The sequence below is a fragment of the Ricinus communis genome, chromosome 5 (genome assembly GCF_019578655.1).
Source record: "Ricinus communis isolate WT05 ecotype wild-type chromosome 5, ASM1957865v1, whole genome shotgun sequence".
NCBI classification, from domain to species: Eukaryota; Viridiplantae; Streptophyta; class Magnoliopsida; order Malpighiales; family Euphorbiaceae; genus Ricinus; species Ricinus communis.
In genome coordinates, this window is record NC_063260.1 from 21,510,216 (window position 1) to 21,722,206 (window position 211,991).

At 33.6% G+C, this 211,991-nt stretch overlaps 22 protein-coding genes, 1 long non-coding RNA gene, 1 other non-coding gene and 1 pseudogene across 53 annotated transcripts; 7 read left to right on the forward strand and 18 right to left on the reverse strand.

The window, feature by feature from the left end:
- Positions 1-6,074: 6,074 nt before the first annotated feature.
- Positions 6,075-12,277, reverse strand: LOC8267199 (integrin-linked protein kinase 1). Its single transcript, XM_002522240.4, has 12 exons — positions 11,227-12,277; positions 10,905-10,979; positions 10,716-10,811; positions 9,449-9,534; positions 9,228-9,348; positions 9,010-9,089; positions 8,388-8,447; positions 8,118-8,224; positions 7,861-7,946; positions 7,492-7,613; positions 6,673-6,784; positions 6,075-6,424 (listed from the first exon to the last, which is right to left on the reverse strand). The coding sequence occupies exons 1-12, from the start codon at positions 11,581-11,583 to the stop codon at positions 6,326-6,328; spliced, it is 1,401 nt and encodes a 466-aa protein (XP_002522286.1). The 5' UTR covers positions 11,584-12,277; the 3' UTR covers positions 6,075-6,325.
- Positions 12,278-13,672: 1,395 nt separating this feature from the next.
- Positions 13,673-17,373, reverse strand: LOC8267198 (cyclic phosphodiesterase). 3 transcript variants are annotated; one of them, XR_001535423.3, is made up of 4 exons: positions 15,975-17,348; positions 15,774-15,828; positions 14,475-14,734; positions 13,673-14,060 (listed from the first exon to the last, which is right to left on the reverse strand). XR_001535423.3 is itself a non-coding variant. In XM_048373974.1 (3 exons), exons 1-3 carry the CDS (start codon positions 16,362-16,364, stop codon positions 13,954-13,956), a joined length of 552 nt encoding a protein of 183 aa, XP_048229931.1. In that variant the 5' UTR covers positions 16,365-17,373; the 3' UTR covers positions 13,673-13,953. The 3 variants fall into 3 exon arrangements, 2 of the variants coding, with proteins under 2 accessions (XP_048229931.1, XP_002522285.2); XM_048373974.1 differs by lacking the exon at positions 14,475-14,734 and having other exon boundaries at positions 15,975-17,373; XM_002522239.4 differs by lacking the exon at positions 13,673-14,060 and having other exon boundaries at positions 14,301-14,734; positions 15,975-17,346.
- A 1,011-nt stretch (positions 17,374-18,384) lies between these two features.
- On the reverse strand, positions 18,385-19,683 carry LOC8267197 (oil body-associated protein 2C). 2 transcript variants are annotated; one of them, XM_048374977.1, is made up of 4 exons: positions 19,348-19,683; positions 19,160-19,242; positions 18,965-19,079; positions 18,385-18,836 (listed from the first exon to the last, which is right to left on the reverse strand). In XM_048374977.1, the coding sequence occupies exons 1-4, from the start codon at positions 19,634-19,636 to the stop codon at positions 18,598-18,600; spliced, it is 726 nt and encodes a 241-aa protein (XP_048230934.1). In that variant the 5' UTR covers positions 19,637-19,683; the 3' UTR covers positions 18,385-18,597. The 2 variants fall into 2 exon arrangements, with proteins under 2 accessions (XP_048230934.1, XP_002522284.2); XM_002522238.4 differs by having other exon boundaries at positions 18,385-18,854; positions 19,348-19,681.
- Positions 19,684-20,080: 397 nt separating this feature from the next.
- LOC8267196 (protein NRT1/ PTR FAMILY 4.3) lies at positions 20,081-22,828 on the reverse strand. Its single transcript, XM_048373792.1, has 6 exons — positions 22,764-22,828; positions 22,561-22,657; positions 22,260-22,477; positions 21,646-22,089; positions 21,385-21,512; positions 20,081-21,287 (listed from the first exon to the last, which is right to left on the reverse strand). Exons 1-6 carry the CDS (start codon positions 22,764-22,766, stop codon positions 20,417-20,419), a joined length of 1,761 nt encoding a protein of 586 aa, XP_048229749.1. The 5' UTR covers positions 22,767-22,828; the 3' UTR covers positions 20,081-20,416.
- Positions 22,829-24,820: 1,992 nt separating this feature from the next.
- LOC8267195 (MACPF domain-containing protein CAD1) lies at positions 24,821-30,780 on the reverse strand. Of its 2 annotated transcripts, XM_048374742.1 has the most exons (7): positions 30,104-30,240; positions 28,795-28,941; positions 28,016-28,254; positions 27,467-27,662; positions 27,034-27,217; positions 26,495-26,649; positions 24,821-25,752 (listed from the first exon to the last, which is right to left on the reverse strand). In XM_048374742.1, the coding sequence occupies exons 2-7, from the start codon at positions 28,870-28,872 to the stop codon at positions 25,108-25,110; spliced, it is 1,497 nt and encodes a 498-aa protein (XP_048230699.1). In that variant the 5' UTR covers positions 28,873-28,941; positions 30,104-30,240; the 3' UTR covers positions 24,821-25,107. The 2 variants fall into 2 exon arrangements, with proteins under 2 accessions (XP_048230699.1, XP_002522282.2); XM_002522236.4 differs by lacking the exon at positions 28,795-28,941 and having other exon boundaries at positions 30,104-30,780.
- Positions 30,781-36,712: 5,932 nt separating this feature from the next.
- On the forward strand, positions 36,713-40,323 carry LOC8267194 (annotated as a pseudogene).
- A 6-nt stretch (positions 40,324-40,329) lies between these two features.
- LOC125368610 (probable LRR receptor-like serine/threonine-protein kinase At1g53430) lies at positions 40,330-41,116 on the forward strand. The gene is made up of 2 exons (XM_048373600.1): positions 40,330-40,473; positions 40,712-41,116. The coding sequence occupies exons 1-2, from the start codon at positions 40,330-40,332 to the stop codon at positions 41,114-41,116; spliced, it is 549 nt and encodes a 182-aa protein (XP_048229557.1).
- Positions 41,117-42,565: 1,449 nt separating this feature from the next.
- On the reverse strand, positions 42,566-49,073 carry LOC107261501. 5 transcript variants are annotated; one of them, XR_007215866.1, is made up of 3 exons: positions 44,447-49,011; positions 44,209-44,308; positions 43,784-44,090 (listed from the first exon to the last, which is right to left on the reverse strand). It is a non-coding gene; the product is annotated as an uncharacterized LOC107261501 (long non-coding RNA). The 5 variants fall into 5 exon arrangements; XR_007215865.1 differs by having other exon boundaries at positions 44,209-45,377; positions 45,619-49,008; XR_007215863.1 differs by having other exon boundaries at positions 44,209-45,090; positions 45,179-49,008.
- Positions 49,074-53,576: 4,503 nt separating this feature from the next.
- Positions 53,577-60,267, reverse strand: LOC8267192 (probable leucine-rich repeat receptor-like serine/threonine-protein kinase At3g14840). 4 transcript variants are annotated; one of them, XM_015721202.3, is made up of 24 exons: positions 60,031-60,267; positions 59,684-59,861; positions 59,398-59,469; positions 59,201-59,269; positions 59,049-59,120; positions 58,869-58,940; positions 58,696-58,767; positions 58,512-58,583; positions 58,349-58,420; positions 58,167-58,238; positions 58,014-58,085; positions 57,780-57,851; positions 57,494-57,559; positions 57,089-57,154; positions 56,925-56,960; positions 56,771-56,811; positions 56,289-56,665; positions 56,023-56,218; positions 55,784-55,915; positions 55,522-55,640; positions 54,910-55,120; positions 54,542-54,779; positions 54,249-54,399; positions 53,577-54,091 (listed from the first exon to the last, which is right to left on the reverse strand). In XM_015721202.3, exons 1-24 carry the CDS (start codon positions 60,245-60,247, stop codon positions 53,708-53,710), a joined length of 3,129 nt encoding a protein of 1,042 aa, XP_015576688.3. In that variant the 5' UTR covers positions 60,248-60,267; the 3' UTR covers positions 53,577-53,707. The 4 variants fall into 4 exon arrangements, with proteins under 4 accessions (XP_015576688.3, XP_048230028.1, XP_048230029.1 ...); XM_048374071.1 differs by lacking the exon at positions 59,049-59,120 and having other exon boundaries at positions 60,031-60,266; XM_048374072.1 differs by lacking the exon at positions 59,049-59,120 and having other exon boundaries at positions 58,869-58,975; positions 60,031-60,266.
- A 4,723-nt stretch (positions 60,268-64,990) lies between these two features.
- LOC8267217 (probable LRR receptor-like serine/threonine-protein kinase At1g29720) lies at positions 64,991-75,561 on the reverse strand. 3 transcript variants are annotated; one of them, XM_048374076.1, is made up of 25 exons: positions 75,347-75,561; positions 74,977-75,157; positions 74,170-74,241; positions 71,940-72,011; positions 71,769-71,840; positions 71,595-71,666; positions 71,430-71,501; positions 71,269-71,340; positions 71,110-71,181; positions 70,931-70,996; positions 70,761-70,832; positions 70,063-70,125; positions 69,928-69,990; positions 69,292-69,342; positions 69,171-69,212; positions 68,630-68,673; positions 67,956-68,338; positions 67,542-67,737; positions 67,282-67,302; positions 67,052-67,175; positions 66,770-66,890; positions 66,427-66,637; positions 66,081-66,318; positions 65,805-65,955; positions 64,991-65,472 (listed from the first exon to the last, which is right to left on the reverse strand). In XM_048374076.1, the coding sequence occupies exons 1-25, from the start codon at positions 75,432-75,434 to the stop codon at positions 65,047-65,049; spliced, it is 3,045 nt and encodes a 1,014-aa protein (XP_048230033.1). In that variant the 5' UTR covers positions 75,435-75,561; the 3' UTR covers positions 64,991-65,046. The 3 variants fall into 3 exon arrangements, with proteins under 3 accessions (XP_048230033.1, XP_048230032.1, XP_048230034.1); XM_048374075.1 differs by having other exon boundaries at positions 66,081-66,324; XM_048374077.1 differs by lacking the exons at positions 70,761-70,832; positions 70,931-70,996 and having other exon boundaries at positions 66,081-66,324.
- An 800-nt stretch (positions 75,562-76,361) lies between these two features.
- TRNAK-UUU lies at positions 76,362-76,433 on the reverse strand. Its single transcript has one exon. It is a non-coding gene; the product is annotated as a tRNA-Lys (tRNA).
- Positions 76,434-76,567: 134 nt separating this feature from the next.
- LOC8275199 (probable LRR receptor-like serine/threonine-protein kinase RFK1) lies at positions 76,568-86,651 on the reverse strand. Of its 5 annotated transcripts, XM_048374078.1 has the most exons (24): positions 86,270-86,651; positions 85,441-85,615; positions 84,571-84,642; positions 84,385-84,453; positions 84,240-84,311; positions 83,955-84,026; positions 83,756-83,827; positions 83,614-83,685; positions 83,452-83,523; positions 83,271-83,342; positions 83,112-83,183; positions 82,453-82,521; positions 82,074-82,139; positions 81,880-81,942; positions 81,748-81,795; positions 81,556-81,596; positions 81,001-81,389; positions 80,697-80,895; positions 78,865-79,008; positions 78,239-78,354; positions 77,947-78,157; positions 77,617-77,851; positions 77,331-77,481; positions 76,568-77,183 (listed from the first exon to the last, which is right to left on the reverse strand). In XM_048374078.1, the coding sequence occupies exons 1-24, from the start codon at positions 86,361-86,363 to the stop codon at positions 76,800-76,802; spliced, it is 3,030 nt and encodes a 1,009-aa protein (XP_048230035.1). In that variant the 5' UTR covers positions 86,364-86,651; the 3' UTR covers positions 76,568-76,799. The 5 variants fall into 5 exon arrangements, with proteins under 5 accessions (XP_048230035.1, XP_048230038.1, XP_048230037.1 ...); XM_048374081.1 differs by lacking the exon at positions 86,270-86,651 and having other exon boundaries at positions 84,001-84,026; positions 85,449-85,587; XM_048374080.1 differs by lacking the exon at positions 86,270-86,651 and having other exon boundaries at positions 85,449-85,587.
- A 5,931-nt stretch (positions 86,652-92,582) lies between these two features.
- Positions 92,583-93,284, reverse strand: LOC125370028. The gene has a single exon (XM_048373601.1). It carries the CDS (start codon positions 93,282-93,284, stop codon positions 92,583-92,585), a length of 702 nt encoding a protein of 233 aa, XP_048229558.1.
- Positions 93,285-95,797: 2,513 nt separating this feature from the next.
- LOC107260733 (probable LRR receptor-like serine/threonine-protein kinase RFK1) lies at positions 95,798-102,658 on the reverse strand. 2 transcript variants are annotated; one of them, XM_015721188.3, is made up of 24 exons: positions 102,373-102,658; positions 102,120-102,279; positions 101,510-101,581; positions 101,179-101,247; positions 101,013-101,084; positions 100,719-100,790; positions 100,559-100,630; positions 100,400-100,471; positions 100,245-100,316; positions 100,008-100,079; positions 99,845-99,916; positions 99,507-99,575; positions 99,361-99,420; positions 99,164-99,226; positions 99,015-99,062; positions 98,830-98,867; positions 98,380-98,756; positions 98,069-98,267; positions 97,785-97,925; positions 97,398-97,516; positions 97,089-97,299; positions 96,756-96,993; positions 96,480-96,630; positions 95,798-96,400 (listed from the first exon to the last, which is right to left on the reverse strand). In XM_015721188.3, the coding sequence occupies exons 1-24, from the start codon at positions 102,584-102,586 to the stop codon at positions 96,044-96,046; spliced, it is 3,090 nt and encodes a 1,029-aa protein (XP_015576674.3). In that variant the 5' UTR covers positions 102,587-102,658; the 3' UTR covers positions 95,798-96,043. The 2 variants fall into 2 exon arrangements, with proteins under 2 accessions (XP_015576674.3, XP_048230031.1); XM_048374074.1 differs by having other exon boundaries at positions 100,719-100,750; positions 102,373-102,657.
- A 947-nt stretch (positions 102,659-103,605) lies between these two features.
- Positions 103,606-115,414, reverse strand: LOC8275198 (probable LRR receptor-like serine/threonine-protein kinase RFK1). Of its 6 annotated transcripts, XM_048374070.1 has the most exons (27): positions 115,115-115,412; positions 114,670-114,758; positions 114,370-114,532; positions 113,995-114,066; positions 113,695-113,763; positions 113,537-113,608; positions 113,270-113,362; positions 113,094-113,165; positions 112,932-113,003; positions 112,733-112,804; positions 112,526-112,597; positions 112,358-112,447; positions 111,925-111,999; positions 111,779-111,838; positions 110,327-110,380; positions 110,183-110,230; positions 110,005-110,042; positions 108,974-109,350; positions 108,160-108,355; positions 107,690-107,830; positions 107,439-107,557; positions 107,131-107,341; positions 106,799-107,036; positions 106,563-106,713; positions 106,023-106,445; positions 104,790-104,924; positions 103,606-104,512 (listed from the first exon to the last, which is right to left on the reverse strand). In XM_048374070.1, exons 3-27 carry the CDS (start codon positions 114,501-114,503, stop codon positions 104,438-104,440), a joined length of 3,159 nt encoding a protein of 1,052 aa, XP_048230027.1. In that variant the 5' UTR covers positions 114,504-114,532; positions 114,670-114,758; positions 115,115-115,412; the 3' UTR covers positions 103,606-104,437. The 6 variants fall into 6 exon arrangements, with proteins under 6 accessions (XP_048230027.1, XP_048230026.1, XP_025013689.2 ...); XM_048374069.1 differs by lacking the exon at positions 114,670-114,758 and having other exon boundaries at positions 115,115-115,413; XM_025157921.2 differs by lacking the exon at positions 114,670-114,758 and having other exon boundaries at positions 113,270-113,341.
- Positions 115,415-127,277: 11,863 nt separating this feature from the next.
- Positions 127,278-129,714, forward strand: LOC8275197 (seipin-2). Its single transcript, XM_015721172.3, has 2 exons — positions 127,278-128,410; positions 129,108-129,714. Exons 1-2 carry the CDS (start codon positions 127,382-127,384, stop codon positions 129,585-129,587), a joined length of 1,509 nt encoding a protein of 502 aa, XP_015576658.1. The 5' UTR covers positions 127,278-127,381; the 3' UTR covers positions 129,588-129,714.
- A 2,771-nt stretch (positions 129,715-132,485) lies between these two features.
- LOC8275196 (aquaporin NIP1-2) lies at positions 132,486-134,934 on the reverse strand. The gene is made up of 5 exons (XM_002522228.4): positions 134,600-134,934; positions 134,032-134,256; positions 133,405-133,602; positions 133,122-133,183; positions 132,486-132,851 (listed from the first exon to the last, which is right to left on the reverse strand). Exons 1-5 carry the CDS (start codon positions 134,717-134,719, stop codon positions 132,641-132,643), a joined length of 816 nt encoding a protein of 271 aa, XP_002522274.1. The 5' UTR covers positions 134,720-134,934; the 3' UTR covers positions 132,486-132,640.
- A 5,603-nt stretch (positions 134,935-140,537) lies between these two features.
- On the forward strand, positions 140,538-141,918 carry LOC8275195 (carboxy-terminal domain RNA polymerase II polypeptide A small phosphatase 1). The gene has a single exon (XM_002522227.4). It carries the CDS (start codon positions 140,868-140,870, stop codon positions 141,768-141,770), a length of 903 nt encoding a protein of 300 aa, XP_002522273.1. The 5' UTR covers positions 140,538-140,867; the 3' UTR covers positions 141,771-141,918.
- A 4,659-nt stretch (positions 141,919-146,577) lies between these two features.
- Positions 146,578-150,049, forward strand: LOC8275194. Its single transcript, XM_002522226.4, has 5 exons — positions 146,578-146,882; positions 147,233-148,126; positions 148,475-148,675; positions 149,154-149,349; positions 149,535-150,049. The coding sequence occupies exons 1-5, from the start codon at positions 146,787-146,789 to the stop codon at positions 149,720-149,722; spliced, it is 1,575 nt and encodes a 524-aa protein (XP_002522272.1). The 5' UTR covers positions 146,578-146,786; the 3' UTR covers positions 149,723-150,049.
- Positions 150,050-151,265: 1,216 nt separating this feature from the next.
- LOC8275193 (BES1/BZR1 homolog protein 4) lies at positions 151,266-154,911 on the reverse strand. Of its 2 annotated transcripts, XM_002522225.4 has the most exons (3): positions 154,444-154,898; positions 151,646-152,421; positions 151,266-151,555 (listed from the first exon to the last, which is right to left on the reverse strand). In XM_002522225.4, the coding sequence occupies exons 1-3, from the start codon at positions 154,657-154,659 to the stop codon at positions 151,552-151,554; spliced, it is 996 nt and encodes a 331-aa protein (XP_002522271.1). In that variant the 5' UTR covers positions 154,660-154,898; the 3' UTR covers positions 151,266-151,551. The 2 variants fall into 2 exon arrangements, with proteins under 2 accessions (XP_002522271.1, XP_015576690.1); XM_015721204.3 differs by lacking the exon at positions 151,266-151,555 and having other exon boundaries at positions 151,642-152,421; positions 154,444-154,911.
- Positions 154,912-169,219: 14,308 nt separating this feature from the next.
- On the forward strand, positions 169,220-171,899 carry LOC8275192 (heat stress transcription factor A-4a). Of its 3 annotated transcripts, none has more exons than XM_015721215.3 (3): positions 169,220-169,486; positions 170,019-170,592; positions 170,731-171,899. In XM_015721215.3, the coding sequence occupies exons 2-3, from the start codon at positions 170,377-170,379 to the stop codon at positions 171,721-171,723; spliced, it is 1,209 nt and encodes a 402-aa protein (XP_015576701.2). In that variant the 5' UTR covers positions 169,220-169,486; positions 170,019-170,376; the 3' UTR covers positions 171,724-171,899. The 3 variants fall into 3 exon arrangements, with proteins under 3 accessions (XP_015576701.2, XP_002522270.2, XP_015576700.2); XM_002522224.4 differs by having other exon boundaries at positions 170,057-170,592; XM_015721214.3 differs by lacking the exon at positions 169,220-169,486 and having other exon boundaries at positions 169,534-170,592.
- A 1,992-nt stretch (positions 171,900-173,891) lies between these two features.
- On the reverse strand, positions 173,892-175,640 carry LOC8275191 (transcription repressor OFP5). Its single transcript, XM_002522223.4, has one exon. The coding sequence runs from the start codon at positions 175,306-175,308 to the stop codon at positions 174,055-174,057; it is 1,254 nt and encodes a 417-aa protein (XP_002522269.2). The 5' UTR covers positions 175,309-175,640; the 3' UTR covers positions 173,892-174,054.
- A 1,898-nt stretch (positions 175,641-177,538) lies between these two features.
- Positions 177,539-185,848, forward strand: LOC8275190. Of its 4 annotated transcripts, none has more exons than XR_003079500.2 (5): positions 177,539-178,086; positions 178,294-178,916; positions 179,168-179,683; positions 179,782-179,978; positions 185,679-185,848. XR_003079500.2 is itself a non-coding variant. In XM_002522222.3 (4 exons), exons 1-4 carry the CDS (start codon positions 177,834-177,836, stop codon positions 179,908-179,910), a joined length of 1,521 nt encoding a protein of 506 aa, XP_002522268.1. In that variant the 5' UTR covers positions 177,539-177,833; the 3' UTR covers positions 179,911-180,141. The 4 variants fall into 4 exon arrangements, 1 of the variants encoding a protein (XP_002522268.1); XR_001535427.3 differs by lacking the exon at positions 185,679-185,848 and adding an exon at positions 183,164-183,662; XR_007216099.1 differs by lacking the exon at positions 185,679-185,848 and adding an exon at positions 183,164-183,662 and having other exon boundaries at positions 177,987-178,086; positions 178,316-178,916.
- On the reverse strand, positions 183,791-185,357 carry LOC8275189 (G-type lectin S-receptor-like serine/threonine-protein kinase SD2-5). Its single transcript, XM_002522221.4, has one exon. The coding sequence runs from the start codon at positions 185,167-185,169 to the stop codon at positions 183,916-183,918; it is 1,254 nt and encodes a 417-aa protein (XP_002522267.4). The 5' UTR covers positions 185,170-185,357; the 3' UTR covers positions 183,791-183,915.
- Positions 185,849-191,300: 5,452 nt separating the features above from the next.
- On the reverse strand, positions 191,301-194,152 carry LOC8275188 (U-box domain-containing protein 17). Its single transcript, XM_002522220.4, has one exon. It carries the CDS (start codon positions 193,618-193,620, stop codon positions 191,461-191,463), a length of 2,160 nt encoding a protein of 719 aa, XP_002522266.1. The 5' UTR covers positions 193,621-194,152; the 3' UTR covers positions 191,301-191,460.
- Between the last annotated feature and the right edge of the window lie 17,839 nt (positions 194,153-211,991).

The following is a 211,991-nucleotide window of genomic DNA, read 5'->3' on the forward strand; positions in this document are numbered from 1 at the left end:
TACCATATAGCCCAACACTATTTGGCCTTAGAATTATTAATTACTTGCATCGGTAGCTTAAAACTCATCTAATTAAGTCAAATTCGAATGTTAGTAATATGCATATTCAGAGATTTAATTTGGCGGGGTCATACAATTCTCAATTTTGAAACGAAAAAGTAATATTTTATAAAAGGAACAAATACTTATTTTATTTAGTCAACTTGTTTGGGATTGACGATACTGGTAAAAAGAAAAAAGAAAAACTGATCGATCTCAGTAACTTCAAAATCCATGCTCATACTTGAAAGAACAGAAGATTGAGCAGTACTGACAGGTCACAACTATTTATTAATATATTCGGGTTACATACTTAAGTGTGCTTTCTCTTTCTATTTTTGTTTATATCCTTCCTACCAAGTCTTATCATTATGTCCATTTTGTTGGCCACCTCTAACTTTATTCTTTGAGGTGATACATTATATGTATGTATATATATTTGATGAATGCGACTTAACAAATAAATATCACGTGGTTTATCCTTACAATTTAATAGATAAATAATAATTGATGTGTACCAAAATTAAGAAATCCATAATAGACCAAATTAAATTTATTATATATCCTAATCAATAGAAAAAGAACAAACTCGCATATCAATTAAATTGAGCTGTACATGTTTAAGAATATGATTATTTTTATTATGCAGTTCATGTTAATTGGATTTCGATAAGTAAAATATAATTTAACAGATATAAAAATATGTCATGATTTAATTTCTTTTTTCTTTCTATGTTATTAGAATGGACACTTAGAGAGGTAAAGTAGATAAACTCTCACTGAACCAATCAAGTTTAGCATGATTAATTTGTTTGTCAATCAATATTAGCGAGGTAGTCATTTTTATGATGAGAAGTTTGTAATGGAAGAAGTACATTAGTTGAAGGTCCATTATATGTCCTATTAAGTCAACTGAAAAAGAAAAAAGCTGCTACATTTTTCATACGCTTCTTGCTCTCGAGGCTGTAGCAGTTTTCATTTTGCATTATAATTATATATGTGGCCCTTTCCAGGAGTACTGAATGTGGCTTCTATTCAGGGCCATTGCCTTACAGTTTAAAAATAAAAGAATGCTTCTAAAATAAGAAGTCTTTTATGGTAATTAAATTTTGATCTAATAGGGTCAAAGTTCTTTCATGGTTTCCAACAAGAAAATCTTCTCCATATCAACCTCAAGGACCACTTGGAGAGCAACTTGTATATCATTATATATACATGTATATATATGTTTCTATCTTATTTCATCATATACGTACTCAATGGAAAATGCTTTCTGCTGATGGATTAGCTTTGCGAATTGGGTCTTGTAAAAGGTAGAAGTTTAAGATTCTTGCAACATCCTCTTGAGAGGGAATTGCAACCTTTACATGTTAGGCCACTTATAATGGATCTTCTTTTTTTCTTTTTCTTTTTCATTCAGATTTTCACCCAATATATATGCATATACTACTTTTCTTTTTGGTATTTCTTTTAGAAGAAAAGAGATTAAATCTCATGAATGCTAAAACTAATTAAGAGATAAAAGAATTAATAGGCAGTGTTGGAAATATAAGGATTCAAGTTTTATATGAGTATATAACCTTGATGGAATTATGAATAAACTTATGACAGATATTCATTTTCAAGTCAGGTTTTTCAATATTTAACATTACAAGACAAAAAGTAAACTCTTCACAAAAAACAAAAACAAAAAACACTCTTTGTCTCTTTTTTTTGGCCCCATGCATGTACCATATATGTGGTGTAATTGGGTTGAAAATCATTGTTCAAAATTGAGTTGATAAGATCCTAACAAATTACATACAAAGTTTCAACCATATAATGAGGCTTCATTTGTTCATATTTCACAAGAACAAACTCAGCCCAGTTGAAAGTCCGAAATAACAGTTTATCTATGCTTAGCTAAATGAGGAAAATTAGGTTCCTTTGATTCATTACTTGAGTGTTATCTCGGCCAATTCTCAACTTAATGTTTCTGAATTAACATGTACCAACAAGGTTAGAGCAAAATTTATACTCAATTACTGGTTCATCTCTAAGAAAATCTGCAGGCAAGTAAATTGGACAAAGGGGACCACTGTGTAACAGCCAACAATATCATTTTCTTATAGGACCTTCAAATGATGCTGAAAGGTGCATGACTTCAATGCAAAGACCTAATCCAATAAATACCCCTTTACAGACTCTCAATCTAACCTTCTTCATAACTTCAATTTTAACCTTTCTTCACGAACCAACTCAACTACTATACTAAACGTTCACCCTCGAGTTTTCTTTTTCTTTTTGATCTTTTATAGTGAAGTAAAGGGATATTTAGTACGCATTTATGATGTGATACTGCATGTGTTATGTATGCTTCCCGCCTCAAAGATATAGGGATCTCAATAAAATTAATGGGTCTATTTTCTTTTGGTAATTACCCTCCTTGTATAGTTTGATCTTAGAATCCCTGTTCAAACTTTTACCTATTCTGCCAAAAAATGAAGGGAACTTTTGGGTTTCTTTTAATATTTTATTTTCACTTGTGTGGTGGCTTTTTAATTTTAAATATTATCCACTTTGACTTTTACTAAATTTAAAATTTTATTTCCTTAGAGAATTCGAGAATTTTTAAAAAAAGTTATTCACCATAAAATTACTTTAAGTTTTAGATCAACATATTTATTTTAAACTTCCTACAACTCGACATCCTAATAACTAAAAGAGTCTTTATTAATAACTTCAAACTCTTTATATATATATATATATATATATATATATATATATATATATATATTATTAGTTATCATATATATGTCTGGTTTTAATATATAAATCAGTTATTTCATATATACATACACACACTTTGTAGTATTATTATCCTAAAAACTTACTAAAAACCGCTCTTTATCTAGATATTTAATTTTTATAGGGTGATCACTTTTGTTCTGGTTGAACCACTTGACTAGATTGTTATAATAGAAGTGTCCTAATTTTATATACGTGTAACTAGCAATATTTTAGGCAATTGTTTATTTTATTATTTTGAAATTAATATTACAAATTAAATCAGTTTTGTGCATCACAAGATCGCTTTGCTATTGAGATTTAGATTCATCTTTTTCTGTACAGTAGTCGCATTATCACTGTGTAAAAACGCATGACAAATTTGTGAAGGCGTTCAGAGATTAAAGAAAAAGCACAGATGAATTGTTAGATTTTAATAAAATTATTCTCGTTTTATTTTTATAATTAAATCATGATCCTCGTGGAGAAAATGGCAGTGCAGTAGATGATGCATTACCGCCTAACATGACAAAATTGTTCAATAATCAATTGCCGTTTTGAGGTCTAAATGCAATTTATCGTCCAGGCGAGCTTCATCACCTTCTATGCAGAATCTGTTTCTGGATACTTCATTGGCAAGCTTTTCAAACGACAAAAGGATTATCCTGATTCGATTAAATTTGTTAGAATCTCACAAAATAAATATTCAATTACGAGGCTTTTCTTTTTGTTGTTAAAGTTAACTAGAAAGAAGGATTATTTATCCACTGATGTTTAGATTAATTAAACCCATAATTTTATGTTTGATCTTTAATTCAAAAGGTATTTTGATTGATTCAAACCATATTAATATTTATAGAGGCCCAATGTCCAACCATTTTAAACCAATATACTAAAAAGAAATCTCCAATCAACAATGCGGCTTAGTGATTAACCAATTGCGCCCATATTGTTAAAAATATGAACAATCCAAGTGCTATTCAATGCACGCTAATTAATGGATTACGAAAGAAATCTCTGTGCAACATTAATCAGGCAGCCCGAGAATGTAAGACTCAGTCACTGTTGGATGTCGGCTCTTTTCACCAAATGTGTATGCTAAAATGGACTAAGAAATGAATGGCCCCTCTGATAGTGGAAAAATTAATAAAAAGCATCAGTTCCATCATTATAGTTTGGAGTAACGCCGTATCTAGATTATTGAGTTCAAAAACTTTAGATTCCATTATGAAGTAATAATAGCAAACGAGAGCCTGTATTGGGTACACCTTGAACTCCCCTTTTCAAAGCTTCATTGTTAAATACAACCACAAGAGTTATGAAATGATAGCTATGGATTTGCTCGAGGAGGATTTCAATGACAGATTCATTTTTAATGGTAAAAGAAAATGATAAACACAAACCCAACTTGTAGTTAAGGGTTTTAATCAACAAAAGAAAAGATTAAGTAAGGTTAACAACTCTTTTGGACGTCCACAGGAATTCAGCCAAATTTATACGTATATATCTTTGTCTCTTTGCTCTTAATTAATTGGACGTTCAAATAAATGGTTGTGAAACAAATGCAGTGTCTAGTTTTGTCCTCTGAACATTATTAAGTCCAATTTACATATTCATAAGGCTATCCTCTCATCATCTCTAAAAGTCACCAAAACGAAATTTGCCACCTATTAATATGATATTAGAGTGAGTTTCTGAACGTGCTTTATTATGTTTCCATCATATACATGATAGCGTTACCATATGCTTTTTATTTTTATAACCTTCAGTCTTATAATAAAAATTTTCTTTAGAATCGTATACGTAATGAAACATAGTTGAAATTTAGTGGATAATACAAAATCGAATGATATTAATTGAAAATAATGTTGCAAAAGCGCCTAACCTTGAATGTTCTATTTTAGTCCCAAAAATATAAGTATCCTAATAAGACCCATAAATTAAAGCTGCACAAATGGGTCAAAAATTGTGGTGGAGAGTGGCATCTGCAAGATCAAATGGAATTGCTCAATTTTGGACAAAGTCATAGGTACAGAGACTCTATTTTGTTTTGGCAGTGGAAGAGACCTGATATTTGCTTTCATTTTTCTCAAGTGTTTGTGTATTGCCTTGTCGTGTCCGGTCCATATATCTTATCTTACAAAATAACAAGGCAGCAAATTTTCCTTGTATATTTGGAACTTCCTAAATTCGGAAATTTACCTTTTTTCTTATATATTTTCCCTTTCAATTATAAAGAAAGGTATAAAAATAAATTGAAATATACACTACTGTTGCGCTGGTGGTTTGTCTAATTAGGTTTAGAAATAAAGATTAATTTACAATGGGAAAATCTCGAAGTATTTTTCAAAAAAGAAAACTAAAAAAGGAACAGTGGTCCTACCAGGATCGTAAGAGAGAGAGAGAGAGTGGCCCAGGTGTGATTTAAAGCAAATTTCCCAATGAAGCTAGCAGTCTTTCAGGCCTCGAAGAATGCAGTGATGGACGGACCTTAAACTGTAGCAATGGTTAAGCCTCTAGCCATTATTTGGATAGTTACTGCTCTCAACCACACCCACATTTCATTTTTTTACTATCTCAGTTAATTAATTCTCTTTTTAATACATAACCTATCACTGCAGATGGCTCAGTCTTTACTTATTTTTCTTTCAATCTTATGATTGTTATTAGTATTACCATTATCTATTAGGGTTTCTTATTTCATGTTTTTCTTTTTAATGTATTGTAACAGCTCATGGATGGGTTCTCAATACATGATTTTTCTGCTTCTATATATTTTCAAACAAAAGTTATGAAATTTGAGTCATTGTTCCTTTCACATATAGGACCACATGACTCATATTATGATGACTATATACCACAATGTCAGGAATTGTCCGCTGAAGTTTTTCACCCTTTTTTACTTTTCTTTTCTATCCTTTTGCCTGTTTTTATCAAATACTATTTCCCTCGAATGAGAGGATTTACTTGTGAAGTTTTTTTCTCTTTTTCCCACACAAAAGGTTTTAGCTTTTGGCTTCTTGGCAGAGAGGAGATTCTTTTTAAGAAAAAGCAAACCCTGAGTTTCTTACAATTTTATGAATTAGGATGGAATAAATAAAAACATGCTTCAGGTTTCAAATCAAGATAAGATAAGGCTTGAATAGTCAAAGCCTCAAAGTGCAAATCGGAGCATGAATTGTTACTTTCCCTCAAAATAAATGCCAATGGCATTGCTGCTTTCCTGAATAGTTTAGAAGCATCAGATATCATTATTTAACAAGACGAAGTAATATAAAAAAAAAAGACTGTTATTACACACATAATGTACATGAACAGCTAAACCATTGTTACTTTTGAAACATTGATTTCTCAGCCCGCAGATTTAATGGGGAGAACTTTTAACATACTTGCAAGAATTCAAGCTCCATCACAGGTAGAAGAAACCTATGCTCTAAACCAAATAGAAGGAAATAATCCTGTTTCACTACCACTCTGAAAGCTTTTTAAAAATTTAACTAGAAATGAAATCCTTAGTTTCTTATACATGGCTGGAGTGTGAAGAACGACTACTTCCACTCAGACTGAGATCCTTCTTCAACATAGCCTCGAAATTCTGAAAGCATTTCAGGGGTCTAACCTGTAGATGTCACAATGCCCACAGAGAGAACGCATCAGTTTAGAGTCTGGTCAGTATTGAGCCCTCAAAAGACTCACAGATCAAAACAATAGATATAGTTTCAATGTGAAGAGAAGGTCTTTGTATGAGCAATTTCCAAGGTAGGTAGAGAAAAGGCTAAGAGTTGGACATGATAGATGGTGTTATTTTTTGTACCAACATAAAATATCATTAAATACACGACACGCACAAGGAAAAGAGAGAAATACCTTCCAGCGCCTCTTATGACCAATGCTATTGTAAATTGACTCCAGTTTTGTGATTATTTGCCTGAAAGTTGGACGCTTAGCTGGATTCTCATTCCAGCACTCCTGAATCAAGCTGTGAACATGAAACAGAAAAAGATACAGAAACAAAGGTTATACTTTGTATTGTTGTCAATTTGACGAGGGACCAAAGATTCAATGACCTTCACAAATAGCTAAGCAATTTAATTTCCTGAGATAAGATCAATTACAGAAGCAAATAGGGCAATATGAGGGAGAAATTAAAAAGAATGCAATTTGTTAATTAATTATTATATTAGGGCTTAAGCAACCCAAAATTTGCTACTAAGTTTACCTAGTTTTCATTTTCTTCCCTTGTGAAAACTTGGTTGAAAACAGAAAAAACTCTTTAAGTATTATGATGGCATTCAGTGAAAATTCCAATTTTAGGTGGTCAAAAAGGAATTCCTTACTCTTTCTGTACAAATATAGTAGTCGAAATATAAAAGTAGGCTCCTTTATCTTTGATTACCAGTTACTGTTAATGTACTTCCTCATCCTCCATAATTTGTATGGAAACACAGAGAGGAATTGCTACATCAAAAAGGACCGGTAATATACTAATACACTAGGTGTTGCCCAGAGCTATTTAGAGATAACTATTCATTAAAGTAATTTAGAGAATCAATCCCATCCAATGAATGTAGAACATAGTTAAGCCTTTCACCATTTTCTGAGTAACATAACTGATGACAAGAATAAGAAAGAAACAGAAAATCTGAAAGAAGAAAAAAATGCTACAAAGATAGATAGAGAACATACTCTTTAAGCCCATGAGGGTAATGCTTGGTTGGAGCCCTAAATGGTGGACGCTCTTTTGCAGCATATGATTTTGGAACTTCAAGATCTTGCTTTGCTGAAAATGGTGGGCAGCCTTCAATCATCTGATGCAAAATATGTAAGGATTATTAGTCTGCAGTCATGCGATAGGAACTGTAAATCTAGAGGAAGCTATGAAACTAAATTAGGTTCCATTTACATCTTCCTGAAATGTTTATAGGCACATGATATTTTGCTATCCTGTGGACAACTAAGGAAGATTTTCTTACACATGGAGAGATTTGTGTCCTAGCACTAAACAGCAAATTAGTTCAGAGTAATGATTGGTCAGGACGAATGGGTAAGCATTACCTCCTGTAAAATTAAAGCAAACGAAAAGACGTCCACTTTGGTATCATATTCTTCATGTTTGAAAACCTCTGGGGCCACATATCGACCTATCAATGACCCAAATAATTTCAGTATAAAATTTATCACCTAGCGCATCAATCTACAGAAATAAGGATGATTGCATGCATAGAATAGTAGCCAAATAATGTAAAACTGCCACAAGACATTCAATTGTGCAACTTCTAATTAAAATCAGCGTCACAATAAGCAGTACTCACAAGAAGTATCTTGACAAGTTAGAGGCTTGTCTTCTTTAACTGTTAGCAACTTACTAACTCCAAAATCTGCAACTTTGAGATGTCCAGAATCATCCCGCAATATATTTCTGTTACCTCACTCGAAAGCAACATAAAAATGTGCTGGCAATTTCAGAGAATTGAGGAAGCTAATGAATTTTACTGAAACTTCAGTGTAGTCTCAGTAGATTTCTAAAGCACAAAACAAGTTAACATTTAATTGATATGAAAGGAACTCTAAAAGGAACTCACGAAGGCTCAAGATCACGGTGTATTATTGGTGGTTTATTCTCATGCAAGTAATTCAATCCCCTGCAACAAACCCAAACTTATTAATGATCTTTCGGCTAGTTTGGAACTCAATCAAACAACACAAAATTAAACAAACTTATCATGCACAATCATATTGACCTTGCATCTTGCAGGTTGTGATAAGCAAAACTCAAATAATCACTGTATATTAAGATATTTCACATTCATGGTCATGTTTATCTACTGCATCATGCATAGATTCAAAACGGGTTCCACATATAGAAACGCATGAACTTCAGAGTTATGCATTGGCATGTTCCCAAATAATTTGGACGAAACCCTGACAGAAGCTGAAGCCCCAAAATCCAATGCTTCTCATGAGATTATCGAATTAAGACCCAAGTATAAAAAGAGCTATTAAACTCTATTTTGAAAATTCTTAGATTTCATTCACAAATGAAAAAACAGAAACCATAACCTTTCTTCCACCTTAATTTATTTCACAGCGTAACCATCATTTTTTTTTACCTCGCTTGACTTCACAGCCTAATGTTGCACGCCAATAAAATTACAACACCCAACTCTACAACAAATGACAAAAAAATGTGACAATAACACGGACCTCGCAATGTCAAGTCCAAATCTGACGGCTGTTCCTGGTCTTAATGCTCCTTTTTTTTTCAAGAATGCACGAAGATCTCCCTGTAGTATTAAAAGAAAAACAAAGGTTTTAACTGCTGAATTTTTTTTTATTTTGCAAGTTTTAATAAACAGAAAGAATTTCATGCAAATATTTCATGAGTGGCAACAATTCAGTTAATCAAGGAATGGAGAAAATACCTTGTGTAGATATTCTGTCACAATCATCATAGGACTACTTTGAGTAACAGCACCCAGAAATTGGACCACATTTGGATGACGTATCTTCTGAAGCAACGCAAGCTCATCACTGAATGCTCTCCTGTGAAAAATAAACCATATTAACTACAAACAAAAAATTAAGAAAAAAGATCAGATTGTAATAAGAAAGCAAATAAAAAAGCAGTTTATAATTAACTCACACTTTATCCTCATCAGAAATCACGTCCTCTCCAAGTTTTTTAACAGCAACTTGAATCCCACGCCATGAGGCTAAATGAAAGGTTCCCTGTAACATATGTGCTACATTTTACTTAAAAACTAGACAGTGGCAGCCAAAATAACAAGAAAAAAATGAAATAACACGGTCCATCATATTAAATGTTAAAACTTGAGAAAGGAGGACTGAGAGGGATCTTTAAATTAACAGCCCAATATTGCTTTTACTTGGCTCTCAATGACAACCAAAAACAAAAGATAAAAAAAAAGCTTGAAGCGTCTTTCTGTTGAAAGAAGTTGTGTTTCTTTTAGGAGGGGGATAGTGAAGAAAACAGGACAAACAAGAAACCTTAGTCTGACCTTCTAACTCTATTCATTTATATATTGACATAATCAGGATTTGAAGATTTTCCTACTCAAACCCCCTTCTACTACTAACATAAGTTCACATGCAGGTAGGATTCTCGAACTCCTATGCAATTTAGAAGTCCTTGTTCTTCACCTCTTTTTGAAAATTTAGAATTATGTTATTTTCTAGAGTTTATGGTTCTGATACCTTATTTTATTGTGTTTTGTTGGATGAACAAGGGAGCTTCCTCTGGTCCTCACAGTCCCAATTACCAATTGCTAGTCATTTCAATATATCGTTTCAACACTTTGAAATTTCAACTTTAAAAGGATAAAAACTAGAATTATTGGTAGTAGCCATTATATTCATCTAATCCTTCCAAGCTGCTTATCTAGATGGCAGTGGGGAAGGTACACTTGAATTTTTACAAGATGCAGCTCGGATACATTAGGTGATAATTCTGTCAACTACAGTACAAAACCATCAAAAAAGCATTACAGGCACTAGATAATGATCTCATTGATTTGAAGACTGCTAATTTACAAATACCAATCATTTGAACATCCCAGCAAAGAAAGAAAGATATTGATTAAAATACATATATTATATTTTGCAATATCTTCATTATCTAAGAGATTAATTACCACATTTAGCCTTGTCTGACCAGATTTCTTACCTTAAGGAAATTAATAGGCCAAGTATAAAAGAGGCAGGGAGAACATCGACAGGATTTTAGTGCAAAATGCTAACATGTTACAGCTTCAAACTTATTTAATAAGTGAGTATCAGTGTGTAAAACATGAATGTAAGACGTGTGGAACTGATAACTCTAAAAGCTCTGTATGTATCACCTATTGAAAGACAGACCAATCTATCAAAACAGAAACAGAAAATAAAGTTACCTTTGTTATTTCCACACTATTGGTAAAATCAAGCTCATGAGGATTAATTTCATATTCTGGAACTTCACGAGCATGATTAACATGCATGGGAGCCATCTGAGCGAATAACAACCAACACAATACATAAGACATATAAGTTGACAATAGTTACAAATATATGACGTATAATAACCAAGAAGTGAAACATACCAGAGGCTTTGCACCACGCTTCTCCAAAAGTTTGATGACATCATGGTTCTTATAGTATATAGCATCTGCAAGAGGCTGTTTTAAGCAAGTATTCGATCATTAGAAAAAGAAAACAGACCTATCAAACGTTTGCCATTCAAGTCAGACACACAGAGAGAACCAAACACAATTCTCGTCAGAACAGATTAAGCCCATAAATCTTTACATATTTCTAGATAACTATTATTAAAAGCACAATTAAAAGGCTCGAAGATTAATTATAAATCTCTCAATATATCATAACATGACCAGATTCTTGAATCTTGACTAGAGAGTTTCTTACCGTGCTACCCCACCGATCTTTAGGGTCAGTCTCAGCCCCATTATTAAGCAACAAAGCAACAACATCAGTGTAACCCTGACAAGCAGCAAGATGAAGAGCAGTACGATTATCAATATCACGAAAATTAACATCAATCCCCGAATCCAATAGCTCACGAATCCCATCCAAATCACCCTCATGACAAGAGTACATTAGCCTCACACCTGGATGGATATCCTCCAACTCTTCTTCCGGATCATTACTCATATCTTCTGATCCTTCTTCCTGATCATTACTCACATCTTCTTCCCTACTCCTTTCTGGTGCTAAAGATGATTGCTTTCCTAAAGTAAACCTCACCGAGCTCTTCCCTTCCATTAAAAGTCTCCAGAAGTTTGGTTCTTGATTTCTGGGTTTTAAGATAAGTTGATCCAAAGCAAAACCCAAAATCCTGAAATTTTCTTTTCGTTTTTTCCTTTCAACCTTCAGTTTGCGATTTCAGATGAAAACTATTAATCAAGAAAGCATCTCGATTTGGTTGTTGATTTCTTGGTTGTTCAGCTAAGATGAATGTAAAGAAACCCAATACCCTGAATTTATTTTTCGGTTTGGTTTCAGTTTGTGAGTTCAAATGAAGAACAATGACAATCAAGAGAGTAAGTTTCTTGATGTAGAAAAGCTTCAATCAAGAATCAAGAATAGAGCAGTCAAATGGAAAGAGCTCACAACTGTAATCAATGATTAAAAAAAAAGAAAATATATGTTTGACAATTAACAAAAACCCTGAAATTTAGGAAGCTGAAAGTAATAACTTTTGTGCTTTTTTTTGGCTGAACAGGCGTAGTATTGAGGAAAAAGAAAAGGACTTTTGAGTTTGTTGTTCTTTTTCACTTAAAAGAAAGTTTAAGACTTTAGAAATTTTAAAAAAACAGTGAATTAAGAATTTGGGTCTCAATTAAAGATTTATACACAAAGAAAATCAAACACGGAGAGAATAAGGGAACCAAAAAATAAAATGAAACGAAAAGTTGGGGAGAGCGTTTCTTATATTGTAATTGAAGTTTCTTTTCTCAGTCATTCATGGAGAAGGCGTTGAAATGTATAACGAAAGAAAGCGGAATGCACGCGCATAAAGAGCGAGTGGGGACGAGGAGAGAGCTATTTGATTGGACAAGCGCGGGGCCGGCGCAAAATAAGTGGAAGTTTGACTAACGTGCGCTGGAGAGTTAAAACGGCTCTTTCAATTCACATGACATGAGGACGGACGGGGTTGGAGGCTGTAGAAGTATAAGACTTGGTATGCATGTAAACAACGTCACAGGCATAGCGGCGGCGGCGATTATACCGGCACGTGCTTTAGATCTACGGCGTAATGTAGGGTCCAGTTCCCTCGAGTGAGGAGAAACAGAAACGACGACGCGTTTCAGGTCACCGACGACTTTGAAAAAGGAAAAAGTTGCTGCGTGGACAACTATTCAAAGAAATAAAGTAGTATTGAGGTCGTAAAATACATGTGAATGTTAGTTGCTGATGATAAAGATGAAAGCAGTCGTGTCATCTGCCGGTTGATGACTTGTCCACCTCCCATGTTTTTGGATTACTTCGGATTGATGAAGATTTTATGCCTTTCTAGGATATAAAATACATTCAATCAATTGATGCTGATAATTATAGAATTCACAATTGAATCCTCAGCTGGATAAAAGAGCAGTCATTTTTTATCGCTTCTTCTAGTGATTAACGCAAATAAGCAATTAATTAGCTACAATGGCCAAATTATTCCATGTTTATACCTTACCACTTGATAAATTGTTTTTAGTTTTGTTGCTTTTTCAAAAGACAGATATTTATTCACATGGGATATGGTTACTTTGACGATCACGATTAATGCAAACGCCTGCAAAGCAAACAGCGAGACTGTTAAGACTAGATAGATAATGCTGCAATCATGTAAAATGACAAAGAATTCAGAGGCCCTTGTACCAATTCAAAGTCTGTGTGAACTTGAGCAACGAATTAGAAAATTAAAATACTTGACCCCTGAGCTTGGCGACAAAGTAATGCTTTATCATTCAATGCACCCATCCATAGTACAAGCCAGCTAGCTACTAGTGGCAATTGTTTTAAGTTACTAGTAGCAGTGGTAGACAGAATCTTTTAATGGATTACCAGAATATGCTCTTCATGTGCGTCGTTAAATGGTAATGGAATCTGGAGACGTTGACTTTGTTATTGTCGTGGCATCAGATGAGCCAGCAAACTTGGGCTATTTCAACTCACACGTGAGAAATTATGCTAACATTTAGCTGTCCTCCGAACAATTTTACAAGGTCATGCAGCTGGAGAAAGGCTGGGCCTGTTGCGACTTGAGCAATTGCCCATGATCTTTCCTTTTCCCCTTCCAGATGAACAGGTCCAGGAATAGGATGAGATAAGCACAGATAAGGCAATTGCGAAAGTGTCAAACTATAGCAAGGCAAACAGGTCAAATGATGCTTGTTCTCGTAATATTCCACGTCTAAGTCAGAAATAAAAATTAACAAAAATGGACTTATATAGGCTAATTTAAATACTAAATTAGTACAAATCTATAACTTTGAACATAAGACTCTGAAAAGTCCTTAAAACAATTAAATTTGCATCGCAAATAAAATCAGAACCAAAATTAAAAGATCATTCGGAGCTAGACTTTCCATATCTGGATGGTCCAAATAATTTTAAGTTTATTCCCCTTGTACCCTGTTGAATTTAAGCCGCTGTATGTAGTGAATGGTTTTTTTTCCTTTTAATTGATCCCCTCTGAGTTTTGAATATAAGACCTCGAAACGATTCCAGCACTGTTAAGCTGCCAACTCCTGAAAACAATTCCGATATTAATTAAGCCACACCCCAATTGGTGGAAAGCAAACATTCTGAAACATTTACTAAATAGCCAAACCAGTCACTACACAGAATAAATGGAAATCGGACTATTGGACCAGTAAACTAGTACTCATGAGATTTCAGTAGATGAGAGCTTACTTTCAAAATTTTCCAAGTGCAAAACAGAGAAAGAAAAACACAGCTTGAAAACGACAGAAAATGTGCAGGACAGGTAGATACAAATATTACTATAATTATTATCTGTAGTGATTACACTCGGGAGTACTACAGATTCCAATATAAACACAAGAAAGAACCATGCGGTATCATTGCATACTCAACCAGAGAACATAAGAGACAGATTGGTTACAGTCATTTTGTCAGTGGCGACTGGAAGAGAAAACCACCTGATAGGTTTTATTGTAAATTGGAAACATTAAGAAAGGAGAGGAAGCAGTTGCCTAGTTGGGACTGAGGGTGCATTCTGCAATCTTCTCCCATGATTTCAGAGTGCGGTCCTCAGTGTCTGTTTTCCACAGTGCAAGTCGGCTTATCTGGAAGCTTAAACCATTAATGCTCTCATCAAGTATGTTGGTCTTTTCTTGAGCCTTTTTCTTCTCATCATCAGTTAGATCTCCATATAGGAGACTAAGATGAGGCATGTAGGCTGCAATGTCGTACAAGATATGCATTATTAACAATTGGAGAGCAATGATGAAAGAAATATCCCAATGTTTTCTTACAAATTAGAATGAGATGGCTTCCAATTGGTATCGTTAACTGCTAAGACGAATAGCAAATTCTGATTACATGGGTGATGACAGTTTCATATCATTATAACTTCTGCCCTGATTATCTAAATCAAGGAGCAGCATTACGAAGTACAGTTCTCTAAATAAGCAACAACCTGTGAAACCAAGCAAGACAAGATTCAAGATTATGTTGAGTGAATCATGTATTTATGGCTCCAACCAATGGAACAGAACCCAGATTTAGGTACATAAATACAATGACAATTCCCAGTTTAGAGTACTTGCATTCCTTCTATTACAGTAATCATATCCCAATGACCCTTTCTCTTGTCTTTCAGAGCTAGCTTGGCTAACCTGCATTGAGCCTTACCTTGGCCGGATACATTATTGCAAACAAAAATCAAAAGTAAAGCTAAGACTTGTAATTTATTATAGCATCCATACCTTTTCCGAATACTCATTGTCAAGAAGTTTTCAAACTGTTACCATTCCCTTCAAATTCTAAAGGCTCATTTTACTGACTAAAAACCTAGTATTTTACAACTACTGGATATTTCACAGCTAAAGAAATGCATACTGGTTCCTAAGGTTCTCATGTACAACTGCCAAGGTCTGCGAAGCTTAGAAGAATACCCCCAAAAAAAAAAAAAAACAAGAAAACCGCCAATTTAAAATTAGTATGAAACTTCACATATTATATTTCTTATATCCTATTCCTAGTCCAAGTTTACTTGGTTCTTCTTCTTCATTCTCTATTTTTACAATACATTCTCGAACAATTGTCTGAACACAAAGTAGTGTGTTTCTGTTCAAGCTTACAACTTTAGCTTTGGCTATTGCTCCTTTTTTTATTTCTAGAAAATCTCCTAATTGTTCCAGAGAAACTAGAAAGAGATTCTTTAACCAGAAAGAATTCAGTTCAGAAGGGTGGTTTGGGGAGAGAGAAAGACTTACGAGTAGAACTCTTGTAACCGAAGTGCCCAGTGCAGTGTGCGCTAGCTCTCACTACCTGAAACAAGAAGAAAACAACTCCACTTAAACAATTAATCATTCAATCTATCTGATCGAAACAGCACCTAAAACATACAGATCTTCCTAGAACAAAAAACAAAATAATAAAGCCCACAAAATCAGAATCCCAAATAACAAAATCACCTCAGGAGATGGATTCAAAAGCAGATAAATACATTGATAAAAGAAAGTCCCAGTAGCCACACGATCAACAGTAGCGATATAACGCGTAAGGCCATCACAAGAAGATCTAAACTTCTCCAGAGCTTCTTCCTCAGTCAAACTAATAGCACCCACTACAGTAACATGAGGCTCAAACTGAGGCCCACCAAATTCTGATCTCAAATCCTCCATCAACTTCTTTAGTCTTGCTGACACATCCTCTGCTGGAATCGCCCACACTGAATAGACATACTTTTGAGCAGTGATGTCTGTTGCTGTTGCTGGAATTTCCATGAGAATCGAATACAGAAAGAGAGAGAAACCGAACAGACCAAGAAAGGATAAGAATTTAATGAAATTAAGAGAGAACATTTGTGGAATTGAAAAGGGGGATTATGATAGAATACAACGGGTCCTCCATTGTTTCAGTGCAGATTTTGTGTCAACTGCCAAGGTTAAACAAATTAGAAAATGGGAAGTGGGATATTTTTATCAATGAATTTTAATGAAGAAAAGATGATTGCAGTCATCGAGGGAAGATCATAGAGTCGAAGATGGGTTGTCAAAGATTTGAACTCTTTTTTTGTTTTAAACAAAAAGATTTGATCTTTGAAGTTGCCAGTATCTGGGGCGTAAATTGAGATTAAAAAAGAAATATAATGAGTACATGGCACATGCATAAGGTATATTCTTGGAGTAGAACGTGGAATGAAGACCCAATTTTGGGCCTGAACTGGGTAGCCCATCTCATCAATTTCAGAAGCAACTTAAGTTTAATCCTATGACACAAAAATAATGACAATGATAATAATTGATTTACTTGAAAAGTTCACATTTTGAACAGAGGTGGAGTAGAATTTTGGGCACTTGAAGTAGCATAGAGTACAACATAGAGTATTTGCTTGTTTTATGTTTTTCGAGAGGTGGGTTTTGATAGATTCTGTTGTTGAAGATATTAGTATAATTGGCCTTAGACAACTGGAAGCAAGCCATAGTTGAATTGGAAGAGAATAGCAATGCCTGCTTCTACATGACAGATATCAGTTTTAAATATCCACGACCGGTTTGGTCTTTATCTTTTATAACAGAAGGTCCTGTTTTCTTGGATAAGTTGTGTTTTATTCCTTTCGACTTATTTGATTGCCCCACACCAAAGCTGATTAACTTGAGTACTGATATCCCATCTTCTAGCTGAGCGGAAAAGAGTTGACTGTTCCAGTTCGACCCAATCGAACACCAAAAATACTCTCCTGAGCACATCCCTTAGCAAAATTGCAAGAAACAAAAAGATGGGAAGAACAAAAATGCTGAATTTTACTATTTGATGTGGCATAAAGTAATTCAACGTTTAATTGTTGTGATTAACGATAAAAATAATAAAATAATATTTTTAACAAATTCATTATAAACATTAATATAAATTCTTTTCGATATAGACTTTTATGTTAAAATAACAAAAACGTTTTATAAAAATAATAAAATGTCAAATTTATCGATATATATAAATATATCTTTTATTAGAATAATTAATTTTATAATAAATAAATTTATGAATTAACAACTAAAACTATTAGATTAAAAATTAATAGAAATTATATAAAATAAAATTTATCCTAAAACTATCACTAATTAATCTATTTTTAATTTTTCACCAGTTTAGTAATTTTTTCTCACCTGTATCTATAAAAATAAGTTTAAATCTATGTTTATAAAAATAAATTTAAAAAAAATCTAAAAATAAAACAAAATTATCTCTTTCTCATCTATATTTATATCAATAGATTTAAATCTATGTTTATAAAAATAAATTTAAAAAAATCTAAAAGTAAAATAAAATTATCCCTTGATAAATTTCAAGACACTAAAAAATATATAATTATCTCTTTTTCGTACACTTAATATAAAAGTTATTCCCTTAAAAAAAAATATAAAAGCTATTCCAACTCCAATGATCAACACTGTTGAAGTTGAGTCAGCCCCAATACAGATGAAGCTGAAGCGACAATGGTTTCTCCGGGATCGGCAGGAGCAGGCGGAGCTTTCCCTCAAGCTCGTAAATAAAGATGTTTCGCTATTCCTTTAGGGGTGTGTTACGCACATGAAGCAGAAATTGCAGCAGCTATTCATAGCATCAGAACAGCTTGGGCATGTCGTTGGCACACATTACGACTCACGACTCGGCCGCGACTCCATTTCTTCTGTAACGCTTACCCGTCCGATTCAGCGGATGTCCCATGCAAATGGCAGGCAACCTGGATGAAACGTGTGGACGGAATTTCATGGCTCAGGGCAACGCAGTTGCTGATGAAGGCCCCGGACGGCAACCAATAGTTGCCTAAAAGCCACTAAATTAATTGCCAAGTTGAAACATACATACTCGGAAAGAGAAACAGAGAGCAGAAGGATTTTTTTTAATTTATATAGTTAATACAGACATCACTTTAACAACATAGTATAGTCCAAGAGTTATTCCGCAAAATATCTAACACCGAAAAGAAAACATTTTACTTCGCATATCTACACATCCTACATATGCAAACACCACCTTCTCTTTCATACTGTCTTCTAGCTTATGAAGATGAGCTCCAACTATATGTATGGCTCATCATGGAAAAGGTGCCGTCAATTTCATATCAGTTATCTCAGCATCAATGGCAAAACATTTTCCATGCTGCTTCCAGTAGTCAGCTTGAGGATTTATCCACTCTGGCTCTGCAATTTCCAACCTGGATTGCTTTATAGCATCAGTCAATATGTTATACTTGTAATCCCTTCTTTCAACTAGCTCCGGTTTCACCATTCCCAGGTTCACAGCTTGTGGAGACATCATCAGTGCAGGTACACCTAGTGGAAGTCTATCACCTAATAATTCAGTCACAAAATCAATAAGAAACCGACTATAATTAGCAGAGGTGCATGAAACCATTCATGCCAAAATCTTTTCATGGACTTGTGTGCATGCTTAATTTTACCTCTATCAACCTGCCATGTGCACCAAAACTTGCCATAAGTTTTGGCCAAATTTTCCAGTTCGGGTTTCACCACCATTTCTGGCACACGAGGATGAACCAAAAGTCCTGATTTGACCTGGTAATCCATCCCAACTTCAGGTTTCATAGTCAATTAAACCAATTTAGCAACATCAACAAGAAAAAAATACAATGAACCTCATAAGCATGGGAGTGCCACAACTTTTGCTCTTCAGGTGGCAAAGTTTCAAATATCTTATCTGACACTATATATTCCACTCCTACAAATGAAAAAAGAAATCTAATTAAGCTATGATCTTCTTAAATCTTGGTTTGGCCTTTTTCAAGAATCAAGAAAACAAAAAAGAAAAAATTAGCGAAATTACCAATGAGACGGCCATTAGAGTCGTCAATATCATAAACAGCACACTGAAGAAAATCCTGATTAATCCTGGAGACAAAGTGGTGAGTCTCTATCTGTCTAGACATATCGTGGCTATAAATAGCAAAAGTGCAAACGTGTTGGCTTATTTGCTTCACTGGTTTTAATGACTGCAACATCTGTGCACCCTTATCAAGCATGTGCTGCTCCGTTGACATAGGCTTGCCCGGCGGTATCGGTTCCTCTCCGCCACGGACAGGGGTTGGATCCGGTGACCTGTCGCTAGAAGCCATGACCTGGATTAGTTTCTAAGTTTATTATTTGATATAATATTGAGTTAGTGCAAGTGTTGCTCTTGTTCTTTTAAAAGGATGGGAAGAAAGAGAGGTGATGACACGTAGGCATGCATGAGAGACTGAGGTGGCTGAGAATTATGAAGTTCGTTGACAAGTGGTTAAGTATGAGAATTTAGTGGCTTAATTGCGTGGTGCGATTATTTTTCTTTCTCATTTATTTGGATTTGGGCTAGAGCTAGCTACAGTTTCTAGATTAGTCCAATTAAATTAAATAATTGAATATAAAGCAGTAATCTGCAAATCCGATTGCGTACATTATCTGGGTTTAATTATTAGAATAATTATCCGGGTTGCTGGTGTTATCGCACTCTAGGTTATTTCCTGAAGCTTCTGATATAACTGTTTCAGAAATTGGCAATTACCATAGATTTGTCAAAGGCCTGATGATCTAGTGACCATTTAAAAATAACTTGTATCTTCTAATAAATGTTCCATTTTTTCTTTCCCAATTCTGCCAAAATGCTTCTATGACCAAATATGTTCCATATAGTGGGATATTCCTGCACTAGCAAGAACAAATAATTTTCTATGATTGAAGAGCTTATAGATCCAAGGAGTTCAAACCTTCTCTAGATTCATATCAACGCCCGTGAAATCTAAATTACCAAAACCAACAGAGTTAAAGAATAAGAAAGGGAAACTCAGGACTCTGTGGTGATGCTTTATTTTCTTGTTTGGCTCAGGACTCTGCGGTAATGCTTTATTTTCTTCTTTGGCCTAAGCTTTGCTGTTCTCATCGGAATCCACAGGAATAATCTGAGGCCTGTACTTGTACCTCTTAGCAACAAACAAATAAGTACAGAAATTGATGAAGCTCAAAGCAGATAGCAACCAATAGAAAAGATTCAAATGATTCCTGTTAATATTATTCCCCGCCAACCAACCTCCACTTCTAGTAATATCTTTGGTTGCACTATTCACCATCTTAACCAAAATGGTACTGAAAAAATATCCAAGTGCCATTGAACTCCAAAGAAAACAAGTGGAAATGGACTTAATCCCTTTTGGTGCCTGTGAATAGAAAAATTCGAGAAGTCCAACATATGTGAACATGTCTGCAATACCAAATATGAAGTATTGAATTGATAGCCAGAAGACACTAATTGGCAATGGCTGCAACACTGGGATAGCATCCAACATATTGTGGTCTCTAGCAACTTGTTTTCTCTTCCCTTCCATTAACGCAGCTGATGCCATGGATATAGAAGACAGAATTAGGCCAACTCCTATACGTTGAAGGTGAGTTATTCCTGCTGGATGGCCAGTGATTTTGCGAGCAAATGGTACAAATAATCGATCATATATTGGGATTATGACTATCAGGAAAAGAAATGGGATGATTGGTAATGAAGCTGGTGGGATGTTGAAAGATTTGGTGATGCGAGTATCCATGGAGAGACCCTGTTGGACGGAGAATGTTTGAAGCTGAGCTAGGCATAGTGTCATAATAATTGTGCAACAGAAGACTGGTAGCATTCCAAGTATGATTTTTGCTTTTTCCACTTGGGTTACTCTGCATAGTTTCCATGGAATTGGAGCCTCAGGTTTTTTGTTCTGCCCTGTTTGTACAGCTGCTTTGTCTAGGAATCTGCTAACAATTAAATTTACTTCTGAGATAAAGATAGACACGCTTCTTTATATATTATTTTCGGTTATTTACCGAATGGTGAAATCTTAGATTTGACCTGAAAGTATCTGTGTGAAACTGAAACTCTGCTTCCATAGCAGCTTCCTTGTCCTTGTTAATTTCATACAATTCTGAAGGGTCTTCAGGAATTTGAAGTTTTCGATTTCTGATGGCTGCTACATATACCTGCAAAAGATAAATCCAAGAAAAGTGCTTAATCAAATTAAGTAACTTGACCTCTTTCAGAGCTCAAAATACAAGTCTCGTGCACTGACACTTTTCTGAAATGGTAATTTAAGGGGTTTAGCAATTCACGTACCTGTATAATTTCTGTAATGGCACTAGATTTTTGTACAAGTTGAATACGATACATTGGTAATCCAGCAGAAAACATTATCAGACCCAATACCATGGCAAGAGCACTGAATGTAAATCCCCAGTCCCATCCCTTCTTATCTTGCACCCAGACTAGAAGTGTTAAACTAATAGCACCACCCACGCATATTACTAGCAAGAGATGGTTGAAGAAGCTTGACATCTGCCTGGACTCTTTCGCATCTCTGTCATCAAATTGATCAGCCCCATGCGATGGCAACGCAGCTTTGATTCCACCACTACCAAAAGCAACCAAGTAGAGACCTACAAAGAGCAGCAGAGCATGGGCACCTCCAATTTTCTCACAGTGAGAAGTTGGATCAAAGACATTACAAAGAGGTGGTTTGAGCTTGGGGAAGTGAGCTTGAACTGCTAGCACTACTAGTCCCTGGTTATGAGGAACATATATAATTTTCAGATGATAATTATATTACAATGCTCCAGTGACTCATTAGAATAATTAGTCATTACAACTTTGTTGCTGAATGACTCATGGCATCAATAATTTTCTTTGCAAAAAGAAAAATTGATCGTGAATTGATCAAGTAATATGTTTACCAAGAGCTCAAGAAATCCTGAAAGGATAACAGCTTTCCATCTGCCAATATAAGTGTCTGCAACAAAAGCCACTAAAATAGTGAGGATGTAGCCCGCACCCATGAAGTTAGTTAGCTGGTTAGCCGCATCTGCTATCTCAAAGTGCATAATCCCATTGAAATATGTGACCAAGTTCACTGCTAATGCAACACTTGCGAACTCTTCGAAACCGAAAGTTCCTGTCAACCAAAGCATACCAAACTAGTGATAATTATGTTGTAAAAGAGATTGAACTTTATAAAAACCCATAAGCTACACTTGCCAAGCACGAGGAAAGAAGTCCCAGTCCCTCCATGCTTATACTTAACAGCTTGTCTTCCCTTCCAGTCCACCTTTCCTTCAATAAACTCAAGTTTCTCCTGCAAAAGATTCAAACAATGTCAATAACAATCATTACTAAACTGATAAAAATGCAGATAACAGTAGGTTCATAACATAAATGACCCAAAAACAAAAACAATATACCATGGCTATCTACTGGAATATGCTTCGCTGCCTTCTACAGGAGAAAAGATAAGAGACCAGAGAATGGTATAAGCTAAAGTGGAATCATATATATATATGCAAGGAAGGATATATTACCCCAAAAATTTGTTAATTTTCCTTATTTAATGTGCGAACATTTGTTTTCGTGTGTTTACTTAGGTAAGTTTAGTATGGCTCTGCCTCTAAATGTTTTTAATATTAGTCAAACAGACTTTCTATATAAGTTTCTAATTTCAATTTTAAGGGGTTAATTTCCATTTCTTGTTAACTACTTAAGGACACAAATCGTACAATAACTTTTAATAGGGCCAGAGCAAAGTTTTGTTACTTGTCAAAATTGTCATCTATTATTTAAATTAGTACTTTATTTATAATTATAATTCAATATGGTAAACTTTCCTGGTTCAAAAAGAAATCTAATAATATAAATATATATTGATTATTTCTTAAAACGAAAAATTTGCATTTGATTTTACTCTTCCATTCAAATCAGAAAGCTTTTTCAAATTCTAATTTTACACTTTTATGTGAATCATATTTTTAGATGTAAGTATATCAATTTATAATAATATCAATGTTTCTAATTTTGCACGGTCTTATCACATCAGTTATATATCAATCCTCAAGCGAAATAGAACGGAACATAACTGACAAGTTTGATTAAATAAAAAAATATTTAATTTAATTTGGCTTTCAGTAAGAGAAATTTTACTTTTATAATATCTATCAATATGTTATTTTTATATACTATGAAATTTAATATTTTAAAGATGATTTTTATGTCATATAATTAAACTCTTAGTAAATAAATTATTGACATTGTTATGTATGTAAAATATGAAATGAATACTTTGAAAAATATAAAATAATTTATAATTCAGTTTGAAAAATTAAAGAAGAAAAAGAAAAGAAAACCGGTTCGGGTCAATTCTGAAACCAAATCAACCATTTGCTCAGTCCTAGTCTGTATTTGTATGATTACGACTCCATTCTCTTATTATTTTTATCATCATTGCCGACTAATAATTTGAGAGCTTGAGCAAAGACAGTGTCAAAATGATACTAGTAAAATGACATGAGAATGATACATGCGATTTGATATAATATAATATAATCAACAGAAATAATGTTAAGTTAGCTTTTGGTTGCAGAAGACATTTATTGGAAGTGCAATAAAACAAGCACAAAATAATTGATGCGTAATCCAAAATGGTGCCAATATTTAGAACCTGACAAGAATATGTGCCTGTTTCTTCTGCAATTGGCAGGAATTTTTAGCTGCTAGTGTTTATATCCATTGTAAATGATGCAAACTACATCCTGATGGAATGAAAGAAAGAGTCGCCATTTCAGGGAAATTGTTAAGAGTCTCTCAGCAGATGTAACTTAAACTTAGCAGAGTCCTGCCTCCGCAGTCCATAAAATATTAAAGATACCTTTAACAAGTGAGAGATACCAAGACGGAATGCAGTTACAACCCATTAATTTAGACATGCAAACGCAAGGGATTCACATTAAAATTGTAGAATCCTGTATTCAGATGGTTTATATTTTAATTTGGTCAAGTATGGGGGAACAGAGGCCCTAATTTTGCCACTAGCTTTTGTTTTCCAGGTGGAGGGAACAACTTGTTAATTAGTTTGTATGGCCGGCTAAGGTGCCGGGTCTGACCGGTTTAGAGTTAATTTTTAATTTTATGCAAGTATGTAAATATGGTATGAAACTGAATTAACCAAATTTTATATAACTATAAATTAAATCAAATAAGAGGCTAAATCGAAAAAACCAGAACTAAATAAGTGAATTACATAAAATTTAATGAAAAGATTTTATTATTATTTTGATTTATTCAGTTAAAACCAAATCCTTTAAATTTGAAATCAAATTATGTAAAGAAAATGAAACGCAAACCAAACCAAATTATGAGTGTAATTAGGTCTTTCTTTTTCCCAAATTGTGCTCACCCCCTAATTAAGATTCTCTGTAAATAAACTGCAATCTACATAAAATACATTAACACTCATGAAGACAAGGAGTAAATGCAGATTGATGCGAGTCCTTCATTCACGGGCAAAAATCACTTTCTATGTGTAGACTAAATGCGTCTATTATTATATCAGATAACAAACCCTTCTCTCTTAACAAACAAATATATTAAGAAAGGACCCTGAAAGATTTAATGATGTAACTATCAGCTATGGGGCTAAAACCAACAAAGGTAATGTACAAATAAACAAAAGAACTAGGATGCCTGTGCAAAGAATGCCTGACTATGCTTACAAATGCAAAAAGGGTAAGCCTAAAAATTATAGAAACCAATCTATCAATAATTCAATAAGGAGTACTTCACACGCAAAACAATTCTTCCCTTGTCCACCCCAAGCTTGGCTCCTGTTACCAACCAGTGACCTGGAATATCTTGTGGTCCCTTCGACATTTCAGTCACGTCAACTATTTTCGCCAATTTTCCGGCATGGCTTGAACTATCTTCCTTCCTATCACTGGAGGATCTCTCATTTGAAATTGAAGATGATGCCCCGTTGGATGGCTGCAGAGAAGGATTGGAGGGACTATGGTCCCATACAGACCGCCTTATTGTACAGCCTGGAACCTTTGAGAATAGGAGTTTGAGGTGCAACACATTTTTGGCTCCAAAATCCCATACACCAAGCTGAGCACCAGTAACAATGTGAACACCAGATAGGTCTCCAATCGAAGCATCAGTGTATTCTATTGGTGCAGTGCTTACGTGGGAGAAGTTCTTCCATTTAATAGGCTCAAACCAACGGCTGTCTTGCTCCTCAGGACCTTTCCATTTTGGTGCACCAATGGCTACGTGTGCGTCCCAATGAGGTTGAAGAATTTTAGGAAGGGACACTAGATGCTGCAAATGGATGGAGAGTCTATTTTGCTTGTTGCCTTCTAGGCTAAGTCTAAGACCAGTAACTGGCTTACGACCAACAGTTACCTGCAATACCATAGATATTTGAGTTAGGTTAATAACCCACTGCAACAGATGGAGTTGATGCTTATGCTGACAGCATCTGTACCAACAGAATTTGCTCAAGTCTTGAGGAGAACTTTCCACCAGATAGGAAAGAATTAAATTTTTATGAAAAGATTGTGCACAATTTACAAATTGTTTCACTTAAATCTTGAAGCAGCACTGAAAGATGCAAGTTCAACAATACTACTATTCAAGTACTGGCGCAAGTGACTAAGTGGTAACTCCAACAGCAGTTAAATATTTTATTTTAAGTCATTCAACTACTACTATCATCAATTCATCATTCAAGATATTTAGATGTCTGAAATCTCGTCATCACATAAATTTTACAAGAGATGTTAAGGTGAAATTATGTTTTTTAAGATTAAATTTTCTTATTCACAATGATTTCCTTTCTTGAAGTCATTTTCATTTCATATAGAAGCAAGTCTTAATGGGTTAAAATTCAAGTACCTTTTTCAGGAAAGCAACATTTTCAGGACTGAGAACACAGAGATGCCAGAGGGATAAGAATTAGCCACTGTCTTGCTGGCTTTCACTTTATCATGCACTTATATATAATTTCTTTCAATTCTTACAGAATGATAAGACCCTTTTTCTTTTCCTCTGTTTAATTCCGTTATGTAATTGAAGAAATGCAACATGTTACATATTAATCGCCATCAGCATATTAAGTACATATTTTACAGATACGAAAAATTACCTGGTCTGGGCTGATATACAGCTTGGGACCCATCAAGCTGAATTGGAGGGATGGGCAAACGGGCTCCTTCCTTAGAAGGTTATTCTGTTCTGGAGCCCAAACTCGAGCAATTTGAAAGTCCAAGAAATATTGCAAATCTTCTATCGGTGGCTTGTCTGTTGAAAGTACAAGACATTATAAGAAATTTTTAAAATGCATGTAACTAGAACAAGACATCTGAGAAGTTCTCAATAATAAGGAAGTTATAGCTTTGACTTTCAGATCAGGCAGTTACATCTTGTTCAAAGTTTCTTCACATGCCATTTATTTAAAAGATGTAGCCTTGCATATGACTTCATCAAAAGTTACTGAAAAGCTCAAGGTACTAACCAAGTATTTTGCCGAATTAATTATGCTTAGAAGAGGAACGAAAAATTTATTTCAAGCAATAATAATCGTCAGTCTCAATGATCCTTGACTAGATCAGTTTATTGCAAAATGAATAAGATTCACAAATGTAGGAAGAAAGAAAAAAAACAAATATATTGAGGAGAACTTACACTCCAAGTATAAGTCAATTGCCCGGGCTAAATGTTTAATGCCAGTCACTCCTTCAAGCAGAGAGATTATAGGTGTAAATGTCATGTTAATTACATCTGGTGCCAACTGCACTGTTTCTGCCCACTTGGCATGACTCTGCTCAAGATCATCGCCTCCTCTCCTTCTAAAAATGACTGTTACATCCTACAACAAATAATTTAATTTCCACTGATTTCTCACACTTCTATAGCATATAAAAATTTATTTATTGGAGGAAACGGAAAGCAAACGAAAGTGCAATAACATGCATGGAGAATAACAAAAGAAAGAAAAATAATGCAATATGGTTTTTATCAAACCAAGATTAATCAAACAAAGCCATGAACAAGAACCCAAGGTTAACGTACAAACACACAAAGAAAAAGTCTGTTATAGTAATGCCATGATACTAACCTTGTCCTTGTATTTTAAGGGCCCAGCACTTAACTGACTCTTTGCTTCCTGAAACCTCTGGTCTGCAATGTCTTTCACATAGCTCTCAATGTCTGACACTAACAAGGATGAGGACTGGTGTTGCCTGATATAAACAGCATCTCTTCCACCAATTGTTGCAGATGTGACAATATGGGTACCATAGCTTTCAATGAAACTGACAGACAAAAAAAAAATACAACAAATTCAAAAGAAAGCTGTTGGATCTCTTCAAGTACGTTCAGAGAAAAATAAATTTCTTCAAGTCGCTCTAGGGATTCTATCATACAAGTAATACTGACATGCATAAGCACACAGGTCATGGGTGCACCACATCATTGGGATTACAAACTCATTATTTGATTGAGCCCCACAGAGGCCAAATATGCAAACTTACCAATTTGGGTCTCATTGTACTTTTTTCCATTTACAGTAAAAGCGATATCAAACTAAAGGTTTATGAAAACAGAATATAAATGGGATGAAGTAAAAAATTGTGCATTGTAGACTTTGTGATCCAATAATATTTACCTAGCCAAGGCTGCAGGATCCCATGAGTAAGGAACAGCACGCTTGATTTCCTCATGCAGAACTAAATTCACTTTTGCTAATTGAACCTTGTATAGGGGGATGAAATACCCAATCATTGCAAGGGATTTTGTTGCTGCTGCATCAACTTGCCAAGAGCCAGTGAAGTTGAACATGCCATTAAAGCTTCCAAGTGGAATATGTCCTGATATACCTGATTTTTCATTGAATCTTCCTGCCATCTGAAGTTTCAAACCATAAGCTTCCAGTTAAAATCGTTATAAACTAATTTAACTGTAAGTACCAGAAAATTGAAAGCCTTGCTACAAATAGATGAAAGTATGCCATGTCACAAACATGAGAATCTAGCATAAAATAATGTAAATAAGATTATGCTGCTTGATTGTAAAACCATGTGAAAACTTCTTTAGCTGTGTAGACAAATGTCCAACTTCTATAGTCAAAGGAAACTCAAACTTCAAGCCTATAAAAAATAAATAAGATATGTCTATACTTAAAACGAACTGTACTCATCTTGTAGCTTGGCTTGCTAAAGAGAAGATTTAACACTGTAGAAAACCTCAGTTGGCCTAGTCTCCAATTTACCTTCCTGGTAGTTCTCAATCAAAGCCTCCATAACTGGATCCCATTACCTTAAGATCTGATTATCTCATGTAACAAAGATGCACCTATGAAGTGCTTTGCCAAATATCCTTTCTTTTTTGTGTTCCAGCAAGAAACCTAATTCATTTAAATAATAAAGTATACACAGGAGGACCTACATGAATTAGCCAACCATGTGAGTTCCAATTGCACATGAATGCAACATTACGCACACTGCGCTCTTCTGTCTTCTCCATAAGAGTTCACCAATTCAGCATGTCCAATGAAATGGAAGGCAGTGCTGCTTTAGTTCCTTACGAAAGGATCTTCTTCACCAAAACAAAAGAAGTTGAATTGCCGTTACTTTAGAAGTTTAACCTATCAATATTGTCTAAATCTAACACTAAATTTTGGCAACTCCATATTTTCTAATCGTAAGATCAATGCAACACAATTCAAACCAAAGAGCTCAATCCATGAGGCCTACATGTGGGGTTTGAAGGCAAACTGACATAATGCAAATGCAAATAAGAAAACACACTCAATTAGGCGACTAGATGGACCACATCAATAGCAACTGAAACCCTGGACTAGGTTGAAAAGTGCTAATTGGTCAACTGTAACCCTAGGTCAAGCAGAAAAAGGCCAGCTGAAGTTGAACTGATTTATTTGAAAATTGGCAGTTAGGGTGTGAAATTGGGCTCAAAACCTTTCAGAAACATAGTTCTACTACCAATTTAAATTTCTAGAATTGCAAAACCTAAACTATCAAGATGTGCACTCTTGGTTTTTATTCAGCAGTAACTGCATAAAAATAATCCATATTAGAAATGTACCATACACACACATTTTGGTTGGAAGCTAACAACATTTTATTTCAAATTTACGTCACAATCAGCAAGAATTGTGGTCAGTGACCAGCTTCTGAGAGGAGTGAGATTTAAAGAGTATCCCTCGCAAGCACAAGACAGAATTAAAAGAAATATCTCAGGTAAATAATGATGAGGTCCTAAATACTAAACAGATTGTTTTCTGAAAACAAGCCAAAATTTAGTATCATTTAGAGAAGTCAAAAAGTCACTTCTCAAATTGAATAAACCATTATAGGATAGGATAGAGCTGTCAATGGAGAATTCATTCAAACTGAATTCAAGGATACACATATCCTGTCAGTCAATACAAACTTCAATATGCTATTCTTTCCTTTTAGTATTAATTACCCACTGTAACTCATCAGCAAAAACTAGAACTTCATTTTGATATAGTTTAACAAATCCCAAAGATCAACAAAAAGGAAAAAAATCCATCAAAAATCGACAAACACCTCAAAAGTAGAAACAATCATTTAGCAATAAAAATCCTGATACAAACCCCTAAAGAAATTCACCCGATACACCATTTAGGACAAAAAGAGAAAAAGAAATCAAATCAAATCAAGTGCACCAATGAATGATTTGAAAGAAACAGATTGAGGAAAAAATAAATTACCTCATGGAAAGTGCAAACAGGAATTCTATCAATGCTCCTTTGGCCTATAGAACAATCAATATCAACAGAAACGTTAGGCACCAAAACTCCATCAGAAAGTTGTAGATCCCTAGTATGCTGTTCATCAATATGAACAAGTCTAGACCCAGGAGCACCCTTGCAATACAAAAGTCTTATATCAGATGTAACATCAAAGCCACGACCCAATGCTTGGATTGAGTTGCAGAGGGTAGTAGTCAAAGCATCTGAGCTGAAGCTCATCTTCTTCTAATCTTTATTATTCAATCTTTTTATATTTATTTTACATAAAGAAAAAGAAAAACTGTTGCTTTTGATGGCTGCTTTCTAATATTTCAGTTCTTGAAAGTAAAGGGGGGAAAAAAAAAACAGAAAGAAAGAAAGAAAGAAATGAGCTTTTCGTTTCAGTTTAGTTTTCTTGGATATTTTGATGATAAATTGAGTGTTTGGTTGAAGGGTGGGGTAAGTTTGGACTTTGGAGTTGGTGGTGAGGTTTGTTCGTGTTCTTGTTCCTTGTTCCTTGTTCTCGTTGTAGATGATTCTTGTTGTTTGACTCTAATAATGTCTCAAAACGCGTTCTTTCTTCTATATTATTATATAACCAAAAAAGAGGATTCTCAGTTGACTAGTCTTTTTTTTCTTTTAGATACTTTTCTCATTAATAATTCTTCTACAGTATAATTCTTCTTTTTCTTTTCTTTTTTATATATATTTCTTCAAAAAAAAGAATTAAGACAAATACTTTGACTTTGCGTGAGTTTCTTATTCCAAATGCCAATTGTAGGAAAAGAAAAGGAGAGTTCTATTTTGGTGGTCGTAAATTTCCCTATTTTATGTTCTTCTATTGCATGCCAACTCTTACTAATAATGTAAGATATTCAACAGCTGCTACCTCTTGTTATTATGAATTGGAACTCTGATCAGAATCCAACAAAAATATACTTACACATTCTCGTGTTGGTTTATTATTCCAACAATCCAAATCATAAAATGAAATTTGCTAGTATTTTTTTTTTAGTTTAATCAAATTTTGCTACATCAACGAATTTAAATTTTTAATTTAATTCGATATATGTTTAATGGTTTAATTTGGTATTAACATTGAAAATATATATGCTAGATTTATTAATAACTAACAGCTCGAAAGTTCAGACTTTTTTTAACTAAGTTTTATTTTTTTCTATTAATTCAAATTGCTACAAAGTACTTAGGATGAAAGATAAATGAATAGGAATTATCAAGACAACAAACTTTATTCCCGGAGTATCATTTGAAAGGGTTTAAATGTACGTTTTTCTTTTCAATAATAGCTTTATGAAATTTAGTACTATCTATTTTTATTTTCTTTACTTTTATATGCGTATTTTGGAGTTTTTTCTTTTAATAATCTGTTTTATTTTACGCTTTTTCAATTTTATATTTTTTGTTTTTATCCTTCATTATTTTCTACTCTTCTTTTTTTTTCTTTTTTTTATAATTAAATTCTTCACTAAAATTTTTATTTATTTTTCATCCAGATTGCTCAAAAATTTATATTTTTTTATTATTTATAACAGTTTTTTCAAATTGTATCATTGGAATTTATACTAATTGTTTCACTTGTCTAATTTATACTAATTATATATATATATATATATATATATATATATTTATATTTGCAGAGAGTAAATAGATTGGAAAGGAAAAATGAAAAAAAAATTAAGGATGATTTTTTGTCGTTGCTTATGCACACTCAGACTGAGGCTCCATAATGGTTGCATTTTTTTATTGTTATTGATTTAATTTTAAATTATATTGATAACGATAATAAATATTATATCCCCATAATATATTATATATATTAATTTATATATTTATTTAGATATATATTAATTTTATTTATAATATATTTTAATGATATCCTTTATTAAAAATTAAGTCATTATATATTAAATATATATTATCTATTATATATTTAAAAAAATTATATTTTCAAATAATTTAATAATATATTCTTACATATTCGTGTTCATGCAAGCATTTTACAAACATATAACAAACATGTAATAAGTATAAAATTCTTGAATTTTAAAGTATATACTTAATATATTGTAAGAATATATATAATTTTTTACATAAAAACTCTTAGATGCCATTTGGATTGGATGATTAAAAATGGAAGATTTTAAGAAAATTCAAAGATTTTATTGAATCAATTATCCAATAAATGAAAAATGGCTGAAAATCTATAGATTTAAATAATTTTTCCATTTTTTAAAATCTTTCATTTTTTAAAATTTTAATATTCAATCCAAAAAGTAAAAAATTCAAAAATGAATAATGAACTGATATAATATTTTTTTATTTTAAAATTAATGCTATCAATATATTTGTTTTATGTTCAATTTGAAAGATTTAAAATTCATTAGTTTTTCATTATTTATGAATTTTAATTACATTCATAAACTCTAAAATCTGTGAGTATTAGTTATTGAGTTTTTGATTAACTAGCAAAAGTTTTAATTATTTTATGATGATTATGATGCGCAACAATTAATTGAGAAGAATATGCGACAGAAGTACTGACCAGATGGAAAAATAGAACGTGTTCCACTCGATGCCTCCTCACCCACGAAGCATCCCAACCGAGGGGAGGACCAAGCAGCATCGAGCGATGCGACCATTGTAAGAAACAGGGTCACCATCGCGATCGCTGCTGGCATCTACACCCTCAGTTGAGTACGATTCGAGGGTGGGAGAGCTCTAGAGGGATGAAGAGATGAGAAAGAGGAGAGGAGGAAAGAAGATTCGGCGGGAGGGCAAGCGCAAAGCGAAACCCTAATGTAGAGGGTGAAAAAATAATGTCCGGGTCAGTGATGGGTTCGGGTGTATATGATGGGTCTGAGGGTTATGAAACAACCCGACCCGAACCTATGACCCGACCCAGATTCGACCCTGCTGACCCGACCCAAAGTCGACGCGGATCCAACCCAACAGCCAACATGCAATTAAATCAATTGTTATCTCAAATTCAAGCCCTGGTCCAACAACAACAATTAAATGGGTCAGGTTCGGTATCAAATTCTCTAAATTCATCACTAAAAATTACAAATGCATGCTAAAATAATTGGATCATTGGTTCCGGAGCCACTGATCACATGACATAGGATCCAATGAAATTGCAAAATTTAGCTCCCATTGCAGATTATCAATATGTGACAGTAGCTAATGAGAACAAAGTCAAAATTCACGGCTGTGGCACCACTTTATTATTTAACAAAAATATTAAGAATATCTTGCTATTATATGAATTCAAGTCAAATCTATTATCTGTTGGTAAAATAACTTGTGATTTAAATTGTAATGTTGTATTTTCACCATCTTCAATAATACTTCATGGATCAAATTATAGGGAAGACGATTGGTGAAGGACAATTAGAAAATGGGTCTCAAAAATTCCACCAAATAGTTGATGCATGTTGATGCATAGGCAGTTTGAGCATCCCTCCGATAAAATTTTAAACAAATTATGAATTCTAGTTATTGTGATGTCTACAAATTTTCTAAACATACTCACTTGCCATTTCCCTTATCGTCTAGTGTTTCTGAAAAGATATTTGAATTAATTCACTCTGATGTTTGGAGACCTGCCCCTGTTGAATCTTATAATCACTTTCCAGTATTTTGTTACATTTATTGAGGACAACTCTCGCACTACCTGAATTTCCTTATTAAAAGAAAAAAAATGAGATTTTTCTTGCTTTCAAGAATTTTCTACCTTTGTCCAAAACCAGTATGCTGCAAAAATCAAAATCTTTCGATCTAACAATGGCACTGGGTACATTAATAAAAAAATTTAGAATTTTTTAAAAAGGACGGAATTCTGCATCAAACTACATGCATTAATACCCCTGAACAAAATGGGGTCTCAAAAAGAAAAATAGGCATATTCTTGATGTCACCAGAATCCTTCTTTTTCAAAATAACGTCCCAACTACCTATTGGTCGGATGCCCTCCTAACCGCCACGTACCTCATTAATAGGTTATCCAGTATCACATTAAAAAATCTAAGTCTATTAGAAATCCTCAAAGGATGAAAATCAAATTAGGGCACATACGAATCTTTGGCTGCACCTGTTATGTCCACATTAAACGACACCACAAGTTTGATAAAAGTTCAGTTAAAACCCTATTTTTAGGGTACTCTTCACAAAAAAATGAGTATAAATGTTACGATCATACTACTCACAAAACCTATATATCTAGGGATGTTTCATTTGTAGAAAGTGAACCCTACCACAAGGATGGTCTCTAAAACCCTCCGATAGATATTCATGGGCCACACACTTTATTATTTCCGCATAACTTTGATTTTTCTCACAGTAGTAGTCAAGAACAGGTTGTTCATTCAGATGGAGAGCCGAATCCAAACTCAAGGACAATTTCTTCAGGGAGAAAAATTGAAACAATCAAAGAAGAACCTCAAGAAGAAGAAATTGCATTGAGGAGATCTACTCAACAGATACGGCCTCCTGTAAAATTAAGGGACTATGTGTCCCATAAGGTATCATATCTAATCCATCACTTTATTACTTATGATACTATTTCAAACCAATACCGGACAATACCTAAGTAATATCACAACACACACTGAACCTACATCCTTCTATGAAGCCAACACCAACTCAAAATGGTGTAAGGCCATGAGAGAAGAACTTTCAAGCCTTAGAGAAAAACAACACCTGGAATATTGTCCCACTACCATCAAATAAAGAAACTGTAGGATACAAATGGACATATAAAATAAAACACAATTATGATAGAATGGTTGAAAGATACAAAGACAGGCTAGTAGCCAAAGGATTCACCTAAACATATGAAGTCGATTACCAAGAAACCTTCGCTCCTGTTGCAAAAATGAACACCGTCCGATTCTACTATTAGTAGCTACCAACCTGGGATGAAATCTATTTTAAATGGACGTCAAAAATGCTTTTCTGCAAGGCAACTTGGAAGAAGTCCACATGACTCTTCCCCTAAGCCACGAATTCGCATTAGACTCTTCTCTGGTATGTAAACTGAAAAAGACAATTTATGGATTGAAAAAATTTCCAAGAGCATGATATGCCAGCCAAGCATTTTTCTCTTAAATATTGATTTCAGTAAATGCGCTTTAGATTCCTCTATGTTTGTTAAGCATACTCATATATATACTATTGTTGTTCTTGTGTATGTTGACGACATCATAATAACAAGTAATGACAACCAAGAAATCGAAAAAGTCAAACAAAGCCTAAAAAAAAATTTGACATCAAAGACCTAGGACAATTATTATACTTCCTTGGAATATAAATGGCCAAGTCAAACAAAGGGTTATTCCTATTCTAAAGAAAGTATGTTCTTAACCTACTAAAATAGACTAGAAAACTAGGAGCTAAACCAGCCAACACCCCAATGGAAACTCAGTTTAGAAGATGGTGAACCATTAACTGACATAGGACAATATCAGTGCTTAGTAGGTAAATTGATATACCTAACTGTTACCATGCCTGATATTGCATATGCAGTGAGTATGGTAAGCCAATTCATGCACGCTCCTCGTACATTTGGAAGCCATTAATAGGATAGTTAGGTATCTCAAGCACTCCAGGTCAAGGAATCTGGATGAAGAAAAATAACGCTAACATTGTAGTTAGTTTCTCTGATGCATATTGGGCATGAAGTTATGACAGAAAATCAACTACATAGTTTTGCACCTTTATAGGAGGAAACTTGGTGGCGTGAAAAAGTAAGAAACAAAGTATGGTTGCAAAATCAAGTGCAGAGGCTGAATATCAAGCCATAGCATTTATGGCCAGTGAACTCATTTGGATCAAACAAGTTCTCCAAGACATGAAAATTAAATGTAACGGATCCATATAGATGTATTGTGACAACCAAGCTACTCGACATATTGCATCAAACTAATTATTCCATGAACGAACCAAACACATCGAAATCGATTGTCATTCATCAGAGAAAAAGTACAAACCAGAGAAATCGAAACACCATTTATCAGAAGTCATAAACAATTTACAAAAGCTCTCAACAAGACAAACCATCAAACTATTCTCAGCAAGCTGGGTTCTGTCAACCTATACGAACCCAACTTGAGAGGGAGTGTTAAAAGATAAAAAAGAGAAAAAAAATACAAAAGGCACAGAAAAGGGAAGTCTCAGAGACTATACAAACAGAAAGCTTATACAGGCTTTTGCTCATGGACTCCCAGGATAAGGAGCAGGGGGAAAGGTCACTTCCATCTTTTCTGAAAAAGAAATGGATGTTGATATAGGTCTTAGGACAACCGTTAGTATAGAGTTTAGGCAACCGTTGAGCATTGTATATATAAGCAACAAATACTCATCTATAATCATATAAAAATATATATCATTGATCACTAAATCCTACATTTATTGTCTATTGTTGTTTAAGAGACATAACCTTCTTATCCTAAATAAATTTTCTTACTTCAGGACATTAAGAAATTGTTCATTTATTGGTCCGATTGTTGAAAGACAGAAATATAGAAGTAAAGCAGAGAAGCTGAAAATAGAAAGCAGGAGCCTCATGTCTGCACAGGCTTTCTGTTGTACAGACACATCATCGTACGCTCTCAAGAAAAAAGAGCAACCTTTCTTCTAAAAAAAACAAGAAGGCCTTTAATTTTTGCCATTACAGAAATATGCATTATATAGGACATAGACAACCGTAAGAATATCCGTTGGACATGTAAATATATATGGAACACTGTTGCATCCCGTAATCTCAGAATCTTACACAATAACAAGAATTCATCATTGATCCTTCAAATTCTAACACCAATCCCTGAATTTATTGGCCGAATGAAATCTCTTTATTATGTGTAAGATCACTTTCTGGAGCAATTTGACGATATCTTGATTTACCTGTAGTTGTAGTCGTAGGAGCATATGCAGCTCAGGCGCACGCCCATATTTGTACAAATCAATATTATTAGATAGAACAGCGAAAACCAATTTTAGTAAAGATTTCAGCTTCTTTTTTTCCCCTTTATTCTGTGTGCAGAGACTTGAGTTTCAACAAATTGACTGGTGAAATTCTAACCTTCATTGACACTCGAAAGAGTAAATTCATGTAAGAGACTCTTGCGCCAATCCTCCCTACAAACCAATTCTGATATCAATGAAGTTTTTCTTTGTCCTGTGATCAGGTACCTTAGAGGAAATAAGCTTAATGGATCGATCTCCAGTTGGCTTGCTGATTCAACAATTCTATATGCGTAATGTGTTTAATCTTCTTATTTTTCCTTAGTAAGTATTTTGATATAGTTCATAAAACAACAAAAGGAGCTAGTTCAGAATGTTTTGCCATTGCTTAAATGATTCCAATGGGCTTTGAGCAAATAATGCGATTGATTGCATGAAATTCACTTCATGATCAACTCAACTCATTATTTTTCTGAATGCTGTGCAATTTAAGTATAGGCAACGCAATTGTGAAAAATATGATGTGAATTACAAATTTCATATTTTTATTAATGCTGAAAGTAAATTGTTCTTCCTAATCTTTTTCTCGAATCAAATGACAGATAATGGATGCTAATTACTTTGTTCACAGAAATGACCTTGTATTCTGCCCAAAATAGATCAAAAACTGATGAAGGAAGTAAACCATCCTAAAACATTAGAACTTTCTGGGTTACTATTTGAACTTCTTCTCACCAATTTTATGCATATACTGCAGCGACGTTTCAGATAATAATTTTACAATTGTACCTGTACAACTAGGAGGCAACAGCACCATGTGTAAGAAAAAACATATCAGTGTCACTCTATCTATATATTCTCATCTGTATTTCGCAACTAACTATCTAACAAAGACCATTGTATTTGTTATTTTCTTTTTCTGCTATGACTCGGTCTATTTGCTTGCACGAATTCTTTTGCCTGCTGCACAAATACCGCAAATCTTAAGCATTTTTTTCACTTTTACTTTTTCTGACTCTTTCAATTAATCTTATGAAGCTTTTAGTTATTCTAGTTGATATTTTTGTTTCTAGGAGCACAGCTTGGCAGAGAAATGACTATTCCTGCCACACTGATAAACCATTTAGTAAGTACATTAAATATCTTTGCACAGTGGAATCATCTTAATTTTGCATCAACACTTGACATGTCTCAGTTTTTTAGATGAATGGAGCAGTTAGCAGCTTTTTCCTTAATCTAATCTTTTGCAACAACCTAAGCTATTAGCTAGGTTGTGACCCTGTTCTCTTGGGATTATAGTTTACTAAAAAATATTGAGTGCATTGCAGATGATCACTTGTATATAAAATGTGGAGGTTAAGTAATGGAGTTCAGTACCATGCTGATTCACAACCTGATGGAGAATCAACATTCTTTCTAAGTGATGATAAAAGTTGGGGATATAGTAAGTCTGGGGATTTTTTTTGATACAAATCATGACCAGTATACTGTGAAAAAATCATGTGGAATTTCCAGTGATGATGTACTTTTATATAAGACAGCCCGTGTTTCCCCCATTTCGCTCAAGTATTGTGGATTTTGTATGAAAAATGATAAATACAGAGTGAAGCTTCACTGTGCTGAAATTTTATAAGGAGACAATAAAGATCCTAACAGCAAAGGAAAGCATATATTTGATGTGGCAATTCAGGTCAGTGTCATGTTGATAATTTTTAAAGTGCGAGCTAGTAACATAGAATTGCATTAATGGAAAAATTTTATAGGGCCGGAAAGTACTAGAAAATTTCAATATTAGAGAGACTGCCATGGGAGTGAATAGAACTGTAACTTTGGAGTTCACTGCTGCTGTGAGGAACAACCGATTGGAGGTCCACTTGTATTGGACCGGCAAGGGCTCAATTCGTATCCCAATGGAATATTATGGTCCTCTTATATCTGCAATTTCAGTTTCTCCTGGTAAATAGTTGTCTGTCTCCATATGTTTCTTTTTGCTGCCTGATATGACTTGATTATGCTATCTTGTCTCTTGTCTGACACCATGATAATCTTGTTTAGTTCCTAGAACATCTGGCAGAAAATCATCATCATTGGCTATTGCTGCGCTTGTAGGATCTGCATTGCTTCTCCCACTATTGATTTTTAGCTGTTATTTGTAAACTACGCTCTCCTGGTAGAAAGAAATTGCAGAGGAAAGGTGAGAACATTCCATAAATGGACTGTAATATCTGCGAGCCTTCTTCCACTCATTGTGACACTTTCTCCTGCTGAGTTTCTGTTTGATGGCTGTCTTTGTTACAGAACTAAAAGGTATAGAACTACTATCAGAAGGTTCTTTCAACTTCCGGCAAATAAAAGCTGCTACCCAGAACTTTAATCCTGTGAACAAGATTGGTGAAGGAGGTTTTGGGCCTGTCTACAAGGTCTCTGTAATTAAATATGTGTAGACTTTGCAGAATAACTTAACAAACACAAACTACGTAATAATTAGGTTTCAGATCTGTTCATCACCTGCTCTTGACACTTTTCTTTCAACTCATGCTGGACGAATCTAAGTGCTTGCTTGAATTATGGCTTGTGTTTAAGTTAGGTGAATTATTGACTTGCAGGGTATATTTTCAAATGGGACAGCAATAGCTGTCAAACAATTGTCATCAAAATGAAAGCAAGGAACTCGCGAGTTTGTAAATGAATTGGGAACAATCTTTGCATTGCAACATCCGAATCTTGTAAAGCTATTAGGATGCTGCACAGAGGACAACCAACTCTTGCTGGTCTATGTACATGGAAAACAATTCCCTTGCACATGCTTTATTTTGCAAGTAAATAAGCTTTTCAATGCCAAACATAAAAACTGTAAAATTCCCTTATACAGGGATTTACTTAATGAAAAGTTTGGTTAATTTGCAGGTTCAGAGGAGATAAGATTGAAACTCAACTGGGCAAACAGGTTCAAAATCTGCCTTGGTCTAGCTAAGAGCCTGGCCTTTCTACATGAAGAATCTAAACTAAAAGTTGTCCATAGAGACATTGAACGGACAAATGTGCTGCTTGACAAGGATTTCAATGCAAAAATATCAGATTTGGACTTACAAAACTCTATGAAGCAGATAAGACACTACTAGAATTGCTGGAACAACGTAAAACACCCGTATTTTATAGTTCTATTAACGTTCTTTGCTGGACAGCTATATGTTAGTAACATCTGCTATTTTCACATGGGATATATGGCTCCGGAGTATGCAATGCGAGGCTATTTAACTTATAAAGCAGATGTTTACAGCTTTGGAGTGGTAGCACTTGAAATTGTGAGTGGGAAAAATGGCACCAGTTACAGGCCAAATGATGAGAGTGTCTATCAACTTGATTTGGTAAGTAAAATTTGCAAACCTATCTTTGCTTTTATGTAGACTCTTATCGAGTATGAATGAATGATCCAAGATTGTATCAAAATGGATTAAAGAAAATTGTTATTCGACTTTATTCTAGATCTCTCTTTGATTTAGTCCTGAATCCATTTAAAAGATTTGTGTCGAAAGCCGTAAATTAACTAAGTTTACACTCCCACATGCATAAACTGAATTTTTTTTTTTTTCTGAATAAATCCAGGCGTATGTTCTGCAAGAAAAGGGAGAATTCCTGTCACTGGTTGATCCAATCTTGGGGTGTGATTATTCAGTGAAACAAGCAACGATAATCTTAGACCTGGCAATGCTGTGCACTAATCCATCCCCTACACTGAGACCTACCATGTCTGAAGTGGTAAAAGTTCTAGAAGGGAAGAGCAAGATTAAGGCTCCTTCTTTCCATGTTCCATACTGGACTGATGATTTTGCAATGGCAAAGGTGGTGGCTAGCCTCATTCCCAGCATACGATCTACCACCAGAAATTCTATGGGAAAGACATCAAATGCTGTCAGCTATGATGTAGTGAGTAGAGATGAAGATGAGTATGACATGGATGAAGATTGTTCCTCAGTGATGTTAGACAAGACAAATAGCCTGGTTAATTAATCATGACACCAGCTTCACTAATCTCTAAGATCTTGTGTCTCCTCCCAATTGCACTACTTTAGTTTCTTTTTCTAGCTTCGTTGGGATTCTAGGAATAGCTAGCAATCTTCTCTGAGCAGCTTGCAACTATGTGGCGTGCTCTCGCATTTCCAATGACGAGTAAAAATACTAATTCACCCCTAAAGGATTCATATTATATGTTTAGTCTCCAAAGCAGAACCTACAGCTAGTAAGTATAGAACGTTACTCTTGATTATAAGACGCGCAGACAATCTTGTTTAAAGCTAAAGAATCACGCTTATACGCACAATCATGTAAAATTCTTCCCGTTTATTCCCATTTAGATTGGTGGAAACCAGAGATGTGTTCGATTTCCACTCTTTACCAATCTTTATCTGCATGCCCATTTAAATCTCATGTTTAGTCGTGTTAACAGTTCTCTGTTTGATGGCTGATTTTGTAATATAAAACGAAAAGATAGAGAGCTACTAATTTCAGGTGCCTTCAACTTCCAGCACATAAGAGCTGCCACCCAGAACTTTAATAGGATTTTGGCCTCTAAAAGAGGTCTTAAGTTAATAAAACAAAATATGAACTGCTTAATCATAAGATTTCAAATATCATACTCGACACTTCAGCTGAACAAATCTAGGTGCTTCCTTGAATTACGGCTTCCGTTTGGAATTTTTTACTTGCAAGACATACTTCCAAGCGGGACCATAATAGTTGTCGAACAGCTTTGATCAAATCAAAGCAAACAATGGTTATTTTGCAGGTTCAAGATCAGCCTTGGTACAACTAAAGGTCCGACCATATATATCATAATAGAGAGTTGGCCTTAATGCCACAACTTCAAAGGAGGAGTGCTTCAGCTTTTCAGATCTCTATTAAACGAAAAGCTAAAACTACAATCGATCCAAATATTTTATTGATTGAAGGTACATGTTTACATGCACAACAATGTCAAATTCTTACTGTCCACTAAAGGCTATATGCAGAGTCACATAGGTAGAAACCGGGGAATGTGCATATTTCCACGCTTTAGCTAACTCTGTCTGCTAGAGTTAGTAAAGAGTGGAAACTATCCTGACCAGATGCAGAAGATGACCCAGTCCACGCTACATCTGATGGCTGAATGAGAGACTCAGTTTTGCTTCTATCCTGAAGTGATCAATTGATTTCATAAGTTCTATTGCCATATACACTTGGCCCATTGCAATTCACAGCTCAAGCGTTAAAAGCATTCTTACTACCTCAAGCTCTTTTAGACATTTCCATTTTTCACTTGTGGAAATTCAGATTGCATGGCATAAGCACAAAGTTGGATACACCATAGCTACATTAATCATAAGTTCAACAAGTAAATTAGTAGATTACTTATCTTTGGTTTTTAGAGAGAAAAATTAGGTCGCAAGTACAAGGTTTCATAAAGTTCAACCAGCTCAAATCTCAAGATGAAATTCATCATGTTGAAGCAAACAGATATTTAGTTACAGTACAAGCAAACAGAAGCTGGTGAAATGTAAGATCTGGAAAAATCCATTTTTCACGAATATTGCTCCACAAACTGATGGAATTGTGGGCACATTACTAACTTGTAACACATATCGTTCCACAAGCTGATGGAATCTTTGAAGTCACAACAATTTTCAAAATCCCCAATTGATTACAGGGCGGTCGGAAAAGAACAACAATTTTTCAATCTTTTAGCCACACAAGCAACTCTCAAGCCGAACATTATCAAGGTGTAATGAAGAATCTTAAGGCGAGAATCACACAACCAATGCTCAAAATCCGATTTTTCAATCCTTTAGCCACAAGTAACCCTCAAAACTGAATGCTATCAAGGTGTAATGACAAATCTTAAGGTGAAAGCTGATAAAACCATAATTCGATATTATTAGCCACATACGAAAACTGCATCACCCACACATTCCAAATCCAACAGAATCAGAACTTAAGAGGCATTAGTTCAACTACGAAAACCAATTTTTCAATCTTTTAGCCGCAATAACAAGCTCAAACCCAACATCAACAATATTAGGAAGTGTAACGGCAAATTTTAGGCGAGATTCAAGCCAATTTTTCAAATGTCAAGTTCTGGAAGCACACGAAATCCACCATACTATCTAGGATGAGCATCAAATCACTCTTGCCGAGTTCAAACAAAAAAGATAACCTTTTTTTTTTCCAAACTTAGGCCATATCCTCGTGAGAAGATTGAGGATGACTCCTGGAAAGCAAATAACTGAATCTCCAGGATTAGGATTAGTTCAGAACGGAAAATTATTAAAGAACCAAACAGAAAAGTTAAAAGTCAGGATTTTTATACAATCCTACAATGTAAATCAAAACCCAAAACGAGCCCACACAAAAATATAAAAGGCGTATATAAGAATGGAGCTTTCGAAGCCTAAACCAGAAAAAGAAATGAGGTTACCCAACGTTCAATCACAAGCAATCGGATCATATTAAAAGGGGAATTGGTTAACTCTGGATTTGGAGGCCGTGGACAGCAAACGTCTTCAATCAAACACGGATTTATTTATTACCAGGTTAGATTTTGATAGCCACATTTATTAGAGACGGTCACTTGAAGAAATTAATTAGCAACTTAATAATAACAATAATAATGAAAAATTCCAAAGGAAAAACATAAATTATCAGTTAATGGATATGGCAAAAACCAATTTTCTCTCTCTTATTATAAATAAAAAGAAAAGATAATTATTTTTTATAGCACATAAAAACAAATTAAAAAATATATATGTTTCGAGTTTGTTTAATAATAAACTATAATTATCACTTATGACAAGTTTTCAAATGATAAATAGACTCAATTTCCTGTAGATATTTTGTAAAGAGAACCTTCATCTCATAGTTATGGACGTTCTGAGATACCATTAGATTGCTTAAATTGAAATTGGACATGGCAACTTGGAAGTTCTGTTCATCTACTTGGCAAGCAGAGGAGCTACAACAACCAAAGGAAAATTGCTCTTAAAAAACTGGCCATATATTACAGCAGTAATTCTTTGTTAGTTTTGTGATGCAGGGAAGCCATAATGATATCAGGATAGAAGGCAGCTCACCTTACTGAAATCATGAGGCTGCCCATTGCTCTTGATAAAACCTTCACTCTTCACCCAGAGATTATCCTAGCCACAGCAGAATCTGGAGAGATAGCTGATGCTTGAATGGCAGCACCAACAGGAGGACCAAATACATAAAAATGATGACATATCAGACAAATAATAGCACTGTAGAAATGAGTTTGGCTAAAGAAATGTGTTTGTAGTCGAGAAAGAAAACAGATGATTGAACTCAAACCAAGTTTTGTGGTCGAGAAAGAAAACAGATGGTTGAACTCAAACCAAGTTAAGTTCTATCAAAAGTCTTGGCATCTCAACTTCAAGTTTGGTTGGAACATTCCTGGTGAAAAGTCATTAGTCCTGCCTTCTCTGGCTATATATCAATCAAGGAAACTGATGGAGGCAAAAAGAAAGAACAGGAAAACCAAAAGAAGAAAAACAGATGTAAATACATTCACCTAATACCATATTGCATGTAAATACATGCAATGCCGCAATGCTAATCGTCCAAAGGTATTCCAATAACAGAATTTAGAAAGTAGGGTTCTGTTCAATTCAAACCAACAATCGAATAAAAAATTATTATTTAATAATGATGCTTCCTATCTGAAAAAAAAAAGAGTACAATCAAAGGATAAAATCAATATCTAAGACGAAAAAATGTTCCGGGTCAATCTTAAACATCCATCCTATTAAAATGCCAAACCTGGGAAATGCAAACATCTAACCCTGCTTAAATTCACCATGTCCAGTAATGATTTTAAAATATATTAAAAAGACTAAAACATAGAACAACATAAGAAGGACAGCTATCATTGCCTAATCATGAAAGCACAACAAAGCCACCATATATATTGACCATGAATACCAGCCGATCGAATCCTGAAAAAGAAACACCACATTACCAATACTCAAAGCTCCATCAGTTTAAAGAGTCCAAAAACCACAAAGTGCAAAGTGAGATCAGTACTTCAAAATCTATCACCATCAAGAATATACATCTCCACATGCTGACGGAACATTAGATGAGCATTGCATCACAAATTGTTGAGTTAAAATGAAAGAAAACTGCATCTGTGCGATGGGTAAATCCCCATGAAAAAGGAGCAATTTCCATGCCCCTTCTCGCGATCTTAAACATACTCTTGTGAGAAGAATGAAGATGACTCCTGGAAAAAAAGGAACCAAATGTCTGATCCTAGTTTTAGATCACAGAGCAAAATTGTCGAATAACCAATTAAAAAACTAGTTAATATACAGTACTTCAATTGCTAGTTGATAATCATATCACATAACCCAAGAGCTAAAACCAAATTATGGAAAAGAGAAGCAGAATGGGACAAGAACGTATGCATCCATGATCAAGGCCCTAGCACACCATCAACAAAAACAGCAAGAATCAGATTTTACCCCAATGTCACGTCCCCAAATCAATAGCCGTTCTGTGTGAAACCTCTAACTCCCCTCAATCAAGCCATCACCATAAAACAACCAGATATAGTTCCAATAATACTTGTTTGGTTAGAATCTAACAAAATCGATAGCCTTAAATCTTATTGGAAATAAAATGAAACTTGAAAAAGAATCAAATCAAGAAGCCAGTCTATAAAACTCTGAACTGAAATCAAATATTGCACAAAATCAAACTGAATCACTCTATCAATTTTATTTAGTAAAGAGTCAAAGAAAATGCTATTGTAAGGCACAAAACACTAAACTAATCTTACACATTCATCCAGATCAAAGTGTTTAACCCTGAGGAAACAAACACATACGACAAGATCAACTTAAATTCGCCATCTTGACTAGTGCTTATAAATTATATTAATGGTGACCAGAAATCCCATGCGAGCACCAAAAAATAGCGAGATAGATGGCAAAGTCCCTGATCATAAAAGCAGAAGAAAGGTCCTCTATCATATTGAACCACAAGCATATGGAATCCTGAAAAATACCACAATCAATACTTAAACTCCACCACTATTAGACAATATTAAATAGAAAACAAATTGTACAGTGAAGAAAACCGATTTTTTCGATCTTACAACACAAATCTCCATGAGCTTGTGGAATCCTAAACAGGGACACAACCAAATACCAAAACCATCAACATTAGAAAGCAGTTGATTAGATAAAAAATTTGTAGACAAAGATGTAAGGAAACCCATCATTCCAATGTTAGGAACCCATATCTCCATATGCTGGTGGAACCTTGGATAGGTAACACTCTGCAAACACTAAGAGAATCCACCAGTATCAAGAATCGAATTACAAGAAAGAAAGAATCAAATTACAAAATTTGTGGAGTAAGATTTAGGATAATTTTTAAATCTTAGCACACATTTTGGTCCAAAATCTAATGAAATCCTGGGCATCCATCAGTCTCGGAACAATCATCGTCTCCACAAGGATATCTAATAAAATTGAATTTTCAATATTGTCCTCAAACCCAAAATTATCAAGAAGTGAAATGAAAAGTTTTAAAATGAGATTCATGAAAATCCATTTTTCAATGTTTTTAACTAAGAATCAGAAATGCTTATGTGTTTTGTGAAACTGATATTAACCTCTGCCTCTATTCACAGTAAGGAGCAGGCTTTGTTCTAGCCAACCTGCATAAACCCAAGGACCCTCCTATCCACCCATTCTCATGCCAACTGCAAAACCGGCAGACTTTTCCATCTTTCGCCACACAAGCAATACTTAAAACACACGGCTTTTAAGAATTCCAGTGACAAATTTTAGGGTCAAACTCAATAAATCCTTCTCTGATATTTTTGGTCACATGTCCTCCATATGAAAATAGAAAGCACAATCTACACCAAATTTGACATAATCAAGATTCAGGAGGCATAAAATCGAGAAACCAATTACTGAATCTTTTGGCAACACAGGCAACCCGTAAAACCCACATTATTAGGAAGTGTAATGACAAAGATTAAAGAAAAGCCAACATTTCAAAACTTTTAGCCAGCATCCAAGAGGCATAAAATCAAGAAAACTCACTTTTCAACCAAGATTTTAGGAGGCATAAAATCAACAAACATATTAAAAATGTACACTAAGACCTACGAAAACCAGTTTTTCAATCTTTTAGCTACATAAGCAATGCTAAAAAAACACACCACTGTTAGAAGTCTACTGACAAATATAAGGGCATACTCAGTAAAACCCTTTTGTGATATTTTTAGCCACGAGCTCCATAAGAAGATAGGAACCACACAAATCCACACTCAAATCCAACATGGAGGCATAAAATCAAGAAATGTAGAGTGAGATTTAACAAAATCGATTATTCAATCTTAGAAGAACAAGCAGCCTTTAAAACCCACAATATTATGAAGTTTAATGACAAAAGAGAAACCATCATTTTTCGATACTTTTAACCAGAACTCGAGAGGCATAAAATCAAGAAAACCAGTTTTCAACCAGGATTCGGGAGGCAGGAAACATATTAAAAAAGTACACTGAGACCTTTGAAAACCAATTTTTCAATTTTTTAGCCACATAAGCAATGCTAAAAAACACACCACTGTTAGAAGGTCCAATGAAAAATTTTAGGGACAAACTGAATAAAATCCTTTCATAATATTTTTAGCCACGTCGCTCCATAAGCAGATCGAAATCACACAATCCACACTCAAAATCCAACATAATCAAGATTCAGGAGGCACAGAATCAAGAAATGTAGAGTGAGATTTAAGAAAACCGATTATTCAATTTTAGCAGCACAAGCAACCTTCAAAACCCACAATATTGCCAAGTTTATTTCAATACTTTTAACCAAAACTCAAGAGGCATAAAATCAAGAAAACCCACTTTTCAACCAGAATTCAGGAGGCTTCAAATCAACAAGCATATTGAGAAAAGGTACACTGAGACCTATGAAAACCAATTTTTCAATCTTTTAGCGACATAAGCGATGCTAAAAAGCACACCGCTGTTAGAAAGTCCAATGAAAAATTTTAGGGGCGGACTCAACAAAATCCTTCTATAATATTTTTAGCCACGTCTCACTCCATAAGAAGATCGAAATCACACAATCCACACTCAAAATCCAACATAATCAAGATTCACGAGGCAAAAAATAGAGAAATGTAGAGTGAGATTTTAAATAACCGATTATCCAATATTAGCAGCACAAGCAACCTTTAAAACCCACAATATTACGAAGTTTATGACAAAAGAAACACCATCGTTTCAATATTTTTAACCAAAACTCAAAGAGGCATAAATCAAGAAAACCCACTTTTCAACGAGGATTCAAAAGGCATGAAATCAACAAATATAAATATATTACAAAATACACACTGAGACCTAAAAAGACCAATTTTTTTTCAATCTTTTGCTAATTAAAAAAAGAAAGGTAAAACGAAGTTTAAACAATCATTCAATATTAAGCGAACCAAGTCATCTGATGATCACCCCAGTTCACACCACGATTTCTGCTCAAGAATAACACGAATCAGAGTCCTCTCTACGGAGTCAACAAGCTGATTTTCATGATACCAAATCCAAACGATGTATTTATTACCCGAAATACCAAATCGATACCCAAAAGCGCCGTCATCAAAACAATGTTACCCGACAACAAACCACCTACTACTGCCAGAACCACTTGGATTGATTCGAAGAGGAGTTGTATATACAGAGGAGGTGGAAGGCTGAAATTAAATAGGGAATGACGACGCACGGTTAAGATTTATTTCATTCAACAAAGGCGGTTAATCGGACAGCTTCACTTTCACGCATTCTATAATTATTGCCAGATTTGGATTTTGACTGTCAACATTTATTAGAGAGAGTCGGTCGAGAGAAATTAATTAGAAATATTGCCTGATTTGGATATTTACTGTCCGCATTTATTAGAGAGAGTCGGTTGAGATAAAAGATATTTATTTTAAAATTCAATTGCCTTTAAAATGAGTTGATTAATAATAACTAAATTAATATTTAATTAGATCATGTATTTTTTCTTTGGCTAAAACTACGGTGACAGCTCTTAATAAAACTTTTTCCATAAATATGGATAAAATAATAAAAAGCATCGTTATGAAAGTAAATAAATATGGCTTCTATTATTATTTTATTGTGTATAAAAAACTACTGATTTATAATAATTTAATTTTATTTGTCTAAAATTTCTATCCAAAAATAATTGGCAACATACTCAATATATCTGACAATTTGTTGAGCCCTCTCAAGTTAATAAAAATAATAACATTTTTTTATAGCGCAAAAAAACTATAATTATTTTATAGAAATTGATAATGTTTTACTTTTTATAAATTTAAAAAATTTCTAATATATTATACATATTCTGAAATTTAAATTTTTTTTGACATATATATTTAATTTTTTACATATAAAATTTTTATTTTAATATATGTACTTATTTTAATACACGAAATTCAAGCTTATATGTAATTTTATAGTTTTTTTATTATTTTATTAATTAATAAGTGACATTCTAATTAAACATTAATTCAAGTTCTAAAAATAATATATTAATAATAAATAGTTTTCTAATTAGATAGTAATTAGTTTTCTAATTAAATAATAATTATTTTTAAAATAGTATATTAATTATATTTTAATATTTTATTAATTAATAAATTAATTTTTAATTAAAAAATAATCCAAATTATAGAAAATATATTTTTAAATATTTTATCACTAATAAATTAATTTTAATCACATAATAATTTTTAATTATAAAAATAATAATATCAATTATATTAATACTATTAATTTACATAATATTAGAATAAATTAATAAATTTTTTAAATAAATTCTTACATTATTGCACTAATAAAAATTTTAAATCTTAAGAAGAAATTAAGAACATTTAAATATAGTTAATTTACTAATATTTTTTAAAATATTATAAATTAAAATTTAAATATTAAAAATTTATTAAATTGTATCTACAGACTTGATTTTATAATCAAAATAATAATAACGGACATAGAACGCATGAATAAACGATTAGTATTATTTAATTATAAAAATAATATATAATATTATAAAAATATAATTACTTTTTCCAAACTCAACAATTTACAGAAAAATTATGATCATAACAGTGATAGATATATTTAATAAAAAGTGATAATATTTTCCTATTTTTTATAAATAAAAATAATTTATGTAATTCTTATTATTTGTAAGAAAGTTATAATATTACGATAGTAATCATTTTTGTATAAATCAATAATTTATGTTTCTAGAGTTTAGAACTTATAATGATTATAAATTTTTTTATAATTACAAAATAAGAATTGCTATCTAATAAAAATGACGATCTTTCTATACTTTTTTGTAAGGGCTAAATGCAAATTAAATGCTAAATTTTATATATATTTTAATAATTTTATACAATTATTTTAAAATTTTAAAAAGTATTTATTTTTTATTTTATTTTTAAAAATATTTTTTATGACTATTTTTTAAATTTTATGATAAAAACGATAATGTGAAAAGTCGATTGTGCTTACTAAAACAATAATAATTATAAATCAATAAAAATAATTTATCTTAAACTTAATAATATGGCTATTATAAATCTTAAATATGTGCATAATCTCACATATATTATATTTAAAAGTAATAAATTTTTTATTTACTCATTAATTTTTATATTATTAAGCAGAATTGACTTGACACATCAATTTTCTCATTGTAAAATTTTTAAAATTATTACTAAAAAGTGTTTTGAAAATAAACTAAAGTTATAGGCATTTATTTTAAATTTTTTAAAACAACTAAATAAATTATTAAATAATATAAAATCTAAGATTTAATTAGTAATTAGGTATTTTTGTAAATTTGAATAAATTTTTATTTCTTATGGAAATTTAGTAAATTTATAAAAAATAATAATATTTTTGTAATTCTAAAATGAGTATTACGAAAAATATTAATTATTTCTATAGTTTTTTATAATTTAAAGTAAGATTATTGTAAGCTTTATAGGTGCATATATTTTTAACAATCTCTTAATTTTTTTTATATTTCTCAATTCTAATTGCTAACATATATTTACAAATTAATAAGAATTAAATAGTTTAAGATTTAAACAGATAAATTAACTTGTCCAATTCCTATTGGTTCTTTAAAAGAAAGGAGGCTTACTTTGTTTTTTAGAATAACGTAATCATAGAAACTTCATAAAGAAACAATGTCATACGAATTACATTTTTCCTTTTTTTATACAACATGTCAGGCATTTTATTTTTTATTATTTTATTCTTCTTTTGCTATTTTTAGATTTTCTTTAGACCTAATTAAAAGAGTTAGCCTTATAACTTCAAAGGAAGGTGCTTAAGCATAGTTTGGATAGAGAGAATTATATTTTTTTCTAAGAAATTTTATAAAATTTATAAATTTAAGTTAAATTTATTATTTAACAAATAAAAGAGTGGTCTAGCAGAAATTCATCATTTTCTAAAAATCTAAAAATTCACCATCTTAAAAGAATAATAAATTGTTATATTACTTTTTCTATTTCAATATTATCTCTAATAGATTTATTTTATCCTAAAATTATCTTTAACTTTAAAGAAAAATTCATTATTTTTATATCTAACTTTAAATTTCATAAAATTTAAATTTATAAGTTGATTAAATCTATGAATTTTATAATCTCTTAATTTAAAAGATACTTTAAGCTTTCTACTATCATAAAGCAAATATTGAGAGAGTATTTAATTTAGAGGTTTAATGCAGCTGATAGCTATTTCTCGCTGAATAAATATATTAAAGTGTTTAGTAATGACTTAAGAAATAACAGTTGATAGCTAATTTAGTCCCAATTAGTTGCTAATTATGTCAGCTCTATTTTAGAGGTTTCTTATCAACTGATAGCTAATTTGATTTTTTTAAAAAATTTTATTTGAGCATTATTATATTTATTAAAACTTATTCCTAATAACTTATTTTAAGTTGATCCCATATAATTAGATTTTTCTTATTTATATAATAAATAACTATTATTTTGAAATTATTTTTATAATTAAATAATTATAATATTTATAATTATGATATTTGAAATTAGAAATTTTTATTAGTAGAATTTGAATTTAAATTTTTAATTTTAAAATAAATTTTATAAATATTTTTAATAATAAATACATATAAACTAAAAAAAATTAATTATAATATTTTTAATTACTATAATTTATTTTTATTAATTTATATATTTAAATATAATATATTTAACAATAAATTATACATTCAAAGGTTATTTAATATTAATTTATCAGCTAATGATTGCATCGGTGAGCCGAACCAAAGATTCTGTTTATATTCACAATAATGTCAAATTCCTATGTCCATTTACATTGGTAGAAACTAGAGGATGTGTTTCATTTGCACTAGAAAAAACCCATCTCTCTGGCTGCCAAATGCATCCGAGTAGATAATACCATTCAACCTCCCTTTCCCACTTGAAACTCTCTTGAGCTCCATGTCACACCAATTTTCAAACCAAACAAAACATTAACTTATAATTACCCTACATGACTTGCGATATCAATTAAAACTCTTTGTTTATCCTCATTGATAATTGTTTGTGAACTTAAATTAAAACTAGAGATAACAAAAAATTAAAATTAAAAAGTAATTTGAAAAAATTATTTCAAACTTGGGCTTAAAATATAGACAATACTAAATATCTTACTTTTTTATTTATTATGTATTATAATTAAGCACTATAAATCACATCTTGTGAGTAAAAATTATTAGAAATTAAACTAGGTTAAGTGGTATTATTTAAAATTATCCTTCTTTTTCATCCTTAAAAATCTAGATTTTATTAGGAATTCTTCCACATTTTTTACTTGACTTATAATTAAATGACCAAAAAAGTATTTTGATTTTATACTTGTTGAAGTAAGTTTGTAAATGGGTTGAATTGTTGTTTGCCTAGCGGAAATCAGGCAACTCTATATTTCTCAAGCAGTCATTGTATTACTAAATATTGGCATCTTAGAACATCTCTAAGCTAATTATTTTATCTTATAAAGTACCATTTAATAAATATAAAACTCTAATAGACTCTTTATTATTTAAATAAAGTAATGAGTCAGTTTGATATTTCATATTTTCATTATTCATTGTAATATTAATAAATACATTAGTTAATAATTTTAATTCTATTTTTTTATTGATAAAAATTAAAAAGTAAAAAAATATATTTTATTTTTATTTGAATTCTTTAAAATATAAAATATAATCAAGAAAAAGTAATAGTGTAAAAACTGTGCAAGTATATTTTAAGTTAGAGTTAACACCATTACTGGTTAAAGATTTTAATCTTATATAAAATTGTAATAGAAAAAGATAAAATAAGATCACACCAGGGCACTTATCTCTAATTATTACATTGTTATAAACAGAAATTAACATATATGATTTTGAGTTACTCCAAAGTAGAAAAGTGAAGAAAAGAAATATGCAATCGATAAAGCTAGCAATTTTGTGTTTTGCGATAAATATTTATATGGAGGTATCAGATTTGAATGGGTAAAGATCCTGAGCGGATGCTGATGACGAACCAGCCCATATTGTATCTGATGAATTGACAAGCGACTGAGTTTCACGTGAGCCCTCAACCAAAATTTGATCATACTGTTTTCTCATGGCCTTGAACCTAAACTCATCTCCATACAAACTGGGATCAATTGCCAAATTATGAATCTCTCCTCGCCCTTCAAGCATACTTACTACTGTAGACATTGCAGGCCTAACTGCTGGTGATGGGTTTGTGCACAACAATGCTACTTCAATCACTCTGAGTACTTCTTTCTCAAACTTGGATTTCAAATCCAATCTTGGATCAACCAGCTCCATAAGATTTCCATCCTGGTGTAAAACTAGAGCCTGAAAATTACCATAAACATAAGAAGCTGAAGTGAACTTAAAAAATTCCGCTTTTTGTTTTGACTTACAGAAGCAATTAGATTTGTTCTAAAGCGGCTTGTTTCAGAAAGTGAGGTTATGCTCTGTCCGTACAAAGAATATGGAGTATATATCTTACCCAGTCTAGGAGGCAAACAAAATCATCATCAGGACGGCGTTTCATGTTGTTTTTCCCTGAAACAATTTCCAATGCTACAACCCCAAAACTGTAAACATCTGCCTTGTACGTTAAGTGACCCCATAATGCATATTCTGGTGCCATATATCCTCTGCATTAATAAGGACAATTCTGTGATCTTAGCTTCACTAAAAAAGAAAAAAGGAACGAAAAGGTATGACCTGAAGTATGCTGCAAAGTCTAGCTAAAAAATCAGAAATAAGCATAAAATTCAAGAGAATAATGCAGCTCACATAGTTCCAGCAATTCTTGTGCTGATGTGGGTGTTCGCCTCTTCATCAAGCTTGGCCAAACCAAAGTCGGATATCTTAGGATTCAACTCAGCATCTAGGAGTACATTAGTAGTTTTGATGTCTCTGTGAACAATTTTGATGGCGGATTCCTCGTGCAGGAAAGCTAGACCTTTTGCTATGCCAACACAAATCCTATGCCTTGTAAGCCAGTCCAAATTCAATTGGCCTTCCTTTTTACCTGTAATTAATGTAAAATCTCAATCCATAAACTCCATAATCTGATGAATATATGTTATATATAGGGTTTCTGTTTGTTTCTTGATTTAGTTGCATAAGCTACATTTTGAAGAACTAAACAATAAGTTTACCAAACAAAACATGTGCAAGGCTGTTGTTTTCCATGTACTCATATACCAACAACAATTGTCTCCCTTCAACACAGCATCCGAACAACCTTACGAGATTTGGATGCTGTAAAGCAGAAATCAGGCCTATCTCATTCACAAATTCTCGATTTCCCTGCTTCGATTTTGAAGACAGCTGCTTAACTGCAACAATTGTTCCATCTGATAATATTCCCTGCAACACGAATTTAAACGTAAACATATCAGAAGGTTTTTGGGGATTTAATAAAGCTTTGAAACCTTCGACTATTGTTTGGGAGTAAAATATCAATTAGAAGGTAAGGGTATTTAAAAACCTCTATAAAAACCTTCAAACCTCAACCATTAAACATTAAATCGGTGGTTGAGAAGGTTATAATTTAAAAGATCTATACTACTTTGTAAAACTTTATTTACAATCCATTGTTTTCAAGTAAAATAACATTAAAAACCCTATTCCTCCCTTAAAATCTTATCTTTATTTATTTTATAAAACTCTAACGTACTTCACCCTTTTTCTTTTACCAAACAGGGTGCAAGAAATATAAGAAAAACAGGAAAATACAAATTGAAGAGTGCAATAGAGCGGTAGTATACTTTGTACACGGGTCCAAAACCACCTTCTCCGATCTTGTTTGCTGGATCAAAGTCATTAGTGGCAGCTTTAATTTGTCTGAAGGTGAACATGCCAGTTTGCAGATCTAACCCTACGAGCTCTGTCAAACGAACAGTTCACACACGTGAATTGGATTTTCCTATGGGTTCAAAGAAACGAAAAAGAAGAAAAAGCAAACAGCTTCTATTTGATTAAGAAGTAATACGGATACGATTCTTTTTCCTGCAGTTTATATTTCGATACCTGGGTCCCTTAATTTCCTGCCTCCCAAATAACCTCTCCACCGAAGAATGCCTGCAACAATGAAAATGAAGAAAACTATAGCTCCACCCACAAGGAGTTTATTTCTCTTGCTCTCATTAGGAGGCTTGGATTCTGTGCAAAATTAGAAAAAAGAAAATGCTACGATTATTGGCTGTGATACATCCACATGAAACTAGTAGTATTATAGAACAAAAAATATCCTAAACACAAGAACTTGCCAGATTCCACATCAATGGCAGATATGAGAGGGCCATATGTTCCTTTCCTCGGGGCTGTTGTTGTCCCTTTCCCATTCCAACGAAAGAGGACCGCTAAAGTTCCAGTCTCTACAACTGCTTTAAATTCCTTAATGAGCACTCTATCAACTCCTTGTGCTTCCTTCTTTATCTCAAAATCTTGCAACACAACTTCATCCTGCCATATACTAAATAGTAAAACCATTCTCTCGTACAGGCAAAGCCAATAACATGAACTTGATCGCTACCTGAATATAAACATCAAATATCCGTCTACCAAGACTGTGGAAGGAGCTATTCTCCCTGATAACTATCTCTGCAAAGTGAAGCTTTACCCTGTAATTCCCATTCGCTAGGCAACGAACATAATACGTCAAGGAGAGAGGAGAAAGGCGTGCTCTTGTGTATAATTCATTGTTTTTCATCTTGAGAACGGACACATTTTTAGCTATGTAATCATCTGATGATGTAGTTACATCCCAAAAATGTCCAGTAGTACTAACTTCCCATTCTTCTTGGCCGGGAACATATTTTGCTCCGCCTCCTGCCACTTCATCTCCTTCGTAGATAGTCCTACCAATGGTGGTTTCTTCTCCCCCACAATTTATGTGAACTGAATATCTCACTATATAGAAAGAAGTATATGTTAATTATGAACAAATATGACCAAAATTTAGCATGAGAGATATGAAAAGAAGTGACATTCAATTTCATGCAGCAGTGTAAAAACCTTTTGAACATTGAAGCTTAATCAAGCACTCGTCAGCCACTCTGAAAAGATAGTACACAAAAGAACAATCAGGTCATGCAAAACTATAAGTTAAAGAACTAAACAATTTTTGAAAAAGAAATAGTGAAAGTTGAGGTTTCTGAAGCTTAATTACTTGCTTGACTGTCCAGAAGAACTTTTGAACAAGTTCCTGAAGAACCAAAAAAGAAGTTCAGAATTAGGAATACAAGAAGTGAAGCAACAATCTTTGAACAATGAAAACACAAGGGAAGAAGAGAAAAGACAAGAAAAAGTTAAAACACTTGTTCTTTAGCTTACAGTGTTTCTCGACAAGTAGAGGGCACAGAACTTCGAGCAAAATTATTGTAAGAAAGATCTATTGTGCTGCATACAAAAATTAAGCATTGAACTATCAATCTTAAAAATGAACCGTAAATCTCTATTACCTTCTGCAGCATACAACAGGAGTAAACTGAAGCTTAGCTGTATGTATAATTGACCCACTTCATGTGGCAAATTCGCAGTGGGATCTACAGCTAACTGTAGAGAAATAAATCTCTATCGAGACTATAACTAGCAGAAACTACTTTCAGACAGTTGTACCATATTATATATTCAGAGATGTAATTCAAAAAAATCAAATATATGCATTTGCTTGGGCCAAGAAAAAAAGAAAGAACAAATACAACACTGATAAAGGATTCTAGAAGAAAGCAAACATACATGCGATTGTTTTGCTGGATGATCCAGTCTGGAATGCGCCCGGTTAGAAAGTTGCTTGTCAGATACCTATCCAATGAGCAGAATCATACCAATATTTTTTACTATTATTGCATGCAAAATTATGTCAATTTGAATTGAAGAAAGTTCGAGGCTTGATCAGTGTGGAACAGAAAAAAAAGGTAGGAGCATTTTGAACATTTAACAATGACATTATCGCAAATGAAAATTACAAAGGGCAACCAGCGGAATCTTCAAACGAGCCACCAAATGAGCTTAAACTGCTTACATGTTTTCCATGTGTGGTCCACCTTCAAAATTTGTCGGAAGATCTCCTACCAACCTGTTGAAACTGAGATCTCTACAAGAAATTATTTTATTTTTTTTTTTTTACTTTGTGAGAATGGCTGTATAAGAGTTGTTAGCTGGTTATAGTAATTATAATGTAAAAGCTAAGAATGATTTTAGTACTCGTAGGAGAAGAGGAATGTAAAAAATGAGTGACAAGGGAACAGCATCTTACAAAACTTTCAGATTTGGCATTTGTGTTAAATTGGGAGGTAGAAGACCAGATATATTGCAGTTACTCAACATCCTGCGAATGATATCTTCATGTGAGCTCAATAAATAGTCTGAAGTATTCTGATTTTACATCGTCAAAGTAAAAATGACTCACAAATACTTCATATTTGCCTTGTTTGCTAATTTTGGAAATTTAGAACCTTCCCCACGTAAGCCAATAATCCTTCTACAAAAATATAGGACATACACACAAATATAAGATGTGTACTTATGAATTAAAAGAAACATAAGTATATCAGTAAAGAAAAGAATCAGAAACTTGAAAATGCAACTCACAGTTCAGATAAATTACTCAAGGCAGAAATGCTAGAGGGAATAGGCCCTTCAAGACCACTACCTTGCATCTCTCTGTTGACAACCCAATCCGGAATGGATTTAGATTCACCCTGAAAACTAGAGGTTTATAGATTTAAAATTTGTGATAGGATTAAGCGCGTACAGAATCTTAAGTTCTTTCCAGCTCTGAATAAAACTGGGAATTTTTCCACTGAAGTTGTTGCTGCTAATCCTACTGCATACATATGACCCAGAACAAGATTAGAACATATAAATATCCAGAAGGTAATACTCTGGTAAAACAACTAAATATTTGTACAACAATGTAAAATGTTACAAGGGCTTACAGTTCTTCCAACTTGGTTATTTTAGTGAGAGCCGGAGGTAATTCTCCGGTAAGATTGTTGGCATTAAGAATGCTATATTCAAAAAAGAGAAACAACACAACTAATATCAAACATTCTGGTATTTTCGAGATAGTTAAATACAGATTACTGAAGAGAAGGTTTAAGGGACCGACAGATTCGCCAAATTGCCCAAGTTTCCAAGCTCAGGAGGAACAGGTCCATTAAAGAGATTGTTCTCAAGGCTCCTGAACAAATACTTCCCCATAAGATTACCACTAACCTAGAGAAAGTTTAAGCAATTTTAAATTTAGATTAAATATAATAAAAGAGAGACAAAGTTAGATCATGAATACAAGTATATAAGCGAGGTCATGTTTCCCAAGTAACTTGGAATCATTCCTGTTAAGCGGTTCACACAAAGAGATCTGCAGTACGTGCATGTAATATTGTTATTATTAATCAAGAGTGGGTATCTATTTGGCTGTCTTCATTTGAGAATGCTTACAGATATTTTAGGTTTGAAGAAGCCCATTCAGGTGGTATATTGCCACTAAGGTAGTTACGAGTCAGATCACTGCATACCAGACGAAAGATTTCTCACTGCATTGAAGGCTATAGTCCTATTTCTTGTTCATAGAAGGAGTAAACAAAAAAGATGAGAATAAATAAGAACTGAAGCAAAATAAACGGAAGCATCCTTACAGTGTCTTAAGATGAGGTAGCTTCAAAATTGCTGATGGAAGGACACCGGCAAGATCTTGCCCTTTGAGAAATCTGTATTACAAGAGTTACTAAGACTCGTCAATTTTTAAAAATAGATCAAAACTCCAAAAACCTGATGTCTCAAATCAGTTTTCATAAATAAGTCTAAAGTAAAAATACATCAATACAGCTACGAAATCTTTGACAGATTATAAAATCTTGTATTGCCAACTCAATAAATAAAAAGGCGATTCGCCAAACAGAAGCAAAAGTGAAGGAAGTGTACATTTCAGCAACATGGCATATGCCATCCGGGACTGTGCAATTGCAGTTGAGAGTATTGTTGTACAACGGCATGTTGTCAGATTTTGGTGTCTTCCAGCTTGAATGATTACTGCAGGGGCTTACATTAAAATTCCAGTCTTCTTTCCGCAATTGTTTTGCTATTTCACGTAGAGCTTCCACTGCATATGCTCATCAAAATCATATCAGCATGGAACACTGAGCTATTTGCACTAAATTATAATTCGGAAAAATTTGATCAGAAATGTTAATTACTGTCACTTAAAGAGTAAAGGGTACTTAAATAAGAAACGTAATGAATTTCTGAATGGCTCATTTGTCTATCCCTACCTTCATTTTCAGGAAGATCCCCAAACTGTGCTTCAACCTTATTTATTGCTACCATGCACATTAGCAACATAAGCAGAAACAAGCTACAGGTGGTTCTTAAAATATCAGAAGCTCTCATCCTCTTCTTATAACTTAACTTAAGCCTTGAAATTATGATGGATTGATAATATAAAGAGGAGTGCCGACATATATGCAGAAATTCTTTAGCCTTGTACATCTATGGGAGTGACTTAGCCACTAGATATTTCTTTTAGTCATTTAATGTTTTTGAATTGAATCTGTCCTAATGGCTTGCCAGCAGCCAGACTTGACATGCTAATCAATAATTAGCAAGCCCCACATATGTTTCCCTCGGATGTTGCACCAAAAACTATTGTACGTGGAGTGAACAGATAAGAATTTGCAGTGCAGTGAATCCATGTGCAATAATTGAAAGTATGAAACCTCAAGGTCTTGCTTTCACATTGGAAGCTATTTGCCTTGTATTTGTACTATGTAATTTAAAAATGATGAGAACTTGATAAAAGCTGGATAATTCCCAAGAGTGGCCTCCTTAAGTAAGATTAGCAGAAGCTTACGTGATTTACTAGAGTGAATTTTAAATTTTGCTAAAGTAAAGTCTAGTGAAACTATGTAAAACAGCGCTATGCTATTAATAGAAAATCACATAGAAATTGAATGCAACCGACATATACCAAGTCAATAGCTAAGGAGAAGAAGATGTACGTACCGCTGATAGAGAGGAAATCAAATTCATCGTAGAAATCTATAAACTTAAAAATTAGAAATAAAAAAAGTGTGAATGGTTCAGTAACAAATTAATTTTAATTTAAACTAATGATTAGTATAACTTAAATTAAATTAATGAATTTACCATTTTATATTATATATTCTTTTATTTACTCCACGTGGAATAATTCTCACATCCTTTCACGTCCATTCATTCCTCACAAATCACATCAAATGGAAAAATCCATTCGGAGTTTTTTTATGAAGTTTCGTGATTAGGCCTGAGTTGATTTTTCAAAAAGCAGTCGTACGTATTTCCTTCTTTTATAGTTTCAGGCATTTTGACCCAGAGTCCATAAGCCAATACCATTAACCATTTAAAGTTCTCTTTTGATTAAGTTGTTGCCATACCTGATAGCCAATACCTATTGCAGCTAATTAATAACTAGTGTTGATCCAAGTTAAGTATTTAGTAAATTATTATTAGTTGTTTCTAATAAAATTTTTCATTACTAATATAAAACATCAATCACAATTTTATTTCTAACAATACGTAATATAATACTTTTAATTTAAAAAGAGAAACATATTAATTATATAAAATTTTTATTTACATGATAAACAAATTTTATATTAATCATACATTATTTAAGTTGTATTTAGCTTTCAACTGTTTGGAGAAAGCTTCAAACTTTAACTATTATAAACTTGAGTTATTTAATATTTTAATAAAGATAATTTTACCCACAGTCACTTAATTTATATTAAATTTTATCTTTGATTATATAACTCTTTTTTTTTTAATTCCATTCTAGTCATTAGCTTTAATAGTTTGCTGCAAAGAGCATGACCCAATAAATTTCTAAATAAATTGGACCACCTGAGAGTAGGTGGTTTGCATGGCAGAATTGGGCTCCTATCTGTAAAGATGAGTCCGCCATAACGAATGGCATAAGAAGAAAAGCATTTTTTTCTTATCTTCTCCTCTGTTTATTACCTCTTGATTTGTTTTTTGTTTTTTATTTTTTATTTTTTTTGCTTTGAATGAAAAAAGAGGCAAAGTAGCCTAGAAACTTAGAATGCACTTCAGCAACAGCCCTGAAGATGACAAAGAACGGAGAAGGAAGGATTTTAATTATAAAAAACAATTTGTTATCTCCATCAGTCACTTGGATGATGAAGATCCTCTTAAACCTAATATCCAACTGAGAAGATGATGATGAAGAAGAACCAACAAAACAATTTAAGAGGATTCCAGGACGTCGTAGTTTTTAACGTCCTACTTTAGTATATGCCTACTTAATGTCTTTTCCTCCGGAAAAGATAATATATTTTTTTTAGTAAAAACCTTAAGATGTATGGCAAAATATTAGGTGAGAAAACTTAACAAAAACTCTCAACTTCTCTAACTTTCTTTGTGGTACAGATGCAATAGTACCATATCTGCATTGCTCCTTATGTGAGTGCTTGATTATAATAACAATTTAGAAATCCAACTAACAGCTAATGCACTAATCTGCTTCACTTTTGTACTCTTAGCCTCCTGCTGTTCTGGAAAATATTTTTTAAGAATTTAACTTATTTTTGTGAATTTGCCATGTAAAATGACTGTCACGACCCCACCCGTGGGCCCGTGACCGGCACTAGGAAATGGATAGGCGTAAGGCCATCGAATCCCGTAGTAAGCTTGACACTCATAACTCAAACAAATTTCATCTCAAATTAACATTATTAAAGCCACAAATTATCTTAATAGTTACACTTTATATAAATACTTCGGTCTGCCAGAAAAATTAGGCGAGACCCGAAACTCATAAAATTTACAACTGATACATCTACTATTACTACTGCGGAGAATCTAAGATTTACCAATTTATATACCAAATCAAATACATCACTCGATGATGAAGGAGTCGGTTTACTGAATAAGAGTCGCGGAAAGACTAACAGTCACGAATTTGAAAAACAGTAAAAATGAGACTGTCAGTCTTGAGAGTGAGTTAAAATCAAATAATCTAGAGACTATTGCAGTCTTCTCAGAAAACATAGTTTATTCAAACCAGTATATCAAACCATGCACGTAAATACAAATCACGTTATAATCAAATATCATAATAAATAAATAAATAAATAAAATATATATTTACTTTTATGGGACGAGTGGCTCAGTAGAACCCTAACCCCAAATTCTAGTAGCCTTTCGGCTCTCTTAATCCAACAGTCGCCGGAGAGCAAGCTCGATCAGGGTCCTTACCTCCAGTCTGAACACTTGAATTCCAAATAACCCGGCGCCCAGAGAGCGTTGCTCAATCAGGGACCTTAACTCCGGCAATCAACTGAACTCAGCCCAGAGAGCAATGTTTGATCAGGGCAAACAAATCCATGATAATCTTATATCCAGGATCATTACCGGTGCGCACGCGGTCCTGATGCAACCCACCAGGTGGCATGTTCTACGAAAGCTACATTTCCTAAAACGCAATCATCCATTTAATAAATATCATTGTATAATAAAATCATTCAACCATATCAAAATAACGATTAACAATTAAGAGTAAGACATCAGGCAACTCATGTGGAAAACTGATAATATTTGGTATTATCATAACATTACTATAATAATACTTATATTATCTTCAATAATTAATAATCCAGTGAAATTAGTTACGTTGCGATACTAATAACCATATTAAGCATAAACTTCCAAAATAGCATATTAAAATCAGACTTAGCAATAGTCACGGAAAATAATTTATCAAAACGCTGAAACAATCGATCATTAATCCTAGGTCTAGACTCCTAGGACTGACTGAATAAGAATCTCGACTCGGGAGAATTCTACCGAAAATCTGGCAGAACCTCCCCTACAACATGAACATTACCCCCCGTAAAAACGGGTCCAGGACTTGCCAGAAAAACACTCCAAATATCCAACAATTCAAACAACAGGAGTCGGGTCCCCAGACTTCACTATTTTCCCGACTCCGCCACACAATACAAAACACGAGGCAGGCAAACTGACCAACAATTATTTTTGACTCACAAATATCATCAAATACTCAATATAATCCAATAGACACAATTAAACCAAGAATTCCAAAATTAACGGGCCAGAGATAATTACCGAGACGCTCGGTCGACTCGCCTCCGGCCGCCGGAGTCCGATCGACGATCCGAACACACCATCGGACTCACAACGACACGTTGACGACGATCCCCGCTTCCGATTTTCCGATCTGACACCCAATTATCCGGAGAAATTTGCGGACGATCTCGGCCGTCGATTCGCAAACAAAGCCCGATAGCCACAAAACCGGTGCCATTGCGAAGGTTGAGCTGAGTAGAGTTGGGATACGTCCTCCGATCGTCCATCCTCCGCCGGAGCTCGCCGGAAAAGCCCAAAAACGTCGGCTGCCACTCTAAATTTCACTTTGCCGGATCTTGCAACTCCGGCCACCCCAGCGTTGCCGCTAAGAGAGCCCTTGCAGAGGAGCCGATCGCCACTCAACTCAACAGGAAGCGGTCGAACGACCTCCGGAAGCCGCTCCTACACGCGATTCGGCCGCCCGGCCGCCACCGACGGCGCCGCCCGCCTCCTTCCTCTTCTTCTTCTTCGGCCATTACTCTCTCTCTCTCTCCTGATCTACTTTCTCTCTCCCCGATCCTTCTTTCTTTCTTTCAATATCGATATTAGGCCCCTGAACGTTTCCCTATTACAATTTGGTCCCTCTACTTTCTTAATTACTTGCAATTTCATCCTGCATAATTCCAATTTAACCCCTAAACTTTCCTTTATCCTTTCAATTAAGCCCCTAGCTAATTAATTTGGGCAAAATTAGAATTATTAGAAATACACAATTACACAAATACTCCTGACCGACATATTTATTTACAAAAATACCAAGCTCACAGATTTCCATTAAAACCCCATAAAAATAACATTATACTTTTAATCCTTATTCCAAAATAATCCTCCAATTAAATCCTCCACACAATTAAATTAAATAATCAATTTCCAACTTAAAATTTAATACTACTAATCAATTATAATACCAATTTTCTCAAAATTCTTTTGTAAAAACATCTCTTACAATTTCTATCATAATTTTCCAATATATACTTTTACTTATATAAATATGCATTTGGAGAAAATTTGAATAATCAAATAAAAATATAATTCATTCCTCAAATAATTTATTTAATTAACTCTTTAAAAATCAAGCTAATTGGATATGGAAAAATAACTCATTTATTAAATATATAAAAATTTGGGGTGTTACAATGACACTATTGTGAAAGGGATGAGATTTCACTGAAGTTTAATTCTATGGACTGATGATTGAGCGGGTAGAGATCATGATGGGCAGATGTAGTAGATACAGAGGAAGATCCCACTCCTGTGTTATCTGATGAAAAATTTAGTCTCTGACTTCCACTTGAACTCTTACGCTGCGTCTGCTGGTAATGGTCCTTTGGGGGTTTATATCGCATATCATCAACATAAATGCTAGGATCTGAGATCACTTCCTCGACACTAGTTTCTCCTTCAAGCATACTTACCACTGCTGACATTGTAGGCCTTAACGTTGGGGACTCATTGGTGCATAACAATGCCATTCTAATCATCCTTTCAGCCTCTTCCTTGTTGAATTCAGACTCCAATCTTGGGTCCACTATGTCTGTTAGATGTCCTTTCTGTCGCAGAATAAAAGCCTGCAATGCAAGAATGAATTTATAAACTTAGACCAAGTATTCCAAGACTCTGCGCAAAGCCAAGTGAACGGATGCTTAATGTTGAGTTATATACATTGTATTGAACTTTTCTAGCTTTATAGCGTAGTACAGTGTTAGTTTTAGCTTAGCCTAGTTGTACTTAGCCCTTGTATAAATGTAGTCGCTTACTTTGTATGGTCAATAATGTAACAAAACTACTTTGATTGAAAATAGAAAATTTCCCAAAATTGTATTCTCTGCTTTTGGTGGTAGCTAAATTCTAGACTTAATGTAAATTTATGGTAGCATAAGACATTATCATGATAGCTTACCCATTCAAGAAGACAAATGCCTTCATCTTTTGGCCTGTAACTTGCATTGCTCCTTCCACTTACAATTTCCAGAGCAACAACTCCAAAGCTGTAAACATCTGCTTTCTCCGTTAGATAACCCCAGAGTGCATATTCTGGAGCCATATATCCTCTGAAAACATTAAAAATGCCGGATTAATGTCTTCAGTATACAAGAGTCTTCTAAGTTCATATATGAATATCCCCAAGAAAGGAAAATGGAAAGATGAAATATAAAAAAAGAATATCTTAACTTACACAGTTCCAGCAATGCGAGTGCTAATGTGAGTATTTTCCTCTTCACTCAGCTTAGCTAGTCCAAAATCCGATATCTTGGCATTCAGATCCTTGTCAAGCAGAACATTTGTACCTTTGATGTCTCTGTGGACAATCCTGAGCGTCGATTCCTCATGAAGAAATGCTAGACCTCTCGCTATTCCAACACAAATCTTCTGTCTTGTAGCCCAATCCAGCTTCAGAACCCTTGTTTCTGAACCTGTAGCTAATCCAAAAAAGAGGTTTATGAAACAAAGTTTATCTGTTCTATTCTTCATACTGTAAATCAATTATTCTTGGGAGAATTACTAAATGCCATTATGTTTACCAAAGAGTGCACGTGCAAGGCTATTGTTTTCCATATACTCGTATACCAGGAGCAGCTGATTTCCTTCGGTACAGCATCCATACAGCTTCACAAGATTTGGATGTTGTAAACCTGATATCATGCCTATTTCATTCACAAATTCACGGTTTCCTTGCCTGGATTTAGAAGATAGCTGCTTCACAGCTATGACAGTACCATCTGATAATTCACCCTGCATCAACTTATTGTATACATTTAGCAGTTGATAGAGCATTGTGATGTTTAATGTTGGGCAAATTTGACCCTATTCTCAAAATTGTATGGGAACAAAATTCTACATATCTATAGTTATCAGTCGGGATACCTTGTATACGGACCCAAAACCACCTTCTCCAATCTTTCTAGTACAATCAAAATTGTTAGTCGCAGCTCTTAGCTGTCTCAAAGTGAAGGAACCAGTTTGCAGGTCCACCCCCCTAAGATCTGTCAGATAATGGTTGCCATGAGATGATGTTTCCAGGAAAAATTAATCGTATGATTGAAACATTTGAGCATCAAACATGTAAGTGCACAAAAATTTACTAGGTGTAGCGTGTATTATTCAAGGAAAAGACTTCATCACATAAATGGTCGATTTCACTCTACCTTGTCTCTTTTGTATTTTTTCTGAAAGCAGAATTTCCAACAAAGGGCACATATTACTAAAAAAACAAGCAATGATACCGAAGTAGCAACTGCGATAATAATAGGCCTTTTACTTTCTTCAGGCTCTGAAATTCAGTACAACCACAAACATCAAGAATAAGAAAAGCCAATCCTGCAATAATATAGATTAATAATGAAGACAAGCCGAAACACTTGATCAGCTCTCCGAACCTTCACAATGATCTCTGAGACCTGAAATAAAACAGACCAAACCATGAGTGTTAGGTGCACATTTAGGACAAAGAACCTGTTTTAATGTACATAAATCAGGTTAACAAGGTATAATCAGATAATGCAGATTAGTTTTTTAGAAGCCTGCTATTAGCATGCATGCTACATCTTATTATATAGAGCAAAATATGTCCTGGCACCCAAGGCAACAAGAGAATAAGAGAGAGGTCCACAAGACCACAAAGCACTGCATTACATACCAAAGCATACAGAGATAGCAGAAATAATAGGACCATAATTTCCTCTGCGTGGGATGATTGTAGTCCCTTTCCCAGCCCAGTATAAACGAATCTCCACGGTATTATCCACCACACTTGCATTACACACTCTCGTGATGTATCTGTTAGACCCATTGGCTTCCTTCACAATGTTGAAATCCTTCCAGATTAGCTTCCCCTGAAACAAATCTTTCTGAGCTATGGATTCTCTTGAAAAAGAAAATACGAAGAGAGTTATTTTGCTTAGAAGTTTAGGAAAGGGTTATTTTATCAACTGATGTTTATTGCATCAGTTGGTCTTTTCTCTCAAATGATTAATAAAAATATTATTGGCTTATCAAGAAAAAGAAAATAGAAATAGAAGCAATCATTTGTGCGGACAGTATGATTGATTACTTGAACGTATATATCAAATATCCGCCTTGCAGCTCTGTTATAAGCTTTCTCGTCCGTGAATTGTATCTCAGCAAAGTGGAGTTTAACAGTGTAATTCCCATTTTCCAGACAATATCCGTAGTAAGTAAGAGAGAGGGGCGCTTTGCGGGCTGTTAAATATATCTCTGAGAGATTAGAATCAGAGGATAATGTGTACTTATTATTGTAATAATCACTATCATCCATGTAATCTCCTGTGCTACTAAATCCCCAGTTTGTTTCTTTTATGTAATTCCTTGCTGCCCCGCCTTGAATACCTTGGTCACCTTCGTATGAGAGTTTCCCATAGCCATTTTTAACAACTTTATCTGGTCCCCCACAATTAATATGGAATGAACTATAATCTGCAATATGAAATTGTCATCAGCAGTGCTGCAAATATTTCATGGGTAATATATATTACAGAAGCACCTTAATTTAATAACAAACATTGCTTCTCTGGGTATCACCACGGCCCATATCACGGAAGAGTAATGCATCTATCACATATTTTAAAGTCTTATCTTTAAAATCTGTCAGACTCCGATAATATTACACCAGGACTTTATCAAAATTAGAATAGTGCAAAATCAGATACCGGTATATCAATTTCAGAGGGCTGCAGTTTCTTCTCATTAGAGAATTAACATACTTACATTTTTTACACACTGACAAATTGAAGCATGGAAGCAGTCCACTTCTGTTTAGAATGAAATGATGCATTAGAATTACATATGGTTCTATGATCACTATCAAAAATTTCCTAAAATATAAGTCAACATTAGGATTATTAGGAAAATCCTGTCAGTGATGTGGTCAGGATGCATTTGGTTGTTGAAAATATTAATTATGGAGTTGTGACATCATACTACGATCAGCGTTTGCTTATGTCTATTTTATGTAAATGAATAAGTTAGCATATAAGGCATTTCACAATGTTTCCAATGATTTTAACTGATTGATGGAACTCAAGTGGTTTTACACATGCATAGATAGAAAGGGTACTGAAACAAGCTCCAGCTCATTAAATTTGGTGGGTTCCAATGTAGTGAAAATATAGGCAACTCAAGATAAAATGCAAAGGAAACTTTCAAACATTTCCACAGATGTGGCTAGGAATGGGAAAAGAAACTGAAAATTTTAAACATCCAACTCAATGCATACCATATATAAAAGAGTAGAAGATAAGAGTCTTACAAGTTTTTCTTGAAAGATGAACTTCGGTATGTGTTTATATTTCTGATTCAAAAATTGAAATAATTAAGTTGCGAAGATGAAACCAAGGAATTGCTAATTTTAAAATTGTCAGCAAGCTTACATTTTTTCTTGACAGTTTGATGGCCATGACAAGTTATTATAAGAAAGGTCACTGCAAACGATCAACAAGATAGTGACACAAAATATGAACTCCAATATAGTTTAATAATAGACAGAATAAATGTATAGTTTAGAAAAGATCATAGCAATCATACCATAGATGCAACATATAAAGAGAAATTAGAGAAAAATTAAAAAATAGAAATATTTTGTGCAGTAGCTATGTGCTTTGACGCAATCCATTCCAAAGTGACTTAGCCTAAATCTCTGGTTCTAATCGTGCCTGTCAATTATCAGGACTCTCCACCAATTCTGACTGTTTCATATATAACAAATGTAAATAGGTTTGAGAGATTTCAAGAGTATAAGTTGAACATAGCCTTTGGCGAACTCTAAGTGACCTCAAGGTATTGACACGATTAAGAAAAAAAAAACATGATTTTCCTATTTAAAGAAATGACTTTCACCAGCTTCAGCAAATGGTAAACCAAGAATATGTCTGTTTACAAACACCGATAGACATATAGGTTCTCTGTGGGACAGAAAGTGATCTGGCAATTTTAAAGCTTAACAAGAAAATACAGAACATATCAAACATATAATGAAGGACTAGAAGAGTGGAAGTTTAGAGACATACACAGTTTTGTTTTGACTGATGTTGTCAGGTACATTCCCAGTCAGCATGTTGTGAGTCAAAAAGCTGATAACAAGACACATAATGACTGTATCCATGTTCTCATTTAAAATTCCTAAGATCTTAGAACAAACTTACGTATAGTTTGGTAGCTTGGCATCAAAAGGAATTCCCCCCTGCAACTTGTTAAAAGTCACGTCACTGCGAAAGATTGTAGGACAAGCTAAAATTCAGGCATTCTATTTTTCGAGTATATCTTTGTAAGTATTCATGATGAGTCAACATATGCATAAGCCACAAAGCCTTCTATCCTCGTGGTGCAATAAATTGTTGTGCTAATATGATCAATTTCCTCAGCTTTAAGAAAGATACTTTAAGATTATACTACAATATTTTTATTAATTAAAAGGGAATTAAGTATTGTCAGTATAGCAAAGAAAATAAAATGCCACATCAACGACCCATAATCTAAATCGCAAGAAAGTGGTGCCAAAACATCCAGATGAGGCTGAGGATCCCATGCATGCTCATATAATTAAATAAAATTGTAAATTATCCTGACAGATAGATGCAAGTGCCTTACACCTCTGAACTGATCACAAAAGGGTTATGTTAAAATTTCCGATTTTTCCTAATACATAAAAAAATGAGGCAATGTTTTTTATTCTTATAAATTAGTTTCTACTATTAACTTGAATAACATGCATTGCCTTATACAAGGATTGTATTCGAGTTCTCTGTTTTCCCTAGTACTTAAAACATGGCAAGATTGCAATCTTATGTAACAATTTTCAATGTATAACTTGTAGAAGGTGAAAACTGAAGTTTAGACTTACAGCAGTCTCAGTTTCTCCAATTTCCACGTAATTTCTGGGATCTTCCCAAATAAATTTATGTTTCTCAAAACCCTAGGATAAACTGCAGGTTAGTACTAAAACTTTGGAATATGACATGTGCTTATGTAGATTTTATACATCTTACAAACTTGCGAAGTAGTTGACATTACAAGTATTTCAACTTCTTGGACACATTAGGAAATTGAAACTCTGGCCCGGATACATCACTAATTCTCCTGTAAAATGACGTTTGAAAAATTTCCTTCTCATTATTTAATTTATACTCAAAGAAGGGGAAAGGAAAAAGAAGACTATCAGCATATAACAACAACAAAACACTTATACTCACAGATCAGTTAAATTTTGCAAGTGAAAAATTCCAGGAGGTACAGGTCCTTCCAGTCCACTTGCTTGCAATTCACTTTGTTAATAAACAAAAAGAAAAATAAGAATATGCTACAATTAAGGTGGGAGTGAAATTGTAGTTCTACAGAGATAAAGATCTCACAGCCTTCCAAGCTGATTCCAGTTCTGAATGAAAGTGGGTATGGTGCCACTAAGGTTATTGTCACTTACACGACTGCAAGAGAAAAATGAAAGGATCTGTGAAGATGTTAACTTGTCAGCATTTACGTGTTAAAGAAGAATAGAAAATAAGTTAACGCTTACAAATTTGTTAAATTTTTCAATTGTGCAAGTTTCTCTGGCAAGTTCCCTTCCAGCTGATTAGAGGAAAGCATCCTGCAATTAATGATTCATAGCCGTAAAAGCAACTAAGCTGGAAATTGTAGCTAGTGTTAGTTTAGATATGAGAAGCAGTTAAAAGTAGCTTACAGGTCGTTTAGGCTGACTAAATTTCCAAGTTCTGGAGGAATAGTACCAGAAAACTGATTGGCCTCAAGGCTCCTTTATTCGATTATAAACATAATTTAGGGAAAATGTCATCACCTAAAAATTTAAATAAATCAAGCTAAAGGAATAACAAATTTGTACAAGTTCAGGACATACAAGTAGGTGAGACTCGTAAATCTCTCCAAGTATTTAGGTATATTTCCCGACAAGCGATTGGCAGTGAGTGAGCTGCATAAAACAATAGTATTTTGTGATTAAATATTAAAGCATAAATAAGAGAAAATCTGCTATATATTCCCATATGGAAGCAGGCTAAGATGAGATTACAGGTATTTCAAATTTTGCAGTGAAGCCCATTCCTCAGGAATTTTGCCCTGAAGATAGTTGCGAGTCAGATCACTGTAACATCAAATAAATTCAATTAGCATGTAATCATAAAGTAGTTTCCTCATGTGAAACGATATTACAATTTCTCATGTAAATCTTGCTTGTTGAAGTTATTTTGAGAATTTTAAGAATTTAAGGAGTTTTTATGACCAGCTACAAGCAGTTTTTTATTTTTTTTTATTTTAATAGATTAGAAAGAAGAAAGTTGGTGTGATAACTTTGATGAGGAGAAGTTGTATCCATTCTAATTTCTTTGTCATGTATTGCTTTATTTCATTTGTGGATGAAATATATATGAATTACAGCCCAAGCACCGAAATAGAAATGACGGATAGCTCTAAGTTCGCTTATGTGAGTTGCAGTCTTTAGTTTTATATTAAAATGACTAGATGTATATTTATGTTTCGAAATTTTTACTATTTAATTATTTTAATTTTTAATTTAATTTAATAGATATTTAAATTTATTTTTATAATATTTTAATACTTTTAATATGTGTCTTCGATCAATACATTCATATATATTATATAAAAATATTTAAATATTATTAAAAATAAAATTTAGATATATATTAGATTAAATTAAAAATTAAAAATATTTAAATATTAAAAATGATAAAATTCAAGTGCTTGTTTAATATCTGACATATAAAATTTATCATATACTGACATAATATATATTTTATTAGTAACTAACACTGAGTCTTAATAGAAGAATTGAAGTATCATATATCAAATATGACGAATATCACATTATATCTTCCAATTTAGGAGGGTCGAATTATATATTTCACTAAATCTGAAAAATTATAATATTTTATTCATGCAATCTAATGTTCACTTATTTGGAGACGAAAAATTGAGGGAAAAATCTCTCTTCTAGGCCCACCATTTTCGATCATTTGAAACTAGAAGGAAATGAGATTCTACAGAATTGGCTTCTCTGATATAAGTTATACTAAACAAAACTTTTATAATTGAGGTATAAATGAAGTGGCAAGTAGATTCGCTCTTGAAAATTAGAGGTGTGAAGTTGGATATAAAAATATTTAAATATTTATAATTTTCTTGTCCATTTTCGAAGATAAGAAAAGCTGTCTTCATCTCCCTTATATTTCACTTATACCCAAACAAACTAGGAGAATTAGACAATTTGACCTCCCTCCCTTCTTCAGTAAGAATTAAAAGGAGAGGCTCATGCAATGCACAAAAGGAGGGGCTAGCGCATATGTCTGTGCCACCTTTCCCTCAAGCCATAATACCTAATATAAATCTTTGTAGCACACATTTGTTCACAAGTTTTTCAACCAAAACCACTTGTAATGTCTCCACGCTTCACTGCTTTAGCCATATGAAAACTCCATTCTCTATTTTTTCAGCAAGAGTTAACCTAAGCTCTACAGGCCAGTATATATGCATAGTTAAAGCTTCTTCATTCTCCACAAATTTACTGACTTCTAAGTATTAAATTTTGGGCCTAATTATCAATTAAATTTCGAACTTTATATTTTTTAACAATTTTATTCAATTATTTTAAAATTTTAAAAATAAATACTCATGATTTCGATTTATTTTTAAAAATATTTTTAGCAACAATTTTTTAAAATTTTACAATGAGTAAAATAACCTGACAAATTAATTCGGCTTACTAAAAAGAAATTAATGAGTCAATAAGGAACTTATTGCATTTACATGTAAGATGTGTGAAATTATATACATATATGAGACTTTTAATGACAATATTGTAAATTATATACATATATGAGACTTTTAATGACAATATTGTTAAGCGTAGGATAAATTATTTTTGCCGATTCACAATTATTATTGTTTTACTAAATATAGTCGATTTTCCGTGTCATCTTTCTTATCATAAAATTTCAGAAATTATTATCCGAAAGTGTTTTTGAAAACAAGTTAAAAGTATGATTTCTTTTTAAATCTTAAAATAATTAGATAAAATTATTAAAAAATATAAAATTTATGATTTAATTGATAATTAAACCTAAATTTTATGCTAAATCATCAATAATTTCACATGCATTTTACGAAAGTTACAATGTAAAAAGCATTATGCATTTTCAAAAGAATGTCATCACAATATTGACACTTCGAAAATTTTGTAGCATGAACCAAGTACTCAATGAGAAACATGAACCACATATTCTTACATTTTCTCCAGATATTTCAGGTTGGCCAATTCTGGTGGAAGACTGCCAGGAAGACTGAAACTTTTGAGAACACTGTCATATGGGCAAACAGAAAACTTTATTACATATAAGCAATTAGTCCTTATTGTCTTGTCAAAACAAAAAAAAAAAGTAATAGGATGATTCCTAAGGCTAATTACACCATAGGCCACCAAAAACTTTGCAGCTTGTAATAATTTGGTTAAATAAACTTAATTTGTATCTTTTGTATTACTAAGCTTTAATCTTAGCATCACCAGAAGGATTATATGACATGATATAAAGAAGATATCCTTAAATTTTTTGCCAGGTTTAGAGACCACATCAAACTTTGAAATAACTAGACAATGTTCTTATATTAACTAATTTTTAATTTTTCAATTGCTTATTTTATATATATAGAGACAGATATGAAATCATATAAGGGGAAGGATACTTCCATAATCTTAATGATAGAAGAAAACAAAATCTAGCTACAAGTTTTTCTGTCTGAGGTTCTGCTTCCTTGGCCGAAGCCTCAACCTGAACTGTACCTACTATATATGTATTGACTCTTTGCAATAAAGAAAAGATCTCTTCACTACAAATACGATATTTGTTAAATTTTGCCAGAATTTTCATTGCCACGTCATATAGATCTAGTGTAAAATTCTCATGGTATACTAAAAGGAAATTTATAGTTTCTGTAATCCTTGGGTGGTTGATTATCCAAATAGAGAAACCAGAAAAATAAATAACCATTGATTAATCACTCCCACCATAAAAGATGTTAGAAAGAGAGAGAGTTACAAGTCGGTAATATGACAGCTGTTGCTGAAATCGTTCGGGCAGTCACATCTAACGCCACTTTCCTCCATTTCATCTTCAGGTTGACCCTTTTTCTTAAGGACGGTCACTGATGATGGACAGTCTAAGCTCAACTGGAAACCTTGAGCACCAAGTGTGCTCTGAATTTGGATTAATGTCAATTCTGCATTTTGAATGGTCAGGAGAGACTAAGCTATACATATAATTCTGGCTTTGAAAAAGGAAAAGAGGAAAAAAAAAAAACATTGAAGCGGAAGAAATTCAGTAAGCACAAAGAAAGAAAACTCGTGGGTTTTATTCATTGAAGTTGTCTTCATAAACTATATAAAATAGAAATGAGATAATTGCTTACCTTCATCTCGATGCAACTGCATACGGCATAGTATGCAACCAAACCCACTCAGCACTACTAATAAAAGGTGCATGCACCGACTCAACATATTGTTCCAAGCAGCTGGATGATCGCCAGAAAAATAAAAAGGAAAAGTTTCTGCTAATTAATAAAATGGTATCAGTTACTTTTTATGTTTTATATTTTGTTACGAGGATGAGGTGCTTGGATATATAGTCAGACGTGCAATTAAGTGGTAGTTGAGTTGCTATTTATAGTCCAAGCTTTTAAAGAGTGAAAAAGGACGACAGGTCCTCCATGTCTCGTAAAAGTGTAAATAGATAGAGAGGGATTCAGAGTTTCAAACACACTTGTTGACCTTTCATACCCGACTTATCAATTTATCCGATAAACTAAATGATTAAATTTATTTAGAATGATATATGTCACTTGGAGAAATTAATAAAGTACAGTGTGCTTGCATTCTATAGTTTCCAATAGCGTTCAATTTTTGTGGTATTATCAAATATACAGATTGAGCATGTAATGTGCCTTACAACTCACTCGAAATGCATTTAAAGCTGATCTGAATTCTTTTTTTCCTTAAAACAATGAACTTATTATGAGAATTTATAAAATCCTTCACTTGAAATCCTTTAAAACAAACAAGGCATTACTACTGTCGGAGGACTGAGTCAGTCGTCTCCTCCCAAAGGACAAGCAGTGGAAAGTCGTTCAGATTGGTTATAGGTGGCTTTCCTCTTTAAGAAATGTATATACTTTTCTTTATAGAGACATATCATATATTGATTGCAATTAATTAAGTTTATTAAGAGTCTTTTCTGGCTATATATATATATGTATTTAACAGCTGTATTACTCTTTTGAAAAAGAAAATGCACGTTTTCTAATTCCATTAAAATGGAAATTTAGAAAACACGCGGACAAAGAAGCTTTCTAAGTTCCAAGGGAGAGCGGGTATAAGAGGTCCTATTTCTTAATCCCTGAGAAAAGAAGGTTGGATGACAAATTCCTTTGCCCCTGGTGAGGTTCGAACTCACGACCGCTTGCTTAAAAGGCAAATGCCCTGCCACTGGGCTACAGAGGCCTCTGAATGAAATGATACTTTGTATAACCTCATATTTTGATGAAAATGATCAAGTCCTTGCAGTTATCTGGATCAGCGTAGATTATGAGTTAGCTTGTTCAATCATGAAGGAACACCGCAACATAAGGCTCATCTGCTTTAATGTGAATAAATTATATTCCCATTTCGTGCAAAATATACAAAGACATTCGCATCATACAAAACCATCTCCAACACTTTATAGTATGCATAGAGATGCATTCTTACATTAAAAAATAAAATAAAATAAAATAATCTAGCAGCAAAACTTCAATATGGCAATCGGGACAGAACTGGTGGGTTTTTAGTTCCCTCAATGGCTCTTCAGCCACTCATTTAAACCTATTCCTAGAGTTCTGATCCAGGATTGATTTCATAGAAATCATGTTCAGATACAGAGGAAGAGCCAAATGTATGCACTGTGGTTGAATTTTGGGTTTGGCTACCACTCAGACTTTGACTTTGACTTTGATTGTGCTGACGGAGGTCTCTCATGGCCTTAAACCTCAAATCTTCAGTGTAACTACTTGGTTCGGGGACTGTGTCAGGGATAGCCATTCGACCTTCAAGCATGTACACTACCTCGGACATGGTAGGTCTAAGAGTAGGGGTTGCACTTGTGCACAACAGACCTACTTTAACTATTGTTTCTACTGCTTCTTTGCTGACCTCGGACCTCAATGGCTCATCAACAAGCTCAATCAAATTCCCATTTTGTTGCAAATGGCAGGCCTGCAGTATGTAAATAATAATTGTAAAAATTTCAGTTCAGGAAAAGCATCTGCAATTAGCATCAATTAGACTTCTGTTTAGGAAGAGCAAATCATGCGAACAACAATAATTTTAGTGCAATGAACTAAGGACAGAAAGGATCGGTACCCAATCTAAGAGACAAACGCAATGGTTGCTTGGCATAAAACTATTGTTGTTCTTCCCACTAACAATTTCCAATACCACAACTCCAAAACTGTAAACATCTGCTTTGTCAGTCAGATAACCCCACAACGCATATTCAGGTGCCATATATCCTCTGTATATCAAACTCCAATTACTTTAAACACAGAAATATGACATAGTTTAACAAAATACACATATATGTTACTAGTAAATATACATGATAAAATGTGGATAATGGAAGTTCTATAACAAAGGAACATTTACTGACATTGTTCCAGCAACTCGGGTGCTGATGTGGCTCTTTTCCTCTTCATCAAGCCTAGCCAATCCAAAGTCTGATATTTTAGGGTTCAAGTCCCTATCAAGAAGAACGTTAGTAGCTTTGATGTCTCTGTGAACTATCTTAAGTGTTGATTCTTCATGCAGAAAAGCAAGACCCTTAGCTAGCCCAATACAGATTTTAAGCCTCGTAGGCCAATCCAGTTTAAGCTGATTATTGTCATCTACAAATCATCCCGCAAAATTATTTCACATATCAGAGCATTTGTCATATTTGAGAACTCTAAAATTTTTTCAGTGGAGTGTAATTGAGACTCACCAAACAAAGCACGGGCAAGACTATTATTTTCCATGTACTCGTATACCAGCAATAACTGGTCCTTTTCAACACAAAATCCATGTAGTTTGACAAGATTTGGATGTTGTAAACATGAAATCATGCCTATCTCATTTAAGAATTCACGATTTCCTTGCCTTGATTTAGAAGAAAGTTGCTTCACTGCTATCACAGTACCATCAGATAACAGACCCTGCATCCGAACCTTTGTTTAGAATCTCATTTAGTTGAAAAGAGAGAACTGATATGAATGCTCCAATATTGGGTACAAAACCTTGTATACAGGACCGAAACCACCTTCTCCAATCTTGTTAGCAGAATCAAAGTCATTAGTAGCAGCCCTGATTTTTTTCAAGGAAAAGGTCCCCATTGGCATATCTGGTCCAGTATCTGTCCAAGGAGAAAAGGAAGTCGACTTGGTGAGGACCAAGATTGACAATTTTTAATGTCCTATTTATAAAGGATAGAAACGCAGCACAAGTCAGCAAGTCAGTTTCCTAGGATCAAGCAAGAAATGTCCTATTTATAACTGGATAGAAAGGCTGCAAGCCCATTACAGAGGGACTCTTTCATTGACCAACATAGCCATGTCTAAGAAATTTCTTTCCCATTTTCAGTGAAGCTCAATCAAATCTAAATTTATGAACTACCGGACCTGTCAAACAATTAGATTCTTAGCTTCACACTACAACCGGTCAGTGACATGGTTATAAATTATCACCACAGATGACAACGTCGCAGCCATGAATGAAGCAGAATCAGAGTATCATGTGAAAGCATGATATGTTTATTTAGGTCTTACACGTAAACCATATGTGCATGCTATTCTTTAGGCGTCTGCAACAAGAAAGTGTCCACCTTTTTTCTCATGTTTAAATAAATTGCAGAAAAAGAACTCACCTTTTCTTTTGTCCCAATTTCCTGGTAAATAGCCTTTCCACCAAAGGAGTGCAGTGACAATGAAAATAAGGCATAATGCTCCAACAACAATGACAGCAATATAAGCAGTACCCTTGCTTTTTGCCCTTGAACAAAGTTTCAAATCTGTTAATCAGATAATAAATTATGTCATTATGCAACAGAGAGAGAAGCTAGGGTGATTGAACCCCTGACCACCTACAACTGGAGAGGCGCTAAACCTCTGCGGGTGTATTTTAAAAGTAAAGTACAGCTATGAAACCCGAGTCCTTCACCTTTATGGAACTTTGGAGCAAAAGAGGAGAGGTCTGAGATTTTAGAAGTACATATTTTAGGAAAAAAATCAGAAATAAAAGTTCTAGTTTGCTGGGTATTTAGTTATTTTAATGTTTGACTATTTGGAATCCTAGTCTGTCAGGAATTCCTTCCGAAAAATGTTATTGATTTGTCCTAACCCTTTCCCACTTGATGTTGCATATAATGCTTCTACAAAATTACTTTATTAATCAAAAGAGCAACCTCAAAACATTAAAGATAGCTTTATAAAAGTATTATGTGTCACATTAGGTGGGCAAGAGTTACAACAAATTAAGGTGGGTTATGTAGCATTCATTACTCATTCCTTCCTACTCAATAATAGTTGCAAGTTTTCCTAATTAATAATGGTATTAGTTTTCCTACTAGAAGTTCTAATCCTAGAAGGTTAGAATTGGTTTAAGTTATATAATTTAGACGTGTATCCTTGCACAGACTATTGTTACAATTTTGATTGTAACCTTTTTTAATTCAAAAAGTAAAACTGTAGTTCTTTACATTAAGAAATTTATATGTATAAAATTTGATTGATAATAAATTAAATGTTTCTTTTATTTTTATTTTATATATTTTTTAATTCCAAAAATTTGAATTGCATTTTTTTATTTAAGGAAATTTTTATGTATATAACATGACTAATAATAAATTAAATACACAATAATATTTAATAAATGACATAATTGATAATACCATATCAAATATAATATTTTAGGATTCTTCAATAGAATTTTCAATACTGTTAGGATTATTTCCTCTGGTTTTCAAGTAATTAATATATTAATTATATTTATAAATTAATAATAAATATATAATTTATCTGTTATTTTTTAGGATCGGAATTATTATTTAATTAGAAAAGTAACTTATTGTTTATATATTTATTATATTTGTACAAATTATATTAAAAATATAATAAACATAAAAACTACACATCATAAAAATATTTTGGCAAGTCATATTTTCAGCAAAGAAAAGATTATTATTTCTAGTTGTGTGCTCTAGTTTGTTCAGGTGTACGTGTTGTAGATCCTACATCAGTTTGGTATCGAGTGGGTATGATAAAGATTTCTTAGTCTTTTCCTAGAATGTGCGGGGATTTGTTTTTTAAGTTTCAGAAAAAGAAAAGAAAAATTGAGAGTGCTAAAAGAAGATTAAGAGTGCTTCCTATGTACAATGAAAACTATGCTTATAACATATCATTAGATGAGTTGTATTATCTTAGGGATGCATATGGTAATGCAGTAAGATCTCATTCTTTATTCGATTAATATTTAACAATCAAAATTCTTATACAAGATAGAGAAAAACACCACTTAAAGCAATTAAGTGGTTCCACACCAAGGGGATTGCAAACTTATGTGATAGGCTACAATAAATCACTTACGGATTCACAAGGTGCTTGTTAAGGAAATTTCCAAGTTAAGCAGACTTGAAAGAGACTCAATTTTTAATGTATTTAAGTTATAAAATAAAACGGGAATATCATATAGAGGGCTCACCAGATGCTACAGAGATGGCTGATATGATGGGGCCATAAACCCCTCTATCAGGGATTCTTGTTGTCCCTTTGCCAGCAAAATAAAACCGGATCTCCAAGATATTACTAGTGACATTGACATCAGGTACTTGCAATACTAAAGGCTTTTGAGCACTACCAACCTTAACTTCAATGTTGAAATCCTTCCATACCAACCTTTCCTGTGACAATACAGTCTGATTATACAATGTAATCTAAAAGGTTGACATTGAAACCCTCAGTTACAAATTGATAAATGTTTTAATTTCATAATTTTGACAACTTACCTGAACATAAATATCAAATATGCGCCTCCCAAGGCTGTTGTATGTTTTATCATTAGTGAATTGTAGCTCTGCAAAGTGGAGTTTCACCATGTACTTCCCATTTTTCAAGCAATGATGGAAATATGTAAGAGAAACTGGAGATTTGCGTGCAGTTGAATGCAGTTCGGAAATGTTTGACGAATGTAAAGACACAGTATAACGAGTGTTTTGGTAATCATAATCGTCCATGTAGTCACCAGTGCTACTAAACCCCCAGTAGCTTTTGTCATTTAAAAAATATTTTGCTGCACCACCTTCAACTGCTGCATCTCCTTCATACAAAATGGATGTTTCGTCTTCCTCGATGACTGTGTCTTTTCCACCACAGTTAAGATGTAAACAACTTGAATCTGTCGTCAAAGAAATAATCAAGTCAATATAGTCACAGGACAAAGCATCCAAAAGGTAAATTCACTAGTTCACGACAAATTTGCAAATTTGTTGTGGAACTTCAAATGTAAATTTACAGTATTCAATACCAAATAATAATCAAACTGAGAAAGAACAACTACTCACAGTGAGGACATTTAAAAGTCTCCAGACATGGAAGATTTAGCCTACAATTAAGAGTGGAAACAAAATAATTTAGCATAACATCTACACAGTGCATTCCAAAACAAATATTTATATATAGCTTATGACTTCTTCTGCATTTTTAATAGGTTCACAAATAAAGAACAGAACAAGATAAATATGAAAGCATCTTACGAACTGTTCACCATGGACGAGCTTCGGTATAAGTTCAAATATAGGTTCCTAGTAAAAGAAAATATGGAAAAAATTTTAGATCCTAACTATATAAAGCAAGAAAAATTGAGGATATTACTAGATCATCCTCACATGTTTTCTCGACAAGCAGGTTTCTCTGGGTCTTGAAATACTAAGTTATTGTAAGACAAGTCACTGCAACAAGCATCAGAAGCAATGCATGCAGATTAGCCTAAGAATGGTTTCAAACCAAAGTCATATTGACTAATGGCATTTGGGAAAAGGTAAAATTTTTAAAGGATTAAGAGAATTAATAGGATACGTACATATTGCTTCCTCCCTTCAAGATTGAATCTGGCACATCTCCAGTTAGCAAGTTGCCAGTTAGAAAGCTATTCAGGCAATCAAATAATTAGCATGCTATATAAGCAATAGATTATAGGTGAACGAAAAATCTAATATAAAGTCTATTGTGGTCTTTTCCCTGAAAATATAATTTAAAATTTTCTAAATATGTTCTTTCAGTGACTGAAAGCATGTGGATATTCTGTTGTGCACGCACATCAGCTTTGCATTTTTCTTATCAAGAAGCAAGTTAAACTTGTTTGTTCGGATCCTTAACTAAATTAAACTTTCTTCAGTGAAACTCATTAAAAAAATGAAAGAAAAAAGAAAATGAATATCAAATTTGAGCCACATACTCACACAAAGCGCAAACGTTCTGCAGTTATGCTATCAGGAATTTTTCCAACTAACTTGTTGAAACTGACATCCCTATAAGAGTTATATAACAACCATATCAATAAGTAACTACTTTACACTCGTGATCCTTAAAATAAGAATAAATGCTTGAGCTAAGAAAGATAGGAGATAACAACAAAAAGAACAAAGCATTCTTTTTACATTATGTGCTAAACTACCAAAGCAATTTGTTGCCGTCCATAATATGGAAGGAAAATAGATGACAGTAAAAGTGAAAAAATGAAGAGCAAATATAAAGCTAGTCAGCTGCTTACCGAAATTGACCAACCACACATGTACATATATATTAGGCAAATGGATACCTTTCTTCCTTTTTTTTTTTTCCTTTCTTCTAATGCAGTCTAATCAACATAACCCTAAGTAATTTTTCCGACATTTACATAAAGTTTAAGTCACTTTTGGAGATCCAGATCAAGTAGTTAGCGTCGCTCCAAGTAATTTTATGGATTAAGTAGGCTCTAAAGCAGACTGATAGACTGACAAATAAAACTATCCAAGATGATCAGGGGACATGTTCAATTCATAAATAATTAACAATGCAAAAAGGACAAGAACTGCTAGTTTAGGAAACTAATTGCACCGAACTTTACATGGTTACTTACAACAGCTCAAGACTCTGTATTGTCCACAAGTAGGCAGGAAGCTCCCCATAAATGTTACAGCTCCTTAAAACCCTAACATAAACAAATGAATCACAATCATAAATTGAAAGAACTGCAGTTCATACCTTCAAAAATTTCATGACAACCATTTCTACATACAATCTCACTATGCCTGTCACATTTTTTAGATGAGGGAAACCCTGGCTTGGTCCTTCAATGTCACTAATTCTTCTGTATCAAAAAATAGCTCATGATGTGAAGAAGCTAGTGAAGTCCGTAAACAAAATAATAATAAACATGACGCAAGGTTACCAATCATAGAACAAGCCTTTATACTTACAACTCGATCAAATTATTCAAAAGAGAAATACTTGATGGAATGGGGCCCTCCAGTCCACTTGCATGCATTTCTCTTCAATGGTTCAAATTTAATTAAGAAAATCTGTTACAGATGAGATAACAAAACCCAAAGATTGGAAGTTAAGAATAATAAGGATCTTACAATCTGGTAAGGTTCTTCCAATTTTGTATGAAATTAGGAATTGTTCCCTTGAAGTTGTTATCATTTATCCTCCTGCATTGTACAACAAAAATCAGTTACAATCTAATTGACTATAAGAAGTGAGAGTGCCAGAAAAGCATACAGATCTGTTAGATTAATTAGCCCAGCAAAGGACACTGGCAAGTTTCCAGTGAACTGATTGGAAGACAGCATCCTGAAATTACAAGATTACAGCAAGACAACATCAGAAGACACAATCTTCCATCTTTAGCTAATGTCTTATAAAGTAATAGAGAATGCACAACCCAGAAAGAGGAACAAGAAGAAAATTGATGCCATACAATGTTTTCAAGTTAATTAATTTTCCAAGTTCAGATGGTACCACACCAGAAAAGTGGTTTGCTTCGAGGGACCTGGGGAGAGGCCAGAAATTAAAACAAATAATAAGAATAAAATTTATGAAATTACCAAGGGTGCTATCAACTATATTAGCGCACCCTTCAATAATTTCCTATGTACTGAAACAAGAATGCCAAAAAGATGCTATTGCCCCTTTTAACTTCAGTCACCATAACAATGCCTAAAAAGTCAGAAACTAATAAGATTGACTGAAATTTGGAACCTACAGATATCTGAGAGTAGTGATATTTCCCAACTCTTTTGGAATCTCCCCTGACAAGCGATTTACAAGAACAGAGCTGCAAGATATATGCTAGTCAATTAGCAATTCGAGTTCGATTTACATGATTTGATAATTTGGCACATGCTCACATGTAAGTCAGTCGCAGTGAAGCCCATTCACGTGGTAAAGAACCATTGAGGAAGTTGTAAGCAAAATCACTACAGTTGAAAGGAATTTTAGTTAAATGTAAATAAAGAATTTTTATTAACTTGAGTAGTATCACATTGAACTACTAACTTCAAGATCATGTTGAAAATATTTCAAGAGGCTCTTACATGTATTCAAGGTAAGGAAGCTTAACAAGTTGAGGAGGAAGAACTCCTGGAAGACTGTAGCCCTTGAGCACTCTAAGAAAAGCATTGGGGTTAAAATATTGGCATTAAAAACCAGGAACAAGCAATCAAAAAGCTACATTATTATCATTTTAACAAAAGGAATTGTTTGGGGCTATGGTTTCTACATGTACTTTAGTGATGAGAACATACTTCAAGTTACAATGTTGGCAGCTTATATTTAATCAGTTTGCAGGTGAACTGATAGGCTCTAAATATGATCGATCACATTGTATAACAACAGAGGCATCAGAGGCAAACATGTTCAATATAAGCTATACTTTAAAGATTTAGAATCCACTCAACTAAAAATGTAGTGACATTTGTTAAATTAATGCTTCATTCACTTCTGGAATTTTGCAAATAGTCATAGAAGTAACGTTTGTAATGTAATAATTCTCATATCTGAAAGAGGATGCTGCAATAACATAACATCTCTGCGTTGTAACAAACAAGATATGCTCAATAATGTTTCCCGAGAACATAACAATTAAAGAAGCAACAACAAAATAAGTGGCACATAATAGAGACCAAAATCCAAACATAATAAACCACGGAGTTTCTTACCTAGGCTTGGTGTACACACCACAACTAATAGGAGAGTGACATGTATGCATGAGTATTTTACATTTTGGTATTAGATGATTGACACATACTTTATCATTTAAAACTAATGAACGTGTCAATCATTTATTGGTTTGGTGTATAGGTGGAGACATACACCAAACTTAGGCAAGAATTTTCCATGAACGACGTTTCAGTAAGATTGATACAAAATAATATTTTTCAGCAAAAGTAGATGAGAGATTATACATCCTTACGACATGACAATCAGCATTATTCTCATTATTGCATTTGCAATATATGCTCCGCTCTGCACCCTTGGGCGGCGCTGGTGTTACTCCGACCATTTCAACTTTACAAGAATCTGCATCAAACTTCCAGTATGTTGAGCCCATTGTCCTTGTAATTTCTTCAAGAGCATCAACTACACGATGAGCAAATATGCATCAAACAAGAGGTCAGTGTTGTACCACGGAAGCTAATGGAAAAAAAATGCATATATAAACTTAATGGCCTTTGTTTTCCAGTAAACCCCTCCCTCTCCAATCACAATAAGCCACATAGGAACAATGGATAAAACGATTTCAGTAACTCCAGCACAACCATTTGCAGAACCGCAGGCAATGATTCAATTCAAATGTCTTTAATATCAATAACAGGGGAAAAGAAAAGAGTTCTTTCCCCTTACATCGCTGAAGAGAAGTGAAGAAAAGAAACAGAACTTCACTCGCTAAACAAATGTCAAGACGTTGCTCTCAGATCATAGGCCACACAACCCAAGTAGCTGATCTGTATGCCAGTTCTAAAGATAACATCTTTACTACATAAAATGTCAAGCAAAGTAAAACTCAAGCCCAAAATTTCTGATTTCCTTCATTTTCTAAGCTGCCTCGCAAAATCCCAAGTCATCCAAAACCCAAGATTCAAAATTTCACTCTCGTTTCATTTCTCCGCATTCTCTCGAAACCAAGTGATTTTCATTATTAAATTGCATGAACCACAAAGTCCATGATCCCAAAATTCAAATCCTTCTAATTTCCTACACTTTCTCAGCTAATCGTAAGAGATTGAGGCTCACCTTCTTCTTGGACCAGCTTAGCCCCAGCAAATCTCAGCAACTTAAAGCAACCGAGAGCAATTATCAAGAAAAGACACAGCTTTCTAGCAAGCATGACTTTTTTCACTGCAAGAAAACAGACTTTTGGCTTCTACAGAAGAAACTAACAGAACTTGCTCAACTAGCAATAAAGTTTAGTAACAAAATTTAGTAAATAAGTTTTTAAATAATGGAAAATTTTGCAACTCCTGAAGATGTGGACGCGGCAATGGAACTGTTGGAAATCCCAGTTGAGATTTCCAAACGAGTAGTGAGAAAGGATAAGGAATAAGGATTTATTCTTTGTTTTCTCTTCTTTTAATTCATTTCATAGCCATAAAATAATTATCATCCAAATCTCTAGTAATAAACTAAGTGCAAGCAATTATACTTCAGTATTTGGAATTCTATCTGGTTTCGTAATAAATTTTGGACTTTCGAATTTGTCGCTGTCAATGATCTAACCATGTCGCATATGACATGTTTTATATGATTTTTATTTTTATTTTTATTTAAAAAAAAAAAAAAAAAACAACAACAACACCCGATTAAACTTATCCTATGTGTTATGTATCGTCTCATTTAAATTTAAATATGCAACTACAGAGGAAATTTCGAATATCATAGCTGTGTGTCATTTAACGTTGCACATTAAAATTCTATAAATATAATTCTATTCTACTTTTTGTTTTCCGATCTGGTTGAGGACATGAGGAAATAACATATAAAAGTAAAATGGTGGGCACTCGGCAGCCATTGACAAGTCTTGGAAAAGGTTGGCAATCTTGCAACTATTCCAACCATTGATTTCCTCTTTGACTCTCAGAAACTTACTTAACTTCAATCCTAAGAATGAGTAAAATTAACAGGTAGATTTACTGGTTAAAATCATAAAATTAGTGCTAGAGAATAATTTTAGTTTAGATTTGAAGCATTAGAAAGGTATTTATTTAATTAATTTTTAATGTGGATACTTTCGGTTCAATTAAACTAAAAAGGAATTTAACATTACTCGTAGAAAACTGATTATGGCATTACTTTCAACAATGGCGGAAAACTATTTCTTGAAAAGGAAAGAGTGGTTCCATATTCTAAAAACAAAAAAAGAAAACAATCCATAGAAAAATGAGGACTTCAAAATTTGGATGTTTATCACTAAAATTTATGTATATTATATTCACTAGAAAAGGAAAAAAGAAAGAAAGAATTTGGATGTCGGAGCCGTACTATACCGTACAAGAAAAATAATGATGCCTCATGCATTGCATATTATAATTCTCAACTCATAATAATAAAAATAAATTCTAGGGGCCAGCATGCACTGATACTGAATCAGACCGACCAGTTTGGTTCTATTTTTCAGGAAAAGAAAAAAAAAGGTAGTTAAAATCAAATTAATCGAATTTTTTATTATTAAAATATTTAAACATCATAATTTAATAATTTTAGATATACTTTATATTACATAATTAGTTTTAATAAAATAAATTATTTTAATAAATTCTACTTAAAAGCTGAATATTTTAAAATAAAAAATATTATTGTATTATCTTATATAAAGTAGTAATTGGTTCATATATTATTACATGGTTATTTTATTGATTTTAAATTTAAAAATTTTATTTTATATATTGAATATAATTTAATTTTAATTATATTCATATAAAGAATAAGCTTTATTTTTATTTTTATAATATTTTTGTTTGCATCTATATTAATATTTTTATAATATATTTTATATAATTTCTGGATTTATCATATATTATAATAAATATATATAAAAAGTATATATACTAGTTATTTATCCGTGTGTTGCATAGTCGTTATTATTATTTTAATTGTAAAGAGAGAGAAGAGAAACGGAACCGATAGCCCCGAATTATGTCAAGGCAAAAGAATACAATTTAATAAAAAATTTAATATTTAAATTAATTTATAAGATTTTAAAAAATAATAGCTTTGTAAATATTTTTCTTAGCTTTGTAAATAAGTCTTCACATTTAATATTTATATATTTTTACTGTATCATCATAATTATTTATTTATTTATATATATATGAATATAAACATATATTTTTTATTATTATAATATATTTATTATAAATAATTATTATACTTATTTTTAAATAATATATGATAGTCTTATTTTTAAATAAATCATAAACTTTGCTATATTTATTATTAGCATTTAAGATCTTGTTTAATTTCTTATAAATATTTATAATTAACATTTTTATAAATGTGACACGTATTTTTTTTTTTATTGAAATTAACATGAGATGACTTTATAAGATTCTGCCACGTAAAGTCTCGTGAAAAAATTTGATATTCTTTATATATATGTATATTATACATTATAAATGAGCTAAACTCAAACTTAAAATTTATACAAATTCAAAATAAACTCATAATAATAATTAGTATCAAATTTTTGATATAGATATGAATTAAAAAGGAGCAACTTAATTAACAAAATTACCAAAACTAGCACTAAATAAGTATTATTATAGTTCTTCAATTAGAGAATTTATAAAAGACCTAATTTATAGTAATATGCACAAGAAATTAAATTTTTATAATCTGTCTATTAATTTTTCTCAGTTAGTTTATAGTATGTTAAATAAAAATCTGTGTGCAAACATCAAGTGAGCATATTAAAATAAGTAAAATGGAAAGTGCTACCTTGAAATTTTGAGTAAACCAATATATAGAATGTAGATCAACATGTACAGCAACCAAACATATTTTTAGAAAAGTAAAAATTGGTTCTAATTATATATTATCATAGTTAATATTAGTACTGTTACAATCAGCTTATTATTGAGCTTATGAACGAGCCAGTCCATAAGGTTCAAAATGAGATGATTTATAAATCCCTTCTGAGCTTAATAACTAAATTAATTCAGGAGTAAACTTATGAATTTATATTAAATGAATTAATTTCAAAATTTATTAATAAGTTAGCTCGTGAGCTCATAGAGGAGCTAGCTTGCAAGGCTCAACAGATCAAGCACTATTAATCATTTAATAAATGAATTTGTAAATAGAGTTGGAGTCCAATTTGTCTAATTTGATAAACTCAAATAAATTTGTATCAAATCAAAATTTGAATATGTTTTATTTATGGATTAATGTAAAAAGATTCTTTACACATTATTAAAAAATTTTAACAGACAATGAAATTGCTATTCTTATCATATAACAGGTAAAAATAGTTTAAAAACAGTATGAAAGTTAACTGCATCATAGTTTTTTCTTTAGGGTTTAGGTATAAGGAAGCCTTAGAACTTTTTGCAAAAGAAGGAAAGATTGTCATTGACATCACCTTTGACGAAATGAAGGTACTTTTGGCCCAAATGGAAATTGTGTTTGGAAAAAAGCCTTCTACTATTTGCAGAGAAGAGACTCATTCTGATTTACTAGGAGTTCAACCACCCCATGCAATCCAAAGTTGTTTCATGTTTCCGCCTGAAGATTTCCCTCCTCTAGGGAAGTCCAAAAATAAAAGATCGGAGATCCTCCCCTCAAAGATTACTCCCTCAGGATCCATAAAGCCTCTCACTCCACCAGAAGAGGTCCTAAATTGGCAGACCTCAAATTCCATAGTTCAGAATTCTTATCTAAAGAAGATAGATGGAAAATTGGATCAGGCTCTTCATTTGGCTCGCAAGTTGGATCAGAAGTTAGACACCTTCTCTCAAAAAGTACTCCAACTATATTATTCTCTAACCGCCAAATATCAAGCATTGGATAGAGAGCTTCGAGTTCCTCAACCAATTACACCAGCCTTCATCTAGAAGGAAAAAGAAATTACAAGGCTCAAAAGGCAGATTGATCAAATTGAACATGACCTTAGAAAGGACCAGTCTTCTATAATCCCTTCCTTTACATCAGCAACTTCTACATCCTCTGCCATTGCCCTCTCATGCTATTCTTCATTTCCTTTCCTCCCACAGCTGGAACAAGAAGGAACTCTTTACCAACCCTTTGGTACCTTCTCACATATATACCCAAAAGGCTCAATAACCCAACAAAAGAAAATATATCCTCCTCAGTTTTTAAGGAAAATAAATTGCCGGACCAATCACTCATCAGCTCTTATGATTCTGATTCTTCCTCAAATACCTCTGAGATGGCTGATATCACAGAAATTCTCATGAATACCTCTACTACTGAACCCAGTCCAGAAGTAGTGGAGCTTGAAGATGGCACAGAGGATGCACAGTCATATTTTGCCCCTACTAGAGCTTTATACCCAAGGTCAAAACCGACAACTGGCACGGGACCTTGGTTCACATTTGATGGTTTACCTCCATCAAAATGGAGGGATAAGCTTTCTGAATTTTTGGCATGGATTGACCTCCAAATGACTTTTGATGGTGCCACACTTAAAAAGGTTCTTATTGAATTTGTTACGAGATTCACAGTGAGTTTAAGAGATTGGTTTCAGTCACAGCCTAAGTATACCAGGCTCCAATTTGTGACGCTACCAACTCCATCAGCTGCGGTCACAGTCCTCCATAATCAGTTCCTTGGAAGTTATGATCTCGTTATACGACAACAAAAACAAGAATACTTTGATCGAAAATGTTATTTGTTGAAGATCAAGGATCTGAAAAGACATTATTCTGCTATGTCCAAATTATATTATGTCATTGGAGGGCATGACGGTGATGATACATTGAAATATACTTTCATCATCTCATTACCAGATGAAATACAACCAGAAGTCAATAACATGATCGCCGCAACAAAGAAACCAGTCACCTCCATTACCCTTGGAGAAATCTGGCAATTCACTCTCTCTTCCATTAAGAGATTATGTGACCGGCAAGAATTGTTCAAAAGGCCTGTAACAAAAGTCACCTCAAGATTAAATGCAAGGCTTCAAATTGCGTCTGCTCCAATCACAAAAAGAAGATCGGACATCATTTCCAAAAATACCCGCGCAGTAGAAACAAAGAATTCAGAGGAAAAAAGCCACACTCAAAAGGATTCAGATATTTCCAAATGGAGCCGAGAGCTGTTCATTCTATCATGCTCATGCTGTAAACTCAAGGCAGGAGAAATCCTCAAGCTAAGACCGTATAGAGGCACCTTGCCATGAGAGGTCTTTCTGCTCTTTTGGATTCTTATAGCCGAGTTAACCCTTTTGAATCATAGAAGAACAGATCGTGCAAACAAATAGCTCATAGCCAATGGATCGAGAAGAAGAGATGAAAAATTTAGAAAGCCATGAGAAGAGAAAGGAATATTATGTTCATAGATGAAAGAAAAACTTGCTTACTTCATTACTTCTCGACTTCTCTTTATATATAGAAGCCTAAATACAAGAAGACAGAAAAGATAAGGTGAGAATCTTATCTTTGACACATGTCTTCCTTAGAAGAAAAGATGAGATTTTTCACTTACAGAAGGATAAGTCCTATCTAATAATATATTGACATCTCACATGCATATTAAGACGATAAGTCTTAATAATACACTTACATATCACATACAGAAAAGCAGGAAATAATACACCTAATAAGACGAAAAAGATGAAATTGAAATCTCATCTTTTTCTTACATCTTGAATTATTTGAGGAGGGAGATAGTCTTTATGGCCAGCTCACGAACCACTATCATTGCCAGCTCACAAACCACTGTCATTACCATCATCATCCATAGGTTAAGAATCTTGCATAATGGCATCCTTTTGTTCAGTGGTTAGATTCGGGTCATCTAGTGGGGTTGGTAGTATAGGATAAGTGGCATGTTCAATAATGGAATGCTCAGTCCATAGATGTCCATTGTAAGTGCAGACAAGTGGCGTAGAAACATTAGTCCTTCCTAAATCATTTCTTAGTTGTAGAGTGAGTTTTAAATCCCTTCTTATTGTTGGAGGGGCAAGATGTAAAGGCATTTCAATCGTTCTCCAATAATGACAGATGTTTTGGGTTGCATAAGTATCTTCTGAGAGCGGAAGGTAAGGCCTGTGAAGAATATAAATGGCATGATATCCTGAAGCCTTGAAGTTATTGTCTGTGAACAATTTATTTTCATGAATGATTTTGAGGATATCCTTTTTCCATTGGTATGGGGTTTTGAACCAAGTGAGGTATTTCCATGGATATGTTCCTGCATTTGTCTCAATATTGAAGAAGTATAAGAGATCCATGACTGGTATTTCTATAGCATGATAACAAACTGTGGAAAGACACCATAGAAATCATAATTCACTTTCAATTTGTGGATGGGTAGGAGAAAGGTGATAAATTAAGCACCAAGGGTAATCTGGATAAAAGAAATTGGATTAGATGGGTGGCAAGAAAGTTTGTTGGATAGTTGCCAAATAATGAAACAACATATTTTTGGCAAAATCGTTGACCTGTCTTGTTGTGAGATTTGTGGGAAGGTCTGGTGGTGAGGGAGGTTGTAGAGGATTTTTTGAGGACGAAGAGGCCATGAAGATTATAGGAAGATTAACTGTTGAGGTAAGGAGGACAATAGGTTGGTGTTTTGGTTGTGGCTTTGACAGTCTGGATAAGAAATCTGGGATGAGATTTCTCGTCCCTTTTATATGCTGAACTTCAAAATCATATATGCTAAACCATGATTTTAACCTCAATAATTGAGGTTCTGGTAAGGTCTTTTGGTTGGATTCAAGGATTTTTGAAAATGAAGAATTATCCATCCGAACCAGGAAGCGTTGACCAATCAGGAAAAACTCAAACTTTTTTATCCCGTATTTGACTACCAAGATCTCTTTGTAAGTTGAGTGGTAATGCTTTTCTGATGGAGAAAATTGTCCTGATGCATAACCACACAGTTGTTCCTTGTTGTTGAGATTTTCAAGGAGAATGGCCCCCCACGCATGATCAGATGCGTCCGTCTGAAGGATAAGATTTCCTGTAGATGGAATGGTGAAGGGTGGAGGATTGTGAGCCAATTCTTTTAGTCTCTGGACAGCTGTAGTCTGTTCTGTTCCCCAAGGATGAGGGTCCTTTTTAAGCATTTTGGAAAGATGGCATGTGTAACTGGACAGGTGTGGTATGGCTTCCCTGACATAGTTGAGTATTCCAAGAAATTGTTGTATTTGCTTTACAGAGAGATTCTCATCTGAAAAGTAATCAAGCTCTTTTGTCAAGTGTGGACCGTACGTGTATTAGCCGTCTTTGAAATGCATGCCAAGAAACTCTATCTCTTGCTAGCCAATAATACTCTTTTTCTCTGACAGCATGATTCCATACTTTTGGATGATAGCAAGGATTGTTTCAGGAGTTGATGATGTTCCTCAGCTGTCTCCGAGAATAGGAGAATGTCATCAATGTAGATAAGGGAGGAGTAAAGGATAGGCCCAAAGATTTCTATCATTGTTTTTTGAAACTGTGAAGGAGCTGTTTTGAGCCTAAAAGGCATGACTGTCCATTGATATTGGGCGTTTGGGATACAAAAGGTTGTTTTGTATCTTTCTGAGAGATGGATACTCAATTGCCAAAATCCAGCCTTGAGGTCAAATTTTGAATAGAACTGGGCCTTTTGAATGTGGACTTTTAGGTTCGAAATTCGAGGGAGAGGAAATTTGTTGTCTTGCAAAAAAATGATTTAGAGGCTTGTAATCAATAACAAGTCTCTTTTTCCCCCTTAACTTCTCAGATCTTTTTTCTACATAAAAGGCTTGACAGACCCATTGTGAGGTTGTGGGCTCAATGAGGCCCTGTTGTAGCAGAGTCAAGCATTCTGATCTGGCAAGGGCTAGATCTGTAGGAGACATTCCTAGATGGGTGGCTTTTGTTGGGTTGATATCTTCATTGAGCTTGAAAGGGAGGCTGATATAGAACTGGGGATTTTTCCACAAGGGAAGAGGGTGTTGAAAATGTGAATGGGATTCTGGACAAAAAAGAAAGAATTTTTCTTTATATTGTAGGAATGGTGGTTCTGTATCTGCTATAGTGAACAGATTAGAGGTATCTGTGTATGGACGAAATTGCCTCTTGAACTTTATTCCATTGGGAAGAATTTGGAGCCTTTGAGCTTGATGATAAACATCAAACTCTATTAAGAGGTCTTTGTTTGGGAGATCTGAGCCAATGATGTGCGTTCATACCACGCAATCAGGAAAAAACTGTATCCCAATTTTTTGCTTTGTGATCAGGGTGGTCTTGAAAGTTTGACAATTTGCTGCTCTAAAAAACTGAATATGAGATTTCCAGTATTGAGATGGAAGGACTTCGGGATTCATCATGCTTCTTTGAACTCCAGTGTCAAAGAAAGCTATAACTAGAACAGGTTTTGCATACTTTGAAGGCAAGACTTGTATAGGAACATAAGGAACTGAAGAAATTTTGGTAGCAAGCTGAGATAACTCAGGAAGTGGATATGGAAAGAAAGGGTATTGTATCACATTTGTCAGAATGTCCTTCTCTTCTTTTGGGGAGAGACTAATCATCAGAATTGGAATCTCACTATATATATATATATAAAAGATCAACAACTTAAATTTTCACAAATATATGCATCACAAAAAGAAAAAAGAAAATTAAAAACCAAACAAGTAAAGATTACTAAACATGAATTCTTCACGATCAAACATCAAATTAAATATTGATATTACTTTTTCAAATAGCAGCCCTGCCTAACTCAAAAGATTTAAAAGCAAGCAAAATGAGAAAGAAAAGTTGGAAAAGAATTAGAAATGCAAAGTTAATACATGTAACATGTGATGTAATCATAAAATTAATATTATTCTTCTAGAAACAAACATGATGAGATTCAATATCAAAATGCATGCATGGGATGACTCATTGCATTAATCACCGACTTCTTGTCCAACTTTGCTCTATTATATTATTTCCCGGCCACTTTTGGTTCCAACACAAGCACGCCTCTTGGTACCATTAAATCCACTGAATATGCTGTAGTCCAGAGTCAGTAGACTGCAGGAAGATTTCATGTTCAACTTTCATGAACAGCAATCTAATATTCCTTCTTCTTCTTCTTCTTTTTTTTTTCTTTTCTTTTTCCTTTTAGACATAAGTGTTAAATCTTGTAAGAAAAGAAGAAAAGCTTGGTCTCCCATCAAAGTAGTCATGATCATGATGATGAAACTATAATACCCAAAAGCCATCAGAGTTCATTTTAGCTTTGTTCTTGCTGAATTTTCAAAGATGATATCCCCCACACCACAGGACAGTCATAGTTCAGTTGGGAAGCAAAATGATTGCTACAATTCAAGTTAGCATTAGTCCCCACATGTTGACTTGGACTGCCATCAAATTATGCAATGGTTTCTAAAACAAAGGGCCAAAAAGCCCATGGATTACTTGAGGAGTGTACGAGAATCCTACGGGATGCCATAATAAGCAGTACGACTGCCAGTAGTAAAATAGTTTTAGAAGAAGAGGGAGACTGATATTCTTTCACAATTTTAGACCTTTTAATTTTATTCTTTTCAATCCATTTCAGCGCTCGAATTTAATTTCTTACTTGGATTTAAGCTAATATTTGGACTCGACTCTTGCCACAGAATTAGTCATCCAAAGTAAGCAATTATCATATCAACAATTTTAATTTATGAGCTTTTCTGTGATCATTGTAAATCATGTTCATACACGAGCATTAAATCTTTCATCACAGTACATAATTTTGTAGCTGGCGTGGAATACCTTGTATTACAATGGGGTTGGAGAAACTTGAAGAGAAAATTCTGACCCCTTGAATGATGATTGAGAGATTACAAGAATATATATATATACATACATGACTTGCTGCTTTTTATAGATCAGTACTGGTACAAACACAGGAAGAACCACGCCTGCACACGATTGATTTTGAGTCATGGTCCTCACTTATTCCAGAGCTGTCACTTGTCATTGATTTAAGATGATCTCTTATGATTTTAAACCTCAAATCTTCAGTATTGTTACTCTCATTGGCGATCACATCAGGTACGAACCTAGTTCCTTCTAGCATACCCACCACTTCAGACATTGTTGGTCTTACAGAGGGTGTATCATTTGTGCATAAGAGAGCCACTTTGATCATCCTTTCTGCTTCTGCCTTATTAAACTCTGATCCCAACTTCTCATCCACTAGCTCCATTAGGTTCCCACATTTCTGCAATTGGCAGGCCTGCAATGGAAAGGATATGTGTGCTTGATCAGTTTTTAAGAAATCTTTGTTTGATGTATAAGTAGAATTTGTAGATTACCCAATCTAGAAGACAAGTAAACTTGGACTCTGGTCCGCGATTCATATTATTCCTCCCACTAACGATTTCCAATGCCACAATGCCAAAACTGTAAACATCTGCTTTGTAGGTCAAATATCCCCATAATGCATATTCTGGTGCTATGTATCCTCTGTATGTATATATAAAAAAGAAACCATGTGATAGTAAATGTTAAACCCAAAGATTAGACACTTTAACTAATACAGCATGACAATATGCGTTGAACGCTCTCTGCAAGAAAAAAGAATGGCTTACATGGTTCCAGCAATTCTGGTGCTGATGTGGGTTTTGTCTTTTTCATCCAGTTTAGCCAACCCAAAGTCAGATATTTTTGGGTTTAAATTCTTATCCAGGAGAATATTGGTGCCTTTGATGTCTCTGTGAACAATTCTGAGGCTTGATTCTTCATGCAGAAAAGCTAAACCTCTAGCTACCCCAACACAGATCTTGTGCCTTGTTTGCCAGTCCAATTTCAATTGTTTGTCTGCTGCGCCTATGAAATTATTCAAAGAAAAAATGATATTAGTAATCTACAATTTTTTAACTTAAAACTACATTTCATTGTATATGATACAAGATTTGACTTACCGAATAAAGCACGAGCAAGGCTGTTGTTTTCCATATATTCATACACTAACAATAGTTGATCTTCTTCTATACAACAACCATGAAGCTTAACAAGATTTGGATGCTGTAAACATGAAATCATGCCTATTTCATTCAAAAACTCACGATTTCCCTGACTTGATTTAGATGACAGCTGCTTAACAGCAATCCCAGTACCATCAGCCAAGGAGCCCTGCATAACAGTCAAAAGTGCTAACTAATTAAGTAAAATGTTTTAAGGGTAATTATGGTCGTATAGGATGAATAATGAACTTAGGAAACTGCAAATACCTTGTAAACAGGTCCAAATCCTCCTTCTCCAATTTTGTTTGAAGAATCAAAATTGTCAGTGGCGTCTTTAATTTGCTTTAAGGTAAAAGAAGCAATTTGGATTTCTAGTCCTTCAAGGTCTACCCAGAGGAACACAAAGAAGCATGAGTTAAAAATTTGCGACGCACAACTATCCAAGATTTAGACAACATCCTTAATTATGCATACCTCTGTTTTAATCATATTGTTATACGAAGAAAAGAAAAAAGAAGGATGATGTTCTCAGATGCTAAAAGTTTCTATTATGCCAAGTAATAGAGTTGTTGCAGAACATATTGTTAGGAGCACAGAGAGCATTTGGTTCTATTTTAACAAAGTATGATCAGATATATTTGGAATAGCTCAAACCTTTATGCCTCTTGTTCTTCACTTTCGAATGGTGTCTCCACCAAATGACACCCAGTGTTGAGAATATCAAACATGATACTATCACCCCAATGACAATCGGTGCAACTTTTGTTTTCCTGCCTCCAGTGCGAGGTCTAAAGTCTGCCCAAATGAACCATTAAACGTTTTAAGACTAATGCTTTCAAACGCTTATGGAATGCGGTCATTCGCGATTCACTTGAAGATCGGAATACAAATGTTGATGATAATTTTAATAGTACCACAGATTTGAAAGAATCACTTACTGAGGTTCACAGCGGAAATAGCTGATATCAGGGGGCCATACATACCAATTCTGGGAATCCTAGTGGTACCTTTGCCAGCCCAATAGAAGCGGATTTCCAAGATACTTTTTGAAACATTAACAGCATATGTAATTTTGGTTGGAGTAAGAACACCTGAGGCGTTAGTTTTTATATTGAAATCCTTCTCCACTAGAATATCCTGCAATATACAGTTAAGAAAAACCATTTTAAGGAAAAAGGACTTGTGTAGAACCCTGAGCAAGCTAGTGTGTCATATCATATGCCTAAAAACATGTTACTGATGACCTTACCTGAATATAGATGTCAAAGATGCGCCTCCCAAGGCTGTTATAATGTTTTTCATTTGTGAATAGGATCTCAGCAAAGTATAGGGTGATATTATAACTTCCATTCACTAAACAATATCGATAATAAGTAAGAGAAAGAGGAGACAGCCGAGCTGTCCTGTACAATCCACTAAGGTTTGATGATGATGAAATTATAATGTTGGAGGCTAAGTTCCGATCATCACTGTCACCCATAAAATCCCCAGTGCTACTAAATCCCCAGTTGTTTCTGTGTTGATAAAATCGTGCAGCACCGCCACTATCTTCTCCATCTCCTTCATATGTATTTCTATTTACCATTTCATTACTTCCACCGCAATTTATGTATACAGAATGCCAATCTTCCAAGAGATGTTAAAGCATAATTTAGAGAGGAACTTGTGAGATACACAGATTTACAAATAAAATACTTACATTCATTACATATGAAATCCTCCATGCATGCCCCACCTCTAATTTAAGTCAAGAAAAGAACAGATTAACAAATTACCATCATGAAAAGAATGATTGATTCAGTTGAGTAGAGCATCATATTAATGTAGTTCCTAATAGAACTAATAGGAGCAAGAAAAAGTTGATAATAAAATAAAGCAACTCACAGGTCATTTCTCATGGAAGAACTTCGGTACAAGTTTAGATTCATCCCTCTGGTAGAATAACAGAAGGAAAAAAATCATAGAAAATGTTGATCCTCAAAAGGTGCATAGAGACATGTACCTATTTTCAATTACAGAAAATAGAGATTGACCTTGTCTGCTGACAAGCAGGGTTTGCAGGGCTCTGTCTTGTGAAATTATTATAGGAAAGATCCCTGCAATGGAAAACAAATAAAAGAAAGAAAAATAAGGGTGGAAAGATGATAGAATATTAAGGTAGACGTATTTATATTCCTCAAACAAAAAGAACAAAAAAAAAAATTAAGCATCTAAGTTGCAAGAAACGTACACATCCGTTTCTTTCCTGAAGAGTGGAATGTCTCCATTGAGCAGATTGTGACTTAGAAACCTGTCCGAAGACACATCCAATCAGTGAGCTAGGCGTAAGGAAGTTCCATACTATATAAAATCTAGAATTTTGGTTGTGTAACTTACAGAAATAACAGGTGTTTATTATCAATTGAGTTGGGAGGCTTCCCTCTCAAGTTATTATAGCTGAGATCCCTGCCCAAAACCAAAGATAGGAATCTGTTATATTTCCGTCTTGAAAAATTCTTTAACTTGATGTTATACCAAGTGGCATTTTAGTTTCTTCCATCACCTATATTTTTTGTTTAAGTTGCAACCATATAATATAAAAGTACTATTCAGTTGTTATATGGGGACACATGAAGTCTGAAACTTCTGTTATTAGTTTTTCAGTAATGCAGCTTTTCCAAAGAAAAGCACAAATGACATACAAATTCGTAAACACTATTATGTAGGCAACTTACAGGGTGAGCAGGTTATTCATTCCCCAGATGTATGGGGGGATTTCTCCAGAAATATTGCAGTTCCTCAAGACTCTGAAAGTTCAATAATAATCATGTCACCTACCATATCCGTATAGTAAATAATCGAACCTTGATCATTGCAGAAAATACGGACTGAACGTACAGTCGTTTAAGATTTGTCATGCTACTCAGATTAGGAAAGGCCTGCGTTGCTCCCTTTATGTCACTAATCCTCCTACATAAATAAAAAATTTCAGTAAGAAAGCTTATACAAGAAAAAGTTCGAGGGAAGGAAGGGGAGCAGGAGCTTGAATTGATCTGAGCACTATTAAGGTAACCATCTTTCAGGTGGCATTGCACAAAATAAATTTACAATGTACTTCAATTCTTTTACACTCACAAATCGGTTAAATTTTCCAAAAGAGAGATTGATGATGGAATGGGTCCTCTCAGTCCACTGGCTTGCAGTTCTCTAAACAAAAACAAATAGAAATTTTCAATAACCCGAACAGAATGATGTTTCCTTTGTAACCACTAAAGGGAGCAGGATCTCACAGTCTCTGGAGCTGACGCCAGCTGCCAATGAAATCAGGTATGCTCCCGTTGAAGTTGTTGTCACTTATCCTGCTGCAATATGTTTTTGAATTGTATATGATTCACACTTTATGTTAGCTTTTGGATATTCTAATTTCATTTTCATTATAAAAAGCTTACAAATCAGTCAGGTTTTTCAGCTCAGCAAGTTGCATTGGTAAATTGCCGCTCAAATTATTGGAACATAGTATCCTGAAAATGGTAAATCATCATGACTCTTGAAAAAATACTTTAAGAGGAAAAAGAAATTAAAGAAGTAAGTGTCAATAAAATTCCTTACAAGCTGTTCAAGTTAACCAACTTTCCCAGCTCCTGAGGGACCAGTCCAGAAAATTGGTTAGCTTCAAGGTTCCTAGTAAGAAATACGCTATTGAGCATGTGTTGCAATTCAATAAAGAGAAATATGCCTGTGGAAGAGACTAAGAAGAAAGAATTGCAGATGTGCTCCAATTCACAAAATATCATTTTCTCCTTTTATTTTTCTGTAAATTGCCCCCATTAACCAGTTCTCAATATTTAGAATATAATCATCGATGTCCAGACAATTATGCATAATTTAAATTTTAGAACTTACAAGTATGTAAGACTGGTGAAGTCCTCCAAATAGGTAGGAATAGTCCCCGATAACCGGTTTACCAAAACCGAGCTGCACAGATGGTGTTTAGTCAATTCAATAGGATGCATTTGCAAATTCACTTCACTCAGAAGTGGAGATAAACAAGAACTGAATCATAGCTTACATGAACTTCAGTTGCATCGAAGTCCATTCTTGCGGAATGGAACCAGTAAGATAATTGTAAGCAAAATCTCTGCATGCCATAAAAACATGAATTTGAAACACCTCAACAAGCCACAGACAAATATAGAATCCAACATAACAGAAGAGCAAAATATGTTCATATGATCATATCCATGTTATTTATAAATCAGTGAAATAAAAGACAAGTTCAGTCCTGGAACTTTCCTCAATTATTTGAATTTCAAATTTGACTATCGTGGTAGTCTATTGACTTTATTCCTAAAAACAAGAAGCACACAGAAACTAGGAAATCTACAAGTACGCTAACATACATGCTTTCAAGGTTGGGAAGCTGGATGAGTTGAGGTGGAAGTACTCCTGGAAGACTGAAGTTCTTGATCTCCCTGAAATTCAAGCCAAACATATAAGTAACTTTTTAGCACAAAGTTAAAGCAAAATCTGGAATTCAGACTACTGGACCATACAGAGTACCATTCTAAACTCAAGCCGAGTACTTGTTGTGAAGTCAATGGCCCCATGAAAAACAAGGGTTAATTACAAACTTCTTAGGTTTGCCTTAGTCAAAGTTTAGTCTCTGCTGGTTCAAAATTAACCCTTTTGTCATTAAAGTTTGTTAACGTCTCCACATACTTTTTTCATGACATTTGAAATTTGACCAATTTTGATGAATGAAATGTTAACCTAGTTGTAGTTTAAATCCTGACGTTTAATGTTGTAGAAAACTTTAATCCCATTAAAAAAAGAAAATCAGAAACTTTTCATCAATATAGTGTAAGGACTAAAAATGTTAGTTTTGGAAAAACAGGGATCAAAGTCCTACCACCAATGAGAGCAAAGATCAGAGCAAGCTGTTTGTGTAGTTTATGCAAGCAATCATTGGAATTGTGAATTCAGTTGTGCTGAATGTAATTGGAAACTTACAGTAATAGAATGTGGCAAGTGTTGTTCAAGAATTGGCAGTTACATGTTATGTTTCTCCGGCCGCCTATTGATTGATCCACTTCACTTCCACATGCATCATCACCACTGAAACTCCACCCACTGGCTCCCATTTTCTGGGTTATCTGATTCAGTGCTTCCACTATACACACACACAATACTAACACTTTAGAACCCATATGATTATTGATAAACCCCAAACCAAAAAAAGAAAGAAAGAAAGAAAGAAACAGACCCTCATCTTCAGGCAGAGTAACAGCAGCAATTCTTTGTCTTCCAAAGCAACTCAAGGCAAGAAGTGATATAAGGAAATATTTTGGCAAGTATAACATCATTCTAATCCTAAAATGTTTATTACCTAACACCATATACTTATCCCATATGTGTAAGACCATTCCAGTCAAATGGCTTTGCTTAATTGCCTGACTTGCTTTAGGCGTAAAATGCATCCAATCACTTCGGAATTCAGATTCATTTTTGAGACATGTAAATCGATGTTTTTGGGATTGTTCATACAATTTTCAAACACCATGTTTGACTTGAATTACTTGGAGTTTTACCTTGTGGGACAGAGCAGGATTTAGAAATTAGTCACTAGTCAAAAATATATATTTACATATTAATTATAAATATTTTTATTTAATAATAAAAATTTAACTTTATTTTTATTTTTATTTAAGAGAGTTATAAGTATAAATTTGAATAGTAATAAATTAAGTGTATATATATATAATATACAATAAAAATTTAGTAAATAATATAATTGACAATATTAGAATTAAGTCAAATATCTTAAAGTTCTTTTTCTTTTTCCTAATATTATTGATTAATATATTAATTACATGAACTGTAGACATGGCAAGTTTAGCAGAGCAATTTGAATGGTAGATTTTTAAGCCTTATCAACATGGTTTAAGATTATTAACTTTCAAGCTGTGAATGTTAGGCTTTTTGGCTGCTTCTTCGTTCAAAAAGAACAATAATTTGATGGTCTTTTAGATTTGGCCCCGGAAAGGAACTTTCTTTTCTCTACATTTATAATATTTGATTCTTTTTGGTGGAATCCTATACATTTGATGTGCACCTCCAATTTCAGCACAGAAACGAGTCATATATACCCCTTCAAGAATTTATACATCAATGTTTAATTATTTTTCAGTTAAAAATAATTTGTTTTATAATTTAAATAATTAAAAAACAGTTTTTTCTTACAAATTAATTAAAAAAAGTTTTTTATTTAAAAGTTGTTCACTTTTCTTAAAAAGACTAAAATAGCATTAGTTATTTATTAGTATTGAATATAAAATAGTTAAAATTAATTGTATGAATCACAAAAATAGCATAATAAGAAATATTAGTGAGAAATGTTGATAAGACGTAAATTCAATTCAGATTTCGTTGTGGTTAGGATCTTTTATTTGGATGTGGAATTCTGTATGAGTGGAGCAGGGGGGCAGGTGCAATTGTCTTGTCAATCGAAATCCAGGAATTAAATACTCCCCTTTACCATTCAATAGCTTTGACCCAAGAAAGCTTACAACATTTTGCCTCAGGAAATTTATTCTACTGTTACATAGCTGAATTTCCAGCACCTGCCTCTCATCTCCTCCAACTGTTGTACTTCACCGACATTTGGTCCCTTATTGGCACATTGACAATTCTTAGGATGAAAATGTGTAATGACTAATGAGATCAACACTATCATGAACTTGTACTGATATCAATGATCACGAACATCATGGGGCGGATTCTAATGCCTTTTATGCTACTGAAGTTGAAACCATCCTGGGGCTGGTGCTGGTGCTGCCCATCTGCTTGTAATGTTCTCTCCAGGCTTTGAATCTCTTGCAGGACTCTTCCTTTATTTCATTTTTATAATTGGCAGAAGCAGAAGAATTCTGGATTGAACTATAGTACTGAATCCCTTCCTAGAAGGCATTTTCCCGTTTCTTGATGGCAATATGGGGAAAACAAAAATTGCTCAAACACAAAACCAGTGGAACATATACCCACATGATCTGGTAAGGCAACTGAATGAGTTCAGATGGGAGTTCTCCTGGAAGGCTAAAACGCTTTATTTCCCTTGAAAATTCAAATCAAACCCTGAATTTCGAGTAACATTTGGAGCTAAGTCGCAAATCAATATATTCAATCATGCTATATTAAGCATACTTGTTCTATGGTTGCTCATGGACTGACGATACATTTTAAAGATAAGAGAGAAACATAAAAGGCTGTAGCATGGCAGGTGTTGTTCTCAAATCCGCAATTGCAAGTAATGTTCCTCTCAGGATCTCTCTTCAACCGGTCGAATTTGATCTCCACAAAAAATTAGCATCAAACTTCCAACCAGTAGCTCCCATTCTTTTGGCAATCTGGTTTAGAGCATCAACTAGATATAATTTATCAACAAACAATAGTAGCAAAGTAACGTTTCAGAATCAAAATTACAGATCAAGTTGACGATCATATCTGTCACCTGCATATTGAGCTCATAGCTTGGGACTTTTCATGTTATTTGGTCTTGTAATTTGTTTCAAAACTTTCTTTCATTGTTGTTTTTGCTTTGGATAAGCAAGCTAATCTTGCACTCTTACAACTCTAAGTCTACACCTATAATCGACAATAAGGCTTAGAGAATATTCATCATACCCTCATCCTGAGGCAGCAAATGTTTGTGTCACCAAGCAGCTTAAGACCAGAACTAATATAAAGAACGCAGTTTTGGTTAACACATCTTTGAAACCCCTCTGGCTCACAAGATCGTTTCTTGCAGGGACTCTTCTTCTGTTAAGCAAACATTATATTTCACCTACAGAATCTGATTTACTATAAATTTATTGGACTCATAAAACATAAGTAAACTGCAAAATTCTACACAGATTGCTATAAAAAATGACTGCCTTGTTCAACTTTTCGTCTGTGAACAACCCCCCGGGCCTAATCCTTGTCGTCATAGTGAAACAATATATATAGAAAAGAATACTTCACTAGAAGTTTGTTTGCATGTCAACACAATTTTTATTTAGTGTTTGTGATGTTCATTAACTACTCTATTTGTGGAGGCACCAAGACAGAAGAAAAGGAAAAAATGGAGTGGAAAGTGGTATATAACTCCTATATGTAGCTTGGTTAATAGATAAATTAGAATTTCACATATGAGGGAATATACTGGTCTTATTATTGGAAATTTGTAATTCTAGAATGTCAACCTAATATATGGAAATGCAGAAATTTACAAAGGACACAGAATAAGATCCAAAGTAGAACTAGTAAGTATATAAGGGATGGAAAGCAACCCAGTGAAGGAAATATGATAGACTCTCTTCCCTGTATTAATTTTCAAATGCTGGGGTGTGAAATCTTTTTGCTGCTCATAGAAACTAATGATGCTACTAATAATTAGACACGAAAATCTACATGAAAAAATATTCTAAGAATAAATATTAAAGATCGAACACCAAAAGAATGTACTGCAACTATATATCTTAGGTATTGGAGAATATAATATTACATGAGAGAAGTATAAGAATATAAAATAAAATATATATAAGGTGAGGTTCCGACCCTACTTATATAGTCACAGTTGTGAATTTATTAATCCAATACTCTCTCTAGCTCATGGAATTCCTATATGCTATCAGAACCTAGTCATCAGTTTTTGGTATTACATACAAATTAAAAGTTTATATTGTCAAAAGTTTAATACTAAACGGCAATTAATAGTTTTTTACTCTTTTTCCTAAGTACAAGCTCAGCATGCGGAAAAACCTAAATGGCCAATGTGCATGAAAGAAACCTACATCACTAGGAATTTAAATTGTAATCATGAAGATCATTGGCAGGTATTGACAAAGAAGCTGTCATGTGGAATGAAGTTGAAACCTGGCTATCCATCTGTTTGTCTTGGTCTCCCTTTGCCTTAGCATTTGCATACAGCTCTGACTTGATTTCATACAAATCATGTGTAGTAGCAGATGAAGAATCAAGCCTAGACCAGCCTGATGATGTTGATGTATGATTCTGACTTCTTAAACTCTGACTTCTTATTTCTTTATGATGCTCTCTTATGGCTTTAAACCTTAAATCTTCATTATAACTGCTTTCTTCAGGGATCACATCTGGTATAGTTTTAGTTCCTTCTAGCATACTTACCACTTCAGACATAATTGGCCTCAGTGAAGCTGAACCATTAGTACATAAGAGAGCTACTTTAATCATCCTTTCTGCTTCTACCTTCTTGAATTCAGATCCAAGTTTCTCATCCACTAGCTCCATTAGCTTTCCACCTTGTTGCAAGTGGCAGGCCTGCAATGTAAAGAATATTACATTTACTATTCATGGAATATAAAAGGTGCAATCATAGGAATGAATGAAACTAGGAGCAACAAAAGAAACTAGAATAGATTAAACAGTGTCGATTACCCAATCTAAAAGGCAACCAAAGTTGCTCTCTGGACCGCGACTCATATTATGCTTCCCACTAACAATTTCCAGTGCCACAATTCCAAAACTGTAAATATCTGCTTTGTAGGTCAAGTAACCCCATAGTGCATATTCTGGAGCCATATATCCTCTGTATGAAACACAAAAGCCAATTACAAATTAATAACCTTTTCCTTATTTTCTCTGCATGAAATATTAGAAAAAAGATGACATACATAGTTCCCGCAACCCTGGTGCTGATGTGAGTTTTTTCCTCTGAATCAAGTTTAGCCAACCCGAAGTCAGATATCTTAGGATTTAGATGCTTATCAAGAAGAACATTGGTAGCTTTGATGTCTCTATGAACAATTTTGAGTGTTGACTCTTCATGCAGATATGCTAAACCTTTAGCTATACCAACACAGATCCTCTGCCTTGTTTGCCAGTCCAATTTCAGACAGCGGTCTTCCGGGCCTAAGAGAAGTGAATGAAGTATAAAGTTTTCAAAATAGATGTAATATGTCTATGTAAATCTTTTTTCTGGACATAAAAAAGGATTTTAATTTACCAAGCAAAGTATGAGCAAGGCTGTTATTTTCCATGTATTCATATACTAGCAACAGCTGATTTCCTTCAATACAGCAACCATGAAGTTTCACAAGATTTGGGTGCTGCATACACGAAATCACGCCTATTTCATTCAAAAATTCACGATTTCCTTGATTTGATTTAGATGACAACTGCTTCACAGCGATTACAGTGTTATCAGCTAATAAACCCTGCATGTCAGCAATGAAAATATCATCTTTATTAGAATCATTCACAGAAGATTTGCATTCTGGTGGCCAAATAACAGCAATGTTATAGCAAGAATACCTTGTAAACTGGTCCAAAGCCACCTTCTCCAATTTTGTTTGCAGGAGCAAAATTATTAGTGGCAGTTTTAATTTGCTTTAGGGTAAAAGAGACTGTTTGAATTTCTAGTCCTTCAAAATCTGTCAAGAAGAGAAACTTTATCACGAGTGCTAAAGGTAATGATCTCCAAGAATTGAGTTCAAAGCGGTTTATAAACCATTTCATTGTATAATGATATGAAGCATGAACTATCAACCAAAAACAGTCCAAACCTTTTTGTCTCCCATTCTTTGCTCGGAAATAGCGTTTCCACACAATCAAACCCAAAGCTAAGATAATGAGACATGATCCTAGTACTCCAACAATAATTGGTGCAATTTTTGTATTTCCCCCTCCGGAAGGAGGTTTAAAGTCTGTCCAAAGAATCAACAAAGCAATTATGCAATCAGAATTCAAAGAACAAAAAACAAAGAAAGAATTTCTAATGACATTGTGGTATCTAGACATGGACCTGAAATCCTAATAATGAATATGTTAATTCTGATCAATTCACACAGAGTTCCAATAAGAAACACCTCATCTTTCCAACTCAAATCAATCAGCAGTATTGGTTTCTCGTGCATCTAAAAATGCTTGTATAAGATTTGGCAAATTTAAAAGTTTTTGTAGGATGCGACCATCTATAGTTATTGACAAAATGTTAATGGAAGGAACTTCTGCAAAAGTAAGAAGGATGGCTTACGAGGATCTATCGAAATAGCTGATATAAGGGGACCATAGACTCCATTATCCGGGATTCTTGTAGTCCCTTTGCCAGCCCAACTCAAGCGGATCTCCAAGATGTTATTTGTTACTGTTGCATTATACATTTTTGTGATTAGCGTAGCAACCCCATTAGCTTCATCTGCTATATTGAAATTCTGCTCCACCATATCGTTCTGCACCATTAGCATTATAATTTTCAATAAGTTCATAACAAGTAATAAATTGCAACCAAGCCATGAACTCGCAGCAAACTAAATCCAGTTTTGTAGTGACACGTGACACAAAATGGGCAATCGCAATCAGATTGTCAATCCAAGAAGTCCACTGCAGAACATGATCTGAAGGCCGCTATTTTAACTTTCGCAAAAACTTACCCACCAATATAAGTCTGTAAAGGAAATTGACACAATTCAACCTAATATGCTAGCATCTACATATCGGAAAGTATGACTGGTTATATTTCTTTTTATACAAAAGAACTTTTACATGAGGAAAAGAGAATACAAGGAAATGCAGCTTTAAGAAACAAAGAAAAACAACAGAGCTCTCTAATCAAGCTAATGACACTCAAATGATACTCTGTTAAAAGAAAACAATGCACAACCAAATGAAAAGACCAAGAATTAAGCTTATAATTCTTTAAGAGATTGAAAGTCAAAGCCTGAAATGCAAGTATTTCTCTCCATCTAGAAATTTCATCGCACAACATAGATGCATACTTAGCATCTATTATACCAAAAGAGTACCAACAATCCAGTATGAAAATCTTCTATAGTTAACCATGGAGTTACCTGAATATATATATTGAACAGGCGCCTCCCAAGGCTGTTATACGTGCTGTCATTTGTGAACTGGATTTCCGCAAAGTGTAGGCTTACAGTGTAATTGCCATCAATTAAACACTGACGATAATAGGTAAGTGAAAGAGGAGCAATGCGTGCTGTACGGTACAATCCATTGCTGATTAGTGATGATGGTGATTCTGCTATATAAGCTTCATTTAGAAAATCATCATCATCCATGAAATCTCCAGTGCTGCTAAATCCCCAGCCATTATTACTTGGATAAAAAGTTGAGGCACCACCACCAACATCTCCATCTCCTTCATATGTGTTGCCATTTACTTCCATATTTTCTCCACCGCAATTAATGTATAAAGAGTGCCAATCTGCCAACATATGGTCATATTAAAGGACAACTTGAGAAGGATGTAATGAGAATCCACTAAGACAATTTCAACCAAAAGGCTAACCAGCCATGCATTGGAACCATAAGAACTTCATTCATAATAGTGCCTTGAAGTGAAAACTTATTTTAGCATAATTATACTATATTAAGCTAATTCTTTTCCTTTCTTCTTTTAGAAAACTCTGTCTTCTATATTCTGCAGCAGCCCTTTTTGAAACACTTAGGTTATGCTTAATAAAGACATCTCGCTCCCCTCAGCAGTCAAAAATTTAAACTCTATGCGATCTTCCTACCTACTTTTCAGTAATCAAATATGGATCAGTTATAACTTTTAGCACATGATTTCATCATAATATTGTATCACTAAATTTACAAGTGAAGAAGACTAGAAAAATATATTGAAGTTCAAACTTGCAGGTTATTTTTTTTTCCATAACAGTGAGCTGTGACTCTACAAGTTATGCACAATTTAGAGATAATATAGTATCACCATATCTGAAAAGAATAAGACTAGAATACTCTATAATAGAGTTCAATGTTTCAGGATATTATTTTATGTCATAACAGTGAGCTGTAATAATGAGTCTGCTAAGCCCGATTTTTGAACTGAACAAATTGGATGTAATTTACTTACGTCGATCACAATCGAAACTCTTCGCACATGCTCCTCCTCTAGTTGATACAAGCACAGAAAAGATTAGTGCAATGAAATGCTACACAAGACTATATTTTAGAGCATTACAAGAAAATCTTGAGTTCCAGTAGTTTCTAACTTAAGTTTTAATTATAAAAGCACAAGAAAATAAACTAACATGTCATTTCCCATTGAAGAACTCCGGAACAAGTTTAGACGTATATCCCTGTCGAAATAAGGCAAAAAAAGCTTGTTCGGTAATTTGGAAGCGCCGGATGTGTTGAAGAACAAGAAAATGTACAAAAGTAGATATAGTACTCACGTTTGTCGACAAGCAGGCTGATCTTGCCTTGTGAAATTATTGTAGGAAAGATCTCTGGTTGCAGGAACAAAACAGAACGTTTTGTCAGTAATCCTGTGGTTCTGGCGTAAAATGATCATACGCCTTTTAAAAAAAATAATCTTTGGGTGTTCTTAGGCTATTGTTTGCAGAATAAGATAGAAGCTTCAGTAAAATTATGACACTACAATCCATCATCTCTCACTTTAGTAATCAATCGTTGTCAACAGAAACAATGGGAAGGATGGTTTAGTAAATGAAACTTTCTAATATTCAAATGTGCTACAAATGCAAAAATGGAATGGAGCCAGACATTAGACTCCCTGCCTCGTGTGGGTGGATAGATTAGACAGATGCTGCTCAATCTGGTAAGCAATTTACTTTCAAATAATCTTAGTAAAATAGAAACTGTACATTCATACATATGAAGAAGGGGTGATTTAGTGATTTAAAAAATAATGAGAGTAAAAATCGAATCGAATTGAAAGAAAATGAGAAAAGAGACACACAAGATGTTGCAATGGTTCAGAACTAACCTTGCCTACATCCACTCTTTCAGTCTCACTTGGGAATTTCATTATCAATTGATAGATTACAAACAAACTTGATCCTTTTTTCGAGTTTAAGGACTAACCCAATTGTTTTCCCTATGATTCACACTGTTCCTTTTACACACAAACCTTAAGATTACAATCTTAGTGAAGAAAAAAAAGCCTTCTCACTCTTTCTAAACTCTCTCAATTACCCTAATACTTAGAAGAAGTACAATAAATTCTCAACAATCCAAACTACGATTGAACATTGAATCTTTAAAAATAAACATAAATTTTTTATAGAATTTTGATAAACAAAATGTGTCTAGATTACGATTGGATATGTTTTGTTTATTCAGTATCAAATTGATTGTTTACAAGGAAGCTTTATAAACAAAGAGAAACAGGGTTGAATAGCTTAGAATTCAATATTCAATTATGGTTTGGATTGTTGATAATTTTGACTTGCCACAAGCTTTGATACGCCTGTCCAACCCCGTTTCTTGGGCCCCGTCAAAACTTGAGGCTTCTATCCAAAAAGGTCTTTGGAAAGTAAAATGCACAACCATGCTATTTGGACATGCAGCATATTTTTGTTTTTCTACAGTGTTTGGATTTTAACTTTGTGCAATTTTATTTTTGCTAAGAATTCTTTCATACAAACACTTATGACCATCAAAACGAGTTTGTGGAATCTAAAGGTTCAATAAAATCAATATGCGGATACCTTTAAGACCTTATCAAACATCATACTGAATAATTTGACATAAAATCTATGGGCTGATCAGGCCCCATGAATAATGAAAGAAACAACCTAGAGACTTTACAGATATCAGCAATAATATTGTACATCTTAGGACATATGTTAATTGTTACCAGAAATAAGATACAAGGGACATACATATTTAGTCCTGATGAAAAGAATGGTATAACTCCACTGAGAAAATTTCCATTTAAGAAGCTGATAAAAGCAACATCAAACAGTTAGTACCTTGCAAATCGCGAGTTTATACATTGTAGACATAGAACTCAGGTATCTTTACTTACATGTATAACAATCTGTTTGTCTCTGTAGTTATGGCATTGGGAAGTTCCCCATGTAAGTTGTTAAAACTGAGATCCCTGTCAAGAATAATAAAGATGATAAATGCAAGGCCCAGTGCTTCCTCGACATGCCTTGCTGAAACTCTGAAGCCTGTATGCTTTTTCATATATTGCATCTTTTATTTATATTTCCTTTATGATTCACTTAAAATAACGGCATGCAGAAATCAGCTCCTTTCATTACACATGTTTAGATGTTTAGAGCATCCCAGTTTATGGTTCGACCAGCATTTTGACTGCTTACACAGGCAAGCAATTAAAACGGCTATTGTTAAGTTGTTGTTGCATTGTCGTCATGCATAATGCCTAGCAGCTTAGAATTTTAAGTGTTTAGTTATCCCAAAGATAATGAAACTTGTTTCATCCAATTACTTACAAAACTCGGAGTCTACTCATTGTCCAGATGTATGAAGGAATATTTCCTGATATTTTGCAGTTCCTCAAAATCCTGAAACTCCCATAACGCCTATGTCAGAAATTGCGGTCAGATGGCAAATGACCTTATGAATTCATTAACACTGCAGAGAATAATGAGTAGACATACAAACGGCTGAGGCCTGTTATGTTGATCAGATCAGGAAAAGCCTGATTTGTCACATTTATGTCGCTAATCCTCCTGGAGATAGAAGTAGTACTTTAATTTTCAAAAGAACAAAGCTCTATGAGAAGTTCCCGTAATAACAATTAATAGTGGATTTTTTATAATTTACTGTGACTACAGACAATGAGAACAATCAAGATTTTCACTCACAGGTCCGTTAATTTCTCCAAAATAGAAACGGATGATGGAATGGGTCCTTCCAGTCCACTACCTTGCATTTCTCTGTGTTAAATTGGTTAATCAGAATAAACCAAGATAGTTCAAGAGGCTTAGTATAAGTTATTCTTTTTTTCTTTCTACAGTTTCAGATCTGGAAACAGAATAGAATTTCGAAAGAGGAAGTTCTCACAGTCTACCGAGTTGCCTCCAGTTTTGTATAGAATCCGGAATGCTGCCGGTGAAATTGTTGTCATTTATGCGACTGCATTGTGCGATAAGGTGAATTTACATGTTACACATTGTGAAAATCTGTGTATAGATTAGTAATAATTTCACTCTGAAATAGGCTTACAAATCAGTCAAGTTTCTCAGTTCAGCAAGTTCCACAGGTAAATTTCCACTTAATTTATTGGAAGATAGCTTCCTGTAATAACAAAATAATTAGCTCCTACAAATAAACTCAACAGAGGGAGAATTTTAAATGGGTAAAAGAGCAAATTAGGCATGAGTATCCATGAAATCTCTTACAAAATTCTTAAGTTAACTAACTTCCCAAGCTCGCGAGGAACATTTCCAGAAAATTGATTTAACTCAAGGTCTCTGGTAAGATACATCAATAGACTGAAATTACCAATGGAGTAGATTAATCTAAACGTTATTCTCAAAAAAAAAAAAAAAAAGATTAATCTAAACGTTGTACAGTTTTATATCAACAAAAATATGATGAGCAATACTGTAATGAATTATCATACGGTGCTCTAAGCCAATACACGTGCACTGAAATTTACAACTTACAAGGAAGTAAGATTTGTAAAGTTCTCCAAATAGGTTGGTATATTTCCTGATAACCGGTTTGCGAGAACAGAGCTGCAGCAAATGTGCTTTGTCAGTTAAATAAGATGCCACAAGTTATCCTGAAAATGATGAAAAATAAAGAGAGTACTGTAGCTTACATAAATTTTAGTGGTATTGAAGCCCATTCACGTGGTATAGAACCATTCAGGTAATTGTAAGCAAAATCACTGCAAGCCAACAAATGATGAATTTAAAACACTATACATATGCTATCTGATAATATAGCATTTGAAACTAAATACAAGAGAAAGTAAGCATGTTCAAGCTAGTTCTGGGTATGAAGTTCCCTTTAATTACTTTAAACAACTAGTTGACTGCCATACGCAATTGTTTTATTTGTAAAAACAATAAATATCATACAAATACACACAATTTTTACGGAGAATGCAGATTCTCACATATGCTCAAGAAAAGAAAGTTGGACCAATTCAGGTGGAAGCTCTCCCGGAAGACTAAAACGCTTGATTTTCCTGAAGATCATACCAAAGATAGGCTTTTAGCACAAAAGGGTAAAGCAACTAACCTATGCTATCCACGCAACCTAGCACTTCTAGGAAACAACTAAATACAAAGACAATACTTGTAAATATTTAGATTTAAGGTAAAATAACCTTCAAAATATTGTTTATTTTAGAACAGATATATTATCTTGTTATCTCTATATCTAAAATCTCATTATGAATCACAAAAATTAGGATCTCTCGACAAGCATAAAGCTGTCTTCTTCCAGGGATTTCAAATATGTCACCATTGATTTGAGATTGAGAACATACAGGGATACAATATGGCAAGTGTTGTTTGGAAAGTTGCAATTGCAGGAAATGTTCCGCTCAGGATCCGTTGGTTGAATTGGTATGACATTGTCCTGACAAGCATCAGCATTGAAATTCCAGCCAGAAGCTCCCATTTTTCTGGTAATTAAATTTAGAGCATCCACTGGATGATATTCACCAACAAACAATTGTAGCACGGTAAGAGTTTAAAACCAAATTAGCTTAAAGGTACAATTTTATCTACCAGCATATTCTTCTTCTTCTCTCTAAGAACCAAGTTCGTATTAGGGGTCTACTTACCTAATACCTTTCTTTTTTGAAATCTGAACTCATATCAACTCTTCCAGAAGTTCTACCACAGTAATAAGTATATATAACAATCAGCTAACCTATTGAATCAGATATCATAAACACAAGTAAGATGGTCTTTTATAGTTGCCCATGTTTCATCAATGTCTTGATAGAATTTCTGAACAAAATTAATTCAGCTCAAGTATGTCGTCCTTTTTCTATTTTTTTCCTTAATCATGTAATATTACCAATCTCCAACTTTTACTTCTCATTAAAATTCGCTAGACCCTGCAATAATCAGCAAAGACATATAGGATAACTGTATGCAAGATAGAAAAGAAAACGGTTCTTCTGTTGTCTTAGCAAATCACCACAGAACCTTTTGAAACATCAAATATATCATCTAATATCAAAAGAAAAAGGAATGAATAAAGGGATAAACTATTGATCATACCCTCATCCTGAGGCAGTACAGCAGCAGCAAATCTTTGTGTCCCCAAGTAACTCAGAGCTAGAACTAATACCACGAATGCATGTTTGAAGAACATGTTTGCAATAAAAAAATATGCCTAAAGCTTGCAAGATATGTTTTATCCTTCACAGATTCCTCCAAGCAAACGTGTACTTGGCATTAACTAAATGAAGAGATGATAACTAAATTGCAAAGATTAATGAAATGCCTTTAGAAAAATGATTATTGCAGTTTACTTGACTATTCAACAGCACATCTTCGGTGGCTTGACTTTATGCTGATTAGTTAATGGCTGACTATATTATATATGATGAATCTCAATTAGTTGTATGTTTACATTTTATTATGACGGCTTTTTCTTTTTATATTTACAACGCATATCATTTTATTATAATAAATTATATGCTTGTAAAATTTCTGTAAGACACTGGAATAAGCAAATCATTCCCTGTATTAATATCTGCGTATGGACAGATATCAAGGTTTCGACAACCTTATTTGGGAGCTGGGCCCTTATGTCTCTGACTAAGAAAACTCTTTTACTTTCATTCAAGTTTGCTCGAGAAACTCTGCTGTGTGTGTGAAACATACACATCAACTTGGGAATAGATAGGCTTAATTAAGCTTAATCAATTTGAGGTTCTAAAGCACATGGACTTGACTGTACATGTTAATTAAATGAATCATTCATGCTTTTGGATTAAGGCTATCTAGTATTTTGACAGGATGCAGAAATTTTGCAACCACCAGCAAAGGATATTTTATAACATATGTACTGAATTTGTTCTACTATGAAACCTTAAAGTGTTCATACCAGAGAAACTAGTCAAAAAGCTACGAGCTGAAATTATTTTATAATATTGATCAATTTGATTGACATACATTTCTTGATCTTGAAAAGTATCAGATATATTTTTATAACCCAATTGGCCATCAATTCAAAGCTCAAGATCAATCCATGGACCCATCAAATGAAAATAACGACGATTGTTTTTGTTAAACATTGTAATTCTCTAATTATTATAAGGGTAGTATAGACTTTTTTTTTTTTTTTTTGTGTGTTAGATTATAACAACCTTTTCTTTTTTTTTTAGGGTTAACTTTGCTTTTATATTTTGTGCAACATCTTTCTTTCAAATGCTAATATGGTATCAAAGCTTGGTTTTCAAATTACCTCCTTAGAAATCGTCACCCATTGTTGAACCAACCCAGCAGCAGCAGTAACCATTGATGCGTCATGGTTACCACGACCCAGAAGCAGAGGACTATTAAGAATATACTAAATCCATCAACAGCTACCAAGTCAACTAACAGTTAGTCATATATTTGTTAGTCTGTTATTATCTTTTGTAAATATAATCTTCAAGTAGCTATCATATATTTTCTGTTATTATTCTGTTGTAACAAACTCATCTCCTCCTTGTAAAGGATATACTAGATCCATTGACAGTAATACAATGTACTAAGAATAATTTTCTAGAAATCTATTAATGCTTTATGGTATCAGAGCCTAAGAAGCTAATCAAAGCTCTCTAAACCGATCCATCCATAGCCTCTTCAGTTCAAGACACTCAGATTATATCTTTCAACGCACCTTCACATCTTCCCACCAAATTATCCCAATTCAATTTTTTATGTTTGGAGAACCCAACTTCACTCAGCTCTTATAGGCTATGATTTACTCGGCTATATTGATGGCACCAATCCCAAACCTGCAACAACAATTCCTGACCCAAAAGACAGTACCAAAACTATACAAAACCCAGAATTTACACTCTGGTACAGACAAGATCAACTGATTCTAAATGCCAATTTAGGAAGCTATGCAGCAGACATACAATCTCACATCTCTTATGTTACCTCCTCCAAAGAAGCATGGGATCGTCTTTGTGTTCTATTTGCCAACAAATCCCGCACTCGCATTGTGTCTCTCAAAGAAAAACTTCACAACAACCCACGAGGCACTCGCTCAATCACAGAGTATATGCAGGATTTTCGAGCCACTCTTGATGCTCTTGCCATAGCTGACAAACCCATTGATGAAGAAGACTTAATCATACATGTTCTTGCTGGGGTCGGACCAGAGTTTGCTCATGTTGTTGCTGCAGCCCGCTTGCATGATAATCCAATCACCTTTGATGAATTGTTTGATAAGTTGGAGGCTTTTGAACGAGAAAATAAACCTAAAACACTCACAGATCCATCCATCACCCTGGCAACAGCTAATCATGTAACTCGTCACTCAAATCAAGATCGTCCATGGGACTCTTGCTCCAACCAAAACTCCAATCGCCACACATGGAACACCAACTACAGAAACCAAAACTCATCCACCTCCAATAGCTGCTCTAATTGGAATTCACCTCGTTCAAATAAGTCTCCAAATTCATCAGTATTCTTTTGCAATTACTGTGAGATACTGGGTCATCAAACTCATGAGTGTCGTAAACTAGCTCGATTTCTTTGAAACAACAATGTGCAGACTCGCTCTACACCACGTGATCAAGTATCTCAACCTACTGTCAACATGACATCTCTTAACAGGCCTTCATCTCAACAATGGTTGTTCGACACTGGCGCATCTCACCATGTTACTAGAGATGTGAATAATCTGCAACAATTTTCAGATTACGGTGGTCCAGATGAACTCAATATCAGTGATGGTTCAGGTTTGCGGATATCTCATATTGGCAACACCAGAATTACTCATAATAACACTACATTTGCTTTGGATAATATTCTTTGTGCACCATCTATTCAAAATAATTTAATCTCTATTTCTAAATTTTGTCAAACGAATAATGTCTCACTTGAATTTTTTCCCTTTCATTTTCATGTCAAGGATTTGCGCACGGGGGCGAAAATGCTTCGCAGGGAGAAAATTAATGATGTTTATTGCATCCCTAGTTCAATAAATCCTCAAGTTCATCACACCATAAAATCTCAACTTGATGAGTGGTACAAACGCTTAGGCCATCCAGCTCCTCCTATTATTCGTTCAATTTTTCATTCTAGTGATTTGAAGTTCAATTCATTGTCAGACTCCAAATTTCATTGTACTTCTTGTGCTTTAAATAAAAGTCATAAATTACCATTTTCTGAAAACTCTCTTCACAGCTCTAAACCTCTAGAATTAATTTGCTCTGATGTTTGGGGTCCTACTAATACATCCATTGACGGTTTTCGGTATTATTTAATATTTGTTGATCACTATAGCAAATATATTTGGCTTTATCCAATGAAAAAAAAATCTGATGTTGCTATTTTGTTTCCTCAATTCAAGTTACTGGTGGAATTTTTTTTTTCAACATTCAATTATCTCTACTTACACAGATAATGGTGGAGAATATCTTTCTCTCGCACCCATTTTAAACTCTCATGGTGTCTCGCATTTCAAAACGCCTCCATACACACCTGAACATAATGGAACATTAGAAAGACGTCATTGTCACATTGTCGAAACAGGTCTAGCTCTTCTTCATACTGCATCCCTTCCTATTTCATACTAGTCATATGCTATTCAAACAGCTGTTTACTTGATCAATCGCCTCCCAACTTCAGTCCTTAAGTTTGAGTCACCCTTTCAAAAGTTATTTCATCGCAATCCATTTTATTCTCACCTCAAAATCTTCGGATGTTTATGCTACCCTTGGCTGCGACTTTACAATACTTCCAAACTTCAAACACGATCCGCACCATGTATTTTTCTTGGTTACTCCACAAGTCAATCTGCCTACATCTGTTTTGATCCCATTTCCAAAAAGACTTACATCTCACGTCATGTCAGATTTATTGAACATATTTTTCCCATGCAGGATAGTAATAGCCATAAAAAAGACTCCTTGCCAGCATTGGAATCTCTATGTGTAGACATCCCTGTAAGTAATACTTTTTCATCTCTATCTACTTCTCTTCATCTGAATCCAACTACTATGATTCCCATTCCTAAAGACTCCCATACATAATCCACCTCCAAATCCAACTAATGACGTTACTTCATCCTCTTCCAACTCAACAACGACTACCACAACAGTAAACTCATCTCCACATTCCCCTTCCTCTTCTTACTCTTCTCCTCAACCACGTCCTTATAATCTTCGGCCTTCACATACTCGCACACAAAACTCAAAATATTTCAATTCAAAATTTATGAATCACGTCACTTCTCATCCAATTCCTTCCACTCTTGAACTTACGAATTTATTCAAAGTAATGAAAGATGAGAAATGTCATGCTGCTATGTCAGATGAGTTTGATGTACTTCTACACAATGACACTTGGGATCTTGTACCACGAGAAAATCAGAATCGCGTTGGCTGTCATTGGATTTTTCGTATAAAAAAAATATGGATGGAACAATTGCTAAGTATAAAGCCCGACTTGTCACCAAAGGATATCATCAATGTCCAGGGTTAGATTACTCTGAGACATTTAGCCTCATGTCCAAACCAACTACAATCCACTTGATTCTTAGCTCAACTCTTGCTTATGGATGGAAACTTCGTCAGTTGGATATTAATAATGCCTTTCTTCAAGGAACTCTTGTTGATGATGTTTATATGGTTTAGCAACCTGGTTTCATTCATTCTTCTCTTCCCAATCACGTCTGTAAGTTAAAGAAAGCTTTGTATGGCCTCAAGCAGGCTCCTAGAGCTTGGTACCAAGAGCTTAAGCGTTTTCTTCTTCAGTTTGGTTTTAAAAATTCAGTAGCAGACTTTTCACTGTTCATTTATAATATGGCTGGTATTTGTCTCTATTTTTTGGTCTATGTTGATGATATAGTTCTAACTGGTAACAATGACAAATTTCTCAAATTTTTTGTCTCACAACTTGGCTGCAGATTCTCTCTGAAAGATCTTGGCATACTTCATCAATCTTTGGGTGTTGAGGTGATTCACACACCTACTGGTCTTTTCCTGTCTCAATATCGGCATATTGCTAATCTTCTTGAATCATTCTCAATGGCTGGCGCTAAAGAAGTTACTACTCCCATGTGTACCACAACACCTTTGTTACTTAAAGATGGTTTGGCCTCCATTGATCCTACTCCTTATAGAAAACTGGTTAATGGTCTACAATACATGTCTCTCACTCGTCTAGATGTATCATTTGCCGTCAATCGCCTTTCTCAGTATATGCATTCACCTACTGAACTACATTGGACAGCATTGGAACGAGTTCTTCGTTATCTGAAAAACACTATTTTTCATGGCCTCTACTTGCATAAAGGAACTCCTTTGCAATTACGAGCCTCTAGTGACTCAGACTGGGGTGGTAATCGTGATGATGGTCGCTCTACTATAGCTTATCTCATCTACCTAGGCTCTAATGCTATCTCTTGAAAATCTAGCCATCAAAAGACTGTTTCACGCTCATCCTCGGAAGCGAAATATAAAGCAATAGCCAACACCACTGTTGATATATTATGGATTCAAAATCTTCTTCAAGAGTTGGGAATCAAACTGCCCAAACCTCCTTCCTTGTTTTGTGACAACACAAATGCTACCTCTCTTTGTGCCAATCCAGTCTTTCATTCACAAATGAAGCATGTTTCACTTGATTATCATTTTGTTCGGGAATGTGTAGCAAATGGCAAACTTCATGTTCATCACATTTCCATAAAAGATCAACTTACAGATGTCCTCACCAAAGCCTTGAGTCGTCACCAATTTACTATTCTTCGCTCCAAGATCAGAGTCTCCAATAGAGCCTCAATCTTGTGGGGGCGTGTTAAGGATCTACTAAATCCATCAATAGCTACCAAGTCAACTAACAGCTAGTCATATATTTGTTAGTCTGTTATTATCTTTTGTAAATATAATCTTCAAGTAACTATCATATATTTTATGTTATTATTTTGTTGTAACAAACTCATCTCCTCCTTGTAAAGGATATACTAGATCCATCAACAGTAATGCAGTGTACTAAGAGTAATTTTCTAGAAACCTATTAATGCTTTAAGGACAAGACCCAGAAGCAGAGGAAAACAGCAGTAACCACGACCCAACAGCTTGAGACCCAACAGTAGGTCACCGACCCAGCAGCAGCAGTAACTCGACACCATGACCCAGCAGAGGTCGAGACCCAGAAGCAACATTAACCACGACCCAACAGCTCGAGACCCAGCAGCAGTAGTAACCACGATGCGTCTGTCGCAGCAGCTGGTGTCGTTGGCCATTAACGCGTTTGTCGCAGCAGCAAGTGTTGTTAGCCATTGACGAGTCTGTGTACAGGAGCTTTCGTTTGCAGTATTCATTTTTTTATGGAGATTATGTAAATCTTCATCGGTAACTTGGTCTTCTTCTGAGCTTGTTTTGATTACTTTTCTTGTTTGTGGGTTATCTTGTATTGTGATGATTTCTTGATTGTTGTATTTCTCTATGCTTTGGGTAATTGATCATAGTTGATTTGGGTCAAAATTTTGTTTCTTTTCTGTTATGGCTGAAGTTAGAGATGATTCGCTTCAAGAAGTTAGTGTTCAATTAGATGGTAAAAATTATGCATATTGGAGTTATATGATGAAAAATTTTCTGAAAGGTAAACGAAAGTGGGGATATATTTCGGGTGCTTCTGTTAAGCCTCAAGATGGCGCGGTGATGGACTATATGGCATTATTAGATAAATAATCATTACTTGGATCAATAATTATGTTAAGCATTCGATAGGTATCCTGATAGCAAAATATGAGACAGCTAAGGAGGTTTGGGATCATCTAGCTAGACTGTACACACAGTCTAATTTTGCAAAACAATACTAGTTGAAATTTGACATTCGTGCTGTTCAGTAGAAAAATATGAGTATTCAAGAATTTTATGATGCTATGACAGATTTGTGGGATCAATTGGCTCTCACAAAATCTGTTGAATCACGAGCCTTTGGGGCTTATATTGCATGAAGAGAGGAGTAGAGGTTGGTACAGTTTTTAATGGCCATTCGTGATGAGTTTGAAGGACTTCGCGGGTCTATTTTGCAATCGTCATCCACGGCCTTTTGTTGACTATATTGTTAGTGAGCTTTTGACTGAAGAAATTCATCTGAAGCCTTCGGTTATAAAAGAGGTTTCTTCAGCTTCTACTCCATATGTTTTTGCCATGCCTTCCCTATCAAACTTTAAGTCTCAGTTCAGGCCATATGGATCTGTTATTCTTGATGAATGTGGGTTCTGTAATTAAAAAGGTCATTGGAAATCTCAGTGTCCGAAATTGGGCAGAGGAAAGCAGCAGCAATAGCAGTAGTCTCATCAGTGGCCTTATCGGCCACCGCCTCTCCACAATGGACCTCCTCTTCTACCTCGTCCTCACAATGCACTATCAACCTCCTCCTTGGACCCATCAATGATTGAGTAGTTTCAGCAGTTCCTTACATGTCAGTCTCATGCCATGTCTGCTTCCTCTCAAATAGGTTTGTCATCTAGTCCTTCAGGTATATCCCATTCCTCTTGGATTTTAGATTCTGGTGCTTCAAACCATATGTCACCGAAGTTTTCATCATTTACTTCCCTAACCCCTAAAGTTTCAGTCCCTGTTACGAGTGCTAGTGGTACACCTATGTCATTGCAAGGTGTTGGTTCAGTTATTACATCTTCTCTGTCTTTATCTAATGTCTATCACATTCCTAGTTTTGCTTTGAATCTTGCTTATGTTGGCCAAATATGTGATACTGGATGCTCAGTCTCTTTTTCTTCTTCTGCTTGTTATGTTCAGGATCCAAATTCTCATAAGGTGATTGGGATCAGCCATAGAGAATGAGGACTTTATGTATTGGATCAGCTCAAAACTCCTTATACTGCGGCAGCTGTTCCTAGTGTGAATTTGTCATCCTTTCATTTGAGTCCTTCTTCATCTATGTTTTATTTGTGGCATTCTAGCCTTAGTCATGTCTCTGTGTCTCATTTGCAATTTTTAGTTTCTACAAGAGCTTTAGGAAATTTGAAAAATCATGATATTTTTTATTGCAGTGGTTGTAAAGTAGCAAAGTTTACTTCATTGCCTTTTCCTAAAAGCATTACTATATCTGTTGCTCCTTTTGATCTTATTCATTCTGATGTTGGAGACCCTCTCCTATTTCTACAAAAGGGGGTTCTCGTTATTATGTATCTTTTATTGATGATTGCATTCCTTATTGTTGGATTTATCTTATGAAATGTCGTTAAGCCTTTTTTGGCATTTATAATGAATTTCAATCTCTTGTGAAAATCCAACATTCATCTGTTATTAAATGTTTTAGATGTGATTTAGGGGGAGAGTATACTTCTCATGCTTTTAAAGATCTGCTTGCTTTAGATGGTATACTTTACCAAACTTCTTGCACTGAAACTCTTGAATAAAATGGAGTTGCTGAAAGAAAACATAGGCACATTCTTGAGACTGCACGATCACTTTTGTTGTCTGTTAGTGTTCCTAGTGAATTTTGGGGGAAGGGAGTTTTTACTTCTGTTCATTTAATTAACAGAATTTCTACTTCTCATAATTTTGCCTTGTCTTCCTATGAAAGATTATATGATCTTCCTCTAGATTATTCTTCTCTTCGTATCTTTGGTTCTACATGTTTTGTTCTTCTTCCTCATGTTGAACGCAGTAACTTAACATCTCGATCTACTATATGTGTCTTTCTTGGTTATGGTGCAGGATAAAAAATGTATCGTTGTTTTGATCTAGTCAGTCATAAGTTATTTTGCAATTCTTAACCGTCCTCACAGTATATTTATGTATGATCTTATCCACATTGACTTTTTTGCTACTGACATTAATGAGCTACCCTTTGTTGGCATTCCTGATACTTCTGTTGGCCCTTCTATTATATATTTTACCCAATCATCTCCTAAGATTGCGGATATTATCGAACCTTGCTATCCTGTACGAAATCGTAAGTTCACTAAACAATCTGACTTTGATTATTCTTGTTATTCAAGTTCATTTGTTTCTTTTCTAGCTTTTATTCATCATCTTTCTGAGCCTTTATCTTTTAAAGAAGCAATTCTTGATCCTCTTTGGCAGCGTGCTATAGCTGAGGAGCTAACCGCTCTTCATCAAACCCATACTTGGGATTTAGTGTCCCTCCCTGTAGGTAAACATGCTATTGGTTCTCGTTGGGTCTATAAGATTAAAACTAAGTCTGATGGATCTATTGAAATATATAAAGCTCGTTTAGTGGCTAAGGGTTATTCTTAGGAATATGGTCTGGATTATGAGGAGACTTTTGCTCCCGTTGCTGAAATGACTGCAGTTCGAACTCTTATTGTTGTTGCTTCTGTTCGCCATTGGGATATAACCCAAATGGATGTTAAAAATACCTTTTTGAATGGCGACCTTCACAAAGAAGTTTATATGGTTCCTCCTCCTAGTCTTGATCATCATCCTGGTGAAGTTTGCAAACTTAGAAAGGCCCTTTATGGTCTCAAACAGGCTCCTCACGCCTGGTTTGAGAAGTTTTCTACTATGATTACTTCACTTTTCTTTCATCCTAGCAACCATGATTCTGCATTGTTTGTCAAAAGTACTTCGGCTGGTCAAATTTTACTCTCTCTATATGTTAATGATATGATTATTACAGGTGGGATTAGTATGTTGAAGTCCGAACTAACTCGTTGTTTTACTATAAAGGACTTGGATCCCCTTTGTTACTTCTTGGGTATTGAAGTTGTTTTCTCTCCAAAAGGATATCTTCTTTCTCAATATAAGTATATCTTTGATATTTTTAAGCATGCTCGCCTTTCTGATAATAAGACTGTTGATACTCCGATTGAGATCAATACTCGTTATTCTGTTTTTGATGGGTGATGCGAAATTGCTTGAAGTTCTTAGCTGATTTGGTAATGGGCAATTAGATTACAATTGAACTCAATTTGTTAAATTTTAGTATTAGTTTTCCTAGATGATGAGGTTGAATATGCTTGTTATTGATCCATTTGGAGTTATGAGGCGCTGCAGAGATTTAGGTGGAGAATTTGTATGGACTGGTTGGTTTGTGGTAATTATGGTTAATGGGTTTTTGATGAGGTATCCGGTAGAGAAGCCAGTGGACATAAGAGGATGAATTGATTTTTGATTGATTAATATTCTTCGATCAAATCTAATATAAAAACACTTAAGATTGAATTTCACCAGAATGTTCTCCAGCTATCAATTTTAGGCCTTGAATCTAGTATCAGAATTTGGCGATAGTATAATACTCTTTCTTCCAGAGTACTGTTCTTTTACGAACGCATTTCTCGATGAAATAATGTTAAATGCCAAGTATCTGACTATCATTTCACAATCATGTTTAAATATAAAAGAAAAATAAAATACAAAACAGATATTTGAGCTTTTCTTTTTTTCTTTTTTCTTTTTGTAATTGAGCCATTTAACTTCATTTCAGGATAATTAGAACTTTAAATTTTCAAATTTGTTATATGATTCTCTAAGTTCCAATGAATTTTAACATGTTAAAGAATTAACATTTTTAAATTTTTTAATTTAATTTTTTAACTATTATATCCTAAATTTTATAATTTTAATTTTTAAGTTCTGTAACCTTTTGGATTTATTGCAATGAGGTTTTATATTAATTTGTTTTATTTTAAAATAATTTTATATAATAATTTCTAATATGATTATCTATTAGAAGTTAGAAAAAGTGTTCTAAATGTTGATTTATACCAAATTTTAGTTTTAAAAATAATTTCTTTTATATGAAATAGAGGCTAAACAAGCCTAAATTATATTAATAGGGCAAATTCTAGAAAAAGGGATCGCAATATTGTTTTGAGACAGCAGCTCTATAATCTGAGCTAGCGAGTCTTGAAACATGTGATGACCAAGAGCAAAGGATTTAACCATGTTAGCGAGACAATCAGCACACCTGTTGGCTTCCCTAAAGGAACGATTAATTTCAATTGTCCAATCCCAAGCATCCTGACTATCTTAGAGCAAAAGGTATATCTCAAAGTAAAAAGTATGATACTATTTATAGAGAGCAATCTTATGATACTGTCTATAGAGAGCAACCTTTTTTGACAGCATATCCATAACCAGCTTATTATAAACATTAATTAGAATTTGCTTATGATTACTCAACCAAGCAAGACGAAAACTATAAATAACACCCCACAACTCCACTGCAAGCATACTGCAGATGTAAAACTAAATGACCAACACCCTTGATCATCACGAAGAAGACATCTTGTGCTAGCTTTCACACTCTGAGGCTTCAAAGAGCTATCAATACTAACCTTGAAAATCTATGAGAAGGTCTCGACTATCAAATCTCATAGCTGACATGTTTACCTAACTCCTTATTAGTATAGACAAAAGCAAAGCAAGATGCCTTGCTATAATCATGATTGTAGGGGCTCGAGGAAGATGAAAATCCTCATCAAATAAAGAACCATTTCAAAGACCCCAAAGAAACCAATAGGTAGTCTTAAAAATAATCCTCCTTTAACACTTGTAATAATATTAAACTTAATTTCGCAAATCGCTAATCAACTATTGATCTAAAGTTTGCGAAAAGAAAGATTGCCAAAATGATGATACAATAAAATAATTTTAATTAAAAATTTATTTAAAACAATTTTTATTTTTATTTTCAAATTTTTTTAAAATTATAAGTTAAAAAATTCATGCTTTCAGTTAATTTTGAAAATACAATTTCTAAAATTTATGGTATTTTTTAATTATTTTAGAAAAATATATTTACATAAGCATGTCCTATTCATGGTTGGTTCCACATTATTGTAATTTCATTCATTTGTTGTTTAAAGTTTTAAAGTTGTTTGAAAATACTTTCGTAATTCTAATCCATTAATTAATAAATATTTTTACTCATCATATTGAGTATGAAATTCACGCTTTTCTTGATTTTGTTCATATACATCAAATAGGATCAGTACACTTCTGATGTGAACCCACCAAATAATCCAAAGGCTGATTCAGCTTGAAAGCGATTCCAAGCCAAACCAAAGTGACAGAAACACCTATATAATATTTCATTATTAAATAATAAACCAAAATTAAAATAAAGTTACGAAGACTATTATGCCAGCTATCAAACAATTATTGACCCAACAATTTTGAAAGATTATCAATTTGTTATGTCTTACGGTTGAGCTGATGACGCATGGATAAAGTAGACCCACAACCTCCACGTCATCCATGAAACTTTTATCATCCAAAGTTCCTTTCTTTACCGTTTAAAGGATAACAAAACACGCGCACACAATTATGAAACCCTAACCCTAACGTCAATTCATCGCTCAAAGTTCTATCAATGGACTCGTTAAATCAAAACGACGAAGATTGTTTTTTCGACGCCCTTGAAGAATTCCCAATTTATGATTGCAATGTTAGAGACCAATCAAGTCAATCCACGTCAGATTCCACTCTCTGTGACCCCTCACCGGAAGTTTCATCTACGTCCACCACCACTCTTCGTCGCCGCCGTGGAATCTCCTGCACCACCGGATTGAAAGATTCCCGTCCGGAATCGTCGTGTATCAGCTCAGACATTACTCACACTAATGACTCCAGAACACGATATAATAGTAAAGAGAAAAAAAGGCACCCACTTTCTCGTGATCTGAAAGAAAATGAAAAAAATTTAGACACATCTGAGTCAACTCGGCGGAATCGTGAGCGAGTTGACTCAGTTAAAGTTGACAATGACAAGCAGATTGAAGCCCGAGTTGGTGATTCGATAACGGGTGATGCAAATTTGCTTGAATCTTTAGCTGTTTTGGTGATCAAGGCAATTGGGCTTCAATTTAATTTATTTGTTAATTTTATTACTTTTCCTATATGGGGTTTATATTGTTTCTATATGTTTGTTATTGATCCATTTGTAGTTATGAGGCGTTCTAGGGGGTTTTTAATCCAGAAGTTGGTTTACTTATGGAATTTGATTAGTGGGTTCTTTAGTCCATTGATAATTGATTGGTTAAAGGAGCAAAAGTCGATGTGGAAACTATTGTTGAGATTTGGTTGTGGAATGTTCTGGTCTTGTTATGTTTGTGTCATTTTGTGTGGATTGTTGGTTTCTTCTATTGTGGTTAGTGGGTTTTTTATGAGATATTTGGTGGAGAATCCAGTAGAGATAAAGGATCAATTGGATTTTGATTATACACAGAATAGTCCTGCTGCATTTGTGCCTATAATGTCTTGTGGTGGTATTGCTTGTGGTGTAAACTGTGAAGAGCAGAGTTTGGGACCGCGGATTATACCTCCTAATCATAAGTTGCAAGCAAATATTATATTAACGTTGCCAGAATCTGGATATAACAGAAATCTTGGGATTTTTCAGGTGATACTTCAATTCTTGTAGTGGAATTTGCCATATTTTGGATGCTATTTGGTTGTTATTATTTTGCAATTTATATGTTGATGTGTGATTACTAAGTAGCCATGTGAGTGCAAAATTTGTTGTGTAATCTGAATTTTGTTTGTTTTTGGCTCTTGTAATTTGTAATCTTGTGAAGGAAAAACTAGTTCCTTGCTCCAACTGGTGTTTAGTTACTTGTTAAAATAATATCTTGCTGACAATTCAAGATGGAAGTCTCTTGGTGGTTGTAAGAAGCAAGTGTTTGAGAAAGGCATAGTTTTATCCCAGAGTTGGTAGAGACACTAACAATTAGCAAGGACCTATAAAGAGAAAGAAAAGTGCTTCTTAATTAAGTAATGTACAATGTTTAATTGTGCTCTATCTACAGAAACATTTCTGCTACTGCAAACGATTCAGACTGATATGTGGTCTAGAAAATTGAAATATTTCTAATATGAATGGTTTCAAAATTTGATAAGGATGTAGAAGATATCTATTTAGGTTGGAAGTGTTGTTACTTTCTTTTCAACTATAGTTAGCACTATTCTGTGCATTTTCCGGTTGTTCTCTTGATAACATGACTTTAATGATTTAAATACATGTTTTTAATTTTCTTTTTATTTATTAAGATTGATGATATAACCATACTTACCTGATTTACTTTGATGATCTTTTGAAGGTCCGGATAGACTTCCTGGCTGCTGATGGCAAAGTTCTTTCCAGCAAAAGACAACCTTGCATGTTAAAATTCATAAGTGGACCTATTCGTGTCCTATTGACTTTCTTTAAGGTTGCTCCTCTGGTCACTGGCTACATGTCTGAATCTCAAACTCTAAAGGTGAAGATCCAAGGTTTTACAGAAATGGACATGCCTACTTCCTGCCTAAAAGTGATAATTGAGCAACGAGCTGAATATCGTCCTGGAGCTGGCATCCCAGAAATATATGATGCATCCCTTATTCTTGAGTCTGAGCTTCCTGTGTTCAAAAGGCTTATATGGTGTTGGAAGAAAACCCTGTTTTTATGGATCATCATGGTGTTATTTACAATACAGTTATTGTTTACCCTAATCTGTTGTAGACCTGTAATTATTCCAAGAACAAGGTCAAGAAATGTTCCTGCTGGCAGCAACTCACTGCCAGCAATTTCACAAAGTTAAGTTGATGTATAGGTTCCTGTGCACCTGATGATAATGATGGAAGTAGATTGAATCTGCAAATGCTCTAATCCATCCTTTGTACCACATTCATTCATGTTTGGTAGGTCATTTTAATTGCCTCCTTTAATATTCTGTGCCATATTGTACATATTATTGCAAACCAATGATAAAATTGATGAACAATATACACGTGGAAAGATTTTCTTTTGCATTTGAATATAACCAGCTAGGTGTTATTTCAGTTAATTAGTGGTGTCGTGGTCAGATTATGGAGTGAAAATGTTGTACTTAGCAATTACCTTTATCTGAAAATGGGTTCAAGAACAGATTAATAAGGATATGACAGAAGCTCCAGGGATGTTAATGGAGTAGTATTGCTGCTTTGAGCCTTCTTGCTAAGGAAATTAAATATTAAATGGATTTAAAATTTTAGTTTTACAGGCAATTTACAAGTTTACTCAACATGTTTTCTGTGTAGGTTTGGCTATTAAATGGAACCTGATTTTTGGTTTCTTGTGATCACAAGAAAGTGGATTATATGCATATCCTGGAATGTCCTAAAGAGAATTGTGTTAAGGGCTGGATGTGATCTCCTAGAATTCTTTCTTTCTTTTTCCTGTCTTCAGGTTCTGCAAAATTCACGAATAAGCACGAGGATCATTTCTAATTCTATCAGTGAATGAATATATTTCATACGGATTGAAGGTTTTTAATTTAAGCTTTTTAAGTTGTTTTTATTTGCTATTGGACGAGACATTGTGGAAAACACTCTGGGGCCATTATGGCTTTGCAGAAAACAAGGGGATTCTCTTCTCCCTCCCCTTATTTTTCCAGTTTCTGGAATTGAGTCTCATGTTCTATTTGCAATGAACTACCTCAAAGAAAGACGCTGTCATAGCCAAAACAACCTCAAAAAGATAAAGACTATACGTATCCTGTTATGAAGCAATAGTTTCTCTTGGGCTGCCTTCGTTTTGAATTCCATTAATTCTGTGGACTTTCGTTTATATAACAACCCATTGCACTGGTTAGGGCCATCATTTGCACAACATAAAGGGATGTAGATCCAGTAGCACAGACATAACATTTTAGAAGGTCCAAAAGAATAATTGTTTAAGTGGGTTTCTCATCTTCTACTCGGCCAATTTCAATTCATCACATCAATAATATTATTTTATATTCAACAGTTGCATTATGAAACCATTAGGGAGTAGCCTCATTGATTTTCATTTTTTACGAGTAGAGAAGTTTGAATCTTTCTATATATTATCTATCAATGTTAATGGGTTTATTACTTATCGCGAGAGATTGAAAATTTGCAACTCTATATTATATAGTCGGAAAATGCTAAAGATATTATTAATATTTATCTCAATTTTTATTCGTTTGGTGTGATATATTTATAAAACTGTCTTTTACTTCTAAAATATTAAGTAATAATTTAGTAAATATATTATATGTCAAATCAGGTGAGTGAGAACTGAAACAAATATTGATAGGTTGTGAAGTATTTCTCTAGTATAAAAGTAAAACAAAAAAAAAAAAAGAATTAATCAAACTATGGATTTTAATTTTTGATTCCCATGGTGATGAATTTCAATCTTCTTTTCTTTCAGAAGCAGAATATAGGTGTACTGATAAATAAAGAACAATAAATACAAATGATTAACTCAAAATGAATAATATTTATGATAATGGTAGCAAGTAAGGAAGCAATAGCGGAAATTGATGATTAACAATAATCGACTCTAAGCTTAATTTTGATACTCATACGTAAAGGTGTTATACTATTTTAATAGGACATCTAGAATCTGCTTTATTACGTGTATATATTGATTTACCATGAAAACAATTATCAGCTTATACATTATAAATGTCATATAAGAATATATATATCAAATGGAATCATGACTGATGTCATGTTGAATGAACATTCAACTTCAGGACTTGGAAATAGCCAAGAATTTCAGGAAGGGTGGTACAAGTTATTTACACAATAATAAGGTGAAGCTTTTCTCAGTCATTCAGAACCAGGTGTATATTGGGGCTGTAACAATACTACATCAATTACACTCCTACTTTTCTTGGATGATTCATTTTTATAATAAATGTCATTTGAATCAATGATCTGTCCGTGAAGTTTTAAACAATCATTTAGCCACACAAAACTATAGAGAGAAGCAAGCCGCCCATGTTGCTACATATCCACTTACAAGGACCAAACTCTTTTCCATTAGACCCTGCAAAACAAGACTCATGTGTTTGGATGACAAGAAAAATTCAACCTTTTTAAAAGCTGTACTATGTTTACCAAACATGAACCATGTGACTTGATCTCGCAAGGTTATCATTTCAAATGGATGATGCCATCTTCATAACAATTCTTATCCATTTTCAGATGCAATTCTTACTTGTATCTTATTATTTCTTTCACGATTAACTTTATAACCAACATGGATCTTTTTTTAACTTTATCTTTTCTCAATGTTTTTCTACTTTTTTGGTTTCATATGATAACGATGACAGAAACGCTGCTATTGTTCTAGATAAAATCACACGACTTAATAATAAGTTCGTTTAATTTGATCAATATATCCAGTTGAAAAAAAAAAATTAAATGAAAACCATGTAAGTCAATATATTGAAGTAATTATCTGAAGAAAAAAATAAAAGGTTGTATAACTGCAAGAACATGTCTGATCCTCTCTTTAGAGTCCTTGTCGTTGATTTTTGAGCACTCAACCACACCACTAACGAACCCAATAAATGTACATTGAAATGATGAACTTATCTGAGACAAGTCCCCACTTTAGTTATCTCAGTTACTGCCATCCTTTTACATTTTCAATGAGTTATAAATTTATTATTCAGTACATAATAAATTTAAGTAGATAGAGATGAAAAGTATATGATATATTTATATATTCCATTTAAGCTGGTAAAAATTAAAGAACATCCTTCTAGTGTGTAGATTACATGCCTTCTTGCAATAGATTTAGTTACATCAAAGAAAAAGAAGAAGACATAGCACAAATAATCATTCCTGTCAAGTGTCAAGCACGTCCTGTGCTCTTGAGGAAAGAAGCACTCTTTGTGATCTCTCTCAATGGCTTATCTGTGTATCTAATCATGTTATATACCCATGCACCTGCTTGAGCACCAAGAGTTGGAGATACTATATATATCCATAGCCCTTTGTATTTATGTGATACAATTGCCGGTCCTAAGCTTCTTGCTGGGTTCATTGATGCACCTGAAATTGGCCTGTAATATTCCAAAATCATATACATCATCAGCATACAGAAACATTATCTTAATGGGTAATTTGTTTTAATGATGCAAAACAATATGAATGTATTTTATTTTACAATTTGTACATGACTTGACCACGCCAAGCAGAAAAATATACATTATTGTGATCATCAATGAATATTGCGTGATAAGCTATTAGCCAATGAATAGTCAATAGTTTAGATAATATAGATTATTGTTTATGAATTACATATTCTAAGTACGGCTTAATTAGTTTCATACCCTGCAAACATCACATTAAGCAGAACTGTTGCGCCAACTGCAAGGCCAGCAAGTTCACCAATCTGCATAAACAACAGAATAAATTATGTAACCATTTCGAATTTATATATCACTTGGGACACAGATAATGTCAATTATATATTCAACTTTCTTGAAATTTACTAGGCAGCTTAATTAATACAAATGGTCAATAAGTTGGCAACTCAATCAGCCAAACAAACATACTAAATTAGTTTTACATTCCAAGTTTAAAATTTACAATTAGGTGGAGAACAATACTTACAGCTCGGTTATCAGTGGCGACACCAGATATGATAAACATGAGATAGAATGTGATTATGAACTCGACCACAAATGACTGCATATCTGACCCTGCTGGCATTGTTCCTGTAAAGTGATCTTGCTTGCCAGTAAATATTAATCGAATTGTTCCGGCAGCTAATGTTGATCCAATTACTTGGCATGCTATATAAGCAGGCACCTGTATGATTAAAAGAAGAAGAATAAAATCAACAACAGAACACGAGTGTATTGCCTTCTGTCAGAGCTTGATTGATCAAACCAATTTCAAATCATTATCAGTGTAATGGAAGACTCCTAAAGCTGATTTTCTTTACACTTCGTAACACATAATAGATTATAAAACAGAAAAACAAAGTCCATAGTAAAAAAAACTTAATGCTTCAGCACACGACTTCCCGCATTATAAGCTCTACGAGGGGTCAGACAATGGACTTAGTATTCACAAACTGCTGATGTTACATTTTTTTACATACTTCCCATCGCTGACTAATCAGCAATTCAAGTAAATTAAAATAAACCAAATTTCAATTTGCAACGGTTTCTTATACCTCAAGGTTCAAGAAGTGCAGTTCACCAATTTTCAACAAATTCGTTTAATTTGTTATACCTGTTTCCAAGGAAATCTCTTGCAGGTGGCAAAAGCAAGGGTGACAGCAGGGTTGAAATGGGCACCAGAGATATGACCAACAGAGTAAACCAACACCATCACAGCCAATCCCCAAACTATTGATATTCCTGGAAGTGTCACCACCTTATCAAAGTTCAGATTCACCGCCACAGATGTACATCCGGCAAATATCAAGAAGTATGTCCCGACCATCTCAGCTATCAGCTGCATATCAAATTCAAAATCACAAAACTTTATATAGCTCATTCTAATCAAATTCTTCAAACAAAACACTAGCCAATATGATTTAAAATTGGAGAAAAAGGTAACACCTTTAAGCCAAAAAAAATTACATTTGCAGCCTAGACAAAAACAACTGCATAACCACAATACAATTCTTGGATGGAAATCAAAAGAATCAAATTTTGTGACATGGGTTTGAATAAAAATGCTTTTACTGTGAGTTTTGAGGCCAAATCTTATAGAAAAAGGAAAAATGGTACAGAAAATAAGGAAAAACAATAAAGAAAGAAACAATAACTGAGGGGTTATATAATGAAGTCATCACCTTTTGCATGAAAGGTACAGAAAAGCTCAAGACTGAATCTTTAGATGCAGAAGGCGGAGGATTAACATCTTTAATATCCAAAACAACTCCATGATTACCATTCCCTGAGATCTCAGCCATCGCCAGTAATTTGCAAGTGAACAAAAACACACAATCTTGGGAACAAACAGTGAGCAAGCAGGATATATAAAGCTCTCAATAGAGAAAATTCTGTATCTCTGCTTAGTTAGCCGTGTTGTCAACTCATGAAGTATGCAAGAAAAAAAGAAAGATCTGACCAGTATTTATATAGGTGTTACAAAAGAATCCAAAAACAAAGGAGACAGAGAAAGTGAAATTGGACTTTTTTCATAAAAAAGGGCAAAATATTGACCTTTAGAGAATATAGACAGACATTTATTTCTAAGTTTTTTTCCGGGTATTATATATTAATATATTAATTATAGAATTTAAAATAACATATTTTTATACTATGGCTTATTAAATTACTAATTATTATATTTTGAGAGTAGCCAAAAATTTTGTATCTGAAAAATTGGTTATCTAGAAAAGAAGGGAAAACAAAATATGTATATGTCTTTCTTGGGAGATATCGTTGAAAAGAGCGACATTGACATATGCCTTTGTGAACACAGAAATAAATAGGAGGGCTGATTCAACTACCCACCGGGAATGCAGAGCAGGCATGAATGCACCCCTTTCGTTAAGTCTTGGATCTATGGTTTTGCACCGTTAATTTTGTTATTGTCCCTATCTTTTTCCTTAATGCTCTTGTTTTTCACTGTTGCTATCCATTCTCCCATAATGAGTTGGAGTTAAATATTTGTGGATAAATATAAATTATCAGAATTCATGAGTCACCGCCTAATGGATAGTTCTTATGACCAGAAGAAAATAGATAATTATTATTTCTTGGAACAATAATTTATGGAAATACGAAGCATTTTTCTTTTGCTAATTAATGGTTAATAAATTTGATAGCTAAGAATTAAGATGAATAAAGGGTTTTTTTTTTTTGTTTTTTTTTATAGTTTTCTGTTGCGCTAACAATGCCCAATTCGTGCTATTATTAGGGCTAACGAGTTGGTAAGGAAAATTAGGTTTAAAGAGAGAATAGATATAATTTTCTTTTCGTTATTATTTGTTTAAGATACTGTTGGAGAATTACATGAATCAGAATCTAGGATATGTGCCCGAAAATAGTGTGATTTATGTATGAAGAAACCGAGTATATATAAGGATAATTAATTACGTGTGACAGTAAGATTTTCCATAATCACTGCTTTTCTGAGACCATGATTTATGGCTTAAGTGATAAAAGGAGGAAGTTTTTCACGATCGGTTGACAGAATTTGGAAAGGTGAAAACAAAGCAAAAGCATTCACATTAAGTATTCCTATAGTACATTTAGGTGTATTAATTTTTTCATGCATCATATATATTCGTTAAATATTCTACAATTGATAAGTATAGATTAATTAGTAATAAAAATAGAGCTATTGTAATTATAAAAATTAGTATAAGAATTAAAATAATAATAATAAAAGGTTTTTTTTTCCTATTACAATATTGTATTATGTCATGACATTTGTTTTCTTGAGAATTCAATGGCCATTGATCTTATATTGATTACGCTTATTACTTATAAAGAAAAACAGTTTTTTAATTTCATTAAATCTCTATATACATAAATTTGTACGACACATATCTTTCCTTTCCTTCTTCTTTCTCTATTCAGTTTTTTTTTTTTTTAATTTCCTACTATATTTATATATTTTTTTTATTTTATTTACCTGCCATCAATTTAATATTGATCTTCTTACTAGAAATTTATGATTTTTTTAAAAATCGTGTTTTTACCTTTGTTATTGTTATGAGGTGCAGAATGTTTTCAGCCTTTTAGAATGAATATTTAAAAAATAATACTTGCCAATAAATTTCAGATAATTCAGCTAACTAAAATGTAAAGAAATTAATTAGATGAAATGTTCTTTATTTAACGATCTTGAGTTTTTATTAATACGATTGAAGAATTTAAGTAAAAATCTCTCTTTATATTTCTTGTTATGCATATTGAATATATATTCAATTTAGATTACATGAATGAAAATGTTTTAGTTGTTTGATCTAAAAGGAAATTAAAAGAAATGTTATAACACATTTTAGGTGTTAAAAGCAAATTGTCATATTTTTAAGACATATAATAGCTGGCATTATACAGTGGCGGAAGGCCGGAAGCAGTTACCAGCCGACATTCAAAAGATAAGAACAAATTTATGTAAAAACATAGTACCGTTTTATTTGCCCATTAATACAGATTCATAATAGCATGAAGTCTCAAACTTCATTCGAAAGTGAACAAAAATGAATCCCAATTCTAAAACATAAGATTATTTTTATAAAAAAAAAAAAAAAAAAAACATGAGATTATATAATATATGTAATTGGCCCTTTAACTTGTCGAATTTTCTCCCACGTGAAATTAATACGCATGTGCGTCAACAAGTGAGAATTTTCTTTCTTTAAATGTATAACGATATGTCGTTTTGACTAAGATGTTTTGCTTTGGCAACAGTGCTAATTAATTACATTCCGCAGAATTGTCTTGCATGCTTAACTCTATTTACCCTCTCTCTCTCTCTCTCTCTCTATATATATATATATATATATACTTTTGATAGTATTACTTAGGTCGTTTTAAATTTCTTTAGTTGGTGTTGATTCCACTTGATCAATTATTAATTATATATTAGAAAGAAATGAGCTAATTTATTGAGTATTTTGAATTTAGTGATGGTCTATTTAAATAAATATTTTTGGATTAATTATTAAACGGTCAGATTAAAAATAAGCCATATACTATTATTATAATTATGAATCTCTAAGTTTATCTAAAGCACAAGTAGTATAGAAGGATTCTATATTTTTTAACATGTATAAATTATTTTTATATCTATCAATATTAATGAAAATTTATTGCCATGTCTAAAGAAAAGGTTCCTACATATTTTGTCAACCTCTGGAGTCCGGACTACTTTTATGTACCCATAAATACTGCCACAAATCTTGTTTAATTTCTTTCTTTGGATGCTTTCACACTACTAATTTCATATCAAAAGGAGATGATGCTTAGGTCAGACTTCCAATATTAAAAATCTTTTTCTGAATATTAAGATAAGAGTTAAGATAATGAATTGAAAACTTATATATGAAAAGCAGTTGAGTAAAATTTTACAATTCTCTTATATCTAATAAAATCCACAAGAAAAATAGTTAGTTCCATTACCTGCAGACCACCTTATCAACCAATTATTAAAAAAAAAAAAAAAACAAAAAACAAAAGAAGTTGGGTCTGGGCCCAAATCAAAATTTACGTAAGAGTCAAAGACAAGTTTTTCTTTTTTTTTTTTTCTTTCGCATGCTACAGGCCCAAAGGCACAACCTGGCCCGCAGTTGAACAGGGATTCTTGCTGTGGTGGAAGCATAAATTTTCTAAAAATTATTTGAAATGAAGACCAGTTGACTGGTTAATGCTTGCTTATGGAGATTACCTGATCTTCAGTCTTTAAAATCATAATATTGGACCCACAGTAGGTGATATCACAATTTGTCATGGATGATATCACAATAATTCTGAAAAGAATGGTATATATATATCATATCATATACTGATGAAGTCATTTACAATATAATGAAAGTGATCTTATATATACAGTTTTTTCTTTTAGATATATTCCAATAATTAATAAGAAAGGGACGTGCAATTAAGGCTGGCGTTTACTCGCTTCTGTTGTTCTCCTCTTACTATGGCAAAAGTCACCCAAAGTAAGACCAAATAATCTTTTATAGTTATTGCCTACTCCCAACTAATGATCACTCAATTTTTCCAAGGAAAGGCTCGGGGAAGCCTCAGTTCTGTGCATGCGACTATTAAGCAACTACAAGAGGGTTCCATGCTTTCGATAAATAGAGGATTTAAAAAAATAGTGTTGAAATTGGATGAATGTGTTGAAAATGGAAAGAGCTTGTAGACTAAACCAACCCACAAAACTATGTTCAGATGCGCATGCATAAATCCTCCAACCTCCCACTATTTACCATCCAAATGCCAATATGCCATTATTACAATACAATAGATTGTGAAGCACTCCCACTATTAATTTTATATTAGTACTGTTATTGTTAGTCCATTTTGCATGCTATAACAAGGAGCTAGCTTGTTACTGGATATGTTCATTACCCAAATCTGATCTTTGATAAAATAAAATTAAAAAAGCAGAGACCCCATTGCTTTGATGATTCCTTTCAAAGAAATTTACTCCTACCTCCCATTGATGCTGCATGAAATACTGGAACTTTTGGACCAAGTGGCCAAAGCACGTATTAGTTGTTGGATTTTGCCATTTCTCTAGTGGAATCTTTGCTTTCACATTTCTTTAGCAATTGCTATATACATATGCATCTATATAAAACTAGGTCCATTTTTTACAAAGATGGTTAGGGAAAACATAGACTCAAACATGCTAGTGGATACTGAAGACTTACTAGTTACTAGAAAGCTTTTTCTTGAACTGAGTTGCAAGCAAAAACTCACGTAAACTTCTTTCAGCCTTAGTGATGGGAAAAAAAAAAAAAGAAGAAATTGCTTAAGCGGGTAGCTTTGCCTTCTTCTATTCTACCCTTCTGCTCTTTTCTTTGCCAAGTACTTTAATTAGTTTGTGTTGCACTAATTTTCTTGGAGGCGAAGCTACAAGCACAAATACTAATCTTCTGATTAGAAGTGATTTTAATTGCATGCACAGACTTGATCTAACGGGAATAAGATGATAAGTTGCACTCTCCCTTCTTTTATTTTATAATAATAAAAAAAATAAATAATTTTCTTTCAATGCATATAACATATATAATAAATTATTAATTCCTGCTTGAAATCTTGTTGGAGGTATATCAAGAAAAATATTATTTTAAATATGCTGATTAAATAATAAAAATTATTTATTTTAAAATTTGAATTTATATAGTTTCATGAACATTACATACGATGATAACTAAATAACACAGTAGGTAAAGTTATGTCGCGTGTATGTATCTTTTTAAGCTCTTATATAAATTTATTAGAGCACGTTGAGCCATGATCATGTATACTGAAAACTTCTCCTTCAATTATCACAAGGTAGACTAATCAATCCAGTTCCTGGTTCATAATTTAATTATTAATTTTTTTTAAATGATATAAATCAGATTGCATCTGAATATTGAAGGAGACTAAAATGAGTTGATGCATCCAAGAGATGGAAAATAATTTAAATAGAAATTATGGATTGAAGTGATGATGAGGTCAGTTCATTTTAATGTGGGTACAGGCCCGGCCCATTACTTATTGAGCTGAACTCAAACCATATATATATATATATACTTTTTTTTTTCTTTTACCTTTTTGTTACGGGCATCACTTTCCTAACGGACCACGATCAGTTTTCCTAATTTCCTATTTACCCTTCTTATTTGCTTTTCCATACCTAATTTAAATGCCCTGAAAAGAGCCGTAATTTCAAATATAAGAACTCCGTAAATTTATGAATACGACCTTGATCCTCAATTGCTTCAATATTGGTAGAAAACTTTCAGAATAGTGGACAATGTGGTCCTTAATTCTCATGTTATGTAATGTAACTACTAAAAATGTTTTTAGTTCTAAATTTCTTGATCATATTGATCTTAGGATTATTCTTTTTTAAAAAATTATCTTATAATTAAAACCGGAAATAAGTACGCATAGATTGGTTCAAATACCCATTTTATATGAGAAAGCAAAACTTGAAAGAATAGATTGGTTCAAATGAGCCTTTAAATTCAAAAAATATATATATATATATATAAAGAAAGAAAGGGGGAGCCACTGAGTTTAGAATATTAGTTAAAAGCCAGGCTGTGAGTGAGAGGAAGAGACAACAAACCCTACTGTAATGCTTCCTTACTAACGGTCGACATTTCTATCTTTACCCAAAACACACACGCCAACCAACCAACCCAAAATAAAAACTACCCTTAGCCTCCTCCACTGTGAATACATTTTAATTCATCTCTTTTTAACTGTTCTCTCCCCCCTCTATCTATTGCTTCCCATCCGAACCTAATTTTTCATTACCGTTGCACCGAGCCTAAGTTTAAATTATACCCCCCAACGCCACTCCTTTAACTCATTTTTGCAGACAAACTCAATCTCATCTCTGTCTACTTTTTCTCCGTGTGTACAGTTGAAGGGAAAATGGTGTCAAAGGCTCTCAAGAAAACACCAACCAAGTCTATCAAAGACCGTCGGGGTTGCCACCGCCGTCAAAAGAAGAAATCTCCAGCGAAAACCCATTGTATTGGTGCTTCCTCTAATGCCATCTTTGCTTCCATTAACAAAACTATCTATTCTTGCAAGCGCCGTCTCGCTAAGATATTCTCCAAATTGGCTCGCATTAGCACGCCTAATAGCCGCTACAAAGGATATAAGATCCTGAAAAACGGAGTTAAAGATCGAAAGAGAGAACAAGAACCTGATGTTGAAAAGGATGGCATCTGTAGAGTTCTCTTCTTTAATGAAAAGTTGCCGCCTTTGATTTCTCCAAATAAAAGAACTGTTTTTCTTGATCTTGATGAGACTTTAGTGCATTCCAAGGCAGACCCACCTCCACATGTGTTTGATTTTGTTGTGAGGCCAAATATTGATGGTGAATTCATGAATTTTTATGTGTTGAAGCGACCGGGAGTAGATGAATTCTTGGAAGCATTGGCAGCAAAGTATGAGGTGGTGGTGTTCACTGCCGGATTAAAGGCGTATGCTTCGCTTGTTCTTGATAGATTGGATGAAAAGGGGCTAATTTCGCATCGTTTATATAGAGACTCATGTAGGGAAGTTGATGGGAAGTTTGTTAAAGATTTGTCTGAGATGGGGAGGGACTTGAAGAGAGTGGTGATTGTTGATGATAATCCTAATTGCTACACATTTCAGCCTGATAATGCAATTCCAATTAAGCCTTTTATTGATGATCTCAGAGATGGAGAGTTGGGAAAGTTGGCCAAGTTTTTTAATGGATGCGATGGTGTTGAGGATATGAGGAATGCTGTGAAGCAGTTTGTTTGTGGTGAAGGTGATAATAAGAAGGTTAATGTACAAGTGTAGTTTGTTTCTTCTCCCCCTTTTTTTTTTTTTTTTTGGGTCTTTCTTTAGGTTTCTTTCATGAAATGATTGTGTTGAACAGATAATTAATTGTTCAATCTCAAATGAGAGCAAGAAACTCATGGTAATAATAGCATTTTATTTTATTTTACTCCTGATTCATTTTTTTTTATCCTTGATATTTTGCCGTGTTTAGTGCAAGATTTGGATTTCTGCAAAACCTGCAAGTTTACTACTCTTTCCCATTAGGCAGTTTTAATTCAGAAAATATTCCCATTAGGCAGTTTTAATTCAGAAAATATTCCCATTAGGCAGTTTTAATTCAGAAAATATGAACGGTGAATTTTTATCAACTTGGCTGACCGTAATTGATTGCCTTTCAAATTCTGGGTTTGGCACATTGGCTGCAAAGTAACTTGGTATTTAACTCTCTTAATTTCAGTTCATGTATAATTTGCTTGAGTGAAAGAATCAGATTTGTAATTGCCTCTAGTCCATACAAGTTTTAAGTTCAGCAATAGTGTGATGAAATTGCAAATTCTGTATCAGCATTTTGCCAGTCTTTCTGTTGCTTTGTGCCCGAGAAATCAACTTATTATAGGATAGAGAACGTTGATAGACCATCATGCAATATTATTTAGATGTTGTCATTTGCAAAATGACATGACAGGAATACATCTTTCAGAAAGAATCTTAATCTGGTTAAAAAAAAAACAATTGGGTTAACAATTTTCTTTTCCTCTGGAAAATTTGTAAGATAACACTCAAGATTTAGATGCTGTTGAGATGTTATCATCTGCACCATGACATGAATACATTTTTCAAAAGAATTTTGCTCTAGGTTTAACAAAGAAATAGAAAGAAAAGGAAGCAAAATGTTATGGTTACGAAAGAAAAGATTCAAAGGCGCATGACAGTTAGTGGGACTGCTGATTCTTGGCCAAGAAAAATTCACACAGAAGAAGAATAGCTTCAGTTTATGAACAGGAAATTGATAAACTACCTACTTATCCACATCTGCAGAACCTTCCCTTTCTGAACAGAATGGCCAAGAAACTCTTGAATTGTACTTCCGGAAGCATGCAATTCTTTGATTCCTAAATCATATTCCCAAACAAAGGGCCCTTAAAACCAATGCAAGGTAAGAGGTTGTCAAGCATCAACTTCCAATGTCACTGTTACTAGGTTTACTTTAAAACATTGGCCAATGTGAATGCTGAAGTGGAAACATACAAGTAAATGAGATACCAATCTGCAGATAATTCACCAAATAAAGACCTCCCTTGATTGCATGACTCCAGCCATGCCCACTCTCCATATAAATGGTCTTTTTGTTTTTCTTTTAATCTACTCTCCACTTGCTCACACACCACATCCCAAATCCAGAAAAATTATTCTCATCCTCAAACTAGTAGGCATAAGATTGAACAGCTTCTACTGAAGCTTTAATAAATAATACAGATTTTACAAGCTTTATTAAATAAGTAAGACAGATTGGAGCAAATGTGTCAATGATATTTACACTAGGCAAATGGAAAGTACTTTAAAAAGTAAATTCCAAATTACTAAGTCAAAAAGCCTCTGAGCATGAAGGATATGTAATCAATACAAATCATAAATGTCACCAATAACTTGAGACTCTCCACTCTAGGCTAAATCCATAGCATAATGCAACTTCACTATCAAATCATCGAGCTAATTATTGCCAAAAGTTTGATATTTCAAATCCTAGACTTACAAGTATATGTTTCTAAAAATTGCAGGGCTTAACAATCGGTTTCCATTAGCAGTACAGCATTAGAAGAGAAACCAAGTCATTGTAACGGAAACTGAATTTAGCTTTAAAGAACAAGCATTCCCAACCATTGGAATCAAATAATTATTTAGCTCAATTAATTTAGTCACAATTCTCTGGCTTACAAAGATATGGTGCTGAAGTGCTAAATTGAAATATTGATTCTCCAGCATGTTTGGAGTGAAAGCACAATTAAACGAAACAGATCCATATTCTAATTTCTTTCTCAGATATACAATTTTTAGCAAACAAACGGAGACAAAAGAACTGTAGTTTAACACAAAAATCAAATAATAGTAGGCAGCAAATGGTTCAAAAATCACCGACTTCCATATTAATAAACAACAAAAGAGACTAACAGAAATAATCATTTCAGTGCTGAACTTGCTAATCTTTATATAATCCGTGAAATTTAAAGCAAAATAAAGAAAGACACTTCAAAAAGTGAATTACTAATCAGCAGCGACAAGAAGCTTTCGAATTTCAAAAAGAAAAGTCACTAGATTACATCAAATCCATTTCCATTACAACAAAACAAATAAAGAAGACATCAATCACAAACAAAAACCTGTTGAGGCAGCCTCCAAGCCTCGGTCTTGCTAAAGCACATGTCATAAAGATCCTCACTTTTACACCAACGGCACTTTGGATTTTGGGAACACTGAGATCTGGATACCATTTCACTGCAACTGGGCATCTGCTGCTGCTGTCTCTGAATAGCCAATAAACCCCTATTTGAAGAAATTGATAATGGGTCCTTGCTATTAGTTGTGATGTAAGAAAATGATGGTTGGAGTAGAGTTAAAAGGATGATTGAGAAGGCGATGATATAGATCCTTGTAGAGTTGATTGTTCTTGCTGCTGCCATTTTAAGACTTGACATTTAAAAATAAATAAATCTTTGTGTTGGGACACTTTGCAGTCTCTTTCCACTTGTTTTGGTTTGGGCAGAGAGAGAAAGGGAGGTGTTCTTTGGCTTTTCAAGCAAAGTTGGCCTAATCAGAGTGGTTTGGATACAAAGATGACACCTTTCTTGGACAAACATTATTCAGCAGAATTGTTTTTTCTTTTTCTTTTTTGAACTTTTTATTGACCAGTACTTGAGATGCTTGTATATTAATTTTTAATGTTTAAATTTTTTTTCAAATATTAAATCTTTTACATATAAATTTTTATATTTTAATATACCTTTATTTTTAACATTAAATTTTTATATAATTTATAAATTTATAATTAGAATTCATATTTATAATTAGATAATAATTTTAATTCTAATAAATAACATATTAATTATATTATAATATTATATTAATTAATAAATAATTTTTATTCTAATTTTATTTAAATAATAGCATATTAATTATATTTTAGCATTATATTGACTAATAAATAAATTTTTTTATTAAATAGAAAATCTAATTCTAAAAACAATATTTTCACTTATATTTTTAATATTATATCTAAACATAATTAAATTTTTAGTTATATAATAAATTTATAATTTTAAAAATAATAATATTAATTATTTTAATAGTATTAGTTTATATAAACTAAAATTAGTTAATAAATAATTTTATATTATTGTATTAATACAATTTTAAAAATTAAAAGAAATATTTATAGATAGCTATTCTGTTATTATTATTTCAAAATACTATAAATTAATATTAAATATTAAAAATTATTAAATATATCTATCAATTTAATTTTATAATTAAAATAATACTAATGACCGTGACGTGTAAAATTAAAATAATAATAATAACAACCGTGTAATGCACGTATAAATAATATTAATTAATTTTTCTAATTGTAAATATTTTATATAGGAATTAAAATAAATTATAATATTTTATTATATTATAGATACTTTATTATATGTATTTGATATATGGTATTGCTCATATTATCAAATATTTTGAGATTTTAATAATATTAATATTCCAATTCCTTATACATCTAGAATGATTATGAAATTTCAACTATTTGTTTATCATTACTACTTTTTAAGTACTTAGTGATAACAAAAATTTATTTTAGTCAAACAACATATAAAACAATCATTTTTTGCACAACATATATCAAGCTCACGATACCATATACTAAAAACTAAATTCAATTTATGTTGTGTACTATAGTTAAAGATGTTGTGATTAATCAGAAAGTAAATTAACATATTAAATAACATAAAAGCTCTTAGTCTTTTTATTTTTTAATCAATATTTTTATATTCAATATTAATAAATCCATAATCTTTGTTGATTAATGAATTCTTAAAAAATCAGCTTCATTTTTTAAATAATTAAATTTAACAAATTAACAAATCTTAATATTTTTTAATTGATAAAGTATAAAAGAGTCCTATATATATACACCCAAAAGATTTATTTAAAAAAAAAATACAAAACTTGATAACATGAGTTAATCTTTATATAAAAAATTATATAAATTTTTGTAAAATTTTAGTATTATGAGAATTAAAATATTAATTATTTATATTTAAATTTATTAATATTATTAATTTATAGCTGTAGTTTATTTATTTAGTAATAATTGATTGTAACTTTATTACTATTTTATTTTTTATTAATTTAGCTTTTATGTAAAACTAATAATGTCTATTTTAATAAAATAAAAAAAATAAAAAAAAGCCTTACAATTTGATAAATTATTTTATTTTAGTTAATTTTACTAATTTTGATACTTTATATTTCGTTATTTATCCAATAAAATTAATTTATCTAATAATTTATTTAAATTCAATAATAAAAATTTATTCAATTCTCAAAATATTAAATATTAAAGTGTTAACCACACCAACAATTTATTAAAGGTCCTAACCTCTCGCTATATTTAATTTTTGATAATCTTAAGTGTAACAAACAATTAACAAAAGGCTATTACCTGATATTATGAATAGATGCCATGATAGAAGAGCATGGCAATATGACAGGGCAAATTGCAGAGGTGTAATAATTATACCATAAATAAACGAATAAATAAATTAAAACAGACTTAGGCAAAACGTAAACAACATAAAGACCAAAGAAACAGCCATTAAACTTCTAAACTTCCTTTCATTACTCTTTCAATCATTATCTCTCTCTTTCTGTCTCTTATGTCGTTGTTTTGAATTTTGTTTTCTTTCCTATCACTATTTCTTTTTTCAAATTTGCTTTCTTTTTTGGGTTATATGTGAATTTTGGTTATTTTCTTGAACAATTATGGAGGGCAACTCTGTAAATTTCAAGTCTCGTGTTGAAGATGAAGTTGATGGAATTGGGAAATCAGAGAAACCTAGGGTTTCTGATTCTCTGCCGGTAATTTCTTATGAAATCCCTTTTGATTTCTGTATTTGTGGAAATTGAATTGGATTGAATGTTTATGTTCTTTGATTCAGTTTTTCTTTTTTCTTTTGCCCTTTATGTCAAATTTGGGTAATTTAAATTTATAGTTTTGAGCTGATTATCACTATAAAGTATCAAATCTTGTTATTTAGTTCACCAATTTTCTTTTTATGCTTTTTAACTTGAGTAAACCATAAAATTGAATTAGGATTCTACTAGTACATAAATGTTGGTCGATATATATTCTTCTCACCTCCCTGTGATTATTTTTACCGACTTGAAATTCCCAATTTGTCATTGCTTTATTTTTCTGATGATAACAGGATAATGGGGGACTTGAATGTTCTATGGAGTACTTTAGTTCTGCAGCCACAGTTGGACTGGGGTCGCCAAGAATGACTATATCTGGAGAAAATTATCCTAGGAGTGATGCGGAAAAGAAAGGAACTAAAACGAGCCAGAGAAATGTGGGGAAATACTTCTTTTATGACCCACCACTTTCTGAAGAAACTGGGGTTTGGATACCTGTTTCTGTTCCGCCCATGTCGGATAGTGATCATGAAGAGTGGAATCGAGGTTTTCACTCAAATGGTGGTTATTTTCCCGAGGGTGATATGGGTTGGAACCACTACTTTGAAAAAGAAAAGGAATTAACCATGTGGGATGTTATAGCAGAAATGTTACTTGCAGCTCGTGGAAAAGTGGGTGCTATTGCTTCAGGTGATATATACAAGGGTAGTTTTTCATGGGTATCAAGTAATTTACTTGAGCAAGCTTGGGAGGAGATGGCTCAAACTCTCACGGAAGCAACTTTTGGTAAAGTGACGGAGATTCTTGAAGCAGACCCACCAAAATGGTTGGCTGACAGCGCAGCCTCTGCTTGCATGCTGTGTGGTGTCCGATTTCATCCGATCATGTGCTCTAGGCATCACTGCAGGTTTTGTGGAGGAATATTTTGTGGTGAGTGCTCTAAAGGAAGGAGCTTATTGCCAGTAAAATTTCGTACTGCAGATCCTCAACGAGTATGTGATGTATGCTGCGTTAGGCTTGAGTCTGTACAGCCATACCTGATGGACCAAGTAAGCAATGCTGCCCAGCTACCAACCCATGACTTGACGGACCTTAGTACTTTGAGATCCTGGGTTAATTTTCCATGGGGACAATCCATGGAGTACGAGATTTACAAAGCAGCAAACACGATTCAGGGTTATAACAAGGTAAGACTTCAGGTCCCACACCCTTTTATATTCTACTATTCAGGAGCTGCTGTTTCTTAAGAAATTCCAAACTACAAGACATTAAGTAAATAGGCTGCAAATTAAGTTTTCAGGCAGAAATGCCTGTTCAGTAGGAACTTAATCAATAGAGCCTATTGTTTAAGAACTCCTTGTGTTATCCTAAATAATCTTTGTTCTTTTTATTTTATTTTATTTAAAAGTTGAAATATAAAGCAGCTGGGTAAAATCATTAGGAGAGAAAAGTGCAGAAGAGATGTAGCCAAATAACTCTCCTACAATAATCATGGCACCTTTCTTTAATTTTGACTTGATCCATTTCCATTGCAGGCAGTTTGTCTAAAACCTGAAAAATCAATTCCAGATGCCATACTACGAAAAGCGAAAGGCCTTGCAATTATCACAGTTGCAAAAATTGGGATGATGGTTACATATAATGTTGGAACAGGGCTTGTAATTTCTCGGAGGGAAGATGGCTTGTGGTCGCCGCCCTCTGCCATATCTTCATTTGGAATGGGATGGGGAGCTCAGGTGATGAGTTAGTCTTTTTAATAATTTTGATTGTCACGTCCGAACTGAGTATGTGCTCAAAGGGAAATGAGATATTGTCACTGAATCTCTCTCTTTAGCTGTTAATTTCATCAGTTTTCTCTTCTAGATCCCGACTGAACATAAGCATGGTTAATATTCATAATACTTTGTTCTACTGCCACATTTATACAAGTATGTAACAGGTTCCTAGCAAACAATTGATTCCCCAAACATTGTATTTGTGCTCAGAATTTTGCACATGGAGATTTAGCCATATGTCTCACCCTTGTTCTGATAACTTTCCTCATGTTTTTATCTTCACTTTTGTTCTGATTATGAATTTAATGAAGGGCTGATTGCTATTTCTTTATCTTCTGTCGCTGAAGTTGTGCTTAAGAGATAATTTTCATGTTTGGCATGTTTTAGGAGTTAAGTATGCACGTGTGGTTCTATTAGTAAGTTGTTGATCTGCATGCAGGCTGGAGGTGAATTGACTGATTTCATTATTGTGTTGAGAACAAGTGATGCTGTCAAGACATTTTGTGGCAATGCACATCTTTCCATCGGTGCTGGTTTGAGTGCTGCAGTTGGTGTTGTTGGACGGGCTGTCGAGGCTGATCTGAGAGCTGGTGATGGTGGTTATGCTGCTTGTTATACGTACAGCTGCAGTAAAGGTACTTGTTATGTCTCAGTGATTAATTTGTTGTTTAAAATCATGTCATGTTTTTGATATTTCAGGATGTAATAATATGTCTCCTGAACAGTCCTTCTGTTTTTAATATAATCGCACCTATTATGCAAGTTTCTTAGACAGTGATTGTTCCTTGTAACTGTTTACATGATAATTTTGAAAATGCAGGAGCTTTTGTCGGATGTTCGCTTGAAGGGAGTATTGTGACAACGCGCTCGAAAGAGAACTCCAGATTTTATGGTAGCCAGTCAATAACTGCATCAGACATACTTCTTGGCTCTTTACCGAGACCACCTGCTGCAGCCATTCTTTATCGTGCACTTTCAGACCTATCTCAAAAAGTTCGAGGTGATTGATTTGGGGTTGGGTATTAATGATCTTTTCGCTCGATATCTTCCAGAGGAATCTCCCATCCATTAATTAAGATTTTATCATCCCTATGCTTTGGCAATATGAAAAATAGCTGGCAATGTGTACAGGATGTTCGCACGCAGGGCCCCTACTGCTGCCTCTAGCTCTTTTCTGGATTGTAGAAAAGAAGGGGTCTGTACATGAAGCAAATGTAATACTAGTGTATATAATGACAGATACAATGCGTGAACAACCTTGAAAGTATCCCGATGTAAATACAACATTATAATTCTTTTCTAATAAAGGAAAGAGGAGAAGCTGTTCTTTTCAAATGTTTGCCCTCTTGGTCACCTGGCCATTAAAATTAACATCACTATGGAATGGAAATATGGAACTCAGGAACGAGATATTTTAGTGCTGTGTTTGGAGTTTGACACATCATCTTCTTCTCCTATACTTCTGTTTTCTTTTTCTTTTTATTTTTCCTTTTTTGTTTGTATGTATTTCTTTCAAAAGGATGTAGCTGACCCGTGTCTAAGTAGCTGATACGATAAACGTTTAATTATTAGAGTTTGAATGGCATGATAGGTCAGAGGCTGTTGAGATTACAAAATCAAAATAGTCAAAGAACACTAATTTCGGGAGCATAATGGCAATGCATTAATGGCGACATCCGTTCCTTGGTAGTGATGCCTTTTTGCCATCATTTTCCAACACATCATCATCCTACAATTTGAACTACTTTAACAACACAGTCAAAACACACTTTGCCCCAAGAATCAAGGAAATTAACAAAGAAAGAAACAAAATACTCTGCATTTTTTATATGTCCGCATTATTGTTTGAAAGCATTTTCCATAGTCCACAAGAGATTAGGTTCCTTTCTGTTCAATTCAGTGGGAAGCTTTCAGAAATCCAAAAATGTACGAGTTCTTTATAACTACAGTTGTGATGGCTGTCGATGATTAGAGAGTTTTTCTGAATATATCATTTTTATGTATGGTGAAATGTTCCGCTGGCCATATCCTAACATAGAAAGTGGGTGTCCCAGTTGAGGTAAAATCTAAGCATCCAGTGTTCATGTTATCGGCTACATCGCTATACAGATACATTAAAACTTCTTAAAACCAAATAGGCATGACAGTTTTCTGCCAAAGGATATGATGATGGTTGCGCCAGATTACATCTTTCAGTGCTAATAAGCTGTTAGTAAGAAAGCCTCGTGGAATTTACAGTATTTTTGATGCCTGGCTTCTTTTAAAAGTTGATGAATGATTAGTAACACAGATAGAAAGCAAAAAGATGTGCAGAGGATATGATAGTACATCACCAAGGAATCAGCAATACCCCAAAAGCACATACTGATAATGAATCGACACGACATAAAGAAGTGCGGGCAGTGCTAATTAGTAGATCTATCAATTGCATATTCAAATCACACCAAACAAACAACTATCAACCTTGCAACTTGCAATAGGAACTTCTCTTTTGGAAAAGGAGGATTATAAAAAAATGGAAATGGAAATGGAAAAAAGACGGAAAAATGAATTGAGCCGAAGGGCAAAGTCACCACCATGAACTATTTATAATTTGATTTTCAGTTCTCTTTTGTAGAAAAAAGAAATAAAATAGGAACAGAAAAAAATTTAAACAAAAAATAGAAAAATAAAAATAAAAAAGAACAGGTCCTCCTACTCACTGTACTTCTAAGTCAATTCTTTGCCAACCGAACCATGCACAACACAAAGCCATTGACATGAAGGCATTAAGGGAAGAAAGACGCCAAATCAATAGATTCCTCTATAGTTCTCTCACCCTTCATTACCAATCCTTCCTATCTGCAACAAGAAAGCAAATTGTTATAAAGCAGCCAGAAGAAACCGCAAAAAAGGCTTACATCGTTTCCATCATCGATTACACTAGTTTACCTTGTACTAGAGTTTCCAAGAGTAAGCTCAAGATCATCAGATACACATTCCTCATGGATCCTCTCTCCTTCCCAAGGTTTCACCAACCCTGTTGTGTTACTTCCAAATGCAAACTCAGCTGCCATACTGTCTGCCATTGGAACATCTGCTGTATGATCCACACCTGCAGGAACTGCAGGAGAGCATGTCCCACTTTGCCCAGGAGTCCACATTCTTGATCCAGCACCTGATAAAGGCTCATCTCTAAAGCCAAATGGGTTCCGTGAGACAAGGCTAAATGTAGGTGAAGATGGTCCACTTTGGGGAATTTGGATACCAGCTAACCATCCTGAATCAGGCAGGACCTGACGGCCAGGACTTGGTGGCGTGGAAGAGGGCATAGATGAAGGCAGGAATGGATAGTTCTGTCCCGCCCAGGATGGGCCAGCAGCTGGATCATCCCAGTCATTTTTGGTGCGGGGAGTTCGGGAAGTTGGGGAGCTCAATGGAGGCGTGACAGGTGCACTTATGGAACCAGTGTGAATGTAGAGATGGTGAGGGTGCTTGGATGAGGCTGATGATGAGCCGGATGAGAGGTTTTTAAGCCAAGGGATAAGGGAATTAGCATCAGCATTACCATTAGTATTGGCAGTATAACGGGATGAAACAGGACTGGGGAATGAAGATGAACCAGGACTTGGATTATAAGATGCACATGGACTTGGGTGGTAAGATGAGCAAGGACTAGCTGATGCAGACCCTCCCATGATGTCCATCCGTTCCACAGGTTTGCATCCCTATACAAGTGAAAATAGTGAGCAAGATAAAGTATTAAGACATAAAAAAGGTCACACCACTAAGCTGGGCCTTAGAATGACGCAATTCCAACACTTCAAAAATCAATCTTGCCTAGTTAAATGGACGGAAACAAAACCAAGTATAACATGTTTTAGTAGTTTTCACGAACTTCATTTTCAAAGTACTAAATTGATATTACCTCCAAATGCATTACTTCAAATACACTTATTGGCAAATAGCTGAACAATGGGATAACAATTTAGCATCTAAATGTCACATACTAAGTTGAAAATTGTTAGTGGACTTGGTCCAACATGGGACCAAAGCTCATAACCTACTGTAAGCCCCATAAGAGAGTCAGTCCAAAGCAGAACAGGTCCACCTAAAGTATTCTCCTTCATAGGACAAACAATAGCCACCATCAAAACATGATTAACATATCTCTGTAATTATCTCATACCATCAGTTGTCATAGCAGCTCCAGTCTGCACTAATAAACCCATTGGACACGACACCTAGAGATAGCTACTCCACACCTTAATGTTGCCACTCAATATATCATGGGACATCCTTCAACCCCCTTAAGGAATTAACCTTTGACCAACCCCAACCCCAATCTTCTTTTACCACAATAGTTAAATTACTGAATTTTAAATATTCTAAGTCCATTAATAATGATAGATAAAGCTCAAATTAAAAGCAGACCATGCTTTCTGTTGGGCAACAGTGTGAACCTAAATCCTATTGTTTTTACTTTTATTTTGCCATTGAAATTAGAAGAACCGTTCTAACAATATGAACTAATTAGCATCACATTCAGATACCATTCCATGTGACCCTTAGGCACACTCAATCAAAGCAATGGACAGCACAACATAAAGGGCAACAAGGTAATTGAAACCCGACAAAGAAAACTAAGTTAAAGCAAAGAATTAATGTCAAAACAATAGCGTTATCATTTTATCAAAAGCATACTCTGCACCCGCGACACGCTATCTCGTATCCTCCCGCAACATGTTTCCTTACTAATCAAACAAACATAGACATACTCTCTCTCTCTCTCTCTCCCTCTCTCCCACACTTTTTTACTCCTTTTAAAATATTCCTAAAAAATAACATTACAATTTCATTAAAAAAAAAGGTATCCAATGATTCAATCTTTAAAGCGCTTTCTCTATCAGTCAAAAATAACACCCGAGAATTTCGGGGTAAGTAAATTATACCAAATTTCCTGTGGAATGACTAAAGTGACCTCAATATTGCATAAAGTTAATATTCCTTTTTCACGAGAAAATGCAAAAGGAGAAAATTCAAGCAGAGAGTGAGAAAAAGAAACACGAGGGACTTGCAATAAAGCGAAAGCCAAGCGCAAAAGTTCAATCTAGGAGAAGGATTGTGCTCTGTAATTATAATGACGAATTCACCCTTTGAAAAATGAAACTTGACCGACTTTTTGATGACGGATAAATGGCTCTTTCGTCTTTGGGGAAAAAAGGCGTTCTCTGCAATAACTGAGTTACTGTATACTGTGTTCGTCGACAAGGATCGAAGCGAAAGCCGGAACCAGAAATCGAATCCTAAGATCTTGTGTTTCGTGCATTGAAAAGGAAAACGAACCGGAATAAAATATCGAAACACTAAACGATACACGATCTAGCGTCACATAGGACATAGAACATAACCAAAAACCAATCTCAATCGTCTATCAGTATGCGTTGCTTTTTATAGTTTTATGTAACGTAACGATTGTTCTTCTCTCTCTCTCTCTCTCTCTCCCCCCCCAACCACACATACACACACACCACACGCTAACATACGCCACCATTCACCGGGCGCACTTTAGCAAATTTATTATATAAAATACATATGTATACAACATTTCCTAGCTAAAGTCGCCGGAAAAGATGCAGATTTCAGATCTGCCGCCGGCGAAGTTGACAACTTCCAGAAGTTCTCAACTTAACTGCTAAAAGCAAGCTAAAAAAAATTGATCGCAATTTTTGTGTTATATATATAATTACCTTTCTATAAGTAGTGCCATCTTCTTCAACTGTCCAACCAGCTTCATTGCAAAGAGCTTTAAGAACTTCATTATTATCGCAGTGTTTGGGTAGCTTATAATTACCGTACATTCTGAGTCCAGCATAGATCTTCGCTGCGATCGCTCTTCTTCTCCTTTCTCTTCTCTTGTTATTCTCTCTTTCTTTCCACGTCGGCATTCTTGTCCCCGCTGTCATCTCCTCTTTCTCTTTAACCTTCCCACTCTCTGCCACTAACACTTTCTCTTTCTTAATTTTCCCGAGAAACAAACACGACGTATCAGAAATGAATCCTTTTTTCTTAAAAAAAAATAAAAAATTAATATAATTTGTAGTTTTGGTATTCTGGTCAAGGTTTATGCTATGGACTATATGGAGTAGTTAAATGAGAGGGTGTGTGTGGGTTGGGGAAGGCGAACTAAATATAGAGGGTTTGAGCATTTGACCTTGATAATTTAATGAAATAACGAGATTGCCACTCAAGGAAGTGTCTCCGGGATCACGGTGTGAACCACGTGTTTAGGCTTTTTATAAAGGGGAGTGGTGATGGTGATGTAATTGTGGGACTGAGAAAGCGTCAGTGTAACAGATAGGTAAATTTTAAAGACACGATGTCGTTTTTATGATGTGAGGAGCGAGGGGTAGCGTTGGAATCTTAAAACATGTCTTTGTCAGTTTTTTGTTTTTTCTTTTTCTGGAGAAATAAGTGATGAACAAGGTTTTGGTAAAGCATATTAATAATTTGGGACACGGTCCATATGGATTTTGGACAAGGTTTTTGGTAAAGCATTTGACTTGAGTTTGACCGCGACCCATGCCTATTTGCAATTGCACTTTGTACATTTGCATAAAAGCCAAATGGGCTTATAGTTCGTACAGACACCAAAACTGAGTGTCGAACTTGAACTTGTATAGTTGTATTCAAAATGTACAGTAATATTGGTTAATGGCCGACATGGATCTTGTTTGTTATTTATCTTCCACCTCCTTTTACCAAATTTTTTTTACCTTTCCCCCAATCTTTTTTGTCTTTTCTTTTCCTTTTTTTACAATCGTTAACGAGAAGATGGATCCATGATCGCCTTAATTGATGGGTCTTCTAAAAGTATAGCTTGGACCAAAGTTTCTTCAACGAACAAGTTGGCTATAAATCTCAAGAGGGTCTGGAAATATATGTGATGAGTCTCCTTTTATTAGGTATGTATGTGACAAAAAATATAATTCACTGTGCTTCTCTTAAGGTATTATTTTTTTTATTTTTTTAAAAAAGGAACAGTAAAAGTAATGGTGTCGTTGTATAAGTTTGGAAATGTATAAAAAAAAAGAGCAGTAAAAGTAATGGTGTCGTTGTATAAGTTTGGAAATGTATACATCTGCAATGCTTAATCTGGAAGTCTAGTATAGACCTCTTCAAAATCGTCCAGACAACAGGACTGGACTGGTTGTTGAAATTGAAGTATAAAACAACAAATTAACTGCAGTAGCAAGTGTAATTACTAACAGTAAAATTCAATGCTAAAAATCAGAGCTAGCAGTGCCCAAGATCCAATGAGAACGCGGAAATAGGGAGTGATGACATGTGGTGGGGGCAAGTGCGAGGGATGTTTGCGGGCGGGACCCCAGTTACAGTATAAGCGAGAGGGGAGGCAACGGGGGTTGGGTATTGTTGTCTTAGACCGATTAGGGTATGGCCCGTAAAGTGATTGCTGTGTCACTTTTGTCAGCCTGTGCAACACAATATAAAAGAGTATTGTGCATGTACGCTATGTGTTTGGTTAAGTTGTAGCTGTAGTATGGAGGGGTTAGCGGTGGCCTCTGTATTATCTATCATCTATTATCCTTTAAAGTATTTTCTTTACGTATTGAAGTAATATGTTTAATCCTTTCAATCTCTCCCCCATCACGTGATGGTGCCCCCCAAACACTGCCCCTTTAGCGTGAGAAATAAGAGTGCTGTATGATTAGAGAGCCCAGGTGGGTTTCTCTGGGGTAATTTCGGACATTACTTGTTTATTAATAATTTTGAAAAGGGTTGGTGGCGGTGGCTGTAGGTCCGGCTTTGGTTTGTGCCTCCTTCGGCTTCTACGATAGGCGATTGATGATTGATCACCTTCAATTCAAGGATCCTCGCTTTCACTTTTGTGCAGTGAAAACTCTGTAAAAAGTAGTGCCACTCACCTATGCCCCTATATCACCATTATTATTTATGATTACTATTATTATGCTGTTGTCATGACCCAATTTCTTGCTTCACTTTTTCATAAAAAAACAAAAATGATAAGTGTATGAAAGGAAAGACTAATCATTTTTAATTATTCTAATAATCTTTTCTAACATGAAAAGGAGTAACAATTTTGTTTATGGTAAAGTTATATTAATCTTTCTAGTGAAAGAAAGAAGGTATTATATGTATGCCCAAAGAACAAAAAGAAATTCAAAATATTATTGTTGAGAAAATTTGATTAAGTTGTTATTTATTTTTGAAGTAAAATAAAAATATTTATAAAGAAGCAAAGTGAAATGATAGGATTAGGTACTGCAGAGTAAGATAAGGGCGTGGTGGAGTGTTGATGCCACTCCACAGCAGCAGTCATAATCCCAAAATTTCAACTATACCAGCTACCACACGTGCGCCGCGGACTCCAACCGGTCATCAATGAACTTTATTGGAATCCTACCATTGGGTCCGCTACAGGCCTGTTAAATGTTATTGTGTTACGAGGACGTACGTTTATGTGAAATACAACACACGTTTACCTTTCGTTTTTCAATTTTAAATCCCAAATTACACGACACGAAGGATAAAATTTGTGTTTTAGTATATACTGTTCCTGGATCGCAACACCATACTGATGATGATGATTCCCCCACCTTTTTCGAACCAACCGGTGATTCCACCTTCAATCTTCAACTCTGTGTCTTAAAAATATTCTATAATTTTACATCTTCTTGTCTTGCGAGTACTAAATAATATCGCTTGGATGGGACTGCTACTGATTATTCATACAGTGTGTTTAGATTCTTTCAGTTTAATATATTATTTTCCTAATTTCATTCCTAACGATACCCAAAGTTTTCGTGCAAAATAATAATTATAAACAATTTGTTCCTATATCAAGAATAATTCTCATTCTGTTAAACTATATTAAGAATAATTCTTTAATATTATCACAGCGAATTCTCATCATTTAATTTATTCTCTTGAATTATAAGTCAAATTTCAAATTTCATTTTATAGGAGAAGAAATATGTTTTTGATTGATTTAAGTATTTTGATCGAAAAAAATCTTTTTTTATATTTTTGAATTTTGAAAAGAATTGCTTAAAGCCGGTCATAGGCGAAATAGAATCAATTAGCTTAGTTTTCATATGAGTAGGCTCATAATAGAGCCTTTAACTGAACTCTTCTTATCAACAATTATTTTATCTCTCGAGTTAAAAGAAAAAACCCTCAACATTCATCTTTATCCATTCAAAAACAATTTTTCAATATTATAAGAGTGAATTTTCATTATTAAAACTATTCTATTGAACCTTAACCTTTAAAATTTATTTATTTATATTATTGATAATGACATAAGGTTTTAAATGCATTTTAAATATCATGTATGCTTTTATTAACTAGTTGTTGCTATTGTTTCTATTATAAATAATTTTAATTTGTAGAATAAAAATTATATTTTTTAATTAAAATATAGTTATGTGAATAATATTTAAAAATTACGTGTCAAATCTATTAAATGAAAGATATAACTAATTATATATGAAATAAGATTAGAATTTTTTGTTACTTTTTATTTATATTTGATAGTTAATATTTTTAATTACAATAAAGAATAAGTCTATACATCACAAGCCATATCATCCTAGACAGAGATTATCACAAGTATTAAAGTTTTTAAGGATGATATGGCCTGCGATGCACTTATTGTTTTATATAGTAGAAATTTTAAAATTATTATCTTACCCGATGTCATGTTATTAAAATTGTACCGTAAATTTTAATGTAAGATTTTCTTAAAATAAAACTAATATTTAGATTATTAAAATGATTTAAATTAAAAATAAAAAACTAATTTGATATAAAGTATAAAATTCGCTGAACTCCTAAGCAGTCAACCTTTTAAAATTCTTTCCGGGGCTTCTCAATCAGATAAGGTATGCAGGACAAGTAGTAAAGTTATGATATTTGTTAGAAGCAATGTGACAATATTCATCACCCTCCTCACTAGCTAGCTACTCCTATTTTTCTATAGCTTCTGAGTATAACTCATGCCAAAAGAATTTGATGTTGAGTTACACTCCTTGTAAACACAATTTTGTATCAACTATTCATTTCCATTTTAGCTCTACAAATCCAGTAATTTGGCCTATGTATTACTTTGCCTCCTTCAATTTATTTATTTGAGTTGTTTATTAATGTTATAGAGAAATTATTTGATGAGATATATGCTTATACCACCTAGGTAGTAGCTTAGTTACGAGATATGCTTTTAGATGATAGGCCTTTTCGAGGTATTATGCTTTTAATAAAACTTTTTGAGTCACGCATTGATTGAGTCTTTTCCATTTAGTCTTTAGATTTTCAAACTAAGCTATGACTGTTCAAAACTTTTAAAATAAAAAAAATCTAATATGATCACACTCAATAAAGATTACTACATTTACTGTCTTCTCTTTATATATATATATATATATATATATATATATATATATATATTTATTTATTTTTCTTTATTGTGATTAATTAATTATCACTTTTATCAAATTTAAGATGAAATAAAGATATCGACTTTAGATAGTGATCTTTTCTTTCATTTGTTTTTCCAGAAGTTCATTTTTTTGCTCATAATAAAAGGCCTGCAATTGGCATTTCAAGTTGTTTTATTTTCAGATTCTATAGTTAAGTACAAGAGATGGACAAAATAGAAAGAGAAAAAATGACTTGTCCACAATCGCACTTTTATGTACTAAAAAAAAAAGTATGCACCATGATTTTATATGGTACAATATGTTACTATTTTTACATATAAAATTTTTCTTTGATACCTATACTTAATTTTAACACATAAAATTTATATTTATATGTAGTATTATAAATATTTTTATTAATTTACTAATTAATAAATTATATTTTTAACTAAATTATTAGTTTAATTTTAAAAATATTATTTTTATTATATTTTAAATATTATATTAATAAATAAACTGAATTATGATAATAATACTAATTTTAAAAAATAAAATTTTAAATTATATTTTTAATATTATATTAACTAATAAGCTAATTTTATAACTACACGATAACTTTAATTATAAAAATAGTAATAACAAATATATTTTTAGTATTAATTTATATAATATTAGAAATTAATTTAAAAATATTTTTAATATTTTATAATTTTGCACTAATTTAATTTTAAATTTCAAATTTTTTAAAAACAATTAAAAATATGTAACCTATTAATATTTTTTACAAATTATCATTAAATAGTCATAAATATTATTAAATCTTTTATATATCTAATTTTATAATTAAAATAATATGTAAATAATTAGTTTATTTTAGTTTGGTATATTGACTCTTTTAATGTAAAGTTCTATCACTTATATGGGACTCAATTATTTTGTTACTATTCTTTATTATGTTGAAAATCCGATCTTTTACTTTAAAATTATAAAATTCCATTGCTAATGTTGTCATAAATATGCAATATATGGAGAGGGAAAATTTATAACATACCAATATGATTAAATATTTTTACCACTTGACAGTAAATTTATGTTGACGTAATTCTTAGTACTGAGTCATTGGCATCTACCAGAATTTGATAAAAGTTTTCTCATTTAGAATTTTAGCATTTTAGAGATAAAATTAGCAGACATTGAAGAGAGAGAGAGAGAGATGAGAAATACTGTAGACAGGACTCAGGGGGATAAGCGTGATATGGTGGGGTGGGGACCACTAACTAATGTAAGAGGAGGTGGGTCTACATCCACACACACACACACACACACACACACACACACAAGAGTAATTATATCCGTTAACTGGTGGGGTCACGTGATGCCCGATACGCCCGCCACCCACGAGGCACTGCACCCCCCTTGCGTGCTTTCCTTTTCATAACGGTGAATTTTCTTTTTCCTTTTCTCTTTTCAATTCTTTGCCTTAACTGTTTTCCGACGGACCTATGATTGTCCCTAAAATATAAAATATCTCTCTCTTTGTACATATGCATTGCATATATTGTCATATTAACCCTATTTCATTTTAAGAATATTGAAAAAATTAAATGGGGTCAAATCATAATAAACACGATAATATTAATTTATTGAAGGTTTTATGTGCAATAAATTAGTCATCTTTTATTATTGTTGGAAAAGAAAGGAAGTCAGAAACTCAAGAGGACTCACAGAACATTTCTTCCTTTGCAGGAAAGGTCACTTCAACCCATACTCATAACAGAAAGAGCTGTTAGGCAACCGTTAGAGTAGTTTTCTCAATACAACAAATCTTGTATATATATCAAACAGCTTCCTGTAAAGAACTCAGAATTTTTTCACATATACAAACTACACAACATTCTTCATTGTTTTATTTTTCATATGGTATCAGAATATGTTTAACCTGTGCTCATCACTTACCCAAAAATCCCTTCTCAGTCAGCCATGTCTCAAAATGACAGGTTAACCAACATCATACTCAAGGGAAACTCAAATTATTTCGAATGGTAAAAAACAGTGTTTATTGCCCTCAGTGGCAGGAAAAAACTAGGGTATATCACAGGGACAAAGCAAAGGCCGAAGCCTCAAAGATCAAAAGCACCGACAGAAGAAGAGATCGAAAAATTAGAGGAGTGGCAGACAACAGACCATTTGGTCATGTCAATGCTCACAAACACTATGGAGCCTCAAATTTCTCGTCTATGCATTTTAATGGAATCGTCAAAATTAATTTGGAAAAAAATGCAGAGTCTCTACTGTCATCAATACAATTTCGCTCACATTTTCAGGCTTAAACAAGAGTTATCCCAAATCAATCAAGGAACAAAAAATTCTTCTCAATATGCAACAGAGATACTTATAAGGTGGGAAGAGTTGCAGAATTATCTTCCGCCTTCAAACGACCCAGACGAAATTCAAAAAAGATCAGAACAGGATCTTGTGTATACTTACCTTGGAGGTCTAGACTCAAGCTATGAAAGCTTGAGATCCCAGATCCTCCTCGCGTCTGACCTCCCTAAAATCGACGAGGTAATTGCTAGTGTTCAACGCGAAGAAACCAGGAGAAACACCATGAACCCCCCTTCAAATCTCAACGACAGCCATGCCTACAATTCCCGAAGAGACGTGCCTAGGCAGCGAGGAGGACCAGGCACCATCGCTCGCTGTGACCACTGCCAAAGGCAGGGTCACTCGCATGATGGCTGTTGGTTCCTCTACCCGCACATGAGGCCGTCTCGGGGAGGAGGGGAAGGCGCTGGCGCTGGCGTTGGAAGCATGAGGCGAGGGGGGAGAGAAGGAAAAAGGGGCGTTGGCGGCCGAAGGGAGGGATTTCATGTTGAGAGTGAAGAGTTAGGGTTAGGGTCAGGGAAAGAAGTAAAAGATGTTTATAATGGGTCCAAATGGCTCCCGACCCGACCCATCGTCCGACCCAAAATTCAGACCCGGCAACATGTAGACCCAACCCGGAGTGAGACTGGCCCAATTGTGTTTCAAGCCCACTCATCTGGGTCCAGTCCAACTCATCATCTAGCCCATCCGACTTTGGGCCATCAGGCCCATCCTACTCCACTAGCCCGACAGGCCCAGCAGCACAGTCAGGCACACATCACAGCCCAAGCCCAGCAGCTCAACCATGCCCACATAGCAGAAATTCTGGCCCAACTTCAAGCCTTGGTTCAGCAACCCCATGGGTTCGGGTCTTCCCAGCCCGATAGGACAGGTTCGGTTCAAACCATTTTAAATTCAGTTCAAAAAAATACAAAATCCTGTCAACAAGCCTGAATTATTGACTCTGGAGCAACAAATCACATGACTTGGGATCCCACAAAATTACACAAAATTAATTCTATCAGGGATCCCCAGCATGTGACAGTTGCTAATGGAAACAAAGTCAAAATTCAAGAATATGACACCACTAATTTATTTAATTCCAATCTTACAGATATTTTATTCCTGCCTGATTTTAAATCTAACCTTTTATCTGTTAGCAAAATAACTCATGATTTAAACTGTAACGTTATCTTCTCACCATCTTCAGTTATATTTCAGGATCGAGCTTCCGGGAAGACGATTGGTAAAGGACACCTAGAAAATGGCCTTTATTATCTTCATAATCCTCCCAAGAAATGTTTTGTTTCAACCAATCCCACCCAAGGCATGCTAATGCATCAAAGATTTGGGCATCCTTCCGACAATGTTTTAAATAAATTATTTTGTTACAATTTGAACTCTTGTAATTGTGATATGTGTAAATTCTCTAAACACTCTCGATTACCTTTTTCCCTATCATCTAGCATGTCTGAAAATATTTTCGATTTAATACATTCAGATGTTTGGGGACCTGCCCTCGTTACTGCATACAACCATTTTAGATACTTTGTTACCTTTATCGATGATTACTCTCGCACCACCTGAATCTATTTATTAAAAGGAAAAAATGAAGTTTTTCCACACTTCCAAGAACTTTTTAATTTCATCAAAACTGAGTATAATACAAAATTAAAAATATTTCGCTCCGATAATGGTACAGAATATATAAATTAAAATTTCTCCACCTTTTTTATACAACATGAAATTTTGCATCAAACCACATGTGTTAATACTCCCGAACAAAATGGTGTTTCTGAACTAAAAATAGACATCTTCTCAATGTCACTCGCACTCTCCTTTTTCAAAATAACGTCCCCTCTGCATTTTGGTCGGATGCCCTCTTAACCGCCGCTTATCTTATCAATCGTTTACCCTTTGTCATATTAAAAAATATGAGCCCCCTAGAGATCCTCAAAGACCGAAAAATAGACTTTGGCCACCTTAGGGTATTTGGTTGTACCTGCTATGTGCATGTCAAACGCCAACATAAACTCGATAAAAGTTCTATCAAAACTCTCTTCTTAGGATATTCCTCCACTCAAAAAGGGTACGAATGTTATGATCCCTTGACTCACAAAATCTATGTTTCTCGTGACGTCACCTTTGTCGAGACTAATCCCTACTTCACCAGTCCTATAAGTGTTGACTTCACTCACGAACCCTGTCAGTTTTTATTTCCGCTTAACTCTGATTTACCTCTTAGCAGCTCTGATCAAGACCATCAGCTTCAGGGGGAGTCCCCTCCTGTCTCAAGGCTACTTCCTTCAGGGGGAGGAACTCAACCTTAAGAAGACGAAGAAATTACCTTGAGAAGATCCACTCGTCAATCCAGACCGCCTGTAAAATTTAGAGACTATGTGTCTCATACGGTAACATATCCAATTCAGAAGTTCATTTCCTATAATGTCTTATCTAACCAATATCGCAACTATCTTTGCCAGATTTCAAACCACACTGAACCCATAAATTTCTACGAAGCCAACACCGACCCTAAATGGTGTAAGGCTATGGAAGAAGAACTCCTTGCCCTAGAAAAAAATAATACATGGAGTATTGTTCCTCTTCCTCACAATAAAAAACCTGTAGGATGCAAATGGATATACAAGATCAAGTACAATAGTGATGGAACCATTGAGAGATACAAGGCCAGACTTGTAGCTCGTGGCTTCACTCAAACCTATGGAGTTGACTATCAAGAGACATTTGCTCCAGTAGCCAAAATGAATACAATAAGAATCCTTCTCTCAATAGCAATCAATCATGGATGGAATTTATTCCAAATGGATATCAAGAACGCCTTCCTACAATGCAGTTTAGATGAGGAAGTTCACATGAGTCTTCCTCTTGGACACAAGTCAACCTCAGACACTACCCGGGTATGTAAGCTAAAGAAGGCTATCTATGGCCTAAAACAGTCCCCGAGAGCATGGTATGCCAAACTCAGTCGCTTTCTATTAAGCATTAACTTCAGTAAGTGTGAATCTGATTCTTCTATGTTTGTGAAAAACACTCACAATCACATTATTGTTATTTTGGTGTATGTTGATGATATCATAATAACAGGAAATGATAATCAAGGGATAGAAAATGTCAAACAAAGTCTAAAAAGAGAATTCGAAATCAAAGATCTTGGTCAGCTGTCATACTTCTTAGGCATAGAAATGGCAAAATCCAGCAAAGGCTTATTCCTATCTCAAAGGAAATATACCCTTGATCTTTTGAAAGAAACTGGAAAAATATGTGCTAAACCTGCTACCGCTCCTATGGAAACTAAAATTAAACTTAATTTAGAAGATGGAGAACCCTTAACAAACATAGGGCATTATCAGCGCTTAGTAGGAAAACTTATTTATCTTACTGTCACTAGGCCTGACATTTCTTTTGCGGTTAGCATGGTGAGCCAATTCATGCATGCTCCTCGCACTAGCCACCTAGAAGCTATAGACCGGATTCTCAGATATCTCAAAGGAACTCCCGGGCAAGGAATCTGGATGAAGAAGAACAGTACTTCTAATATAGTTGGTTTCTCTGATGCAGATTGGGCTGGAAGCTGTGACAAGAAGTCTACAAGAGGGTATTGTGTCTTTGTAGGAGGTAACTTGGTAACTTGGAAAAGTAAAAAATAAAGTGTAGTGGCCAGATCAAGCGCTGAAGCTGAATATCGTGCAATGGCATCCACTACAAGCGAACTTATTTGGATCAAAAAAGTCCTGAGAGATATGAAATTAAAAGTAAAGAACCAATGCAAATGCACTGCGATAACCAAGCTACTCGACACATAGCATCAAATCTAGTATTCCACGAACGTACTAAACATATTGAAGTTGACTGTCACTTCATCAGGAAAAAGGTTCAAAAAGGAGAAATTGAGACTCCTTATGTCAGAAGTCAAGATCAACTGACAGACATATTCACAAAGGCTCTGGACAAGTAAAATCACCATTCAATCCTCAACAAGATGGGTTCAATCAACTTATTCGAACCCACCTTGAGGGGGAGTGTTGGAAAAGGAAGAAAGTCAGAAACTCAAGAGGACTCAGAGGCTGCACAAGCTAGGTTGCTTGTGCATACCTGTCATCATAGACCTCAGGGTAAAAAAGAGCAACCTTTCCTGCAAAGCAGGAAAGGTCACTTCAACCCATACCCATAACATAAAGAGCTGTTAGGCAACCGTTAGAGTAGTTTTCTCAATACAACAAATCTTGTATATATATCAAACAGCTTCGTGTAAAGAATTCATAATTTTTTCACATATACAAACTACACAACATTCTTCATTGTTCTATTTTTCATAATTCTTGTTATAAAATTAAAAATTCATTTAATACTGATAAAAGAACTCGAATATAATACTTCTCTTTCTAAAACACAAACACTCTTATCACTTCATGAGAAAATAAGTGTTATATCCAAATAAATTTTTGAAATATTGAAATCTCATATCTTAACTCATTAAAAAAATTTAAAATTGTAATTTTATATAAATTATATTTTTGACTCAGAAATATAATGTATTATGGTCCTAAATCTAAAAAATATGAATTTTCTTGATACCACACGTGTGTGATTTTTCTTTTTTTATAATATTTTTAGTTCAAGAGTCATAACTCGAAAGCTAATTTGCTTTATATATAGTCTTTGAAGTATATGCAACACTATCCAACACCAAATCACAAATATAAAATATATATATTTCGTACATATTTTTATTGCCATTTTATTTTATTTTATTTATAATTGTTACAATTAAATTTATATTATTTTATAATTTTTAAGAGATAAATAAAAATATATTGATTTTTCTAAAAAATTTACATTAACGATTGAGTTTTTTATTTGTTTAATTCTTCCAATTAAAATCATATGAATTTCTCTAAGAAAAGATTATTGTTGATAGTTGAGTGTTTATATTTATTTAATTTCTCTATTGATAGTTTTAGTACTATAAATATCAATAGAAAAAATAACGAATTAACTTTTTTGTATAAAATTTTTCAATGTAGTTCCTGTTTATAAATTTTAATATTTTTATGAGTAGTTTTTTAAATGGTTTTTAAAAATAATTTTATATTCTTATAAAATATCATATTTATCTTTTATATAACAATTGAATTTTTACCGTCATATTTATTCATATGTGATAAGTTGTAGATTCACAAAATATAAATTGTAAGTTTATTGGCAGTACAATATAGGTCCATTGAAGATTTATAGATAAATATAGTTATAAGCAATAAGATAATTAAGTACAACCTATAGGTTTATTAAATATAATCTTAGGTTTATCATTTGTGAAATGTAAATTCATCAATTAACATATGATTTTCTTAGAATTATAAATTTCTTAAATTATAATTTTTGAATCTCATATATGTATTTGATGAACATACCGTTTATAATTTATTTATTTTTAACGTGCAAATCTGTATATGTTAATCAATTTATGGCTATTATATATGAATTCAAGTATATGTATAATGAATCTATAGTTTTTATATTTATTATGAACTTGTTAGTAATCTACGAAGCTGTTGTTTTATGATTAATATTAATAATTCTTACTAATGAACTTGTTCATAATCTATGATTATGTTTTGTAAATTATAATTATGAATTTAAAGTTATTAATTTTAATATCTTATTATTAGAATTAAATTTTAACATAAAAGTATTATTATATAATTGTAAAATATAATTAATATTTAAACTTTGAAAAGTAAAATATAAATATATATTTAAAAATTGATTAAATCTTATATTTTTTATAAAAATTGAACTATTCTATATATGGTTTGAATTTCATTTTAATATAGTGTTACAATAAAAAATATAAAATATAAAATGCACTGTAAATATAAAATTAAAATTAAAAATATAATAAAACTATTAATAATAATATAATAAAAAAGAAAGAGGTTAAAAGGAAAAGTAGTATCTAAAGCAAAAATAAAAAATATTTCATACTTATTTTGAACGCTTTATATATAATGAACTATGGACCTGGAAGGATGTTATTGTTCCGTGACTTAGTCCTCTTCACTTTCACACCGCAAGGCCCATTCGACAGACATCAAGTCCAGTAGCTTACACTTACCATTCGAGTCTCTTGGTTCAGATATTGTATTTGAATCAAGGAAAACCACTTTTAGCAGAAAGATTATTAGATTAATCAATTAATTTTTTTATATGTATGAATATAAGAAAATATTATTATTTAGTTTCTAAAGTTTTATCTATGGAGTATAGTAAAAATAAATGAAAACGACAATGTATGAGGATTTTAAAAGAAAAACAATGAGTTTCAGAAAATAGTCTATTTAAATCTTTAAAAATGTAAAAAAAATAAATTTTTAAAATTTTTATTCATAACAATGCATAAAAACAGTCAATAAATATTAATTTATTTACGAAGATTTTATAAAAGTTATAATTGGATATCTCATATTTTACAGACTTTTTAAAGTCTTTAAAAGTCTATAGTTTATACATATTTTTTAAAAATTATTATCAAATAGTATCAAAATTTTTTAAAATTTTAATTGAATTACAAGGATAATAACTTTTAAAGCAGTGAAAAAAAAAACATAATATTTAAAATATCGGTGAAAGCAGTTACTCATCTAACCTGAACATAGATTTGCTAGTATCTAATTGTTAGTTACTCATCTGACCTGAACATAGGTTTGCTAGTATCTAATTGTTTTACAAAGCATTGGCCAACAGTGGAATCGCACTTGAATGTGATTAATATTTTAAATAATTCTGAGTAATTTATAATAATTTATAATATTTATATGTGTTTATTAAATAAAAATTATAAAATTTGAATTAATTATATAAAAAAGATTTCTTAAAAAATGTACTGACAAATGTTCTAGTATATAATCTTATATAAAAATTAATTTATTTAAATAATTATATAAAATCATTATTGATTACTGTAAATTATTGCATCTTAAAATTTATCAAAAGTTTATTTAATTCAGTGAATATAATAAGGAGGACTGAGTTCAAAGGCATGATAGCGTTAAAATTAAGAATGGTTCTCTCTGTTTCTGGATGATATTTACAAGAATTATACATAGATTAATATATATTTTATTTTGACAAAAAAATGTCTTTGGAGTAAAAAGGTCAGACCACGTGTCCGCCAAAGGATGAAAAGAAGAAAAGGTTCCTTCTATTACATCCCCGTCTCCATCTATCTTTGACAAATTACCCTTAAAAACCGGCATAAGCTCTTACGCACGCATACATTTTATCTCTTCTCTCCCTCGCTAAGCAAACTGAATTTGCTATTTTACTAATATACAACTGATATTCCTTCAACTCTTCACTTATCCTCAAATTAAGAATTCTTTATATTTAATGATCATCTTTTTCTATTTCGTTTAATAATGGGAGTTTTTGGAATAAATAATTGTCTACATTACGAGAGTAAATGATTGAAACACGTAGAAGATTGTTTGGACATGGCTCATGAACCACTTCTTATATCCAACAAAGCGCACACGTCATCTTTACAGACAGAAACAAAATATTAATAATACTACTGCTGTACACTTGTAAGACTTGGAAACTTATTAAATCATAAATAAAAACCTTATCTTCCATCAGTGAAAAATTAATATCAAATCATCAGACCACCCTATCCTTTTGTTTATATGCTAAATTAAATATTAAAATAATTTAACGTTAACAAAGTTTGTTATTAGCATCCAAATTTATCCAAAAATTTAATGCTATTCCTTTTTCCATTAGCAACTTAGCACGCAAACATAGATCAATTTTAAAACCCTAGAAAATCTCCCTACACGTCTCAATAGGGCGATAATCCCGAAAACAGAGGAAAAGAAAATTCTTAAACGACAGAGAAACAAGTCGTTTTCGTTCTTCATATCAAATCATTCCCACTTCTTCCTTCAAGGTAAAACCTTTTTTATTTTTTATTTTTAATATTTTTGGGTGTTTATGTTCTGGGTTTTGTTTCTGATTTATAAAGTTATTAAATTAATAAACCTTCTTTGTTTTCTTTAGCCCCAAGTTTTCCCTTTTAGTTTATATGAATTCTGCCTTTTTTATTGGGTTATTTTATTATTTTATTATTTATTTATAAATTATTGAGCTGTTTAACGACTTGTCAAATGCGGGGGTCTGTGTTATTTCCAACTAATAACAGAACTGAGAACTGTTTATATTTGTTGTTTCCGCTATAAATGCAATGCCCTGTAACTGTTGCCTTTGCACTTGTACAATATTTTTAGTTAGGTTTTCTTTAGTATCTATTTGGTCTTTTCTTTATTTGTTCATGTATTAATTGGAGAAGTGGGTCTATTTTTTGTTTTATGTTTCTAGATTTCACTGTTATTACTTTGGGATTTGTTGATATTTCAAGCTCTGGGAAATGAGATTGTATATGAGAGTGAAAGGGATTTTACTTTGTTGAATTTTATATGCAGATTTGATGGAATTTTAGGGTTTTTGTATTGGGTTTTAGGGATTTGGAAGGTATCAGTTGGTTGATTATTTGGAGCGAATTATACAAGATAAAGAGGACTTTATTTGGTTCTTGATTTTGATTTGATTTGAGAAGTACCCAGTTTGGATTCAATGCTTGTTAATTGGGTTAGACGTTTTACGGGAACTCAGTGCTTCTAAGGGTTAGAAGAAGGGCTTTGACTTGATTGGAATCACGGTTTTTGATTGTCTGGGATTCCGCCATTCAATATTATAGAGTGGAAGAATTTTCAGATTGCTTGGCGAACAATTTTGGGGTCTTGTTGATGTTGTGGTTCTGATTAGAGATTGGAATTTAGGATGGATGAATCTCAGGGCAGTTCGAACTCGCTGCCGCCTTTTCTATCAAAGACATATGAGATGGTGGATGATCCTTCCACAAATTCAGTTGTTTCATGGAGTCAGAGTAATAAAAGCTTTATTGTATGGAATCCACCGGAGTTTGCGAGGGATTTGCTCCCAAGATTCTTTAAGCACAATAACTTCTCAAGCTTCATCAGACAGCTCAATACATATGTAAGCCAATGCTTTCTCTATTGTGTTTTTTTGTTTGTTTTTGTTTTTTGCCTTCTTCTTCATCTTTATGCGTAGCTATGTTCATATGCTTTGTGTTTTGGTTAGTTTAGGCTGAATGGAATGTTTTAAATTTAATAGGGTTTTAGAAAGGTAGATCCGGAACAATGGGAATTTGCGAATGAAGATTTTATAAGAGGTCAACCACACCTCATGAAGAACATTCACAGAAGGAAACCTGTTCATAGCCATTCCTTGCAAAATCTCCAGGGACAAGGATCTAATCCATTAACGGAATCAGAAAGACAGAGTTTAAAGGATGATATAGAGAGGCTTAAACATGAGAAAGAAGCACTTGTTCTGGAGTTAAAGAGGCAGGAACGGCAACGGCAAGGATTTGAGATGCAAATGCAGGCTTTGAAGGAGAAATTGCAACAAATGGAACGGCGACAGCAAACTATGGTGTCTTTTGTGGCTCGAGTACTGCAGAAACCTGGGCTTGCTTTAAATCTCATGTCACAAATGGAACCTGGCCATGATAGAAAGAGAAGGTTGCCGAGAATTGGTTATTTTTATGATGAGGCCAGCATTGAGGACTGCCAAACTATTGCTAGGGAAAATGCAGATAGTAATTCTGTTGCACTGTCAAATGTTGAGCAGTTTGAGCAGTTGGAGTCATCGTTGACCTTATGGGAAAGTATTCGAGATGATGTTCAAACCAACATCCAACGGGATTCAACCATGGAGTTGGATGAATCTACAAGTTGTGCAGAAAGTCCAGCCATATCTTGTGTACCACTTAATATTGATATTCGGCCAAAATCCCCTACTATTGATATGAATTCTGAGCCTGCTGCAGCTTCAGCCCCAGAGCCTGATCCCCCGAAGGAACAGGCAGCCGGGACTGCTCCTCCTACTGTGGCAACTGGAGTCAATGATGTATTTTGGGAACAGTTTTTGACTGAGAACCCCGGATCAACCGACACACAGGAGGTTCAATCCGAAAGGAAGGATTCTAATGATAGAAAAAATGAGATCAAACCCAGTGATCAGGGGAAATTTTGGTGGAATATGAGGAATGTAAATAACCTTGCTGAACAGATGGGGCATCTTACTCCTGCAGAGAGAACTTGATATGGCATTTGTTTTTTTTTTCGACTTTTGATGCCACAGAGCCTCAGATGTAATAGATTTAGGTATGATTTGCTTGATGCGGTAATAATAAGATTTTGCAGTTTGATTTCATAAATTGTGTTGCATCTCATGTCCATGGTTCTATTGGTGCTAATATACTTGAAGGTTTTTGACAATCTCTTTCAGTTTAATTGTGCTTCACTTGTTTTCTGAGTAGAATATTTTTTGACGTCTTATAAACTGCTGAGTATCGCTTTATTGGTTAGCTTTAAGCATGAAAATGATTTTGGTACCTCATTCTGTGCTAGATGGTAGAGAGCTTTTCAAGTAATTATATCTCCTGAAGTTTTCTGTATCTATCTGTGGCTATATATTGGATCTTATCGCTTTGAATAGGTTATATATAAACGGAGTTCATGTACAAACCATGGATTGGTTCTCTTCACCTCTACTAAGACAGGCATAGCTCTTTTTCCCTGTTATTAGTTCTGCGACCTTGTTAGCATGATTAAAAATGGCAATAGCCAACTGAGGAAAACATGGTGGAATTGGAATGAGGTGGAATTGCTGCTAGGCCATCAATGTCGAATTTAAGTTCAATCCGATCACAAAATTGAAGAATCAATGACATAATTGTAAGCTTGGCTGCTAGGCAAGCCTTAACTTATGTAAGAATGTTAATACGGTGAACAAAAATGGATGCGTGGACATAAATCTTTGATAGGTAACTTGTAAAGAAGTGTAATTTCTTTTAAGTTGGGGGATTACGTTAACCTGAACTAATTTGTTTTTTTTTTTGTTTTTCTCGTTTGCACTTCCTTGAACAGCAACTTATGACTTTGCAGAGGTGTTGGCAAGTGCTTGAAGTTATGTGCATGTGATCTCATTCTTCATTTGTCATTAAAGAGTTAGTTGTATGTTATTTTATGTACATTGTTTATTTAGGAAAAGAGAATTGAACTGCTTTCCATTTGGCTGCATCTGGTTCAAATAATTGTGTTAAACTTTCATTTACTGTGGATCGGCTGGCGTGATGATGGATATAACTTTGTAACGCGGCACCGGGTTAAAGTTTGTAAAGTTACAATTACTAGTATAGGCATTCTCATCTGTGGAGTTTAAGCGCTCTGGTTATTAGTTTTACGGCAGGATCCTGCAGCTACACTAGATAATACTTATCAGAATGTGAAAATTCTTCTTCCATAATCAATAGAATTCAGGATCTCATGCATTAATCATATATAATTAATTGTTGAAATGCTCAATCATCCATGATGGCAAGACAGGAGCACCAGCTCTATATCTTATCCTTAAAATCTGAATGAGCATGTTCTTCCAGTCTCCAACAGTTGCTTGCTTAGGATCCATCCTTGAATAGCGTCAGTGTGGTTATGGATTAATGTGGTGATTTTAACATAAACTGAATCCAATGACCTTTGGTTTTATTGCTTTTTACCACTTTATTCTTCGTTTAGTTTTTTTTTTTGTCCCTTGTCTGCCTCTTTAAAAATTGACAGCTCCGTAACAGGATTTTCCTTTCGAGGCTGTAAGAAGTAAAATTAGCTTCTCTTTATGAGGCCTACCTAGCCATTAGGCTCTCCTCTTATAGATTAGAGGCTACACTGTGGTAGGCAGCAAACTCTGGGCCTGCAATATTTCTTAATCTAACATCAGTTCCTCGTAATAGCCTTTACCATACGCTGCTTTTGAAGATGGAAGTACCATTTTTGTCTATTTTGCCACTTTTAGAATAAGTAGATTATAGATTATACTACATACGAAGTTGGCATCCTAGTAGTTATAATGACATATTGGAAGGTGTAATTGATGATCAATGTGATTGATATGGATGATTTTCTTGCCTTTTTCTTTTCACACTGAGAAAGCTCATTTTAAAAAATCAAGATGCAGCAGAAGATTTGATTATAGTCAGCATGAGGACACATGAATTTTGGAAATACAAGTTTCCGTAGATACTTTCTTACCATATGCCTGTATTGCCGTAAGAGTTGACTACAGAACAGTTAATTGTACCACATCCATTACACTTCTGAGGTTCATGCTACTACTAACATTCATGTTTCTATGAGTTGATTGGAGGTAACTTCGAGTAAGGATTGCAAATAACTGGTCTTATGCTGGCTATGCAATGGTACACATGCACAGTATTTGTCAACTTTACTGTTACTTGAAGCTATAATATCTTTGATCAAATTACAATTAGAAGCATAATTCCATAATAGCAACGTCTAACCTATTTACAAGATATTGACAAGTTTCCCTAGCATTTGCGCAATTCAATTAATTATTCATACTAACTCTTTTCATTCTCTAATTCGCGACGAAACTAGCTTGGTTTAGGTCAAACCATACCTGCCGAAAAACCCTGATGATAAGATCATGGTACTCATCAGAATTCAATGTCAGGTAGCATGCCAGGAGTTCTTCAAGTTCTTCCGATCGGCTAATGTTCTGCTCCTTAATCATCTCAACCATTGAATCTCTAAAATCTTTTTGAGGATCATACGAACATTTCACCACAGCAAAGCTCTCTAAGCCCTGAAATTCCTCCACTGTTTTCCCCTTTGCCTTCTTTTTCGCTTTCAACTTGGCTTTCTTCATGTCTTCAAGAGCTTTTATTTTGCAAATTTCAGCTTTTGAAGCTGTTCTTGGAGAATTAACTTTTACTTTGTTGTTCTGCTTTGTTTTCCTCTCCACATCCCTGCTTATGTATACCGATTTCCTCTGCTCTTCTTTTCTCGACTTGACCTCTTCAATCTTCCTTTCTTTCAACTTTTGCCATTTATAGCTATGATTTTCTGCGTAAAATCCATCACTTTCTTTCTCAGCACACAAGCTACAGTCTTCTTCAATTTCTCTTAGATAAGAATCTCTTGAATCCGCAGCAGCCAACTTAACATCCTCCCCTTCAACAAATTTTCCAGGTTTCCTTTCATACATATTCTTGGCTACTGCTTTTCTTGGATGCTTTTCTGCTTCAGCTTGTCTTCCCTCTAATTGTTTATCTTCAAAAACTCCATAATTTCCTTTCCTCAATGTCTTCTCTCTTTCAACTCCAAGCCTTGGTGTTCTGATTTCTGCTACCTTTTCTCTTATACATGTTTGCACTCGAGGGAAAATCTCAATTTCTTTTGGTAATCCTCTCATTTTCCTTGCATGAGAAACCATGTCACTGAATTTCTGAGCTTCTTTTTCATTAACTCTACTATAGCTCTGGAAACTTGAAGGTGGAAATTCCAGATCATTATCATCATCGTCTGAATTGTACCGAACTGACTTGAAAACACCTCTACTCTTCATACCTTCAAGACTATCCTCTCCAAAAGATAATCTCCAAAAAGCATCGCCGTCTCCTCCATAAAATTTTCCTACACCAGTAGTATTAGTAGCATAGCTGGAGGGGTTTGTGGTCACAGAATTCCACTTCCCTTTTTGCTTCATTTTTGCTTGTTTTTCTCCTGAATTCATGCTCATTTGCTTGAACTTTGTAAGCCAAGAAGTGGGTAAGACCTGAGAGGTCAAGAAAGGACGAGAAGAAGATTTTCTCTTCTTGCCCCACTTCATCTTTCTTGGTTACCGATAGAAGGGTCTTTAAGGGATTTCTTTGGTTTGTTGAGGTTACGGGTAGTAGCAGAGAGGAAGAAGAAGAAGAAGAAGGTGATAAGGAAACTGAATAGGGAAGATATATGGGGGGAGAAGGAAGAGGTGGTTCTTTTAGCAGTTAGGGGACAGTTAGGCTGATAAATAGGAACGTGGGTTTCTTACTTGTTTTCTGCTAGAATTTTGTTTCAAAAGAAAGGCCCGCTCTAAATCTTGTGACCACTTTGCCTAACTTTAATTTTCTTTTCTTTCTTCTCCACTTTATGGGGTTGTACTTTAAATATAATTCATGCCTAGATAGAGACCTTTTTTAATCTCTCCATCTCCTAGTTGCAGAAATAGCATAAGTAGAAAAACACTTAAAGTTTTCATTTGATACAAACTCCCACTCAAACAGCAAAGTTTATGGCAACTAATTCTTTTATCCACACCCAGTGCAACTTGCATTAGTAGACAACTGCTTTGTCATTGTCTGAAACACCTACTCAGATTTGAAGTAGAGACAGATTTGGACAATTAAAAAAATTTGCCAGTTCTCTCTCCTTTTGTTTTTGTGATTTTAGGAGTTCCTTTCTTTTGTACCAGAAAATCAAATTGGTTCCTTCTTTCTTTAGCCTTTTGCTTTATTATTATTATTTTTTGTTTCTAGATTGCATGACTTTTTTTTTTCCTCTATACTTTAAGTGAAAGACCAGTGCAGGAGGGTAGCTAATTGCCAAAAAAACAAGGCTGCCAATATTCAGTGACATATGGGTTTGGTACTTAGGGCTAAGGTCCATGCATACAAAAGTGAAATGACCCAAATCAAATGACAATTGTAGCATTGGACTAGTATCTTGTAATGGTCCAGGCTTCATCTGCCAACAAATTTTCAGTGTCCTATGGAAAGGGAGGTTTGTACTCTAAGGACAGAATCAAGAAACTTGACTCTTACTTCAGATATAATGGATAGAGGAATCACTTTATTTAAAAGAAACCCAACAACCAATATAATCCTACTCATAAAGGTTGCAAATTTCAAAGTTTGCGTGTTAAGACCAAAATTAGTTATGGCAACTAATATTAGATTTATTCACTATTTTTGTCAAGATGTGTGCATCTTTGATAGTGAAATATGTTGAGTAATTGAACCGCAAATAAGGATGAACAGTAATAATTATAGATACAGAAGACTTGTTAGTATTCTTTCGTCAAATCTTATGTCCTAATTACTTACAAATCAAATAGATGGTAATTTAATTTAGTTAATTGAAATTGATAAAATTTTGAATCAAATAGCATTTTTCACCAAGAGATAAGAGCTTAAAAAGAAATGGGAATTTCTAGACTTCTAGGGGCCAGTTTGTTCCATATTAGTACCCTTTTAGACCGATTACTGCGTTTGCATGTGCAGCCAACCTGTGGATTAAAGGGTGGTCATGGTTAATTTTAATGTGTGTGATCATTTTCAGCTAGAAGGACCAGAAATCTCCTTATTGGGTGTTTCCTGCTGTCTGCTCAGATTATCGACTAGTGCTTGTCTAGAAAGTATTAAAATTATTTGCACACGATCACCCTTCGAGCTAAGGCTAATATCAATGATATAGGTTGCCGAGTTTTGATTGGCATTCATGAATCAAGCCTTACCAGGGTAATTCTTTCAGCATTTCTGTTTTCTGATTGTTGGGACCTGAACTGGGCATATTGAAGAAAGTGTTAGCAATGAACATAATAACACAAATTAAAATGGCAACCTATTATTATTAATATTATTTTTCTCAGGAGGAATAGCTCTTGTAACAGAAAATCCGGAAGTTAAAAATTTACCACTGGTGTAGTGATTGATTGCTCCAATTTTCTGATGGAACTTTTCTTGCATGGTAGTTCCAGCAGATGCTTACCTAACAACAACAAATGATGTCTTATTCAAAAATATATATTCATTTCAATTTTCTCAACTAAACCTTGATCTTAAATGGTGAGAGTCAGTTATATGAATTGTTTTCTTTATTCCAGGTGGTTTAAAGCTCATATTTGGACAGTTAAGATCAAAAGATCTTTCTTTTTTTCAATAGTAAAAGAAAAAGGATAATAAAATGAAATCCAACTTTGATTAACACCTGTATGGCTTGTCCTTTTCTTTTCTGGTAAGAAAGTTGGTTTGGGAAAGGCATAAGTAGCCTTGAATGAAACAGAATGTGCACCCAACTATTGTTACATGTAAAAAAAAAATATCAGAATAACAAGACTGACTCCACAGAGCATTACATTTTACGCACCTAAAAACAATAAAACTTTTTTTGTCTTAAAGAAGGAAAAAATAGAAAAAGAAAAGGCATAGAAGGAAGAGTATGTTCCATGCAACCGGAAGCTTAAGACTAAAATCCAAAGCAATGTTTTTTCTTTAGTAAAAGACAATAACTCAGTTCAAGTCCCATATTTCTGTTCAATCCAGTCATTAGTCCATCCATATAATATACATCAAACTTGGCTTTGCATTCTGTTCACCGATGGTTATGCAAATGAACGCAAATTGTTCTGTCCTTGCTCTGTCAGTGGTTTTTCTTTTAAATGCTGTGTGCTATAGAGCTGCAAACGAGTATATATCAGCAATTGGAGATCCAGGAATGAGAAGAGATAGTCTGAGGTTGGCAATAGAGTCATGGAACCAATGCAATGAGGTTGGTGATGAAGTCCCTAATATGGGCAGCCCAAGAGCTGCAGATTGCTTTGACGTTTACAAGGGTTCACAACAATCAGAAGGTAAAGATTTCTGGCTTAGTTATTGCTCGTTGCTTGTTTTCAATCTGTAATTACAAAACATGTTTGTGGTTAACTCAGCTGATATGTGCACATGAAACTGAAAACAATTCCAAGCATCGTGTTATTGTCCGGCAAGAATTTAGATTCTGTGAACTCACAATTGCTTACTAAAAGATTTTCCTTCATTTGCTTTGCTAATTTTTGTAGAAAAGAATTGCTCCTTCTGCAGTTTGCTGCCATACATGCTAGTGCACAGAGTCACAGAGAGAGACAACAAGTTAGGTGTTGGAGACCCTTTTCTTGGATTGCAACCAAAGTCACTTAATGATGTAGATCTTTATGCTGCAGAGAAAGAACTCTACTTGGGCTCAAAATGTCAAGTTGAAGATACTCCAAGTCCATGGCAATTTTGGATGATCATGCTTAAAAGTGGCAACATGGATACTTATGCAGCCAAGTGTCCGAAAAATGGCCAGAAAGTAGGACCTTTTGGCTCTGATCCTAATTTTCCTTGCTTTGGACAAGGGTGCATGAACCAACCATTTATTTATCATGATTATACTACATTAAAAGGGCCTAATAGGACTACTCTCAAAGGTAGGTTTTATGGGTCATGGGATTTAGATGCCGACTTGAGAAAAGGATTGCTGGGTAATAATTCGTATCATTCTGTGACTTGGGAGAAGGAACTTGGAAAGGGAAGTTGGGCATTTCATCATGTCTTAAGGACTTCAACAAAGTACCCGTGGTTGATGCTTTACTTGAGATCAGATGCTACATTTGGCCTTTCTGGAGGATATCATTACCCAACAAGAGGAATGTCCAAAATTGTGAGTAATTCTTTCCTTTCAATTGTCTAATCTCGATCAATATTCAACAGTCTTAACAAATACAATTTGAAAAAACAGTAAAATAAAAAAAAAAAATTGTTTCAAATGGGAAGCATGCTTAATGACAAGTTTTTGTTTAGGCAGTTCAAAGTCTATCTAAATTTTGGCTTTCGAGCAAGTCTTTCTTGCAAGAAAAACACATTTGCAGGCAATTATTACAGATACCTAACATTATGTGCTACTATATGCAGATACCAGAATCACCAAACTTTAAAGTGAGGTTCACTTTGAATATAATCAAAGGTGGGGGACCTAGCAGCCAATTCTACCTAATGGACATAGGAAGCTGTTGGAAGAACAATGGACAACCTTGTGATGGCAATGTAACTTCAGATGTTACTCGATACAGCGAAATGATTATAAATCCTAATATAAGCTCATGGTGTCATCCCAGTAACCTTAATGTGTGCCCACCTTACCATACATTTTCCAATGGAACACGTGTCCATCGCAACGACACTGCTCACTTTCCTTATGCAGCCTATCACCTGTATTGTTCTCCAGGGAATGCAGAACATCTTGAAGTGCCTTACAGTTTGTGCGATCCATATAGCAATCCTCAGCCTCAGGAGATATTACAGATTTTGCCTCATCCTGTTTGGGGTGAGTATGGATATCCAACTAAACAAGGTGAGGGTTGGATTGGTGATCCAAGAACATGGGAGCTTGATGTTGGCAGGTTGTCACACTCACTTTACTTTTATCAGGTTTGTTTTTCTCTCCATGTTTCTTTATCCCATTTTTGGTGACAGAATGGTCTTGAAATTGTTAAAGCTTAAATATAATCTCAACATAATTCTTCCAGGATCCTGAAACTCCTCCAGCTAGGAGGCAATGGATGTCTATTGATTTAGGAACAGAGATTTTTAAAGCCCCTGACCAGGTTGCGGAATGGACCGTCAGTGATTTTGACGTACTTGTACCTAAGCAATGACGAAGAGACGTGGTTCAAGCCAAATAATGGTTAATTTCAAGGAAGATAGATCAGCTTCAACCCAAAAGGTCTGCTATTTTTTCTTTTTCTTTTTTCCACCTTCGAAAAAAGAGAGCAATTTTAGATTGTCTGTGATGATAATTCAAGTTCAACGTTTATATTCATGTTTCTTGTTTTACTCTGCAAATCGGCAGAGTCATTCAATCCAACTGTTCCAAATTTTTAAGGTAAGAACCATCAACACATTTTATTTAAATTTAGGTTCTTCTAATACACTATCAAGTTTAATTAGTCATCTTCTAGAAACCAACACCTGAAAATTTCAGTTTGACCCTTAGCTTATGAGGCTTAACTTATTCCTTTTCAACTTTAGGCAAATATAAATATAAAATTTTGAGACATAAATACTTTCTGACATATATAATTATTTTTGAGATATAAAATTTAAGTTTATTTGTAATTTTATTACTTTGTTTATTAAGTTATTAATTAAATAATAGTTCTAATCCTAGAAAATAATATTTTAATTATACTTTTAATATTGTATTAGCTAAAAACATTACTTTTCTGATTAGACAATGATTCTAATTCTAAAAATTTATATTTTAAATTATATATTAAATATTTTCATTAACTAATAAGTTAGTTTTCTAATTATACAATAACTTCTAATCTTAAAAAATAGTATTATCAACTATATTATAGTATTAATTTATATAATACTAAAATCAACTTACATTATTGTTACTTATGTAACTACACTAATTTATTGTTACTTCTTAAACTATTATAAATAATTATAAAATATTAAAAATTATTTATAAACTCAATTTACATTATTACTCATAATAAAAATAATTACAACGGACGGGAAACATGCGGATAAATGACTAGTTTAGTATAAATTTAATAACTTGGGTGAGCAAACGAAAAGTAAATAAAGATTAGGCAGTGAAGAGATATTGATTAGGATATAAAATGCTGAAGACATTTTCTAGAAATTAATATATTAAGTATCAATTTAAATTTTTTAATTTGTTTCACTGTTTTATTAGGGAAGTGCAAGCCGCTCTGTGATTTTGTAATAAAAATAGGTTAATTAAGCCAAATAGCAAATTTTGTATAAAATTGATCCAAAAGTTTAAAATGGATTACATTTGAGCCCTAGAAATAAGTTGGAGGGCAATATTGAACCTCACTCCAATGAACGCCGAAGTTCAAATAATCCGACTCTTTTCTCTAAAAATTTAACTATGTTTGATTAGCTTCCATAATCCTGTATTCCATTTTTTGTCAAATAGAATTGAGAAGTAGCATTAAGAGGAGCATAAACCTTTAACAATACAATTCTGAGTTTATTTTAAAAAGTAAATTACATAATATTCCCAAATTCATATCAGTTTTAATGGGCTTAAATATCAAACTTGGGTCTACTTGCCCAAACCAACCACAGTCCATAGACAATACAATTACCATAATACCACCTTCTTTCACAATCTCCACCGTAAGCTATTCATCCAATCCAAGGTATTCAAATTTCAACCCTCTAAAATATAATTATTTGAATCCATTATGAATTCATTTAAAATATATACTATGACATAAATTTAAAATGTAACGTGAAACAAAACTTATTAGCACAAAAGAGGAAAAATAAGAACAATTTAAATGTTTCTAATGAAGCATAATGTAAGTTGAAGGTGTATAGAACAATTTATGTGAATTACTGCCTTTTAAAAACCAAGTACAGAGTTAATGTCTTTTGACGTAATAATTTTAATGGCTGGATTGTCTGGTTTATAGAAATAATAAAAAAAGTTGAGGCTCAAACTGTAATATGGGTGGTTTCAATTTTAGAATTGATCTTTGATAAAGGTCCTTTAAGGTGAAATGAAATGATAATTACATTAAAACTAGAAAATTTGTGGACTAATTAATTGTAGCCATTAGGGGATACAAGGGTCTCCACATATGCCACCACTGCTGACCCATATTTAGGAGGAGAATGCAATAGACACTGGTACTGATGTGTACCGTGATAGAATGTAGCCAAAGCCTTCCTGTCTAAACTCAGAAGAGCTTGATGTTTATCTTTTTGGGTAAATCCAAGTGCATCCCAAAGGAGATGTTCAATCTAATCCAAGATTTCTGTACCCCATGTTCTTTCATCACCCGCGTGTTCAATTTGTCAAAACAAATTTCCCCTGCACAAAGACCATTATTGTACAAGGCAGGTAAAAAGATTTTACTTTTAAAATTAAACAAGATTTCGGGCAGAGGGACCTCCTTCAATCTCTCTTCTCCGAAATCAAAAGAGCTTATCCTTTATTGGTATATATATATATATATATGAGTTAGTGTAGCATCAGAGTCTTCTCATGTGGGTTTGATTATGGGTGATCTAGAGAAGACAGTTAAGCAGGTAGATAGTTTGTTTGGACAGCAAAGAGCAGTTTAAATAGACCTGTGTGTACAACTCTCTCTCGCTCAATGGATAAACAAATCAACCCACTTTGTAAAAACACTAAAAGAAAAATGGATGAATGCTTTTAATATTTTTTGATATATATATCTTAATTTTTATCTCTTAATATGTTCCATATTGTTCTTTTTATTTATCTATTTTATTCTTCACTAATATTATATATAAATTTATATTCTTTTATTATATTTTTAGCTATCTTTATTACAGTAAAAAAAAAAAACTAAAGCATCCTCACACTGTAAAACTCAATATTTTTTTTTATCGTGTGAAAATGTCTTGAGTTTTTTCTTCCGGGTTATATGCACACAAATTCAAAATCATAAGAAGTATGATAAGGAACAAGGAAATTTACAAATAATAATGGCAAAATTTAAACTAAATAAATAAAAAATAAACATATTTTATTTCATCATAGATTTAAAAGATAAAAGTTAAAGTACATACCAAAAACATACTGAAAAATACTCATAATAAACTTACTTCAAAATTTGAATGATAGTAGTTGATCATCGATAGAGTCAATCATATCAAAGAAGAATGCAACTTTAACAAAGGATAAAGCCAATTCCAGGAAAGTCTCCATATAGCTTACTCAATCAATCAAAGCCCGCTAGAAATTGTAAATTCACCTAAAATCTCCAGCAATAGCATTAGCAACTTCTGCTGCATCAACCTCAAGCTACGTCTGACTGATGATCAATGAGCGCAAACAATTGTTTGCACTCATCGAATATTAACTAACCCCACTGTCATTCTCTAATTCTGCAGATTAAGGCGCTATTAGATAAAGAAAGGATCCTGAAGTGTTCCCATGTTTTCAGGGAAATAAATATCTGTGCAGATTGGCTTGCACATATAGTGGCCTCTATTTCACTGGGTACTCAGGTTTATGATAGCCCTCCTGCAGGAATTCTTTGCTTGGGCGCCTTAGAAATGCTGTGACTTGAGTTTTTTTTTTTGGGCCCAAACCTTTCTCTTGTACCGAAAAAAAATAAAAAGAAAATAAGGAAATATCAGAGAGACAAACAAGAGAATCACTTTCACTGTTGGTCAAAAAAAAAAAAAAAAAAGGAATAATCTTTGCGTGTCAATTTTTAAGAAGCATTTATTATTCAGAATCAACAACTGCCTGGCAGCTTCTTGTTGTCTAGAAATTAAACATCCATATTTTCATATCGGTCCGACGTGAACAGCATTTAGTTGAAGGATATGAATGTGCATAAAATCCTTAGCTTAATTCTATCTACAACCCTCAACTGTGCAATTAAGCCCCTCATCAATTTTTAATTTTATCAATTTTTTTGGCAAATATAGCAATTCCATTGAATATAAGAAATTAGAAAGGTTTTTCCACCGTGTGATTTTGGAGTTAATTCAAAACGAATCTAACATTCATTAAAATAAATGAAAATGTATTTTATTTGATAGTATTTCAACTTGGAAGATGACCAACATATGAACATGTAAGATAACAGTAACAAGTAGGTGATTGAAATAAGAATATGCCCTTTCTTTAATTCTCATCTGGGTCCTGATAGAGTCCACGGAAGTAATGGAGTTGCACTTGCATATCCCAACTCCTCCTCCTCCCTCTTGGTAGCTGCCGGAGTTGCTGGATAGTGAATGCTATAGTCTAAGTCAGCTTCCACTTTCATGGTACCATTTAAAACCTTAACAACAGTTGACATGGAAGGCCTCCTTTTGTAATCATTTTGCAGACACCAAACTGCAACCTTCATCATCTCCACAACTTCTAATCTGTGCAACTGCATGTCCTCACAGTTTTTGTCAATCATATCACTCCATTGATCCTCCTTCGCATTTCTCATGAACATCAGTAGCAAAAACATGCACTCTTCTGGCAGTGACCTATCTATGTTCCTCCTCCCACAAACTATTTCCATAACCACAACCCCAAAGCTATAAACATCTGCCTTCTTTGTTATGATGGAATTTAACAATTCAGGAGCCATATATCCAAAAGTTCCTCTGATCGCAGTCACTACTTGACTTTGATCTCTCTCAATCAAAGTAGACATGCCAAAATCAGATATTTTTGCTTGTAGGTTCTCATCTAATAAGATGTTTTGGGGTTTAATATCTAAGTGGACTATTTTCCATTTACACTCTTCATGAAGGTATACTAGCCCTTTTGCTATGCCAAGGATAATTGCTTTTCTAGTTTGCCAATCTAGAAGAGGTTGATCCTTGTAGAAAATCCATTTGTCCAACGATCCATTGGACATGAACTCATACACCAGCAGCCTGTGGCTGTTTTCCACGCAGAATCCGATTAGTGTAACCAGATTAAGATGGTGGATACTTCCTACAGTCTTGACCTCTGCCAGAAACTCCTTCTTCCCTTGACCTAAAGCCTCTAAGCGCTTCACAGCAATTTTTCTCCCATTTTCTTGTGCTCCTTCAAAAACCGTCCCAAAAGAACCATTTCCAAGCTTTTTCTCAAAATTCTTGGTTGCGATTCTTAGTTGTTCGTAAGTGAATCTCAAGGGTAGTCCTGATAGTTGATTCAAGTCATCTTCTAACCCTTCATCTACCATCCCTATCTCTTGATCACTAACAATTCTTTTCCTTCTCTTACTGCGCATAATGAATACGTAGACAACAATCACAACCGCACCTGCGACCACAACTGCTACAATAGCCGATACCCCTGGTACCCAAAGATATAAAACCACTGATATGGCTCCCATAATCGACAGAACAATAATAAAAAGGCATGTAATCCTTACAAGTGGCGAGGAGAACAAAGCCATAACTTCTTTTCTACTACTACCGGTTTTTGTTTTGTTGTTTTTTGGAGGGACTGCTACTGGTAACTGGTTAATTGGTTATGAAGTTTGCAAACTTCTTCACGGAACACAAGGTACCGATGGATAGAGATGACTTCGTTGACATGCAAGTATGTAACCTCGTGGAACAATAACCATCAAGTCAATGTACCCCAACAGATTATCTTTTTCTTCACAAATATAATTATTAACATTACCAAACATTAAGAATACTTTTCCAAAAAGAATACTGGCAGTCTCACCAGAATTCTTTATCATTTTAAATATTACATTTATTTCTCGTATATTCTTGTGATTCGATTAATTCATGTTATTTTTATTTTTAGATGACATTTGAATTTTAAGCTAAGAATTGTATCGAAATATAGGTAGTAGATAATTGTTATTGTGCCTTTGATTTCCTGTCCCATGACTTTCACATGCAAATAGCCTGCCAAAATTGAGCTAGTTTCTTTTTCTTTTCTTCCTTACAGAGCGCTGTCAACATTGGCCAAATAAATCTCAAGCCTCAGGCTTTCATCACCGTCATTGAACAATGATTTACAGGAGGGAGCAGGTCAGTTAGAGCAATTTGTGTGCAAAAATTTATGTGTTTCATTTATTGATTGTATTAACCAATAATATATTATTATTCTGAAATGAATATATTCTCCCACAATATATAACAATAATCATCTCATTTCATTTTAGTCGGAATTGGACTGGACAATTAATTACATAAGGAGAAAAATGGACATCTAATCCGTGTGTTAAATGTGTATATAGGCCATACAGTCGAAATAAACTATTGTGTTGTCCTAATGTGCAACAATGGTCCTACCTCGAAGCCTAATCTCAATCTTCTAATCGGCATGCCATCTCAACCCCTTCAGCATGTTTTACTTTTCCTTCATGACATTGGAAATTTAGAATGGAAATTTAATCGTAGAAAATTTAAGATACGTTTATTTGGAAAAAAACTATATCAGTTCTTTATAAAAAAATTAAATAAAAATGAAAAATAAAACTTTTTATTTACTTGTGGTATTTTTAAAATAAAAATAGAAAATAATTTTTTATATTTTCAAAATTATAATTAAACTTTTGAAAACAAATTAAACATATTTTCTATATCGTTTTTTTTAATGTAAAAAAAAACTTGTTTTCAAATAAAAATAATAATTTTTCACGCATTTTCAAACTTTTCTATATTTATGTTGTTAATAGAAAACCATCTTAAATTCATTTTAAAATATAAAGTAATAAAGCACAGTGAAAACACGCTGTTTTCCATTTCAGCGTAATTTATTGACAATTGCTTGGTTTAGATCTACGGACTGAAGTCAAACTCATGTTATTTTCTTCCCTTTTTTTCTTTTTTCTTTCTTTTCACGTTCTTTTCTGTTTAAAAATAGGAAAATAAAAAAATTAAGAAACGAAATGGAAAACTAGAAAATGAAAGCATAAAGTATTCTTCACAACTAAATAAATCCTTAATTTCCGCTGTAAAATTTCGTCGCAAAGAACATATTAGTAAATTTTATGCAGGGTATATCTGTTATCCTTAGAAATGAAAATGGATAGAGCATCCGTCCATTTAAAGATATTTGAACTTGAATCCGATAATAAAATACACATTCGAATCTATCTCAAATTTGTTTAAAAAATTATCTTTATTATCTGAATCAGTCCTAATCTAAATAGAAATATATGCATATTACTATAATCCAATTAAAATTCATTTAAATTAATATATTTTATAAATATTTAAATAGATAGCGGACACTCCATCTTTTAAATCCCCATTTATATGAACATTCGGATAATTTAATTGGTATTCATTTTTCAAATTCATTTATTTAATTAAATTTTAAAATATATTAATAAAAAATATATAAAATGATCAAATTTAAATATCCAATATTAAATGTTCAATATATTAATACAACCCATGTATAAATTTAATAAAATTTTCAAATAATATTCTACATAATAAAAATCAAATAAAATATAATAAAATTTAATATAATCGAATTCAGATAATAAATATCTATGAGTTTAAATTTGAACCAATCCGAATCCGATACGAGTAGTAATATTAAATACTAAACTCATTTCAAAATCAATTTATTATTACTCCAATCTATCTCATTAAAGTATTTATAGATTGGATGCCCAAAAACACTCATCCGGCTGCCATTTCTACTCACCCTAATGTAAATATCTAAAACCTAATTCTCGTGGGAATTAATAAAAAAATATTATATAAATTATATAATATGAATAAAATAAATTATAAAATATACAAAAATGCTCATTTTCTATTTTAAAATTATATAATTTATGTTTGGAATAAATAATAAATACTAATATTTATGCATATTTTATATAATAAAATCTCAAGAAATTATTATCAAATATTCTTATTTCTAAAAAATAAATTTCAATTCATTGAAAATTGTGTTCCATATATATATATATAAGAATTCTATAAATAAGAAATAATTTTAAAAATATAATATTTCTGAAAAATTTATTTTATAATTTTCATACATTAATATATAATTAAAATAATAAATACTCTTACCATTATCTCTACCACTATAGCACCTTTATTTTGATTATGTAAAACAGAAAGACTTATTTTTTATTAATTATTAATTATTTAAAATATTAATATTTATCTAAAAGTGATCTAAAGAAGCCAAAAATGCATAAATCTAAGCTAGATTTTTATAAATTTAAGAAGGGACTAAATCGAGGACTATCAAAAAAATCATTTGCCAAATTGGTACAAGTGCCAGAATCCCATGGAAATCAGAAAATAAAGAATTCTCCGTCGGTTGCCATCCTTAGTTTTGCATTAACTTTTCTTATTATTCAAATTTATATGGATTGACATGGAAAAACTTAAGAGTTTTTCTATAATATTATAAAAATATAAAATAATTAGAAAAAATATTATTAAAGATTGCTGATAATAAAAGTACCTAAATAAAAATTAATTTATAAAGATATCCTAAAACATCAAAAATATTAAATTTAGTATTTGAAAAAAAATATATATATTAGATATACTTTTAATAGATATTGTATATATATTCGATATATTTTTAACAGAAACTAAATCTGAAATATATTAATTTTATAAAATATTGTTACATCTTGTTTGATTTTATGATATGAGTGATGAATAAATAAATAGATAAATCTAAAAAGTGTTTTGTTGATTTATGAATTTGGAGATGTTAAGAATATTATATCTGAAAAAGGAGATAAATTATTACAAAGTTGAAAGAATATGTTGAATATATATTAAAAAATATATATGTCTGATGTATTTTTCATATAAACTAAAAAAAATATATCTTCATTTGTAGTTATATTTATTTTTAAATATTAATAATATGAAATACCAATTTCTTTTAATATTAAAATTTAAATGAATAATTTAGTTAATTTTTATAGTATTTGCAAATATTTTAAAAAGTAAAAGAACATATAAAACATAAAAAAAAAAGCAAAAGATATATATTTAACAGAAAATAGTATACACTAAATATATATCCCATATTTCAATCCCTTTCAAATAAAGCAAAATGTAAATTCAAAAAAATTCGAATAGTAAATAGTATATGTTTGTTAAATAATAGTATACTTTATGTATCTTAAATTTTTTTAAAAATAAAATAGAATAAAATTAAAAAAAGTTCAACAACAAAAGATATATGTTTATTAAAACATGATACATGATTGATATTTGTAAAGCATCTGAAATTTTTTAAATCAAGACAAAATTCCACTCAAAGAACGTTTAACAACAAAAAGTATATGTTTACTAAAATATGATATACGGTATGTATCTATAAAGTATTTAAAACTAATTTTCATTTTACGTAGAAACTTCATCTTTATCTTTGTATATAACTTTTTTTTTCTCTCTTCGATTTTCTATCTCATGTTGTCATTTTTCTCTCTTTTTTTTTTTTTTCTGGTTTGACTATTTTAACCTTTCAACTCCGATTATAAAAGTTCTTCAGATATTGCAATTCTTTTTCACCTTTTGTTTCGTCAGAAGAGGTCTAGATCTGCAAATCGATAATGCAAGGGTTCAATATTTATTCCTCTCTCGTTGTCGTTGTCCATTCAACCACCTGCCAGTCTCATTTTTCAAATTCGACATTGAAATAAACACCACGCTCTTAAAAAAATTTAATTTAGTTATGATAACATCTGAGATTTCCGTTTGACCAAAATTTATTAAAAAATATAAAAAAGAAAATAAAAATATATATTTTTAAAAAATAGCAATGAATAATTAAAAAAATAAAAAAAAAATTATAATTATTTAAAAAAAATGACTAACCGATGAGATTTTCTCATAACTTGAAGATACTAAACTATAATCTAATGGTCATATGGCCCAATCCTGAATGTTGTTCTAACTTCTAAGCATAAGGAATGGTGATATTATGGCTTAAATCTATAATAATATCAAAATCGGCCTAAATCAAGTATTTATCAAATCAGAATACAAATTTACTTTTAATACAATATAAGTGTCTAAAAGAATCATATTATTGAATGATATTTAAACATTTTAAAAAGATTCATATTTGTACTTGCGTTATTATTTTATAATAGTTTTTGTTTTAATAATGTATGAGTTTATAGGTTTTATCTTTTATTGTTTTAATTAATAACGAAAAACTCACAATGATTATTAAGGGAGCTTATAATATTAATTTATAATATATATTAACTTCTTTTTGTTTATCAAGAATTCCCATACCAAGAGAATGGATTATCCAAGAACTAATTTCATTCCTTTCCCAATGAAAAGCCCTGAGAAAAATTAACAGTAAGATACTCTTTTATATATGTATGTATTTCTTTTTTCTTTTTCTTTTTTTTTTTTGCCCTCTCCTTTGACTCCAATTATTCAGTATTAAGCTGAGGAATTCTTTCAATACAAAATTAATGAATAACTTTTACAAGCATCAACGACTGATGTTCTAATAGAGTAATGGTAACAATACCGAGATCTAAACTTAAAGGTGAGGCCATGAGTGCAACTATTCCCCCCCACACATGTAATCTTAAATTTTGCCACACAAAGACAAATCATTTCCTTGGTAAATCGCCCATTTGTGGATCCAATTTGGGTGCTTCAGTTGTGGGCGTACCCCACTCCACTCCACTCCACCTCACCTCAGCACACCATTACCAAAACTCTCAATTACAAGAAGATTCTGCTCTATCTTTGTCTTGTCCATTCACTATAAAAGGGAGACAAGGTGTGGGTTACCATGTCACTCATATTCTTGATTTCTAAGTGAAGATTATGGACATCAGCATTATGTATCGGCACTTTACCTTCATTAGTGGTAGGAATCTAATATGGCAAAATGAGTGGTGTCACCTTATCATACTAAATTTCTTGTTGCACTCATTTATCTGAATGAAAAATAAAATCTCTAAAAGTTGGTCAATCTTACATCACTTAAGAGAGACCTCCATCACTTCCATCTCCAGAAAATTCTATTCCTGCATTTATCTTTGTTTTCTTTACTAGAGAATCCCCATAAAGTAAAGTTTCCACAAAACAAGAGATGCCTTGTTCTGTAAACTTTTAGAACAGAAATGCTCATTTTACACTCTTTTTGACCCTCTGAATTTGATATATGCCTATTTCCTCTTACATGCGAGCTAAAACAGGTAGAATATAGTCTGATATTCATTTATTAGATGAGGAACAGATTGTGCTGATGTTATGCTTTGAATTCCCTTCATCAATCTTATCTTAGTCCTGCTTATGATAAGGCATGAGGAGAAACTCATCAACTAGTAGCTTATCATGCCACTTACTATATCATATAAATAATCAGAAACCAACAGCATCAACCTGCAGCATGTTTCATGCAAAGACTTGATGAAAAGAAGTATAGCTGTATATGATATGTTCGCTGGTATGTACCTAAAAAAGAGTTTTAACTCGTATAATAATGGTGTGGATAATTTCCATTCATTCAGGTGTTGTATATTGCCTGATATATTCAGTAGTGCCAGATCTAAATAACTGAATGTTACATGTATACAAACTAACAGCACAATAATTCTTTTGAAAGACATGAGATGTCGTATTTCTGTAAAATATTCTCTCTTTTATCAGCTAAATTTTCAATGAAAGAATTTGTAAATATTACCAACCAAAAAATAAGGGGGAACACATATAAGCATGGTATTGGTGGACAAACAGAAATCTGTTTGTTACCACTACAAAACGGGTACCGATATAGACATGGGCACTGAGACGTCTCCTACGAAGCTTGTATCTCGAGTTGTAGCAGAGTTGCCGGCGAATGCATATCCAGCACCCAGTCCACCAAAATGTAAGGCATGATTCTCACGCCGTTGAAACACTCTAGCCAGTGATGCCGCCTTTCTTCTTGCCCGTTTTGTACCAGTAAATAGCAGAGTCTGAATCAAACCAGCCAATGTTGGTGCCCTGAGCACTCTCTCAGTTGCAGCTGCCCCACCACTCCTGCACAACTCAAGCAATGCTGCAACGGCATTTTCTTTCCCTCTTGGACTCCCACACCGCATCATTCCTATTAGTCCTGCCACAGCCATCTCCTCGCTACCCACTGCTTCAGCCCCAACTGGCTGCCTAACTATTAATGCCAATGCACCTGCTGCTTCCTCTGCGACTCCTTCATTTCCCAAAGCCCCCACTAGCGCTGTAACAGCCCCTGCCTTGATCATTCTCGCACAATTCTCTGTGTGAGTTGACAGATTAAATAAAGCCGTCACAGCATCCTTCTTTCCACGAGATGTTCCTACCCCCAACAGTCCTGCCAGGGCTTCGATTGCCCCTCCCTCATCTGCTATTCTCTTCTTGTAATCATGGACAGCTGACAGGCTGAACAACGTTGCTGCTGCATTTTCCCTTGCCTCTGTTGTGAGCCCAAACCTCAATACTTCAACAATTGATCCCAAACACCCTTCTTCATCCATGATACGGCTTTTGTTTTTGTCATAGATTGAAAGATTGAGCATTGCTGTCACAGAATTCTCTTGAGCAACAGGATTTGGGGATGATAGAAGGTTGCGGAGATGGGGAATTGCCCCAGCTTCTGCAATAAAAGCACGGTTTTCTTTTCCAGTTTTTGCTAACAATCGGATCTCACGAGCAGCAGTAGTCTTTGCATTTTGTGATCCATTAGCTAGTTGTTGAATAAGAAGTGTCGCAGTGGCTCTATTGGCTTCAATTGCAGCTTTGGTAGGTGAGGCTGCGGCGAAACCCTCTGCAGAAGAGTCTGTATTCTCAGGGGGTTCATAGGGGATTCCATGAGCAGTACACCATTGTACAATCAAATTCCTCAGAGCCCGGTTTGGAACAAACCGTGTGTTAATGAGCATTTGCCCAGTCTTTGGGCAAGTACAATGGCCTTCCTCCACCCACCTGGATATCGAACTCCGATCATATGTCTGTCCGGTAGAAATTATCACTGGATCTTTCATCAAATCTAATGATATTGGGCAACAAAAATCCTTTGGTACAGTGATGAAAGTGTCAGCAATCTCTTGAGTGATCAACCCTTTTCTCGGCTTCTTCTGATTCCCAAATTGCAACTCCGCCTCATTTTCCTCAAACCCAAAAAGCAAAAACCTGCAGTACCTTGTAATTGCAACAAGCCCATTAAGCACCGAAGCCGTTGGTTCAATATCTCCCTCATGATTAACAATTTGCTCCTCCAAGAACTCAATCTCCGCTCTACAACTCTTGGCATCCCCAATCCCCAAACTATCCACAAAGAACAACCTTAAATCCACCAAATTAGGAATCCTCCCATTCTCAAATTCATCAAGAAATGAAAACAACTTAACCCTCAAAGCCTCATCTTTCTCATCAATATATAACCTAGCTTTCCTTGCTTGTTTTTGCATGAGCTCAATCTGTTCGCGAACATCCTCACTTAATTCAATATCATTTAACGGAAATACATCCAAAAGGGTAGAAATTTCTTGATTCAGATCATGAAAATGGCCTGAAATCGACTGGTTTTGAAGCAATAACCACAACTTACTAGATTGTGTACAATAATCAAGCAATATTTTTGACCGGTACAAAAGCAAATAAAGTTCTTTAAAACAAACAATCCCTGTTGAAGACAACTTAGTAGAAGAACCAATCCCAGACTCCGTCAAATACTCCAACAAAACAACGAAAAATTCAATCTTTCTAATCAAAGACCGAGAATTCTTTCTCTGGAAGAACATAGATTTTCCCGAGAAACAAGCGACCAACTCGGTTGACACCGACACAAGAGTCTGTACAAGAGCGACATCGGTTAAATCAACCGGAGCCAAGAAAGCCTCTAACGACGGCGATCTTCGACGTCGTAGAGACGAAAATATAGCCGCTGACGCCATATTTTAGATCTAATTGTAGGGATTCTATTGAAGCAACAACAACCCTTTTGTTAATTCTATTTACTTTTTCAGCAAAATCAAGATCTTTGCAGCTCCAAAGTCTCCTTCTTTGTCTACTTCTGTTGAAATGAAAAAAAAGAAATAAGAGAAAGAACAAGAGGGGAAGAAAAAAATGGCTTACTCTCTGTTCTGGGTATCGTTAGTTTGAGTCTTTAAGAGAGAAAAAGAATTCGATCCTTGTAAAGAAAATATGGGAATTTTTAAAAGAGAATTGGCTAATCCGCGTTTTTGAGAGAGTGAGAGAAAGGCAAGAAATGAAGGGAAGGGAAGGGAAGGGAAGAGAAAAAGGGACTGAATTTCCTATGGCTTTTGGTTTTGTTTTTAATAATTTTTTTTCTTTTGGTTTCTCTCTCTAGAATGGAAAATTCAATGCAGTTTTGGTGAAAAGGACATGTATGGTTTGTCTTTGATAATTATCCAGATTCGTGTTCCGTTCGTTTCTTCTTCTTTCTTCTGCTCTACAGTATATAGATGCAGAGTATTTATCACAAAGTATTGTATTCCACCTCCTCCCTGTCCTATGCAGACAAACAAGTTGGTCTTTAGCTTAACTCTCCCCTTCATTACCAAAATTGGCATTTACCTGTTCTTCTATTTACAAGTACTTATTAATCTACCTTAGTTTTTATGATTACCATGAAATTTTAGATAATTCTTACTTAAGATAAGCACAATTAGCAAGAGATTATGTGTACTTGGAACATATAAGCTGTATATAGCTATCATATTACCTCTATATTGCTGTAAACATATCCAAAAAGGGTACACTTTTTATGTCTTAAATTAGCCTTTGGATTTACAATGAGGTCATTTGTCAGTTAGAGACAGAGACAAGGATCTTTCTCTACCGACTTGGTTTTTCTTTCTTTTCAACTCTTTATTGTTATTGTGGTTAAAATGCCTTTTTCTGCACCAAATAAAAATTAATATGGTTATGACTTATGACTATGATTCATGGCCTTTTGCTTTTGTATATTTCAAAAATAAAGCCAGTTTTTTTCTTTTTTTCTTTTTTCTTTTTTGCATAGGACTTGCTTTCCTCTGCTTCTCTTCTAGTTGTAGGGGTTGACCAAATAAAGAGCGTGGGGACGTTAGACCCCACGCGAAATTTGGGCGCGTACAGAGTTTCTTTAACGGAGATATTATTTTAAGAGTCCAAGCATAATTTTATTATCCAAGCTGTCAGTACCAAAATTTTCTAACTTTGACTAAAACAAACTTTTTTAAGAAAAATTGTCCAAAAAACATAAGTTGACTTGACGCTTTAAAAAAGAAAAAAAGAAACTCGAGACGCAAGGCACACAACACATTGTTGGACTTTCACGAAGAGAAAACAAGAACAAAAATTATAAAAGCAAAAGGTACAACTTTGCGTGACAGCCAGTAGCTATAAAAATGTTTCACCCCCAATCCTAGCACTCCACGTTTGCAGAGTTTGGAAAAGTGGGTCCTATTAAGTTGGTTGGTGCAGAGAGAGCAGCTTATTAAAGCAGCCGTTGGTTCTGGTTTTTGCCTAAGGGTCTAATCAGTTAGGCCATAACCTCGCCGTTGCTTAGGAATTTACCACCACCCCCGTCTCTACCTAACCCTTTTAAAGAAAAGAATATGTGATTCTTGGCAGTTCATGATCAATAAAATAATCTTAATTTTTTAATATGTAATAATTGATCATTTTTAAAAAAACTTACTTCATTTTCCATATTAAATAATCAATAGCTTTATCATTAATGATTGACAAAATTTTAAAATTCTTTATAATTGTTACTTATTACAGAAATATTCTAAAAGATACTAAATTATGATACCATCTTATAATTTTCATTATAAGTTCAATTTGTATCAATTTTATTAATAGCTGATTAAGGATTTTAATCTAAATCAACTGAAATAATTATAATTAAAATAAATTTTAATAAAATGAGCAAAATTCTTAAAATGGATATTACTATTATTAAATTAATAAAGTTTATAATATTAAAGTATTATTTCCAACTTTACTATTACGTTTTCTTTTTTTTTATATTTATCTCTATATTTTTTATAACTATTTCAAATATAATATTTATTTAAAATAAATTCTACGGGTGCTATTTAACACAAAACATATAAAAAATTATTTGCAACTGAAATAAATTTCTAAAGATGTTTTGATAAACTATTTTACTAGTAATTATTTCTTAATATTTATAATCGGTGATAAATTTAAAATTATCAAATACATTTTTTTATATATATGCCAATAATTAAAAAATGTCAATCAACACAAAATTATTTTAGAACGTTTTTTTATGGAAACCATTCTTTTTATTGAAAACTAAATATCTAATTTATATTTTCATAATTGAAAATATTTTTTTTATATAAAGATTATAATTTTGAATTTATAAATAGTCTACTTTGGATACATTAAGCTTATGTTATTTTATAATTTTTATTCTTTTATAAATTCAATAAATAAATATTTAAATAATATTTTATCTACCAAATATAATAGCTATAAAAGAGTGTATTGTATTAATAAAACATATCTTTCTTTTTTATATTTTATTAAAAAAATGAAAAACATCATATATATTCTAAATAATTTGTAAATTTGTATTACTTGATGAATATGTTGTTGACTTAATAAAAGGGGTGAATGTCAAAAGATGTTATGATAGCATATAAAGGGCAGTTAATGGAGAGTTTGCAAACGATAATCATTATAATAGGGTCATGTTTCCTTTTTTTCTTTTTTTGTCCAATCTCTTTCTAATTTGGAATTAGTACCCTGTAGCACCGGATTCTAACTCCTTCAATACGAGAAACCATTTTACATCCTTACTAAAGTAAATCATTTTCCTAATTTCACATTTGTCACTATCGGCCTCTAACGAGATACATAATATTACCTAATTCTTTTTCTATATTTATGTGTGCTTTTAATTATTTGATGAAAAGAAAATACAAAATCAATGAGAACACTACTACAGTGACAACAACAGTAATAACCATGTCTTTATATAAAACCTGCTGTCCCTGTTTCATTGATGATGCGTAAATCGCTATGACAATTGTCAGGTTACTAGTGGATATCATATATTTCACAGTATTACGGACATGATAATATAAAAGCCTGCTGACATTTCCTGTGATCCATATAAGAAAATTAGTAATATTCTTTAAAAGAATTACAAATACCATATTATGCATTCACGTATGTCCATATTACTGTACAATAAAAAGAAATATAAATTAGTTATTAAAATATACATGCAAAAATACTGTGAAAGAAAATTTATTAAGCTCAGATTGAAATATATTAAAAGATTTGAACTCTCAGGTATAATGTTCTATGGCTCGTGAATTAAATGCTGAAAGATCACCGGCGAAACAGTCATCTTGAAACGACAAGCCCCTTAACTCCACCTGTCATGTGTTCACCATGGATTCGTTGACACGTTGCAGGCCAATTTAGTGCCACGTGCACGTAGTGGATCGATATGATGACAAGTCAAGGAAAAGGACGGCCTATGGTTGGACCGTGAAGTTAATTTGCACCGCTGAATATGTGGTGTCAATAACAAAAGTAAAATAATAAACTCGTTCGCCGGTAATCTTATTTTCTTCACGGAGTTTAGCAGTTAGCTGCGCCACGTCACGTGTTGCTGAAATCACCGGCTGTTACCGCGTTAATGCTGGCAAGGCTGACTCTGCTATGGGTTTGAGTAGGCCATTTGTGCTCGCGCATTAATTGGCATTTCGCAAGTCGGTATCGATTTATAAAAGTATTTAAAGTTAAGCCGATATTGACTATGTTGAATTCCCTCAAATGAAAAGAGAAAAAAAAAACTATATTGAGTTTGCATCAGAATATATTAATATCATAATGGTCGTTTTAAAGCACATGGGACTTACTGGATCATAATAGATAACTGTTCCTGATCAAAATTCAAATTAAAATAATGCAGCTGGAAATGAAAATTGATGAAAGTTCTTGTAAAAGAAGCCCCGGAACTAATCAAACTTCAGGCAATTTGAAAATGCGCTTAGTGCATGTAAAGCACTGGCATAAAATATAACACATTCAAAAGTTTAAGATATTATATTTTCTTAAAACTTAAGCCACTTTATAATGGGGTTGCTGTCCTCCACGGAAAGAAGAAATCAAATGGCCAAGACATTGATTTCTTTTTCCTCCTTTCTTCTGGTACATATATGTTACTTAAGTTTATCTCAAGCCCATATTTTAAAGCTGGAAATATTGGAGATTTTTTATGATTATATTGCAGATGCATTACACGGCGTGCAGCTTAATGCCTAAGCTTAGGGTTTAGGCCTCAAAAGCAAAAGGGACTCTTGAATTTTTATATACATGTGGGATAAGAAGATTGATCCTTTTTTCTTTTTTTCTATAATTATTGATAGACTTTAAATTTAAGTTTACTGTTTAGGGCTCCAAACTTTTATGTCGACATACGAAACTCTTTTTTATTTATCTTTTTTGGATTCTAAATCTTAATTTTAATATTTAGATGTCCAATGTTTTCTTTAATTTTATTTGTTTAGATTTAATCTTTTCGTCAATATATTTTTGTAAGTTACATCTGTCTAAAATTTAATTTTATTGTTTATTATTTTTATGCACAAAAGTGCAATTAAAAAAAAGGTATAAACCAAGTGCTAGAGTATTTATTTGTTTTTATTTTAACAAAATAATATTAAGAACTCTAAATTATCAGTGGGAAGAATTTATTTTATAAAAAAAATTGTTTGGCAATTCTGTAATTTAAAAATAAAAATAAATAAATTTTAAGTAATTTCTTACAAAAAAAAGTATTATTTATATTAATAAGGAGCTAAAACTAAGACTCTCCTACCGCACTATATATAGGCTTGACTTGAGGCGGCTCTGACAGCGTGAAATCAAGTCGATCACGTACATGTCCGAATAAACAGCATCCTAAAATAGCAGATTAAATTGACTTCAGTGCTAGTGCCATATATTGAGCTACTAACGTTGGATCATCCAGCATTTTATATTTGTTTTATAAGGTAAATTACTATCAAGTCTCTGATATTAGATTATAGTTAACAGGGCAGAGATCTTCTCTTTTCGCCAATTAATTAAAATGCTTTTATATTTTAATTCTATTAATTATGAAATCTTTTTGTCTACTTTTTCTCATTTTAAAATAAGCCTGCAGTTTAAATAATCGAAAGTGAGACTTGAGATTTTTAAACCTCATTTGATTTATATCATTATAAATCAGATATATGGAGAAAAAGAGAATAAAATCTCTCCTTTCAATTTCATCGCTTTTCTTTACTAATTATCTTTTTTTCTATTTTTTTATTAAATTGGTTGTTGGACATTAGAGTATAAATTGATAAAGAAAACGAGATTAGATTTTCATTGTTTTTTTTTTTTTATGAATCTTATAATCTTCTATTATCTATAATATTTTCAGAAATAAGGAAAATGTCATCCACAAACTAATTAAAACAGGCATTAGTGCATGGAAGGGCGACACCTTTAACAAGTGTTGCAATAAAAAGAAGACAGCTGTAAAATTTTATAGAGGGAGAAGAAAAGCACAAATCGTGCTATTATATTCACATTTCTTACATGGTGCGAACCAACTTCGCATTTCCCACAAGCCAAAAGCATATAAAACATTCTCAATAGTAAAACTTGGGACCTAAAGGATGACATTTTGGCTTTAAGGAAGAAAAAAGTAGAATTTTGTAACAATTACTAATGGTTTTATGCTATATTTGTAAAGAGTAAGCTTTAAATCAGTAAGGTCCGAAAAATATATGAATTACGACATAAGCTTTTAAAGACGTACTAATTCAATTGTCAGAAAGAGATAACTCTACCTAAGATTTTAGGTTCTTAATAATAATAGTCTACCTTTTCTATAAATAATAAGTTAAAGCCTAAATTCAATCGTGTACCTGAGACACAGAGGGGCTCCATGACTACCATCAAGAATTCTCATGAACAGCTAATGACTAATGAGAGATCTTAAAATTGTGTTTTTACATGGAATAAGCATGCTTACAGTTCACTATCATAATTCTATTGACAATTTTGAGATAAGAAAAGTTATTATTGGCTTTGAGCTATATGGGGCTTAATTATGCGTTGGATTATGTAATACTCTCTTATTTTTTGTTCTAATTGTTAGTTAAATAATTAACGGTCCTTCATTTATTCATATAAAAAATTATCATTAAAAGTTAAATTTTAATTTTTTGTTTTAAATTATAAAATCACAATTTAGTATATTTTAGAATTTTAATGTAATTCTGGAATGCTTTATTTAAATCTCAATAGTTAAAAAATACATAACACTAATGGAATAGCTCTTATAAGATTATGTAAATAATTAACACTTAAGATATTTAACAAAGTAACAAAAAGAACTAATAATAGCAAATACTAAAAAACTAAATTTCTTAATATATGTATAAATTAAAAATAAATTATCTCATAATAAGTCCAGTCATCGGCGTTTTAATCTATAGGATAGCATTTGAAATAGTACTATTAATTAATCAAACTAGAGGTTATGAATAACTCCAAAGTCACTATAATAATAATAATAAATAAAATTGCTCATAGTTATTAAAAAAAAATATGTATATATATATATAAAACTTGCCATCGTATGTTGATAATTGATTAGTGGCGCATTCTAGCAAAGTCCTCCCTCCTTTACATACCTGCTGGTGCTGCTTACTCGCTCTAGGTTCTGAGTTATTATAGTTTTACCTAATCCAGACAGACTTCAGATTAATATGACTAGTCAAAGACGAAATTAAATCAAGCCCATTAACTTTTACTTGGACTAGCTGCCTACTATATCGTATTGTTTGATTGCTATTTTCTCTGTTAAATCCCACACTCATATAAATGGATACATGTCAAATTACCTGCGGTGGGTGGAGACTCTGCATATGCACAAAGCAAATGGGTTTTAGTACAAGGTATAGTGATATATACCTAGCTAAATACGAATGTCACCTTGCCTAGTACTTTTTACATCGCTAATTTATTCAGAAGTTTATATGAATAAATCGCTTTGATCAACGCATATGCATCATGATAATAAAAAATGTAGGACTTTGTACTCTATTACACCAATCTCGGAGACCACTCATCGGATCTAACTTTATTTATAAGACAATACTATAAATATTCTGTTATTTTTCAGTTGTCAATGGCACAATTACAATTTTTTATATATTTTATCCTAGTCTTCACTCATATACTAACTTAAACATCGAAATGGTTTTTCAGATACCACACTTGAGAGTTCTAACCTATTTAATTGCAACTATTCAAAAAATTTTCAAGTCAAAAATCCATACAGTTACAATCCAATCCCGACTGTATAATATAGTATTATTTTATAATTTTTTTGAACACAAGGCAATACAATTGGATTAAAAAGGGCCTCAGCTACCTAAAATCAAAACATTGCGAGCTGCATATTACAAGATCTGCTAGTGAAATAAAATAAAATTTTATCTAAAAAAGAGTAAAGTTTTTCAATGTATGCAAAAATAACCGCAAAACTCAATCGGAGGAGAACATGCCCATTCATAACTTGGATAACAGGCAGAGTATCTCCCTCAAAAACCACTTTGTTTTAACCTTTTCCGACTGCCCAGGACACAACATGTTTGAGGGCAGACTTTCCATCATAAAAGGCAATGGCATGAGACCAACACGATTCGCATGAGAGTTAAGAAAATTTTGCTCAACATCAAATGCTACCGCTCCATAACTACCCAGATTGTTCCTCTTGTTCAGACCAGCATCAAAGTTGATTTTGACTTCACCCATAAGGAGATGAGGAGCTGACAATTTCTCTTCAGAGATGCTGTTATGAAGAATGGGATAGTTGCTTAGAGAATCAAATTCTAGAGAATTATTAATGGCTTTCTAAACAACATCCTTAATGTATCAAGGCGTATTGTTGAAGACCATATCGTTCCCTTAAGGACTCTATCTAGACGAGAGCAAGGCTTAGTCATAACTCTCCTTAGTTGCTTAGCCAGAAGAGCCATGTTAAACCCATGAAGGTCCTTAAAACCCATGCCCCCCTCAAGCTTGCTTTTGTACAAATTTTTCTAGGAGGTCCAGTGTACCTTTTACTTATTATTTTTTGACCCCACCAAAAATTAGAGAATATGCTATCAAGCTCATTACAGAGAAAGAGGGGGAGCTTGAAATAACTCATAAAATAGAATATGCTATAGAAAACAAACTTTCTTTCCAATCAACAACTTTCCAAGCCGCTCTCATCTTCAAATTATTAAAGGTTTGCCTCTTAGAGCGATTAACAATAGCAGGCAACCCTAAGTACTTGTCTTGCGTCCCCATGTGAGTAACATTCAACAGGTTAGCAAGGCTTCTTCTTTCAGCTAGGGAAGTGTTTGACCGAAAAACCATCGTCGACTTATCAAAGTTAATAGCTTGACCACTAACATTGTCGTAATTCTCCAAGATTTTGAGAAGTTTGCCAATAGAAGAAGATGATGCAGGACAGAAGAAAAGACAACAAATAGCAGGTGATTAATAGGAGGAGACAATCTTGAGATCTTAATTCTAGGAAGGCCACTAGAGAGGGTAAAGTTACATTGATGAACAAGCCTATTAAGGATACTACTGTGTACATACCAAAACCAAAGCAAGTTAGCAATATTCAACAGTCAAAGACTGTTAGTAAGGACTAACAGTCTTTGACTGTTGGACAAGGCCTCAGCTACTCTAATCATCATAGGCCGAAAATGAGGAAAAAGGAGCAACCCCTCTCCCCTAGGGAAGAAGGGTCACTTTCACCTTTTCCTAACTAGAAAGGAATGTTCAAATGTAACAGAAATAGCAATAGGACCGTTGCAATTTCAATTGTGTATATAACATGAGTCTTAATCCTCATGTAATCTCAGAATACATATGTATAGCATCACAGATCAATAAATCCAATATCTTACAAACTTTCACATGGTATCAGAGCAGGTTTAATCCTGTCTTCCTTTACCAAATCAAACCAACACAGAAGCAATTTCAACTGCTATGTCTCACACATATATCATAAAATTGACCAACATTATGCTAAAATGCAATCAAAATTATTTTGAATGGTTGAGATCAGTCTACATCAGCCGAAGTGGCAGAAAAAAATTGGGGTTCATCACAGGGATTCGTAGCAGACCTCAACCAACCAATCCAAGACAGCCATCAAAGGAAGAATTTGAGGCAATTGAGGAGTGGCAGACGACAGACCATTTGGTCATGTAGCTGCTCACTAACACAATAGAGCCTCAGATAGCACGTTTGTGCATGCTATTGGAATTCTCACAGGCAATATGGAGTAAAGTTAAAGGCCTTTACGGCCATGAGCAGAACTATGCTCACATTTTCAATCTAAAATAGGAATTAGCCAAAATAAAGCAAGGAACACAGTCAAGCACAAGCTACGCAACAGAAATCCTTACCAAATGGGAAGAATTGTAAAGCTACCTTCCCTCTGCGAATGATCCAGAAGAATTAAGGAAAAGATCTCAACAAGACCTCGTTTACACGTACCTCGGCGGGTTGGACACAAGTTATAAGGCCATTCGATCCTAAATCCTTATGTTAAGCCAACTCTTGATGCAACCAAGGATGCATCTAAGTCAACTAGCATGGATCCACTAGCCTATGGAGGACCGATGACACGAGCAAGGAGTAAAAGGTTCAAGCAAGCCTTAAATTCTTACTTGGAGCATGTTTTGAAGATGGCTAATGATGGTGCTTTTAATGAAGATAACAACACCTTGAAGATAGTGACATTAATTGCTATTAATGAAGCTTAAACTTCTGGTCATGGAACAAGGTCAAGGTCAAAGATCAAGGATCAAAATCAACAGGCTTTCCTAGGGTTTCTAGAAGCATTGGGCCGCGCATTAGGGTTTCTAGAAGCATTGAAGGTCTCACTTTAACCCTAGGGCGGCCACCACTTATGCTTAGAGAAGGAGGCGGTACCGCATTAGAAGTCTTTTAGGGTTTGATTCTTTATTGCTTATCTCTTAGTCCTTTTAGGGTTAGAATCATTTCAAGACTCTATAAATAGAGCTATGTATTTGTTAAAGGACATAAGATCAATATACATTTCGAATGAAGTTTTATTTGAGTTATTAACTCTTATTCCTTAAGGTGTTCCTTATTGAATTTCTTGAGATTAAATTAACTTGTTTGATTTAGTTTCACATCTACATGTTTGATCAATCAATTAACTTTTTATTAGTTTCTTGAGTTGTTTGAACATTCTTCATCTATTTATAACTAAAGGGCTTAGTAGTTCTATTGCTAAGTTTGTTAGTTCCATAATCAATTGCAAACTTTCAAGTTAGATCTTGGGGCGACAAATTCGAACTTATTGGTAAGGGTGCTTCCTCTTAAATAGGGAGAGCGTTTATCAGTTTGATTTTCTCACCATTACTTATCTTGGTGTTTGAATGTATCCGGTTTGAGTTCTTATCAACTCTCCCCAATAGATGCTGTCATAGCCACCATCCAATAAGAGGAGACCAGACGAGCAATTATGGCTGGATCGAGTGGCGTTGATAGCTCAAAAAACATAGCATACCTCGCCAATCCTTCACAGCTTCGAGAGACCAGTCGAGCGAGAGGAGCACCCGTAAGCATCGAGAGGTGCGACCACTGCGAAAGGCAGGGGCACATTGAGGAACGCTGCTGGCACCTCCATCCCAGCCTTCGGCCAAGTCTCAGCAGAAGTGAGAGAGGAAGGAACGAGAGAAGAGAAGAGAAGAAGAGGTTTGGCGACCATAGTGAGAGAATCGGGTTTGGCGGCCTTGGGGTCATGAACCCTAAGAATAGCGAAGAAATAAGAGAATCGGGTTGTGAGAGTAACGAGTTGGTGTATTTTAACCTACACCGATCCGACTTGATCGACCCGACCTGACTCGAAAATAGTGAACCGACCTAACCCGACTCCTTTGAATCGACTCGACCCGGCTCCTTTGAACTGACCCGATCCTGCTATTATCCGACTCGACCCGAAAATAGTGACCCAAGTCCGGCTCACTCCGCTCAACATACTCGATCCGAATCCAACTTTCGCTCGAGTCCTATTGAACAATCTCAACTTAGAGACCTAATTTTCCAACTTCAGTCGATTATTCAGCTCTAGGAAACCCGTAGGTCAGGTTCGGTTTCTAAAAATTATAAACCATTAAATGCTTCTCAAAATTGGATTATTAACTCTGGAGCAACGAATCATATGACTTGGGATGCAACAAAATTACACAATTTTGTTCCTTCCCATTCTTAACATGTGACTGTTGTCAATGATAATAAAGCTAAAATTTCTAGTTTTGGCTCCTCTTAAATATTGCATAAAAATATTCCTAATATTCTTTTATTGCCCGAGTTTAAATCCAATTTATTATCTGATGGCAAAATTACTAAGACTCTTAATTGTAATGTTATTTTCTCACCTTCTGAAGTGTTGTTTCAGGATCGCACTACAGGGAAGATGATTAATGAGGGTCGGTTTGAACACGGTCCGTATTACCTTACCAACCCCCCCAACCAGTGTTTTGTCTCGACCAACCCTGTTAGTCAACAAATGTTGCTTCATAGACATTTAGGTCATCCGTCCGATAGAGTCGTACGTCAGTTATTTTGTTTAAAAATGAACTCTACTTGTTGTGATATTTGCAAATTTGCTAAGCACACTAGCTTGCCTTTTCCTGTATCTTTCACTATCTTTTAAAATATGTTTGATTTAATTCATTCCAACGTTTGGGGACCCGCTCCCGTCACTTTATACAATCATTTCTGCTATTTTGTCACCTTCATTGATGACCACTCTCGTACTACTTGGGTGTATTTGCTCAAGAGCAAAAATGAAGTTTTTACCTGCTTTCAAAACTTTTGTAATTTTATCCAAAACCAGTACAAAGCAAAAATTAAAATTTTTCGCTCAGATAATGGCACTGAATATGTAAACAAAAATTTTTGGATTTTTTCTCCACTTACGGAATTTTACACCAAACCATTTGTATTTACACTTCGGAACAAAATGGGGTCTCTGAATGCAAAAATCGTCATCTTCTTGAAGTCACTTGATCTTTGCTTTTTCAAAATCATGTTCCCCAGATCTTTTGGTCTGAGGCCCACCTCACCGCTGCGTACCTCATCAATCGATTACCTAGCCCTAGACTCAGAAATCGCAGTCCGCTAGAAATCCTTAAAGGTTGAAAATTAGACTTAGGACACATTCGCATTTTTGGGTGTACCGCTTTTATCCACATTAGGCGTCATCATAAACTTGATAGTAGTTCTGTCAAAACTGTTTTCTTCAGGTACTCCTCTGAAAAGAAAGGGTATAAATGTTATGACCCTTCTAGCCACAAGTCCTATATCTCCCGCGATGTGTCATTTGATGAATGTTCCCCCTACTTCACTTCCCATCTCAATCATGGACCCTCTACTATATTATTTCCGGATAACTCTCATTTTTTTGACAGCACACTCCAAGACACTGTACTGATCATGAGCACATCTACGAGGATACCACCGAGGCATCTCCTTCAGGGGGAGAGAATGTGCCACAAGGAGAAGCAATTGCCTTACGATGATTCTCTCGGCTAATAAGACCTCCTACCAGGCTAAGGGACTATGTGTCCCACAAGGTGTCGTATCCAATCCAACACTTCATTAATTATACTTCTGTATCAAATCAGTACAAGGCATACCTAAAAAATCTCACAACACACACTGAGCCCTCTTCCTTCTACGAAGCTAACACTAATCCCAATTGGTGTAAAGCCGTGAAGGAAGAGCTACATGCCTTAGAAAAAAATGACACCTGGGACATTATCACCTTGCCTTAAAATAAGAAACCTGTAGGGTGTAAATGGGTGTATAAGATTAAGTATAAATGTGATGGCACCATTGAAAGATACAAGGCTAGGTTAGTTGCCAAGGGATTTACTCAGACCTATGGGGTAGACTATCACGAAACCTTTACTCCTGTAGCAAAAATGAGTACGGTTCGCATATTATTATCTATTGCTATTAATTCAGGTTGGTACTTGTCCCAAATGGACGTAAAGAATGTCTTTCTCTTAGGGTCTTTAGATGAAGAAGTCTATATGACTCTTCCTCTAGGACACAAGGATTCCTTAAACCATTCCCCGGTATGTAAGTTGAAAAAGGCTATATATGGATTAAAGCAATCCCCAAAAACGTGGTATGCCAAGCTAAGTCATTTCTTGTTAAAAATCAATTTCATAAATGTGTTTCGGATTCGTCTATGTTTGCCAAACACACACACACACATCCACCATTATTATTCTTGTTTATGTTGACGACATAATTATAACTGGTAATAGTAATGAAGAAATTGAAGAAGTGAAGCTAAAACTTAAAGAAAAATTTGATTTCAAAGATCTAGGTCAGTTATCATACTTTCTGGGGATAGAAATTGCAAAATCTCATAAAGGCTTATTTTTGTCCCAAAGAAAATATACTCTTGACCTATTAAAAGAAATAGAAAAGTTAGGAGTAAAATCGGTAAATACTCAAATGGAGACTAAAACCAAACTAAATTTGGAAGATGGGGAACCTATAGATAATATAGGAAGTTATCAGCGTCTAGTAGGAAAGCTGATATATTTAACTGTCACTAGACCTGATATATCCTATGCTGTAAGTATGGTAAGCCAGTTTATCCATGCTCCTCGCTCCTGTCAACTGGACGCCATCGATAGAATCCTCAAATACCTTAAGAGTTCTCCAGGCCAAGGTGTCACGACCCCACCCGTGGGCCCGTGACCGGCACTAGGGAATGGGTAGGCGTAAGGCCACCGAAACCCGTAGTAAGCCTGACACTCACTGACTTAAACAAATCTCATCTCAAATTAATATTATTAAAGCCACAATTTATCTTAACAGCTACATTCTACATAAATACTTGATGCGCGGAAAAACTAGGGCGAGACTGGAAACTCGGAAAATTTACAACTGATACATCTACTATTACTACTCATGCGGAGAATCTAAGATTTACCAATTTACATACCAAATCAAATACATCACCCGATGATGAAGGAGTTCTTGAATAAGAGTCGCGAGAGGACTAACAGTCACGAATCTGAAAAACAGTACAAATGAGACTGTCAGTCTCGAGAGTGAGTTAAAATCAAATAATCTGGGAACTATTGCATTTTTCTCAGAAAACATAGATTGTTCAAATCAGTATATCAAACCATGCACATAAATACCAATCATACCATAATCATACCCTATTACTTTCTTCACAGAAAATGTTAATCATTCGAATCAATATATCAACCATGCACGTAAATACAATCCATATTATAATCATACCATAATAAATAAATAAATGAATAAATAAAAATATATTTTTACTTTTACGGGACAAGTGGCTCAGTAGAACCCTAACCCCAAATTCTAACAGCCATTTTGGCTCTCTTAATCCAATAAGACTGGCGCCCAGAGAGCAATGCTCGACCAGGGACCTTACCTCCAGTCTGAACACTTGAATTCCAAATAAGCCGGCGCCCAGAGAGCAATGCTCAACCAGGGACCTTACCTCCAGCAATTTACTCAAATCAGCCCAGAGAGCCATGCTCGACCAGGGCAAACCCATGAAAATCTTATTACATGTCCATGATCATTACCGGTGTAACCCATCAAAGTGGCATGTTCTACAAGCCACGTTTCCCAAGACACAATCATCCATTTAATAAATATCATTGTATAATGAAGTCATTCAACCATATCAAATTAATGATTAACAATTAAGAGTAAAACATCAAAATTTCGGTGGAAAATCGATAATATTTGGAATTATTATAACATTACTATAATAATACTCATACTATCTTCAATAATTAATAATCCAGTAAAATTAATTACGTTGAGATATTAGTAACCATATTAAACATAAACTTCCAAAATAGCATATTAAAATCAGACTTAGCAATAGTGCAATGATTAAATGACTTTAACTCACAGGTTTGGCGACCTCCTAGCTCTGCTCCGGTGCCTCGGTAGGAGCGAGCCGAACAAACGGACAATCTAGTCACGGAAAATAATTTATCAAAACGCTGAAACAATCGATCATTAATCCTAGGTCTAGACTCCTAGGACTGACTGTCTAAGAATCTCGACTCGGGAGAATTCTACCGAAAATCCGGCAGAACCTCCCTTACAACACGAACATTACCCCCCGTAAAAACGGGTCCAGGACCTGCCAGAAAAACACTCCAAATATCCAACAATTTAAACAACGGGAGTCGGGTCCCCAAACTTCACTATTTCCCGACTCCGCCACACAGCACAAAATACGAGGCAGGCAAACTGACAGACAATTATTTTTGACTCACAAATATCATCAAATACTCAATACCATCCAATAGACACAATTAAACCAAGAATTTATAAAATTAACGGGCCAAAGAAAATTACCGAGACGCTCGATCGCTCGGTCGACTCGCCTCCGGCCGCCGGAGTCCGATCGACGATCCGAACACACCATCGGACTCACAACGACGCGCTGAAGACGATCCTTGCTTCCGATTTTTCGATCTGACACCCGATCATCCGGAGAGATTTGCGGACGATCTCGACCGTCGATTCGCAAACGAAGCCCGATCGCCACGAAACCGGTGCCATTTCGAAGCTTGAGCTGAGGAGAGTCGGGATACGTCCTCCGATCTTCCATAGCTCGCCGGAGCTCGCCGGAAAAATCCAAAAACCTCGGCTGCCTCCATTTTCTCTCTCCACCGGATCTTCCGTTTCCGGCCACCACTGTCGACACCGCCGCCGCCAAAACAAAGCCGAGGCCGAGAGGAGTCGATCGGCACCAAGATCAGCGACCACCGGCCGGAACGGCGGCAAGGAAGCTTCGTCCATCTTCCTCCTCGCCGCCGCTGACCACGGCCACGCCCGGACAGACGGCCCGACGCAGCCTCCTTCCTCTGCGCACTCCTCTCTCTCCCCCGACATCTCTCTTCCTCTCTTCTTCTTCCTCGACTTCCATTCCTTTCAATATCGACATTAGGCCCCCGAACTTTTCCTTATTACAACTTGATCCCTCAACTTTCTTAATTACTTACAATTTCATCCCGCAGAATTCCAATTTAATCCCTAAACTTCTTTTTAGCCTTTCAATTAAGCCCTTAACTATTTAATTTGGGCCAAATCCGAATTATTGAAAATACATAATTACATAAATACCCCTGACCGACATATTTATTTACAAAAATACCAAGCTCACAAATTTCCATTAAAACCCCATAAAAAATAACATTATACTTTCAATCCTTATTCCAAAATAAATTTCCAATTAAATCCTACACACAATTAAATTAAATTAAATAATCAATTTCCAACTTAAAATTTAATACTATTAATCAATTATAATACAAATTTTTCCAAAATTCTTTTATAAACATCCTTTACAATTCTACCATAATTTTCCAATATATAATTTTACTTATATAAATATGCATTTGAAAAAAAAAAATTTGAATAACCAAAATATAATCATTTCTCAAATAGTTTACTTAATTAACTCCTTAAAAATCAAACTAATTGGATATGGAAAATAACTCATTTATTTATCTAACATGAACATTCAAAATTTGTATTTAAATCATTCCAATTAAACCGAATAAAAATAAAGCTAAAATTAACTTAAATAAAAACTCATTATTAAATATATATAAAAAAATTCCGGGTGTTACACAAGGTATTTGGATGAAAAATAATAATAATGCTAACACTATTACAAGTTTCTCTGATGCAGATTGGGTAGGAAGTTGTGATAGAAAGTCAACTTCAGGATATTGCACATTCATAGGGGGAAACCTAGTGACTTGGAAGAGCAAAAAATAATCAGTCACCGCAAAATCCGGTGCTAAAGCCGAGTACTGTGCCATGGCATCGACAGCTAACAAGCTTATTTGGATTAAGCAAGTGCTGATTGACATAGGGATAAAATGCAAAGGTCCGATGAAAATGTACTATGATAACCAAGTAGCCAGACACATCGCATCGAACCCTGTCTTTCACGAAAGGACCAAACATATTGAAGTTGACTGTCACTTCATAAGGGAGAAAGTCTAAACAGGAGAAAATACAACTCCATTCGTCAGAAGCCACGAACAGTTGGCAGATATCTTCATAAAGGCCCTAGACAAAGCAAGTCATCAAAGGCTCCTCAGCAAGATGGGTTCTATCAACTTATTTGAATCCATCTTGAGGGGGAGTGTTGAGGATACTGCTGTATACATACCAAAACCAAAGCAAGTTAGCAATATTCAACAGTCAAATACTGTTAGTAAGGACCAACAGTCTTTGACTGTTAGACAAGGCCTCAACTACTCTAATCATCATAGGCCGAAAATGAGGAAAAATGAGCAACTCCTCTTCCCTGGGAAGAAGGGTCACTTCCACCTTTCGCTAGCTAGAAAAGAACTTTGAAATGTAACAGAGATAGCAATAGGACCGTTGCAATTTCAATTGTGTATATAACATGACTCTTAATCCTCATATAATCTCAGAATATATATGTATAGCATCACAATTCAATAAATCCAATATCTTACAAACTTTCAAAAAGCCCTTCAACACATAACACAAAGAGAAAAGAAGAGTGGGTCTCTTTGTTTGAGCCCTCTAACGGGCAAAAAGTACCTTTACGCACTTTCATTTTATAATTAATTAATATCAATAAGTTAATGCATATTTCGGACCATTGATCAAAGTCTCAATGTAAGGATATCTAGTTTAGATCAGCATTCTCTGACATAAACAAAAATTAAACTTTAAATTATAAATAATTTTACAATTTAAATACTTTTACTGAAAATTTAAAAAATTGACTAATATTGCTAAAATTTATATCAATTTAGATTTTCTTTTACCATCAAGCCTATAGTATATTCTTTGGTTTTCACAATGACAAAATTAAAACCAAAAGTGTGATATAAAACTTAAGAAATCTATAAGAGAAATCGGTGAAAACTTTGATCCTACAATTTTGCTTGTATCATTCTTAACTGAATGATTTTCAATCTTCAATGGAGAAATTGAGATCTAATGATCAATCAGATTAGTTAAATACAAGAAGGAAAAAGTCAGCCAATATATTCACATATAAGTTCACATCATTATTGTCAAAAGAAGCCGAATATGTAAAGTGACATATAAGTCTACGGAACCATTTTCAAACCAGAGTTGCTTACGTGAGAGGGAATTTGTTATTGTAGCTTTC

Coding starts and splice junctions, on each gene's coding strand:
- LOC8267199 (XM_002522240.4), bottom strand. CDS start 11,583: ATGGAAGGGAAGAGCTCGGTGAGGTTTACTTTAGGAAAGCAATCATCT. Junction 9,535..10,715: donor ATAGTGTGGAAATAACAAAG/GTAACTTTATTT, acceptor CATATGTTACAG/GGAACCTTTCATTTAGCCTC. Junction 9,349..9,448: donor ATTTCTGATGAGGATAAAGT/GTGAGTTAATTA, acceptor TATTTTTCACAG/GAGAGCATTCAGTGATGAGC.
- LOC8267198 (XM_002522239.4), bottom strand. CDS start 16,364: ATGTTCTCTCTTAATTTCATTAAATTCTTATCCTTTCTTGGTCTGTTC. Junction 15,829..15,974: donor TTTTGAATCCATCTCCTGAG/GTGATTTTGTTA, acceptor TTCTTGTTTCAG/GTAGTGAGAGCTAGCGCACA. Junction 14,735..15,773: donor CGGTTACAAGAGTTCTACTC/GTAAGTCTTTCT, acceptor ACGACATTGCAG/CCTACATGCCTCATCTTAGT.
- LOC8267197 (XM_002522238.4), bottom strand. CDS start 19,636: ATGGCTTCTAGCGACAGGTCACCGGATCCAACCCCTGTCCGTGGCGGA. Junction 19,080..19,159: donor GGCACTCCCATGCTTATGAG/GTTCATTGTATT, acceptor ATGGATTACCAG/GTCAAATCAGGACTTTTGGT. Junction 18,855..18,964: donor CACATGGCAGGTTGATAGAG/GTAAAATTAAGC, acceptor CTGAATTATTAG/GTGATAGACTTCCACTAGGT.
- LOC8267196 (XM_048373792.1), bottom strand. Junction 22,478..22,560: donor GACTTCTTTCCTCGTGCTTG/GCAAGTGTAGCT, acceptor TTTGGTTGACAG/GAACTTTCGGTTTCGAAGAG. Junction 21,513..21,645: donor CCATTACAGAAATTATACAG/GTACGTGAATTG, acceptor TATCTTTTGCAG/GTATATGTAGCAGCCATCAG.
- LOC8267195 (XM_002522236.4), bottom strand. CDS start 30,364: ATGAGCTTCAGCTCAGATGCTTTGACTACTACCCTCTGCAACTCAATC. Junction 27,663..28,015: donor GATCCTGCAGCCTTGGCTAG/GTAAATATTATT, acceptor TTTGTCTGTCAG/TTTCATTGAAAGCTATGGTA. Junction 26,650..27,033: donor AATTGACTTATACTTGGAGT/GTAAGTTCTCCT, acceptor TACTTTCAACAG/ACAAGCCACCGATAGAAGAT.
- LOC125368610 (XM_048373600.1), top strand. CDS start 40,330: ATGGCTCCGGAGTATGCAATGCGAGGCTATTTAACTTATAAAGCAGAT. Junction 40,474..40,711: donor GTGTCTATCAACTTGATTTG/GTAAGTAAAATT, acceptor GAATAAATCCAG/GCGTATGTTCTGCAAGAAAA.
- LOC8267192 (XM_015721202.3), bottom strand. CDS start 60,247: ATGTACAAGGCTAAAGAATTTCTGCATATATGTCGGCACTCCTCTTTA. Junction 58,086..58,166: donor AAGGCAAATATGAAGTATTT/GTGAGTCATTTT, acceptor TATCATTCGCAG/GATGTTGAGTAACTGCAATA. Junction 57,852..58,013: donor ATGCCAAATCTGAAAGTTTT/GTAAGATGCTGT, acceptor AATTTCTTGTAG/AGATCTCAGTTTCAACAGGT.
- LOC8267217 (XM_048374075.1), bottom strand. CDS start 75,434: ATGTTGAGTCGGTGCATGCACCTTTTATTAGTAGTGCTGAGTGGGTTT. Junction 67,176..67,281: donor TCTCAGAGATCATTGTGAAG/GTTCGGAGAGCT, acceptor ACTGAATTTCAG/AGCCTGAAGAAAGTAAAAGG. Junction 65,956..66,080: donor ACTCGCATTGCTGGAACTGT/GTAAGTTAAGAT, acceptor TAATGTTTTCAG/AGGATATATGGCTCCAGAAT.
- LOC8275199 (XM_048374078.1), bottom strand. CDS start 86,363: ATGCTTGCTAGAAAGCTGTGTCTTTTCTTGATAATTGCTCTCGGTTGC. Junction 84,027..84,239: donor ATCACTACTCTCAGATATCT/GTAGGTTCCAAA, acceptor GCCTCTCCCCAG/GTCCCTCGAAGCAAACCACT. Junction 81,943..82,073: donor TTGAAGGGAGGAAGCAATAT/GTACGTATCCTA, acceptor TGCTTGTTGCAG/TGACTTGTCTTACAATAACT.
- LOC125370028 (XM_048373601.1), bottom strand. CDS start 93,284: ATGCTTAAAAAGGACCCTCATCCTTGGGGAACAGAACAGACTACAGCT.
- LOC107260733 (XM_015721188.3), bottom strand. CDS start 102,586: ATGCATTTTACGCCTAAAGCAAGTCAGGCAATTAAGCAAAGCCATTTG. Junction 101,248..101,509: donor CTTCCCAACCTTGAAAGCAT/GTATGTTAGCGT, acceptor TATGGCATGCAG/AGATTTTGCTTACAATTATC. Junction 98,868..99,014: donor TCTTCCATGAGAAATGACCT/GTGAGTTGCTTT, acceptor GACTTAAATTAG/AGGTGGGGCATGCATGGAGG.
- LOC8275198 (XM_048374069.1), bottom strand. CDS start 115,208: ATGTTCTTCAAACATGCATTCGTGGTATTAGTTCTAGCTCTGAGTTAC. Junction 111,839..111,924: donor ACAAACAGATTGTTATACAT/GTAAGTAAAGAT, acceptor TGCTTTTATCAG/CTTCTTAAATGGAAATTTTC. Junction 106,714..106,798: donor ACCAGGGTTGCGGGAACTAT/GTATGTCATCTT, acceptor TGTTTCATACAG/AGGATATATGGCTCCAGAAT.
- LOC8275197 (XM_015721172.3), top strand. CDS start 127,382: ATGGACTCGTTAAATCAAAACGACGAAGATTGTTTTTTCGACGCCCTT. Junction 128,411..129,107: donor GAAATCTTGGGATTTTTCAG/GTGATACTTCAA, acceptor GATCTTTTGAAG/GTCCGGATAGACTTCCTGGC.
- LOC8275196 (XM_002522228.4), bottom strand. CDS start 134,719: ATGGCTGAGATCTCAGGGAATGGTAATCATGGAGTTGTTTTGGATATT. Junction 133,184..133,404: donor TCGCCACTGATAACCGAGCT/GTAAGTATTGTT, acceptor TTGTTTATGCAG/ATTGGTGAACTTGCTGGCCT. Junction 132,852..133,121: donor CTTAATGTGATGTTTGCAGG/GTATGAAACTAA, acceptor GGAATATTACAG/GCCAATTTCAGGTGCATCAA.
- LOC8275195 (XM_002522227.4), top strand. CDS start 140,868: ATGGTGTCAAAGGCTCTCAAGAAAACACCAACCAAGTCTATCAAAGAC.
- LOC8275194 (XM_002522226.4), top strand. CDS start 146,787: ATGGAGGGCAACTCTGTAAATTTCAAGTCTCGTGTTGAAGATGAAGTT. Junction 148,676..149,153: donor GAATGGGATGGGGAGCTCAG/GTGATGAGTTAG, acceptor ATCTGCATGCAG/GCTGGAGGTGAATTGACTGA. Junction 149,350..149,534: donor TACGTACAGCTGCAGTAAAG/GTACTTGTTATG, acceptor TTGAAAATGCAG/GAGCTTTTGTCGGATGTTCG.
- LOC8275193 (XM_002522225.4), bottom strand. CDS start 154,659: ATGACAGCGGGGACAAGAATGCCGACGTGGAAAGAAAGAGAGAATAAC. Junction 152,422..154,443: donor ATGGCACTACTTATAGAAAG/GTAATTATATAT, acceptor TCACTTGTATAG/GGATGCAAACCTGTGGAACG.
- LOC8275192 (XM_015721215.3), top strand. CDS start 170,377: ATGGATGAATCTCAGGGCAGTTCGAACTCGCTGCCGCCTTTTCTATCA. Junction 170,593..170,730: donor TCAGACAGCTCAATACATAT/GTAAGCCAATGC, acceptor TAAATTTAATAG/GGTTTTAGAAAGGTAGATCC.
- LOC8275191 (XM_002522223.4), bottom strand. CDS start 175,308: ATGAAGTGGGGCAAGAAGAGAAAATCTTCTTCTCGTCCTTTCTTGACC.
- LOC8275190 (XM_002522222.3), top strand. CDS start 177,834: ATGGTTATGCAAATGAACGCAAATTGTTCTGTCCTTGCTCTGTCAGTG. Junction 178,917..179,167: donor CAAGAGGAATGTCCAAAATT/GTGAGTAATTCT, acceptor TACTATATGCAG/ATACCAGAATCACCAAACTT. Junction 179,684..179,781: donor ACTCACTTTACTTTTATCAG/GTTTGTTTTTCT, acceptor TAATTCTTCCAG/GATCCTGAAACTCCTCCAGC.
- LOC8275189 (XM_002522221.4), bottom strand. CDS start 185,169: ATGGCTTTGTTCTCCTCGCCACTTGTAAGGATTACATGCCTTTTTATT.
- LOC8275188 (XM_002522220.4), bottom strand. CDS start 193,620: ATGGCGTCAGCGGCTATATTTTCGTCTCTACGACGTCGAAGATCGCCG.